This window comes from Ranitomeya variabilis, chromosome 2 (genome assembly GCF_051348905.1).
Source record: "Ranitomeya variabilis isolate aRanVar5 chromosome 2, aRanVar5.hap1, whole genome shotgun sequence".
NCBI lineage: Eukaryota > Metazoa > Chordata > Amphibia > Anura > Dendrobatidae > Ranitomeya > Ranitomeya variabilis.
In genome coordinates, this window is record NC_135233.1 from 1062539064 (window position 1) to 1062827421 (window position 288358).

At 45.1% G+C, this 288358-nt stretch overlaps 4 protein-coding genes across 18 annotated transcripts; 2 read left to right on the forward strand and 2 right to left on the reverse strand.

Moving 5' to 3' along the window:
- The first annotated feature begins 19729 nt into the window (after positions 1-19729).
- Positions 19730-155651, forward strand: ITSN2 (intersectin 2). 8 transcript variants are annotated; one of them, XM_077291508.1, is made up of 40 exons: positions 19730-19792; positions 41043-41106; positions 46315-46407; positions 48763-48826; positions 52502-52665; positions 56671-56874; positions 58295-58391; positions 61176-61318; positions 62103-62166; positions 66275-66412; positions 74371-74450; positions 74838-75100; positions 75292-75441; positions 78266-78406; positions 78758-78845; positions 78958-79106; positions 81087-81167; positions 81728-81861; positions 82716-83164; positions 84373-84482; positions 85125-85300; positions 90563-90710; positions 91519-91721; positions 91831-91892; positions 93510-93676; positions 93787-93832; positions 93931-94052; positions 94427-94523; positions 95504-95695; positions 133674-133795; positions 138134-138240; positions 140983-141166; positions 142039-142137; positions 142215-142382; positions 145358-145570; positions 146899-147020; positions 147782-147864; positions 148124-148207; positions 150432-150605; positions 155141-155651. In XM_077291508.1, the coding sequence occupies exons 2-40, from the start codon at positions 41064-41066 to the stop codon at positions 155278-155280; spliced, it is 5364 nt and encodes a 1787-aa protein (XP_077147623.1). In that variant the 5' UTR covers positions 19730-19792; positions 41043-41063; the 3' UTR covers positions 155281-155651. The 8 variants fall into 8 exon arrangements, with proteins under 8 accessions (XP_077147623.1, XP_077147625.1, XP_077147624.1 ...); XM_077291505.1 differs by lacking the exon at positions 19730-19792 and adding an exon at positions 20066-20204; XM_077291507.1 differs by lacking the exon at positions 19730-19792 and adding an exon at positions 20600-20735.
- Positions 155652-161630: 5979 nt separating this feature from the next.
- Positions 161631-201525, reverse strand: FAM228B (family with sequence similarity 228 member B). 4 transcript variants are annotated; one of them, XM_077291515.1, is made up of 9 exons: positions 201406-201525; positions 198832-198918; positions 190223-190369; positions 188427-188504; positions 185446-185643; positions 176618-176695; positions 163060-163147; positions 162694-162838; positions 161631-161984 (listed from the first exon to the last, which is right to left on the reverse strand). In XM_077291515.1, exons 1-9 carry the CDS (start codon positions 201406-201408, stop codon positions 161792-161794), a joined length of 1017 nt encoding a protein of 338 aa, XP_077147630.1. In that variant the 5' UTR covers positions 201409-201525; the 3' UTR covers positions 161631-161791. The 4 variants fall into 4 exon arrangements, with proteins under 4 accessions (XP_077147630.1, XP_077147631.1, XP_077147633.1 ...); XM_077291516.1 differs by lacking the exon at positions 201406-201525 and adding an exon at positions 201112-201136 and having other exon boundaries at positions 161638-161984; XM_077291518.1 differs by lacking the exon at positions 201406-201525 and adding an exon at positions 200757-200848 and having other exon boundaries at positions 161638-161984.
- On the forward strand, positions 201056-218312 carry PFN4 (profilin family member 4). 5 transcript variants are annotated; one of them, XM_077291521.1, is made up of 5 exons: positions 201056-201194; positions 214325-214456; positions 214609-214743; positions 215828-215933; positions 218053-218312. In XM_077291521.1, exons 2-5 carry the CDS (start codon positions 214340-214342, stop codon positions 218079-218081), a joined length of 387 nt encoding a protein of 128 aa, XP_077147636.1. In that variant the 5' UTR covers positions 201056-201194; positions 214325-214339; the 3' UTR covers positions 218082-218312. The 5 variants fall into 5 exon arrangements, with proteins under 5 accessions (XP_077147636.1, XP_077147638.1, XP_077147637.1 ...); XM_077291523.1 differs by lacking the exon at positions 201056-201194 and adding an exon at positions 201437-201457; XM_077291522.1 differs by lacking the exon at positions 201056-201194 and adding an exon at positions 201524-201544.
- Positions 218313-220002: 1690 nt separating this feature from the next.
- Positions 220003-223260, reverse strand: LOC143810189 (uncharacterized). Its single transcript, XM_077293066.1, has 2 exons — positions 223132-223260; positions 220003-221370 (listed from the first exon to the last, which is right to left on the reverse strand). The coding sequence occupies exon 2, from the start codon at positions 221347-221349 to the stop codon at positions 220549-220551; it is 801 nt and encodes a 266-aa protein (XP_077149181.1). The 5' UTR covers positions 221350-221370; positions 223132-223260; the 3' UTR covers positions 220003-220548.
- Positions 223261-288358: the final 65098 nt, after the last annotated feature.

Genomic DNA, 288358 nt, shown 5'->3' on the forward strand with positions numbered 1-288358 from the left:
GCTTGTTCCAAATCTGTGTCCTGACCTTTGCTGGAAGCTCTAGGGGGCTGGTGTTCTCCCCCCGGACCGTTAGACGGTTCGGGGGTTCTTGAATTTCCAGTGTGGATTTTGATAGGGTTTTTGTTGACCATATAAGTTACCTTTCTTTATTCTGCTATCAGTAAGCGGGCCTCTCTGTGCTAAACCTGGTTCATTTCTGTGTTTGTCATTTCCTCTTACCTCACCGTTATTATTTGTGGGGGGCTTCTATCCAGCTTTGGGGTCCCCTTCTCTGGAGGCAAGAAAGGTCTTTGTTTTCCTCTACTAGGGGTAGCTAGATTCTCCGGCTGGCGCGTGTCATCTAGAATCAACGTAGGAATGATCCCCGGCTACTGCTAGTGTTGGCGTTAGGAGTAGATATATGGTCAACCCAGTTACCACTGCCCTATGAGCTGGATTTTTGTATTCTGCAGACTTCCACGTTCCTCTGAGACCCTCGCCATTGGGGTCATAACACATGCGGCCGATTTGGTTCGTGCCTTTCACGCCGCTCATCCTGATCGCCCTGGTGGTCTTGGTGAGGGTTCGGTGACCCCTCATTAAGGGGGGGGTACTGTTGTGAATTTGCTTTTTGGCTCCCTCTAGTGGTTACTAGTGATTTGACTCTGGGTATGTCAGTCATCCCTTGTATGCTCACCTGGGCCGTTAGTTCAGGGGTGTTGCTATATAAGCTCCCTGGACCTTCAGTTCAATGCCTGGCAACGTTGTAATCAGAGCTAATCTGTTGTGCTCTTGTCTACTGATCCTGGTTCCTGCTAGATTAAGCTAAGTCTGCTTTCTTGCTTTTTGCTATTTGTTTTTGTTTGCATTTTTGTCCAGCTTGTACATAATCTGTATCCTAACCTTGCTGGAAGCTCTAGGGAGGCTGGAGTTCTCCCCCCGGGCCGTTAGACGGTTCGGGGGTTCTTGAATTTCCAGTGTGGAATTTTGATAGGGTTTTTGTTGACCATATAAGTTATCTTACTACATTCTGCTATTAGTAAGTGGGCCTCTCTTTGCTAAACCTAGTTCATCTCTGTGTTTGTCATTTCCTCTTACCTCACCGTTATTATTTGTGGGGGGCTTGTATCCAACTTTTGGGGTCTATTATCTGGAGGCAAGAGAGGTCTTTGTTTTCCTCTTCTAGGGGTAGTTAGTCCTCCGGCTGGCGCGAGAGATCTAGCGACCTACGTAGGCATGTTCCCCGGCTACTTCTAGTGTTGGCGTTAGGAGTAGATATATGGTCAACCCAGTTACCACTGCCCTATGAGCTGGATTTTTGTACTTCGCAGACTTACTTGTTCCTCTGAGACCCTCGCCATTGGGGTCATAACACTAATGTACCTAAACAGTAGAAACCCCCCACAAGTGACCCCATATTGGAAACTAGACCCCCCAAGGAACTTATCTAGATGTGTTGTGAGAACTTTGAACCCCCAAGTGTTTCACTACAGTTTGTAACGCAGAGCCGTGAAAATAAAAAATATTTTTTTTCCCACAAAAATGTTTTTTTTTAGCCCTCCCAATTTTTATTTTCCCAAGGGTAACAAGAGAAATTGGACCCCAAAAGTTGTTGTCCAATTTGTCCTGAGTATGCTGATACCCCATATGTTGGGGTAAACCCCTGTTTGGGCGCACGGCAGAGCTCAGAAGGAAAGGCTCACTGTTTTACTTTTTCAACTCAGAATTGGCTGGAATTGAGATCGGACGCCATGTTGCGTTTGGAGAGCCCCTGATGTGCCTAAACAGTGGAAACCCCCAATTCTAACTGAAACCCTAACCCTAGCCCCAACCCTAACCCTAACCCTAGCCCTAACCCTAGCCTTAACCCTAGCCCTAACCCTAGCCCTAAACCTAACCCTAGGCCTAATCCTAACCCTAGACCTAACCCTAGCCCTAACCCTAATGGGAAAATGGAAATAAATACATTTTTTTAATTTTATTATTTTTCCCTAACTAAGGGGGTGATGAAAGGGGTTTGATTTACTATTTATAGCGTTTTTTTAGCGGATTTTTATGATTGACAGCCGTCACAGACTAAAAGACGCTTTTTATTGCAAAAAATAGTTTTTGCGTCTCCTCATTTTGAGAGCTATAATTTTTCCATATTTTGGTCCACAGAGTCATGTGAGGTCTTGTCAGGGCCGGCATCAGCACCCGGCGCACCCGGGCAAGTGCCGGGGCCCTGACAAGACAGGGGGGCCCACTCACGCAGTCATAGATCCATCTGGCCGCTTTACCCTTTCCACCCTTTCAATTTGCGCTGCCTGGCACAAGCATCTTCTCAGTCAGTGCAGGGCCAGGCACATAGGGGTTAAGGACACAGCCAGCGTGACATTGTGGGTGGAGAGTTCTCCTGCTCTGCTCTGCTCTCCTGGCTGCTTGCAGTGCTGAACTAATCAGGCACAGGCAGATTCCGGACTGGAGGAGCTACTACCGGCACCTGAGTGAGTGCCATGCTATCGCTGTATATTCTGACAGTCTGGGTGACCTGGGGCGGCCATGGGCTGGGCGGCTGCAGCTGACACATATATATATACTACAGCAGCCGCCCAGCCCAGGCCCCCAGCACAGCCTGTATAGATACAGTGTATATAATATATATACAGGACAGGTGCTGGGGGCCTGGGCTGGGCGGCTGTTGAAGTATATACACTGCACAGTACCACTCCCCTGTATATATACACCGCACAGTACCTCTCCCCTGTATATATACACCGCACAGTACCTCTCCCCTGTATATATACACTGCACAGTACCTCTCCCCTGTATATATACACCGCACAGTACCTCTCCCCTGTATATATACACCGCACAGTACCTCTCCCCTGTATATATACACTGCACAGTACCTCTCCCCTGTATATATACACCGCACAGTACCTCTCCCCTGTATATATACACCGGACAGTACCTCTCCCCTGTATATATACACCGCACAGTACCTCTCCCCTGTATATATACACTGCACAGTACCTCTCCCCTGTATATACACACTGTACAGTACCACTCCTCCTGTCCTGTATATATACACTGCAGAATTTACAATAGCTTTCACTCATGTAAGAAGTGAAATCTGGCATTGTACTCTACCTATATTTCTCTGCTGTATCTGGGCATCATGAATCGTGGTATGTGTTAAAGGGGGGGGGGGCCCACTGAGACTCTTTCGCCCGGGGCCCTCAAAAACCTGGAGCCGGCCCTGGGTCTTGTATTTTGTGGGACGAGTTGACGTTTTTATTGGTAACATTTTCGGGCACGTGACATTTTTTGATAGCTTTTTATTCCAATTTTTGTGAGGCAGAATGACCAAAACCAGCTATTCATTAATTTCTTTTTGGGGGGTCGTTTATACCGTTCCACGTTTGGTAAAATTGATAAAGAAGTTTTATTCTTCGGGTCAGTACGATTACAGCGATACCTCATTTATATCATTCTTTTATGTTTTGACGCTTTTATGCAATAAAAACAATTTTATAGAAAAAAATAATTATTTTTGTATCGCTTTATTCTGATGACTATAACTTTTTTATTTTTTCGCTGATGATGCTGTATGGCAGCTCATTTTTTGTGGGACAAAATGACGTTTTCAGCGGTACCATGGTTATTTATATCTGTCTTTTTGATCGCTTGTTATTCCACTTTTTCTTCGGCGGTATGATAATAAAGCATTTTTTGCCTCATTTTTTTTTTACCGCGTTCACTGAAGGGGTTAACTAGCGGGACAGTTTTATAGGTGGGGTCGTTACGGACGCGGTGATACTAAATATGTGTACTTTTATTGTTTTTTTTATTATTTAGAGAAAGAAATGTATTTATGTGAACACTATATATATTTTTTTTATTTAGGATTTTTTTATTTTTTTTTACACGTGTGAATATTTTTGTTTTTACTTTATAACATTGCTCCCGGGGGGGGGGGGGGGGGTGTCATCATGTTATAGGGTGAGATCGCTGATCTGACGTTTTGCAGAGCACTGTGTCAGATCAGCGATCTGACATGCAGGGCTGCGGGCTTACTGGCGCTTGCTCCTAGCAGGCGCTGGTAAGCTACCTCCTTGCAGGACCCAGAAGTAGCCCCGAGGCCATTTTGGATCCGGGGCATGCAGGGAGGAGACGCTCTGTACAAGGTGGGCACATTGCCTTGTACTGAGGGTCTCAGGGAAGCACGCAGGGAGCCCCCTCCCTGCGTGATGCTTCCCTGTACCGCCGGAACGCTGCAATCATGTTTGATCGCAGTGTTCCGGGGGTTAATGTGCCAGGGGCGGTCCGTGACCGCTCCTGACACATAGTGCCAGATGTCAGCTACGATATTCAGCTGACACCCGGCCGCGTTCCCCCGTGAGCGCGGCCGATCGCATATGACGTACTATCCCGTCACTGGGAATTAAGTTCCAGGTCACCTCAATGGGATAGCACATGATATGGGATTAAGGGGTTAATATTCTGGGAAGGAGCCAATATCCATAAAGGTTCCCAGGCTATTAATATCAGCTTTCCCAGGCTATTAGTATCAGCTCACTGCTGTCGGCTTAGCCTTTACTGGCTAGTTTACAGGAGGACCCCAGAGAAAAATTGACATGGGGTCCCCCTATAAAATCTAACCAGCAAAGGCTAGGCATGCATCTGCAGGCTGATATTAATAGCGTAGGAACGGGCCATGGATATTTGCCCCCTCCCAGACTGAAGACATTAGCTCTCATCCACCCCAGAAAAGGTGCATCTATAAGATGCGCCAAATCTGGCGCTTCACCTTGCTCTTCCCACTTGCCCTGTTGTGGTGGCAAGTGGGGTGATGGTTGGGGGGGTTGATGTCACCTTTGTATTGTCAGGGGACATCAAGCCCCGAGGTTAGTAGTGGAGAGGCGTCTATAAGATGCCCCCATTGCTAACCCCATACTGATATTATAAAAAGACACAGACACCCACAATAAAGTCTTTTATTTGAAATAATGACACAGACTCCTTTATTGAATTTAAATAAAAACCCTACTCACTGAACGTCTAATCCACCGACGCCAACATCTCCTGCAACAAACATAAAATAATAAATCGCAATATTCCTCAACTTTCCGCAGAGAAAATAATCCATAACGTCCCACGACGATCCTGATGACTTTGGGAGTATGATGTGAGTGCTCTCAAAGGCAGCCGGTGATGCCATGTGGGAGTGATTACCTCCTGTCAGTGTATCACTGAGCTGCCATGAGAGAGTTCATCAGCTAATCATGCCGTGCCGTGAGAGCACCGGAGCCGATCAGCTGATGAACTCCGGTGACCTCTCTCACGGCAGCTCAGTGATAAACTGCGGGAGCGAGTGCCTCCTGTCAGTGTATCGCCGGTGGCCGGGTAGAGCAGTCATATCTCCCGATGTGACTATTCTACAAGTGAGATCATTGTGGGACACTCGGGATTACGTGGACTACGGCAGACAGGTGAATATATGGTGGTTTATTATTATTATTTTTTTTAACTGGTACACACTTTTCACACCTATATTTTCAAGTCTGGAAACGCATATTTTCAAGCAGCCATACAAAAAAGTATCCATGAAGAAAGCATAATCTCTGGAAAATTATGAAAACGTCCCTGCTACCAGTACGTATCTAAATACAAAACTGAACTATAATATATAATAATAATAATAATTTTTATTTATATAGCGCCAACATATTCCGCAGCGCTTTACAACTTATAGAGGGGACTGGTACAGACAATAGACATTACAGCATAACAGAAATCACAGTTCAAAACAGATACCAGGAGGAATGAGGGCCCTGCTCGCAAGCTTACAAACTATGAGGAAAAGGGGAGACACGAGAGGTGGATGGTAGCAATTGCTTTAGTTATTGGGACCAGCCATAGTGTAAGGCTCGGGTGTTCATGTAAAGCTGCATGAACCAGTTAACAGCCTAAGTATGTAACAGTACAGACACAGAGGCTATTAACTGCATAAAGTGTATGAGAACACGATGCAAGGAACCTGATTATGTGTTGTTTTTTTTTTTTTCTATTTTTAATAGGCCACACAGGGATAGTTAGGTTAATGCGTTGAGGCGGTAGGCCAGTCTGAACAAATGAGTTTTTAGGGCACGCTTAAAACTGTGGGGATTAATCGTATTAACCTAGGTAGTGCATTCCAAAGAATCGGCGCAGCACGTGTAAAGTCTTGGAGACGGGAGTGGGAGGTTCTGATTATTGAGGATGCTAACCTGAGGTCATTAGGGGACCGGAGGGCACGGGTAGGGTGGTAGACTGAGACCAGAGAGGAGATGTAGGGTGGTGCTCAGCCATGGAGTGCTTTGTGGACGAGGGTAGTAGTTTTGTACTGGATTCTGGAGTGGATGGGTAACCAGTGTAATGACTGGGACAAGGTAGAGGCATCGGTGTAACGGTTGGTAAGGAATATGATCCTGGCTGCAGCATTCAGGACAGATTGGAGCGGGGAGAGTTTGGTAAGAGGGAGGCCGATTAGTAGAGAGTTACAATAGTCCAGACGAGAATGAATAAGTGAGACAGTAAGAGTTTTTGCAGAGTCGAAAGTAAGAAAAGGGCGAATTCAAGAAATGTTTTTGAGATGCAGATAAGAAGAGCGAGCCAGTGATCGGATGTGGGGGGTGAATGAAAGCTCGGAATCAAGGATGACCCCAAGGCAGCGGGCTTGTTGCTTTGGAGTAATGGTGGAACCACACACGGAGATGGCAATGTCAGGCAAAGGTAGGTTAGTAGAGGGAGAGAACACGAGGAGTTCAGTTTTTGACAGGTTCAGTTTCAGATAGAGGGAGGACATGATGTTAGAGACAGCGGTAAGACAATCACTGGTGTTTTCTAAGAAGGTCGGCGTGAAAGCAGGAGAAGAGGTGTATAATTGGGTGTCATCAGCATAGAGATGGTACTGGAAACCAAATCTACTGATTGTTTGTCCAATAGGGGCAGTATACAAAGAGAAGAGGAGGGGGCCTAGGACTGATCCTTGAGGAAACCCAACAGTAAGGGGAAGGTGAGAGGAGGAGGAATCAGCAAAACATACAGTGAAGGATCGGTCAGAGAGATAGGAGGAGAACCAAGGGAGAACGGTCTTCTTGAGGCCGATGGAGCGGAGCATAGTGAGGAGGAGCTGATGATCCACAGTATCGAATGCTGCGGAGAGATCCAAGAGAACTAGCATGGAGTAGTGACCATTAGATTTAGCTGTTAGTAGGTCATTAGAGACTTTAGTGAGGGCAGTTTCAGTAGAGTGTAAAGAGCGGAAGCCAGATTGAAGAGGGTCGAGAAGAGAGTTATCTGAGAGATAGCGGGTAAGACGGGAGCGGACCAGGCGTTCCAGGAGTTTAGAGATGAAGGGAAGATTAGAGACAGGTCTATAATTAGTGGCAAAGTTTTGGTCGAGGGAGGGTTTTTTAAGTAATGGATGTATGATGGCATGCTTAAATGAGGAGGGAAAAATACCAGAAGTGAGGGAAAGGTTGAATATTTTTGTTATGTGAGAGGTGACAGCCGGGGAAAGGGACTGGAGGAGATGTGACGGAATGGGGTCACTGGTGTAAGTGGTCGGGCGAGAAGATGCAAGGAGCCTGCTTACTTCTTCTTCAGTAACTATCGTATGGTTGCTTCTGTGTAGTGAGAGAAGTCCTTTTTTTTTCTTTTAAAACAGATAAAATTCAGTCCATAGGTGTGATTTCTAGGAGACATGGGCATTGGGGATTTAGTGTTGGGTGAGTATAATTTTTTTTTTTTTTTATTTGAATGTGTGTGTAATCATTTTACATGTTTGTTTTTTTTAAGTGTGAGCACAGTTGCCAGCTGACAATAGACTACATCTCCCATCAGCGGCTGCTACCATCACTGTTATCAGTGACAGCAGACATAGGCTGGTGGGAGCAGTAGTCTCATCAGCCCACGCCTGCTGACCTGCGGTAAGCGTTTTCCCGCAGGTGACCGCTGCGGGTCACAGTCACAGCTGTGGGGTCACGCTGACATCTGACAGCATGACCCCACAGTGCTCTGACCGACGGTGTTACCGCCGATAAGAACAACCGCAACGGTGTTTCCCACGCTATCAAAAAGATAACAGCGTGGGAAACACCATAGGAAGCCGGTAAAAACGCAAACAAAAACTCAGTAAATCCGCAAACACTTTTATACCTGCGTTTTTGCTGCATATTTGACTGACTCAATTGAAGTCAATGTGTGGAAAACGCTTAAAATCTGCACAAAGAATTGACATGCTGCAGAAAAAAATGTACTGCAAATACTCTAAGGACATTTACTGATCATGTGCACAACACTTCAGGATTGTCATTGAATTAGCTTGCATAAGGTTTCCATAGTGTTTTTGGCCCATTTCCGCACAGAGAAAACTCATCAAAAATGCACTGTGTGCAGATAGCCTAAATGCGAAACTTGTCTCTTCAAAGAGGAAGAGGAATAGAACTCTGGTGTCACCTATTGGAAGCAGCAATCCTAAGAGTCAAGGAGACAAGCCTTTTAGGATTGCTGTTTCAGTAGGTGGCGCTAGAGTTCTAGTCCTGTTCCTCTCTGATGAGACAATTTGTATTTTAATTGCCCAGAGGAGCATTACGTGGCGTATAAATGTCCTCACTCTGACATGCCAAGCTTTGCTTGCCACTCTCCACAAGGAGAAACGTTACCCCTTAGAACCCAGTCCAGAGCCTCTCACTCAGCCAAATCAGATCTCATATTTGCATTGATGAGGGGGTCTTAAAGGAATCCGTCACATCATTTTTAGCAACTAAGCTGTCCCCAGAGTGTTGTTAATGACACTAACACATTGTTTTTAATCAAAACGGCACCGTAATCATCTCCAAAAATCACTTTGCATAGTAAAAATCACTTTGTATAGTTATATAGTAACTTTCAGTCATAGGCGTGGCGCTTCATTTTCCTTCAGTCATGGGCTCGTCATATTGACACCCAAGCACTCCGATTAATGTTCCGGGTGTGCCAACCTCACGGGAATCTGCTCTAAAAACCCGCACTTGTGCACTGATGGTGGCTCCCAGCGCATGCGCAGTGATGGCGGCTCCCAGCACATGCGCAGTGACTCTGGGTGGACGTACTGAGCTTCATTGACTGCGTGCGTGTGGCGCCCCAGGGTCCTGGTCGTCACAGTAGCATTGCTTTCCTCACGGGGAGAGTGATGTTACGTTTGGAAGCGATGAAGGATATCTTTTATCAGGTAACCACAATACACACAACTTGTTCACACACCAGGCCACAAGGGGGAGCTTTTGATCCTATTTACTAGGTGACTCCCCTGCATATTGATATATATTGTGGTTTTGGAGGGAAAGTTAGTCAGAAAGTGACAGGAAGCAGACTGGAGCAGTCTGAGGCAGGAAGAATGTACGCACGGGCCGTGTAGTCTGAAGCACTACAGCTCCTAAAGAAAGAGACAAACAGAAAGCCGAACATAGTTCAGTGAACGTGCAGGAGAGCAAAGCACAGGAGAGTGACACCAGGGGGAGGACAGCAGAGAGCAGACTGTCTCCCTGGCAAAGCGCAGATAACCGGTAGCCGGACCACCGAGGTTGTAAGGGACTCTAAGACTTACATCAGAGACCGGCAGGACGGCTGAACTGCAAGTTACCTGTCCGCCACCCACACCTGAGACACAGTAACACATAGAGCCCGGGGTGTGCTAGAGTCCCTGTAAAAAGGCTCGAGTTACCTGTCATACAAGTATTGTCCTATCCTATATGGGGGACAGAGAGAAGAACTGTGAGGACCTTATCTGAAGCCATAGGCAGTAAGGAACTACAACACCACCGTGCTAGAGGAAGTCTTTTATCTCCACCTGGTAAAGGGGACTCTGGTTTCGCTTCCAAGCCGACCAGACCCTGCCTGCCCTGTGATCTGGTACCCTGGACGGTGGCTGCCTGAAGTCTTCAATAAACCAGGTAAAGAGACTGCAAACCTGTGTCCTCGTTCTTTACTGCGCCATTCACCATTCTACCATCTACACACCGGGAGCCCTGGGGATATACTTCACCTGTAGGAAGTTATACCATCTAGCTGCCATAACATCACCCCAGAGGACCCCTTAAAGCAGCGTCGGTCCCCACTGACCGAATACCACAGGTGGCGTCACAAACATAAACTTTATTCAATTTCCCCTTTTACATGGACGCCCAGGGCCACGGACCGGGTCACCACCGTGACATCCCCCTGTGAACACCGGACCCAGTATGGGGTACCCCACGGCCCTGGCGGGCGACTCATGCGCATGTGCAGGAGCCACTGTGAGTCACGGGCTCTGTGACCACACTCGACACTGCGCAAGTGCGGGATTTTAGAGCAGATTCCCACGATGTTAGCGCACCCCGGAACATCAATCACAGTGTGTGGGCGTCGATAATAAGACAATCCCATGAATGAAAGAAAATGAAGTGCCACCCCTATGACTGAAAGAGAGGGGACTATATAACTATACAAAATGACTTTTGGAGTTGATTAAGGCACCGTTTTGATTGAAAACAACGTGTTACTGAAGCACATTGCATCAATAACCACACACTGGGGACAGTTTAAGTTGCTAAAAATGATGTGACAGCTTCCCTTTAAAAATGGAGGCGTGAATGAAGCCTAAAGTGACATAGCCTACCATATTTTTTTCCCATTATTGGTATGGGCTAATATTTAGTGCGTGTCAGATTTCTGGATTCCTTTGTGACTAATTAATATGCACCGTGTCTGCAAACTGAGATTCTGGTTTGGCTTTTATCTGAAGTCATACGTCAAGCCTCGGTAAAGAGTTGATATTGACTTTTAGGACCGTAGCTTCCCAATAGGTGGCGCTAGAGTTCTAGACCTCTTACTTGGTGAAGAGGAAAATTAACATTAATATTAATATCTAATTTCCCAGAGGAGCATTGCACGGTGAATAAGTCTCCTCGCTCTGACATGTCAGGCTTGGCTTGTCACTCTCCACTCGGAGAAGCATTATCCCTTTGACTAATTAATAGGAATTCGCTGTCTGCATGTTGACAGTCTGTTTTGTCTTGACTATATACATAATACCTTTGTCCAGATTGCATGGCATATTTTATTGACAGAGTATCTTCCCCCTGTGTATATGGGCTTTGTAGCCGTTCATAATCCTGTCGAACTGGCTGCCGTGTAAGTATAGCCATCACATGTGTTATTTCTGGGACTACAATGTCTTCTCTTTGTGTAAAGGAATGGCTGAGCCCAGGAATGTCATTATTCACATTCACCAGGGAGAAAAAAACAAACCTATTGCATATAATGTATTACACACCAGCAGTCATCGAGATAATTATAACATCAGGAAAGACCGGTCAGACAAGCTGAAGATTACACATATTGAAAATTTGGGGCAGTCACCCTAGATGGCTCCATCATCCCATGGGAGGGTCCAGTGCTGTAAATCCACATGTTCTGCGCTGTGTTCCCACGTAGCAGCTGAACTTTGGCCACAAATTACAGATCTGTGCCGCTGGTTTTTTTTCCAATGCTCTCTTGCAAAATCACTTAATTTTGCAGTTCAAATTGAGGAATATTTCACTGGCGAAGAAGGCACGGCTCGTACATAGTCTGGTCTTTTCTCGAATACCATATGGATGCAAAACCTGGACGACAAAGAAACAAAACAGAAGAGGAATCGGGGCCTTCGAAATGTGGTGCTGGAGAAGGATGTCATCAAGACCATGGATGGCAAGAAGAACAAATTAATCCATTTTGGAACAAATCAAGCCAGACGTGTCACTCGAAGGAAGGATCATCAAAAGCTACGACTTGCTTAATATGGACAGATTATACGAAGAGGACAATCACTGGAGAAGGACATCAGAATAGAAGGAGCAAGGCGAAAAGGAAGACCAACAAACCGATGGCTTGATACTATCAAGACAACAGCGGAGGAGACCCTGGTGGACCTATCTAGGCTTCCACGAGATCGATCTTCCTACAAAGCGATCATCTATCAGGTCACTATGGCTCGGACAGCAATCTGAAGGCCAATAATAATAGACGATGATGTGTGTTGCGAAATACTGAGATCTAATGATTTCCCGTGGTATTGCATTGCAATCTGTGACCTCATAGGATCGTGAAACAGTTGGAAATGTCTCCATGTTTGGAAACATTTGTGACGCCACTCGGAACGAGCTTACAGAAAACGATAATTTATTTTAAATGGGGGAGTAAATGAATAAGAGGGGAATGTTGTTGTGTATTTCTAGCTCTCTATGTCTTCCACGCTTTGGGTTATGGTATTGCAGGATCGAGAGAAAGGAATATTGTGGTCAGCTACTGCCGGTACACAAATAAATTCATCCTCTAGGAGAAGTGAGAGTCTATTCTTCAAATCAATGACAACAGCCAGGACAAACAGGTTTTCCTTTTTCCTCTCCTCCTGTAAGATCCGACCGCACATCACAACATTGAGTAAATACACATATGGGAAACATATAGGAGCCACGCTGGAGAAATGCTACCTGAAGAATAGAAGTGGCCGGGGGGGATAATTTGGACCATTGAGATTGAGAACGCATTGGTATTCCTAATATTTATTGTCCTCCCTCCTGGTACATTTTGTGCTTCCCTCCAGCTAAAGTTGGAGACCTAACCAGTCGCTTCGCTGGTGCAAAACTGGAGCCTGTAAATGATATAATTGTATTGAGCTATCACAAATGTTTGCAAATTTTTCTCCTTGTAATGCTCCTGTAAAAAAACCTCAAGCCCATCAGTGTTATAACATAAATGTATAAAAGACTTGGAGATCTATTTTTATAGTTATTGTGCTTTTAGAAGCAAGTGGTTCCCGTGCCCCCCAGCTTTCTGCATGTCGGGGGCTGGTGCAATGAATGATTGACGGTTCAGATTGGCGGTGCGGCTGAGAGTGCCGGCTCCGATGTTGCAAGCAGAGACAGCGATGCCACTGCAACATCGAAGGAGCAGGGAAGCCGGCAGGATTCAGCCATCTCACCAGCTCTTGCAAGCTGTACAGCAAAAAGCTGGTTAGTACGAGCTCTTTGCCTAGGAAACTGGCCACTTTCGATAGGCTACAGAGGTGGCCGGTAACTAAGTGACAAGCTGTACACAACAGAAAATAAAGTCCACCATTCTTGAGATCAGAGACGGTTTTTAACAATGAATACCAATCGAAGGAGAAAGAAATGTTAATAAGTCTTATAAAATATACATTTTATTGAAAATATTAAAATAATATGAAAAAATAATAATTCAAATAGATGCAAAGGGCCCAAAATTGGACCACAACCATACATAGATACATATGAAAAAAAATATATGAAAAAAATGCACACAAAAAAACGGATCCAAATGAATCTGTGATCATTTCAATGAGAGTGGTATTCACAATAACGACAAGCAAAATACTTATGTCAAGTGATGCACCTAAATAAGAATAAGCCCCTACGCGCGTTTCACCAAAGCTTTGTCAGGGTTTTTAACAATAAGTAAAGTGTAAAGTGGCTTGTTTTTACTTTTTTTTCCAGAATTTATGAAAACAAGAAAGTTATTTTAGGGACTGTAATTTTGGTCTGACTGGAAAATCAGACAACCTGAAACCAATGTTATTCAATGGATTTTTTTCACTGACAGAATCTGCATATTAAAAAACCGCAACGTGCACTAGTTTCAGATGAGACGTATAAAATCAAGTCTATGAGTGCACTGTCACGCTGCAGAACAGCAGGTAAATGCAAACGCCACTAGATGGCAGCAGAGTGGAGAGGGCTGAAAACCTGTTCAGAGCAGACCAGCAGAACTGCAGTGAGGCTACCACCAGGTGGCAGCATAATAGTTGAACAAGCCGGGTCGATACCAAAGAGTAGAGTAGTTCCAAGGGGAATCCCAAACACAGAGTCAGAGGAGCGCCAAAAAGGTCAGTAATAGTCCGTAGCAGAAGTACCAGAGGGAAGAGACAAAATCAGGCCAGGGCCAAAGCAGAGTCGAGTACCGCAGAATCCAAACACACAGGGAAACACAAAGTCCGGGCAGGAAGAGAGGAATAAACAGACACGGGCAAAGACAGCTAAACACAGCAGGGCAAATCAGGGTCTCACCACAGCCAGCTACACACGCCGTAGGCAGGAAATATAACTGCCACTGCCTGCAGGATGGAGTGCAGAGAAATAGCAGACCTGACACCGAAATGAGGCAGAGAAAGTTAACACCTGACATGACCAGACCGGGAAAGGAGAGACAAGACCCAAAACAACGGTCTGGATTATGACATGCACAAAAAAAGGGTGCCATCTGCCATTAAAGGATCTGTAAACTAGAGCTATTAATCTGGGAGCATGGTGTGTGAAGAACTGCAGAAACATTTTTTAATACTTTGAAATCTGAAACCAGCATCTCTACTGACCCAAGTGTGATAGCTGGATAGGAATACTGTTATGAACTGGTGGTTTAGGAGCAACATGGGACGAGCTCTGGAGGAGGTGGTACCTGTACTAACCGCAGTTCCTGAGCTTATCACAACACTAGAAGTAGCCGTGGGATGTTCCTGTCACTCCCTAGACACCTCGTCACAGCCGGAGGACTAACTACCCCTAAAGATGGAAACAGGAAAGCTATCTTGCCTCAGAGAAAATCCCCAAAGGAAAGGCAGCCCATCACAATTATTGACTGTGAGTGGAGAGGGAAATGACATACGCAGAATGAAATCAGAATGTAGCAAAGGAGGCCAGTCTAGCTAGATAGATAGAACAGGACAGAATACTGTGCGGTCAGTATAAAAAAAACTAGAAAAATCCACCACAGAGTTTACAAAAATCTCCACACCTGACTAAAGGTGTGGAGGGTAAATCTGCTTCCCAGAGCTTCCAGCTTAACTGAATAAATCCATATTGACAAGCTGGACAAGAAAAAACATAGAAAGAGCTGAAAGATTAAGTCCACAATAAGTGGACAGCAAAAGAACAAGCAAGGACTTATCTTTGCTGAACTGGTCAGAATATCAGGGAAATCCAAGCAGAGATGTGAATCCAACCAGGAACCATTGACAACTGGCCCAGGCTGAAGGATAGAACCAGGCTAAATAGCCGAGCCAGAAAGACGATCAGTGGAAGCAGCTGCTGACTGCTAAATCCAAGGAGCAGCAGTTCCACTCAAAACCACCGGAGGGAGCCCAAGAGCAGAACTCACAAAAGTGCCACTTACAACCACCGGAGGGAGCCCAAGAGCGGAATTCACAACAGAATACATGCTGTCACGCTCAGGTCGGTAGAGCCGACGGCCAGTCCGATAATTGAGTTCTGATCCTCATCTGAGTTATTCGCCGTTTTTCTTTGTAACTTTCACTCCTGATTTTGGCATACAAATATTGATGACAAATTCTGATGTGTGACCAATCCCTTAGGGCTTGTTCACATGACTATACTTTTGGTCCATATGCTGCAAATAATGGACAGCACTCGGAGCCAGTGTTATTTAATTAGGGAATGCAGACGAGTCATTTTTTTTCCTGATCGATTCTGCGTGTGAATAAAAATGCAGCGTGCGCTAGTTTCTGCCGAGTATCAGAGGAAAATTCACCCATTCAAGTCTATGGGTGCAAAAAAAAGGATGACAGACGGGTCCGCGCCTCCGGTCAAAGAGACTCGGAGAATGCGTTTTGTGCCTCAGATTTGGCCATTAAAGTCTATGGTGAACTGTGAGATGAAACACGGGAAACAGGCCTGTGAAGCACAAGTTGAAAAAGTGTCAGTGCTTGTACAGCTGAACAATCGCTTAACCAGACAGAGAAGCAAAGCACGACGTTTTTACCCAAGTGTGGATAGTGTGGAAATGTATGGAGGAGACCTGCTCCTCTGCCCCGACGCGCACTTTTCGCCCAGCTTCTTCGCTATCCACAAACGTCATGCTTTGCTTCTCTGGTTAAACGACTGTTCAGCTGTACAAGCACTGACACTTTTTCAACTTATCTTGGGGGTATAGGATATCTACTCGCCCATATACAACTAATTGATGTTAGCCCCAGGGCCACTGACTCCAAGTAGACCCAGCTGTTATCCACTATGTGTCCTAAGTATATGTGCCTTCATACACTGCCTCCACTACACTAGTGGGCTATGCTAATTATATTGTGTGGTACCTACCTTAGTTCACACTTTATTATTGATACCTGCTTTCTGGCATTTAGTATTTTGCACCAGGCACTTTATAGCTTGTACTGATATTTAATATTTTAGATCTATTTTCTAGCTTGTTTATACAGTTGCCTAACACCATTTATTCCAATTATGACTTTTTTTAAATCATGAAAGCAAGGAAAACATACCAGGCAATAATAGTACAACCATCCAATCATGATATCCAACTGAACATATGAATGGGGGTATCATGAGCCCGTAATGGAATAATATGGAACACACCAATGCTTACAAAGCAAAAAAACACTAAAAGATGGTGCAAAAAATCCAGCAAATAAATCAATTTATTAAATATAAATACAAAAATACAAAAATGACAGGAATTAGACAATAGTGGGTAAAAAATGCTGAAAGACTACATGGAACGCACGGAGTCTAGCCATGGGGGGCGTGCCCCCTGAAGAAGGATCACTCCGAAACGCGCGTCGGGGTGGGTTGGAGCTGGCACGTCCCCTTTGCTACATCATTGGTATGTTCCTTATTTGGGCCACTTCTACCTGACATTTGTGTGTATGGATATTTATATATACACCTTTTTTCCTGTATGTTCATGGTCTATTATATGATTTACTACTATCAGTATTGAACATGCAGGGATATAATTATTGCTTGCACTATCTAATGTCTAGTGATTAAGTGCATGCTTTGGGGATCATGGCTAGACTCCGTGCGTTCCATGTAGTCTTTCGGCATTTTTTACCCACTATTGTCTAATTCCTATCATTTTTGTATTTTTGTATTTATACTTAATAAATTGATTTGCTGGATTTTTTGCACCATCTTTTAGTTGTTTTTTTTTTTTAATCATGTGGAGTCCTACGTCCCTCTCTTTTCTTGTACCTTTCTTTAATTTTAATGTTATTTTATCAGGTCATTAATATAATAATTATTTTAAAACTTATTCTATTTGAGAACTTCTCTTTACCTATGGTTAAACCTGCACCTAGGTAATTAGGTAATATAAGCTATTTTTTGTTCATCATATTTTGAGAGCCCACAATGTTTCGGAATACAGAGCTGTCATTTTTGTTTACGTGTGAGGAGGGGGGTAATAACCTGTAGTTAATTTGTGCCTTAGGACGGTGGTTATAATGATAACTGTGGCATTTATGTAGTTTTTTTTTTTTTACCAATAAATCATTATTTTATTAACATTTTTTATAACTTTTTTTTTATTTTTACAATATTTATTATTCCCCCAGGAGGCCTGAATCTGTGATCTTTGGCTACTTTCACACATCAGGTTTTCAGTGTCAGGCTAAATCCGGCTAATTTTCAAAAAACCGAATCAGGCGAATGTTGTCGCCGGATCCAGTTTTTTTCCCATAGACTTGTATTAGTGCTGGATTGCACCGGATGACATTGCATTTCGTCCGGTTTTTGCCGGATCCGGCAAATCTGCCGCTTCCAGTTTCTTGAAAAAACATCCATTGCAACATTTTTTGTCTCCGGCGAAAAAGCCTGAAGCGCCGGATCCGGCTAGAATGGAAGCCTATGGGAGCCAGAAGGTGTCGGATCCGGCGGCCTGATCCGGTTTTTTAAACTGAGCATGCTCCAAATTTTTTATTTATCCAATAATCTAGATAGGCTAGCCGGATCCGTAAAAAAACCGGATCCATCGCATCAGTTTTTCACAATCTGGCCCGAAGCCACGTTTTTCCAACATTCGCCGGATTTAGCCTGACACTGAAAACCTGATGTGTGAAAGTAGCCAAAGGATGGCATCAATATTACACTGCAGTGACTGCACTACTAATGTATTGCAGAGCGGCCGGTCATTGTTTGGCCGGGTTCACACAACTGGTTTTGGAAATCGGACTGTGAGCAGGTTCTTGTGCTCGTCCGTGATGTACACGAATGCAGGCGCTGCCCTCACATTACGTGCATTATCCTGGTCCATAAAACTAATGTGAATACTGCATGCTGTGATCTTTTTTCTACACAGATCATTGGTCCACAAGTAGAATTGGCCGTGTACACTCACTATAATAGACCCATTATGCACAAGGATCCATTCTATGCTTGTCTGAAAGAGCCCTTTGCCTGACAGGCGGCCAATGTATCCCCATCTCCAGCAGGATCGTACAGGCTATAGCATATGTCAGACCTGTAGGCCATTGTTAGGCCTCTGGTTGCCAGAATAACCCATCAGTACCCCATGATAGGACTGTGGGGGTGCTGATGACCTGACAGGAGGAGCAATCTCCCTCTATTAAACTCCTGACATGCTGCTGTCTCTATTGACTGCGTTCAGAGTTAGGTCCAGTCCCGGGACACAGCTGAATCCCGCTGAGGATGGTCCCGTCACAGCCCCTGTGCCGTCCCGGTGATGTAACTGTACGTCCCCAATGTATTAAGTAACAGCACATGACAACGTACAGCTATGTCCTAATGTGGGAAAGGGTTAAACAGCGAAGACGGGACCATTACAGGTGATAAGTCACCAATGATTGGGTGTCAGAGCACGGGGACCCTCACAGATTGGCAGAACTTTTATGCTTGTTACAAAATGGGGGTGCTGAAAAATTTCACCGCAGGGCTCGGCAGCCCCAGAGGGAATGAATGGACCCACACCAGCCGGCAGACCCCCACCAATCCTATGGGACTGGTGATAAAGGGGTCGTCAGGTGACATATGCCACAAGTCCGCCCTGTGCACCGACACTCCCTGCACCAGCATTACTTATATCAGGATGATGTGATATTACCCTCTCCTAGTCACAGACACGCGTGATCATTTTTTTGTACTATTACACGTTCTCTGCAGCGTTTTTCCTTGTCGGGTACGCCTGGTCATCTCCATGTGATAGTGAGCTGCGGTTCATGAAGAATTGCATATTACTAGTTGTGTTCTTGTGGGGTTTTTTTGCCCGTGATCAGTAGTATCCCAGTTTTGACATCGATTTGTGAACAGAGCCTTGGTTAATGGCGACACGCACGATGCACCGAGGGGATTGCGGTGTCGTACTGTGACGTCGGATCTGGTTACTTCCTGAGGTGACACATCGCGTCCTGTCACCTGAAGGAGCTGCCAATGCTCCTGACTTTGTCGCACGAGATTCATGGTCGCATGCGACTGTGGCGGCCATTTTGGACGCGGAGCAGCAAGGTCTGGAAGGATGGAGCCGGCGGTAACGACATCGCATGCAATCACCGGCACTAGGGGCCACACTGGGTGCAAAAACATCCCCAAACTGTTGGACTTTATTGTCACAAATGTGACTTTCCTCGAAGTGTCATGGTAAGTCACGTACGTCTGTGATTCGTGCATTTATACCTCTATTAGCCTTTATTTGTCATTTCTGCAATGAGCAATTACAAAAAATGTCTTTATCTACTATTTCCTTCTGACTAAAATCTAACATGTAAGTCTCTGTGTAAACCACTGACTGTCTTGTAGTTATATCTTATAATTATACAACTGTCTCCCTCCCTCTCTGACAGCAAAATGGGGCCCAGCCGCCCTATTTATACCGCCTCCCCTTCCCACAATGCACCCTGTCCTCGAGTGTAGGCGGAGCACGCGAATATGGCCGCCAAGCTCCTGGGAGGAGTAGGAGGAGCTTAAGGAGTACTGGGCGGAGCTTGGAGCGACCGAGCTAACGGGAGGTAAACCCCCTGCTTACGTATAATAATAATAATAATAATAATAATAAGAGCAACGCATCGGTTTTATTGACTTTTGTAGTGGGCTACAGGGACATAGCCGGTGCCAGACTATAGGGGGCGCCTTTGATTCTTTCCGCCCTCTGAACCTGTTGCCCAAGTAAAAAATTCTCACGCCTCCCGCCCGCACAATTATTCTCACAGTGCCTATCCGTGAACCTTCAGATCAATACTGCACCTGCCCGCGCCCGCCCGCCTCCTCTGTCAGCGCAGCACCTTGCCATTGGGCCGCGGTGACGAGTGCGCGCTCGGAGCTGGTTTGTCCTGTGGGGCTTGCTGTAGTCGGAGGTAGAGACGGGGCACGGAGAGACAGGCAGCGGCAGGAAGAGAAGCGGAGGGACGGCGGCGGCCGGAGGTCAGTGCTGGGGGAGCGGGCGACATGTACGGGCGACATGTCCGGGCTCCGGGCCGGGGACGGGTCACACGTATGTGCGCGGTGTGACAGCAGCTGACATGTTGCGTGCGCGGAGTAAACGCCTAATGTGCACGGGGGCGGACATGTTCTGTGCTCTCACATTTACAGGACGGTTTTATTTTTTTTTTTCTCGTTAAATATAAGGATTTGGAGATAAAAATTAATTTTTTGCATGTTGGTTTTATTAAGAATGTTGCTTCATTTTGGGTCGTACAGCAGAAAAAGACCTAAAAGTCTGAGAGTCCGAGCTCACTGACGGGCGCAGCGTTGGCTCATTGTGCGGCCAGCAATGGAAATACATATTACTGTGCAAAACTGTCAGCAGATAAAGAGGCGGTGACGTCTGTGATCAGACGGTGCTATCTGTGTGCTCGGGACATATGGTGAGCGATGGCCGACGGACGGACGTGTGCGCCGAACCCGGAGTATACAGCAAGAGGGATATAGACACTTCCCAATCCACAGCATCTGGTAATTTGGCATTTCCTAGTCCGCAGCGTCTGGTAATTTGGCTCTTCCTAGTCTGCAGCGTCTGGTAATTTGGCTCTTCCTAGTCCGCAGCGTCTGGTAATTTGGCTCTTCCTAGTCTGCAGCGTCTGGTAATTTGGCATTTCCTAGTCCGCAGCGTCTGGTAATTTGGCTCTTCCTAGTCTGCAGCGTCTGGTAATTTGGCTCTTCCTAGTCTGCAGCGTCTGGTAATTTGGCTCTTCCTAGTCTGCAGCGTCTGGTAATTTGGCATTTCCTAGTCCGCAGCGTCTGGTAATTTGGCACTTCCTAGTCTGCAGCGTCTGGTAATTTGGCATTTCCTAGTCCGCAGCGTCTGGTAATTTGGCATTTCCTAGTCCGCAGCGTCTGGTAATTTGGCATTTCCTAGTCTGCAGCGTCTGGTAATTTGGCATTTCCTAGTCCGCAGCGTCTGGTAATTTGGCTCTTCCTAGTCCGCAGCGTCTGGTAATTTGGCATTTCCTAGTCCGCAGCGTCTGGTAATTTGGCTCTTCCTAGTCTGCAGCGTCTGGTAATTTGGCATTTCCTAGTCCGCAGCGTCTGGTAATTTGGCACTTCCTACTCCGCAGCGTCTGGTAATTTGGCACTTCCTAGTCCGCAGCGTCTGGTAATTTGGCTCTTCCTAGTCCGCAGCGTCTGGTAATTTGGCATTTCCTAGTCCGCAGCGTCTGGTAATTTGGCTCTTCCTAGTCCGCAGCGTCTGGTAATTTGGCACTTCCTACTCCGCAGCGTCTGGTAATTTGGCACTTCCTAGTCCGCAGCGTCTGGTAATTTGGCTCTTCCTAGTCCGCAGCGTCTGGTAATTTGGCATTTCCTAGTCCGCAGCGTCTGGTAATTTGGCATTTCCTACTCCGCAGCGTCTGGTAATTTGGCTCTTCCTAGTCCACAGCGTCTGGTAATTTGTCATTTCCTAGTCCGCAGCGTCTGGTAATTTGGCATTTCCTAGTCTGCAGCGTCTGGTAATTTGGCATTTCCTAGTCTGCAGCGTCTGGTAATTTGGCATTTCCTAGTCCGCAGCGTCTGGTAATTTGGCTCTTCCTAGTCCGCAGCGTCTGGTAATTTGGCATTTCCTAGTCCGCAGCGTCTGGTAATTTGGCATTTCCTAGTCCGCAGCGTCTGGTAATTTGGCTCTTCCTAGTCCGCAGCGTCTGGTAATTTTGGCATTTCCTAGTCCGCAGCGTCTGGTAATTTGGCATTTCCTAGTCCGCAGCGTCTGGTAATTTGGCTCTTCCTAGTCCGCAGCGTCTGGTAATTTGGCATTTCCTAGTCCGCAGCGTCTGGTAATTTGGCACTTCCTACTCCGCAGCGTCTGGTAATTTGGCACTTCCTAGTCCGCAGCGTCTGGTAATTTGGCTCTTCCTAGTCCGCAGCGTCTGGTAATTTGGCATTTCCTAGTCCGCAGCGTCTGGTAATTTGGCTCTTCCTAGTCCGCAGCGTCTGGTAATTTGGCACTTCCTACTCCGCAGCGTCTGGTAATTTGGCACTTCCTAGTCCGCAGCGTCTGGTAATTTGGCTCTTCCTAGTCCGCAGCGTCTGGTAATTTGGCATTTCCTAGTCCGCAGCATCTGGTAATTTGGCATTTCCTACTCCGCAGCGTCTGGTAATTTGGCATTTCCTAGTGTGCAGCGTCTGGTAATTTGGCACTTCCTAGTCCGCCGCGTCAGGTAATTTGGCTCTTCCTAGTCTGCAGCGTCTGGTAATTTGGCATTTCCTAGTCCGCAGCGTCTGGTAATTTGGCTCTTCCTAGTCCGCAGCGTCTGGTAATTTGGCTCTTCCTAGTCTGCAGCGTCTGGCAATTTGGCATTTCCTAGTCCGCAGCATCTGGTAATTTGGCATTTCCTAGTCCGCAGCGTCTGGTAATTTGGCATTTCCTAGTCCGCAGCGTCTGGTAATTTGGCACTTCCTAGTCCGCAGCGTCTGGTAATTTGGCATTTCCTAGTCCGCAGCGTCTGGTAATTTGGCACTTCCTAGTCCGCAGCGTCTGGTAATTTGGCTCTTCCTAGTCCGCAGCGTCTGGTAATTTGGCTCTTCCTAGTCCGCAGCGTCTGGTAATTTGGCATTTCCTAGTCCGCAGCGTCTGGTAATTTGGCACTTCCTAGTCCGCAGCATCTGGTAATTTGGCATTTCCTAGTCCGCAGCGTCTGGTAATTTGGCATTTTTTAGTCCGCCGCGTCTGGTAATTTGGCTCTTCCTAGTCCGCCGCGTCAGGTAATTTGGCTCTTCCTAGTCTGCAGTGTCTGGTAATTTGGCATTTCCTAGTCCGCAGCGTCTGGTAATTTGGCATTTCCTAGTCTGCAGCGTCTGGTAATTTGGCTCTTCCTAGTCTGCAGCGTCTGGTAATTTGGCATTTCCTAGTCCGCAGCGTCTGGTAATTTGGCATTTCCTAGTCCGCAGCGTCTGGTAATTTGGCATTTCCTAGTCCGCAGCGTCTGGTAATTTGGCTCTTCCTAGTCTGCAGCGTCTGGTAATTTGGCATTTCCTAGTCCGCAGCGTCTGGTAATTTGGCATTTCCTAGTCTGCAGCGTCTGGTAATTTGGCTCTTCCTAGTCCGCAGCGTCTGGTAATTTGGCACTTCCTAGTCCGCAGCGTCTGGTAATTTGGCACTTCCTAGTCCGCAGCGTCTGGTAATTTGGCATTTCCCAGTCCACAGCATGTGTAATTTTGGCATTTCCCAGACCGCAGCGTTATTTAATTTATTTTTTTTACCCCGAACCAATGACACCCTTTAGCCTTAAAGGGGTAGTCCAGGCTAAGTAGAATTTTTGCCTAAGTTCTGGAGTTCTTTAATAATGACAAACTTTCCTTATTCACCAGCAGACACAACCCCTGGATTGCTGCACAGGCGAGTGATGACCTCACCGGTCACCGGTCACAGGAGCATGCGGCTGTGATTGTCAGTGACTTGACTGCTGCAGCCAATCACAGGCCACGCAGGTCTCCTGACAGGTGACCGGTCATAGAAATTGAATTTAGGTCTGAACCCAGCGATACCAGGGAAAGGTATGATGACCCGGCATCCTTGTAGTAGTAAAAAAACAAAACAAAGAAGAAAACCGACCGTGAGGTCAAAATAAATAAAATAAAAATAGATATAGAAAAAATTGTTGCGGATAAAATACCTTTATTAATCGTGATAAATAGTATTTTATTCGCAACTATTTTTTCTCTATATATTTTTATTGATTTTGACCTCCCGTTCGGATTTTTATACTAATTTCCGAATGGTCTTCCATTCTTTCCTATACAACAGGTGTTAAACACGTTCGGTGTATAGAAGTGCCACATTTTTCTTGTGACCTTGTGTCAAACATCTATTGTTGTGTTCAGTCCTTGTAGTAGTGTGTGTCCGATGTGACGGCGTGCGAGGGGCGTCCGGCGGGTGGAGCTGCAGTGAAGTATTGCGGCAGCCCGGTTCCTCCAGGTTAGTACGGGCGTGTACAGACTATGTGCTAATTAGGACACGTGTGAATCATAGGGAATTTCTCTTAAAGTCAGAGAGAGGGTGTATCTGTAGCTACCGAAAATAAGCCAGAAATGTGCCAGCAACATGATAAATTGTGACCGTCAGGAGGAGGACCTGGTGCCCGGTGTCTGCGGGAAGAGGGTTACCTGGTGCCCGGTGTCTGCGGGAAGAGGGTTACCTGGTGCCCGGTGTCTGCGGGAAGAGGGTTACCTGGTGCCCGGATGGTGACTGGGAAGCGGGTGGGACCTGGTGCCTGGTGGCATCTGGACCTCATAGTGAACCTGGTGCGCTGGTGGCGGCAAGAAGGGGTTGTTGGGAAGGGGGGGACCTGGTGCGCTGGTGGCGGCAAAAGGGGGTTGCTGGCGCCCTCACGAGATAGGGGACCACTGATTGTGCAGTGGCGGGCTTTAGATCCCTCACCAATCTGCTCAATAACATATCTTAGAGACAGGTCATCAGTGTAGTCCTGGACGCTCCCTTTAAGTCCAATAACTCCCTGATTGGCCATAGAGAATGTGGAGGGGCGACCAGTGTGAAGCTGTTGGCCTCTCTCTGGTTGTTTCTTCCCCTGCATCATCGCAGCATTGGCCGGACCCCGGCTTATCTGTGGGGGGTCTGCCTGCTGGCGCTGCACTGTGACACATCTGTCCTGATGGTGATGACATTGGTCCTGCAGTTCTCCCCTGATCTGACTTCTCAGGAGGGTATCGGGCCTTGGTTATTAGGGGCTGCTCGGCCAGGATACCACTACTCCTTTAGGCGGCAGTCACATTGTGTTTTTTTTTTTTTTTCGGCATTCATGACCCCAAACAACTTCTTACCACGATTGCAACAAAGTAACTGAAGCGTGACTGCTATGTCTGTGTCATTGGGACTCCACCACTACAAATAATGACCAAGTCCTGCAGGGAAACACCGGGGTCACCGTATGAGAACTGTTAGAACTTAGTTTTATTTTTTTATTAATTATTTTTTTTTTTTTAAAGAGCCAAAAAAAGGCATAAAAAAAATACAATTTTGTTGTTACTTGAAAATATCTAGAGCATAAATAAAACGTCTTCTGTATCAAGAGACTCGGCAATAATGCCATAACCAGAGCAGACCGGTGTTAGGTATTTTGCCGCAGCGGGGTTTTTTTTTTTTTGCACATGGGGGAACGCGGCCTCGGGGATCCTGTTTCAACCAAGGAAAGAATTTGTGTCCCTCTCCATCGCTAGTATTGGTAATGAAAGGGTTACTTGCACATTGCTAAATGCAGGATCTGTTTTTCAGGTTGGAATTGCAAATAAGGGGCATTAGTGGGCTGTAAGGGGAGCGGGCGTTCCTATGAGACCCCTAGTTATAGCGGGTTACATATGGAGATGACGGCTGCAGACATTTTCTTTCTGTCACCGATGTTTTTCTGGGATTTAGGTAATGAAAAAAAAAAAGAGATATCCTGCAAAATGTATTCTAGTGGGGGTCCACACTGACAGCCCCCCAGAAATCACAAAGCCCCTTTATGGCGCATGGTGACCCCATTCTAGCGAGATTATATACGTGTATTACAGCACATGGCCCGGCTTCACCTTTGGGATCTACGGAGAAAAGAATTGTATCTATAACTGGTCACTTTAATGACCGATGACCCTCCGTAATGTGTTTAGAGGGGTCTTTCCTGGGGGTGCTGTTTACGGACAGGTCCACTTGTGGTTGTGCCTTACACGTGGGCGCCATTATTGTTTCTGCTCCACTTGCAGCTGTCTCTGTGTACCAGCACCACAAGTCGTGTTATTAAAGTCTCCGGAGAGCACGGCATTTATTCCCCGCGGTGCGGATGATATCGGCTGACTCATCGCAGCTTCTTATTGTTCGGAGGAGCTGGGGCGTCCCAGAAAATGTAAACAAATGCATTCCAATCTTCATATCGTCCACCATTGACACCACCTACATACGAGTGGGAATGGTTTCCAGTAGGGCAGGAGAATCTTTTTAGTTTTATTTTTTTTTGCTTGTTTTTTTTATTTTATTTTTTATTTTAAGAATTTTTATTTTTGTTTTTGCTGATATTTCTTTTACATTATTTAGAAATTCTTAAAGACATTTATCTTTTTGCAAAGAATAATTTTAAAGAGGTTTTCCCGGACTTTTTAATACTGTTGAGTTGACTTAAAGGGGTTGCCCATTACTCAAAATATTTTTTTTAAATGGGCCCATGATGGTGCTAGAATAATGCACCTACCGGCCCCCCATTACTCCATATAATTGTCCCTGCCAATCTCATGGCCTCTTCCTCTGACTGTTCCTTGTTCTGATGATACCCTGATGCAGCCAATCACTGACTGTGTCACCTCTACGGTCAGTGATTGGCTGCAGTGTTCACATGTTCCTCAGTCAGGAAGCTGAGACTGCTGAGGAATCTGGCAGTGTTAGAGCTGGAGTGGCGAGGCAATTTTGTTTCATTAATATAGGTATTCGTAGTCCTTTCCCAAAGGGGCTGACATGGCCAGTCTGGAGAACCGTGAAGTCTTGTAATGAAGGAGTAGAGGCGTCCGGTTTATGGAGGGATTGGTGGTTCCTCGGTAGCTGTCCCAGTAGGTGGCTCTTGGCGCAGTATACTAGGGGTATTGAGGTTGACTTTTCCCGTTGGGGCTTAGATGGATTTCGCCTTCTTCTAATTGTATATGTACTATTTCCCATAATTAAACTTTTCATCATCGGCCCAAAAATTTTGATCCTACCCAACCCTGGTTCTGTAGTTGAACACCAGCACGTCTGTTTCTGGAAAAGCTGAGTGACGACTGATATGGCCGGTATCGGCGTTGTCCTGTCTAGTTATACAGCGGCACAGCTTTATGATACCAGTCTTATTCTCATATGGAAGATTTACAGGACTCGCAATGTGACAATGCAAAAAAAAACAAAGTATAAAAAAAAACCACATTTTTGTTTGCGTTGTCACATCGTGAGACCTGCAGTATACAGTAGCAAAAGTTTGGGCGCCCCTGGTCAGAATTACTCTTATTGTGAACAGGTAAGCAAGTTGAAGATGACACGATCTCTAAAATGCCTAAAGTTGCAGATGACACCTTTCCTTTGTATTTTATGCAAAAAGAAAGTCATCTTTTACATATTAAAAATTGCAAAAAGGAAAATGGGCCAGTGCAAAGTTAGGACACCCTTGGAGATTTGTATGCTCAGATAACTTTAACTAAAGTTTGACCTTAGTTAGCATGTTAGGGTTATGGCTTGTTCACCATCATCGTTAGGAAAGGCCAGGTGATGCATATTTCCCAGCTTTATCAACACACAACCTCCTCTAACCTTGTGCCAAAAAACAGCAGCCATTAGTTCTTCTAAGCAGCTGCCCAGCACTCTGAGAATGGTGGAGACCCACAAAGAAGGAGAAGGCTATAAGAAGACATCAAAGCATTTTCAAGTTGCCCTTTCCTGAGTTCAAAATGTAATTAACAAATAGCAGTTATCAGGAACAGTGGAGGTCATGATAATGTCTGGAAGACCAAGCAAAATTTCAGTGAGAAATTCTTATAGGATTGCTAGAGAGGCAAAACAGAACCGCTCACCACCCCGCTTGACTGCAAAAGAACTTCAGAAAGATTTCAGACTCTGGAGTTGTGGTACATTGTTCTACTGTTCAGAGACACCTGCACAAATATGGCCTTCATGGAAAGGTTATCAGAAGAAAACCTCTCCTACGTCCTCACCATAAAATTCAGAAGTATGCCTAAGAACAACTAAACAAGCCTGATATATTTTGGAAACAAGTCCTGTGAAGGTTAAAACAGAACTCTTTGGCCACAATGTTCAAAGGTATGTGTGGAGAGAAAAGGGCACAGAACTTCAGAAAAAGAACATCTCGCCAACTATTAAGTATGGGGGTGGATAAGTCATGCTTGGGGTTGTGTTGCTGCCAATGGCACGGGAAACATTACACAGGTAGAGAGAAGAATGGATTCAATAAAATTTCAGCAAATTATTGATGCAAACATAACACCATCTGTAAAAAAGCTGAAGGTGAAAAGAGGATGGCTTCTACAAATGGAGAATGGTCCCAAACACACGTCAAAATCCACAATAGACGACCTCAAAAGGTGCAAGCTGAAGGTTTTACAATGGCCCTCACAGTCCCGTGATCTCAACATCATTGAAAATCTGTAGCTAGATCTCAAAATAACAGGACTACCCAGAAATCTCACAGAACTGGAAGAATTCTCCAAGGAAGAATGGATGTGAATCCCTCAAACAAGAATTGAAAGATACTTGCAAAAAGGGGGTGCTACTAGGTACTAGCCATGAAGGGCGCCCAAACTTATTTGCATCGGTCCATTTTCCTTTTTGTAATTTTTAAAAAATGAAGAAAAAAAAAAATAATAAAAATATATAATATAATTTTGTGCTTAAAATACAAAGGAAATGTGTCATCTATAACTTTAGGCCTTTTAGAGATAGCTTCATCTTCAACTTAGCTTCATCTTCAACTTGCTTATCTGTTCACATTAACAGTAATTTTGACCAGGGGTGCCCAAACTTTTACATGCCACTGTGTATACATATATTTACTTTTTTGTGTGTTTATTCACATGGACATTTTTGGAGGAGGTCTTAAGTCAGGTTTTAAATTCAGCACCCTCTTTATTAAAAGAATCCGAAAACTTTTGTTAGTTTTCAGGGATTAGTTGTGGGTCCTACCCTTCAGGGGTTAATGAAAGCTCTGGGCATTGCTTTGCGTTTTGCAGCAGTTTCCTGCACGGTGTGTGGCTCTGGATTGCAGCATCCCCTGTCCCTGTAGTTATCTTCTTCGGACTCCATCCCTGGGCCGGCAGCACAGTCAGCGGCGGGCGAGCTGTGAAGTGTCGCTCTGTACTCTGCACTATTGATGTTTCGGCCACTATGACACTGCACATAAAGCCGCCACTTCCCCCCGCCCTCCCCAAGAATGCAGCCGGCGGCTCTCTGCACAATCATGGGGTGCGCTCAGTCCTGCGCCTGCTGCACTAGTAATGTCCGTGGTTCCCTGTTCTGTTACTGCAGAAGTGCACCCAGTGCCTTTACTGATCGTTTCCTCCTAAAAGTCCCTGAGTTATTCTAAAACCTAATGGGAATCTACATTGCTGATTCCTCTGAGTCCGGGCCATGTACATAAGCCATAAGCTACTGGTAATTATATTTCTTTAATTCTGGCTTTCCATGCATTGATTTCTTTCTGATGCTGGACTTTGTTTCTATATACAGTAGTCAATCTAAGTAAGAAGAGCTGCCGTGTAAAGTATAAGGGGAAAGGCAGCAACCTGAGTGTCTGATGCTGTAGGTAGAATTGGGCAAATAAAATGTATTCTTCATATCAATGAATAGGACGCTGCGGGGCGAGGGTGCTGTGGGGCGAGGGTCCTGTGGGGCGAGGGTGCTGTGGAGTATGGCTGCTGCGGGGACTGTTGCTGTTGGGGAGTAAGGTTTAGAACTGCCCAGCATCTTCTTCCCCAGCCTCTCGGCCGCTGGGTCATCTCCCCACATTACACCCGTCAGATGATTTGTGTTGTAAGGTTGAAGGTAGACATAAGTCCATCGAGTTCAACTTCTAACCCAACAGGTTGATCCATAGGAAGGCAACAACCCCTGATAATATCGCCATATTATGGGAAACGTTCCCTCCCGACTCCACATACGGCAATCAGACTGGTTCCTTGGATCAACTTCCCATCACAGAGTATATTGTCCATAACCGGTAATATTATATTTATCAAGAAAGGCGTCCAGGCCATCATTGTGCTTGTTTAGTAAGTCGAACATTACACCATGTTATGACAGATCGAGAGTCTCACTGCTCGTAGAGTAGAGAATGTGGTCTCGCTGCTCATACTGTAAAGAATCTGTGGTCTTGCTGCTCGTACAGTAGAGAATCCGTGGTCTCACTGCTCGTAGAGTAGAGAATGTGGTCTCGCTGCTCATACTGTAAAGAATCTGTGGTCTTGCTGCTCGTACAGTAGAGAATCCGTGGTCTCGCTGCTCTTACAGTAGAGAATCCGTGGTCTCGCTGCTCGTACAGTAGAGAATCCGTGGTCTTGCTGCTCGTACAGTAGAGAATCCGTGGTCTCGCTGCTTGTACAGTAGAGAATCCGTGGTCTTGCTGCTCGTACAGTAGAGAATCCGTGGTCTCGCTGCTCGTACAGTAGAGAATCCGTGGTCTTGCTGCTCGTACAGTAGAGAATCTGTGGTCTTGCTGCTCGTACAGTAGAGAATCCGTGGTCTTGCTGCTCGTACAGTAGAGAATCCGTGGTCTTGCTGCTCGTAGAGAATCCGTGGTCTTGCTGCTCGTACAGTAGAGAATCCGTGGTCTTGCTGCTCGTACAGTAGAGAATCCGTGGTCTTGCTGCTCTTACAGTAGAGAATCCGTGGTCTCGCTGCTCGTACAGTAGAGAATCCGTGGTCTTGCTGCTCGTACAGTAGAGAATCCGTGGTCTTGCTGCTCTTACAGTAGAGAATCCGTGGTCTCGCTGCTCGTACTGTAAAGAATCCGTGGTCTCGCTGCTCGTACAGTAGAGAATCCGTGGTCTCGCTCGTACAGTAGAGAATCCGTGGTCTCGCTGCTCGTACAGTAGATAATCCGTGGTCTTGCTGCTCGTACAGTAGAGAATCCGTGGTCTTGCTGCTCGTACAGTAGAGAATCCGTGGTCTTGCTGCTCGTACAGTAGAGAATCCGTGGTCTCGCTGCTTGTACAATGAAGAATCCGTGGTCTCGCTGCCCGTACAGTAAAGAATCCGTGGTCCTTGTCCCTAGTGGACCTCCAGCCTAATTTGCATATAGTTTCTAATGCCAGATTTTTCATGACTGGCGCGTCAGATCCCTACACAAAATGGCAAACGCCTGTATAGCGATACCACTACTTGTGCATGTAATAACATGGCGGGTTGCCTTTACGAGAGGACTTGTGTGAACATAGAGTACGTTTTTGTGGTCCCTCTCCTCTCGGACGCCTCCTGTTACATTAGCCGCACTATCACCCCGTGCAGTGTCCTGACGTTTCTGGATACAATGTAGCCATTCATGCAGTTTATACAATATTGTGTTTGTCAACAGTTTTATGATGATTTTGTTAATGAAATAAAGCAAAGACAATTCTGATTTCCCATCTGGAAATGGGATCCGAAAAGGAGGGTGATGGCAGAAACCCTTTACATGCTGGACCATCCACCAACACCGTAATACTGGTTTTATATAACTTTAACGCGCGCCAGAGACCGACCATAGACTGACTGGTCCACACTGGACTCTGCACTGACGTTCTAAGACCTCCCTGCAGGAGCGGTGACCGGGGAGTCCGCCAGCTCTGCACATGCCTAATATTTCATCCCACTTTTAACTGAAGAATTTTTATAATACCCTGAAAATATGTGACTTGTACTGCAGACCCAGACTGTACAGAGCGCATTCACCTGCTGTAATTAATGGAAAAATACATTGTGCCAAGCATGACGCTGACCCCTATGTTCTATGTACTGTTTATCCTGCCTAAGATCAGAAATACTTCTTACTGCCCGACACATAAAGCGCAAGGGATCTCCAGAGAAAATTATCATCTGCAGTCGTGTTACCGATAACAAAACCTCCCAGTGTATGTCCATAATAGAGGCTTTGTGGTGAATGCTAATATGCTTATAGTCGATAGGGGAGAGTATTATAGTAGTTATATTCTTGTACATAGGGGCAGTATTATAGTAGTTATATTCTTGTACATAGGGGCAGTATTATAGTAGTTATATACTTGTACATAGGAGCAGTATTATAGTAGTTATATTCTTGTACATAGGGGCAGTATTATAGTAGTTATATTCTTGTACATAGGGGCGGTATTATAGTAGTTATATTCTTGTACATAGGGGCAGTATTATAGTAGTTATATTCTTGTACATAGGAGCAGTATTATAGTAGTTATATTCTTGTACATAGGGGCAGTATTATAGTAGTTATATTCTTGTACATAGGAGCAGTATTATAGTAGTTATATTCTTGTACATAGGGGCAGTATTATAGTAGTTATATTCTGCTATATAGGGGGCAGTATTATAGTAGTTATATTCTTGTACATAGGGGCAGTATTATAGTAGTTATATTCTTGTACATAGGAGCAGTATTATAGTAGTTATATTCTTGTACATAGGAGCAGTATTATAGTAGTTATATTCTTGTACATAGGAGCAGTATTATAGTAGTTATATTCTTGTACATAGGGGCAGTATTATAGTAGTTATATTCTTGTACATAGGAGCAGTATTATAGTAGTTATATTCTTGTACATAGGGGCAGTATTATAGTAGTTATATTCTGCTATATAGGGGGCAGTATTATAGTAGTTATATTCTTGTACATAGGGGCAGTATTATAGTAGTTATATTCTTGTACATAGGGGCAGTATTATAGTAGTTATATTCTTGTACATAGGGGCAGTATTATAGTAGTTATATTCTTGTACATAGGAGCAGTATTATAGTAGTTATATTCTTGTACATAGGAGCAGTATTATAGTAGTTATATTCTTGTACATAGGAGCAGTATTATAATAGTTATATTCTTGTACATAGGAGCAGTATTATAGTAGTTATATTCTTGTACATAGGGAGCAGTATTATAGTAGTTATATTCTGCTATATAGGGGGCAGTATTATAGTAGTTATATTCTTGTATATAGGGGCAGTATTATAGTAGTTATATTCTTGTACATAGGGACAGTATTATAGTAGATATATTCTTGTACATAGGGGGCAGTATTATAGTAGTTATATTCTGCTATATAGGAGCAGTATTATAGTAGTTATATTCTTGTACACAGGTGCAGTATTATAGTAGTTATATTCCTGTACATAGGGACAGTATTATAGTAGATATATTCTTGTACATAGGGGCAGTATTATAGTAGTTATATTCTTGTACATAGGGGCAGTATTATAGTAGTTATATTCTTGTACATAGGGGCAGTATTATAGTAGTTATATTCTGCTATATAGGGGGCAGTATTATAGTAGTTATATTCTTGTATATAGGGGCAGTATTATAGTAGTTATATTCTTGTACATAGGGGCAGTATTATAGTAGTTATATTCTTGTACATAGGGGCAGTATTATAGTAGTTATATTCTTGTATATAGGGGCAGTATTATAGTAGTTATATTCTTGTACATAGGGGCAGTATTATAGTAGTTATATTCTGCTATATAGGAGCAATATTATAGTAGTTATATTCTTGTACATAGGAGCAGTATTATAGTAGTTATATTCTTGTACATTGGAGCAGTATTATAGTAGTTATATTCTTGTACATAGGGGCAGTATTATAGTAGTTATATTCTGCTATATAGGAGCAGTATTATAGTATATTCTTGTACATAGGAGCAGTATTATAGTAGTTATATTCGTGTACATAGGGGAGAGTATTATAGTAGTTATATTCTTGTATATAGGGGCAGTATTATAGTAGTTATATTCTTGTGTATATAGGGGCAGTATTATAGTAGTTATATTCTTGTACATAAGGGCAGTATTATAGTAGGTATATTCTTCTATATAGGGGCAGTATTATAGTAGTTATATTCTTGTATACAGGGGCAGTATTATAGTAGTTATATTCTTGTACATAAGAGCAGTATTATAGTAGTTATATTCCTGTATATAGGGGCAGTATTATAGTAGTTATATTCTTGTACATAGGGGCAGTATTATAGTAGTTATATTCTTGTATATAGGAGCAGTATTATAGTAGATATATTCTTGTACATAGGAGCAGTATTATAGTAGTTATATTCCTGTATATAGGGGCAGTATTATAGTAGATATATTCTTGTACATAGGAGCAGTATTATAGTAGTTATATTCCTGTATATAGGGGCAGTATTATAGTAGTTATATTCCTGTACATAGGGGCAGTATTATAGTAGTTATATTCTTGTATATAGGAGCAGTATTATAGTAGATATATTCTTGTACATAGGAGCAGTATTATAGTAGTTATATTCCTGTATATAGGGGCAGTATTATAGTAGTTATATTCCTGTACATAGGGGCAGTATTATAGTAGTTATATTCTTGTATATAGGAGCAGTATTATAGTAGTTATATTCCTGTATATAGGAGCAGTATTATAGTAGTTATATTCCTGTATATAGGGGCAGTATTATAGTAGTTATATTCTTGTACATAGGGGCAGTATTATAGTAGTTATATTCTTGTACATAGGAGCAGTATTATAGTAGTTATATTCTTGTACATAGGAGGCAGTATTATAGTAGTTATATTCTTGTACATAGGAGCAGTATTATAGTAGTTATATTCCTGTATATAGGAGCAGTATTATAGTAGTTATATTCCTGTATATATGGGCAGTATTATAGTAGTTATATTCCTGTATATAGGGGCAGTATTATAGTAGTTATATTCTTGTACATAGGAGCAGTATTATAGTAGTTATATTCGTGTACATAGGGGAGAGTATTATAGTAGTTATATTCTTGTACATAGGTGCAGTATTATAGTAGTTATATTCTTGTACATAGGAGCAGTATTATAGTAGTTATATTCGTGTACATAGGGGCAGTATTATAGTAGTTATATTCTTGTATATAGGAGCAGTATTATAGTAGTTATATTCTTGTATACAGGGGCAGTATTATAGTAGTTATATTCTTGTACATAAGGGCAGTATTATAGTAGGTATATTCTTCTATATAGGGGCAGTATTATAGTAGTTATATTCTTGTATATAGGGGCAGTATTATAGTAGTTATATTCTTGTACACAGGTGCAGTATTATAGTAGTTATATTCTTGTACATAGGGGCAGTATTATAGTAGATATATTCTTGTACATAGGGGCAGTATTATAGTAGTTATATTCTTGTACATAGGGGTCAGTATTATAGTAGTTATATTCTTGTACATAGGTGCAGTATTATAGTAGTTATATTCCTGTACATAGGGACAGTATTATAGTAGATATATTCTTGTACATAGGGGCAGTATTATAGTAGTTATATTCTTGTACATAGGGGCAGTATTATAGTAGTTATATTCTGCTATATAGGAGCAGTATTATAGTAGTTATATTCTTGTACATAGGAGCAGTATTATAGTAGTTATATTCTTGTACACAGGTGCAGTATTATAGTAGTTATATTCCTGTACATAGGGACAGTATTATAGTAGATATATTCTTGTACATAGGGGCAGTATTATAGTAGTTATATTCTTGTACATAGGGGCAGTATTATAGTAGTTATATTCTGCTATATAGGAGCAGTATTATAGTAGTTATATTCTTGTACATAGGAGCAGTATTATAGTAGTTATATTCTTGTACATAGGGAGCAGTATAATTATCTACTATATAATTGTCTGAGGGTCACTTCCGTCTGTCTGTCTTTCTGTCACGGATATTCATTGGTTGCGGCCTCTGTCATGGAATCCAAGTCGCTGATTGGTCGTGGCAAAACACCCACGACCATTGCCACGACCAATCAGCGACACGCACAATCCGGAAGAAAATGGCGGCTCCTTACTCCCCGCACTCGGTGCCCGGCGCCCGCTTACTCCCCTCCGGTCACCGCTCACACAGGGTTAATGCCGGCGGTAACGGACCGCGTTATGCCGCGGGTTACGCACTCCGTAACCGCTGGTATTAACCCTGTGTGTCCCCAATTTTTTACTATTGATGCAGCCTATGCGGCATCAATTGTAAAAAAATGTAATGTTAAAAATAATAAAAATAACAAAAAACTGCTATACTCACACTCCGTAGTCCGCCGAGCCGCTCGCGCCGGCCACCATCTTCCGTTCCCAGCGATGCATTGCGAAATTACCCAGAAGACTTAGCGGTCTCGCGAGACTGCTAAGTCATCTGGGTAATTTCGCAATGCATCCTGGGAACGGAAGATTGCGGCCGGCGCGAGCGGCCTGGCGGAGCTTCGGTGGATCCCAAGCGTCGGTAACCGCTTCCTGGATCCAGGCGCCAACGGAAGGTGAGTATATAACTATTTTTTATTGTAATTCTTTTTTTTTTTAACAGGGATATCATGCCCACATTGCTATATACGTGGGCTGCGCAATGTACTGCGTGGGCTGCGCAATGTACTGCATGGGCTGTGCTATACACTACGCATGCATATTCTAGAATACCCGATGCGTTAGAATCGGGCCACCATCTAGTAGTAGTAGTAATCTTGTACATAGGAGCAGTATTATAGTAGTTATATTCTTGTACATAGGGGGCAGTATTATAGTAGCTATATTCTTGTACATAGGGGCAGTATTATAGTAGCTATATTCTTGTACATAGGGGCAGTATTATAGTAGCTATATTTTTGTACATAGGGGCAGTATTATAGTAGCTATATTCTTGTACATAGGGGCAGTATTATAGTAGCTATATTCTTGTACATAGGGGGCAGTATTATAGTAGTTTTATTCTTGTACATATGGAGCAGTATTATAGTAGTTATATTCTTTTACATAGGGGGCAATATTATAGTAGTTTTATTCTTGTATATAGGGGCAGTATTATAGTAGCTATATTCTTGTACATAGGAGCAGTATTATGGTAGTTATATTCTTGTATATAGGATCAGTATTATAGTAGTTATATTCTTGCACATAGGGAGCAGTATTATAGTAGCTATATTCTTGTACATAGGGAGCAGTATTATAGTAGTTATATTCTTGTATATAAGAGCAGTATTATAGTAGTTATATTCTTGTACATAGGGAGCAGTATTATAGTAGTTATATTCTTGTATATAGGGGCAGTATTATAGTAGTTATATTGCTGTACATAGGAGCAGTATTATAGTAGTTATATTCCTGTACATAGGAGCAGTATTACAGTAGTTATATAATTGTACATAGGGGGCAATATTATAGTAGTTTTATTCTTGTACATATGAGCAGTATTATAGTAGTTATATTCGTGTAGAGGGGCAGTATTTCAGTAGGTATACTATCATATTTCTTGGAGATCTGTTTGTACTCTTATATACAGGCATTAAGGGTACTGTCTCACATTGGCACTTTTGTCGCTACGACGGTACGATCCGTGACGTTCCAGCGATATCCATACGATATAGCTGTGTCTGACACGCAGCAGCGATCAGGGACCCTGCTGAGAATCGTACGTCGTAGCAGATCGTTTGGAACTTTATTTCGTCGCTGGATCTCCCGCTGTCATCGCTGGATCGTTGTGTGTGACACCGATCCAACGATGCATTCGCTTGTAACCAGGGTAAACATCGGGTTACTAAGTGCAGGGCCGTGCTTAGTAACCCGATGTTTACCCTGGTTACCATCGTAAATGTATAAAAAACCAAACCGTACATGCTCACATTCCGGTGTCCGTCAGGTCCCTTGCCGTCTGCTTCCTGCTCTGACTGACTGCTGGCCGGAAAGTAAAAGCAGAGCACAGCGGTGACGTCACCGCTGTGCTCTGCTTTCACTTTACGGCCGGCACTCAGTCAGTGCGGGAAGCAGACGGCAAGGGACCTGACGGACACCGGAATGTGAGTATGTACGGTTTGTTTGTTTTTACATTTACGATGGTAACCAGGGTAAACATCGGGTTACTAAGCGCGGCCCTGCGCTTAGTAACCCGATGTTTACCCTGGTTACCCGGGGACTTCGGCATCGTTGGTCGCTGGAGAGCGGTCTGTGTGACAGCTCCCCAGTGACCACACAACGACTTACCAACGATCACGGCCAGGTCGTATCGCTGGTCGTGATCGTTGGTAAATAGTTTTGTGTAACGGTACCCTAACAATAGATGTTCTGCAATGTTATATGTTTGTTTTCTGTACATTTACTTTGTTTCTTTACATTGTTTCTTCTTCAGTCTTCTTATAGACAGAATGTATCTGAGTCAGTAGATAAAGCTGTAGCCAGGGTGGAGTGAGGGAAGACATATGGTTTGTCAGATATCTACCGGTAAATTTGCATTTGTGATTGGCTTATTGCAAAACATATGGACGTTTGTGTTTGGTTTTCTGTGTTCAGCTGCTGCAAAATATCAAAGAGCTGTGCTTTACTATTGGGCCCCTGAGGGAAGTTGCTCTATTGATGGCTGTAGATTTATAGAAATGTCATAGGCAAGTTTCGCTATATATGCACATGTGTGTGTTTGATTTTCTTTTTTGTTTTTTTTAAGAGTTTATGTAGCAGAAAGTTTTTTAATCTTTAGATTTAGAGGTGGATTTGCTCAGCCTGCCAAAAACTCTTCAAAAAATAAATTAAAAAAATTTACGGTAAGTCTGCTTGTGCACAGAGCCTTGGAGACTTTTTATTTCCTGAAGTGTGTGTTTATTTTTTGTAACTTTTTTTTGATTGGTCAGTGCCCAATCTGGAGTGTTTTCTATTTGGAGTGACATGCACATATTTTTTTTTTTTTTAAGTCAACCAGACATTTATCAAAACGTATAGAGGCAGAAAAGTGCAGAAAATCTAACATATAAACAGCAAAGTGATTTTACAATATGAATGAATAAGTGGAGACCAAGTTTTTTCCAAGTAATTTTACAGAGCAGACCTGTTCCAAAAAGCCCCCTCTGTTTGGACGTAGTCTAAATATTTCGTCTGACAATAAGCCGAGAATCGAGGAGAACTCAACCCCTATTGATCTGCCCTAATGTTGCATATGGACAGGGGTGGTCTTCATGACCGATTTCCTCCCCATTCCTTGGCATCGGCGATGTCACATCAGCCATTGACTGTCCTTAGCTGCAGATGACCCGAGACTTCTGACCATAGTGATTGTTCTTTAATTAAACCTGGAGAATGTGAAAATAATGATTGTTTTAGCCTTTATCGCCTCTTTCCCCAGCTTTAAAACAAAAACAAAAAAAAAAACCTCTAAGGGTATGTGCACACGTTCAGGAATTTTCACGTTTTTTTTGCGATAAAAGCACTATAAAAACGCATAAAAAACACATACATATGCATCCTATCATTTAGAACGCATTCCGCAATTTTTGTGCACATGATGCGTTTTTTTTCGCGAAAAACGGGGTAAAAAAGCAGCATGTTCATTAATTTTGCGGATTTTTCGCGTTTTTCCCGCTATTTAATGCATTTGGAAAAAATGCCAAAAAAAAGCACAAAAAAAGCGTAAAAACCGCATGCGGATTTCTGGCAGAAATGTCCGTTTTTTGTCAGGAAATTTCTGCAAGAAATCCTGACGTGTGCACATAGCCTAAATGTATAAAAAAAAGTAAATCTATTTACATTGGATAAATAATAAATGTTTGAATAACAGAAAAATATTCAGTTTCCTCACAAACATAACTTCTTTTGCAATAATTTTAGTTCACTAAAAATTTTGCCTTTATTGGCGTTTCTGCCGCAGAGTTCATTGCAAGCTGCAGAATGAGTTAACGGAGAACCCGTCAGAGAGAGTTTGTCACTCTATTTATTCCTGTCAGATAGTTTAGCAGACTCCTGATGTTGTCTGTGAGAGACAGCACAAAAAAACCAGAAAAAAAATAAAGGGGTTACAATCTGTCCCTTCAGAGTCAGCTCACTGGTGGATTCTTATTTTTGTCCCTTTTCCAGGCAGAAATTGTCATGGAAATAAAATTAAAGTGTCCAAAATTTAAACCCAAAGGGTAATTTAATGCAAGTCTCGGATTGAAATTCTTTTTAGGGCAATTTTTTTTTTTTTTTTTAATTAAGTTCATCGGTTTTAGGATAAAAATTTTATTTAGCCTAAAATACATTCACTTAAGTAAAAAAAAAAAAAAAAAAGCTCTAAAAAGAAGTTGTGTCCTAGACTCCTGTTTCCATTTTCAGGGATCCTTTTTGTTATGGTACCAGGTCACAAAAAAAAGGCCAAAAACGGATGCAAACAGAAACCTATCCATTTTATCCATTGAAAAATGTAATTCTTGGTGCCCTTTTTTACTCCCATCTCTTCCGATTTCATGTCTCTGTTCTCATAGTCCATTTTTTGTCTTAGTCCATCGCTTCTGCGATACCTGTGTTTATTTTTTCTTTTCCCCTTGTCAGTGTGCTAGATCCGTATTTGGTCCTTGTCATTTACAATTACAGTCCCTGTTGCATCCATTTTTCTAGTGAAGAAAAAAAAAAAGGTAGAGTCTCTGACCCCTTCCGACAGCAAACAGATGAGGTCCATGCTTGTTGTGTGTTTTGTATTTTTCCTACAAGGCCGTTGATCAGCATTGTGGAGATAGGTCCGCCATGCGGCTCAAAGTTGGACATAGGTCACTTTTTAAAGGTACAGTCAGACCTGAAAAACAAAAAATAAAAAGCTCATTGATTGTAATGGGTTCATGATATATCCAAAAATATATTTTTTCCGTAGACCTGTTACTCATTTTGCAAAACCTTTAAAATAATCCAAGTAAAATAATAATGAAAAAATAAAATTTTTTCTCGTCACTACTTGGGATGTAAGTTGCTTTTATCTGACATCCGCAATGTTTTGGGATTTTTTTCCCCCTTTTTTTGCTGCATTCTTCCCCCTATAATGTCTTTCGGAACTTAACCGTATACATTAGCAGTCAGTGTGCAGCAGCCCGGAATGAAGTCTGTGCCAGCAAATATTTACTACCATCCGGTGTCACTGATTCATCTCCAGACACACAGGGTACAGTAGTGGGTGTCGTGTCCACCTTCTAATATACAGTGACCTCTCCTAGCCCCCATTCATGGACCACCGTCAGCCCCCACCATTGTCTTCCCGTCAGTCATTAAGAAGCAGCGTAGTGTGCGCACAGCGGGGCCCACGCTCAGCATCATTATTAACAAGGACCGTGTTTGTGTGTTTGCAGATGGCCTGGAGTTAACAAGACATGCTGCGGAACACCATGCCTCACTTTCCCACGGCCCTGAATGGTGAGTACGTCTCCACATATTGCTGGGACTGAGTAGATAGACTGCAATATATAGGATTACTGTCTGCTCCTGGATGTTTGTTTACTATCCTCTTTCTGTTTTTAAATCACATTCATCTTTATCTGCTATGATGCTGAGATATAGCAGAGTCGGACTTGTGCTTCAGCTTCCTGCAAAACCGTGTGTGTGTGTGTGTGTGTGTGTGTGTGTGTGTGTGTGTGTGTGTGTGTGTGTGTGTGTATGTGTGTATATATATATATATATATATATATATATATATATATATGTATATATATGTATGTATTATACCGTATATACTCGAGTATAAGCCGACCCCCCTAATTTTTCCACAAAAAACTGAGAAAACTTTAATGACTCGAGTATAAGCCTAGGGTGGGAAATGCAGCAGCTACTGGTAAATTTCAAAAATAAAGAGATACCAAAAAAAGTGAAATTAATTGAGACATCAGTAGGTTAAGTGTTTTTGAATATCCATATTGAATCAGGAGCCCCATATAATGCTCCATACAGTTCATGAGGGCCCCATAAGATGCTCCATACAAAATACGCCCCATATAATCCTGCATAAAGGTTAATAATGGCCCCATAAGATGCTCCATAGACACATTTGCCCAATAAAATGCTGCACAAATGTTGATTATGGCCCCATAAGATGCTCCATACAGACATTTGCCCCATATAATGCTGCACAAACGTTGATTATGGCCCCATACAGACACTTGCCCCATATAGTGCTGCACAAATGTTATGGCCCCATAAGATGCTCCATACAGACATTTGCTGTTGCTGCGATAAAAAAAAAATAAATCACATACTCTCCTCTCGTCGCTCAGGCCCCCGGCACTCTCAATATTCACCTGACTTCGTTCCGCCACCGCTCCGTCTTCAGCGTCTTCTGCACTGACGTTCAGTGACCTGAGCGTTACTGCAGAGGACGCTGAAGACGGAGCGGCGCCCGGAACGGTGAGCAGGTGAATATCGCGCAGCGCTCTCCCTCCCCATTATACTCACCAGCTCCTGGCGCTGTGCAGTCCCTGGCTCCCCAGCGCCGCAGCTTCTTCCTGTAGTGAGCGGTTACCGCTCATTACAGTAATGAATATGCGGCTCCACCCCTATTCATTACTGTAATGAGCGTTACCATGTGACCGCTCACTACAGGAGGAAGCTGCCGGCGCCGGGGAAGCAGGGACCTGCAGGGACCGCGCCAGGAGTAGGTGAGTATAATTAGACAGCCCCCGCTCCCCCTCCCCTGCCGACCCCTGGGTATGACTCCAGTATAAGCCGAGAGGGGGACTTTCAGCCCCAAAAAAGGGCTGAAAATCTCGGCTTATACTCGAGTATATACGGTGTGTGTGTGTGTGTGTGTGTGTGTATATATATGTATATATATATATATATATATATATATATATATATATATATATATATATATATATATATATATATATATATATATATTATAGTCAAGTAAGCATTTGTGATAAACTGCCGAAGTCCACCTACAAAGGACGGAGAGGTCTGTAACTTTTATCGTAGGTCCTACAAATTTGAGAGGCTTAATCTAAGAATAAAATCCAGAGAATTTATTTGCATTTTATTGCATGAAATAAGTATTTGATACAGTAGAAAAAAACAGAACTTAATATTTGGTACAGAAACCTTTGTTTGCAATTATAATAATAATAATAATAATAATTTTATTTGTATAATGTATGTATGCAATTACAGAGGTCAGATGTTTTCTGTAGTTCTTGACCAGGTTTGCACACACTGCACTCCTCCATACAGATCTTCTCCAGATCTCTCAGGTTTCGGGGCTGTCGCTGGGCAACATTAGGTTCCTGCTCCCTCCAAAGATTTTTTTTTTTTATTGGGTTCAGGTCTGCAGACTGGCTAGGCCTCTAATGGGCCCTGAAATGCTTCTTACAGGGACACTCCTTAGATGCTCTGGCTGTGTGGTTCAAGTCATTGTCATGTCTTCCCCAGCCATGATCCATCTTCAATGCGCTTACTGAGGGAAGGAGGTTGTTGGCCAAAATCTCACAATACATGACATCATACACACTCCCTTCAATGCCGTGTAGTCATCCTGTTCCCTTTGCAGAAAAGCAGTCCCAAAAGTATGATGTGTCCTCCATCACGCTTCACGGTTGGGATGGTGTTCTTGGGGTTGTACTCGCCCTTCTCACAGGCGCGCAGGATCTGTGACGACGTCGCGGTCACATGACAGTGATGTCATGGCAGGTCCTTGTCGCATACCATCCTTGCCACCGGACCCTGCCGCTTGCATGGAGTGGTCACCGGAGCGTCGTGAGGAGCGGGAAAGGCGGCGGAAGGTGAGTATATAATGATTTTTTATTTTTTTTAATTATTTTTAACATTAGATGTTTTTACTATTGACGCTGCATAGGCAACATCAATAGTAAAAACTTGGTCACACAGGGTTAATAGCGGCGGTAACGGAGTGAGTTACCCGCGGCATAATGCGGTCCTTTACCGCTGGCATTAACCCTGTGTGAGCCGTGACTGCGGGGAGTATGGAGTGGGCGCCGGGCACTGACTGCAGGGGAGTAGGGAGGGACTAATCGGACTGTGGCCGTCACTGATTGGTCGCGGCAGCCATGACAGGCAGCTGGCGAGACCAATCAGCGACTTGGATTCCATGACAGACAGAGGCCGCAAATAATGAATATCCGTGGCAGAGAGAAAGAAAGACAGAAGGACAGACAGAAAGACGGAAGTGACCCTTAGACAATTATATAGTAGATTTGGGGAGTGACCTAATAAATAGGAGCAAAAGCTCCCCCTGGTGGTCTGGAGTGTGAAATGTGTTGCATGTTTGTGATACCTGGATGCAGTTATCCTTCTTTGCCTCCAAACGTAGCAAGACTCTCCCCGAGAGGAAAGCAATACCACTGCCACGACCAGGACCCTGGGGCGCCGCATTTGTACTAGAGACAGACCCAGTGTTTGGCATGGTGGAGGCCTGGGTAGCTGTGTTTTGTGACCGTTCTGCGCAGCGCGGAGTCATTTTCTCTGTGACTGAGACTTTCAGCAGACTGGAGATTATAGTCTCTTGGCTCCGGAGGTATGGCACACTGTGATATGGTGCGGTGTCCGATCTGTAGGAAGGCTGCTCAGCCAGTACTGTATACTGATCCTTCTATATTTTCTAATTAGTAAGGAGATATTTTATTGAATAAAACATAACTTTCAATATAATAATGAAAACTGGATAAATCAAGTGATAACAAACAAAGAACACAAAGTGATACAGTGCTTCTGCTGAGGTTACCAGTACTTGGTAACACATAGTTTGGTCTCACCACTTTCAGCTGAACTTGTTCTCAGCAGGTCACAGGCACAAGCAGGGGTATTAAGAGTAAGTGTACGGAGGGGGGGATTCTCCTGATAGTCCCTGGCATGCCCCTGTGCTGCTCCTGCCCTGACAAGCACTGTCCCCAAGTAAAGGCGGCTAATCATGTGTTGTATCTCCTACACCTTCTTCCCCCATCAGGGGAGTAGAAAGCATGTGGGAAATACAATGGCAGGTGACCCACATGTCAGGTCCGACTGCTCACATCAAAACCCATTAGAGTGAAGCAAGTAGCAAGTTGTGCTCACTATCTAATTTCCATATTTCACAGGAACAGATCACTATCTAATAAACTACTGGTTATTGGGTAATACACATTACTGATCCTGGGTTACATCCTGTATTATACTCCAGAGCTGCACTCACTATTCTGCTGGTGCAGTCACTGTGTACATACATTACATTACTAATCCTGAGTTACATCCTGTATTATACCCCAGAGCTGCACTCACTATTCTGCTGGTGCAGTCACTGTGTACATACATTACATTACTGATCCTGAGTTACATCCTGTATTATACCCCAGAGCTGCACTCACTATTCTGCTGGTGCAGTCACTGTGTACATACATTACATTACTGATCCTGAGTTACATCCTGTATTATACCCCAGAGCCGCACTCACTATTCTGCTGGTGCAGTCACTGTGTACATACATTACATTACTGATCCTGAGTTACATCCTGTATTATACTCCAGAGCTGCACTCACTATTCTGCTGGTGCAGTCACTGTGTACATACATTACTGATCCTGAGTTACATCCTGTATTATACCCCAGAGCTGCACTCACTATTCTTCTGGTGCAGTCACTGTGTACATACATTACATTACTGATCCTGAGTTACATCCTGTATTATACCCCAGAGCTGCACTCACTATTCTGCTGGTGCATTTGTTGTGTACCTACATTATATGACCAGGCATGAGTCGGACAGTAGAAGCTGAATCATCTCCTTCTGAATTGAGCTTTTCCTGTTTACTGGTGACCGCAGCTATTATATCAGGGAAGCTTCAGTATGTAGCAGAGCTGAGCTCATCACATCACATGCAGACACCACCTTGCATTATCGTGTGGGTTTTCCCAGGTGTTGGCACAGTGCAGAGAATAAACAGCCGGGTGACACATTTAGCTCTGCTAGATCTGTGCACATTAAGTCCGTGCTGTGATTAAGGCAAAGCCCGATGACAGAGGAGGGTCGGCCAGACCCTGCACCCTTCTTACATGGTGGAGGGAACAACCAGCGGGCAGCACAATAATTAGTACTAGGTGTGTGATTAACATTACAAAGCCCCTAAGCTGTAGGATGTGGAAAACGCCACCATATCAGAAGCGTCCATCACCCATGGCACATACCGTCACCGATTTATCAGATAAACCATCGTATCTTTTCAAGGTCATCATCCAGCAATCATTTGTGATCGACGGAGAATCCTGGCACTAATTGTGGATTTTCCCTGCAGTGCCTCCGCAGGATGAACGAAGCATTGCACCAGGTACTATTAGAATAATCCTGAGCAGACCCAAGCCAGGCAGTGAGAAGGTCTTACAAACATTTGAGGACCTTGGAATTTCTAGAGTTAGAGGCAGCAGGAAGTTGCAAAAAATAAACTGCCGGCAGGAGTGACTTCCCCTGTAGACCTCGGAGGGCCGTCTCCTATCGGAGCTGTGGAAGTGGTGATGGGGGGGGGGGGGGTAAGCGCCAGCGTCGTACGTTGGAGTTTCCTGTGTGCGGTGGATCTGGATGTGTTACTGCAAGAAGCCGACTTTCTTCTCAGAACTTTCTATAACTTTGCTTGTTTTGCTTTGCAGGAGGGCCAACCATGTGGGCGATCACTACGGAGGAGCGGGCTAAGCACGACCAGCAGTTTGCCAGCCTGAAGCCCACAGGTGGACTCATTACTGGTGAGACTTCCCTTTCTGACCGTTCCTAAACCCTTATATATTTGCCTAGCAAAGCAGATTAATTATATGCAGCCCCTGAGATTTTCAGGTCCCAATAATTCTTCCTGCCCCGCCGCCAACATTATTATTATTTTTTTTATCAGTTCCTACACATCACTTTCCCATGTTAGTCACAAACTGTTATTTAAAGATGGACAGCAGTCCTATTAATACACTACTCAGCTGCTGATGAACTTCTTTTGTGGGAAAAAAAAGTAAGCTCTTAAAAGGGTTGTCTCAACATAGCACTTGAATAGCTCACTGCCTCCTTGCCCGCCGCCTCCTTCGCTCTCTGCCCCGCCGGGGGACAGTACACTCCTGATTGACAGTTCCGACCAGCAGTATGGTGAGCCGGTAAGCAGAACTGCGCACTCACAGATGGCTGGAAGAAACTACACTGTCTCTGCAGCATTGGAGGAGCGCGGGGGGACGCACGCTGGCAGGTTTCAGCCGTCTGGCCGGCTACAGGGCAGCTCTTACATTTTTAAGTGTTCCTCACTTTATTTTTCGGGCTCTATCATGCTTTCTTGCTGCAGTGCTCAGCTCTTCCCATTACCCCGCACTGTTCACCCTCTCATGCATGTGGTTAATAGCTCTGATGGCAAAGTCCCAGAAAAGTCCAGTCACGCAGTGTGTCCGACTAATCCGCAGATGATCTCACCGGCCGCTGAGCTGACGCCGGCAGCTATTCTGCCATGTCGGCTTTATCATTGAGCCCCGGAGCTGGTGTACCTCTGTCCCATGTCTGTCCCATGTCTTTCTAATGTGTTTTCTTTCTCGCTCTATCCTTTTTTTTTTTTCCTCTATTTTTTCTCTCTCTTTCCTATGTTTCCTGTTCTGGTCCTATTCTGCACCGCACTTCACAGCCGGGTCACAAAACGCGTCCTTTGTGGCCAAGAAGTCATTTTTCTCAAAGTAATGAATTGCAAAAGTTTTTTTTACCGGGACTATGTAATCTGGCTCGTTACATTGGTCGGTGATGATGTGGTGCAGAAGAATACCGAAGGGGTGCTGAGAATAGAAGAGGACTGCGTTCATTAAGTATATTAATACTTGCACTGGGTTCTGTGCCCTATGGCTAAGTGGATCAAAAAAAAAAAATGCTTCTGTAACTTTAAATACAATTTTTAATCTTATGCTACTCATGTTTTAAACATTAACTTCAGTGAATCCCACAAATTTGAGTTTCTTCTTAAAAAAAAAATCAGCTTTTTATAATTTATATTCCTACGGCCACCACTAGATGGTGCTATATACCTACTTCCTGTACATTGAGCTCAATGGTAAATCCGTTTTCCCTAAGCTCCCCCTAGTGGTGACTGCGGGTAAGGAAAAAACTTGTCTTCCTCTCTGTCCATGGGTCATTTTTTTTCTATATTTATAAAGATTTATTAATTACTGTGCACTTATTTTTATCCTTTTTCCAACATGGCATTAAATAATAGAGATTCTCATTCAAATACATTTATCTTTGACTTTGCTGAATTCGGACAGTTACAGTCCCCTAGTCCAGCCGTAGCGCTCCATCCCTGGCGTGCATTCACTAAGGATAAGTCTCATTAAATATTAATTACACTGCAGTCTTGTGATGCGGATTTTCCTGTTCATGAGGATTTATGCTGGCGACTTCACAGTTCATTGACAAACCTGAACTTTAGAATTCAGGATGCTTTATTTTTATGGTCCGTTGGGGTCATTAGAAGGTTAATGGGTTAATTATTACAATGCAACCGGAGCTTCTCTATGGGTAAAAGTTGCACAGACACAGCAGAGCCAGGTACGGCGCAGCACAGCAGTGTGGAGTGTTGTCAAGCAGATGCTCCGCGTTCCTGCGCACAGTTAGTATTGTCGCCTGTCGTTATTTTATTCTTGGGGGTACAATTTATTTCTAAGCACCGAAAGTCATCGCAAGCATGGCTCCATGCTGACAGTGATGAAAGTGCGCCGTTTTGTGGGTCGGCGCAGGATCCCTCACCCATCTGTAAGGTATGACCTATCCCCTGGGTAGTTGATCGCTCATTTTCACCGGACATAAGCTGCGTTAACCATTCTTCAAGCTTCAGAACTGAAATCCCCCAGCATTCCGAACTTGTACTGGTGATTTGCATTCTTGGCAGTGGTCTTTGTACATCGCCATTGTCTGTGTGTCAGATTTAAGAGCTCCCATGTCTACAGGTTATATAACACTAGAGTTCTTCAGCTCTTTAAATTGGCTCCCAAACCCAAGCAGTAACGTCTGATGAGCCCAACCGGTCCCAGCGGGAAAAACTCGGTGCTTTCTGAGATGTCAGTAATGGTGTGACCTTCCTCCCATAGGAGAGCAAGCAAGAACCTTCTTCTTACAGTCCGGGCTGCCGCCTGCTGTCCTGGCGGAGATATGGTAAGTTGTTTTTTTTTTTAAATTATTCTGTTTGGTCACCCCATTAATAAGGCAGGGACCCCATAGCGATATTTGGACACTGTTAGCCGCGGGGACTCAAACATATTATTCAAGCACGCTGAAGACACTCAGTTAGCACCCGAGCATGCTCAGATAACACCTTAGCCCAGCACATTCATCACTACTCATTATCACATGCAGGATATCAATAGTAATACCAATATATATGTATCTGGTGATCCACCATTCACAATACATGAGGACACAGCTCGCCTCCTCCCACTCCCTGCAGAAGGACCTCTGCACAGCCCACAGAGCACGCCCACAACACTCCACCATAAAGTCTCTAGACTTCTTTCTTTTGGCTACTGTAAATATCTAGATAATAACAGACGCTGAGGCAACATAACCATTGATAGAGAACAGAAGATGAAAATCTACAGTCAGAAAATAAAAAGAACATTTAGGATCTTTTATTGTTTTGTAACATAGAAGAGAAAGCTTCCTGCTGTATCGGGGGAGATTTACCCCCCGTGAACTGTCAGATGATCAGTGATACGTTCAGGTCTAACTCTTTTAATTTTCTGCAAAAAGTATCCAGTCTTACAAAGACATATTATCTGAGGAATCCAGTGGATCCCGTGTATGAAGGCAACGGTTATGTCGTTTTCGTTACACTCCTGGCACATTTCTACAATAACCGGCCACATTTATGCCATAATATTCCTGGACTTCATTATTTATTTATTTATTTATTTATTTATTTTTTGAAGAAGTGAAATTTTCTACTTTCTTTGTTGTGTTTCTCTTCTTTCTGCTCCCCCAGTATGATAGCTCTTCACGTACCTTGTGGTCAGTCCGGCTCATTGCTCCTCCTTGCATGGAGTGAGGCTGTGTTCACACAGGGTTTGCGGTTTCCATTTGCTGAATGCACGGGGAAAGCTCCCGGATGTATCGCATGTATCCATAGAGCCCACTCACCCAGCCAGGGTGTACACGCTCCTTCAGGGTGTCGGTGGGGCTGATGGACGTCAGTGTCCTCTTCAGCCGTATGGAATATTCCATAGAGGGGCATTCTGCAGAGGAAAATAACTGCTGTACTGTGGTGACTTTCTTCTCAAAGGGAATTTGTCATCATATATGTAATCTCACACAAAAGCTTCACACTGGCTACTGTCCCTATACTAAACTCATACTTTGTATTCTGTACAGATGATTTTATGAGCAACCTCCTTATCAGTCATTTCAATCCTGCCTAAGATCATAACACCTCTATATACAGTAGGTAACACAGGATCCACCGTTCACAATAGGTGATGTCACAGCTCACCTCCTCCTCCTGTATAATGACTGATAACACAGGATCCACCATTCACAATAGGTGATGTCACAGCTCACCACCTCCTCCTGTACAATGACTGATAACACCTCTATATACAGTAGGTAACACAGGATCCACCGTTCACAATAGGTGATGTCACAGCTCACCTCCTCCTCCTGTATAATAACTGATAACACCTCTATATACAGTAGGTAACACAGGATCCACCGTTCACAATAGCTGATGTCACAGCTCACCTCTTCCTCCTGTACAATGACTGATAGCACCTCTATATACAGTAGATAACACAGGATCCACCGTTCACAATGGGCGATGTCACAGCTCACCTCCTCCTCCTGTACAATGACTGATAACACCTCTATATACAGTAGATAACACAGGATCCACCGTTCACAATAGGCGATGTCACAGCTCACCTCCTCCTCCTGTACAATGACTGATAACACCTCTATATACAGTAGGTAACACAGGATCCACCATTCACAATAGGTGATGTCACAGCTCACCTCCTCCTCCTGTACAATGACTGATAACACCTCTATATACAGTAGATAACAGGATCCATCATACAGAATAGGTGATGTCACAGCTCACCTCCTCCTGTACAATGACTGATAACACCTCTACATACAGTAGATAACACACAATCCACCATTCACAATAGGTGATGTCACACTCACCTCCTCCTCCTGTACAATGACTGATAACACCTCTATACAGTAGATAACACAGGATCCACCATTCACAATAGGTGATGTCACACTCACCTCCTCCTCCTGTACAATGACTGATAACACCTCTATATACAGTAGATAACACAGGATCCACCATTCACAATAGGTGATGTCACAGCTCACCTCCTCCTCCTGTACAATGACTGATAACACCTCTATATACAGTAGGTAACACAGGATCCACCATTCACAATAGGTGATGTCACAGCTCACCTCCTCCTCCTGTACAATGACTGATAACACCTCTATATACAGTAGATAACACAGGATCCATCATACAGAATAGGTGATGTCACAGCTCACCTCCTCCTGTACAATGACTGATAACACCTCTACATACAGTAGATAACACACAATCCACCATTCACAATAGGTGATGTCACACTCACCTCCTCCTCCTGTACAATGACTGATAACACCTCTATATACAGTAGATAACACAGGATCCACCATTCACAATAGGTGATGTCACAGCTCACCTCCTCCTCCTGTACAATGACTGATAACACCTCTATATACAGTAGATAACACAGGATCCACCATTCACAATAGGTGATGTCACAGCTCACCTCCTCCTCCTGTACAATGACTGATAACACCTCTATATACAGTAGATAACACAGGATCCACCATTCACAATAGGTGATATCACAGCTCACCTCCTCCTTCTGTACAATGACTGATAACACCTCTATATACAGTAGATAACACAGGATCCACCATTCACAATAGGTGATGTCACACTCACCTCCTCCTCCTGTACAATGACTGATAACACCTCTATATACAGTAGATAACACAGGATCCACCATTCACAATAGGTGATATCACAGCTCACCTCCTCCTCCTATATAATGACTGATAACACCTCTATATACAGTAGATAACACAGGATCCACCATTCACAATAGGTGATGTCACAGCTCACCTCCTCCTCCTGTACAATGACTGATAACACCTCTATATACAGTAGATAACACAGGATCCACCATTCACAATAGGTGATATCACAGCTCACCTCCTCCTCCTGTACTATGACTGATAACACCTCTATATACAGTAGATAACACTGGATCCACCATTCACAATAGGTAATGTCACAGCTCACCTCCTCCTCCTATATAATGACTGATAACACCTCTATATACAATAGATAACACAGGATCCACCATTCACAATAGGTGATGTCACAGCTCACCTCCTCCTCCTGTACAATGACTGATAACACCTCTATATACAGTAGATAACACAGGATCCACCATTCACAATAGGTGATATCACAGCACACCTCCTCCTCCTCCTGTACAATGACTGATAACACCTCTATATACAGTAGATAACACAGGATCCACCATTCACAATAGGTGATGTCACAGCTCACCTCCTCCTCCTGTACAATGACAGTAGATAACACAGGTCCCTATCCCTCATTGTCACAGTGTACACGGGTGTATGTCCCAATGTATGTATCTGGGCGAGTCGTGTAATGTTCCCCCAGACAACAGTGATGTCCGGGACCTACTAGTTGACTCCTCCCTTGTTATGAGCAGTGATGGAGGACACGTGTTAACCATTCTCTTCTCCTTGATGTCTTGGAAGGAGCCTGTCAGACCTGAACAAAGACGGAAGAATGGACCAGCTGGAGTTCTCCATCGCAATGAAGCTGATAAAACTGAAGCTGCAGGGTCAGACGCTGCCGATGATGCTCCCGCCAGTCATGAAGCAGCCGCCAGTCTTCTCGCCATTAATGTCTTCTCGCTTTGGTGTGTTTTTTTTTTTTTTCTGTGCTCATCATCCCCTGATGATATCTCTTTCTTTTCCTAAAATCTGATATTTCTTTGAACTGTGTGCAATGCGTCATGGTATAGAGCAAATGGGGTGGAGCAGAAAGAAATAGTTTGGTGGCAAAGATGGAGCAGGAAATCACCTAAAGACACTTATTAGCGGCAGCTATCTCGTAGATTGATTCCTGGTTTACTAAAGAGGCGGCATCAACTCCAAAAGGAAGACGCTTTCATGTGTAGACAGTTTTTTTAGGTATTTGCCCCTCTCGTCAGTGCAGAGCAGGCAACCATTTGGCTGGATAAGAAGCCCTTGATGAATCTTTTAATGGAAACTGTTTCTTTTAATTGACATACTTCCTCTCTGGAAGATCTCATCTAGAAAATACTCAAAAATATCTTACAGGATTGAGCAGTGCTATTTGGGAAACCCTGATTCAGTAGTCTCATTGGTAGCCTGGACCACAGACCTGTGAAACCTTCTGCTACCGGTTGGCTTCTTGGCCAGACTTGACTTGCATGACATCACATTCATCTTAGTAATCGGAAGAGGTGACGTGTATGACATCACATCCAGCTTAGTAATAGGAAGAGGTGACGTGTATGACATCACATCCGGCTTAGTAATAGGAAGAGGTGACGTGTATGACATCACATCCAGCTTAGTAATCGGAAGAGGTGACATGTATGACATCACATCCAGCTTAGTAATCGGAAGAGGTGACATGTATGACATCACATCCAGCTTAGTAATTGGAAGAGGTGACGTGTGTGACATCACATCCAGCTTAGTAATAGGAATAGGAGACGTGTATGACATCACATCCTGCTTAGTAATCGGAAGAGGTGACGTGTATGACATCACATCCTGCTTCGTAATCGGAAGAGGAGACATGTATGACATCACATCCAGCTTAGTAATTGGAAGAGGTGACGTGTGTGACATCACATCCTGCTTCGTAATCGGAAGAGGCGTCGTGTATGACATCACATCCGGCTTAGTAATCGGAAGAGGTGACATGTGTGACATCACATCCGGCTTAGTAATCGGAAGAGGTGACGTGTATGACATCACATCCGGCTTAGTAATAGGAAGAGGTGACGTGTATGACATCACATCCGGCTTAGTAATAGGAAGAGGCGTCGTGTATGACATCACATCCGGCTTAGTAATAGGAAGAGGTGACGTGTATGACATCACATCCGGCTTAGTAATAGGAAGAGGTGACGTGTATGACATCACATCCGGCTTAGTAATAGGAAGAGGCGTCGTGTATGACATCACATCCGGCTTAGTAATCGGAAGAGGTGACATGTGTGACATCACATCCGGCTTAGTAATCGGAAGAGGTGACGTGTATGACATCACATCCGGCTTAGTAATAGGAAGAGGTGACGTGTATGACATCACATCCGGCTTAGTAATAGGAAGAGGTGACGTGTATGACATCACATCCAGCTTAGCAATCGGAAGAGGAGACGTGTATGACATCACATCCGGCTTACTGATCAGAAGAGGAGACGTGTATGGCATCACATTCGGCTTACTGATCAGAAGAGGCGATGTGTATGACATCACATCCGGCTTACTGATCAGAAGAGGTGACGTGTATGACATCACATCCGGCTTAGTAATAGGAAGAGGTGACGTGTATCACATCACATCCAGCTTACTGATCAGAAGAGGTGACGTGTATGACATCACATCCGGCTTAGTAATAGGAAGAGGAGACGTGTATGACATCACATCCAGCTTACTGATCAGAAGAGGAGACGTGTATGACATCACATCCGGCTTACTGATCGGAAGAGGTGACGTGTATGACATCACATCCGGATTAGTAATCGGAAGAGGTGACGTGTGTGACATCACATCCGGATTAGTAATCCGAAGAGGAGATGTGTATGACATCACATCCGGATTAGTAATCCGAAAAGGTGACGTGTATGACATCACATCCGGATTAGTAATCAGAGAAGGTGACGTGTATGACATCACATCCAACTTAGTAATCGGAAGAGGTGACGTGTATGACATCACATCCGGCTTACTGATCGGAAGAGGCGACGTGTATGACATCACATCCGGCTTAGTAATCGGAGAAGGTGACGTGTATGACATCACATCCGGATTAGTAATCGGAGAAGGTGACGTGTATGACATCACATCCGGCTTAGTAATCGTTAGAGGAGACGTGTATGACATCACATCCGGCTGAGTAATCGGAAGAGGCGTCGTGTATGACATCACATCCGGCTTAGTAATCGAAAGAGGAGATGTGTATGACATCACATCCAGCTTACTGATCAGAAGAGGAGACGTGTATGACATCACATCCGGCTTACTGATCGGAAGAGGAGACGTGTATGACATCACATCCGGCTTACTGATCGGAAGAGGCGACGTGTATGACATCACATCCGGATTAGTAATCGGAAGAGGTGACGTGTATGACATCACATCCGGATTAGTAATCGGAAGGGGTGACGTGTGTGACATCACATCCGACTTAGTAATTGGAGAAGGTGACGTGTATGACATCACATCCGACTTAGTAATCAGAAGAGGTGACGTGTATGACATCACATCCGGATTAGTAATCGGAAGAGGAGACGTGTATGACATCACATCCGGCTTACTGATCGGAAGAGGCGACGTGTATGACATCACATCCGGATTAGTAATCGGAAGAGGTGACGTGTATGACATCACATCCGGATTAGTAATCGGAAGAGGTGACGTGTATGACATCACATCCGGCTTACTGATCGGAAGAGGCGACGTGTATGACATCACATCCGGATTAGTAATCGGAAGAGGTGACGTGTATGACATCACATCCGGATTAGTAATCGGAAGAGGTAACGTGTATGACATCACATCCGGCTTACTGATCGGAAGAGGCGACGTGTGTGACATCACATCCGACTTAGTAATCAGAAGAGGTGACGTGTATGACATCACATCCGGATTAGTAATCGGAAGAGGAGACGTGTATGACATCACATCCGGATTAGTAATCGGAAGAGGAGACGTGTATGACATCACATCCGGATTAGTAATCGGAAGAGGAGACGTGTATGACATCACATCCGGCTTACTGATCAGAAGAGGCACCAGGTAGGAGAAGGTTCACAGGACTTTGCTCTGAGACAACTAACTACTTTTTTTTTTCCCCAACTCTTAAGTCTGACCCATTAATGAGCCTTATAACATCACTGGTAATTTTTAGCCAGCCGGAGTCTCCTGTAAAAGGAAGGAAAACCCTTCCATGGACAGCAGTTTCCTTAATGGTCAGACGGTAAGCTACAGAGAAGCTAAAGGGCTCCCGATAATCAGTACTATCAAAATGTGACAAATATTGAGTGTTCCAGGAGACAAGACATTAATTCCCACAACTCCCAGGTCAGATGCATTCACCCCCTTTAATGGGGGACCACATTTGGCTTTCTGTGCACAAATGATGAGTATCACAATAAAAGGGAAGGCTGTTGCATCACCTTCAATCAGCTGGAGGTGCTTGCAGCATCAGAGAGTGCACGATTCGGGCCAGCAGTATTCCCACGCCGCAGGTCCGAGCGGTCGGTCATTCAGGAGTGCCCTGCCCCATGATAATCGGGAGGCTGGAGAGCGGTGTGCTCCTGATCGAAAGCCAGTAGAGTTAGCTTTACCTCAGGCTCGTAGCTTCAGCATTGGATGAGCGCAGGGCTCCGAGGTTGTCCGGATCCTGCTATCTGACCCGCTTCGGAGCAGTGCACAGGTATTAGCACTGACCAGTCCTCGGACTCAGTCTGTAAGTTACAGGTTAGTCTGGTCTGCTCCGCTTCTCCTGCTTTGTACCATGCTGCACACTGGGCGTCGTATACAGTAATGTGACATATTCACGTGACCCGGACTCTCCTGGTCAGAGCATCTTTCGCGATCTCTATATCCTTAGATGAACCATGTCTTCAGCGTAATGTTGGTCCTTTATGTTCTACGTTCAGGAATGGGAAGTATGCCAAACCTGTCCATGCCGCCATCTCTGCCCACGCTGTTACCCCTTGCACCCACCACTTCGTTGACCTCAATGAGTTCTCTGCCACCCATGCCTATGTCTAGTCCCTTGGTGCCTTCTGTCGGCTCATCATCAACATTGCCAAAAGGAACGTCCTCCCTCCTGTCCTCTTTCACTGTGCCTTTGTCCTCAAGTAAGTGTCTGCGATCTGTCTGCTTCTGTAGGCGACATATATGTGTACATGTATTTATCGCATTTTATTTAATGTATTTTTCACCTTTATGATGGAGCTTTGTTTTCACCTTGAAGTACTGGGGTCTCCGCTCAGTTTTTCTCTGTGTAGCCCCTCTATAATCAGAGCTGTATGCAGTAGGCAGCTTGGCTCCCCCTAGTGGTGGCTGCTGTATCATTTGCCTTTATTCCCGTGTGGGGGAAGTAGGCGATTCGGACCCCGGTGTCAGATAATTTGCTCCAGCTTCCATAAAAATATGTTAAGAAATTAATCAGTCCGACCCCCTCTGTCCACTGCCATTAATAATCATCTCTCCAAGTTACGTATAAACTTTGTGGTCAAATTAACTTTCACTGAAATCTATAAGATCCATTGATTGTTTAATTTTTGCCACAGAAAATGGTGGGGGCAAAAAAACTTAATAGATGAGAACGTAGCCCAAAAAGAACAAGATCTGTTATTGAAGCCCCCCAAAACTTTTATCTCTTCCACTGGATAAAAACATCCATGTTTCGTGGCCTGAGTACAGACTGTGATGCACAGACCGGCCGTAAGTCTTGTAATCCAAACTTGACATCCTCATAGGCCTTAAATGGAATTCGTCAGCATATTTTTACTATGTAATCTGAGAGCAGCATTATTTAAAGGCTGAGACTCTGATAACAGCGATGTCGCTTACTAGGCTGTGTTGTTTCAGTACAATCGGCGTTTTATCAGCAGGAGATTATCACTACAGGACTAGGTGTCTCGTTCCTCCTAGTCAACTGTTATGTGAAACCACGCTCCCACCACTGATTGGCAGCTTAGTGTGTACACTGTGCATAGACAGAAAGCTGCCAATCGGTGGGGGGCGGGTGGTACACAGCTCAGCATTCAGAGCTCTGCTAGATCTGCAGCAGAGAAACCACGGATTCTATTAAGATGACAGCAAGCAGCCCAACAAGTGACACATCTCTGGAATCAGGATCTCAACCCCTACATGATGCTACTCTTAGATTACATGACAAAAAAACCCGCTGACAGATTCCTTTTAATAAGGGTGTCGAGTCCAGGGCTATGAGACCAGCGGTCCCTGAAATACTGATGTGTGAATCTGGCCTTAGGGAATGTTTTAATCCTGTTTGTGGCAAGGATTTTGTAGCAGATTTTGCTCCAGGAGGCAAATAAAAAAGGCTTCAAATACTAATGCATAATCTTCTCAATGATTTCAATGGGAAGTCGGTAACTTTACAAAGTCACAAAATATAGTAAGGGGTGAAAATGCTAAACCAAGGGTTAAATCTGCGGGAAATCTGCAGGAGAAACCCAGTGTGAACTTGTCCCTATTTTCCACACTTATATTATTTTACTGATGGATGGATGTCTTGTGGTTCTTTTTCAGCGCTGCCTCACAACAGCTCGCTCTCGTTAATGGCCGGAGGATTCGGTAGTACCGGGATGCAGAAGACTCAGTCCTTGATAGACCTGGGCTCTAGCAGGTAAGAGGTTTAGGGTCTTTCATGTGACTTGGAGACCTAAAGTAAGCCCGGCCTGAAGGAAGTAGTGGAGCAAGTGTCTGATCTCCAGCATGTATCTGGCTCCTGTCCTAAAAGGTGTCGGAGAGCTTGTTAGAGCATATGCACAGCAAAGGGGGACCACCAGGATGGAGAGACCCTTTACAGGCAGATTTATTACAAGGACAGCCATTCTCTTCATGGCGCCCTCGAATACTACATTTCCCCGCAGGGTAAATGCCATCCCGCCGCTTTTTTGACTGTTTGCAGTGAACATGACTTGGGTTGGGGCTCATTCAGACAAGCTTATAAATCGGATAAAACCCACCTTTCTATTCACGCCCCTAAATTTCCTGTTGGTTCATAGTTCAGAGGGAACTTTTTCCTTTTTTCTGTGACACGATTTATAGTGCCTATATGTGTTAATTCACCAGAAGTCCTGAGTACACCATACAAGGCTGTGCTGTATTGATTTCCTGAGTGCTAAGAAAACAAATCTTATTCATTTAGAGTTCAAAAGGCATCGACGAGAGTGTAAACAAATCTTATTCATTTGGAGTTCAAAAGGCATCGACGAGAGTGTAAACAAATCTTATTCATTTGGCGTTCAAAAGGCATCGACGAGAGTGTAAACAAATCTTATTCATTTGGAGTTCAAAAGGCATCGACGAGAGTGTAAACAAATCTTATTCATTTGGCGTTCAAAAGGCATCGACGAGAGTGTAAACAAATCTTATTCATTTGGAGTTCAAAAGGCATCGACGAGAGTGTAAACAAATCTTATTCATTTGGAGTTCAAAAGGCATCGACGAGAGTGTAAACAAATCTTATTCATTTGGAGTTCAAAAGGCATCGACGAGAGTGTAAACAAATCTTATTCATTTGGCGTTCAAAAGGCATCGACGAGAGTGTAAACAAATCTTATTCATTTGGAGTTCAAAAGGCATCGACGAGAGTGTAAACAAATCTTATTCATTTGGCGTTCAAAAGGCATCGACGAGAGTGTAAACAAATCTTATTCATTTGGAGTTCAAAAGGCATCGACGAGAGTGTAAACAAATCTTATTCATTTGGAGTTCAAAAGGCATCGACGAGAGTGTATTTCGCTCACAGAATTTTGGTGCTGAAAAGTCCCGAGACCAAACATTCATTTATCCCATCCTGAGTGAGAACGGACCCTCCTGTAAAAGTGAATTGTAAAGCTGCGGCATACGGTAAGAAGCTTGTTCTTACAATTGTACTTCACTTTTACTGAGAGTTGGTCTATCTCCATTCCTGGTGAGTTATTTTGCATTCAATAATTTGCTCCAAAAACTGGGAAGAATTGCCTATGCCTTTTGTGAACTGTGTGCATGTGATGGGATCATTGCATGAGTGTGAAATATAGTGGTACTCGCATTTGGAAGATTGTCAGTGTTGCGGCTGAGATGGATCTACTCACCAGGAAGCGCATTTTGTAGTCCTCTTACTGGGTTTTTGTAGTTCTAAATGGCTTTGGTGCCTTCCTGTATTTATTGACAAGCCGTCCGATATCAATGGGTTTGCATCTGTCAGAATACAAAGTGGAAGTGAATCGTGCCAGATGACGCGTTTAAATCTGCAACATACCGATGTAGTGAAGCTGAATGTGTCTCATTTGCTCTTCACATGGTCATTAATGAATGGTGAGTTACTATTCTTAACAAACTTGGCAAAATATGGCGAATCCTTTTGCCATATGTTTTTTGACACTTTGTTCAGTGGTCAGCTTCGCTGCATAGACTTAGACAGAATAAGCAGAGCCATCTCGTTATTACCAGAGAGAGTTCTCCAGAATCAGTCCACATATTCACGCTATAGGGAATCTGTCAGCAGGTTTTCACCCCAGAAACTATTTATATGCACATGTAGCTCTTTCAAAGACAAGTCCAGCAATACTTTTACATGGCCGGTCTGTGCCTCTGTTACTGAGAAATCAGCGTTTTAATTGACATACAAATGGCTGTATCAGATGTGAAGTCTCCGTCACTCCAGCTCTATTCCCCGCCTCGTCTTGCTTAACTTGACAGCCTTTATGCTGTGTGACTTCACGGCAAAGGAGGAGCGAAACTGCAATACCTCACTTAACCTATGGACAGGGGTGGCGCTCTTTCTGGAAGAAAATAGTCATAATTTTTCAACCCTGGAAAAAAAACACCTTACACCTGTCTCTGCTGGACGGCGCTATACTCCATCACTGACTGTAGTATTCACTTCAGCTGCCATGAAGCGTCGCACCATACAGGAAAAAAGGGTGAGTCTCCAATATGGCCACCACCAGGGAACATTTAAGGCTACGTTCACATTTGCGGTCAGCGCCGCAGCGTCGGGCGCCGCAGCGTCGCCGCATGCGTCATGCGCCCCTATATTTAACATGGGGGCGCATGGACATGCGTCGCACTTGCGTTTTGCGCCGCATGCGTCACTGCGGCGCCCGCGTACGGGCGCAGAGGACGCAGCAAGTTGCATTTTTGCTGCGTCCAAAATAAATGAAAAAAGACGCATGCGGCGCAAAACGCAGCGTTGTGCATGCGTTTTGCTGCGTTTTTGTTTGCGTTGTGCGTTGCGGCGCCGACGCTGCGGCGCACAACGCAAATGTGAACGTAGCCTAATACAAGTGGTTATAATATCAAATTAATGACACTAGAATTAAGAACAGTTGACATTGCCTTTAAGATGGGAGTCGTAGCTGTCTGCAATGAATGAGTGATTTTTATTTTATATTTTTTTTCCCCCTTTTTGTCTTGTAAGTTCCAATTCCTCTTCCACCACATCACTGACTGGTAACTCCCCGAAGGCTAGCACCCAGGACTGGGCCGTGCCGCAGGCCTCCAGGCTGAAGTACAGGCAGAAGTTTAATAGCCTTGATAAAGCCATGTGTGGCTACCTAACAGGTGGGTAAGTGTGCGGGTACACGGGATGGTGCCACGTATGACACCTGCCCCCGAATGTAACCCCTCATCGTGGTGTCCTCCCCTGGCTGCGGGGACAGGGTACGGACCAGAAGGGTCTGTTGTATAAAGGGGGCACTGCTATTTGTAATGCAGATTTTTTTTTTTTCTTCTACCACCATGAAACTGGTGCTAAACGGTCTTTTTGGTGTAGGGAGAGAAGGATCAGGCTGTTGGCTGTTTACATGCCCAATCCTTTGTTCTCCCAGGAAATAAGACCCCTCCTGAGGTGTCTGCAGTATTTTGTTCCCTTGCGATAAACAATGGATGAGTATATGGAACATTTTCTGTCCAACATCTGTCTGTACAACCAACTTAAAGGGATTGTTCCCTTTCAGAAAAGCTTTTCCTATAACCTCCGATAGTAATAAATACAAACTGCGCTTTACTCCTTCTCCCCAGGTCCAGGGCTGAGTCTCCACCAATGCTCCCGGTGTCTGCTACTGACATCACGCCGACAGCCAATTACTGATCTAAGCAGCTCTCCTGATTTTGGTGGCATGAGTCGATTGGCTGCAGCGCTGTTGATGTGACGGACACCAGGAGCAGCGGCGGACACTCGACACTGGACCCGGGTAGGGTGAGTAAGTGAAAGTTGTTTTTTTTTTTGTGGTTTTTTTTTTTTAGTACTAACAAAACTTTTAGGAAAAACTTATCTAAAGGGAGGGATCCCTTTTGTGTTGGGTTTAGACAGCATGTTCATGGCTGTTACATTTTCTATTTTCAGGGTCTCAAGTGAAATCATCACTGGTACAATCCAGCCTCTCACACACCCAGCTGGCTACGATATGGTAAGCGACATGCATATGGCATCACCTAAAGCACTAGGGGAGGAGTCTGGACAGGGGAAGAGGAGTCCACTGGGCGGCTCCCGCCCTCTTCTACCAGCCCAGCGTCTCCTGATTGATGGGTCTCTCCCTACTTCTTTATAGGACGAGACCTGTCAATCAGACTGGTAGGAACCCGCCCCAGAATCGCCCAGTTTCAGGGTCACATTATGTAGGTTCAGTCTTTCACAGACAATTATTTAATACTAGATTTATACAAAGCTGAAAATATTTCATTATCCGACTCCACTAACTGTAAAGAATCCTTTCCCATATAGATGTCTGACTTACACTCCTCAACATTGAAATCACAACACCAAGAAGGAAAAGTCGTGGAATGATGGAAATCACAGGATAGACATGTCACTAATCTGCAAACGATGAAGAACTACAAAAAAAATGTTCAAATCATCTTGATTCATTTAGAATAGAGTATGCTGCCACATGCTGAAATGCCCGCACTTACAGCCTTGGCTTCTACCGGTGAGGTTACTAATGGTCATGTAAGGAATGTTCTGCTGTTGTGAATGCACTTGGGCAAATCATCAAGATCCGCTGCTGGCGGCTCCAGAGTAATTGCCAATGACATCCCAGATGTGCTTGATGGGAGACCAGTCTGGAGATGCTGCAGCCATGGGAGCACTCTCAGTCCACACAGGACTTATCCCCCTTCGAGCACATTGGGGACGTCATTGGTCGCTGCCAGCAGCGGATCTTGATGATTTGCCCAAGTGTATGCAGGGAAGCAGAACATTTTCAAGACAACCATTAATAACCTTATTGATAACAGCCGAGGCTGTAAGTGCGGGGATAGAGATTTTGCTTTTGTCTCAATTTTTCCATCGTTTGCAGATCAGTAGCATGTCTCTACATCCGGTCATTCCCATAACTCCAGGAGGGGGTCCATGTAGATATCACGCTGACTGTGGCTTGGGCAGGCTGGAGAGCCCCCTTATAAGCTCATGGTTTATGTCTGCACACATGCGGATCTGCCATTGTGGCGAGTCGCATCAGTCGGTATCGTCTTTCCAACATTTTGCAAAAATACTTTTTGCAGGAACCTAAAACTGTAACTAGCCGCAAATATAATTCTTCCTGTAGAATTAGCCAGCAGCCCCACTATAGTTCCAGTGTAGCTGTGCACAAATTTGGATTACACTCCCATAGTATAATGCCCCCCATAACAGACGATATTACTGGGCATGTGACAAACCTCCCCTGTGTAGACGGAGGGCGCGGGGGAGGCAGATGGTGGAGCGGCCACATTGTCCAGGCTGACAAGCCACCGTCACAAGACCGGACATGAGCAGGCAGAGCCTCGTACACTGCCAGGCTGATTAGAAAGAGAGGAAGGAAGACGGCGGATGTTCAGGGAAATGCTCCCCTGTTTCTACATGTAACCTTTATCGTCACGTTCCTCCTCCATGAGAACACGGCCAAGTGCACACAGCGCCTGCATATTGTTTGCTTTTGTTGCTTACTCTGCAAACATTTCCCTTCTGACAGTCCAACTATAGCCGTGTTGGCTTTGTAACCTTAAGGGTATGTGCACACGTTCAGGAATTTTCACATTTTTTTCGCGATAAAAACGCTATAAAAACGCATACATATGCATCCCATCATTTAGAAAATGCATTCCGCAATTTTTGTGCACATGATGCATTTTTTTCCGCAAAAAAAAAAAACGCATTGCGGTAAAAGAAGCATCATGTTCATTATTTTTGCGGATTTTATGCGGATTTCCCATTGTTTTGGAGTGTCCGGATTAAAAACACAAAAATCCACAAAAAAAACGCGAAAAAAAACGCATGCAGAATTCCTGCGGAAAACTTCAGGTTTATCTCAGGAAAATTCTGCATGCATTCTGGACGTGTGCACATACCTTAAAGTGGCCATTAAAACAAGTTATGAACCTGTAATGGTCACCCAAAAGCTGTAGAATAGCCCGGGTCTTGGTGGCCAGGAACTGACCTGATACTCCTGCTCTGTAACCTGCTATCCACTGTGAGAGTGAGTTGATTCCCTTTCATCAGCATTCAGCCAGCACTATAGGTGCTGGAACTTTCCCTCCCTATAGCAAGGCACACAAGTCCGCTCTGGTCTCCTGTGTAGCGGTTGGCTCCGACCCACCCCGGCCTCCTGTGTAGCGGGTAGCGCCGGCCCGCCACGGCCTCCTGTGTAGTGGGTGGCTCCGGCCCGCCCCGGCCTCCTGTGTAGTGGGTGGCTCCGGCCCGCCCCGGCCTCCTGTGTAGTGGGTGGCTCTGGCCCGCCCCGGCCTCCTGTGTATTGGGTGGCTCCGGCCCGCCCCGGCCTCCTGTGTAGTGGGTGGCTCCGGCCCACCCCGGCCTCCTATGTAGCGGGAGGCTCTGGCCAGCCCCAGCCTCCTGTGTAGTGGGTGGCTCTGGCCCACCCCAGCCTCCTGTGTAGTGGGTGGCTCCGGCCTCCTGTGTAGCGGGAGGCTCCGCCCCACCCCAGCCTCCTGTGTAGCGGGAGGCTCCGCCCCACCCCGGCCTCCCGTGTAGCGAGAGGCTCCGCCCCACCCCGGCCTCCTGTGTAGCGGGAAGCTCCGCCCCACCCCGGCCTCCTGTGTAGTGGGTGGCTCTGGCCCACCCCAGCCTCCTGTGTAGTGGGTGGCTCCGGCCTCCTGTGTAGCGGGAGGCTCCGCCCCACCCCGGCCTCCTGTGTAGCGGGAGGCTCCGCCCCACCCCGGCCTCCTGTGTAGCGGGAGGCTCCGCCCCACCCCGGCCTCCTGTGTAGCGGGAGGCTCCGCCCCACCCCGGCCTCCTGTGTAGCGGGAGGCTCCGCCCCACCCCGGCCTCCTGTGTAGTGGGTGGCTCTGGCCCACCCCAGCCTCCTGTGTAGTGGGTGGCTCCGGCCTCCTGTGTAGTGGGTGGTCCCGGCCCACCCCAGCCTCCTGTGTAGCGGGAGGCTCCGCCCCACCCCAGCCTCCTGTGTAGCGGGAGGCTCCGCCCCACCCCGGCCTCCTGTGTAGCGAGAGGCTCCGCCCCACCCCGGCCTCTTGTGTAGCGGGAGGCTCCGCCCCACCCCGGCCTCCTGTGTAGTGGGTGGCTCTGGCCCACCCCAGCCTCCTGTGTAGTGGGTGGCTCCGGCCTCCTGTGTAGTGGGTGGTCCCGGCCCACCCCAGCCTCCTGTGTAGCGGGAGGCTCCGCCCCACCCCGGCCTCCTGTGTAGCGGGAGGCTCCGCCCCACCCCGGCCTCCTGTGTAGCGGGAGGCTCCGCCCCACCCCGGCCTCCTGTGTAGTGGGTGTCTCCGGCCCGCCCCGGCCTCCTGTGTAGTGGGTGGCTCCGGCCCACCCCGGCCTCCTATGTAGCGGGAGGCTCTAGCCAGCCCCGGCCTCCTGTGTAGTGGGTGGCGCTGGTCCGCCCCGGCCTCCTGTGTAGTGGGTGGCTCTGGCCCACCCCAGCCTCCTGTGTAGTGGGTGGCTCCGGCCTCCTGTGTAGTGGGTGATCCCGGCCCACCCCAGCCTCCTGTGTAGCGGGAGGCTCCGCCCCACCCCGGCCTCCTGTGTAGCGGGAGGCTCCGCCCCACCCCGGCCTCCTGTGTAGCGGAGGCTCCGCCCCACCCCGGCCTCCTGTGTAGCGGGAGGCTCCGCCCCACCCCGGCCTCCTGTGTAGCGGGAGGCTCCGCCCCACCCCGGCCTCCTGTGTAGCGGGAGGCTCCGCCCCACCCCGGCCTCCTGTGTAGCGGGAGGCTCCGCCCCACTCCGGCCTCCTGTGTAGTGGGAGGCGCCGGCCCGCCCCGGCCTCCTGTGTAGCGGGAGGCTCCGCCCCACCTCGGCCTCCTGTGTAGCGGGAGGCTCCGCCCAACCCCGGCCTCCTGTGTAGCGGTTGGCGCCGGCCCGCCCCGGCCTCCTGTGTAGCGGGAGGCTCCGCCTCACCCCGGCCTCCTGTGTAGCGGTTGGCGCCGGCCCGCCCAGGGCTCCTGTGTAGTGGGAGGCGCCGGCCCGCCCTGCCCCTGGCACTTCTTATATAAGTATAAGAAATAACTGGCATATGAACTTCTATGTGAAGGAGTTTTATTATAATGCTTAATCTTAATTTTCTCTCGTAGGTCACTCGCTGACATCGACAGAAATGGAAAACTGAAAGCTGATGAGTTTGTGCTAGCCATGCATTTAACAGATATGGCAAAAGCCGGCCTGCCGCTGCCTCTGACTCTGCCCCCAGAGCTCATGCCACCATCATTTCGGTACGTGTATATTTAATTGCCTGTACATTGATGGATGTTTTAGTTGTATTGGTTACACCTGTACATACACCTGTACATGTATACTGTTAGGGGTCTGGATTTGTCAACTCGCTGCAGGACAGCCGGTCGTGCCTGCTGCTCAGCCTGGCACATTAATAATGCCACTTTCCTAGCATGTTTTTTTTTTTTTCTTTGCTCCTGCGTTTTGTTGTCTAAGCCTGGGTGCTTCTTAGTCAGATTTACTATCTATCTACTATATAATTGTCTAAGGATCACTTCCGTCTTTCTGTCCTTCTGTCTTTCTGTCATGGATATTCATTGGTCGCGGCCTCTGTCTGTCATGGAATCCAAGTCGCTGATTGGTCTCGCCAGCTGCCTGTCATGGCTGCCGCGACCAATCAGCGACGGCCACAGCCCGATTAGTCCCTCCCTACTCCCCTGCAGTCAGTGCCCGGCGCCCGCTCCATACTCCCCTCCAGTCACAGCTCACACAGGGTTAATGCCAGTGGTAACGGACCGCGTTATGCCGCGGGTAACTCACTCCATTACCGCCGCTATTAACCCTGTGTGACCAAGTTTTTACTATTGATGCTGCCTATGCAGCGTCAATAGTAAAAACATCTAATGTTAAAAATGATTACAAAAAAAATTAAATCATTATATACTCACCTTTCCCGCTCCTCGCGACGCTCCAGTGACCGCTCCATGTAAGCGGCAGGTTCCGGTGGCAAGGATGGGCTGCGAGAAGGACCTGCCATGACGTCATGGTCATGTGACCGCGACATCATCACAGGTCCTGCGCGAGAAGTGGGCGACAGGACTACAAGGGGTCCTGGAAGGTGAGTATATGTTTATTTTTTATTTTTTAACCTGTGACATACGTGGCTGGGCAATATACTACGTGGCTGGGCAATATACTACGTGGCTGGGCAATATACTACGTGGCTCTGCTGTATACTACGTCACTGGGCAATATACTACGTAAGTGGGCAATATATACTACGTAACTGGGCAATATACTACGTGGCTGGGCAATATACTGCGTAACTGGGCAATATACTACGTGGCTGGGCAATATACTACGTAACTGGGCAATATACTACGTGGCTGGGCAATATACTGCGTGGCTGGGCAATATACTGCGTGGCTGGGCAATATAATACGTGGCTGGGCAATATACTACGTAACTGGGCAATATACTACGTGGCTCTGTGCTGTATACTAGGTCTCTGCAATATACTACGTGACTGGGCAATATAATACGTGGCTGGGCAATATACTACGTGGCTGGGCAATATACTACATAACTGGGCAATATACTACGTGGCTCTGTGCAGTATACTACGTCTCTGTGCAATATACTACGTGGTTGGGCAATATACTACGTGACTGGCCAATATGCTACGTGGCTCTGTGCTGTATACTGCGTCACTGTGCAATATACTACGTGGCTCTACTACGTCACTGGGCAATAGACTACGTAACTGGGCAATATACTACGTGGCTCTGTGCTGTATACTACGTCGCTGTGCAATATACTACGTGGCTGTGCAATATACTACGTACTAGCTGGGCAATATACTACGTGACTGGGCAATATACTACGTCGCTCTGTGCTGTATACTACTTCGCTGTCCAATATACTACGTGGCTCTGTGCTGTATACTACGTCACTCGGCAATATACTACGTTACTGGGCAATATACTACGTTACTGGGCAATATGCTACGTGGCTGGGCAATATACTACGTGACTGGCCAATATGCTACGTGGCTGGGCAATATACTACGTGGACATGCATATTCTAGAATACCCGATACGTTAGAATTGAGCCACCATCTAGTATATATATATATAATTGTCTAAGGGGTACTTCCGTCTTTCTGTCTGCAACTTCCGTCACGGAATTCCCGTGTTGCTGATTGGTCTCGCCAGCCGCCTGTCATGGCTGCCGCGACCAATCAGCGACGGGCACAGTCCGATTAGTCCCTCCCTGCAGTCAGTGCCCGGCGCCCGCATACTCCCGTCCAGTCACCGCAAACACGGGGTAAATACCAGCGGTAACGGACCGCGTTATGCCGCGGGTAATGCACTCCGTTATCGCTGCTATTAACCCTGTGTGTCCCCAACTTTTTACTATTGATGCTCCCTATCAATAGTAAAAAGATGTAATGTTAAAAATAATTAAAAAAAACTTGCTATTCTAACCTTCCGTTACGAGACCGCTAAGTCTTCTGGGTCTTCTGGGTAATTTCGAAATCTATCCTGGGAACGGAAGATGGCGGCAGCTGCGCGCACATCGCCAGGACTTCGCTGGATCCCTGCGGGTGAGTATATAACTATTTTTTATTTTAGTTATTTTTTTTAACAGGGATATGGTGCCCACACTGCTAAATACTATGAGGGCTGAGTTATACACTACATGGCTGCTAGATACTGCTTGGGCTGCTGTATACTGCTTGGGCTGCTGTATACTGCTTGGGCTGCTGTATACTGCGTGGGCTGCTGTATACTGCGTGGGCTGCTGTATACTGCGTGGGCTGCTGTATACTGCGTGGGCTGCTGTATACTGCGTGGGCTGCTGTATACTGCGTGGGCTGCTGTATACTGCGTGGGCTGCTGTATACTGCGTGGGCTGCTGTATACTGCGTGGGCTGCTGTATACTGCGTGGGCTGCTGTATACTGCGTGGGCTGCTGTATACTGCGTGGGCTGCTGTATACTGCGTGGGCTGCTGTATACTGCGTGGGCTGCTGTATACTGCGTGGGCTGCTGTATACTGCGTGGGCTGCTGTATACTGCGTGGGCTGCTGTATACTGCGTGGGCTGCTGTATACTGCGTGGGCTGCTGTATACTATGTGGGCAATGTTATATACTGTTTGGGCTGTGTTATATACTGTTTGGGCTTTGCTATATACTGCGTGGCCTGTGCTATATACTGTTTGGGCTGTGTTATATACTGCGTGGCCTGTGCTATATACTGCGTGGCCTGCGCTATATACTGCGTGGACTGTGTTATATACTACGTTGCCTGTTATATACTGCGTGGCTGCTATATACTGCGTAGGCTGTGTTATATACTGTTTAGGCTGTATTAACGCATCGGGTATTCTACAATATGTATGTATGTATATAGCAGCCACATAGTATATAGCACAGGCCACGTAGTATTTGTCTGCTATATACTACATGGCTCCTATATACTACGTGGCCTGTGCTATATACTGTGTGGCTGCTACATACATACATACATACATACATACATACATATTCTAGAATACCTGATGCGTTAGAATCGGGCCACCATCTAGTAGGCTATAAATACAGACTATTGTCAGCTGCCAGAGGGGGAAGGAGACTGGGTCAGTGTAGATCTTGGTCCCAGCAATGCAGATTATCAGCAAAGGGGACATATGTAAGACAGACAGATATTTTTTTATTACCCATTCAATCATTTCTGTCTATATATCGGGAAGGAAGTCTCCCATAAAATTATATATATAATAAAGGTTCAGATTGCCCTGCTTTTCCTATTGCAATAATCCAAATTCAGTACCTATCATTGTTATTGCACAGTGAAGACTGTAAAAATTAAATCTGAGCGTCAATGATGGCATTGTAGATCTTTCTTTTTTTTTGCATTTTACTTTATTTTTTAATCCATTTTTTTTGTGCTTGCTATGGTACAGTGAATGGTGTGTTTCTGAACTACAATTCGTCGCACACAAAGTGAAACAAAAATGTTGTAAAGATATAAATGAATATGGCTCTAGGAATAAATGTAGAGGAAAAACAAAAATTGCAATAATAAAAAAAAAAGGCCACTGGTTAATGTGAGGTCCCCTTTAAGGCTGCGGTTTATCTGTGCGGCACAGCTGTTATATGACGGATGCGGAGCTTAGATAAGGGATTGCTGGCCGTTGTGCCGCTGCCTCTCCCCGGAGCACAGCTATTACAGACTGATGGGGTGCACGGGGTGTATGCGGAGGGCGAGGTGAGTACACTCTGTGTATGTAGTTATGTTGTCACCGTTATACAACTATAACTCTCAACCTGCACAGCAAGGGATGCTGGGAGTTGTAAATTTGCAGCAGCTCGGGGGGCCGCTGAGGCACGATGGCTTTAAGGAAGCGGTGGACGGGATCGTCTAAGGAAAGAACATTTTCTTACTTGTAAGATTCATGCTGCTTTTTTGTGGTTATTATTTATACTTTTTGAAATTCTTGTTAGAACTTTTATTTTCTTAACTTTATATACCGCAAAAAAATGTGATCGGACTCTTGGGGTTTGTGCACCTGACGCCTTTTTCAGGCGGATACCGATTTGAAAGCCTTATGAAAAAGCACAACGTGAATATTCAAAACCCCTCCGAATGTATGCATGTCTATGTAAAGTCAACTCGCTGTACAAATTTTAGGTTTTTGAGGTTTACAAAGACACCAAGTGGTCATAAGAAGTGGCGGGATCATTCTTAAGGCGGCTTCTGCTCGGAAGACATTGTACGCTTTACAATATTACAATAGAAGTCAATGGGAAGGCGCTCAAAAGGCACCCGAGCGTCCCAAAGGCATCAAGGCCACAAAAATGCTAAAACAAAAAGTGCTGGAAACAACAACAAAAAATCTCTGAAAAAGATGCTTTAGTGAAAAAAACAACAATAGAATAACCTTACCTGAAGCGTCTTTCTCTTGAGAAATCAGCGAGTTTTCCCTTCTGAGGGATGCGTCGTGCGGGCATACCCTTAAGGTATTTTCCGGTTTGGGCAATTCCTTTTTGGGAGACAATAGATTGATTAAGGTGTTTGCCAGGGCTGAGACCTCCAGTGATCGGCTGCGATCTGTGATGGAGCCTGGACTGAAAATATTCGATTTTCCTGCAGCACCACCGCTGGAGAAATGAAGTATTACACAGTAATGTATGGGAAGTCTGTGTAGTGCACAGAGGTGCTGAGTCCTCCAGAGGAACAGATACTTTTTACGGGTTTTTGGACGCACTTCTATGAATTCAGAATTACTTGATATATTTCTATAATTAGTACAGTGCCTTGCGAAAGTATTCGGCCCCCTGCAACGTTTCAACCTTTTCCCACATATCATGCTTCAAACATAAAGATACCAAGTGTTAATTTTTGGTGAAGAATCAACAACAAGTGGAACACAATTGTGAAGTTGAACAAAACTTATTGGTTATTATAAAATTTTTGTGGAAATTAAAAAACTGAAAAGTGGGGCGTGCAATTTTATTCGGCCCCTTTACTTTCAGTGCAGAAGTTCATTGTGGATCTCTGAATGATCCAATGTTGTCCTAAATGCCTAATGATGATAAATATAATCCACCTGTGTGTAATCAAGTCTCCGTATAAATGCACCTGCTCTGTGATAGTCTCAGGGTTCTGTTTGAAGCACAGAGAGCATCATGAAGACCAAGGAACACAACAGGCAGGTCCGTGATACTGTTGTGGAGAAGTTTAAAGCCGGATTTGGTTGCAAAATGATTTCCAAAACTTTAAACAGCCCAAGGAGCACTGTGCAAGAGATCATATTGAAATGGAAGGAGTATCTTACCACTGCAAATCTACCAAGACCCGGCCGTCCCTCTAAACTTTCATTTCAAACAAGAAGACTGATCAGAGATGCAGCCAAGAGGCCCATGATCACTCTGGATGAACTGCAGAGATCTACAGCTGAGGTCGGACAGTCTGTCCATAGGAAAACAATCAGTCGTACACTGCACAAATCTGGCCTTTATGGAAAAGTGGCAAGAAGAAAGCCATTTCTCAAAGATATCCATAAAAAGTGCTGTTTAAACTTTGCAACAAGCCACCAGGGAGACACACCAAACATGTGGAAGAAGGTGCTCTGGTCAGATGAAACCAAAATCGAACTTTTTGGCAACAATGCCAAACGATATTTTTGGTGTAAAGGCAACAAAGCTCATCACCCTGAACACACCATCCCCACTGTCAAACATGGTGGTGGCAGCATCATGGTTTGGGCCTGCTTTTCTTCAGCAGGGACAGGGAAGATGGTTAAAATTGATGGGAAGATGGATGGAGCCAAATACAGGACCATTCTTGAAGAAAACCTGTTGGAGTCTGCAAAAGACCTGAGACTGGGACGGGGATTTGTCTTCCAACAAGACAATGATCCCAAACATAAAGCAAAATCTACAATGGAATGATTCACAAATAAACGTATCCAGGTGTTAGAATGGCCAAGTCAGAGTCCAGACCTCAATCCAATCGAGAATCTGGGGAAAGAGCTGAAAACTGCTGTTCACAAACGATCTCCATCAAACCTCACTGAGCTCGAGCTGTTTGCCAAGGAAGAATGGGCAAGAATTTCAGTCTATCGATGTACAAAACTGATAGAGACAAACCCCAAGTGACTGCAGCTGTAATCGCAGCAAAAGGCGGCGCATCAAAGTATTAAGTTAAAGGGGGTGAAGAATAATGCACTTTTCAGTTTTTGAATTTCCATAAAAATGTAAAATAACCAATAAATTTCGTTCAACTTCACAATTGTGTTCCACTTGTTGTTGATTCTTCACCAAAAATTAACATTTGGTATCTTTGTTTGAAGCATGATATATGGTGTAAGAATCATGTCGGTCTGGTAGTCGGGGGCAGGTATATCTCACCCAGGTATTTGTCCTATGTGAATTAGGCCGCTCAGTATCTTCAGGATAATGATGGGTTAATGAGTGCGGGAATAAAGGCTGACCAGCTGAGGGTTTCCTGAGTCAGCCTGGGGCACACAGATTGCCTGTCTGTGTGAGACAAACGTGAGTGAGAGCTGTGCTCATGGACTGTGTGTTGTTGGCTGGGAGGGAGAAGCCCCCCCAGTTGTTGAGATAGCAACGTATCTGTTAGTTAGTGCCGGACAGGCTAGGATTTATTTTTATGCTTTGTTTTTTCTATGTTACTTTCACGTTAATAAACCTGACCTGAAGTCAGCTTGCTAAGAAACCTGCTGTCGCCTCAGAATTCAATGCACAAACCACGTGACCTTTGACCCCAGCAAAGGCGATCCCGGAGTGTTTTGTCACATTGGGAAAAGGTTGAAAAGTTCCAGGGAGCCGAATACTTTCGCAAGGCACTGCACTTAAAATTCTCATACACTTAGAAATATCTGGAGACCACCGCCATGTATGTTTTTGCAGCCTGAGATTATTTGTGACCTCTTAGTTGTACCATACACTGGTATGTTTGGTAATTTACAGATCTAAAATTTTGATCGGACGGGTTCAGAGTTCTTTGTCCCCACAACTCCCTAAAACAGAGAGTCAAAAGTGCTCAGATGATCTCCGCTGTCCTCCAAGACTGAAGTGCACTCCTATGGATTAGGAAGGATTTTCAAGGGTTTTCCAGTTTCAGAAATCCCATATTCCCCAACTCTGTTTTTTAATTTTTTAAAACTGCGCCTTACTCCCCCCTCCCCAGGTCCAGGGCCGAGTCTCTGCCACTGCTCCTGGTGTCTGATGTCACACCGCTGAGCTCGCTGATTGTCTGCAAGTAAGAAAACGCTGCAGACAATAACAAACACCGAAAGCAGCAGCGGAGGCTCAACGCCGGACCCTGCGAGGGGGAGTGAAACGAAATTTTGAGGGACAGACGTTTTATGAAGCCGGAAGACCCCCTTTAATGTGACGTCAAACTAAAGGAACAAGTGAGCGTAAGAACGGCCATGACGGTAAGAAAAACTCCATCCCTCTGTATCGGAACCAGAAATGTTGTGTAACTCGCATAGATGCTAAAAGCTCGGCGCTGGATGAAGGCTAAAAAATAATGCTGGATGAAGAGGCCTGAGTAGTCTCAAAAGCTTGAAATTTGTTACCCTCTTTTCAGTTAGCCATTAAAAGGTATTAACCACTGAGGACTCTCAATTATAAATATTTGGCTAAAAAATAAATGTTTTTTTAAATTTAATTTTTTCACATTAAAATTCTTTTCCTTGCAGCAGTGACGACACCATTAATGGAACATTGCCAACATACAAGAGGATGCAAGATGAGGAGCCGCCTCAGAAAAAGACAGCAGGTGAGAGCGATTCACGACTTTCTGATCGCTGGGGGTCTGATTGCTGGGACCCCCTACCTATCCCATGCATGTGCACCTCCGCTCCATTCTTTCTCTATGGGACGGTCCAAGCGTGCTCCACTATTTCCAGCAGAATGGCGCGGAGGCGTGCATACTCGAGCTCCACTCCGGACTCGGCAGCTCTCTTTCGGGGGGTGATCCCAGGGGGGGTCCTAACAGTCGTACCTACAGAAATCGGGACGTTCTCTCTCCTCCTATGGTTAGTGTGTGACTTATAAAGTTGACACAAACCATCTGAGGATTTTCCTCTTCCCGGCAGCCATGCTTCCCCTTTTAGCTTTTCCCGATGATTTGTGACATTTTCATTTTCTGCTTTATCACGGATAGCGACGTTTGAGGAGAGGAGGAAGGAGAACATGGAGAGGGGTAACCTTGAACTAGAGAAGAGACGCCAGGTTCTCCTAGAGCAACAGCAAAGGGAGGCCGAGAGGAAGGCACAGAAGGAAAGGGAAGCGCAGGAGCGCCAAGAGCGGGAGCGCCAGGAGCAGGAGCGCAAGAAGCAGCTGGAGATGGAGCGGCGCATGGAGCAGCAGCGTGAGCTGGAGCGGCTGAGGGAGGAGGAGAAGAGGAAGGAAATCGAGAGAAGGGAGGTGGGTGTCCGAAGGTATTAGGTTAAAAGCATGCAAGGAACCTCGGGCCCTGACTTCTCATACAAAAAAAAAAAGTTATGGGTCTGAAAAAAAGAGGAGGGAAAAAACAAAAATGAGGAAAATGGGAAATCGCCAGGTTGTGAAAGAGTTAAGCATTTATTTCTATGAATGTGTTGCTGTCTTTCCGAAAGGTGGCAAAGCAAGAGCTGGAACGACAGAGGCAGCAAGAGCTGGAGAGGATCCGGCGTCAGGAGCTTTTCAACAAGAGGAATAGAGACCAGGAGGAGATAGTGAAGCTGAAGTCCAAGAAGAAGAGCTTACAGCTGGAGCTGGAGGCGCTGGTAAGGCCCGTCACCGGTAACCGCCACACAGGTCACCTAACACTGGCACACTGGACACTGAGCTTCCTGCAGAGCTGGGGGGTATCACATTATTCTTAATGGGGGCTCACAGTCACCATTCAATTATTACACTGAGAGGTGAACACCATCGACTGCGACGTGTCTGTGCACACCTGCACCTGCCGTATTCATCACAAGCACGATAGGTAGGTTATATGTGCAGGCACAATACCACAGGCATGTGAGGAGAACCACTGTACGTGCAACAAATATTCTCACTATTCTGCTGGTGCAGTCGCTGTGTACATACATTACATTACTGATCCTGAGTTACATCCTGTATTATACTCCAGAGCTGCACTCACTATTCTGCTGGTGCAGTCACTGTGTACATACATTACATTACTGATCCTGAGTTACATCCTGTATTATACTCCAGAGCTGCACTCACTATTCTGCTGGTGCAGTCACTGTGTACATACATTACATTACTGATCCTGAGTTGCATCCTGTATTATACTCCAGAGCTGCACTCACTATTCTGCTGGTGCAGTCACTGTGTACATACATTACATTACTGATCCTGAGTTACATTCTGTATTATACTCCAGAGCTGCACTCACTATTCTGCTGGTGCAGTCAGTGTACATACATTACATTACTGATCCTGAGTTACATCCTGTATTATACCCCAGAGCTGCACTCACTATTCTGCTGGTGCAGTCACTGTGTACATACATTACATTACTGATCCTGAGTTACATCCTGTATTATACTCCAGAGCTGCACTCACTATTCTGCTGGTGCAGTCACTGTGTACATACATTACATTACTGATCCTGAGTTACACCCTGTATTATACTCCAGAGCTGCACTCACTATTCTGCTGGTGCAGTCACTGTGTACATACATTACATTACTGATCCTGAGTTACATCCTGTATTATACCCCAGAGCTGCACTCACTATTCTGCTGGTGCAGTCACTGTGTACATACATTACATTACTAATCGTGAGTTACATCCTGTATTATACCCCAGAGCTGCACTCACTATTCTGCTGGTGCAGTCACTGTGCACATACATTACATTACTGGTCCTGAGTTACATCCTGTATTATACTCCAGAGCTGCACTCACTATTCTGCTGGTGCAGTCACTGTGTACATACATTACATTACTGATCCTGAGTTACATCCTGTATTATACCCCAGAGCTGCACTCACTATTCTGCTGGTGCAGTCACTGTGGACATACATTACATTACTGATCCCGAGTTAAATCCTGTATTATACCCCAGAGCTGCACTCACTATTCTGCTGGTGCAGTCACTGTGTACATACATTACTGATCCTGAGTTATATCCTGTATTATACCCCAGAGCTGCACTCACTATTCTGCTGTTGCAGTCACTGTGCACATACATTACATTACTGGTCCTGAGTTACATCCTGTATTATACTCCAGAGCTGCACTCACTATTCTGCTGGTGCAGTCACTGTGTACATACATTACATTACTGATCCTGAGTTACATCCTGTATTATACTCCAGAGCTGCACTCACTATTCTGCTGGTGCAGTCATTGTGTACGTACATTACATTACTGATCCTGAGTTACATCCTGTATTATACCCCAGAGCTGCACTCACTATTCTGCTGGTGCAGTCACTGTGTATATACATTACATTACTGATCCTGAGTTACATCCTGTATTATACTCCAGAGCTGCACTCACTATTCTGCTGGTGCAGTCACTGTGCACATACATTACATTACTGGTCCTGAGTTACATCCTGTATTATACTCCAGAGCTGCACTCACTATTCTGCTGGTGCAGTCACTGTGTACATACATTACATTACTGGTCCTGAGTTACATCCTGTATTATACTCCAGAGCTGCACTCACTATTCTGCTGGTGCAGTCACTGTGTACATACATTACATTACTGATCCGGAGTTACATCCTGTATTATACCCCAGAGCTGCACTCACTATTCTGCTGGTGCAGTCACTGTGTACATACATTACATTACTGATCCTGAGTTACATCCTGTATTATACTCCAGAGCTGCACTCACTATTCTGCTGGTGCAGTCACTGTGTACATACATTACATTACTGATCCTGTGTTACCTCCTGCATTATACCCCAGAGCTGCACTCACTGTTCTGCTGGTGCAGTCACTGTGCACATACATTACATTACTGATCCTGAGTTACATCCTGTATTATACCCCAGAGCTGCACTCACTATTCTACTGGTGCAGTCACTGTGTACATACATTACATTACTGATCCTGAGTTACATCCTGTATTATACCCCAGAGCTGCACTCACTATTCTGCTGGTGCAGTCACTGTGTATATACATTACATTACTGATCCTGAGTTACATCCTGTATTATACTCCAGAGCTGCACTCACTATTCTGCTGGTGCAGTCACTGTGTACATACATTACATTACTGGTCCTGAGTTACATCCTGTATTATACTCCAGAGCTGCACTCACTATTCTGCTGGTGCAGTCACTGTGCACATACATTACATTACTGATCCTGAGTTACATCCTGTATTATACTCCAGAGCTGCACTCACTATTCTGCTGGTGCAGTCACTGTGTACATACATTACATTACTGATCCTGAGTTACATCCTGTATTATACCCCAGAGCTGCACTCACTATTCTGCTGGTGCAGTCACTGTGTACATACATTACTGATCCTGAGTTACATCCTTCAGTACAATATAGCAATTCTTCATTAATAAAACCTATAATTGGCAGCCATTAATCTCGTTCCCTATATCGATTTGTCGTGTTCTTTAGGAGGAGAAACATCAACAAATCAGTCTGAAAGTGCAAGATGTCCGGGGACGGAAGCAAATGAAGAAGAACGAGCTGAACACAATAGACAAGAAGTGCGATGTGGGAGTCACGGAGATCAGACAGCTGCAGCAGCAGCTCCAGGTGAGGGCAGCATGGTCAGCATCTCAGGGAGGAAAGGGCGTCCGGACTTGGATACTTAGGAGTGTAGTATGAGGTTCTGCAGCAGCTGAGGTGTGTATTATGAGGTTCTGCAGCAGCTGAGGTGCATTATGAGGCTGTGCAACAGATTTCCTGTAAATATTATGTATAACCCTCCACCCATAAAGAAGACTAAATAGCCGCGTTCCCATTCACCACACTGGGCTGAGCTGCCGGACGGGCGCTTGTTATGTGGCCGGTTTATTCTAATCACATACAACCTGTAAGGTGAAAGCACAACATTAGGGGAAGGGTTTTTTGTTTTTCTAATTTTTCCTTCTATTTGTCCTGTAGGAATATCAGAATAAGCTGAGCGGTCTGCTGCCCGAGAAACAAGCCTTGAATGAGAAGATGAAGCAGATTCAGTTGGGAAAACCCTCGGGTGAGTGATGGCCCCTTTATTTCCTGACCTGTGACCCTAGTGCGGCCCAGTGAGCGGTCAGTGACCAGTGTGGGGGACGCTCCATGTGATACCGGCTTCTCTTCTCTAACAGATAACTCCAACTCCGGATTCCTTGGAATTCAGAAGAAAAATGTGGAGAAGGATGGGCTGTGCCAGAGGCTCCGGGAGCAGATGGACGCCTTGGAGAAGGAGACGTCTGCAAAGTTATCAGAGATGGACACTTTCAACAACCAACTCAAGGTGGGAAAGCTTGACATCTGTATTACAAGATTCTTCCAAAGCCGCTGGCCCTCACCCGACACGTCCTCTAGCTCCTTCCCGGCCCGCCAGCCTGACTCGTTCTTCAGCCATGTCCCGCCGTGGCTCGTCCTCTGGCCATGTCCTGCCGTGGCTCGTCCTCTGGCCATGTCCCGCCGTGGCTCGTCCTCTGGCCATGTCCCGCCGTGGCTCGTCCTCTGGCCATGTCCCGCCGTGGCTCGTCCTCTGGCCATGTCCCGCCCTGGCTCGTCCTCTGGCCATGTCCCGCCCTGGCTCGTCCTCTGGCCATGTCCCGCCCTGGCTCGTCCTCTGGCCATGTCCCGCCCTGGCTCCGTCCTCTGGCCATGTCCCGCCCTGGCTCGTCCTCTGGCCATGTCCCGCCCTGGCTCGTCCTCTGGCCATGTCCCGCCCTGGCTCGTCCTCTGGCCATGTCCCGCCCTGGCTCGTCCTCTGGCCATGTCCCGCCGTGGCTCGTCCTCTGGCCATGTCCCGCCGTGGCTCGTCCTCTGGCCATGTCCCGCCGTGGCTCGTCCTCTGGCCATGTCCCGCCGTGGCTCGTCCTCTGGCCATGTCCCGCCGTGGCTCGTCCTCTGGCCATGTCCCGCCGTGGCTCGTCCTCTGGCCATGTCCCGCCGTGGCTCGTCCTCTGGCCATGTCCCGCCGTGGCTCGTCCTCTGGCCATGTCCCGCCGTGGCTCGTCCTCTGGCCATGTCCCGCCGTGGCTCGTCCTCTGGCCATGTCCCGCCGTGGCTCGTCCTCTGGCCATGTCCCGCCGTGGCTCGTCCTCTGGCCATGTCCCGCCGTGGCTCGTCCTCTGGCCATGTCCCGCCGTGGCTCGTCCTCTGCCATGTCCCGCCGTGGCTCGTCCTCTGGCCATGTCCCGCCGTGGCTCGTCCTCTGGCCATGTCCCGCCGTGGCTCGTCCTCTGGCCATGTCCCGCCGTGGCTCGTCCTCTGGCCATGTCCCGCCGTGGCTCGTCCTCTGGCCATGTCCCGCCGTGGCTCGTCCTCTGGCCATGTCCCGCCGTGGCTCGTCCTCTGGCCATGTCCCGCCGTGGCTCGTCCTCTGGCCATGTCCCGCCGTGGCTCGTCCTCTGGCCATGTCCCGCCGTGGCTCGTCCTCTGGCCATGTCCCGCCGTGGCTCGTCCTCTGGCCATGTCCCGCCGTGGCTCGTCCTCTGGCCATGTCCCGCCGTGGCTCGTCCTCTGCCATGTCCCGCCGTGGCTCGTCCTCTGGCCATGTCCCGCCGTGGCTCGTCCTCTGGCCATGTCCCGCCGTGGCTCGTCCTCTGGCCATGTCCCGCCGTGGCTCGTCCTCTGGCCATGTCCCGCCGTGGCTCGTCCTCTGGCCATGTCCCGCCGTGGCTCGTCCTCTGGCCATGTCCCGCCGTGGCTCGTCCTCTGGCCATGTCCCGCCGTGGCTCGTCCTCTGGCCATGTCCCGCCGTGGCTCGTCCTCTGGCCATGTCCCGCCGTGGCTCGTCCTCTGGCCATGTCCCGCCGTGGCTCGTCCTCTGCCATGTCCCGCCGTGGCTCGTCCTCTGGCCATGTCCCGCCGTGGCTCGTCCTCTGGCCATGTCCCGCCGTGGCTCGTCCTCTGGCCATGTCCCGCCGTGGCTCGTCCTCTGGCCATGTCCCGCCGTGGCTCGTCCTCTGGCCATGTCCCGCCGTGGCTCGTCCTCTGGCCATGTCCCGCCGTGGCTCGTCCTCTGGCCGTTGGCATGCATGCCAAGGTCTCGGCCAGGGTGGCAAACTCGCAGGACCAGGCAGCCTGACTTAGGATCCTCAGCCTTCGGACCCTTTGCCTTGACCTTTCCAGCAGTGGGTAATGCTTGGGCCTGGAATGGTGCTAATTGTGGAGAGCTGTGAAGAGATGAGTTTTGCCCCCATTTCTCCGGCGTTTCCCCGCAGCCCAGGAGCGGGGAGCCCAGTACTTACTGTGCCTTCTCTGCCTTATCTTGCAGCATGAGAATATGGATGACTCTGTTCTGCAGTGCCTTCTGTCTCTCCTCAGCTGTCTCCGCAATCTCTTCCTCTTGCTTAAGGTTATTTCAATTTCAATGTCTCCTTTCCCTGTCGCTTTCTTATTCTTTCCTTGTATTTCCATTTCTCGCTTTCCATTTCTGGTATGAATGTGCTCATTTTTTGGATGGGGAAGTTCCAGGTGAGTAGAAGAGAGGGGTCCGGGAGGCTCGTCCCTTCCTTCAGTTCTTCTTCAGTCCATTATTACGTTATGCTCCTGAGACCTGTGTGTGTCGGAGTATTTATGTTGTACGTTGCTCCACAAGTTCAGCTCTCCGCATCGATGTTATATTATATAAATGCCCCCTTGCTGTTTTATTACATAGTCAATCATAGAGTGCCATCTAGTGGTTCATATAGAGATTACAGATGGGTTGGAGCCCGGCTTGGTTCGAAATAGATTTGGCCAAAAATCCAGACCTCATTTCTTCTGCAATGACAAAACCATAGTGTTTTTATATGTTGGCTTCTCCATCGACCCATACACTGTCACGTCCGTGCATGCCGCACAGCACAGCTCCATCGCTGCCGCGTTTTATACTTTTATTATTGTCTGATGAACTTTTTTTTTTGCCTTTACTAGGAGCTGAGAGAAAGTCACAACAAGCAGCAGGCGGCTCTCCACCAACTGCAGAAAATCAAGCAAGACAGACTGAGGGATCTGGAGCGAAAGAATGCAGAGATGGCCCAGAAAAAGGACGAGGAGGAGGCTGCTAGGTATGTTTATAGCGTTCACTATGCGGTAGAAATGACCAGGCAGTATTATTCTCCAGGTCAGCATGATTACAGAGATACCAAACATCTATAGTTGGGTTTCTTTTGTTTGTCTTTTTACTTAAGTGTCTCCAAAAATTTGGAAATTTACCCCCAAAATTTTTTAATATTTTTTTTGCCATTTTCAGAGATCGGTAATGTTTTTTCAATATTTGGTTGATGAGGCTGTGTAAGGGAATGTTTGGCATTTTTACACTTTTTTTTTTTCTTAATACGCCGTTTACCTGTTGGGTTAATTAATTTTATGTTTTGATAAATCGGACTTAACGATAGAACATTTGTGTATTTTATTTTTATTTTTAATAAATTAACTTTTATGTTTTTTTTTTTTTTTAGTCTTACATTTTTATAATCATTTTTTCCACTTTTCACTGTATTTATAAGTCCCTTTAGGGGACTTGATCCGGCAATTATCCAATCGTTTGTTTTTTATACAGCAATATTTCAGCACTTCTGTACAGTCACAGACGAAAGTGTTGGCGCCCTTGAAATTATTCCAGAAAATGAAGCATTTCTCCCAGAGAATTATTGCAGTTGCACTTGTTTTGTTATACACACATTTATTTCCTTTGTGTGTATTGGAACAACACAAAAAAAAGAGAGAAAAAAAGGCAAATTGGACATAATTACCGGTACACAAAAAAATTCCCAAAATGTGCCAGACAGAATTGTTGGCACCCTCCACTTAATATTTGGAATAAATGATTGTAATCATTCGCACAATCCGTCTGGATCGTGCATTGTAATTCTGTGTGAAATCAATGACGTTGTGTTTTGCTTGTTTTTTTGGGGGACAGAAAAGCCAAACAAGAGAAGGAGAATCTATGGAAGGAGAGAGTAAAGAAAGAAGAGGAGGAGAAGGAGAGACGGCAGGAGGAGGAACGGAGGAAGGAGCAGACGCGTCTGGAGAAGCAGCGGGCGGAGGAAGAAGCAGCTAGGATTAAGGAACGGGAAGCGCAGCAGCAGAAGCTGGCGGAAGAGAGGCAGCGAGAGGAGGAAGAGAAGAGGAAACGGGCAGAGGTAGAATGGGAGGCAGAGCAGAGGAGGAAACAGGAAGAGGAAATACGCAGGCAGGCGCAGCTGAGAAAGGAAGCAGAGGATAAAAGCAAAGAGGAGGAGAGGAGACGGAAAGACAGCAGCAAAGAACCCGAGAAACGCTTCTCCAAGCTCAGCATAGACGAGAAGTTTGCGGACAAGCTCAAAGCTATCAGTGGAAGACACGGCAGCATCGACAAGGGAAGAGAAGGTAAGTGTATAAGTGCTCCGTCACAGCTGCTGGAAGTGATATCGCATGCTTTGTTGATTAGCTGCTATTGCTGCAAATTGAGCAGCACAATGCTCGGACTGGCCGGCTGCTCTCCTGACCCGAGCGTGACAGCATGTGTTTTTATGCGGCTGTCACGCTCGGCTGAGGAGAGCCGCCGGCCAGTCCGAGCATTGCATTGTGATCTTCGTCCGTTATACGGCCGTCTGACTCTTCCCATAGACATATAAGGCAAAATAAAACCTGTGAGCGGAGCTAATGACAGCTGTGAATGCAGCTACAGATGTGACTGGAGTAGAGGACATGATGGGAATTTATTAATAGTAAGCATGTAATCTACTAAGGTCCTATAGTGTCCGACACTCCAACCTTAAAGAGAATCTGTCGGCAGGTTTTTGCTATGTAATCTGAGAGCAGCATGATGTAGGGGCTGAGACCCTGATTCCAGTGATGTAATTTACAGGGCTGCTTGGTACCATTTTGATCGAATCTCTGATTTCTCTCAGCAGATCTAGCAGAGCTCAAATGCTGAGCTGTGTATAACCCGGCCCCACACCACTGATTGGCAGCTTCCTGTGTACAGGTTTCCAATCAGTGGTGGGGGGCGCGGTTACACAGATTAGCTGGACGGCCTGGCACGCGACACCTAGTCCTACAGTGATAATCTCCTGTTGATAAAGCACTAATTGTGTTGAAACTACAGCAAGCTGCTAAGCAAGTGACACATCTTTGGAATCAGGATCTCTGCCCCTACATTATGCTGCTCTCAGATTAAATAGAAAAAAAACTAATGCCAGATTCTTTTTAAAGTTTTTGAACCCCTTTAATATATGATAAAAAAATTACAAGGTTCAGTCTATCTTAATTTTTTCATTTGTTATCACTCCCTCCTGATCCAAGTTTCAGATGTTTTTCTTTTGAGTGTCTATCCTTGTTGACTTCCTGCCTGAGACTGTGTAGATACTTTCTCCCCTCTCCACACTAGAGAGGACAGGATCAGGAGCTCTGATGGATTTGTAACTTTTTTTCCCAGATCCCTCGGCAGTAAGAAAATGGTAGGAGGTTTTTGATGGATACTTTTTAGGAAGTTGTCAAACTTTACATTAAGGTAGTAAATGAACCATAAAAAACATGTACTTTTTTGCCTCTTTTGGCACAGATTTCTAATGTGGTTATTGGTTGTTCTGCAGGAAACGCTGAGAGCAGAAAGTCTGCGGCTTTCGAAAACTACACTGCTCTATATCCTTTTGAGGCCAGAAATGCAGACGAGCTCAGTTTCAATGCTGGTGATACCATTCAGGTAAAGGCTGTGAATAAGTGTAACCAGGGCAGAGCCAGGCTTATATTGGGCTGCCCTTTGGCTGTTCTGTGGTTTCTTTTTAGCGTATAACATGTCCTACAATCTCATGTCCCATACAACAGGCCTACTAATTGCCCCATTTTTCGATAATCTTGCTGTGAGATGTGTTATTATTAAATAGGGTTTTATTAGAAATATTTGGACTGTTTTGACTTCTACAGCCTCTATGTATCACTGTACATTATGTTCTTGATTTTTTTGACCGGATAACACTTCGACCTTTCATTTGGGGTTAATTCAGTGTAGTGGAGTTCAGGAGAAGATGCATAAGGGTTAAACACTAGTGTCACACGAGGTCACTGATGGAGTCACTGATAACTCATTCTTCTATGTACAGTAATACATAAAGGATGCAGAAGTCAAATGGTCCAAAGTTTGCAAAGATTATTTTTTTTAGCCCAAAATACTGCATTTAGGTAAAAAACAATGCAACCAGTGGTGACCATATGATTTAAAATGTCCTACGCTAGGGATTTAAGTATTTGGGTTTATTATCTAATTCCGCTAATCCTGTTTAGAACTACAAAGAAAAGCGATTGGTGCTGGGTTTGCACATTTAACTTGCTCTTCTCCTATCTCCAGGTGGATGAAAATAATATTGGAGAGTCCGGCTGGCTGTATGGCTGTTTTAAGGGAAATGTCGGCTGGTTTCCTTCAAATTATGCAGAAAAAATGCCGGAGACTGAGAAGTCGGCATCTCCGAAGAAGGCCTTGCTGCCGCCAACCATATCTGTGTCATCTACCTCACCGCCTGCCAGGTAAGCAGAATTGATTTTGCCAGTTACTGAACTGGTTAATAAATGTGCGGGTACTGTAGGGTATATAAATGGGATATGAGCCTGCATTTGAGGCAGCCCCCTGGCCCAGACGTACCCTTGCATCCATTACTCCCCCCCCTTTAGTCACAGCAGAATTCCACCCTTTTTTCCCCAGTAGTCATTGCTGAGCATCCGCCTTCTCCCTATAATCATAGTAAGGCCATTTCCCTATAACAGCAGGGCTTCCCCTGGTGGTCACAAAAGTACATGTAGTCATGGAAGAGACCCCCTCTAACATTTCCTTTTATAGATGCTTCCAAAATGCATCTTGTTATGTAGTTCTGTATTCTCCAACGCAGGGAATTGGGAAAGAGAATAGTGCGTCCGTCATGATGACATCTCGCTGTAATGGCAAAACTAAAGTGTCCAGGCTCTTGTTTTACCCCTTTACTAGCAAGAATGCCTATTAAACCTTTGCTGCTACTAGCAGGACCTTTGTGCCGTAGTCAGTCCTCAGAAATTGAGCTTTTAAGATGACACCAAATGATAGATGATTACAGGTTTTCCAGGCATCAGCTAATTTTCTGCCATCCAGTGACTGCTGTAAGTGTCAGCTAAAAACCAAGTTATGACCATAGATTCCCCTCTATTGGGCGTGCGAGCTCAAGATCATGTGACCATAAGTATGCGTTCTTACATCGTTGTGTTAACTTGCCAACTTGATTTTCATCTGCTTTTCTCAGGGTAAATTTTCATCTATGTTACTTAATAAAGTACAATGTCATCTGCTTTTATTTATAAGCTACATTCTCATTCGCTTCTATCAATAGCCGAGATTCTCATCCGCTTCTCTCAGTAGGCTAGATTCTCGTCCGCTCCTCTCAGTAGGCTAGATTCTCATCCGCTCCTCTCAGTAGGCTAGATTCTCGTCCGCTCCTCTCAGTAGGCTAGATTCTCATCCGCTCCTCTCAGTAGGCTAGATTCTCATCCGCTCCTCTCAGTAGGCTAGATTCTCATCCGCTCCTCTCAGTAGGCTAGATTCTCATCCACTTTTCTCAGTAGGCTAGATTCTCTTCCTCTTCCCTCAGTAGGCTAGATTCTCATCCGCTCCTCTCAGTAGGCTAGATTCTCATCCGCTCCTCTCAGTAGGCTAGATTCTCATCCGCTCCTCTCAGTAGGCTAGATTCTCATCCGCTCCTCTCAGTAGGCTAGATTCTCATCCGCCCCTCTCAGTAGGCTAGATTCTCATCCGTTCCTCTCAGTAGGCTAGATTCTCATCCGTTCCTCTCAGTAGGCTAAATTCTCATCCTTTCCTCTCAGTAGGCTAGATTCTCATCCGCTCCTCTCAGTAGGCTAGATTCTCATCCGCCCCTCTCAGTAGGCTAGATTCTCATCCCCTCCTCTCAGTAGGCTAGATTCTCATCCCCTCCTCTCAGTAGGCTAGATTCTCATCCGCCCCTCTCAGTAGGCTAGATTCTCATCCGCTCCTCTCAGTAGGCTAGATTCTAATCCGCTCCTCCCAGTAGGCTAGATTCTCATCCTTTCCTCTCAGTAGGCTAGATTCTCATCCGCTCCTCTCAGTAGGCTAGAATCTCATCCGCTCCTCTCAGTAGGCTAGAATCTCATCCGCTCCTCTCAGTAGGCTAGAATCTCATCCGCTCCTCTCAGTAGGCTAGAATCTCATCCGCTCCTCTCAGTAGGCTAGAATCTCATCCGCTCCTCTCAGTAGGCTAGAATCTCATCCGCTCCTCTCAGTAGGCTAGATTCTCATCCGCTCCTCTCACTAGGCTAGATTCTCATCCGCTCCTCTCAGTAGGCTAGATTCTCATCCTCTTCTCTCAGAAGGCTAGATTCTCATCTTCTTCTTTTAGGCTATATTCTCATCCTCTTCTTTTAGGCTATATTCTCATCCTCTTCTATTAGGCTAGATTCTCATCCTCTTCTATTAGGATAGATTCTCATCTGCTTCTCTCAGTAGGCTAGATTCTCATCCTCTTCTTTTAGGCTATATTCTCATCCTCTTCTTTTAGGCTATCTTTTCATCCCCTTCTTTTAGGCTATATTCTCATCCTCTTCTATTAGGCTAGATTCTCATCCTCTTCTATTAGGCTAGATTCTCATCCTCTTCTATTAGGCTATATTCTCATCCTCTTCTTTTAGGCTATAGTCTCATCCTCTTCTATTAGGCTAGATTCTCATCCTCTTCTATTAGGCTAGATTCTCATCTGCTTCTCTCAGTAGGCTAGATTCTCATCCTCTTCTTTTAGGCTATATTCTCATCCTCTTCTTTTAGGCTATCTTTTCATCCCCTTCTTTTAGGCTATATTCTCGTCCTCTTCTATTAGGCTAGATTCTCATCCTCTTCTATTAGGCTAGATTCTCATCCTCTTCTATTGGGCTAGATTCTCATCCGCTCCTCTCAGTAGGCTAGAATCTCATCCGCTCCTCTCAGTAGGCTAGAATCTCATCCGCTCCTCTCAGTAGGCTAGAATCTCATCCGCTCCTCTCAGTAGGCTAGAATCTCATCCGCTCCTCTCAGTAGGCTAGAATCTCATCCGCTCCTCTCACTAGGCTAGATTCTCATCCGCTCCTCTCAGTAGGCTAGATTCTCATCCGCTCCTCTCAGTAGGCTAGATTCTCATCCGCTTCTCTCAGAAGGCTAGATTCTCATCCTCTTCTTTTAGGCTATATTCTCATCCTCTTCTTTTAGGCTAGATTCTCATCCTCTTCTTTTAGGCTAGATTCTCATCCTCTTCTATTAGGCTAGATTCTCATCCTCTTCTATTAGGCTAGATTCTCATCCGCTCCTCTTAGTATGCTAGATTCTCATCTGCTTCTCTCAGTAGGCTATATTCTCATCCTCTTTTAGGCTATATTCTCATCCTCTTCTATTAGGCTAGATTCTCATCCTCTTCTATTAGGCTAGATTCTCATCCTCTTCTATTAGGCTAGATTCTCATCCTCTTCTATTAGGCTAGATTCTCATCCTCTTCTATTGGGCTAGATTCTCATCCGCTCCTCTCAGTAGGCTAGAATCTCATCCGCTCCTCTCAGTAGGCTAGAATCTCATCCGCTTCTCTCAGTAGGCTAGATTCTCATCCGCTCCTCTCAGTAGGCTAGATTCTCATCCGCTCCTCTCAGTAGGCTAGATTCTCATCCGCTCCTCTCAGTAGGCTAGATTCTCATCCGCTCCTCTCAGTAGGCTAGATTCTCATCCGCTCCTCTCAGTAGGCTAGATTCTCATCCGCTCCTCTCAGTAGGCTAGATTCTAATCCGCTCCTCTCAGTAGGCTAGATTCTCATCCTTTCCTCTCAGTAGGCTAGATTCTCATCCGCTCCTCTCAGTAGGCTAGAATCTCATCCGCTCCTCTCAATAGGCTAGAATCTCATCCGCTCCTCTCAGTAGGCTAGAATCTCATCCGCTCCTCTCAGTAGGCTAGAATCTCATCCGCTCCTCTCAGTAGGCTAGAATCTCATCCGCTCCTCTCAGTAGGCTAGATTCTCATCCGCTCCTCTCAGTAGGCTAGATTCTCATCCGCTCCTCTCAGTAGGCTAGATTCTCATCCGCTCCTCTCAGTAGGCTAGATTCTCATCCTCTTCTCTCAGAAGGCTAGATTCTCATCTTCTTCTTTTAGGCTATATTCTCATCCTCTTCTTTTAGGCTATAGTCTCATCCTCTTCTATTAGGCTAGATTCTCATCCTCTTCTATTAGGCTAGATTCTCATCTGCTTCTCTCAGTAGGCTAGATTCTCATCCTCTTCTTTTAGGCTATATTCTCATCCTCTTCTTTTAGGCTATCTTTTCATCCCCTTCTTTTAGGCTATATTCTCGTCCTCTTCTATTAGGCTAGATTCTCATCCTCTTCTATTGGGCTAGATTCTCATCCTCTTCTATTGGGCTAGATTCTCATCCTCTTCTATTGGGCTAGATTCTCATCCTCTTCTATTGGGCTAGATTCTCATCCTCTTCTATTGGGCTAGATTCTCATCCTCTTCTATTGGGCTAGATTCTCATCCGCTCCTCTCAGTAGGCTAGAATCTCATCCGCTCCTCTCAGTAGGCTAGAATCTCATCCGCTCCTCTCACTAGGCTAGATTCTCATCCGCTCCTCTCAGTAGGCTAGATTCTCATCCGCTCCTCTCAGTAGGCTAGATTCTCATCCGCTCCTCTCAGTAGGCTAGATTCTCATCCGCTCCTCTCAGTAGGCTAGATTCTCATCTGCTTCTCTCAGAAGGCTAGATTCTCATCCTCTTCTTTTAGGCTATATTCTCATCCTCTTCTTTTAGGCTAGATTCTCATCCTCTTCTGTTAGGCTAGATTCTCATCCTCTTCTATTAGGCTAGATTCTCATCCGCTTCTCTCAGTAGGCTAGATTCTCATCCGCTCCTCTCAGTAGGCTAGATTCTCATCCGCTTCCCTCAGTAGGCTAGATTCTCATCCGCTTCCCTCAGTAGGCTAGATTCTCATCCGCTTCTCTCAGTAGGCTAGATTCTCATCCGCTTCCCTCAGTAGGCTAGATTCTCATCCGCTTCCCTCAGTAGGCTAGATTCTCATCCGCTTCCCTCAGTAGGCTAGATTCTCATCCGCTTCCCTCAGTAGGCTAGATTCTCATCTGCTCCTCTCAGTAGGCTAGATTCTCATCCGCTTCCCTCATTAGGCTAGATTCTCATCCGCTTCTCTGATTAACTCCTGAGCCTGATTGGGACATTTGTTAACTCTATGATTCAAGTGTTTTCTGGCCTCTGGATCATGGGGGTTGGGGCCATGGACATAGTTGGCATGTATGAACTCCACATATCTGGAACTTTTATTTTTGGGAATTTTTGTGCATCTCAAGCTCTGTTAGGGTTAAATACAAAATATTGTTGGTATTGCTAAAAGTGCTAGCTCCTCTCACTCAAGCTAACCCCTCATGGTTATTGCCTAGGTAATCTGTTTTTGCTTTTTTTCTCCAGGTGGTGGGGTGGAGGACTTCCCTGCTTTGCGGGTTTTACATACTTTTTTTTTAGCTGTGTGCTTTAATGCAAATTTACATGACAGCGCCCATAAGTATAATGTGTTGTGGAGGATTTTTACAATGAGCCACATGGTTATTTTCGGATTAACCCCGGGTTTTGTCCTTGCAGGCACATGCTTAATTAAAGATGATTATGTCTCCCTTCCTATGGTTATTTTGCTGCTGATTTTAGCTGTGCTAGATCCGGCTCCCTGCTGCGCTGCAGCCCCCATAAACTAACCAAATCTCTGTTCTTTGAATTTCCAGGTCACTTTCACCAACTAAGCCCTCCGAAGTGGATACAGAATATCAGAATCTGCCTTTCTCCAGCCTTAATGTGAATTCTACCTGGCAGAAAACCTCTGCATTTACCCGCACTATTTCACCGGGCTCCATCTCTCCACTACATAATCAGGTGGGTGCCAAAAATGCCCGCCAATTCTGATATGTCCTGACTTATTACAGTCGGTATTTTTGTTTTTCAAAATCCCAAAATTTATAATTTTTTTTTTTTTAAAGTAAAAATTAGTAATTACTTTTTTTTTAACAGAGGCCACTAAGGCTTGTTTAGATTACTATTTCCTGTCCTTTGCAGGAAGATTTTACAGCAGTTTCCTTATCATCAGAGGCAGGGTAACAATGACACCTTTATACATAGGATGATATCACACGCTCATTAGATGCATCAACACAAAATATAGGGTTGAGCTGTGACCATTGTGGCTAATGTACATGCAAAGCTCTTGAAACTGGAAGTATGATCCTAACAAAAAAAAAAAACAAACACTGGCTATCTTGGAGAATTGTAAGAATGATATACACACTGACTTGAAGAAACTTAAACCTCCTCTCTCCGCCCAAAAAAGGCCACTTTTTTTTTTTTTTTAATTTCACCCCAAATTTTTTTTCTTATTTTTTTGGAACATAATATTTGGAAAATAAAATGTCATTCTAAATTTCAACTCATCCAGTATATAAACGTTACCCACATTGCTTGTAGACACAAAATTTTAAAGTACGGCTTTTGGAAGAAAGGGAAGAAAAAAATAGAAGTGCAAAAAAAAAGGGGGGGTTAAAGAAGACCTAAAATAGAAGTCTGGAAACAGTCCAAAGGGTACCACATGGCTTATTTAGAATTACTCCTCCTTACCCGTCTCTTGGATTTGGGTTTGATTGATATAGAAAGTTTAGCATCATTTCTTCCTATTCCCCCCTTGTCTCAGGGTCAGCCGGTGGAGGAGGTAAAGGCTCAAGCACTGTGCTCCTGGACTGCAAAAAAGGACAACCACTTGAATTTTACCAAAAACGATACGATTATTGTTCTGGAACAGCAAGAGAACTGGTGGTTTGGCGAAGTTCGAGGTCAGAAAGGATGGTTTCCAAAATCCTATGTGAAGATTGTCCCCAATGAATCCAAAAGCCCTGAGTGAGTAGATTCCGAAAATGTCCCCAAAAAAAGAAAAATTAAGAAAATAATAAAATTTTTTATGTATATATAATTATACATTGTAATGTTTCCTATTTGTGTCATGCAGACCTGAGCCCGTGTATGCAGCTGTCAAGAAGAAGCCCACAACCCCTTCTTACACGGCTGAAGGTGAGGCCCAATATAAGCCAAGTTTTCTCTGGGGATCTCGCCTGCTCATATTTAGCTGAGCGCAGTATTTAGCACACTTCACACTAACTACTAACTTTTTATCCCCTAATATACCCCAAAACGTAACCGGAACAAAAATGAACTGTACTATAAGTTGGTATGCATGCAAAATAGGAGCATGTTCACACTGGTCATGAGCTTATACCCTGTTGTAAGGAAGTATGTAAAAGCAGTAGTACATGTAACTAACATGGTTAAAACTGTTTTTGATAAAAAAAAAAAAAAAAAAGCATAAGTCATCCCACTGCGACAAGGTGACCCTATTCGAGATGTTCCTAACTAGTGATGAGCATCCACTGCGACAAGGTGACCCTATTCGAGATGTTCCTAACTAGTGATGAGCGTCCACTGCGACAAGGTGACTCTATTCGAGATGTTCCTAACTAGTGATCAGCGAACATGTTCAGATAGGGTGTTATCTGATCACGCTCGGGTGCTAGCCGAGTGACTTTGGCGTGCTTGAAAAATATGTTGCGTCCCCGCGGCTGCATGTCTCGCGGCTGTTTGACAGCCGCAACGCTTGCTGGGATTGCTTGTTTGTTAGCAGTGAGAAATGCAGCTGCGAGGACTCGAACATATTTTTTGATCACACCAAAGACACTCTGTTAGCATCCGAGAATTCTCAGATAACACCTTATCCCAGCACGTTTGCTCATCATTAGTCGTAACCTCTTGGATTTTTCACAAGTTTTTAATACTAGAGTTTAGGACCATCCTGATTTGGGGTCACCTTGACGCACCCACTTTAACGACTTTTAAATGGTACATCCTGATGGGGCGTCCACCTGCTTGAAGGCTCCTGCCACAACAGTCTTGGTGTTCCTGTGAATTCCGGCCACAGATCAGGCTTCATGGATCGTTATCTTTACTGGTTTTTTTTTTTTTTTTTACTTTTTCACCAAATAACAATGCCGAAAACTGCATTTTCTTTACCATTTTACCTTATTCCCCATTTTTCTGAGTACATTTATATGGTAAAAAAAAATGCCGTCCAAAACTACAAGTCATCCCACAACAAAAGGGACTTCATATGGCTGAGAAAAACACAACATGGAGGAAAGTGTAGGAAAAAACCGTAGGCACAAAAAATGTAAAATTGGCTTCGTCCTTTCTTATGCCAGTTGAAAGAATAATGTGTAAGCATCAAGGCTCCCACTCATCAGTGTTTACGGCAGAAAATTGGCATATAAAACTTAAAAAAATGAATAAAAATAAAAAAATTCTAAATATTGGACTGGCGCAAACATCTTGCTACTTTTGTCATTTTTACACCAATTTTGGTAACTTTTCCAAAATGTGTGGAGACCGGAAGGAACTGTAAACGCTCCTACGCCAAAAATATTACCTCCATCCCAAACTGGGGAAAGCTTTCTGGCGAGGCGCAAAATGCTCCGAATTCAGTAAGTGACGGGCACCACTTAAGGGGTGCACAAGACTATTTGCAAAAATTGTTTCTTTTTTCTAAATTATGGAAGGCAAGGAGTATTGGTCTGCAGAGATGGACGTAGACATTTCTGCGATCTGTAACATCTGATTATTTTTTCGTTTTCCATACAGAATATATTGCCCTGTACCCTTATTCCAGCAATGAAACGGGCGACCTCGCATTTAATGAAGGCGACGTGATCCAAGTGACGCAGAAAGACGGCGAGTGGTGGACTGGAGCGGTCGGTGACCGGATTGGAATATTCCCATCGAACTACGTGCGCTCACGGGATCAAGAGGTAGATGGCGAGGATCATCAAAGAGAAGAAAAAAAAAAAGAGAAAAATGTTAGCAAATTTCCTGTAATGTGTCCCTAAACTTAGAAGAATAATCATCCTTTTTATTTCAGGGTTTTGGCAGTGCTGGCAAGACGGGTACTCTAACCAAAAAGCCGGGTATGTGTTGGAGACTCCGTGCTCCATTCTTCATCGCGTCTGTTGTTTTGCAAGGACTCGCTGGCCTACTTGCTGATAGTTTCCTTTTTGTATCGCAGAGATCGCCCAGGTCACTACAGCATATGCAGCGACAGGGACAGAGCAACTCAGCCTGGCCCCCGGACAGCTCATCCTCATCCTGAAGAAGAATCCGTCCGGCTGGTGGCAAGGAGAACTACAGGTACCATGATGGAAGGAGCAGACCTCAGTCCGTTCATAGCCAAGCTCTAGTGTCAGGAGAGAACATAAAGCGTCCACACAGTGTTTTAAGGGGTGGTTCACTATTGGACAACCACTCCAGGGTGCCGCATAAATTAAAACCATTCTTATCCTCCTAGAGTGGCATAGTTTCTCCGATTTCTACAACTTGTCCCCTGCAGGCATAGAGGAGGGGGATGCGGCTGCAGTTTGTGTGTATCCAAGGTGCTGTGCATCCTGTAAAATCTTTTATTTATAGGCCAGCCATGGAGAAGATCAGTAATTCTAGAGCGATGCCATACACTAGACTCATGTGCTATTATAGAGGGTAAAGTCTGTGTTGTTCTTCTTCTGCAGGCCAGAGGCAAGAAGCGGCAGAAGGGATGGTTTCCGGCTTCTCATGTTAAATTACTAGGACCAAGTAACGACAAGGTAGCGCCAGCGTTCACTCCAGGTATGAATTTCTTAAAAAAAAAAATATATAAATATATGTATATATGTATGAGCATGGAATCCCTTCTCATGTACAATGTTGGACTGGCTTTTATATAAAATAATTATAAAATTATTTGTTTTTATTAAATGATCTGTAATAAAAAAAAAATTAATAAAGAAAGTGGTAATTTTGCATTTTTCACACAAATCGCTGGGAGTATTTTAGACTCCAAAGAATTTACAGCAGTTTCATTATCACTAGAGACAGGATTGCACTGAGAGGTAACACCTCTGTACACAGTTATTGTCACAGAATCCACCAATCACGATAAATGATGTGACCCCTGATCTGCCTCTCTTAACAATAACCTTTGAACACGCTCATTAGATGCTCCAATAAAAGATGATTGTGTCTGTTCATTGTGGCTCATGTTCATGTGATGTTTCCTGAAACAACATGAAGCAGGAGTCTAAAAAAGTCCCAGTGGTCAGCCCGAGGATTGCTAAATTTCTATGTTCTTTTAAACATCGGGACATTTTGGTTTTTCCAAAAATTTTCATTGCCAAAAATGTTGTTTTAGTATAGATTTAAAGGGGTCTTCCCATCTCCAAAATCCTATCCCAATATGAACTAGGTGTAATAATATTAGCAAATCAGAAGAACTAGACTAAATTTTTAATCTTGCTACGTCACTTACCCCATGTGCAAGGCACTGCATTAGCTCAGTTATCTATTGTTATGACCACTAGCAACTAGCTAACTGTCACTATATCAGTGGTTGGAACTATGAATACCTAAGCTTCTGCAATGCCCTGCACAAGGGGTAAGCGACACAGCTTATCAGAGGAACTATACTACTTTTCTAATTGGAGGTATTTGACCCCACCATATCCTGAGGAACCTTCTCTTGATTTGACCCCTATAAGTTTTTACACGTTTCTTGGGGTGGTCCGAGACCTTTCCAGTGCTGATAAATCCCGTCTCTTTACCCTCCTCAGTGTGTCAGGTGATAGCGATGTATGAATATATCGCCAATAACGAGGATGAACTGAACTTTGGCAAAGGACAGCTCATCAATGTCATCAACAAGGACGATGCAGACTGGTGGCAAGGGGAGATCAACGGCATCACAGGCCTGTTTCCTTCTAATTACGTCAAGATGACGACTGAATGTGACCCGAGCCAGCAGTGTGAGTACTGACCACTAATCGCTCTCCTTGCACTGAGGTTAATCTGTATTGATATTTTAAGAGGATAAAGGTTTTCTTATCAGACATGTTAGTGTTACATACAGCGGATGAGTAAGTATTGAATACGTCAGCAATTTTCTAAGTAAATCTATTTCTAAAGATGCTATTGACATGAAATTCTCAACAGATGTCGGTAACAACCCATCCAATTTCACACCATAGATTAATTATAAATTATGTGTAATAATGAAAAATTACAGTGAAAAAATGTATTAAACACATGATGAAAGAGAGGTGGAAAAAGCCATGGAAAGTCAAGACACCAGCTAAAATTTATTAAAAAGCAAGCCTGCTCTTTGTGCCAAATAATATCGGCTGGAACAACTGATGGCCTATAAAAAGGTGTCTCGTTATCAATGTGCCACACAAGAAACATTTCATGATGGGTAAAACCAGTGAGCTGTCTCAAGACCTTCACAACCTTATTGCTGATAGTATTGGTTACAGAAGAATTTCTAAACTGCTGAATGTTTCAGTGAGCACTGTTGGGGTCATAATCCAGACGTGGAAAAAGCATTTCTCCTACGTATCATTGGGGGACACAGGACGAATGGGTGTTATGCTGCTGCCACCAGGAGGACACTAAGTTAAACACACACAAAAGATTAACTCCTCCCCTGCAGTATACACCCACAGACTGGACAATCCAGAGCCAGTTCTTACTTAGTGTCTCAGGAGGCACTTGGGTCCTCAGGACCCCACCAATTTTTTTGTTTTTGATTTAACGGAAAGAAGGGAGCGACAGGCAAATTTTTTAGCTCTGATCTCTCCCGCACCAACAACGGGCAAGTACACGGAGCGTTCCTCCTGTATCCTTTCCCGCAACGATGGATGCCAGCCCTGGCTCACCTTTCAGTGTGGCGACGGTTCCCTAGCGTCCCGATCTCCTTCCATCCTTCTCAGGCGACCATGGGGACTAATCATCCACCTAAGTCTCCTGGAGCCAGGGCACAGCCGGACAAATTGACAGGGCGTCCGCGCAGCCGCCCACTGCACCACCACTGAATATAGTGGCTGATACATGGCGGCAGTAGCTCTCCACCCTCTCCCTATCATGGTGAAGGTGGATGGAGCATCGGTCCCATCGCACAAGGTAAGTGCGGGGACCGACGAGCTGGCAGCAGGGGGCCCCCCCTTACTCTCTTCTAAATGCGGCCCTGCAGCCGCGGGACAATGTGCGGCTCTGCAGCCGCGGGGCAGCGGGTGGCTCTGCAGCCGCGGGGCAGCGTGCGGCTCTATAGCCGCTGGGCAGCGTTTACTTTCTGAGAGGGCTCGGCGGCTCCCAGGCCTGGGTCGGACTACAGCGCCCGCCTACAAGCATGCCGCCGCCCGCCCACGACACGCCCCCTCCCTGGGCGCTTCTCGCTCCCGAGAAGCGCCCTTCTCACTTCTCGGCGGCCATCTTGGACCAGGAAGTGCGCTGGCGGCTCTGCAGCACCGCAGCGCTCAGGACAGGAGGAAAGCTTCAGGATCTCCCTGCCAAGCCACCGCGGATCCTAGGTGAGACGCACCCAATAGGATTGCCTCCCCCCCCTGCCAGTACGCTCACTCCACAGCAAATATGTCACAGTCTAAGCAAAAACGGACTGGAAAGACCCACTCTGTTATTTTTGCTGTGTGCACCTCCTGCAAGATTTCTCTGCCCCGAGGTCACACCACCCCACTGTGCTCTGCCTGTGAAATGCCCGCGGCACAGGATAATCCGGCCTCTGACCCGGAATGTAGTGAGCCTAGTACCCCCGCATGGGCATCCTCCCTTGCTCGATCTGTGGCATCCTTGGAAAGGACGATACAGTCCCTCCGTGAGCCGTCCCTTACCCAGGGTACTTCCAAGGATGATGTAACGCGGTCTAAGAACCCCTCACGGCCCAGAGGTCGTACCGTTTCCAGAAGCCCTCACTCATATAGAAAGAAGTCCAGGGTAATATCTCCGGTCCATGATCAGCCTTCTGGTTCAGAGAGCGAAGTCTCTCGTCACTCATCCCCAGATCATAGCAGGGAATCTTTTCTGGACGACGCTTCCAGCGTGTCCTGTTCCCCAGAGTACCGTCATGACCAAGAGACCTTGATTCTCTCATAGACTCTGTAAGTCAGACTCTACAGTTAGAGGAGGAAGCCCCGTCTAAGGCGGCTCATCCCGTGTCATTTGGGCGGACTACAAAGGCTCATAGGTTTTTTCCCACGCATCCTCAATTCAAGGACATTGTCGATCTCCATAGAGTCCGTCCGGATAAACGCTTCTCAGGTCAGAAGGCTATGCAATTGAAGTATCCGTTTGCTCAGGACCTTGCTAAGGAGTGGTCTCAGTCACCCTCCGTGGACCCGCCAGTGTCGCGGCTAGCCACAAAGGCGGTTCTATCTTCCTCCGAGGGCGCGTCCATCAAGCATCCCACGGATAGACAAATTGATCAGATGGCTCGCTCGGCTTTTGAAGCTTCCTCGGCTTCTCTCTTTCCTTCTTTTGCCGCCACATGGGTTGCAAAAGCCATGACCCATTGGGCCGAGTCTTTAGCCTCTACTGCACTTCATGCCAACTTACCCCCCGAGGTTTCTCACCTGGCCACTCAGATTGCCAGAGCGGGGGACTTTGTAGTTTCCGCATCCTTAGACGCGGCCAACTGTGCCTCACAGGCAGCGGCCAATGCTGTCACGGTCCGCAGATCCCTTTGGCTCAGGGACTGGAAAGCGGACTCAGGATCCAAAAAATCTCTCACGTCCCTTCCATATCAGGGTGAACGTCTGTTTGGGGACAAACTAGATAAAATGATCGCAGACTCCACAGGGGGAAAGAGCAAATTCCTTCCCCAGCAACGGACCTTTCGTCCCTTTCGCAACCAACAGGGCCGAGGCCGATATTTCCGTTTCGGTTCCAACTGGTCCAATCCTTCCTCCGCGCCACCTGGCGTCGGGAGAGGTCAGCGCAAGGACAGAACCTCCCAGCCATCTTACAAACCTTCTCCCTCTTGGAGAGGCAGACCCAGACAACAGGGGTCCAGGGGGTCCAGATCTAACAGGTCTCCTCCTCAATGACTCTTGGCAGACGCCAAAGGACACCGACAGAGTTGGCGGCCGCCTACTCTTCTTTCGGGACGCGTGGCTCTCGGTAGTTCCCGACCGATGGGTCCGCGATCTGGTATCCGTCGGTTACAAGATAGAGTTTGTCTCTCTTCCCCCATCTCGTTTCTTTCAGTCCCCTCCTCCCAGAGCAAGGGTCCGTCAGTATTTCCAGGCCATAAAATCGCTATGGGACGACGGGGTCATCATCCCGGTACCTCAGGACGAAAGGTACCAAGGTTTTTATTCCAATCTTTTCATTGTACCAAAGAAGGACGGCTCCGTACGTCCGATATTGGACCTCAAACTCCTCAACAGGTACGTCCGTGTACGTCAATTCCGAATGGAGTCCCTCCGCTCGGTAATTGCCTCTCTGGAAGAGGGCGAGTTTCTTGCATCTCTAGATGTTCAAGACGCTTACCTGCACATTCCCATTCTGCCGTCTCATCAGCGCTTTCTCCGCTTCGCGGTCCAGGGCCACCATTTTCAGTTTGTCGCCCTACCGTTCGGGCTGGCCACCGCTCCTCGGGTGTTCACCAAGGTCATGGCGGCTGCCGTGGCCATTCTCCATGCTCGAGGCATAGTGGTGTTGCCCTACCTGGACGACATTCTTATAAAGGGACCCTCTTTCCGGTCCTGTTCAGAGGCGGTAGATGTCACTATAAATACTCTTTCACGCCTGGGCTGGAAACTCAATTTCAAAAAATCTTCCCCAGTCCCGGCCCAAACCATACCCTACCTGGGCATGATCTTAGACTCCTCTCAGGGTCTAGTACTCTTGCCTCCGGAAAAGGTATCTACTCTACAGAGAGAAGTCCGGAAGCTTGCTCAACCTCGCTCTCACTCCCTACGCTTCTCCATGAGGGTACTCGGCAGGATGGTGGCGGCAATGGAGGCAGTGCCCTTTGCGGTTTTTCACCTCCGGCCCTTACAACACGCCATTCTGGCAGTATGGGACAGGAATCCCGCCTCGCTCGACCGCCGTCTCCTTCTCTCTCGCCAAATCAGACAATCCCTCAGGTGGTGGACCGAGAGGTCCTCCCTGACTCGGGGGAAGTCTTTCCTTCCGGTGCACTGGCTGGTTGTCACAACGGACGCCAGTCTCTTCGGATGGGGTGCAGTGTTCCAGCGCCACTCGACCCAGGGTCGCTGGTCGCCGCAGGAGTCCCAGCTACCCATCAATATCTTAGAGATTCGGGCAATCAGACTAGCCCTCCATCATTTTCAGCAGTTCCTCTCCGGACGTGCGGTAAGAGTCCAGTCCGACAACGCTACTGCAGTAGCCTACGTCAACCGCCAAGGGGGCACTCGCAGCAAGGCGGCCATGGTCGAGGTGACGCTAATTCTCCGTTGGGCCGAGGCACATCATTCCATACTCTCAGCAGTTTTCATACCAGGCGTGGAAAACTGGGAAGCGGACTTTCTAAGTCGCCACAGCCTCGATCCCGGAGAGTGGTCTCTTCATCCCGCAGTCTTTCACCAGATCTGCTCTCGTTGGGGGACCCCGGACGTGGATCTAATGGCATCCCGCCTCAATTGCCAGGTTCCCGTCTTCATGGCCAGGTCTCACGACCCCTCAGCCTTCGGAGCCGACGCTCTCGTCCTCTCATGGCAGGGCTTCAGTCTCCCATACATCTTTCCCCCAATTCCCCTTCTGGGGAAGGTTATCAGGAAGATCAAGGCAGAACGGATTCCAGTAATCCTCATCGCTCCGGATTGGCCACGCAGGACATGGTATGCCGAGATGGTTCAACTGGTCTCAGACGTACCTTGGAGACTGCCGAGTCGCGCAGACCTCCTGTCTCAAGGGCCCATTTACCACCCGAACTCAGAGGCCCTGTGTTTAACGGCGTGGCCGTTGAGTCCTGGGTTCTGAGGCAGAAGGGGTTGTCTCAGACGGTGATATCTACCATGCTCCGTGCACGCAAGTCTTCTTCTATGCGCATCTACCACCGCGCTTGGAAGGCATACTTCGCCTGGTGCAGGGATCGGAGGCGTTCCCCCCTCCGTTTTTCTATTCCTCACATTTTGGAATTCCTCCAATCAGGCGTAGACTTGGGTCTTGCACTCAGCTCTCTTAAGGGCCAAATTTCTGCTCTCTCGGTCCTTTTTCAGAGAAGGATCGCAAACAGATTGCAGGTCAGGACCTTTATCCAGGGGGTTTCTCATATGGTTCCGCCTTACAAGATGCCTTTGGAACCATGGGACCTGAACCTAGTTCTCTGTGCTCTTCAAGAGCCACCTTTTGAGCCCTTGCACGAGGTGTCTTTGCTGTTCTTGTCTTGGAAGATTGCCTTCCTCGTGGCTGTCACGTCTATTCGACGTGTCTCTGAGCTGGCAGCTCTGTCGTGCCGACCTCCTTTCCTCGTGTTCCACCAGGATAAGGTAGTTCTGCGGACATGTCCGACTTTTCTTCCGAAGGTCGTTTCCTCCTTCCATCTTAATGAGGAAATTGTTCTTCCCTCACTGTGCCCTGCGCCTTCCCACCCCACGGAAAGGGCGCTCCACACTCTGGACTTAGTGAGGGGTCTCAGACGTTATGTCTCCAGGACTGCGTCTTTCCGTAGATCAGATGCCTTGTTTGTTCTTCCGGAGGGGCCACGGAAGGGACTACCCGCTTCCAAGGCCTCCATTGCCAAGTGGATTCGTTCCGCCATCCAAGAGTCCTACCGTGTCAAGGGTCACGCTGCACCTCCGGGGATCAAGGCTCATTCTACCCGGTCAGTCGGCGCGTCCTGGGCCATCCGGCACCAGGCATCGGCAGCACAGGTCTGCAAGGCTGCTACATGGTCCAGCCTCCATACATTCACGAAACACTACCATGTGCACTTTCAGGCCTCGGCAGACGCTTCCGTCGGTAGGCGAATTCTACAAGCGGCTGTGTCTCATATGTAGTTTGTAGGCTCGCACAGCACTCATAACTTCTGGTGACCCGCCCAGGGACTGCTTTAGGACGTCCCATTCGTCCTGTGTCCCCCAATGATACGTAGGAGAAAAGGAGATTTTTGTGTACTCACCGTAAAATCTTTTTCTCCGAGTCATCATTGGGGGACACAGCACCCTCCCTGTTAGCCTAGTTGGCTCAATTGTTTTTTTTTTCAGTCTGTGTTTGTTGACTTTGACATGTTTTCTGTTTGATAACTGGTTTACTCCTACTGCTTTGTTACCGAACTGGCTCTGGATTGTCCAGTCTGTGGGTGTATACTGCAGGGGAGGAGTTAATCTTTTGTGTGTGTTTAACTTAGTGTCCTCCTGGTGGCAGCAGCATAACACCCATTCGTCCTGTGTCCCCCAATGATGACTCGGAGAAAAAGATTTTACGGTGAGTACACAAAAATCTCCTTATTTTCATCATAAACCGGCCACAACCAGGTGCTCTCTGCATCATTTCAGACACTAGGGAATATAATTAGCAGAAGAGTTGTCCAAGAGTCAAGGACCACCTGTGATGAGCTACAGAAAGACCTGGGATTAGCAGAAACAATTGTTTCAAAGAAAACTACAAGTAATGCACTCAACATCGATGACCTGTGTGCAAACTCACCACACTGAACAAAAGCACGTTCAAGCGCATTTACAGTTTGCTCAACAACATTTAGACAACCTTGTGAAATACTGGGAGAATATAGTCTGGTCAGATGAGACCAAAATTGAACTCTTTGGATGCCATAATACACACTATGTTTGGAGGCCAAAAGTCACTGCATGTCACTCCAAAAACACCATGTCACGGTTCACAGGGAGGATACCTTTATCATCCCCACCACTCACACCAATTTGTCATGAACCGGGGTTGTTTGGTTGCCCCTGGTTCTTTCTGAAAAGGATTTATCTATATCCCACTTCCCAGTTCCGGTTTGGAACTTGCAGCTCTCTGGTGCCCACCTCACCCTCAGGTCAGAATGGATACTGCACCTAGGATAATTAGTCACCAGAAAGGCTGCCTTACATTGTACTGGCTATTGGGCACACTGCAGCGAGAGCTATATAGCTACTCCCACTCAGGCGGGAACAATAATTATCAACTCCGCCAGTCGCAACAAAGACTCCTAACCGCACAGGACAAATCCGCTGCCACCAGCTTCGATTTCGTAATTATTAACGGGTCCAGAGCCAACTCATATTAGTAGTGTAATTCCCTTCAGAGGACGTGACCGTACGTTATAGAGCAAGGAGAGACCAGCTAGTAGTTTTTATATTTTACTCCCAAAAAAAAAAAAGGTAGGCAGTTTTTACAAAGTTTAAAAAGATATTATAAAGAAGACAAATATCATATGTACAATACAATTACAAATAAAATGGGACTAACGTTGAAAAATCACTTACATTTCGTTATGTCATCTTATCTCCTGGCCGACCGTGTGCTGTGGAGGAGGAGTCACATCTTGATGCATAGCAGGCATCTGTACAGCAGCTAGACCCCAGACAAGACACATGAAGGCTCCTGCTTCACTTAGTTATTTCCTAGCCTAAAGCCAAACCACTCCCCCTGTGGTGACCTCACTTAGAGGCTGGATACTCCCCTGTCTTAGGATTATGAAAAACCATCATCCCACATATCTTGGCGTAGGAACCTCGTAGAAAGACGACTCGGAGATCAGGAGGTGCACCACGTTGGGGCGATTCTTTTAAGCGTAAATACGGCGTTTTTACACAACCCGCTCTTTGCACTCGTTGGATTTAGCTTCTAGTGATTTCAGGGAGTTGTAGATCCCTCTATGGACATCCGGAATATATAATCCTTATATCTCTAGCCGTGATCGGTGCTACTATATATAACCTTAAAAGAACAGTAGAAGCGCATGGTTTCTATACCAGTTTCAACCAGTACCAGGTGGGAGGGGGGGGGGGAATGAGTAGGGTAGGGAGACTTGTCTGCTGCAGCTAAAAGCCATAAACTGCTCAGTGGGGGCTGTTACACATTGGTATCAAGTTGCACAGAGTGTGTCTGCCATAGGGCTTTGTTTTTGTATCAGCGAATGCAGTGGGAGAGAAAGGGGGGTCGAATCTGCAGCGTGTGCCTGTGCCATGGTACCTTCTAGAACTAAACTCACAATATGGCATTTTTACATTATCGTGAAACACCATACCAACAGTCAAGTTTAGAGGTGGAAACATCATGCTTTTGGGCCATTTTTCAGCATACTACTCTAGGAAACTTCATATTATTGAAGGAAAAATGAATGGCCAACTGAATTGAGACATTCTTGATAAACATCTGGTTCCATTTATCAGGATGATGAAGATGAAACTAGGGTGGACATTTCAGCAAGACAATGATCCCAAACACACAGCCAAGGAAACTCTCAATTAGTTTCAGAGAAAATAAAGCCACTAGAATGGCCGAGCCGATCACTGGACCTGACTCGAATAGAACATTTATGGAAGGAACTAAAGCCCAGAGATCATAGAAGCATCCCATGGGACCTTTACGATATGAAGAGTGTTTTTGCGGAAGAATGGGCCAAAATTACACCTGAGCAATGCCTGCGACTAGTTTCTCCATACAGAGGCGTCTTGAAGCTGTTATCACCAACAAAGGCTTGTGTGTGAAGCAATAATTAAATTTCAGTAAGTGCGGTCAATACTTTTTGACAGTGTAATCTTTCATTATTACACATTTAATTTATGGACATCTATAGTTTGATTTCTTTGCCTGTGTGAATTGGTGGGGTTGTTACTAACATCTGGTGAGAATTTCATGTCAATAGCACCTTTAGAAATATATTTGCTTAGAATATTGGTGATGTGTTCAATACTTATTTCACACACTGTATGTGACTTGTCTGCCCTGACTTATGTAATTCCAATGGAGCAGGTCACTAGTTACTGATCACTTGCTCTTCATTGGTGATATGAACGGAGTGAGCAATAAAACAGCATCTCCAGTGCAGATAATGTAACCTGTGCATTTACCGGAATGGTTAGCAGTACTTATGCTGCAGTGTATTGGGGCAGTGCATATTTTTTGTTCTGCAGTAATGTTAGGTACACCATGCAGTCGAGGCTCTTTTATACAGGGATGTCACGGAAAACGGAAAAACTAAGTTCCATCCGTAATCAATATTCCACTCTACACAATGAAGAGTTTTTAATGCTGAAAATTTTGGTATGCATTTTTTTTTCCATGTGGGTGCGTTACCGTCTTTGTGAACACCACTTATATTTTTGTATATAGCATACATAGTACAATCTTGTACTTAGGAGCAGTACTAAAGTGGTTATATTCATGTACATAAGTAGCAGTATTGTCTATATATATAATCGTCTAAGTGTCTGTAACCGAAATCCCTCGTCACTGATTGGTCGTGCCCGGCCGGCCTCGACCAATCAGCGTTCATAAATAAACTACATACATATACTAGAACGAGAATAACATGAAGGACAGTCTGTGAGAGCGAGAATAACATGGAGGACAGTGTGTGAGGGAGAGAATAACATGGAGGACAGTGTGTGAGGGAGAGAATAACATGGAGGACAGTGTGTGAGGGAGAGAATAACATGGAGGACAGTGTGAGGGAGAGAATAACATGGAGGACTGTCTGTGAGGGAGAGAATAACATGGAGGACAGTCTGTGAGGGAGAGAATAACATGGAGGACAGTGTGAGGGAGAGAATAACATGGAGGACAGTCTGAGAGAGAGAATAACATGGAGGACAGTGTGTGAGGGAGAGAATAACATGGAGGACAGTGTGAGGGAGAGAATAACATGGAGAACAGTCTGTGAGGGAGAGAATAACATGGAGGACAGTCTGTGAGGGAGAGAATAACATGGAGATCAGTCTGTGAGAGAGAGAATAACAGGGAGGACAGTCTGTGAGGCAGAGAATAACATGGAGGACGGTCTGTGAGGGAGAGAATAACATGGAGGACAGTCTGTGAGGGAGAGAATAACATAGAGGACAGTGTGTGAGGGAGAGAATAACATGGAGAACAGTCTGAGAGAGAATAACAGGGAGGACAGTCTGTGAGGGAGAGGAGGACAGTCTGTGAGGGAGAGAATAACAGGGAGGACAGTCTGTGAGGGAGAGAATAACAGGGAGGACAGTCTGTGAGGGAGAGAATAACAGGGAGGACAGTCTGTGAGGGAGAGAATAACAGGGAGGACAGTCTGTGAGGGAGAGAATAACATGGAGGTCAGTCTGTGAGGCAGAGAATAACATGGAGGACTGTCTGTGAGAGAGAGAATAACATGGAAGACAGTGTGTGAGGGAGAGAATAACATGGAGGTCAGTCTGTGAGGGAGAGAATAACATGGAAGACAGTGTGTGAGGGAGAGAATAACATGGAGGTCAGTCTGTGAGGGAGAGAATAACATGGAGGACAGTCTGTGAGGGAGAGAATAACATGGAGGACAGTCTGTGAGGGAGAGAATAAAAAATGTTCCCCGCTTTTAAGTTTATCATATGGTAAAATAAATGGTATCTTTGAAAACTATAAGTCATCCTGTAGAAAACAAGCTGTCAAACAGCGATAGATGACTAATAAAGTTTTGACTCTTAAAATAGACTGGAGAAAAACAATGACAGTGTGTGCAATGGGTTAAAACATAAATGTAAGCACCAATGTTTATATGAATACTAGATGGAGGCCAGATTCTAACGCATCGGGTACCTACTATATAATAGTCTAATTCTGTCTGTTTGTCTGTAACGGAAATCCCGAGTCGCTGATTGGTCTCGCCAGCTGCCCGCGACTAATCAGCGACAGGCGCAGTCCGGCCGCGAATTGGCACTGGATTTGAACCACGCTTCGCTGATTGGTCGCGCCCCGGCAGTTATAGCAGTTATATTCTTGTACATAGGAGGCAGTATTATAGTAGTTATACTCTTGTACATAAGAGCAGTATTATAGCAGTTATATTCTTGTACATAGGAGGCAGTATTATAGTAGTTATATTCTTGTACATAGGAGGCAGTATTATAATAGTTATATTCCTGTACATAGGGAGCAGTATTATAGTAGTTATATTCTTGTACATAGGGGCATTATTATAGTAGTTATATTCTTGTACATAGGGGCAGTATTATAGTAGTTATATTCTTGTACATAGGAGCAGTATTATAGTAGTTATATTCTTGTACATAGGGGCAGTATTATAGTAGTTATATTCTTGTACATAGGGCAGTATTATAGTAGTTATATTCTTGTACATAGGAGCAGTATTATAGTAGTTATATTCTTGTACATAGGGGGCAGTATTATAGTAGTTATATTCTTGTACATAGGGGCATTATTATAGTAGTTATATTCTTGTACATAGGGAGCAGTATTATAGTAGTTATATTCTTGTACATAGGAGCAGTATTATAGTAGTTATATTCTTGTACATAGGGGCATTATTATAGTAGTTATATTCTTGTACATAGGAGCAGTATTATAGTAGTGATATTCTTGTACATAGGGGGCAGTAGTATAGTAGTTATATTCTTGTACTTAGGGGGCAGTAGTATAGTAGTTATATTCTTGTACATAGGGGGCCGTATTATAGTAGTTATATTCTTGTACATAGGGGCATTATTATAGTAGTTATATTCTTGTACATAGGGGGCAATATTATAGTAGTGATATTCTTGTACATAGGGGGCAGTAGTACAGTAGTTATATTCTTGTACTTAGGGGGCAGTAGTATAGTAGTTATATTCTTGTACATAGGGGGCCGTATTATAGTAGTTATATTCTTGTACATAGGAGCAGTATTATAGTAGTTATATTCTTGTACATAGGGGCAGTATTATAGTAGTTATATTCTTGTATATAGGGGGCAGTATTATAGTAGTTATATTCTTGTACATAGGAGCAGTATTATAGCAGTTATATTCCTGTACATAGGAGCAGTATTATAGTAGTTATATTCTTGTACATAGGGGCAGTATTATAGTAGTTATATTCTTGTTCATAGGAGCAGTATTATAGCAGTTATATTCCTGTACATAGGAGCAGTATTATAGTAGTTATATTCTTGTACATAGGGGCAGTATTATAGTAGTTATATTCTTGTTCATAGGAGCAGTATTATAGTAGTTATATTCTTGTATATAGGATCAGTATTGTAGTAATATTCCTGTACATTGGGGCAGTATTATAGTAGTTATATTCATGTAGAGGGTGCAGTATTATAGTAGTTATATTCTTGTTCATATGGGGCAGTATTATAGTAGTTATATTCTTGTTCATATGGGGCAGTATTATAGTAGTAGGTGAAATTGTATTAAAAAAAACCCTTAATTTTCTAATAAAAAAAACAATCCAGCGCAAGAAAATGACAATCTTAACTTTTGAACACATGATGCGCTCTTGCGTATTGTGTGTTCAAAAGGCGTCTGATTGGCATTTTCTTGTGTTGGATTGTTTTTTAATTTTTGAAAATAAAGGTTTTTCTTTCTTTTATGCAATAATCATCCACTTCAAGAGTGCTGTATTTTAGCAGTTATATTCCTGTACATAGAAGGCAGTATTATAGTAGTTACAGTAGATATTTAAAAAAAAAAAAAAAAAGTATTCACATCCCTGTTAAAATGCCATTTTTTCATGTACGCAAATCATACCAAGAAGGATCATTTCAGAACTTTTAATGTCAGTCTGTACAATTCAATTAAAAAATGAACTGCAATCTTTTCAGGCAGTAAAAAGAAAATTAAAGAACTACAACAATTTGATTGTATAAATCTGTACACCCTTAAATACTTTAAAGTACCCTTTGAGTTGATGACAGCATTGTCTTTTTGGGTTGGAGTCTACCAGTGCCGCACATATAGAATTGGCAATCTTTGCTCACTCTTCCATGCAGACCTCCAAATCTGTCAAAATGCGAGGGCATCTCCTGTGTACAGCGCCCTCTTCAAGTCACCCACAGATTTTCAATTGGACTCTGGTCCGGGGTTTGGCTAGGCCATTGCAAAATCTTGATCTTTTTCTGGTGAAGACATTTGTTTTGTTGATTTGGAGGTATGCTTAGGGTCGTTGCCTTGCTGAAATGTGAAATTCCTCTCCATCTTCAGCTTTTTAGCAGATTCCTGTAGGTTTTTTGGCAACATTGACTGATATTTGGGACTCTTCATATTTCATTTGACTAAAGCCCCAGTTCCAGCTGCTGAAAAATAATCTAAAGCATAGTGGTGCCTCCACTGTGCTTCACTGTGAGTATGGTGTTCTTCTGGTGATACGCAGTGTTGACTTTTCTCCAAACATACCTTTTTTCGAATTATTGGCAATAGTTCAACCTTGGTCTCATAAAACCATTACCTGTTTTCCCACAATCTTTAAGCAGACTTGACACAGGTTTTGGGAAAACAAAGCCAGACTTGGATGTTTGTTTTTTTGTAAGAAAATGCCTCTGTCTTGCCAACCTACCCCAAAGGCCAGACATACAGGAGATTGTTGTCACATGTAGTACAGAACCGTACTGGATAGAAATTCTTGCCGCTCCTTAATGTTCCTGTAGGCCTTTTGGCAGCCTCCCGGACCAATTTTCTTCTTGTGTTTGTTTTTTTTTTTGTTTTTTTTTTAGGGAACGTCCAGTTCTAGATAATGTAGTTGTACAAAATTTAAGCCACTGCTTCAGTGTTCCATAGTGTATCTAATGCCTTGGAGCAAAATATTATATCCTTCTCTTGACTGATAACTTTCAAAAATGAGATCCTTTGCTGTGTTGTAAGCGGTTTATGGACCATGGCTTTTGCTATGAAATGCAAGTAAATGTCAGTAAAATCCTCAAAATCCCAGTAAAGGATGGCGGCTGTGGACTGAGTACTATTTAAAGGGAATCTGTCAGTAGTTTTAACCGTGAGGTTGGCTGCAGCCGATCAGCGGATGCTGATTCTCTGTAGAAGTCACGTAACATAAAAATGTTACTAGACTGCCGGTGTGGGAGATGAGCTGTTTATTACTTTTGTTATGGATTCTTAAGCAGGGGTTGTGCAGTAGATGACCACCCCTTGTTGACGGACAGCTTCCCTCTAAATATCTGTATCAAATAGCTTAACAATTATAGCTTTTTCTGCATTCTGTTTGTTTTTTTATGTTTATTTCCTTTTTTGTTTTCCTTTTGCTTGTGTAATAACTTGTGAGTTAACAGTCGCCATGTTCTCTGCTTTATTTCTAGGACACAGTCTTGTCTGCCTGTATGAAAGCACCACAGAGACCCACTATCCAAGTGTATGACTATAGTGCGGAGAGCGCCTCGATCATTGGCTTCAAATCCAATCGAAAAAAAAACCCAATAAAACAAAACCCGTAGCCTTCTGACGAGATCACGCCAAGCATCACCTTACCATGTTGCCTTTTGGTTTTCATTTTATGTGTGGAAGGATAGTGGGTCTTTGTGGGTCTTCCATAGCTTTGCCGCTTGGCTTACGGTGGTTTGTTAGCTCTGCCTCCTAGAACCTCGTGCCGCTGAATGTCGCGCTGCTTGCACCTCCCGGGTTCTAACTGCAGCTTCATCTTACGGGGTCTGGGCACACAAAGACCCACTAAACCGCTCCTCCTCTTTCATGTCACATTGTCATAAATTATTTCTGCTTACAGTGACGGTATTATACAGTCATTACCTGGGACTTTAAGTCCCTGTGGTACTAAAGGAACCTTACGTTGGTTCCCTTTTCTGCAAGAAACCATGTATTTGGCTGCAACGTGAACACTAGTGCAATAGTTTTCTCTGTTTTGGGGGGTGTTATATTGACACAGCAATGGGGGTACAATATATTTTTGGGAAGGAAGATGTCTCAGTCAATTTTCATCTTTCGGAATCCATATAAGCTTTTGCAAAACTACAAGTCCCAACATGCCTTGACCGGACATGCTGAAAGTTGTGGTGGGCCGTACATGCTGAAAGTTGTGGTGGATTTCATTGGGGACCACTGCTCTGAAGCATAAAGCATCTCCACCTAAGATTACAAACAAAAAAAAAATCACCATATTTTATCTTTTTTATGTTGCATATCTACTTTCCCCCAAAAAAAAGATGGGTGGTGATGCAACGGGAGCTGTAGTATTGGTCAAATAAGTTGTCACCCAGTTTTCCCAGTGACTGATCCGAGATTTACTGGTGACTCCATAATCATGGGTGGAAATGATGCACATTCTGACCAAATTTTGGATTCTGTGTTCAGATGTAATTGTAATTTTTATTTTCTCTATATCACCAAAGTTTATACAAAATTGGTATAGAAAGGTACAATATTGCCAAAAAAAGTATTTAGCCAAAAAAAAAGTATTACAATCATTTCTAGGTATTGCTCGTGGAGCATTGCTGCCACTTGCAAGAAAAAATATATATGGTGTTACATGTAGCAGAGCTGGCTGCATTATAATAAGATTGTATTCATTTTACTTGCAGTCCTAGGTAAAAACATATTTATAATTGTTATGGGGAAAAAAGGCCTCCTGTTTAGAAACTGCTGGCTGTTATTGCAGCTTAAAGAGGTATTCTCAAGCTATTCAGTTGCTTTAACTAGAATGAAAAGAAGCAAGTTTGCAATTGACTTGCTTTTTCTATCAGCTGTCAGTCTCCTGCAATGAGAGCTTTTATCTTTCATAGTGTACAGCTGGTTTCCATGGTACTCTGCAACCAATGCTTGCCCAGACTGTAGCCCCAGTAGTTACATTCCAGTAGAGTGGTTAACTCTTTAATATCCCAGCCTCCTCTCTCCTACCCATGTATTTCTATACATTAGTTAGCTGCTCAACTTCCTCCTACCTTCTGATGAGCTTTTCTTATCAATCCTGTACAATCACAATCCCTGGTGCGCAGCATCAGTGCTCTCACTGTCCAGGGCTGTGTGCTTGTTCAAATGTCCTTTTATCTTTATATGTAAATATTGTGATAGCAGTGTACACTCCAGAACTAACCACAAATAGTGGAGTGTGTTACAGCAGAACTCGTAATGTGTTACAGCAGAACTTGTGCCGAGCTTTATAGTTCTACTAATACTACTGCTCTGCTACTGAGCCGAACAGTCACTCAAGGAGGAGGAGAACCCACCCTGACATAAACCAGGACATATGGAGACTGCAGAGTTTTGAGCTGTTCAACAGACAACTTGAGAATACCCTTTAAACCATATTAAAGTGAATTAGACTGAGCTGCAATAACAGACAAAGCCCATGGGGTGAGCGGCACTGTTTCTAGAGGTAAAGCCAGACCCCTTTTCTTTTTTTTCTTTTTTTTTTAATTCTTGACATCTGCTTTAATATTTTGTTATCATGACAATATCAAGTTGTAAATGGTCTCTTCTATGTATTCTGCTACCTATTGAATTGGAGTATTGGTTTGCACATGTTTAAATGATTTTATTTTACGTTCTTTAGTGCTATAGTACATTTGCTGCCTAGTTCGTTTTGAATCGAGGTGATGTTGTAAGATCGTGCTGCGTGAAGGAGCCGTTACAGACTGTAATAGCTTCTCTTCTCAATTTACTGTTTAGTATAATCGGATTAATAAAGCCGGAATGGGATCTGCTATGATGACATTCAAGTTTTGGAAATCTCATTAATACAGTCATTGGGATGGGGACTAGTATGATAAGAAAAAACTTTAAAAAGCAGATTTAAACAAAAAAAAAAAAATCAAATTAATAAAGACAGCTGGGATGGAGACTATACGATGACAGCCAAGCTTTAGAAACCTGATTAATAAAGCAAGCAGGGACTGGTATGATGACAACCAAGCTTTAAAACAATCTGGGGCATGTGCTATACCTTCATATCATAACCTAGCTTTAAAAATGTGATTAATAAATCAAGCAGGGATTGTTACTATATGAGGACAACCAGCTTGTAATAATCTGATTAATAAAGCGAGCTGATGAAAACCAAGCTTTCGCAATAATGGTTAAAAGGATTGCCCACTTCTTTTATATTACATAAGATAGATTATCAATATCAGATCGGTAGGGATGTGACACCCGGAACCCCCGCCAATTAGCTGTTCCTGCTGCCGGCTATGGCTGGATGTCAACTTTTTCAGCAGTGCACCGCGTCATCAACTTTATAGTGGTCGCAGCCGGGTACTCCACATCTGCCCTAATACTAATGAATGGAAGTAGATCTGCACTACCCCGCTGTGGCCACTGTATATTTGATGGCACTGTGCTGTTTCAAGCCTCAACTGATAACATTTTGAGGGCATTGGGAGCAAGTGATCAGTGGGGGTGAACTGAACTGATATTGATGACCTATCCTGAAATATAGATCATCAATTTAAATGAGGGGACAACCCCTTTAATAAAAGCTAAGATTGGGATGTTAGGATGACAACCTAGATTTAGCAATCTGATTAATAAAGCAAGCTGTTATGGGTACAAAGAAAGAAAGCTGGGATGGGTGCAGAAAGATGACAACCAAGAATTAGGAATCTGATTAATAAAGCAAGCTGGGAATGGTACAAAACGGTGAAAACCAAGATTTAGGAATCTGATTAATAAAGCAAGCTGGGAATGGTACAAAACGGTGAATACCAAGATTTAGGAATCTGATTAATAAAGCAAGCGGGGACGGGTACAAAACGATGACGACCAAGATTTAGGAATCTGATTAATAAAGCAAGCTGGGAATGGTACAAAACGGTGAATAACAAGATTTAGGAATCTGATTAATAAAGCAAGCTGGGAAGGGTATAAAACGGTGACGACCAAGATTTAGGAATCTGATTAATAAAGCAAGCTGGGAACGGTATAAAACGGTGACGACCAAGATTTAGGAATCTGATTAATAAAGCAAGTGGGGAAGGGTACAAAACTGTGACGACCAAGATTTAGGAATCTGATTAATAAAACAAGTGGGGAAGGGTACAAAAGGTGAATACCAAGATTTAGGAATCTGATTAATAAAGCAAGCTGGGAAGGGTATAAAACAGTGATGACCAAGATTTAGGAATCTTATTAATAAAGCAAGCTGGGAATGGTACAAAACGGTGAATACCAAGATTTAGGAATCTGATTAATAAAGCAAGCTGGGAATGGTACAAAACTGTGACAGCCAAGATTTAGGAATCTGATTAATAAAGCAAGCTGGGAATGGTACAAAACGATGACGACCAAGATTTAGGAATCTGATTAATAAAGCAAGCTGGGAATGGTACAAAACTGTGACAGCCAAGATTTAGGAATCTGATTAATAAAGCAAGCTGGGAATGGTACAAAACTGTGACAGCCAAGATTTAGGAATCTGATTAATAAAGCAAGCTGGGAATGGTACAAAACGGTGAATAACAAGATTTAGGAATCTGATTAATAAAGCAAGCGGGGACGGGTACAAAACGGTGATGACCAAGATTTAGAAATCTTATTAATAAATCAAGCTGGGAAGGGTATAAAACAGTGATGACCAAGATTTAGGAATCTGATTAATAAAGCAAGCTGGGAATGGTACAAAACTGTGACAGCCAAGATTTAGGAATCTGATTAATAAAGCAAGCTGGGAATGGTACAAAACGGTGAATAACAAGATTTAGGAATCTGATTAATAAAGCAAGCGGGGACGGGTACAAAACGGTGATGACCAAGATTTAGAAATCTTATTAATAAATCAAGCTGGGAAGGGTATAAAACAGTGATGACCAAGATTTAGGAATCTGATTAATAAAGCAAGCTGGGAATGGTACAAAACGGTGAATAACAAGATTTAGGAATCTGATTAATAAAGCAAGCGGGGACGGGTACAAAACGGTGATGACCAAGATTTAGAAATCTTATTAATAAATCAAGCTGGGAAGGGTATAAAACAGTGATGACCAAGATTTAGGAATCTGATTAATAAAGCAAGCTGGGATGGGAATAGTATCATGACCACCAGCTGTTCAGCTAACCTGAAGAGGCAGAGCAAAGCTGAATTTATTAGGCAGAAAACGTCTGCGCCCATATAGAATACAGACGTGTTTACAGTGTATGACGCTATCATTGCCCCCCACAGCAGTATACATTCAGCTCATCCCTTATGTATAGGGCCATAGGGCTACATGCTCACGTTCATATCTACCAACAAGTATCAGCAGTGGATAAATATGGGGAGTTCAGGAATCGCTTATTAAACTTCAGAAAAAAAAAAGTTTCTGTAGTAAAATTTGAGATCCTGGGATTTTTCCACTGCTAACTTATAAATAACGCTTCTTCAACTTTTAAAGATGTACATGTATATGGGTAAAATCTGAAAGTGCCTAGCATTCTATAACTCTTATAGTAGCAGTGTAATATGGCTTTTATATGAGTCACCTCCAGAGCTGCACTCAGAATTCTGCTGGCTGCTTCTTCTTAACTCTGATTGTCACCATCGGGGGTATTGCTGCTGTAAGAACATTATTAATACTAATTATTCATGGTAATATTGTATTATTTATAGCAGGTAGGGGGGGATAAGACACTACTTTGCTTGCCACCTTCAGCACAGACCTCCAGTCATCCCATAATCGAGAGTCCTACTGTCTAAACGTTTTTCTTTAAAGGGTTTGATGAGATTTAGTTTTTCTTTAAAAAAATAAAATAAAAATAATAATATTCGTTAACACAAACTTATGAAAAGTCCAAGCAATTCATGAATTAAAAGTTGTCTTTTTAGATATGGCTGTTAAATCTATAAATGTAATTCCTAAGTTTGTAGATGTCCAGGATATAATGGTACCAGAGTCTTAAGGGGGCTCTCTACCATTTTACGCCTCCCCCCGTATACAGTTATAGTCGTCTAAGAATGTGTCCTGTCGGTGTTCCCCGTTTTCTTCACAGGGGAGTATATATAGCAAGATGGCCAGAAAGCAGACAGACGAGGGTGAAGGTTGCGAGGACCATTCATATTTTTATTTATTTACCTTTAAAATCAGATTATTTATGCAGGTTAATAAATTAATAATTGAGATTGAAATTAGATTTATTTTATATATTTAGTGATTTTTTTTGTTGTTGCACATTATAACATTTGAAAGAATATTCACTTATTTCTCTTCTGTGGTTTGAATGTAAATTAATATTAATGAATGTATTTTTTTTTTTTTTTAAAGAGGGGGATATCATAATGGTAAAAAATAATGTATTCCAATAGAAGCAGACGTGGCGAAACCACTTCTCAGTGTCTGAGTTCTATCACAATGTGGCGTTTGTAGTTTTCTATACGTGCAAATGAATTTGCTGCATTGTCCTCCCGAGGAGCTGTCCTGTCTGTAGACATGTCTGTGTTATTAAATATTTTCTATATGAACCGTCCGTGTTTCTTCCTCAGAGCTCTGCATTGTGCCGTTCCTCTGTTATTCCTCCTGGAAATGTATAAACTGGCATTTTCTTTTGTCCATGGTTCGTATCTCTTCATGCCGCTACCTCTCCCGACTTCCCCAGATGCACGAGCACTCGACTCGGCCAACGGGTAACTCCTGACTTCCCCAGATGCACGAGCACTCGACTCAGCCAAGGGGTAACTCCTGACTTCCCCAGACGCACGAGCACTCGACTCGGCCAACGGGTAACTCCTGACTTCCCCAGATGCACGAGCACTCGACTCGGCCAACGGGTAACTCCTGACTTCCCCAGATGCACGAGCACTCGACTCAGCCAAGGGGTAACTCCTGACTTCCCCAGATGCACGAGCATTTGATTTGGCCAACAGGTAACTCCTGACTTCCCCAGACGCACGAGCACTCGACTCGGCCAACGGGTAACTCCTGACTTCCCCAGACACACGAGCACTCGACTCGGCCAACGGGTAACTCCTGACTTCCCCAGACACACGAGCACTCGACTCGGCCAACGGGTAACTCCTGACTTCCCCAGACGTACGAGCTCTCGACTCGGCCAACGGGTAACTCCTGACTTCCCCAGATGCATGAGCATTTGATTCGGCCAACAGGTAACTCCTGACTTCCCCAGACGCACGAGCACTCGACTCGGCCAACGGGTAACTCCTGACTTCCCCAGACGCACGAGCACTCGACTCGGCCAACGGGTAACTCCTGACTTCCCCAGATGCACGAGCACTCGACTCGGCCAACGGGTAACTCCTGACTTCCCCAGATGCACGAGCACTCGACTCGGCCAACGGGTAACTCCTGACTTCCCCAGACGCACGAGCACTCGACTCGGCCAACGGGTAACTCCTGACTTCCCCAGACGTACGAGCTCTCGACTCGGCCAACGGGTAACTCCTGACTTCCCCAGACGCACGAGCACTCGACTCGGCCAAGGGGTAACTCCTGACTTCCCCAGACGTACGAGCACTCGACTCGGCCAACGGGTAACTCCTGACTTCCCCAGACGTACGAGCACTCGACTCGGCCAACGGGTAACTCCTGACTTCCCCAGACGCACGAGCACTCGACTCGGCCAAGGGGTAACTCCTGACTTCCCCAGACGTACGAGCACTCGACTCGGCCAACGGGTAACTCCTGACTTCCCCAGACGTACGAGCACTCGACTCGGCCAACGGGTAACTCCTGACTTCCCCAGATGCACGAGCACTCGACTCGGCCAATGGGTAACTCCTGACTTCCCCAGTCGCACGAGCTCTCGACTCGGCCAACAGGTAACTGACTTTAGTCTAATATGTATGGGAGGAAATCACCCGGTTCGCCAGCTAGTCCTAAATTTCCAGGAGGAGTAACAGAGGATCACACAACGCAGTGATCTAAGGAAAGATTTTCCAGATTTGTTGAGGAACCAAGTACAAACTAGAGCAGACCTGTCCGGAGATGCTGACCGATCCTCCATCACTTACCAGGGGCGCGTTTAACTCTGTCACATCTGTATGAGTTGTTCAGGTTTTCAGTTTTTCTTCTGGGTAATTGAAAAAAAATACGGGGTAAAGTGTAAGAACACGTCGTCCACTATTGATGGCACTTTTCTCTAAAATACTAGAGGTTATCTCTAGTTAGAATGAATCCTGAGACCGTTTGCGCACAAATAAATAAGTAATGCACATAGAACACTTTAATAGATAGATATAAATGGGTTCAGTTGCTCCCCAGCAATGCAGGAAGGTAAAATCAAGTGGAGAGGGAGGAGGGAAATGCATCTGCAGCCTCTTCTGCCTGTCTGGGAACAATGCTGTGAGAGGGGAGAAGGAAGGGATGCAGCTGCCGCCTTTTCTGCCTGTGTGTGAATTATGCTGGGAAAGGAGGAGGAGGGAGATGCAGCTGCAGCCTTTTCTGCTTGTCTGGGAACTATGGTGGGAGGAGGGAAATGCATCTGCAGCCTCTTCTGCCTGTCTGGGAACAATGCTGTGAGAGGGGAGAAGGAAGGGATGCAGCTGCCGCCTTTTCTGCCTGTGTGTGAATTATGCTGGGAAAGGAGGAGGAGGGAGATGAAGCTGCAGCCTTTTCTGCTTGTCTGAGAACTATGGTGGGAGGAGGGAAATGCAGCTGCAGCCTATTCTGTATGTCTGGGAACAATGCTGTAAGAGGGGAGAAGGAAGAGGGAATGCAGCTTTTTGTGACTGTGTGAATTATCCTAGGAAAGGGGGAGGAGGGAGATGCAACTGCTGCTTTTTCTGCTTGTCTGGGAACTGTGTTGGGAAGATGGAGGAGAGACTGCAGCTGTTCCGGCCTGTATGCGGGAACCATGGTGTGAGCGAGGAGAAGGAGGAGGGGATGAAGCTGCAGGTTTTTCTGCATGTGTGTGAATTATTCTAGGAAAGGGGGAGGAGGGAGATGCAGCTGCAGCCTTTTCTGCCTGTGTGTGAATTATGCTGGGAAAGGGGGAGAGGAGGGAGATGCAGCTGCAGCCTTTTCTGCCTGTGTGAACTGTGAGGGGAAGGAGTGAATGCAGCTTTATCAGCCTGTGGGTGGGAATCCATCTCTGACTATGGCCCCGTCTGCACATATGTCGGAATCCTGTTTTGCGTAGGGAATTAATGATGTTTTAAAGGGATTGACCTTGGGTGGACCTCACCCTTTAATTGTGCGGTTTTCTCCCAGGTAGTAGCTGAGATTCCCTGCAATCAGTCTCGGATAGCACATGCTTTCCCTACAGCATTGCGATCAGTGGGGTCTGCCGCTCTTTGGCTGATAGGGGTGGTCCCCTTTTCTTATGGGTGCTCTTAAAGGTCATTATGGAAATGGGAGGAGTAAAAAGCACAGCACCTTCTAATGCTTTGCTGTGTTTTTGACTCATATAGTAGAGTCGGCTATTGTGACCAGAGCACGAGAAACTAGACTTTTTTTTCATTCCATGCAACCTCTGAAAGGTATGGGTTAAGGGTATGTGCACACGGTGCAGAATTTGATGTAGATCCGCAGCAGTTTTCCATGAGCTTACAGTACCATGTAAACCTATGGAAAACAAAATCTGCAGTGCACATGCTGCGGAAAAAACCACGCGGAAACGCCGTGGTTTACATTCCACAGCATGTCAATTCTTTGTGCAGATTCCGCAGCGGTTTACACCTGCTCCATAATAGGAATCCGCACAAAACCGCGGTGAATCCGCAGGTAATCTGCAGTGCTGTTTACCTGCGGATTTACAAAAACAGGTGCGGAAAAATCCGCTGACATCCCACGTGTGCACATACCCTTATAGGTGTAATGATTACATATTTTTTTCCACATTGCAAAATTTATCCTTTATTGACCACCACACACAAGTGTACAAATTTAAGAAGGTTTTATCATCTTATATGGGTACAGTTGCACAGTACTGGTAAAAACATGCCACTTTTGCATCTTACCTCTTATTAATAATTCTCTCTGATCTCAAGAATGGAAGGATGTTTCTATTTTTTACCTGTTAGATGTCTAGGTTAACAGGCTCCGCAATCAGAGGAGGGCGGTCTTCTAGGCAAGGAATGCTCGCCTACAAGCTCTTTGCTCTTCAGCTTGCGAGTGCTGCTCTGGAGCTGGCAGCATTGTTGGATTTGTCCAGCTTTAGTGCCCTCTGCTGGCAGCATCTGAGAAGGCACAGTTCGGGCTAGCAGCATGGCCATACTGCTGGTCCATCCTGTCAATTAAGCAAGCCTCCCCTGGAGTCTTCGGAGTGGTGTTCTCTTGAGACTGAATATGAGAAAACTACTTTTAAGCAGGATTTCACACCTTAAACCATATATGCGTGTAGCTTTGATAAAGAATAGTTTTGCAATACCAATACTGTTCTTTCATTACTGAAAAATTAATGTTTGAGTTGATATCCAAACAGCTATGATAGATCTGAAGCCTCTGTCACTCCAGCTCTATTCCCCGCAGCAGCCTCCTGCTTCACTGACCATCTCCTTTGCCTGAGGTCATGCAGGAGGAGGCGGAGCTGAGCAAGGAATAGAGCTGGAGTGACAGAGGCTTCAGATCTACCATAGCTCTTCAGCCTCATTTGCATATCAATTCAAACGCTGATTTCTCAGTAATGGTGGCACGGATCGGCCATGTAAAAGTATTGCTGAACTTGTCTTTGGATGTGATACATGCGCATATAAATAGTTTGATGGGGGAGATCCTTTGGGACCAATTTCCTTTAATAAAGGGTTTTATTTTGCTCTTTAGCCCATTAAGGTGTATTGACATTATAAAGTGTGCAACTGCTGGAGACTCTTATCGACGAGCTCAAGACTGGACGGTTACTGTGCAGTTCAGGAGAAATGTGATCTATCATCTCAGGCCACTGTAGTAATCAGATTTTTATAAAAAAATAAAAATAAATAAACAATGAAAGGGCTTGACATGGGGAAGTTTTATTAGCAGAAAAAAAATGAGCAAGTTATCGTGTAACCTTGTGTTATTTATCACTCCGCCATTTGCAAGTCATATTATGACATTTTTATTTTTAAACATTCCAAAGGCAAAAATGTTCCATTTAATCTCCGGGCTATATTCATAGAGATCATCATCGCCATCTTTGCTGTACATTATATATATATATATATATATATATATATATATATATATATATATATATATATATATATATATATATATATATATATATATATATATAGGAAATTTGGGAACTCTGGTGTTTATAATTTTGCGAATGTATCCCGTTGATATTGCCGCAGGCCGGTTTCACGGTGTCCGGCTTTTAGTGACGCTTCCGTGGCCTTAAATTGTGATTTTTTTATTTTTATTATTATTTAGTTCTAGAAATATAATGTATGTGATGATCGCGCACTTGCAGCTTGTTCTCGGCATGTGGGAAATTGCGTTCTTGTGTATGGGGAGCTGAATGTAACTATGCAAATGTGTCTGTTTATTAAAGGTTCACTTCATTGGGAATCGCGTCTCCTGGTTTTGTTTCATGAGTTCCATCTTTCACTGATTCTTCTGTATTCCTGGACAGGACACACATCAGATACTAGCCAAAAGTCCATGAGCTAAACCCAGAGGTCAGCACCTTCATATGAGTAAGGGTTCGTTAACACTGGTCAACCTGCTGCCGTTATCGTCTGCTAGTTGGCTACATGTTTGCTGATCATTCGGAGTGCACTGACTATAATTGTTCTTGGAAGCACATTTTCTGGTTCCACAGGATGATATGCTTTTGACAAAGATAATTTTTAGGCAAGCTTAAAAATTATTTCACCCAACGAATGGGCGTTTTGCTTATTTATCAGATGATCATCATCCAGTTAACACAATGGACGATTATCCAGAGTCGAGCGTTCGTAGGAAGTCTTGTACACAATAATCGGCTGGTGTAAATTCACCTGATGTTCCAGTAAATTTCTAGCAATAAAATTAATTTCAGCAACCAAGGAACATTAGCTGCTGACAGAGCTAATAAAATCATAAGAATCTTGATTTTATACAAGTTATTGTTTAACCCGAGGCCTTTCAACATGACCGAACATATGAACCAAACCGTGGTCTTCTCCAAAAGAGACTACCGTAACACCTGTTTCAGGTTTGTTGCCCTTGTTAGTGCAGAGCAAGTTGCTTGTTAGCTTGGTAAGAGGGAACCTGTCAGCCCCAAAATCGAAGGTGAGCTAAGCCCACCGGCATCGGGGGCTTATCTACAGCATTCTGTAATGCATTCTGTATTGCTGTAGATAAGCCCCCGATGTATGCTGAAAAATGAGAAAAAGAGGTTAGCTTATACTCACCCAGGGGTGGTCCCGCTGCGGTCCGGGTCCGATGGGTGTCACGGTCCGGTCCGGGGCCTCCCATCTTCTTATGACGTCCTCTTCTTGTCTTCGCGCTGCGGCTCCGGCGCAGGCGTACTTTGTCTGCCCTGTTGAGGGCAGAGCAAAGTACTGCAGTGCGCAGGCGCCGGGAAAGGTCAGAGAGGCTCAGCGCCTGCGCACTGCAGTACTTTGCTCTGCCCTCAACAGGGCAGACAAAGTACGCCTGCGCCGGAGCCGCAGCGCAAAGACAAGAAGAGGACGTCATAAGAAGATGGGAGGCCCCGGACCGGACCGTGATGCCCATCGGACCGGACCGCCCGCCCAGGTGAGTATAATCTAACCTCTTTTTCTCATCTTTCAGGATACATCGGGGGCTTATCTACAGCATTACAGAATGCTGTAGATAAGCCCCTGATGCCGGTGGGCTTAGAACACCTTCAATTTTGGGGGTGACAGGTTCCCTTTAATGTGGATTTAGGTTTTTACTCTTTCTCCTTTGGAGACTGTTTGCAATGTTCCCTAAAAGAAGGAAAGCTATCTCTCTAGTGTCCGCTATTGACGTTGTCGTTCTCTTGAAATTGAGGTAACGGTAGCTGTGTCCACTCTTATATTTCAGTGAATTTCATTACTGACTCCAATTTCTCACCATAGAAATGTAGTATATTATTACAGCAGGCTAAGAAAACACTCAATAGGCTGCAATTCATCTCACATCCAATGGTTAGTGATGAGCGAACGTGCTTGGATAAGGTGCCAACAGAGAATCTTGGGCATGCTGGAAAAGTATGTCTGAGTCTCCGCGCCTGCATGTCTCGCGGTTGTTCCGACAGTTGCAACATGTGCAGGGATTGCATGGCATACACATCTTTCGTCAAAGTATCACAAAATTAAGTTTTTTTTCCAAAGCTGGTCATCTCGTCTGTATATTTTGGAAGATTTGAAGCCATAAGAGAGGATTCGGCTCTGCTTCAGGGGTGTTTGCCTTCTTCTGGATCAACACTTCGAATACGGAAGTTGCACTTGATGGTCCTGGCTCTGTTTTCAATGTTACTATTATGGTGGCATATTGACTAGAATTGTTAGTTGTATACTCTGTTAGAGGCACCGGAAAACTAATATTTCATGGTTTATATAACCCCTTTCCGATTAATTCTCTTCCACTTCTACCGCTCCAAGCTTAACTTGGCCAATTTTCCACCAAAACCACAAATCAATCCAACTAGAAATGTCCAAAGCACCGGAGTGATCCCTCAAAGATTTTTTTTCTTTTTCACATATATCAGGCAAAACATGCAACGTTTGTACAGCCAAGGCCTACTACTAATGGTAGCAACTAGAACCAGCTCTGATTGCTGCTGTTTGACCGACCGCAGCATTTATGTGGTTAATCTCTGAAAGTGACTTTTAAGTGGCGCTATCTCGGAGTGTCGACAGGTTACCAGAGGCTGGGCTTCATAAGAGATTGTCATTTGTACTGTATACTGCAATATTGTCATACTGGCCGTATACAGTACAAAATCTATAAATGACCGCAGGCTCAAGCCCCCTAAAGAAATTTTAAAAAATAAATATCTAATATACACACACTTGGAAGCAAAAGCGAGTTGAATATTCTAGGGGATATAGTATGAAATAATCAAGGTGGTTTAGGAAATTTAGGGACTCAAAAGTCCTCCGAGGTGGACAACCCCGGGGAATCTGTCATCACATTTGACCTATCTAAACTATTAATATGGGCATACGGGCTATAGACTGCAGATTAGAGTGTGTGCCTTATATCAGATACCTAGTTGTGGAGAAATCCTCTTCTATCACTTTATATAAATGATCTCCTCCAGGTTCTGGGGAGGATGGTGCCCAGACTATAACTCTGCCCCCAGGAACCATTCTTAAGGTTCTAGAGCCACCATCTTGGAATTCCTGGGAGTCTCAGCGTTCCGACCCCTTAGGGTATGTGCACACGTTGCGGATTTGCTGCGGATCCGCAGCGTTTTTTGAGGTGCAGAAAAACGATGCAGAGCAGCAATTGATTTACAGTACAATGTAAATCAATGAGAAAAAAAAAATGCTGTGCACACTTTGCGGAAAATCCGCTGCGGAAACGCTGCGGTTTAAAAGAAGTAGCATGTCACTTCTTTTATGTGAATCTGCAGCGTTTTTGTACCCACTCCATTATAGAAAACCGCAGGGGTAAAAAACGCAGCAAATCCGCAAGAAAACCGCAGCAAAAACGCACAAAAAAACACTGCGGAACCGCACAAAAAAACGCAGGTGCGTTTTCTGCCAGGAGAGGCAGAATCCGCACCAGAAATTCCTAAGCCTAATCCGCAACATGTGCACATAGTCTAATTCTCTATCCTGCCGGCAGTGGATAACTTTTCTGTTGTTGATAGGAAATAACCCTATAAAAGAGCATAGAACATGTGCAAAAACTAAACACAACTGTCTGCACCAGGAGCCTCCCCCCTATTGCTCATCTAGCAGTAGGATGCAGAGATTACACCTTGCTGTCACAGTGTTCACCGGCCAGGAATTAAATAGATTAACCCATATATTCTTTACAGGACTTCGACTAGAATGTTTAATGAACATGTAAAAAATTATTATTATGACAAAAGGTGGGGACAAAATTGTCTAATTTTATGAATCATATTTAGGCCAGTTAATTTACAGGCAGGGCCTATGTTAACGTTTTTACTTTTGTGTCCCATCAGTAAAACGGGTTGTTGAATTTTTTGTTTTAAGCCTCCGTTTATGCTGCAGAGCTGCTCTTCCTACTTTTAAAGTGGTATTCCAGAAGGTAAAAGTTGGATCACCTATTGATAAGATAAGATAGGTGATAAATTATAGATCGGTGGGGTCGGATTCCTCGGACCCACACTGATCGCCAGTAAGGGGTACGCTTATCCCACTACTTATAATCAAGTGGCAATCCCCAAGGCTAGATGGCCATTTAGTTTCTTCTGTATGGGACTGAGATCAGTCAAGCATGTGCGCAGCTGCTTCATTCTAACGGGGGTAAACCTGCTGAAAAAAGTGGTGTCTTACTAGTTGGACCCTCACGTAGTTTTCTTAAATCTGGAGGATAGGTGGTAACTTCTACATACTGTAATATTCCTTTATGCTTGTAGGGAAAATTAATACCATATTCTGCAATTTAGAGTAAAGGTTTAAACGCCCGCTTGATTACCCTCAGCACCCTGGGAACCATCAATGCCAACTCGTTCTTCATAGGGTTTTTAGTCATTTTTGTTGAGGATTTCGGCTAACGTCAAGTAGATTTGGCGCATAAATTATAGATATTTCACAATGGCAATAAAAATGTTATGAACATATAATCATATATGAGTAATCCACAAGATGTTACGTCAGATATATTGACTTAACTTTCACTATAAATATCGCTATAATTAAATATATCAGCCATGTTCTCGATGGGAGCAATGTCAGAGCACAGGATAACTCCAAGATCGGTGGAGGAACAACTACTAGGATCCTCACCGATTGGAAGAATGGGTCACATACTCAACCACAGCTCCATTCATTCCCTACGGGAGTGCCACAGACAGCTGAGTACGGAGCGACGGTTGTGCCTCCTCACTGGTGCTCCTTTTTATTGGGAATAAAAATGCTCCATTCTAGCATTTGTTGAGGGTCCCAGTGTTCAGACTACCGCTGATCTAGAAGTAGTCACCTGTCTTGTAGATAAATTGTAAGACGTTATCCCACAAGCAATATTCATCATCTTCTATCCATAGGATAGGTGAAAGGTGATAAATGTTGGATTATTATGGGTCTTGACAAGTGGGACCCTCACCATTCACAAGAATGGAGATCACAAAATTCTGTGTGTAAATGAAGACATAGTTTGCATGTATGACCACCATTCTTATCGACAGTGAGTGGGGCTGTGGTCGCACATGCTCATTACCCCTCCATTCTCATGGACGACTTTGGAACGTCCTTGGTGAATGAACCAGATTACTTAGAAAAGTAATAGGTAGAAATTCTTCCCGTTGATCGGTTACTTTCACTGGACATTGAAGGACGCTGACTTTTCACTTTGACATACTGTACCCAACGGAGCTCCAGAATGTCCTGTAGTCCTAGAGGTTTTGAAGGATGACTGTACGCCGTCACGTTGAAGTTGCCATGAGGGATGTTTCCTTGTACCGTCCTGCCAGACAGGTGCATCTGATTCATAGCGATGTTCAGGTACACGTCTGAGCATTCCGATGGCTGGGACATCTTCCATGTGCCAGTAATCTTCCATGAGGAGGAGCAGGGCTCTCCGGGCTCCGCCATGAAACAGATGTTCTGTATCGTGGTGGAAGACGACAGCGATGAAATGTATCGTAAGGCTTCTAGAGCAAGTGCCCATCCTTTGATCCTGCTGGAGAAGGAGGCCCTCCGGCAGTTGACTGAGAACTGGAACAGGAATGATAGAGGTTCGAGGGCAAGTCTGGACAGCTGTAAGTACTGCACCTGTCTGCCACTCTTCGGGAGGAATGTTACTGTCCATGTTGTATCTCAGTGAACACACTGGTATATCCAGAAGCCGATAACGACTGGAAACCAAAATAATGGGGTTCTTACACTCTCACAAGTTAGGAAATATAAGACCAAGTAAAGTTTCTGAAAGTTCTGAAGGCTACAACGGAGTGATCTTGTATATCGGCTTCAGGTAATTGTATAGCATAGCGGTCTCGTATCTAACCAGGGGTCCCACCATCAGGACGCGTGTACGGTTTACACTTATTTCTATAGGTTTTCTCAAATTCTCTAAAGCCACACACCTACTGATGGATTGACCCCTTTCTTCCCCGGCCAATTTTTGAACATTTGCTTTTACTATTCCTTATTCTAAGAGTCATAACTTCTTTTTATTTTTCTATGGACATAGCCATTTTCAGTGACATCATTCATTTTACGGAAAAAGAAAAAGGAGGAGGGAAGCCACAACTGTGTATTTTTGGTTTTGTATTTACAGCATTTAACATGATTCTTCAAGTCAGTACGATTACTGTGATATCAAACGGATTTTTTTTTTTTTTTTTTTTAAGTTCTAAGAAAAAATCTGAACTTTCTTGAAAAAAAATAGGTGTGTGTCTCCATTTTCCGAGACTTGTAACTTGTTAATTTTTTTTTCGTTGATAGCGCTCTGTGAGTGCTTGTTTTATTGCGTTGTTAGCTGGAGTTTTTATTGGTACCATTTTGGGGTACATAAGATTTTATTGCATTTTGAGGGGAGTTGCAGACAGTGTGGTGACCGGAAAATATCAATTTTGGAGTTTTGATTTTTCTTTTCATTTACATTTACTTTGTGGGTTCATTTTTTGTATATGTTTATCAGACTTAAGCTGACATGGCAAGACCAAATAAGTTTGTTAGGGGAAAAAAAAATTATTTTTTAAATATTTTTTACTTTTAATTGTTTAGAGGAGTGATCAGAGCGAGATCAGGTTGCTGCTGTTAATGGCAGATCTGGCTGTATAACACAGCCGGCACCTTACATAGGATGTATGAGCTGGTCCTATGACCAGTGGGGTTAAAAGAGTTATTACTTATGTCTCTCATTCGCTACTGACCCTACGGTCATGGACAAGAGCAGCTGAATGGAGCAGCTTTCTGCATGGTTATGTCCTGAAGAAGAGGTATGTCAACTTCAAAACGCATCTATAATAAAACCGCAATTAATACAGTTCTTGTATCTCAGTTTCTTTTCATCAGTTCATCAGCAACATGGAAAAATCTATTTTTTTTTCCCTTCATCACTGCTGTCAAAGAGGCATTACACATGTGTGACCGTCACCTACACATGGCAGTGATCTTTCAGAGCTTGGTGTATGGGACTGAAATCCACACTGTATACATTTATACACTGGCAGAATATGGTATTTTACATGGGCACAAAACCTAAAAAATGCTTATGAACATGGTGTGTTTCTTTGTTTTTTTTACATTATGGAGCCTAACAAAATAATGCAATTGTGTTTTTCAGTGCAAATTCTGCACTAAAAAAGTGAAAAAAAAGCATTTTTTTGGTTTTGAACCTTCCCTCAAACTTATTAAAATACTGTAAGTCACCAAAAGTTTTTATGAAGTTTACAAAGTTCAGAATTTTTATTTATTTTTTTTTAACTACGAAGGCTACGTTCCTACAATGAGCTATTGGTGACTTTTTTCTGTATTATTTCTGCAGCTATTAATTAAATTTGATTACTTGCCTTTTTATTTTCATTGCGTCTTTGTGTGTTTTTTTTACATTTGTCTTACTTGCGTTTTTGAAGCTGCAGTTTTTGTCTGTTTTTTGGTTTGTATTGTTTTGAATATAGCTGCTTTGTTTTTCATACATCCTGATATTTGGCTTTGACAACCTTATTCATACAGTCCGATTTTAGCACGTTTTTTTACTTGCGGACTTATTGCATCTAATGCAGTTCTATAGGGAGTATCCGCACCTAAATCTCAGTCTTATTTTTAAAGGGCCACTGTCACCCCCTCCAGCCGTTATAAACTAAAAGAGCCACCTTGTGCAGCAGTAATGCTGCATTCTAACAAGGTGGCTCTTTTAGTTTTAGGTTCAAGTATACCCCAAATAAAGCGTTTTTATACTTAGCCACAATTCCTGTCTCTAGCCAGGTAGGCGGGTCCTCACTCCGCAGCTTGGCCAGCTCCTCTGCCGTCACTCCAATCTTCCTGCGCTTTCGGCGCCGCCCCCTCAGCACTGTTATCGTTTCAAAACCGGCGCCTGCGAGCCTTGTGGCTAAGTATAAAAACGCTTTATTTTGGGAATACTTGAACCTAAAACTAAAAGAGCCACCTTGTTAGAATGCTGCATTCCTGCTGCACAAGGTGGCTCTTTTAGTTTATAACGGCTGGAGGGGGTGACAGTGGCCCTTTAAGTCCCATATTTGGAATATAAAAAAAGTTGAAAAAAAATAAATATACACACACACACACACACACACACACACACACACACACACACACACACACACACACACACACACACACATATTACAGAAAGTAAAAGTTTAGATCCAATAGGTACACTATGGAGTACTGTACTCCTGCTTTTACAAGCTGTGTAATGGTATATACTGCATACCGTGCAGGAATGGAGCGTGCCCAAGTTCTTCCCCTCCCTAGAAGCATTACCCGTCCTAATTAGCACATGTTCTGCATACAGTGATTTCATCATTCTGAAATTGGTAATTGCTGTAATTAAAGTGGCAGCGTTTGTGTGAATGCCATTGAGCATAATAAAATATAAAGCTTGTAAATTCTTTTTCCTGAAGACTAAACATCTTCGTTGTGATGGGGATAACAGCGCGGTGACACGTTGGACTTTTATTGCTTTGTATGCCATTACTAAATAAACATTCGGGTTTAGGGTTGTCACTCTGGCGGATTAAATACAGAAGCCAGCCGACACGTCTGACACAATTCCTCCTGGGTCATCCCACCGTTATACAGGTTGAAGAAAAGGCTCCGGTCCATCAAGTTCATCCTTGTGATGATCACATTAGTCATATCTACTGGAAACATGACCACAGACCATCTGGCGTTCCGTGCATCTTTTCACGTCTTGAGCCATGCATATGCTCAGCGTTTCATTGGTCAAAATTTTTCCCTACTTTGGTGGGCCAAAGTCTCAGGCCTCATACAGACATGTCAAATAGTAGTCAGTACATAGTTGCCTTTATTTAAAGTGGTTAATCAGTGATTCTGATTAACCCCATGTTAAAAGCGATGGTCATAACAGCTCACAACACAGCAAAGGGATTTCATTGTTGAAAGTGATCAGTCAGGAGAAGGGTGCAGAAAAAAAGTCCTAAGCACTAGATATGCCATCGAATACTGTGGCGATTGACATCAAGAAGTGGCTTAAATTTGGCATAAAACTGACATTATCTGGAGCTGGATGTTGCTCAAAAATTGATGAAAAGACCAGAAGAAAATTGGTCCGGGAGGCTTTCGAGAAGCCTACAGCAATATTAAAGGAGCTGCAGGAATTTCCAGCAAATGTTGGTTGTGTCCTGTATGTGACAACACTCTCCCATGTTCTTCCCATGTCCAACCTGTTGGGGTACAGTGTAAAGCTGAAATCCTTTTCTTACAAAGAAAAACATTCAAGCCCAGCTGAGTTTTACCAAAACTCACATCAAGTCTGCCAACAGTACATGGGAAAACGTGTTATGGTTTGATGAGCCCAAGGTTGAATTTTTTGGTCAAAATTCCAAAAGGTATATTTGGCACAAGACTGCGCATCACCAAAAGATCAATATACACACAGTGAAGCATGGTGGAGGCAGCATTATGCATTGAGGCTGTTTTTGATTAGGTGAATTTTGCAACAAAGCCTTCTGACTAGTCATGAGCGAGTGTACTCGTTGCTCGGGTGATCTCTGAGTATTTGTTAGTGCTCGGAGATTTCGTTTTTGTTGACACAGCTGCATGATTTAGGGTATGTGCACACGTTCAGGTTTTTTCGCGATAAAACCGTTATAAAAACTCATTAAAAATGCATACATTATGCATCCTATCATTTAGAATGCATTCTGCATGTTTTGTGCACATGGTATAAAAAGCAGCATGTTCATTAATTTTGCGGATTTTCTGCATTTTCCTGCAATTCTATGCATTTGGAAAAAAACGCGTCAAAAACGTGAAAAAAACGCATGCGGATTTCTGGCAGAAATGTCCGGTTTTTGTCAGGAAAATTTCTACAAGAAATCCTGACGTTTGCACATAGCCTTACAGCTGCTAGCCAGCCTGAGTACATGTGGGGGTTGCCTGGTTGCTAGTGAATCCCCACATGTATTCAGCCTGTCTAGCAGCCATAAATCATGCAACTGCATCAACAAAAACGAAATCTTTGAGCACTAACAAATACTCGGAGATTTCAGTTTATTTTTCTCTTGCATTGTGCATATTATTGGAGATATTAACAGAGGTTTCTAATCTTTTTGTATTCACTGTATACATATTATTTTAGCGACTTAAACCCAATCTATAATGAATTTTTTTTTTTTCAGATTTTTTTCTTTTTGTCGGTAGCTTTCCTGGAACATTTCTGAATTTCCTTTGTTTTCACAGTGTTTACATTTCTGATTATACTTTCCAAAGTCATTTTTTTTATTTTTAATTGGAAAAAGGGAGAAGGTCAATTGAGATATTTTTACAAACTTTTTTTTCTTTTTTATTTTCTTTACTTGTCCTCTGCTCTATCATTTGATTGCTTGCACTATATACTTCAGTATTGCTTTAGTTTGCAAAAAATATAGTTATGCAGCCCAGGAGTGCCATTGACATTGACAGGTGCCTTCAGTAAGCCCTTCTATCATGCCATCGGCCCCCCATGATCATGTGGTGATGTGGGGCACGTGGCACGCACGTTTCAGTACGAGATGACCTTCTTCACACCCCCTGAAGAAGGTCATCTCGTACTGAAACGTGTGTTGGGGAGCACGTCCCGGCTCCATTGCTCTGCACCATGACGGGTAATGTTCTCTGACTTCAGTCTTGTATATTTTTTTAATTCTGTGCCACCAGTGTAACATTTTTATTTAGCTATTGGTTAGCAATGAATATGAAGGCATCATAGGGGCTCCTATTTATCCAGGGGTAGCTTACAGCACCTATGGGAGCATTCCTGTTAAACCCTGGCTATATCTGCTTCTATAGCTAACCCCACTTGTTCATGATTACTATCTCTATGGTGACACAGTAAATGTTACAAACCCGTGATGCATTGCTTTATAGCCGGCACCCAACATCTTGGGACTTCTTGATCACTGACCCAGTGTTTATTTATTAGTCTATTAGGCTGTTTTACACGTGCTTTTTCTATGGATTTTTCTATCTTGTGTTTAATATGGTTTAAATAAAGGTATTTTTGATAAATTAGCTAAGACTCAGTGTTCTTTTTCTATATACTGCTTGTTTAGAGTCGCTAACCCATAATATGCAATCAGCATATAGATGTAGACTTGTACATCGCACTATATATTTGTAATAATGACTTGGAGAGGTTATATATTATAGAATTCTGGTGTTGAAGCTATGATGGACCAGGCCCGTTATCTTTAGCGGTTCTTACAGAAGATTTATATAAGCTGTCTTAAATGCTTTGCTGCCCATGGCAACCAATAGCATTGCAGCTTTCATTTTACCAAGGCTGTTTGCAAGATAAAAGCTGAGCTCTGACTGGTTGCTATGGACAACAAAATGAGGCCTAGTGTGTTGAGCGTTCCTGTTGCATCCTCGGAGCACCGCTGTCCATGTCTGTTTGGGGGGCAGTCTATAATACATGGCTAGCTGACATAGCGTGACAGGGGGCGATTTATCAGACTCTGTGAAAGTGACATTGCTTTGGTTGCCAATAGTAACCAATCACAAGGCACCATTTTTTATTTTGTCTACCGAAATATTTGTTCCTATTTCCGCCTGATAATAAAGTAATTAATTCCAAGACGTGGCTTAGCTGCATTCCAGGACGTCACCGCTCGCATTTCTTGTGTCAGGTCATCGAGCGTTTACGATTGTAAAATTCTGACTAATTATGGCTTATCTTCCTGTCCTGTCCTCAGAAAAGTAACGATGCAGCTTATGTAATACCGACAGTGGTGATCATGCTGGGAGTTGTAGTTTCATCAGTGCCAGAGGGTCACAGAATGGTGAAAACATAAAATACCACATGAGCTCCACCGCTTCATCCACTGTTCGTGACCTCTGGATGTCGACCAGCGCTGTACTAGGATTTTTCCAATAGTCCTAGAGACAATGGACGGGCCCTCTGGCGCTCGCACAGATATGGTGGGGTCCCCAGCGATCAGCGTCCTTTAAATGAGAATATCCCTTTAAATTCTCAATCCAAGTTCCCCACTGACCGCACCATCTAATTTACTACACTATTATGACATTTTTTTCTCTGTTAAAGCTTTTTGTCTTTTTGAATGACGCCATTCATTTTACCATATGCCATGTAGTGAAAAATAAGGAAAAAAATTGGAAGAGCGGTGAAATGTTTGGAAAAAAAAAAAATCCACAAGTGATTCTTTTGGGTTTTGTTTTTTATGTCGTTCATTTTGCAGTAAAAATGGGCCCTTAAAATTATTCTTCAGGTCAATAATATTTAAAAAAAAAAAAAAAAAAAACTTGCCCAGGCTTTTTTTATTTAGTGGCTTTAACGATCTTGAATTTTTGTAAATGAAAAAAATTGCGACACCACTTTCTGTGATCCAAAACTTTTTATTATTTTTCTGAAGATGGAGCTGTATGAGGCTTTTTTTTTTTTTTTTTTTGAGTTCTGAACTGTATGAAGGCTTTTTTTTTTTTTTTTAATTATAGTACTACTTTGGGGGTACATATAACATTTTGATCATCACTTTTGTTGAATTTTTGATTGCAAAATAGCAATCTGTTATCGGAGCATGCTCGGGGTCTAGCAGAGTGTCGTCAGCGTGCTTGAATGATATGTTTGAGTCCCAGTGACTGTTCGACCCCCGAAGGGATTTCCTGTTTGTTAGGCAGTCCCTGCATGTGTTGCTCCTGTCGAACAGTCGCGAGACACGCAGCCACGGGGACGCTAACATAGTTTTCGAGCATGCCGAAGAAACTTAGCACCCGAGCATGCTCAGAGAACACCTCATCCAACCACGTTCGTGCATCACTAATACCTAACTTGACATTGGTCTATGGCTTGGGTAATATCAGATAACCTTTTGTGGCCGGTTGTCAGGATGGTGCGTTGTAAGTCAAGGTGACCTTTTCTACATCTTTAGTTCATTCTACAAACCCCCTGTGATCATTAGACCTTATGTGACGATTGTATCCTTGCAGGGTGTGCTGACCTTCAGTCGTTGGACACCATGCAGCCCATGGAGAGGAAGAGACAAGGCTATATACACGAGCTGATCCAGACTGAGGAGAGGTACATGGACGATCTGCAGCTTGTGATTGAGGTGAGGCCTGGGTTGGAGGTTTCTGTCGGGCAGCCCACAGCTGATTTTTTTTCCTGGCTATCTCTGGTTGGCACATACGATATAGCGTAACTCCTGGTAGTCCATGAGCCGGGCCAGATATCGGTACCACCCGGAGTGACTAATTTTCTTTGGTATTTTTAGGTAGATGCATGTCTGTAGTTTATTTTTTGATATGATAGCCCTTACATATACGTAGCTTATTAACCCCTTCAGCCCTAGGCCTATTTGTACCCAAGTGCCTAAGCCAATCTGACCTGTGCCACTTCATGGGCTAATAACTTTGGAACGCTTTCACCTATCCAAGCCATTCTGAGATTGTTTTCTCGTGACATATTGTACTTCACGTCAGTGCTAAATGGGAGTCAATATATTTTTCCTTTCTATATAAAAAAATGCTAAATATTCGGAAATTTTGGAAAAATCGGCAATTTTTTAACTTTGAAATTCTCTGCTTTTTACAAAAATACTGATACCCCCCATAATAGTTATTAATTTACACTCCCCACATGTTTACTTCATATTGGCATCATTTTGAAAATGAAACCTTATTGTTTTACGACGTAATAGGGCTTATAGTTTTATGCGCAATTTTTCACATTTACAGCAAAACCCACTTTTCAAAGGACCAAGTCACTTCTGAAGTCACTTTAAGGGGCTTACATAACAGAAACCACCCATAAATTACCCCATTTTGCAAACTACACCCCTCAAGCTGTTCAAAACTCATTTTTAAAAACTGTTAACCCTTTAGGTGTTCCACAGGAATTTTAGCAGAATGAAGGCGAAATTTCAAAATTTCATTTTTTTTCCAGATATTACATTGTAATCCAATTTTACCTGCAACCTAGCAAGGGTTAACGGCAAACCCAAACTTGGTTACCCTAATTCTGCAGTTTATAGAAAAACTTCCTTCCATGGCTAGAAGAAAACCATGCAAGGGACCTTCACCATCTGGATGAAACACTGAAGAACATCACAAACTTTCGCATCAGTGTGTCGCAGGGATCCTTCGAAAAGCTCTTGGATAATGAATCTTGCACACTTACCCTGAAGCTCTTTCAAGTTTATCTTGAGACCCTCAGAAATGAACAACTCTCAGCATTCTGGATGTCATACTTGGACATGGTCGAGACCATGCTGGCCCTGGTTCGAGCTTCAAGAGAAGGCAACTGGATGCTTCACCTAGGAGCAATCCGACAGATGATACCATGGTGTTTTGCCTATGACAAGGTCAACTATGCCCGATACCTAACCTATTACTATGCCACAATGTCTCGGCTGCCCATAGAACACCCAGAGGTCCATGAATACTTCATGCAAGGTGGCTTTTCGGTCCAGATCGGTAGCAAGAATCCTTTTGGACGAATTCCTGTGGACCAGACCATTGAAGAGACAATCAACAAAGACACCCAGACACCAGGGGGCACAAAAGGCTTCAGCCTCAAAGTTGGAGCTGTTTCCAGGTTCTACCTGACATCAGAGTACCGCAGTATGTACTTGAGGCAGCTGAGGGCCCTGGTAGGCCAACAATATACTGACTTCAGCCATTCAGACCTACAGGTGTCTAGGATTAGAAGAGATGAAGCCGATGTCCAATCTTTCGTTCAACTGCTGGAGACAGGTTGGGTGAACCCCTTCAACAAAGAGCATAATGGTGAACTTATCAGTTTGTCAACAGCGACTGTAGCACCACCAGATGTAGCCAAAGACCTTCAAGGGGCATACAGTATAGGAGAGGATGCATATCAAACATTCAAGGATGAGCGTTTGGGTACCGATAAGCCAACTACATTGTTTCATGACAAGATGACGAAGAACAAACTTAAAACGTTCTCTAACATCCAAATGAAGACACGCAGACAAGGTCTTGGCAAGGAGGTAATTTTGAAGGCTGACAGAAACCTATTTGGCCAGATGATACTTGTAGCTGAGAACAGAAAGCTACAAATGAGTGATGTCTTGACTCATCCCCTGGGTCCATTGCCATGGGCACTTGCCAATGGTGATGGGTCTATCCGCAAGACCAACAAGGCTGCCCTCGCAAGGGAGTTGGAGAGGAATGCTCGTCCTGCAGAAGTGATCCCCGAGCCCTCTGCAACCATCATTGATGGGATGAGCCTGGTTCAGAAACTGAAGGGAAACAATGCAACATTTGGCCAGCTAGCAGGCACAGCAATGAGTCGCGCTATCCATGAGGGTGCTAAGAGCAAGCGCATTGATATTGTCTTTGACGTCTACAAGGAGACATCCATCAAAGATACAGAAAGAGTCAACAGATATGAAGGCACAGGGATCCATTTCAAGAACATTCAACATGGGCACAACATCCAGCAGTGGAAAAAGCTTCTAAGTAGTTCCTCCAACAAGGCAAGTCTCATAAAGTTTCTGGTAGAAGAATGGAAGGCGAAACACCACAGGGAGAAGCTTGAGGAGAAGGAGCTGTATGTCACATGTGAGCAGCTCTGCTTTAAGATCACCAAAGAACAGTGGGAAGAGGCTGCTGACCTTAAGTCAAATCAAGAAGAAGCAGACACACGCCTCCTTCTCCATGCTCTTCATGCAGCAGAATCTGGTTACAAGTCGGTCATCATCACTTCGGAGGATACTGATGTCATGGTCCTGTGTCTGGGCATGTGCCACAAAATCCCATCCCACCTGTTCCAGAAATGCGGTACACAGAACCGGACAAGATTCCTGGATATCACCACTCTGAGCCGAACATTGGGAGGCAGCGTATGTGATTCATTGATTGGTATGCATGCATTTACAGGCTGTGACACCGTCAGTGCATTCGCTGGCCGTGGGAAGATGACGACACTCAAGCAGTTGAAGATGAACAAGACATACCAGGATGCCTTTCAGGAAGTTGGTCGTTCATGGGAAGTGTCTACCGAACTTTTTGAGAAGTTACAGGAAATCACCTGCCACATGTACCTGCCAACTACCCAAACAACTGAGGTAAACAGGCTCCGTTATCAGCTGTTCTGTGCCAGACGTGGAGTGGTAGAGTCAAGTCAACTCCCTCCTTGCCAGGACTGCCTTTTCATGCATGCACTGCGTGCAAACTACCAGGCTGCGATCTGGAGGAGAAGTCTGCAGAGCCAGCCATGGGTTGCAAACCCAACAGACTGCGGTTGGATGATAGATAACGACGGAAAGCTTGTTGTCAAGTGGATGCAAGGGGCACCAGCACCAGAAGCTATTATACAGCTACTGTCCTGCAAGTGTGTGCGGTCATGTGAACTTCCTCAGTGTACTTGCCTCAGCAATGGCCTGAAGTGCACAGACATGTGCAGATTACAGACATGCCAGAACAAGGGTACTGAAGACGAGCCAGTAGAACAACAGTCAGATTCAGAGTCCGATGTTGAAGATATTATGGAGTAACATATATATATATATATATATATATATATATATATATATATATATATATATATATATATATATATGCACATGACATGTTCAGTGTGTATTTACATAACTTGGATTAAATTTTGTTACAAATACTACATCTAGTCACTCCGGGTGGTACCGATATCGTCATATTTGGTTCTTGGCTCATGCTAAAATTCCTGTGGAACACCTAAAGGGTTAACAGTTTTTAAAAATGAGTTTTGAACAGCTTGAGGGGTGTAGTTTGCAAAATGGGGTAATTTATGGGTGGTTTCTGTTATGTAAGCCCCTTAAAGTGACTTCAGAAGTGACTTGGTCCTTTGAAAAGTGGGTTTTGCTGTAAATGTGAAAAATTGCGCATAAAACTATAAGCCCTATTACGTCGTAAAACAATAAGGTTTCATTTTCAAAATGATGCCAATATGAAGTAAACATGTGGGGAGTGTAAATTAATAACTATTATGGGGGGTATCAGTATTTTTGTAAAAAGCAGAGAATTTCAAAGTTAAAAAATTGCCGATTTTTCCAAAATTTCCGAATATTTAGCATTTTTTTATATAGAAAGGTAAAATATATTGACTCCCATTTAGCACTGACGTGAAGTACAATATGTCACGAGAAAACAATCTCAGAATGGCTTGGATAGGTGAAAGCGTTCCAAAGTTATTAGCCCATGAAGTGGCACAGGTCAGATTGGCTTAGGCACTTGGGTACAAATAGGCCTAGGGCTGAAGGGGTTAATAAGCTACGTATATGTAAGGGCTATCATATCAAAAAATAAACTACAGACATGCATCTACCTAAAAATACCAAAGAGAATTAGTCACTCCGCTTGGTACCGATATCGTCAAATTTGGTTCTTGGCTCATGGACTATGGGTGCTATCATGGCCTTCTGCTAATTCTTATGGATTCCGTCTAGGTCTTCCAGAAGCCGATGGCAGAATCCGGTGTTCTGAATGAGGCCGAAATGGCGATGATCTTTGTCAACTGGAAGGAGCTTATTATGTCCAACACAAAGTTACTGAAGTGAGTTTGTGTGTTTTGAACGCTTCGTACGCTGGGTCTAAAGGAGCGTCCAGCCTCTTAATAATTCTTGCCAAAAGCTTAGAATGGTAGAAAATCTCAATCTTTGTAAAACTCAGCTTACTGATTCGGTTGTCCCTGTGCCGCCGCTTCCCAAATCTTCTGCTGGCTTCTGTATTTTGGCCACCATTCGTGTAGTTTAGACCCAGGCATGCGATGGCTGCACATTGACCTCACTGGTGTCTGATGGTATGGCCACATGCCTATGTGAAAATGTCATCATTGGAGGCCAAAATGCTGAGACTTGAGAGTTGATAGCACAAGCCGCTAAGTATGGCTGAGCTCACTGATTTACTGTAGATACCAGAAGCAGCAGAAGAAACTCCGCTCTGGACCCAGGGAGGGGGAAGTAAAGCACTTTTTTATTAAGCAAACTGCTCTCGAGGGACAAGGATTTTCTTAAACCAGAAAACCCTTATAAGCCTATAAGGGTTTTCTTGTTTAATAAAATCCTTGTCCCCCTGGAACAGTTTGCTTAAAAAAAATGTAGTCAAAATAGGACTTTACTCCCCCTGCTTGGGTCCAGAGTCCAACACTCTGGCGGATTACACGGCATCATTCAGATGACAGCAGCTGACGAGTTTTCCCTGGCCAAACCGCTTCAGGAAAATGCTGGTGGTCGTTTTCCTGAATTGGAATTGCCGGCAGTCTTGTGGCTCTGCCGCTGGTGTCTCTTGCTCTGTACTATGAAGAATTAGCATGTCGCTTCTTTTGACCACTCATACGCCAGAATTTTGCAGAGGAAAGAAGAACATGCTTTTTTTGTGAGGTGTAATGACAGCCCTGATCTCTGCAACTACTTTGTATAGAGCAGAACTGAGTGTGTTTAATTCTTCAGCCTTCATCTCACAGCAGTCAGTGAGCAACGAGTAGAGTACAGCCGAGCTGAAATTGATTACAAACACCTGGTAGCTTTCATCTGACGGCAGTCAGTGTGGGGGGAGAAAATTCAGCAGATCTATGTGATATTGCACCTTCAGCTTGCAACTCATGACAGTCAGTGTGGAAGAGGTGGATTCACAGATGATAGCACTGTGAGAGAAGAGCTGCAGCTGCTTTTGTTTTCACACTCCATTTATCCTTCTCTCTCTACCACCTCACTGACTGCTGTCAGACGAAAGTTAGAGGTGTTTGTAATCACTCTCCTACCTGCTCTACTCTTCACAGTAGCTGCAGAGATCAGGGCTCTCTGTCATTGCATCTCACAGGTGGAAACATGTTTTTTGACCTTCTTGGGGCTTATTCTTCTTTACCCTGCACGACGCCTCTTGCTTATGATTGGTCAATGTCATGCATGTGAAAAAGTACACACCCTCAGAGGCAAATCTGGGGGAGTATCATAAATTATAACCTAAAGTTTACAGGCTAATATCTCCACAACAGAGATTAGCAATTAAAAGAGAAAAAAAACATTTTATTCCGCTCTGCAGCCTCTATTCCATGGTGTGGCCTTTTTAACATCTTAAAACTAATGAAAGGTCCTATTTTAAACCGTTCACTTTTTTGAGCAATCCCTCATCACAGAGAGCCTTGCTGCTTCATCCTACAATGATCAGTGGTGATCTGTGGATAAACCTAGTATTCACTTTTACTGCAGCGCCTCGACAGATGGACTGAAGCATTGCTTGGTGCACAGTGAAATCAATGGGCTGCAGGTGTAAGTAATTGACAAGCCATGTCCTCCAGAGACAGAGACCGTCTTTGAAGCTGTTCCATCCCTTTCCATATAGGTCATTTGAAAAGTAGTTTTCTAAACCCGAGAATATTCAGTCAACCTAAAAGTGAGGCGATAACATTGGTGAAGTCTGTGATCGAAGACCAGCACTGATTTCCAGGATTAAATGCCTTTATAGACAGAGCAAATCCATTTGGCACCACGCAGAGATTTTGGGTACTGAGTAGTGATGAGCGAATGTGCTGGGATAAGGTGTTCTCCGAGCATGCTCTGTGCTGACCGAGTGTCTTCGGCGTGCTCAAAATATGTTCTACACCCCGCGGCTGTTTGACTGCATTATCTTGAAGATCTCTGCTTGCTGTCATATCCCTTTAACCTGCTATGCCATATTTTGAGTCTCTGTATATTATTGTAAGAGATATCCGTAGGCACTACTATTGAGGGTGGTGCGCAAGTAGGTGCCCAAACCATCTAATCTTGAAAAATAACTTGGCACACACGTGATCTGATGCTGGGTGAAATTTAATAAAGAGAGTACATACAGACGTTTCGGTCAAAGACCTTCTTCAATGTACCTCTCACAAGATAATTGGGCTGCTACCCAGTTATATGAGGAACAAGAGGACCCCTTATTTGCTCCGTAAGGAGTGATCTGTGCAGCAGTAGCTCACTACGGTGATCCTCTCAGGACGCGGCATCCACCGCTCGTCCTCTTGTGTAAGGAGGCTGTGGCTTACACAAGAGGACGAGCGGTGGATGCCGCGTCCTGAGAGGATCACCGTAGTGAGCTACTGCTGCACAGATCACTCCTTACGGAGCAAATAAGGGGTCCTCTTGTTCCTCATATAACTGGGTAGCAGCCCAATTATCTTGTGAGAGGTACATTGAAGAAGGTCTTTGACCGAAACGTCTGTATGTACTCTCTTTATTAAATTTCACCCAGCATCAGATCACGTGTGTGCCAAGTTATTTTTCAACAATCTGTATATTATTGGTCTCACTACTTACAGGGCACTGCGCGTGCGCAAGAAGACCGGAGGGGAGAAGATGCCAGTGGAGATGATAGGAGACATCTTGGTCACCGAGCTGTCACATATGCAAGCTTATATCCGATTCTGCAGCTGCCAGCTGAATGGAGCTGCCCTGCTGCAGTCCAAAACTGATGAAGGTCCTGAGTTTAAGGATTTTCTGAAGGTTGGTTTATGGTGACCCTCACTCCTTGACTGCTTAGCCTTTGAGCTAGGGATTAGCGCCTTATGCAGCGCCTACTATGTGTGATACGGACACTATGGATTGCAGGGAACATCCTGCCATGGTGCACCAATGGGTCTCTCTAAGCTCATTACACGAACCCCCCAATACTGAGGTTTCCTCCTTTTGTATATGCATTTGTATATACTTGTATAGCTGAAAAAAGGGGGGTTTACAGTGACTCTCGGGGCACATCTTGATTGATGCCTTTTCCAAGGAAATTGTTCTTTAAAAATATGGGCAGTTCCTCTGTGGCTCCTCCAGGGATGAATACAAGTTTCCCGGCTGTCTTCATAGTGATGGCAGCCATGTAATCACCAGTACAAGGAAGTTTGGTCTTTCAGCATTGAAGGGGTTAACTGATAGGATGGGATTGGGGATCACCAATTCACTATGGGAGTTCCGGCATCGTCACCTGGGCATACCAGTGCATCAAATCCATCAGGCCCAAAATATTCTTTAAACTTAAGTTGCAAGGGCATCCAATAGATATAAGGGAGTGTGTGAGCACAAAATGACTGTTCAAACCAAGCGCAGGTGCTCAATCGCTTACCACCTACTTGATCTCCATCTTTCTCTGCCCTTTTCTGGCTCCTGTAAAGTCACATCTGTCAATCAAGGATGAGGAGGTCGGACATAGATGGGAAACCAGTAGTTGGGATGTTGCACTGAACTGTTCCACCACATCGGGGGTGCATGGAGCACCTGTGCTTGGTTTGAACAGTCATTTTGTGCTGAAGTTCTCTTTTTGGACACTGTGATTAGTTTGCACTAAGTACGTCTTGGCCTAATATTCCTGTGTGTTTGCTCTACAGAGACTTGCTACTGACCCCCGCTGCAAGGGAATGCCTCTATCCAGCTTCTTGCTCAAACCTATGCAAAGGATAACTCGGTATCCTCTCATCCTAAAGAACGTGAGTGTCCAGCCTAGTCCCTGTGTAGGCAGGATCCCCATCCTCTGCAGTCAGTGCTGATCCCAATGTCTCACCAGATCTTAGAGAACACACCGGAGCACCACCGCGACCACAGTCATCTCAGGGAGGCTCTGGAGCGCTCGGAGGAGCTGTGCTCTCAGGTTAACGAAGGCGTTCGAGAAAAGGAGAATTCTGATAAGCTGGAGTGGCTACAAGCACATGTTCAGTGTGATGGACTAACTGAGGTAAACAAATAGCAATGGCCGAGCTGCCCTGACATGTCCTCTGGGTAAGGCATGTGTGCCATTGTGCTATGTGTTAGGAAGGTGATCCCGTGTGCTTAGGTGAGGCGTATGCTAAGCTATGTGATAGTGAAGCGTATGCTGCACTGTGTGATAGTGAGGCGTATGCTGCACTCTGTGATAGTGAGGCATATGCTGCACTGTGTGATAGTGAGGCGTATGCTGCACTCTGTGATAGTGAGGAGTGTACTGCACTGTGTGGTAGTGAGGAGTATGCTGTGCTGTGTGATAGTGAGGAGTATACTGCACTGTGTGGTAGTGAGGAGTATTCTGTGCTGTGTGATAGTGAGGAGTATGCTGTGCTGTGTAGTAGTGAGGAGTATTCTGTGCTGTGTGATAGTGAGGAGTATGCTGTGCTGTGTGATAGTGAGGAGTATGCTGTGCTGTGTGGTAGTGAGGAGTATGCTGTGCTGTGTGGTAGTGAGGAGTATACTGTGCTGTGTGGTAGTGAGGAGTATGCTGTGCTGTGTGGTAGTGAGGCGTATGCTGCACTGTGTGATAGTGAGGCGTATGCTGCACTGTGATAGTGAGGCATATGCTGCACTCTGTGATAGTGAGGCGCATGCTGCACTCTGATAGTGAGGAGTATACTGCACTCTGTGATAGTGAGGAGTATACTGCACTCTGATAGTGAGGAGTATACTGCACTCTGTGATAGTGAGGAGTATGCTGGGCTGTGTGATAGTGAGGCGTATGCTGGGCTGTGTGATAGTGAAGAGCATACTGCACTCTGTGATCGTGAGGAGTATGCTGGGCTGTGTGATAGTGAGGCGTATGCTGGGCTGTGTGATAGTGAAGAGTATACTGCACTCTGTGATAGTGAGGAGTATGCTGGGCTGTGTGATAGTGAGGCGTATGCTGGGCTGTGTGATAGTGAGGAGTATACTGCACTCTGTGATAGTGAGGAGTATGCTGGGCTGTGTGATAATGAGGCGTATGCTGGGCTGTGTGATAGTGAGGAGTATACTGCACTCTGTGATAGTGAGGATTATGCTGTGCTGTGTGATAGTGAGTATGCTGCGCTGTGTGGTAGTGAGGAGTATGCTGTGCTGTGTGATAGTGAGGAGTATGCTGCGCTATGTGATAGTGAGGAGTATGCTGTGTGATAGTGAGGAGTATGCTACACTCTGTGATAGTGAGGAGTATACTGCACTCTGATAGTGAGGTGTATGCTGCGCTGTGTGATAGTGAGGCGTATGCTGCGCTGTGTGATAGTGAGGTGTATGCTGTGCTGTGTGATAGTGAGGCGTATGCTGTGCTGTGTGGTAGTGAGGAGTATACTGTGTTGTGTGATAGTGAGGCGTATGCAGCGCTGTGTGATAGTGAGCTGTATGCTGCGCTGTGTGATGGTGAGGCGTATGCAGTGCTGTGTGATGGTGAGCTGTATGCTGCGCTGTGTGATGGTGAGCTGTATGCTGCGCTGTGTGATGGTGAGCCGTATGCTGCGCTGTGTGATGGTGAGGCGTATGTTGCGCTGTGTGGTAGTGAAGAGTATGCTGTGCTTTGTAGTAGCGAGGAGTATGCTGTGCTGTGTGATAGTGAGGAGTATGCTGCGCTGTGTGATAGTGAGGAGTATGCTGTGCTGTGTGGTAGTGAGGAGTATGCTGTGCTGTGTAGTAGCGAGGAGTATGCTGTGCTGTGTGATAGTGAGGAGTATGCTGCGCTGTGTGATAGTGAGGAGTATGCTGTGCTGTGTGATAGTGAGGAGTATGCTGTGCTGTGTGATAGTGAGGCCTGTGCTGTGTGATAGTGAGGCGTATGCTGTGCTGTGTGGTAGTGAGGAGTATACTGTGTTGTGTGATAGTGAGGCGTATGCAGCGCTGTGTGATAGTGAGCTGTATGCTGCGCTGTGTGATGGTGAGGCGTATGCAGTGCTGTGTGATGGTGAGCTGTATGCTGCGCTGTGTGATGGTGAGCTGTATGCTGCGCTGTGTGATGGTGAGCTGTATGCTGCGCTGTGTGATAGTGAGGCATATGCTGCGCTGTGTGATAGTGAGGCGTATGCTGCGCTGTGTGATGATGAGGAGTATGCTGCGCTGTGTGATGATGAGGCATATAGTGCACTGTGATAGCGAGGCATATACTACGCTGTGTGGTAGGCTTATGCTTGGCTGTGTCATAGTGAGGCGTATGCTGCGCTGTCTGATAGTGAGGCGTATGCTGGACACTGATATTGAGGCTTGTGCTGTGTGATGGCGAGGTGTATGCTGTTCTGTGTGCTGGCGAGGCGTATGTTGGGCAGCGTGATGGCGAGGCGTATGCTGGTCTGTGTGACGGCGAGGCGAATGCAGGGTGGTGTGATGGCGAGGCGTATGCTCGGCTATGTGACGGCGAGGTGTATGCTGTTCTGTGTGCTGGCGAGGCGTATGCTGGGCTGCGTGATGGCGAGGCGTATGCTGGTCTATGTGACAGTGCGGCGAATGTTGGGTGGTGTGATGGCGAGGCGTATGCTCGGCTGTGTGATGGCGAGGCGTATGCTCGGCTGCGTGACGGCGAGGCGTATGCTGGTCTGCGTGACGGCGAGGCGTATGCTGGTCTGTGTGACAGCAAGGCGTATACCAGACTGTGCAGTCGGTCGGCGTGCTCCTCTTTTGCTCCTGGTGCTGCGGCCTCCTCGCAGTAATGTGACATCCTGCACCGGCGCCTCTTCTGATTAGTCGGTTCACTGTAACATTACACATGCCTCATATGGCGACGCTGACACTGTACCCGGCCCATTAGTCAGAAGAGGCGCTGGCGAAGCCGTCAGGTAGGAGGAGGTCCGCAGGGCTCCCAGCCACTGACCACAGATGTGACCACCGCACTCGGGTCCTGCGAGTCCTTTTGCTGATCTCTGGCCCCCGCTGACCGTCAGGACCACCACGTCTCCTCCCTGCAGTAGACCTTCTCCATCACAGTTTGTCTCCTTTCTTTTACAGCAGGTCACGTTTAATTCCCTGACGAACTGCCTGGGGCCCCGCAAGATCCTGCACAGCGGCAAAGTGTACAAGACCAAGAGCAGCAAGGAGCTGTACGCCTTCCTCTTCAACGACTTCCTGCTCCTCACCTACATGGTGAAGCAGTTTGTGTCCTCCGGATCAGACAAGCTCTTCAGTCCTAGGAGCAGCGCCCAGTACAAGATGTACAAGACGGTGAGTGAGGGGCTACCGGCCCGGCATGGAGGGCGCAGTCACCGCTGCATGGCGGCCTCCTCACAGTCCACCATTTCTCATGGCATGTTACTTATCAAGGGTAGTCCACGATTAGAGAGAAAAGCAACTACTTTCCCTACAACACAGCACCTCACCTGTCCACAGGCTGTGAGCGGTACTGCAGCTTGGCCCTGTTTATGTCAGTGGAGCACAAGCTGCAATACCAGACTAAACCTATGGACCGGTGTGGCGCTGTTTTTAGAATACAGCCGCATTGCGGTTTCCTAACCATTGACCGTAGAGGTCAGTTCCACCTTTACTATCAATATGGCGTTACAGATTTCACATTTGTTGATGTAATAGGTAAACGTTTTGGCAGCACATTGTTTCTAAAAAAGTCTTTAAGGAGACTGCGAGCACAGCGGCCTGAGGGCCTTAAAGGAGCAAAGAAAGGACTTTATTCCTTAACTAAGACTTACAGAATTAAAGGGGTTTTCTAGGACTGTGACAATGGTGGAATCTCTACGATAGATCCTCAGAGTCAGCCTGATGATGGCACCCCATTGATTAGCGAACTGAAGGGGCTTCTGGGCTTATTGTGGGGTCTCCGCCTGGTACCAGCAATGTTATAATCTCCGAAAACCCCTGTAGTCACCTTTATTGATGCAATTTTGTTTTTTTTTCGCTTTAGTTTTTTCTGTCTCTTCTTCTAAGAGCAATATATATATTTTTTTTTTTCATTTTTTTCACCATTATTTTGGAGGTTTATTATTACAGCATGCCTTTCATTATAGAATCACCCTTTTATAGTTTTATTTTTGTTTTAATTTTCACTTTATTTTTTTGTCCTCTTATGGGACATGAACTTGCAGTACTTTATCTAAATAACAATCTCCTATGAGTCCCAGCCTGGCACCACATGACTACCAAAATGGTGTTGATGGGGGTGATGGGCTCCCCTGTGTGACTCCAGGTATGTGCACTGCCCCATGATTTACTATTAAATCCTATGTAAGGTGTTAAACAAAAACTTTATTATATATGGATAGATCATTTTGTTAAGTTTTTGCTGTATAGTTTTTTTTTGTGTGTTAATTCTCCTATGTGCTTAGGGCTTAGTGGGCGTTTGCTTTCCTGCTTCTCTCCCCGCTCTGGTCGGCGTCTCCTTTCCCTTTACAATCTGTGACTTCTTAAAGAAAACACAGCTGAGAATGACATCTCTGCAGGAAGATGTAACATTTCCAAGCAGGACCAGCTGTCATAGTCAGGACTTGTGGTGGAACTTTGTAGCTTTTATATAATGATTTTTTTTCTTCTTCTTCTTTTAGCCAATTTTCCTAAACGAAGTGCTGGTGAAGCTGCCCAGTGACCCATCCAGCGAAGAGCCGGTGTTCCACATCTCCCACATAGACCGGGTGTACACCTTAAGAACGGACAACATTAATGAAAGGTGGGCTCTAGAAGCCATGAGGGCGGCCTTGTTGGCCCCCCGGCAGCCATATCGTCCCTCCACACCTGGCCATTAGTTTGCACAACGGGCATAAAAGGCTTTCTCCATCCGACAAACTCCCTAGATGCAGTGGTTGCTATTGATTGCAGGGTCTAAAGGGTTAAGCAGTGTCCCCAGCTGTTGTAACTGGATGTCAGCTGTATATTACAGGCTCCTCCGGACATATTAAAAGGTGTTGTTCCCCAATTTTCTTAAATACATGTATAGAATTTTTTTTGCAATTGGATTTCATTAAAAAATGTTGCCCCCTCTGCCTCCTCTAAGCCGGTCTATTGCCGGCTCACGGAACGACTCGCAGAACGAGGAAACTGAGAATCCTCCAGCGAGCTCCGACTGACAGCAGCGTTTGTGACTCTAAATCTGTCTTTTTCTGACCTCCTCTAAGCTGATTTACAACCACAGACCACATAAAAATTGAATATACGGGGTAACAAAAATCGCACGTAAAAGCCGAATGTTGCCAAATTTTTGCCAAATGTTGCCTCAATTACATACATTTAAATGTCCCCTTTAAGGACAAAAAGCGCCTCTAAAAGCCTAATTTTTACTAAAATAAAATTGAAAAAAATGATGTATAGCCCCAATTACATACATTTAAATGTCCCCTTTAAGGTTAAAGGGGTTGTCCAGGTTTGAGGCTGAAGTCTGCAGTCACTCTATATGAAAGATCTCATTTTTGTCCATTGCTGTTTTTTTTTCAGAACTGCCTGGGTCCAAAAAATCAAATCCGCCTCGGAAAACTTCATCGATACCGAGAAGAAGAAAAGGGAAAAAGCGTACCAAGGTATTCCGAGTATTTGTGACATTCCCCTTAATCCAGAAAGTCCAGTAATCCAGCATGCCGTACCTTTTATTTGGGTCTCTGCTTTGTACCAACACTTTTATTTTATTTTTTAGATTTTCTTTTTTTTTTTTTTTAATTTTGCTACCAGTCTGAATAGCAGCCGTATTTTTCCGTCTTTGCACCCCCCTTTATAGATTATAATAGAACAGATTATTACAGTACGGCCGACTCAATATAGAATTTAATTTTCTTCCCGCAGCGAGATCTCACAAGACTTCTGGGATTGGGCGTCTCATGGTGCAAGTCAACGAAGCGGCAGAGTTAAAAGCCTGTAAACCTAACGGTAAGTGTACAATAATGGTGGGCGTCCTAAAGAGAAGCTGTCGCTGTGAAAGGGATGTCATTCTGGTCTCCAGGCATTGAAGGCTACATCCGCCACATACTGCTTGTAGCACTGAGGTCTGTGTATAGCAGTATGCAGTAAGCTCTTCAGCTCCCCCTAGTGGTGGCTGCAGGCAGATAGAATTCTATCAATTAATTCCATCCCACTACTTTTTTTTGCACTTTTATTTTTTTCCTCACCTTCTTCCTAAAGCCATAGCTCTATTTTTCCATCAGCATAGTTTATATCAGGCTGGCTTGATTATTTATTTTTTTGAGGGTTAAGTTGTGGTTTTCAATGACCCAATTCACTTTACCATATAATGTACTGGAAAATGAGACAAAAAAATTCAAGTGCGATGAATTGGTGAAAAAAACCCTAAATTCCGCCATTGTTATTTTTTGAAGCTTGCTCACTTCACTGCTGTTAGAGACATTTGCTGGCTGTATAAAACGTTACTATAATGTATCATTGCACTTATTCACTATACTGCGTCATTGCACTGATTCGCTTCTATGTATCATTAAACTGAATGCTGTATCATTGCACTGATTCGCTATGTGTCCTTACACTGAATTGCTATAATGCATCATTGCACTGATTCGCTTCAATGTATCATTGCACTTATTCGCTATAATGTATCATTGAACTGATTCGCTATGTGTCATTGCACTTACTTGCTATAATGCATCATTGCACTGATTCGCTATAATGTATCATTGCACTTGCTATAATGGATCATTGCACTGATTCTCTATAATACATCAATGCACTGATGCGCTATAATACATCATTGCACTGATTTGCTGTAATACATCATTGCACTGATTCGCTATAATGTATCATTGCACTGATTTGCTATAATACATCATTGCACTGATTAGCTATAATGTATCATTGCACTGATTTGCTATAATGTATCAATGCACTGATTCCCTATAATGCATCATTGCACTGATTCGCTATAATGCACCATTGCACTGATTCGCTATAATGTATCATTGCACTGATTCCCTATAATGCATTATTGCACTGATTCGCTATAATGTATCATTGCACTGATTCGCTATAATGCATCATTGCACTGATTCGCTATAATGTATCATTGCACTGATTCGCTATAATGCGTCATTGCACTGATTCGCTATAATGTGTCATTGTACTATTTCGCTATACTGTATCATTTCACTGATTAGCTATAATGTATCATTGCACTGATTCGCTATAATGCATCATTGCACTGATTCGCTATAATGCGTCATTGTACTATTTCGCTATACTGTATCATTTCACTGATTCGCTATAATGTATCATTGCACTGATTCGCTATAATGCATCATTGCACTGATTCGCTATAATGTATCATTGCACTGATTCGCTATAATGCATCATTGCACTGATTCGCTATAATGTATCATTGCACTGATTCACTATAATGCATCATTGCACTGATTCGCTATAATGTGTCATTGTACTATTTCGCTATACTGTATCATTTCACTGATTAGCTATAATGTATCATTGCACTGATTCGCTATAATGCATCATTGCACTGATTCGCTATAATGCGTCATTGTACTATTTCGCTATACTGTATCATTTCACTGATTCGCTATAATGTATCATTGCACTGATTCGCTATAATGCATCATTGCACTGATTCGCTATAATGTATCATTGCACTGATTCGCTATAATGCATCATTGCACTGATTCGCTATAATGTATCATTGCACTGATTGCTATGAAAAAAACCTGTACAGATTATCAGCATGTAATTTTGAGCCAGACTGTTACTATTCACCGAATTGCAAGCATCGGTTTATCCACATTTGTGAAGAATTGAAGCATGAAGGATATTAAAAAATAGAAGAAATGTTCATTCCAGATTTTTTTGGATTCACTGGAAACATAATATGAAAGTCCATAATCTCCTGGGGTTATTATGTGGGGTATTGAATCTCGGTCACATTCATGTCACTGGAACTGTATTGCAATACCAGACATAACCTCTGCACAGGGGTGGCACAGTTTCCGGAAGAAGGCAGCTATGATTTTCTCCTTTAATTACAAGGACGTTTGATAACCCAGAATACAGCTGGTCTTGCGATTGCCCGTTTTATTAGAAGGGAATCGTCTCTCTGGGGTTAGTAGGAATCCTGACATGTTGTATATCTGTCACACAGGGAAGAGTAATCCGTACTGTGAGGTGAGCCTGGGATCCCAGTGTTACACCAGCCGAGCCATCACTGATACCCTCAGCCCAAAGTGGAACTTCACCTGCCAGTTCTTCCTGAAGGATCTGTACCAGGACGTGCTGTGCATCACCGTGTTCGACAGAGACCAGTTTTCCCCGGATGGTGAGTCCCTCGTCACCTGTATTCTCGGAATCCACACTACCTGCAGCGCTCTGACCTCCTCTCTGTGACATTTCTATCAATATTTTATTATATCTTTTCATGGCACAATATTGAGGCTTGTAAGCAGTGTAAATTTGGTGTGCCCTCCAAATACCCCAACACACAGCCATTAATGTCTAAACCGATGGCAACGAAAGTGAGTACACTCCTATGTGAAAATGGCCACATTGTGCCCGAAGTGTGAATATGTTGTGTGGCCACCATTATTTTCATGTACTGCCTCAGCTTTCTTGGGCATAGAGGTCACTAGAGCTTCACCGGTCGCCACCGGAATCTTCTTCCTCTCCTCCATGATGACACCACAGAGCTGGTGGATGTTACAGACCTTGCGCTCCTCCACTTTCCGGTTGGGGATGCCCCACAGATGCTCAATTGGGTTTAAGTCTGGAGACATGGTTGGCCAGTCCAGCACCTTTACCCTCAGTTTCTTTAGCAAGGCAGTGGTCATCTTGGAGGTGTTCAAGGTTATCATGTTGGAATACTGCTCAGTTTCCGAAGGGAGGACATTCTGTGCTTCAGTATGTCACAGTACTTGTTGGCATTCATGGTTCCATCAATGAACTATAGCCCTCCACAGCTGGCAGCACTCATGCAGCCCCAAACCATGACACTCCTACCACCATGCTTGACTGTAGGCAAGACACATTTGTCTTTGTACTCCTCACCTGGTTGCCACCTCACAGGCTTGACACTATCTGAACCAAATAAGTTTATCTTGGTCTCATCAGACCACAGGACATGGTTCCGGTAATCCATGTCCTTAGTCTGCTTGTCTTCAGCCAACTGTGTGCGGGCTTTCTTGTGCATCATCTTTAGAAGAGGCTTCCTTCTGGGATGACAGCCATGCAGACCACTTTGATGCAGTGTGCGGCATATGGTCTGAGCACTGACAGTCCGACTCCCACCTCTTTAACCTACATCTATTCTGAAAAGACAACCTCTGGATATGACGCTGACCACGTGCACTCAACTTCTTTGGTTGACCATGTTGAGGCCTGTTCTGAGGTGAACCTGACTTGTTACACCGCTGCATGGTCTTGGCCCCCATGCTGCAGCTCAGTCTCAGGGTGTCGGCAATCTTATAGCCTCAGCCATCTTTATGTAGAGGAACAACTCTTTTTATTTAAGGTCCTCAGAGAGTTCTTTGCCATGAGGAGCCATGTTGAACTTCCAGTGACCAGAATAAGAGAGTATGAGATAACACCGAATTTCCCACCCCTGCTCCTCATTCACACCTGAGACCTTGTAACACTAATGAGCCACATGACACCGAGGAGGGAAAATGGCTAATTTGGCACAATTTGGACATTTTCACTTAAAGGTGTACACACATTTGATGCCAGTGGTTTAGACATTAATGACTGTAATGAGTTATTTAGAGGGCACAGCAAATTTACACTATTATACAAGCTGTGCACTACTGTACATTATATCAAAGTGTCAGATCTTCAGTGTTGTCTTATGAAAACATCCTACAGCAACCCCACAGGAGAAACGATGTATTACATTCTGCTCATTCACATCAATGCTGGTCAGGTCCTCCAGTGAGGAAGACGCTCCTTGTAACCGTTCCTCTCGTTGGCCAAGAGACAAGGATCCTGAACAGAGGACCTCCCTCTATTAATGTTGAATTCCTTATATGTTATATAAAAATCTATGCCGTAAACCGAGAACCCCTTTATAAGGGTTGTTTCTTAAAGAAGACTTCTGCTCATGAGCCCTACTAGAGCATAGAACCAATTAGAGGGGGCGATCTCCTGCTTAGGACCCTCTCTGAGCCAAAAATGTTCTGGTGGACACCAACTCTTCATGTATAAAATGTACTCCATGTAGTAATTTTTTTCTCCCTCTGCAAGAATCAAGGCTTCTCCTGTCAAAATCTTTTTGGCTAAAGCTGCAATCAAATGTATACCACAAAATCTACCTGTATGATGTGAAATGGTAGTCACCCAGCCAGTTGGTCAAGTGGGTACTATACAAACCCAACTTTCACTCTGCAGGATACACAAAAGTGATTTCTGAATTAGAGGGGGCTATCCCTGTATCTGACAGTTATCGTATATGTACAACATACACCATAAATATCTGGTAGAGGTGGGAGCACTTTGGGGACCCATACTTTTCTCAAAACCAGGGCCCTGTCTCACATCACTGTGAATGTAAAGGGGGCCATTTTTTCACTTTCTCCATTTTTATGGTAGTTTCAAATATGGCTGAGGAAACACCTCTCCATTCTCAAGTTAGGTCCCGAAAATGAGATTTGCATCTACTTTTAAAAAGAGTGGTCCCTCATTCATTACCCTAAGCAGAGAACTGCCGTGTAGCACTTGGCATGTGTATAGAACAGTCTGTTGATTTTACCAAACACAGTGTAATACCTCCTTTTCCCTGTGGGGGCACTGCAGGTTCCCCACTGTAGGTCATAGCAGAATGTTTCCCTGGAGACCCCTTAAAGGGAATCTGTCAGCAGATTTATTCTGAAAGCAGTATGATCTAGGGTCCAGCAATTTGTCACTTGCTCAGCAGCTTGCTGTAGTTTCAGTGCAATCAGTGTTTTATCAGCAGCAGATTATCATTTCAGGACTAGGTGTCACGTGCCAGGTAGTCCAGCTAATCTGTGTAACCCCGCCCCCACCACTGATTGGCAGCTTGCCGACAGTGTACACAGGAAGCTGCCAATCAGTGGTGTGGGCGGGGTTATACACAGCTCAGCATTCTGAGCTCTGCTACATCTACAGGTCCTTCTCAAAAAATTAGCATATAGTGTTAAATTTCATTATTTACCATAATGTAATGAAATTTCATTATTTACCATAATGTAATGATTACAATTAAACTTTCATATACTATAGATTCATTATCCACCAACTGAAATTTGTCAGGTCTTTTATTGTTTTAGTACTGATGATTTTGGCATACAACTCCTGATAACCCAAAAAACCTGTCTCAATAAATTAGCATATCAAGAAAAGGTTCTCTAAACGACCTATTACCCTAATCTTCTGAATCAACTAATTAACTCTAAACACATGCAAAAGATACCTGAGGCTTTTAAAAACTCCCTGCCTGGTTCATTACTCAAAACCCCCATCATGGGTAAGACTAGCGACCTGACAGATGTCAAGAAGGCCATCATTGACACCCTCAAGCAAGAGGGTAAGACCCAGAAAGAAATTTCTCAACAAATAGGCTGTTCCCAGAGTGCTGTATCAAGGCACCTCAATGGTAAGTCTGTTGGAAGGAAACAATGTGGCAGAAAACGCTGTACAACGAGAAGAGGTGACCGGACCCTGAGGAAGATTGTGGAGAAGGACCGATTCCAGACCTTGGGGAACCTGAGGAAGCAGTGGACTGAGTCTGGTGTGGAAACATCCAGAGCCACCGTGCACAGGCGTGTGCAGGAAATGGGCTACAGGTGCCGCATTCCCCAGGTAAAGCCACTTTTGAACCATAAACAGCGGCAGAAGCGCCTGACCTGGGCTACAGAGAAGCAGCACTGGACTGTTGCTAAGTGGTCCCAAGTACTTTTTTCTGATGAAAGCAAATTTTGCATGTCATTCGGAAATCAAGGTGCCAGAGTCTGGAGGAAGACTGGGGAGAAGGAAATGCCAAAATGCCTGAAGTCCAGTGTCAAGTACCCAGTCAGTGATGGTGTGGGGTGCCATGTCAGCTGCTGGTGTTGGTCCACTGTGTTTCATCAAGGGCAGGGTCAATGCAGCTAGCTATCAGGAGATTTTGGAGCACTTCATGCTTCCATCGGCTGAAATGCTTTATGGAGATGAAGATTTCATTTTTCAGCACGACCTGGCACCTGCTCACAGTGCCAAAACCACTGGTAAATGGTTTACTGACCATGGTATTACTGTGCTCAATTGGCCTGCCAACTCTCCTGACCTGAACCCCATAGAGAATCTGTGGGATATTGTGAAGAGAAAGTTGAGAGACGCAAGACCCAACACTCTGGATGAGCTTAAGGCCGCTATTGAAGCATCCTGGGCCTCCATAACATCTCAGCAGTGTCACAGGCTGATTGCCTCCATGCCACGCCGCATTGAAGCAGTCATTTCTGCCAAAGGATTCCCGACCAAGTATTGAGTGCATAACTGAACATTATTATTTGATGGTTTTTTTGTTTGGTATTAAAAAACACTTTTATTTGATTGGTCGGGTGAAATATGCTAATTTATTGAGACAGATTTGTTGGGTTATCAGGAGTTGTATGCCAAAATCATCAGTATTAAAACAATAAAAGACCTGACAAATTTCAGTTGGTGGATAATGAATCTATAATATATGAAAGTTTAATTGTAATCATTACATTATGGTAAATAATGAAATTTAACACTATATGCTAATTTTTTGAGAAGGACCTGTACAGCACAGAAAACAGGGGTTCACTCTAAGCCACATTAACAGGAGAACTCAAAATGTAAATTATCATCTGGCCTCTATAAATGTAATCCTCTTTTTTTCAGATTTTCTGGGCCGCACTGAGATTCCAGTAGCGAAGATCAGGTCTGAACAAGAGAGCAAAGGCCCGTCTACCAAACGTCTACTCCTACACGAGGTGCCAACGGGGGAGGTGTTCGTACGGCTGGACCTGCAGCTATTCTAAATGACAAACAGCGCCCCTTACAGTCAATTGTGGGGTCTATGCTAAAACTCAAGAGCGCAAAACTGTCCCAGTCCTCTGCTGCTGACCTATGCAAAATGCGGGAGACACAATCACAGTGCCTTGTGCCAAGCAGAACCGCCGCGCTTCATGTTTTGCGACATTTTATGGGTCCGTTTTTACCGTTTCTTTTCGTTGGTGCCAGGCGTGGGGGGAAACGCATCGATCTTCTAGGAGAACAGACGTGGCCTATATCTGGTGCCATGATAGCGAAGGTCCTCATTATTACCTACCAAGCTTCCCCATGGGAATAAGATAATTTATGATCTTTTTTTTTTTTTCTTTTTTTTTTTTGCATTATATTAAAGGAATTTTAAAAAAAAAAATCTAAACATTTTTCTGGATTCATAAAAACGAGGTGGAAATTTAGATTTGGGGGAAAAAAAATCTAATTTTGTAAGAATCTTGAGCGTGAAAAGAATGAAGACGTTAAACAGCTAAAATTCTATATTTATAGTCGTGTATATATTTCTATATGATGGATACACTGGGAGAGTTTTTTTTTTTTTTCTAATATATTTATGATGTGATGAATACCATTGACCGATATGACTTTCTCTTAAAGGGGCAGGTTTGTTTTACAATATTTTTATGCTGATTTGACGGATTTCTTTATAACATATCATGTCTGGGAGGCAACGTCGGAGCTGTGCTGCTGCTGCAAGGACATACTACAATGCATTAACTGTTAATTTTCAGGTTTATTCTGTGTGTGTATATAACGTTAAGTAACCTGGCAATTAGTTACATCATTATACTCCATTCACATCCAGAGCTGCACTCAGAATTCTGCTAATGTGGATTAATCTGGCAAACTTTTTTTTCCCGTCGCTTTTTTATTACGTTACGTTATGTTTGGGGCTTTGTTCACATCATGGTTAGAGCCTATAAGATGGGGAAAAGACCTCCATGTTTACACCAAATGTATCCATAGAGCTTCATATATCAGACGGAGGTCAAAAGGGCAAAACGGAGGTCAAAAGAGTGTTCTGTTAGTGTGTTGGCGTCCGATATGTTGGTATTCCCTTTTTATTTGTATTACGGAGTAAAATGGTAAACTACTTGATCCAATCGTATAAAAAAATATATATACTAGGCAGTATAAGTTTGTTTTTTTTTCAATGGGAGTCAATGGGCAAAGTATTCCACTGCATGTGTACATTGTGATGTATGCGGCTTTCCATCAGAGGGAGCCTTTGGGAGACCCTCCATATCCTGGACCTAGGCTCTAAACATGACGTGAATGCGGCCGTCCCCTTACACCTATTCAGAGCGGATTTCAGAATATGATAGTTTTTTGTGTAACGTTGACGAGTTTCCAAATAATTTGCGTTATAGTACATCATCGGCATCACTCAGCTCCAAGGCGGAAATGAGTGACGCTAGACAACCCCTTTAAAGTTGGTTTCCGATGTTGGAAAAAACTTTTTATCCCCCCCCCCTGGGCAGATGTTTACAAACAACTGCGCTTTACTCACCCAGCCTGGGTCGAGCGCCGAGTCCTCCACCGCTGTTCTGGTGACTCTGCGCTGGACCTGGGGAGGGGGAAGTGGAAAAGTTTATTTTTTAAAGCAAACTACTCTAGGAAAACCCCTTTGCGCGAGTATCTGCCCACAATATCTTTTTCAGGTGCATTCCTCCTGGAACTGTCCTGAAAAAGCGCTGCAATACTGATACAACAGTGAACATCCTGCAACAGAAATGTAACAACCACATTTCTGTGCACCCACTGAGTCTTTTGTTCCTTCTTTTTAACCATTTTGAGGGTTTGGAAACCGTGAAAAGCTTATAAGGAGAGCCATGTTCATTGTTTGGGTGGCGGCTGCCGAGTTCTAGGTTAAAGACCACCGGAGAGTCCGCCGTCGGAATGAAGACGTCGTGAGCACATACCCTTAAGATTACAAATAATTTTCTACGCCTTTCCCGAATTATGTCTTATACTCGAGTCACACCCTAAGCTGCGTTTAGAATTCTTCTCATTTTAGATAAAGTTGATCGTACGTAATAATTAGGCGCGTTACTCATCTTGTGCAGTTGCCGTACCCTCAAATTATGCCTTACACTCTATTCACATCACACCCAGAGCTGCAATCACAATTCTGGCCGTCTTCCTTGTAGATCTCCGCATATGTAAGAACTACTGCTGCCCCTGGTGCATGTGTGCAGGGTATACTCATGGGCTTTTGGGAGTTTAGTAGTGATGAGCAAACATGCTCGAATAAGGTGTTATCTGAGCATGCTCTTGTGCTAACCAATTGTCTTCGGCGTGCTCGAATAATATGTTCGAAACCCCACGGCTGCATGTCTCGCTGCTGTTCGACAGCCCCAACACATGTAGGGATTGCTTAATAAACAGGAAATGCATTGTGGCTGTCGAACAGCCGCGAGACATGTAGCAGCGGGGACTCGGAACGTATTTTTCGAGCACGGTGAAGATACTGTTGGCAACAGAACATGCTCAGATAACACCTTATCCGAGCACGTTCGCTCATCACTAGTGTTTAGATCAGTCCTCTATGCAATTGGAGAATAAGATCTAGAATTCAAAATTAAGATTTATTTTTTTTTAACTGCAAAATGTCCAAATTAGACTAAGGTTACACGGCGACTTTTTCAGCAGCCCCATTCGAGCTTCAGTCATGGCTAAAGTCGCTCTAGTAGCCCAAGTATAATTGATTGATTACTTTGTGCTTTTGTTCGATTGGGGCATTTTATGATGTTAATATATTGTATTCTATATTCTGTGGTCCAAACAGCAAAAAAAATAAAATTATAAAATGACCACTAGGGGCGCTGTACCACTGAGCACTATTGTGCTTATTTAAAAAAGAATATAAATCCTAAATTGTAAAAATGGGGAAAAAAGTGTTGTTCAGACATGCAGAAATTAGACCCTCCCCAACGCGCGGTAGTGGTTTAATCAAAGGGAAAAGGCGCAGATTTCTTCTAGATAGAGAAGGGTTCCTGATGCAGCAAGCTGCTTTCCAGCCAGAATTTTATGACAGATGGAGACAAAAGAAAAACCATTGGGTGACACACAATATGGAGAGAAACAGGAGTGAATGAGGATATCGAGGTTTCCAGATTTTCATAATGTCCCTTTAACCTGAAGTAACCCATAATGAGGAAGCTGATATTTTGTTTTCCTTTTCTTCAAAAAAGAAAACCCTGTAAAATCTTATACACACCAGCCCGGTTACTGTGTGTGGCTGTAGATAGTCCCTTACACTATAATACATTGATATTCCTAGAAAATGGGAAGATGGAAGTTTCAGAATGTTTAGGTGGTGACTTCTGAATATAAAATTACTTTGGTTATCACAAGTCAACTAGTAGGCAAATCCCCAGTACACTTCCATTTCAAAACACAGTCCCCGGCCTCGCGAGTATCCCCTGTGGCAAATTGCTAATCACAGCGGATGAAGCCACGACCAGACGGGCATTACTATAAGACATACTAGGTCTGGTATTCTAAATCCGTCCTTGTATTACAGGTCTGCACCTTCTTTTGAATAACACAAGCCAGTATTACAGTGTTATTCATATGTATGGACATCCTTGTAATATAAGGACAGCCGGAGTCTGCCAAAACTGAATTCATACAAAGTAGCTCTTCGTTCTGCCTAATAATGGGAACATTTCTTCTTTAGTAGATCATGTTTTCATCTAACTGCTAATAATAATGATATTTGATCATTCACAGTAGAGTAGGTGAAGGGTCTTGTGAGTACCCATGGCGGGACCTAAATCCCAGGCTGAAAATCCCTCTCCCACATCTGAATAGTAAAAGGGCTCAGTTTGTTATGTCCTAATGCATATCACCCATTGTGCCTTGTGAGACAAAAAAGGGAGCATAGGACTCCAAAGGTATTGGAGAGACGGCTCCAACGCTAACCTAAGGCAATGTTCACACGGAGTTATTTGAGGCATTCAAGAACTGAGTTTTTCGGGCAGAATGCAGTTATAATCAGTGACTCCAGCTTAGCTACTTTAGCGACATTCTCCGTTAGTCTTAGGTAATCTAAACCACACCTACTGCCTCATCAAGCTGCTGTCCCTTATCCATGCTTTATACTGCAGCTGCTTGTTTACATATAGAATAACACAGAAAGCCAGTACATGTAAAATAGCAAAGACAAAATGATCATAATCTCGATCTAAACCATTACCGCTTGTAAATTGACAGCAGAGAGTCTTGAAATCCACTTAACGTGTTGTGACCTTAAAATGTATGAAATGCATGCAAAAAAAATAGGACTTTCTTACTAGATTGTACATGTTACACCAAAGCAGTCAGTGCTGCACTCTACTTCCCTTAAAGGGGTTGTCTGATCTATATTCAGGATCAGGACCACTTCTCTAATCTGCTCCTGCAGATTGATAGGTCCTGAAGCCGCAAGTCTGAACTATGCACTTTCACATGCTGCAGCATCGAAGGAGCGCATGGAGACATATGGATCCAGGCAGCTTCAGAGCCATGCTTGCAAGCGCACACTTCTTGCATAGGAAACCAGCCACTGATGATAGATTATAGAGGTGGCCGGTAACTTAGACAATGAGCAGTAAACTTGGAAAGTTCAAAATTCCTCTGTTTTCAAGAATGGCGTGTTTTTTTAATAAGGGGTAGATTACTAAGTTACTTGTTTTTACAAGTACTTTGCAATTTTACCCATGTAACAAGCTGTGACAACCCCTTTAACCTTGACTCACGTGAAGTAGTGACATCACAGAAGAAGCTATAGACACAACTATAATACACTCAATGCTTATACATAGGAGTTATAGGGAAATAAGCGAATTTTCAGTGCCACCGGTTAACTCAAAGGAAACAAAATGGGCAGACAAGAATAGTTTAAGCTGGTAGAGGATTCTATGGAAATTACTGCTGACACATATACATGTTTATTGCAGCTCAGTCCTTACCTTGGGGTGCACATGGACCCCTTACGGTTCCACCGCTGATATATAATGTTACTGACTGCTGAGATCTGGGAATTTTACTGCCTACGGGGACTGAGCTGGGAATTTACAGATTGATGAAAACAATGTCTTGCACTTTTAGCAACTCAAACTTAAATTGAAACTTGATTCTAATGAATAGGAAGATGTGTGTAATTTTATCATATTGCACTGTGTGGTTATATGATATATAATATACGATGCCTTAACTGAGAGACCGGGATCTAATATAGTCTATAGAACACAGTATTCTGAACAGCGTTTCTCGCCTTTATCGGACCTGATTTAACACTGGGTAGATTAATGTATTTTTTTAACTTAATATTTTGACCTCTTCACTTGACGCTCAGGCAAAATGGTTTGAGGAACTGGGTTCAGTGAGGAATCGGTTTGTTAGATGCTGCGATATGGCAGTTGTTTTTTTCCGATGTACAATATGAATGTGTATTGCTAATCTATGATTGTTCTGCATGTTGAGATGATGCTAAAATGTATATAAAAGAAAAAAAAAAAGATTTTTGGCTCCTGACTCTCTTTAGGATAAAAAAAATTTAGTTAAGGAGAATCTGTCAGTGAGATTGACATTTATGTGCATGCATCTCTTTGAAAGCTAAATCCCTTGACACCTTTATATTTCTATCTGTTGTTGCATATCCAAAAAAATTAGCATTTTTGTTCATATGCAAATCATGCATTAAGTGCTGGAGCACTTCCCAAGCCTTTGCCTACCCATGTTGTTTCCCTGCCTAGCACATGCTTTTTAACTTGATTGATAGCTCACTGTCTCTGTGATATAAGGCAAATGCATCAGACCGTGCGCTATCAAGAGGCTTGTTCTTGGTGGGGAGAAGACTTGGGGGGGGGGAACAGAGTCTCAGGAAAGTGCTCTGTCAACCAAGAGCACTTCACACCTCCTTTGCATATTAGCTAAAACACCAATTTCTCGGGAATGCAGCAACAGATAGAAGATATAAAGGTGTTGATCAAAGATCTGCATGCCCATATGTGCAGTTTACAGTGGAAGGGGGAGATTGGTTTATCTTATTCAAAGATTTTCCTTAAAGGAAACGGATAGCTACAACATTTAAAGCTTTGATATGTGTTCTTGGCTTTGCAGAGAAGTTAAGCACGATTTAATTCCATTTTACAGGTATTGGCCAGAGTGCATTGTATTTAATAACCCCTTTTGAGACTTCACCAAAGCTCCATGTGTGACATTCTAGTAAATGTATAAATGTGTGTTATTTTTCCATTTGGGGGTCTGTATTATATGTATTTATTAGGCAAAATGGACACAACTGGCACCCAAGAGAAATAAGGAAACCTGCGTTATACACATCAAACAGACTGAAACTACGACTGTGGTCCTTTTATGTGATAGCCAGGAAGCCATTCCTAAGGTTTTGGGGTTTTTTATTGATTTTTTTTTTTTTAAACTTATACCTTCTACACCAACACAGTAAAACATTTCCCCAGTGTCTGGGACGCAGATCATCTATGTTGTGACGGTGTTTGGGGGCTCGGGTCCCCAGTGTGTGCAGTATGCAGGGAGGGACGATGGTCTCGCTGGAAACTTCCTCTTCTGACTGATTTTCATCTCGCGTCTGACGATCTCAGGGGGATATTTGGTATCTACCCACAGCTTGAAATCCAGACTTTCCTGGTTATAGGACCCTCTGACTCTGTGCCTGCAAGACATTAGAAAGTAATGGCTCGTACGGTAATGAATCCCTACATATTACAGGAAGCCATCTTGAATTTGCAGGGGAGGGTTTACCACTATTTTCTGGACCTCTACTTTCGTTAAAACAAATCAAACTAGCTTCCTTGGTGCATGTGGGGGTTTTTTCACCGTAGTATAGCTGTGAAAGTGGAATATATATATATATATATATATATATATATATATATATATATATATATATATATATATATATATATATATATATATATATATATATATATATATATATATATATATACATATTTTAGCTACTCAGTAACTCCAATAACTCCAATGTGGCTGGCAGTGGATACCCGTCACAACGAGTTTTACTATTGGGGGGGCAGAAAAAAAAACGTTGAGGGGTTTTTTTTGCTCTGGGATCCCATGACTATCCTCACTTGGGTTACTTTGCTCTGGGATTCCATGACTATCCTCACCTGGGTTACTTTGCTCTGGGATCCCATGAAGAGCCTCACCTGGGTTACTTTGCTCTGGGATCCCATGAAGAGCCTCACCTGGGTTACTTTGCTCTGGGATCCCATGAAGATCCTCACCTGGGTTACTTTGCTCTAGGATCCCATGAAGATCCTCACCCAAGTTACTTTGCTCTGGGATCCCATGAAGAGCCTCACCCAAGTTACTTTGCTCTGGGATCCCAAGAAGATCCTCACCTGCTCTTCAGCCTGATGTCACTCTCGATGTATCCTAATGGAGTCTTCAGCCACTCTGCTCCATTCATGCTCTGACGACCCAGTGGAACCCGAGGAAGCTTCTGCAAGGTCAGTTCATGGATCTCTTTGGCGGAAAACACCCGGCCTTTAAGAGGAGAATCACAGATCATAAGATCGAGGCCTAATATTGCTAACCCTGGTCACCCAGGGGCAAAAGACTTCTCATATGTACCTCAAACCCAAGTTTTGTCCCTCTCCTTAATGGGTACCCTGGGCATCTGCCTACAACTCCTCCTACACCATAAGAAAAATTTTATATATAAAAAAAATTACATGTAGGAGTTGGTGGTAGCCCTGATGCTTTACCTGTGTCACAGTGCATGGCTATCTTCTCCTCCTCATACCTCTTCTGAGATTGCTGGAGAAGAGGGTCCGGAAACATCGGAGTTGAAACCTGAACAAGAAAGACTAATAAATGTACGATATATTTTACGTTACAGGGCAATGTGTGTTTAGAGGAAGCAACTTTGCAAATATACTTATCTGCCATATTGTTTAATTTTCCTTACGCCATTTCAATCAACATTTAAAGGGTAGCAATATTTTTTTTTTAGTTATACTCCAACATAAAAATCGCAACACCCAAGATGGAAAAGTCATAAAATTATGGAAAGCGCAGGATGGATAGACCTATAAATGATCTACAAATTATGAAAAAAATGGAACCAACATTTTCAAAACATCTGAATGTATTCAGTACCGAGTATGAGCCACGTGCAGAAATCACTGCACTTATAGCCTTGGTTGCTATCAGGAAGGTTATTAGCCATCTGAGGAAGGTTCTGCGCCACTGAATGCACAATTATCAAGATCCGCTACTGGCAGCTCCATGTGTAATTGCCGATCAATGATGTCCCAGATATGTTCTATGGGAGACAAGTCTGGAGGTGCTGCAGGCCATGGTAACATGTTTAGGCCATGAAAGCTACGCAAAGGAGCATGAGCAACATGAGGCCTTACGTCTTAAAAAACGGCTCTGGGACACTTTGGAGAAATGGATACACCATTGATTCCACCACCAAATTAATGTAACGCCGAGCTGTTAGTGCCCCTGGAAAGAAACCTAGAAGGGTCCGGCTAAGACACTCTGTGCTACCCCACACCATAATCCTGGGAGTAGGATCTATGTGAAGTTCCCTCGTGAAGGCCTCTCCATAACGTTTCCCACATAGTCTCCAGACACCGACACCTCTGCCAGTCATTACACTAGTTGCCCATCCGCTAAAGAATACAATGCCATCTTATCTCTCTCACCCACAAATCTCTCCACAGTTCTGCACCACCCTTCATCTCGTCCCTCATCTCTATCACCTTACCGTTGCCCTCCATTAGGTAACTGATCTGAGACGAACATCCTCCATAATCCAAACCTCCCACCTCTGTCTCCAAGGCTTCTCTCGTGCTGCACCACTTTTCTGGAATGCACTACCCTGGAATATCACATTAATACCTAGTCCATGCATGCTTTAAAAACACATCTCATTAGACAGGCTTATCACCTCAATTGACTAACTTTCCCCCGTTCCCCATTCAAATTTTTCCTCAAAATCTGGTCCCTCCTATTAATCTGTTATAGATTGTAGCTGGCGAGAAGGACCCTCACGCCTTCTGTAACTTTTGCACTTTGTAATGTCTTTATTGCTTGAACATTTCTCTGCTTAATTGTAAAGTGCTACAGAACATATTGGCACTAAAGAAATAAAATTATTATTAGACCAGCGTCCGGAAAGGAATTCTATCCTCTTCAGCATTGAGTCCCTCTTTTGTCTTGGACGCAACAATAGCCAGAGATTGTTCTGGAGAACACGAGGGTAACGCCATGCTGAGGCCTTCAAGAGGGAACATAGCACCAGGACTACTACTGGGATTATGGTGTGGAGTGACATAACATACGGTAGCCAGACCCCTCTTTAGTCTTGATTCCAGGTCCACTAACAGCTCGAAATTACATTGATTAGGTGGTGGAACCAGTGGTACGGGCATTTCTCCAAAGTGTCCCAGGAACCATTTTTCAACATGACAACGCCAGGCCACATGTTACTCGTGCTCCTGTGAGCAGGCTGCGTGGCCTAAACCTGCTACCATGGCTGCAGCTTCTCTGGACTTGTGTCCCATCAAATGCATCTTGGATGTCATTGGTCGGTGATTACAAGAGGATCTGCCAGCAGCGGATCTTGATGATTTGTTCAAGTGAATTCAGGGAGGCAGAACATTCCTCAAGACAACTATTAATAACCTCATTGATAGCAGCCAAGTCTCTAAGTGCCGGGATTTCTGTAGGTGACACTCATACTCTATACAATAAATGAAGATGTTTGGAAAATTTGTGTTCCGTTTTTCCATTATTTTCAGATTACCATGTCTATTCATCCTGTGATTTCCATAATTTCACAACTTTTCCGTCTTGGTGTTGCAGTTTTAATGTTGCGTTTATATCCAATGTCCCCTTCCATGTTCTGCTAGTCTGTGGGAGTCCTGGTCCTGAGACTTCCACTGATCACTCAAAAAATAGCTCTGAATTACACTGCGAAGGAGCAGGGCTGTGGAGTCGGTAAGCCAAAGCTCCGACAACGACTTCGACTCCTCAATTTCCAAGACACCGACTCCACCAAAAGGGGCTCTGACTCCATGACTCAGACTCCACAGCCCTGCGAAGGAGGCTCGTGCTTAAATCCTGCAGCGCTGTACACCCCGTAGGGAACTATGGAACTGTACATCGCTCTGTCCACAGATAGGTATAATGCCTTGAAAAAGTATCCATGCCCTGTGAACTTTTTCAAGTTAGAAACATAAACTTAAATTAATTTTATTGGGATTTTCTGCAATATACCAACACAAAAGTAGCAAGTATTTGTGAAGTGTAAATGAAATGATATATGGTTTTCTACTTATTTAAAAAAATAATATAAATCTCAAAATTGTGAAGTGCATTTGTATTCATCCTCCCTGTAGTTTGATACCTTTAAATAAAATTCGGAGTGATCCATTGCCACCAGAAGTCACATAATTGGTAAATCGAGTCCACCTGTGTGTAAGTTATTCTCAGTATAACTACAGCTGTTCTGTGGAGGCCTCAGAAGTTTGTGTTAGAACATTAGGGATGAAAACTAAGAAACACACCAGACATGTCAGGGATAAAGTTGTGGAGAAGATTAAAGCAGGGTTAGCTTATAAAAAAAAAAAAAAAAGAGCAAATCTCTCAACATCTCACAAAGCATTATTCAATCCATCATCCAAAATGGAAGGAGTAAGGCACAACTGGAAAACCTACAAAGACATGGATATCTGCCTAAACTGACATCGTAGCAAGGAAAGCACTAATTAGAGAAGCAGCCAAGAGGCCCATGGTCACCCTGGAAGAGCTGCGGAGATAGAAGGAGCTGGCAGCGTCTGGAAGCTCTCCGGCCCAAGATGGCGCCGAGACTGCAGAGGAGGCGGCAAGGGCGAGCGCAGCATATCTAAGGAAGATGGAGGTGATCGCTCGGCTGGAACGCTTTGCGAGGTCAGAGGAAGCTGCTAATGAGCGGTCAGCGGCTGAAGGTGAGAGACCTGAAACAACATATGGCCCTGAGGAACAACAAGAAGGAGGGGGCCAGTCGCAGAGCAGTGGGGAGGAACAGAGATCCCATGATGTGGATGCACATGCTGACCAGCTTGAACAGCCAGACACACTAGACATAGCAGAGCCGACGCTCAAAGATATATTCTCTGTGGTGATGTACAACAAGTCTGCCCCTGCAGCTCTGGACAGTCGTGTGGATGAATTAAAGGGAGAGATGGGTGCGATTAATGCTGCAGTGCGCAAAGTTGAACAGAGAGTGGAGGTGGTGGAAGAACGTGTGGAGAGCGCTGAAGACCAGGTTAATGAACTGATGAAAAGAGAAAACAAGTATGAGCAGCGTATAGCTGAACTGGAATTTAAAACTGATGATCTTGAAAACCGCTCCCGCAGGAGTAACCTGAGGATTGTGGGGGAGCCAGAAAAAGCGGAAGGAAATAACCCCACTGAGTACATTGAGTCATGGCTGAAAAACACTGTAGGAGGGGATGGTCTCACTAAAATGTTTTCCGTTGAAAGGGCACATCGTGTGCCCAGTAGACCCCTGCCACCAGGATCATCCCCAAGAGTCATCTTGGCTAAAGTTCTGAATTATCGGGACCGGGATACCCTGCTGAGGAAAGCCAGGAACTGTGCGGATCTAGCCATAGACGGCAATCGCATCTCCACTCCATCTACCCAGATTATTCTGCAGCCGTCCAAAAGCTCCGAATGACGTTTGGAGAAGTCAAAAGGCGACTACGAGACTTGGATTTGCGCTATTCAATGATTTACCCAGCTAAGCTGAGAGTCGCTGCTTTGGATCGGGTGCACTTTTTTTCAGAATCCAGAGGAAGTGACACACTGGCTGGATTCTAACACCAAAAATATCAGAGCGGAACGGTCCCGCTGAAGCAGACTGAGTGATGTGGAAACAGTGATTACCTGTTATTCAGTTTGAATTTGATAAGTTAATGGTCATCTCTGAGATGACATAATGCTATGCTGGTATATGTGGGTTGTGTTCGGCGGCGCAACGGATATTGCAGTTTGATAAATGTGGACGGGAGAGTAGTTGGAGCATTGAGCTTGTATTGTTAGGCTATAAAAACGCCCTCCTAGATCTCAAACAGAGAGGGAGAGTGAATTCTTATCAGCTTAAAAGTTGTGGGAGACAGTTTTTCGGGAGGGGATGGAAGGGAAAGATGGGAGTTATTTCGCTTGGAAGGTTGGGACGGCGGGGTAGAGGCGGGAAGATGGGGGGGAGGGCAAGGGGGGGGGGACCGAGACCTCCTTTCTTAATGAGTCAAAAGTTTGGTACTGTGATATATCATGGGGAGTAGATTTAAAATTATAAGCTGGAACGTTAGGGGACTCGCCAATGTCTCAAATCGGGCCGCAATTCTACAATATCTGCTGAAACTGAGGCCCTCAGTGATATGCCTTCAAGAAACACACCTGGTAGAAGACAAAGTAGCTATGTTACAAAAAAGATGGGTGAGGAAGGCTTATCACTCGACGTACTCAGCCTATGCTAGGGGAGTGTCGGTATTAATCAACACTTCTACTCCATATGAAGAAGTGGAGGTTATAATAGACAAAGACGGGCAATACGTGTTTATTGTATGTAAGATATTGCATAGATTATTATGTATAGTGTCTTTATATATCCCTCCACCGTTTTCGGGAAAAAAGATACAGGAAATTCTGGACATATCAGGAAAATGGACTGGAGTCCCGTTGCTTGTAATAGGAGACATGAATAATATTGCAAATGATCATTGGGATAGGGGCAAACATACAGGGAACAGAGAGGGAGGGAATGTAACACCTTTTGGAAACTACATGAGGGAAATTGGATGAATAGACTTGTGGAGAGTTCGAAATATGGAGAACTACACTTACTCGTGCTACTCGGCGACGTATGGTTCCTTGTCTCGCATTGATGTGGCTTTGGGAAATGAAGGGATGGATAACTTGGTACAGGAAGTGGAATATTTGCCCAGAGTTCTATCGGATCATTGTCCTCTGATGGTATCTCTACAATTGGGAGAACAGGGGAGGTTGGCAGGTATGGGATGGAAAATTCACCCCTAGTTTGGGATACTATGAAGGCGTTTTTGAGAGGGATCTTATTCAGAGAAGTATCTCGATATAAGACTAGGTCTCAAAAACTAGATAAAGCAGTGATGGAGGAATTAAGGGCAGCGGAGGAGGCATTGGGGGCACAGTGTTCCAAAGCTACGCAGACCCGCATGAGAGTGGCCCAGTCGGAGGTTAATAAACTTCACATCCGTAAGGCAGAGAGATTGCGGGCATTTCAGAGCGAGGCATTCTATGCGGAGGGTGAGAAAGTGGGGCACCTGCTCTCAGTGGTAGCTTTGGCACAACGGGAATCCTCGCATGTATACGCAATTAAAACAAAGGGAGGTAATGTGGTTACACAAGGGGATCAAATTTTGGATGTATTTAAACAATTTTACAGTGAGTTATACTCCTCTAAGATACATAAAGGTCAAGAGGAGATGAACAGGTATATGAGTGTGATTAAGCTTCCTAGACTAGGTGATGAAGATAGAGAATGGATGGATAGGCCGCTTGCAGCGGAGGAGTTGAGGGTGGCACTGGCGGACATGGCGGGGTAATAAGGCCCCGGGGGCGGACGGCATTCCGGTAGAGGTGTACAAAATTGTTAATGAAGAAATAATAACTAAATTGGAGAAGGTATTTAATGAGTCATTGGAGAGGGGAATACTACCTACATCTATGCGAGAGGCCATTGTTGTGGTCATTCCTAAAGCTGATAAGGATCCGCTGAATCCGGAGTCCTACAGACCAATCTCACTCCTTACAGCGGATATAAAGATTTTGGCGAAGGCCTTGGCCAACAGACTAACCCATATGATTGATAAAGTAATCCACCCAGATCAATCTGGATTTATGCCCAACAAATCTACAGCAATCAATTTAAGGAGACTATATTTAAATATGCAAATTCCAGCCGAAAATGCTGGAAAGAGAGTGGTGGTGTCTTTGGATGCCCATAAGGCCTTTGATTGTGTAGAATGGAATTATTTGTGGTCGGTTTTGTTGTGCCTTGGGTTCGGGCCTAAGTTTATATCTTGGGTGGGGTTGCTATACTCCTCTCCAATGGCAAAAATTAGAGTAAATAATAAATTATCTGATAGCTTCTCATTGCATAGGGGTACAAGGCAGGGGTGCCCATTGTCTCCGTTGCTATTTGCCCTAGCTGTGGAACCCTTGGCCACTAAAATAAGGGAGGCACGAGAGATAAAAGGATTTGTCTATGGAATGAAGGAGGAGAAGGTGTCTCTGTATGCTGACGATATTTTGTTATTTTTGGGGGACTCGGGAGAATCTGGATAACGCGGTGGCATTAATTGAGGAATTTGGGGAATTCTCGGGACTCAAAATAAATTGGGACAAATAGTGCATTATGCCCATTGATGAGGTAGAAAGGGGTACTGGGGAGGTGGAAATGTCAGCAAAATTGAAGGTAGTTTCGAAATTTAAATATTTGGGGATACAAATCGCCCTTCCTCTGACGAGGTGTGAAGAACTTAATCTAAGCCCTCTGCTACAAAAAATACGTACCAAAATTTCGGCGTGGAACAAACTACATCTCTCTGTAATTGGAAGAGTGAACCTTTTGAAGATGATTGTGATGCCGCAGTTGTTATATGTACTGCATAATTCTCCAATTTGGATTCCACAGAGTAGGTTCCGTAAAATCAAATTGCTGTTTGGCAAACTAATATGGGGGGGCGGTTGGAAGCCCAAGGTTTAAACAAGAAACTTTGCAGAGGCCAAAGGCGGAAGGGGGCTTGGCGCTCCCTAACCCTTGGGTATATTTTTTATCAGCACAATGCCAGCATATTGGAAGATGGGGGGAGGAGATGGGAAAGGGGCAATCGCCCAGTAGTTTGAGATATTTGTTTGGAAAATGGCCTCTGGGTGAGAGTTTGGAAGGGGAGCAATTTTTGAAATTGGGTTCTCGGTTTCCTACTGTTCTCCTAATTCATAAGGTATGGGAAAAAGTTAAACAGATTAGGGGTGTCACAGGCCTTACCAAATACTCTCCTATATGGGATAATATAAACTTACAAGAATTTAAGCAAATGGAAGAATATGGGCCATGGAGAGAGGCAGAAATTAGATAGATGGGTCAGCTACTGGGTCAAGGGGGACTTAAGTCATTCGTGGAGTTACAAACAGAATTCCAGTTATCACATATAAATTTATATAATTATAAAAGAATTCAGCATGCGTAACAGTCGCAATGTCGGAGGAAACCTATTGAGATCCAGATTGATATCACACTGGCTTCCATTTTGGAGAACTGCGGGACAAGGGGGGCAATTTCAGAAGTGTATAGAGATAGTCAAACATCCCATCAAGTCTAGAGTGAACTGGGAAGCTGAATTGGGAGAGATAAATGATGATAGATAGGAATCTATTTTAGAATATGTGCCTAAGATCTCTATGAGCGAACCTGGGAGGATGTCTCAATTATATGTGATCCATAGAGCTTACAGAACTCCCGATAGACTGTTCAAGATGGGTTTGAGGTCTGATTACGAGTGTCCACGATGCTCGCAGGAACAGGCAGACATGTTACACATGCTGTGGCACTGCCCTAGATTGTCTGCCTTCTGGACAGTTGTTTTGAATCGGATTGAATTGGTATATAGGTGTGTCATTCCCAGAGACCCTTTGGTCTGTATATTAGGCTACGTGGAAGAAATAGCAGTGGTATCTATGGTTAAACTGGCGATTGCTAGACTGTTATTCATAGCAAGGAAATTGATAGCTCGGTTCTGGATCAGGGAGGAGCCTCCGACTAGACGAGACTTTCTTACGCAGGCGGATCATATAAATTTTATTGGAAAAAAAGTATCTATGCTAAGAGAAATAAACTAGATGTATTTCAAAAGATATGGCAGCCATGGATAGAATGGAATTAGAATTGTGGGGAGGATGCATAATGGTATAGATTATGTTCATACTATACAATTGTATTTGAATTGGGGAAGGAATATCGGATGGGAAATTGGGAAGGCATTAACCCCTTCACCCCCAAGGGTGGTTTGCACGTTATGGACCGGGCCAATTTTTACAATTCTGACCACTGTCCATTTATGAGGTTATAACTCTGGAACGCTTCAACGGATCCTGGTGATTCTGACATTGTTTTCTCGTGACATATTGTACTTCATGGTAGTGGTAAAATTTCTTTGATATTACCTGCGTTTATTTGTGAAAAAAAGGGAAATTTGGCGAAAATTTTGAAAATTTCGCAATTTTCCAACTTTGAATTTTTATGCAATTAAATCACAGTGATATGTCACACAAAATACTTAATAAGTAACATTTCCCACATGTCTACTTTACATCAGCACAATTTTGGAACCAAAATTTTTTTTTGTTAGGGAGTTATAAGGGTTAAAATTTGACCAGCAATTTCTCATTTTCACAACACCATTTTTTTTTTTAGGGACCACATCTCATTTGAAGTCATTTTGAGGGGTCTATATGATAGAAAATAACCAAGTGTGACACCATTCTAAAAACTGCACCCCTCAAGGTGCTCAAAACCACATTCAAGAAGTTTATTAACCCTTCAGGTGTTTCACAGGAATTTTTGGAATGTTTAAATAAAAATGAGCGTTTAACTTTTTTTTCACACAAAATTTACTTCAGCTCCAATTTGTTTTATTTTACCAAGGGTAACAGGAGAAAATGGACCCCAAAAGTTGTTGTACAATTTGTCCTGAGTACGCTGATACCCCATATGTGGGGGTAAACCACTGTTTGGGCGCATGGGAGTGCTCGGAAGGGAAGGAGCGCCGTTTGACTTTTCACTGCAAAATTGACAGAAATTGAGATGGGACGCCATGTTGCGTTTGGAGAGCCACTGATGTGCCTAAACATTGAACCCCCCCCCACAAGTGACACCATTTTGGAAAGTAGACCCCCTAAGGAACTTATCTAGAGGTGTAGTGAGCACTTTGACCCACCAACTGCTTCACAGAAGTTTATAATGCAGAGCCGTAAAAATAAAACAAACATTTTTTTCCCACAAAAATTATTTTTTAGCCCCCAGTTTTGTATTTTCCCGAGGGTAACAAGAGAAATTGGACCCCAAAAGTTGTTGTCCAATTTGTCCTGAGTACGCTGATACCCCATATGTGGGGGGGGAACCACTGTTTGGGCGCATGGGAGGGCTCGGAAGGGATGGAGCGCCATTTTGAATGGAATGATCTGCAGGCGTCACATTGCGTTTGCAGAGCCCTAATGTACCTAAACAGTAAAAAAAAACCCACAAGTGACACCATTTTGGAAAGTAGACCCCCTAAGCAACTCATCTAGATGTGTTGTGAGAGTTTTGAACCCTCAAGTATTTCACTACAGTTTATAACGCATAGCCGTAAAAATAAAAAAAAACATTTTTCCCCCAAAAATTATTTTTTAGCCCCCAGTTTTGTATTTTCCCAAGGGTAACAGGAGAAATTGGACCCCAAAAGTTGTTGTCCAATTTGTCTTGAGTACGCTGATAACCCATATGTTGGGGGGAACCACCGTTTGGGCGCATGGGAGGGCTCGGAAGGGAAGGGGCGCCATTTGGAATGCAGACTTAGATGGAATGGTCTGCAGGCGTCACATTGCGTTTGCAGAGCCCCTGATGTACCTAAACAGTAGAAACCCCCCACAAGTGACACCATTTTGGAAAGTAGACCCCCTAAGGAACTCATCTAGATGTGTTGTGAGAGCTTTGAACCCCCAATTGTTTCACTACAGTTTATAACGCAGAGCCATGCAAATAAAAAATATTTTTTTTCCACAAAAATTATTTTTTAGCCCCCAGTTTTGTATTTTCCCGAGGGTAACAGGAGAAATTGGACCCCAAAAGTTGTTGTCCAATTTGTCCTGAGTACGCTGATACCCCATATGTGGGGGGGAACCACTCTTTGGGTGCATGGGAGGGCTCGGAAGGGATGGAGCGCCATTTTGAATGCAGACTTAGATGGAATGGTCTGCAGGCGTCACATTGCGTTTGCAGAGCCCTAACGTACCTAAACAGTAAAAAAAAACAAGTGACACCATTTTGGAAAGTAGACCCCCTAAGCAACTCATCTAGATGTGTTGTGAGAGTTTTGAACCCTCAAGTGTTTCACTACAGTTTATAATGCATAGCCGTGAAAATTAAAAAAAAAAAATTTCCCCCCAAAATTATTTTTTAGCCCCCAGTTTTGTATTTTCCCAAGGGTAACAGGAGAAATTGGACCCCAAAAGTTGTTCTCCAATGTGTTCCAAGTACGCTGATACCCCATATGTTGGGGTAAACCCCTGTTTGGGTGCCCGGGAGAGCTCAGAAGGGAAGGAGCACTGTTTTACTTTTTCAACGCAGAATTGGCTGAAATTGAGATCGGACGCCATGTCGCATTTGGAGAGCCCCTGATGTGCCGAAACAGTGGAAACCCCCCAATTATAACTGAAACCCTAATCCAAACACACCCCTAACCCTAATCCCAACCCTATTCCCAACCGTAGATGTAATCCTAACCCTAACTTTAGCCCCAACCCTAACCCTAACTTTAGCCCCAACCCTAACTGTAGCCTTAACCCTAACCCTAGCCCCAACCCTAAACCTAGCCCTAACCCTAGCCCCAAACCTAGCCCTAACCCTAGCCCCAACCCTAACCCTAGCCCCAACCCTAGCCCTAACCCCAACCCTAACCCTAGCCCCAACCCTAACCCTAACCCTAGCCCTAACCCTAGCCCTAACCCTAATGGTAAAATGGAAATAAATACATTTTTTAAATTTTTTATTTTTCCCTAACTAAGGGGGTGATGAAGGGGGGTTTGATTTTACTTTTATAGCGTGTTTTTTAGCGGATTTTTATGATTGGCAGCCGTCACACACTGAAAGAAGCTTTTTATTGCAAAAAATATTTTTTCGAAACCACATTTTGAGAGCTATAATTTTTCCACATTTGAGTCCACAGAGTCATGCAAGGTCTTGTTTTTTGCGGAACGAGTTGACGTTTTTATTGGTAACATGCTCGGGCACGGGAGATTTTTTGATCGCTTTTTATTCCGATTTTTGTGAGGCAGAATGACCAAAAACCAGCTATTCATGAATTTCTTTTGGGGGAGGCGTTTATACCGTTCCGCGTTTGATAAAATTGATAAAGCAGTTTTATTCTTCGGGTCAGTACGATTACAGCGATATCTCATTTCTATCATTTTTTTTATGTTTTGGTGCTTTTATACGATAAAAACTATTTTATAGAAAAAATAATTATTTTGGCATCGCTTTATTCTGAGGACTATAACTTTTTTATTTTTTCGCTGATGATGCTGTATGGCGGCTCGTTTTTTGCGGGACAAGATGACGCTTGCAGCGGTACCATGGTTATTTATATCAGTCTTGTTGATCGCGTGTTATTCTACTTTTTGTTTGGCGGTATGAGAATAAAGCGTTGTTTTTTGCCTCGTTTTTTTTTTGTTTTTTTTACGGTGTTCACTGAAAGGGTTAACTAGTGATATAGTTTTATAGGTGGGATCGTTACGGACGCGGCGATACTAAATATGTGTACTTTTATTGTTTGATTTTTTTTATTTAGATAAAGGAATGTATTTACGGGAATAATATTTTTTTTTTTTCTTTATTTAGGAATTTTTTTTTTTCTTTTTTTTTTTTTACACATGTGGGATTTTTTTTTCTTACTTTTTTACTTTGTCCCAGGGGGGACATTACAGATCGGTGATCTGATAGTGTGCACAGCACTCTGTCAGATCACCGATGTCACTTACAGCGGTGCAGGCGTACCAGCACCTGCACGGCACCCGGAAGTGATCCCTGCAGGACCCGGATGCAGCCCCGCGGCCATTTTGGATCCGGGGCCTGCAGGGATAGGAGGTAGGAGACCCTCGCAGCAACGCGATCACATCGCGTTGCTCCGGGGGTCTCAGGGAAGCACGCAGGGAGCCCCCTCCCTGAACGATGCTTCCCTGTACCGCCGGCACACCGCGATCATGTTTGATCGCGGTGTGCCGGGGGTTAATGTGCCGGGGGCGGTCCGTGACCGCTCCTGGCACATAGTGCCGGATGTCAGCTGCGATAGGCAGCTGACACTCGGCCGCGATCCCCCCGTGAGCGCGGCCGATCGTGCTGGACGTACTATTCCGTCCTTGGGAATTAGGGCCCACCCCACATGGACGGAATAGTACGTCCAATGACAGAAAGGGGTTAAAGGGGTCTCGAAGGAGGGTGGGGTGGGGGGGAGTTTTGTTCATAAAATATATGATTATATGTGAACAACAGCTTGATGTCTTTTGTTATAATTGTTTTTCCTTAATAAAAATGTATCTGATTAAAAAAAACATGGTAGAGGCCGCATCATGCTGTGGGGAGGCTTTTCTTCAGCAGGGACAGGGAGGCTGGTCAGAGCTGATGGGAAGATGGCTGGAGCTAAAGACAGGGCAATCCTGGGGGAGAACCTGTTAGAGGCTGTAAAAGACTTGAGACTGGACTGTAGGTTCACCTTCCAGCAGGACAATGAAACTAAACATACTACCAGAGCTACAAAGGATGCTTTAGGTCACACCCTATTCATATGTGTGAATGGCCCAGTCACAGTCCAGACATTAATCCCATTGAGAATCTGGGACAAGACTTGAACATTTCTGTTCACAGATACCTCCATCCAATCTCAATGAGCGAGAGCAAGTGTGAAAAGAAGGAGAAAAAAAACTTCAGCCGTTAGATGTGCAGAGAAAGATCAAAAAAACTGGCAGTAGTAATTGTAGCAAAAGGTGGTCCTTCAAAGTACTGACTCATGGGGGCTGAATACAAATGCACTTCACTCTTTTCAATTTTATATTTTTTACATCATCAGAAATCCATATAATTTCCTTTACAGGTCACAAACAATTACTTTGTGTTGAAATATTACATAAAATCCCAATAAATACATTTAAATTTTTGGGTATAACGTGAAAAAACTTGGATAAGTTCACGGGGTATGAATACTTTTTCAATGCACTGTATGCTTTAAAATAATATGCAAATTTGACTTCTGCTTTACTAAGGTATGTTCACAATGAATGTTATAGTGACTGGGAAACATTCCTATCATATGAATCTGTCTGTCGTGTTCCTCATTTGCTGCGATGCCGTATTTTACATAATGGTATGTTCACTGTAGCACTGTCACCAGCAGGAGATTTCTTGCCAGATAGTTCTCAGTGTGCTCAGGACTGTGTTCAAGTTAATAATGCCCTTTATTAGGCTTCGCTTACCCGAAGGTATTGTTTGTAAAGATGATTAATAAATGGATCATACTCGGAGGAGTCATAATCGTTCATAAATGCACAACCCTGGAGGAAAACAACGACATCATGTGAATATTAATCAATCCCACAGCTCCGGCCCAAATCACAAATCATCTACATGTTATTATTACTAAAAAAAAGGATTAAATACTAAACATATATTAATAAAAACAGATCAGCAAAAGAAATATTCAAAATATTGTTTTCATGTGCAAGAGTATAACTGAAATAATACTGCCCCTATGTACAAGAATATAACTACTATAATACTGCTCCTATGTACAAGACTATTACTACTATAATACTGCTCCTATGTGCAGGAATATAACTACTATAATACTGCCCCTATGTACAAGAATATAACTACTATAATACTGCTCCTATGTACAAGTATATAACTACTATAATACTGCCCCTATGTACAAGAATATAACTACTATAATACTGCCCCTATGTACAAGAATATAACTACTATAATACTGCTCCTATGTACAAGTATATAACTACTATAATACTGCCCCTATGTACAAGTATATAACTACTATAATACTGCCCCTATGTACAAGAATATAACTACTATAATACTGCTCCTATGTACAAGAATATAGCTACCATAATACTGCTCCTATGTACAAGAATATAACTACTATAATACTGCTCCTATGTACAAGAATATAACTACTATAATACTGCTCCTATGTGCAGGAATATAACTACTATAATACTGCCCCTATGTACAAGAATATAACTACTATAATACTGCTCCTATGTACAAGACTATTACTACTATAATACTGCTCCTATGTGCAGGAATATAACTACTATAATACTGCTCCTATGTACAAGACTATTACTACTATAATACTGCTCCTATGTGCAGGAATATAACTACTATAATACTGCTCCTATGTACAAGTATATAACTACTATAATACTGCCCCTATGTACAAGAATATAACTACTATAATACTGCCCCTATGTACAAGAATATAACTACTATAATACTGCTCCTATGTACAAGTATATAACTACTATAATACTGCCCCTATGTACAAGTATATAACTACTATAATACTGCCCCTATGTACAAGAATATAACTACTATAATACTGCTCCTATGTACAAGAATATAGCTACCATAATACTGCTCCTATGTACAAGAATATAACTACTATAATACTGCTCCTATGTACAAGAATATAACTACTATAATACTGCCCCTATGTACAAGAATATAACTACTATAATACTGCTCCTATGTACAAGAATATAACTACTATAATACTGCTCCCATATACAAGAATATAACTACTATAATACTGCTCCTATGTACAAGAATATAATTACTATAATACTGCTCCTATGTACAAGAATATAACTACTATAATACTGCTCCTATGTACAAGAATATAACTACTATAATACTGTCCCTAAATACAAGAACATAACTACTATAATACTGTCCCTAAATACAAGAATATAACTACTATAATACTGCCCCTATGTACAAGAATATAACTACTATAATACTGTCCCTAAATACAAGAATATAACTACTATAATACTGCCCCTATGTACAAGAATATAACTACTATAATACTGCTCCTATGTACAAGAATATAACTACTATAATACTGTCCCTAAATACAAGAACATAACTACTATAATACTGTCCCTAAATACAAGAATATAACTACTATAATACTGCCCCTATGTACAAGAATATAACTACTATAATACTGTCCCTAAATACAAGAATATAACTACTATAATACTGCCCCTATGTACAAGAATATAACTACTATAATACTGCTCCTATGTACAAGAATATAACTACTATAATACTGCCCCCATGTACAAGAATATAACTACTATAATACTGCTCCTATGTACAAGAATATAACTACTTTAATACTGCTCCCATATACAAGAATATAACTACTATAATACTGCTCCTATGTACAAGAATATAATTACTATAATACTGCTCCTATGTACAAGAATATAACTACTATAATACTGCTCCTATGTACAAGAATATAACTACTATAATACTGTCCCTAAATACAAGAACATAACTACTATAATACTGTCCCTAAATACAAGAATATAACTACTATAATACTGCCCCTATGTACAAGAATATAACTACTATAATACTGCCCCTATGTACAAGAATATAACTACTATAATACTGTCCCTAAATACAAGAATATAACTACTATAATACTGCCCCTATGTACAAGAATATAACTACTATAATACTGCTCCTATGTACAAGAATATAACTACTATAATACTGCTCCCTATGTACAAGAATATAACTACTATAATACTGCTCCTATGTACAAGAATATAACTACTATAATACTGCTCCCTATGTACAAGAATATAACTACTATAATACTGCTCCTATGTACAAGAATATATCTACTATAATGCTGCTCCCTATGTACAAGAATATAACTACTATAATACTGCTCCCTATGTACAAGAATATAACTACTATAATACTGCCCCTATGTACAAGAATATAACTACTATAATACTGCCCCCTTTATACATGAATATAATTGTCACCACCTCGCGGTCCGGGGCACCTACTTTCTCTTCCCCGCCTGTTCTTACCTCCTCCGGTTCTGTCCTGAGCCAGCAGGGTCACGCTCCGGTCATCCGCCGGCGCTCCGGGGTCCATCCCTGCAGACATGCTGCCCGGGTCCTTGCTCCCATGTCTGCTGCACTTCCTCGTTCCTCTCCCTCTCCTAGGGAGTGCATAGGGGGCGGGCAGGCCAGCTCTCTGGCTTCTTAAACGGCCAGCCCGTTCCTACTCACTGCCCCTCCTCCCGGCCTATCACCTGCAGGCTGGAGGGATAAAAGGATCTCAGTCACTCCTGGACTCCGCCTGGGCAACTTCTATTATCCTGAAGTTGCTGCTCCAGGTCTTGTCCTGCTATGCTTACCAATCCAGTTTGCCTGCCTTACTCTGTGTTCCTTTTTCCCCTAGGATCGTGTCTGGCCTTCTCGGCATCCTGTGTCCTGGATCCTGGACGATTCCCTGCAGTCTTCAGCCTGCTTCCTAGTTCCACGTTCTGCCCTGTCTTTTCAGTTCATTTCTCCCCAGCCTCCTAGGTCGGTTTAACACAGGTGTCTGCTTCATCGGACCCTCTATTGGTGGTCAAGGGGAAATCCCTGTATAGGGGTCACTCCAAGCCTTGGACTCCTTAGAGGCACCCTGGTGTTGTGGTCCTGTGGCCCTCCTTTGGGGAGTCTCCCCTAGTATTTGTATTACTTTACAATAAACCTTTTGAACCTGCTTTCTTGGTCTGGCTCTCCCTTCCTGGTATCAGCAACCGCTGTATTTGCGGTCCAGAGGGTCCACCCGATAGACCCATCTGTAGGGCGTGACAGATTTTGCCCAGGCCATGGACCCCGCTGATGCCAGGTTCGATGCTCAGAGGGAGCTTGCTAGTCTCCGCCAGAGCCAGGAACAGGTTGTTGTGTTCATGCGGACCCTTGAGGCCCGTCTAGGTTCCCCTCAGGGGGTGGATGCATCTTACTCCTCTCATCTTGCAGATCTACATCAGGAGCTGGATCAACAAGGACGGATACAGACCCAGATGCTGGAGTACATGACGTCTGTTGACGAGCGGCTCTCGAATCTACAGCGGTCTCCTCCTGCCCCGGTTACTGCACCCGTGTTGGATCCCGTTGCCGTAGGAGGCGTCTTCTCTTCCCCTCGTCTCTGCAAACCCACCAGGTACTCTGGGGATCCAAAAATGTGCAGGGGTTTCATCAACCTATGCCAGCAGCATTTCAGGCTTCTCCCTCATCAATACCCTACGGATGTGGCGAAAGTGGCCTTTCTGGCATCACACCTGGAGGGCGAGGCCTTGGCCTGGTTCAACCCACTACTGGAGAGAGAGGACCCCATTGTATCTGATCTGCGGTCCTTCTTGGACACCTTCCGGAAGATCTTTGATGAGCCAGGTCGAGTGGCTTCGGCCACGGAGGAGTTGTTCAGCTTACAGCAAGGTACTCTCTCGGTTGGCCAATACGCCATACAGTTTCGCACTTTGGCTTCGGAGCTTCGCTGGTCTGACGAGCCCCTGATCGGTGTCTTCCGGAGAGGGTTATCCAGTCGCCTGAAGGACGAGCTTGCCGTACGAGACCTCCCCGATACCCTGGACGAATACATCTCCCTTGCCGTCCGGATGGACCGCCGCCTACAAGAACGCACCAAGGAGAGAGCCCAGGAGAGAAGACCACCTCGATTGGCACCCTCTTTACAGAGGCCCCTGTTACCAGGTAACGCCTCGTCTGCCGAAGCACCCGAACCCATGGAGGTGGATCGTCTCCGGCTGAGTCCCCGGGAGCGTGAGGAGAGAGTCGCCCGGAGGTTGTGTCTCTATTGTGGTGGCTCCAACCACTTCCGCCGGCAATGTCCCAGAAGACCGGAAAACTCCTCCACCTAGGACAGGTAAGAGAGGCCATCCTAGGTGAGAGTGATACCTCTCTACCATTAACTGTTTCCATACAGGTGAAAATTGGTGACAGGCGGTTCTCAGAGTTGGCATATTTGGACTCGGGATCTGCAGGTAACTTTATTCAGCGAGACATGGCTCTCCGCCTCGGCATCCCTATACACCCCCTGCAGCATCCCCGCACCATCACCTCCGTTGATGGGAGACCCCTACAAGACTCCGTTGAGGGCATTACCAGTGAGGTGGAGATTCAGATCGGAGCTCTCCATACTGAGAGGATTGCCTTTCTCGTGCTACCCACTCTCTCCCCACCTTTCTTGCTCGGTCTGCCATGGCTGCGTATGCATGAGCCAGTCATTGACTGGCGAAGTGGGGAGATCCAGCGTTGAGGTTCGGCCTGCCATAGCCATTGCCTGCTGTCCGTCCGGCCTATCCGTTTGCCTCCCTCACCTACGTCCTTGCCTGGACTTCCGGAGGCCTACTGGGCATATGCGGACGTCTTCGATAAACGAGAAGCAGAGGTCTTGCCCCCGCACAGGCCTTATGATTGTCCCATCGATTTGGTTCCAGGTGCCTCTTTTCCTACAGGACGAATCTACCCACTGTCCCCTGCTGAGACCCAGGCGATGTCAGAATACGTCACAGACAGCTTGGCCCGGGGATTCATCCAGAGGTCCACATCCCCTGTCGGAGCCGGGTTCTTCTACGTGAAAAAGAAGGACGGGTCTTTGCGTCCTTGCATTGACTACCGTGGATTAAACGCCATCACGGTAAAGAATAAGTACCCTCTGCCTCTTATTCCAGAACTCTTCGATCGGCTCCGGGGAGCCCGGTTGTTCACCAAGCTGGACCTGCGAGGGGCTTACAACCTTGTCCGCATCCGGGCCGGTGACGAGTGGAAAACCGCCTTCAACACCCGTGACGGTCACTTCGAATACCGGGTGATGCCCTTCGGACTGTGCAATGCACCAGCCGTCTTCCAGGAGTTCGTGAACGACGTCTTCCGTGACTTGCTGTACGTATGTGTTGTGGTATACCTAGATGACATCTTGGTTTTCTCCCCAGACCTACCCACACACAGAAGAGACGTCCGACGAGTTCTCCTTCGATTACGGGAGAACCGCTTGTACGCCAAGTATGAGAAATGCCTCTTCGAGCGGTCTTCTCTGCCGTTCCTTGCATACATCGTCTCTGACTCTGGGCTGGAGATGGATCCTGATAAAGTGTCGGCCATCATGAACTGGCCTCGGCCGGTCGGGATCAAAGCCATCCAGCGCTTCTTGGGATTCGCCAACTACTACCGGCAGTTTATCCCGCACTTCTCGGATCTGGTCAAACCCCTCACTGCACTCACACGCAAGGGAACACCTGCTAATGGATGGGCTCCAGAGGCTGAGTGCTCCTTCCAGGCACTCAAACGGGCCTTCTCCTCCGCACCAGCCCTGCACAGGCCCGTCGCTGAGAAGCAGTTCTTTCTGGAGGTGGACGCATCCTCCACAGGTGCCGGGGCCGTCCTCACGCAGAGAGCCGCCTCCGGACGTAAGGTCTCTTGCGGCTTCTTTTCGAAGGCCTTTTCCCCCTGTGAGCGGAATTACTCCATTGGTGACCGTGAGTTGCTTGCCATCAAAATGGCCTTGGAGGAGTGGCGTTACCTCCTAGAGGGAGCAGTGCACCCGGTGGTGATCTACACTGACCACAAGAACTTGGCCTATCTCCACTCTGCCCAGAGGCTCAATCCTCGCCAGGCCCGTTGGTCTTTATTCTTTGCCCGGTTTGATTACCGTCTTCATTTTCGTCCCGCAGATAAGAATATCAAGGCTGACGCCCTCTCCCGCTCTTTTCTTACCGACGATCATGAGGAGGAACCTCGTCCCATCATCGATCCATCCAAGGTGATCATGGTTGCACCGCTCCGACTGTCGCAGGTACCCCCAGGGAAGACGCTGGTGCCTGAACCTAATCGAGAACGCATCCTCCGCTGGGGACATTCCTCCTTACTAGCTGGGCACGCGGGTCTGACTAAGACCCTACAGTTGATCGGCCGGTACTACTGGTGGCCTGGGATGCGTCAAGAGGTGACAGACTACGTCTCTGCCTGTTCTTCCTGTGCCTGCAACAAGACCCCCAAACGGCTTCCCGCCGGTCAACTCTTGCCCTTGCCTGTACCATCAAAACCATGGCAACACATTGCGATGGACTTCATCACGGATCTTCCTGCATCCTCCGGGAATACTGTCATCTGGGTCGTGGTGGACAGATTTTCCAAGATGGGTCACTTCGTTTCTCTGCCTGGTCTTCCTTCGGCACCCAAGCTGGCCGAGTTGTTTGTTCTACATATCCTCCGGTTGCATGGGTTACCCTCCAACATTGTTTCCGATAGGGGAGTTCAATTCGTGTCCCGATTCTGGCGGTCTCTCTGCAGGAAACTCGATATTACCTTGGACTTCTCTTCGGCTTATCATCCACAGACTAACGGACAGGTGGAACGGGTAAACCAGGTGTTGGCAGGTTATCTACGGCACTTTGTCAACGCACACCACGACAACTGGACGTCCCTACTGCCTTGGGCGGAGTTCTCGTACAACAATCATGTTGGTGAGTCTTCACGTAACACTCCATTCTTTATTGTATATGGGCAGCACCCGAGGATCCCGACCCCCTTGGACATCGCTACTACCAATCCTGCAGCAGAGGCCGTGGCTCGTGACTTCGCCGACATCTGGAACAAGACTCGTGTAGCTCTTGTGAAAGCATCCCAGCGTATGAAGGACCATGCCGACAAAAGAAGACTTGATGCCCAGATGTTTCAACCGGGTGACAAGGTATGGTTATCAGCCAAGTACGTCCGCCTTAAGGTGCCCTCCTTCAAGCTCGGACCTCGGTACATCGGACCGTTCGAGGTGTCCCGGAGACTCAACGATGTGTGCTATCAGCTACGACTGCCTCCTTCTCTGCGAATACATAATTCTTTCCACCGTTCCCTCCTCAAGCCTGTGATCCTCAACCGCTTCTCCCAGGATCCGGGAGAGCGTCCTCCTCCTATATCGGCCAATGACGAGTATGAGGTCAGTGCCATTCTGGACGTGAAGAAGAGAGGGCGTGCCACATGGTACCTGGTCGACTGGAAGGGGTTTGGTCCTGAGGAGAGGTCCTGGGAACCGGAGGGCAACATCCATGCTCCTCGTCTCCTACGTCGGTTCCTTGCCAGTCGCCGCCCGGGGGGGCCTGGAGGGGGGGGTACTGTCACCACCTCGCGGTCCGGGGCACCTACTTTCTCTTCCCCGCCTGTTCTTACCTCCTCCGGTTCTGTCCTGAGCCAGCAGGGTCACGCTCCGGTCATCCGCCGGCGCTCCGGGGTCCATCCCTGCAGACATGCTGCCCGGGTCCTTGCTCCCATGTCTGCTGCACTTCCTCGTTCCTCTCCCTCTCCTAGGGAGTGCATAGGGGGCGGGCAGGCCAGCTCTCTGGCTTCTTAAACGGCCAGCCCGTTCCTACTCACTGCCCCTCCTCCCGGCCTATCACCTGCAGGCTGGAGGGATAAAAGGATCTCAGTCACTCCTGGACTCCGCCTGGGCAACTTCTATTATCCTGAAGTTGCTGCTCCAGGTCTTGTCCTGCTATGCTTACCAATCCAGTTTGCCTGCCTTACTCTGTGTTCCTTTTTCCCCTAGGATCGTGTCTGGCCTTCTCGGCATCCTGTGTCCTGGATCCTGGACGATTCCCTGCAGTCTTCAGCCTGCTTCCTAGTTCCACGTTCTGCCCTGTCTTTTCAGTTCATTTCTCCCCAGCCTCCTAGGTCGGTTTAACACAGGTGTCTGCTTCATCGGACCCTCTATTGGTGGTCAAGGGGAAATCCCTGTATAGGGGTCACTCCAAGCCTTGGACTCCTTAGAGGCACCCTGGTGTTGTGGTCCTGTGGCCCTCCTTTGGGGAGTCTCCCCTAGTATTTGTATTACTTTACAATAAACCTTTTGAACCTGCTTTCTTGGTCTGGCTCTCCCTTCCTGGTATCAGCAACCGCTGTATTTGCGGTCCAGAGGGTCCACCCGATAGACCCATCTGTAGGGCGTGACAATAATTACTATAATACTGCCCCTATGTACAAGAATATAACTACTATAATACTGCCCCTATGTACAGGAATATAACTACTATAATACTGCCCTGTGTACATGAATATAACTTACATAAGGATACATGCATATGTTCAGTATTTGCAGCAGAAAAATCTTCCGCAAATACTCGAGTGTTGGCAGGATAAAGACTGTGTAAATTATGAGCATTTTTTGCCCATTCATTTGTCTATAACTTTACCTTCTTATTGCAATATCGTAAGTACTGAGCCAGAAGACGTCTCCTCCGCTTTTCTATATCCTCACTGGATTGGTTATCGATGTATTTCTCGATGGCTTTCTGAATGGGATCTGCCACTCGTTCTGTCCACCTCTTGTGCTGGATCTCCCTCCTGCACTGCTCAGCCTGCTCTGTCTGTGCCACATACTCATCCACTGTCTGACCAAATGCAAAAATGTCAAAGCCAATAAACTAAAAATATAAGAAATTATATATAAAAAAAACATATGAGGTGGGGTCATCAGAACGTGTATTGATTTTTTTTTCGATATTCTGTGACTGTGCAGTAAGCACAGTACATAGAGAGGCAAGTAACTAACCCCTTCAATCAAGACAAGAACCCAAAGCTCTCCTGACTACTGTTCGAGTTGTGATGCTGGCTCCCATTCCTGATGCTGGCTCCCATTCCTGATGCAGGCTCCCATTCCTGATGCTGGCTCCCATTCCTGATGCTGGCTCCCAATCCTGATGCTGGCTCCCATTCATGATGCTGGCTCCCGTTCCTGATGCTGGCTTCCGCACCTGATGCTGGCTTCCGTTCCTGATGCTGGCTCCCGTTCCTGATGCTGGCTTCCGCACCTGATGCTGGTTTCCGTTCCTGATGCTGGCTTCCGTTCCTGATGCTGACTCCCATTCCTGATGCTGGCTCCCATTCCTGATGCTGGCTCCAATTCCTGATGCTGGCGTCTATTCCTGATGCTGGCTCCCATGCCTGATGCTGGCTCCCATGCCTAATGCTGGCTCCTATGCCTGATGCTGGCTCCCATTCCTGATGCTGGCATCCATTCCTGATGCTGGCTCCCCTTCTTGATGCAGGCTCTCATTCCTGATGCTGGCTTTCATTCCTGATGCAGGCTTCCATTCCTGATGCTGGCTCCCATTCCTGATGCTGACTTCCATTCCTGATGCTGGCTCCCATGCCTGATGCTGGCTCCCATGCCTGATGCTGGCTCCCATTCCTGATGCAGGCTCCCATTCATGATGCTGGCTTTCATTCTTGACATAGGCTCCCATTCCTGATGTAGGCTCCCATTCTTGACGCTGGCTCCCATTTCTGATGCAGGCACCTATTCCTGATGCAGGCACTTATTCCTGATGGTGACTCCCATTCCTGATGCTGGCTCTCATTCCTGATGCAGGCTCCCATTCCTGATGCTGGCTTCCATTCCTGATGCTGGCTTCCATTCCTGATGCTGGATCCCATTCCTGATGCTGGCTTCCATTCCTGATGCTGGCTCCCATTGCTGATGCTGGCTTCCATTCCTGTTGCTGGCTCCCATTCCTGTTGCTGGCTTCCATTCCTGTTGCTGGCTTCCATTCCTGATGCTGGCTTACATTCCTGATGCTGGCTTCTATTCTTGTTGCAGGCTCCCATTCCTGAAGCTGGCTCCCATTCCTGAAGCTGGCTCCCATTCCTGATGCTGGCTCCCATTGCTGATGCTGGCTCCCATTCCTGATGCTGGTTTCCATGCCTGATGCTGGCTCCCATGCCTGATGCTGGCTCCCATTCCTGATGCTGGCGTCCATTCCTGATGCTGGCTCCCATTCTTGATGCAGGCTCTCATTCCTGATGCAGGCTCCCATTCCTGATGCTGGCTTCCATTCCTGATGCTGGCTCCCATTCCTGAAGCTGGCTTCCATTCCTGATGCTGGCTCCCATTCCTGAAGCTGGCTCCCATCCCTGATGCTGGCTTCCATTCCTGATGCTGGCTCCCATTGCTGATGCTGGCTTCCATTCCTGTTGCTGGCTCCCATTGCTGTTGCTGGCTTCCATTCCTGATGCTGGCTTCCATTCCTGATGCTGGATCCCATTTCTGATGCTGGATCCCATTCCTGACATTGGCTTCCATTCCTGAAGATGGCTCCCATTCCTGATGCTGGCTCCCATTCCTGAAATTGGCTCCCATTCCTGATGCTGGCTTCCATTCCTGGTGCTGGCTCCTATTCCTGATGCTGGCTTCCATTCCTGAAGCTGGCTCCCATTCCTGATACTGGATCCCATTTCTGATGCTGGCTTCCATTCCTTATGTAGGTTCCCATCCCTGATGCTGGCTTCAATTCCTGACATTGGCTTCCATTCCTGAAGCTGGCTCCCATTCCTGATGCTGACACCCATTCCTGACATTGGCTCCCATTCCTGATGCTGGCTCCCATTCCTGGTGCTGGCTCCCATTCCTGATGCTGGCTCCCATTCCTGATGCTGGCTCCCATTCCTGATGCTGGCTCCCAATCCTGATGCTGGCTCCCATTCCTGATGCTGGCTCCCATTCCTGATGCTGGCTCCCATTCCTGATGCTGGATCCCATTTCTGATGCTGGCTCCCATTCCTGATGCCTCCTCCCATTTCTGATGCTGGCTCCCATTTCTGATGCTGGCTCCCATTTCTGATGCTGGCTTCTATTCCTGAGGTAGGTTCCCATCCCTGATGCTGGCTTCCATTCCTGATATTGGCTCCCATTCCTGAAGCTGGCTCCCATTCCTGATGCTGGCTTCCATTCCTGACATTGGCTCCCATTCCTGCTGTTGGCTCCCATTCCTGCTGTTGGCTCCCATTCCTGACATTGGCTCCCATTCCTGACGCTGGCTCCCATTCCTGATGCAGGCTCCCATTTCTGATGCTAGCTGTGTAGTTACTGTCCCAATTGGGTACACCTTGCTGCGGTGGGACAGCTCTATGCTTTTTTGATCAAAAATAGTGTTTACTAAGTACCCTATGTTAATTATTTAATGCACTTGCTTTTTTACTTATTTACTTTCATTAGGGTATATGCATGCATTGTCTTTTCTTTGGTTTTGTTTGTTTCCATGGCCAGTGTGAACATGCCTTTATATCATGCATGTTTTCAAGTCATACTCTGGCTCAGTTTTTTTGTTTTTCTAGAAAAAGGAAATGGACAGAACATAGATTCCTTCTCGGTATCTCACCCGCCCCGAGCACGTACCTGGTTATAGAGGTTCTCGGTGTCCAGAACACACTGGGTCATTGCATTGATTTCCCGGCTTTCTTCATCCACTAGTAGCTGAGAGAACAGATCGTTATTGACTGTTATTGGTAACAGAGCACCTAAAACATGCCAGACCCCCAACAATTAACAGCCATTTTCAATGATAAATCCACCCCAAGATTAACACTAATGAGCCCAAAGTCTGTACTTTGGTATTTATTAGTTTGCTCCACACACATGCCAATCTGCATCAAGAAAGCAAGGTTTCCCATCTGCAGCATAGCACCACCAAATTTCAGCAGCGTATTTATAATGGAATCAGTGGCAGAAAACCGATGATGACCCCCTACAATTTCTGCAGCAGATTTACAGTCTGAATTGCCAAGTGTTCACGTGCGCATTAGCCGCATTGAATGGAGCTAATCTGCGTGCGCCTACAAGTCAATATGTGTTATGTCACCTTTTAAGATCCGCAGCAGAAAACGTGACAATCTACTGTGGATTTTCCATTGAAAACAATGGGAGGTGGATTGTGGGCAGATTTTTTATACAGGTTTCAACATAGAAAATGACAAAAAACAACAACTCTGTGAATGCACCACATAGGGGAAGATTTATTAACACTTGTGTTTTATACACTCTGCCCTAAATTTACTAAAAGGCAAAAGCCACTTATTGAATTAATGAAATATATGTTTTAGGCTGTGCAGCCCACGATAAGTTTTTTTTATGCTGCATATTTTCGCTGCGTCAAAACCGCAGTGTCTTCCAGTTCCAGTAAAGTGGATGGGATTTATAGAAATCTTATTTACTGACCTGTGGTGCACATTTCACATCCGCAGCATGTCCCTTTCTCTTGCCGCTACGCTGAGTTTTATGTGCAGATTTTCCCATAGACTTACATTAGATGTGGGGAAATATGCAGTTAAAAAATGCACGTGTGTTCTTAGTGTGTTTCCGAAGTTAAAAAATGCATCAAAAACGCATGTGACCGGCACATATGTGTATTGAAAAAAAGTTTTCAAAGCCAAATACCAGGAAAAATAAAAAAACATGACATATGAAAAACAGAAGAAGCTGCAAAAATGGGATAAAAATGCATGTAAAAAAAAAAACCGCAAAGAAAAAAGTAAGCTTGTTTACATAATAGGTGCCGAAAATCTGCAAAATCAAAAACTCACCAAAAGTTCATCATGGGAACATAACCTTAGGGTCAGAAAATGAAATAGACAAGGGAAGATTTGTGGCAAAAATGACATTTCTGAGTAAAGATGACTAAATCTGTCTAAAAGTTGCTGCCCGCATGCCTCTCTGGTTCTCCTTGACCTCTTTTTCAATGCCCTGTACAAAAATAAACCCGAAGATTTTGCACAATTTGTGACTTTTTGGCACTCTGGTTTTGCTAAAAACTGGCATAAACTGCTTGATAAATGTAGGACGTGTTTTTGTGTGACTATATTTGGTTTGTGTGGTTTTTACAAGTGTTTTTTTGTTTTTATTAAAAAAAACAGACGTTTTTAGAAACACATTTGATGTATTTTTTTTTTCATATACATCTGTATGCAGTGACCTCGCTTGTTAATAAAGGATTAGATGATACCATACTCTGGAAATTGTGAATCAAGTGTGAGATCAGTGTTCATCAGCACTCGTTCACAGCGGCCTACCGGAGGATTCCCCAGTTCCCCTGTCGGCCAGTCCAAGCCTGCAACCACCCATAGCAGCTGTAACTGCTCGGAGGCCGGCCCAAACGCCACGACAGCTGCTTCATTCTCCATAGTCTATTACTGTACCTGGACGTAGGGCTTGTGTGACAGCCAGTCACCGGTCTTCCTCAGAGAAGTGGTAGACAGGCTTCTGGTTACCGGATGTGACGCCGCCAACATCTTGGGTGGGGGAAGACTGCTATGTTTTTGGAATGAATTCCTAAAAGTCACCGACTGAGAAGTAAGACCAGAATGAATCGCACACAGGAGGGAATACGAAGGGGAAACATCCATTTAAGCTACAAAGCTGTCGTTTCATTTCACCATGTACTGAAAAACGGGAAAAAAAATAACAAGTGCAAACACAATTCCGCCATTGTTTCTTTGGGTTTCATGTCTCCACCATTCATTGAGCAGTAAAACTGACCTGGTAACGTGATTCTCCGGGTCAGTATGATGATTACAGCAAAAACAAACTTCTATAGTGTTTTATTTTTTAAATTTTAGGGGTCAAAAAGATGTAGACGTTTGTAAAAAAAAAAAAATTATATGTGGCTTGTGTCGCCATTTTCTGAGACTCATGTGACTTTTCTTTTTCCAGGGCTTGTTTTTACATTAAAAAGGCAATGTGTTTTTTTTTTGAGCACATACAACGTTTTGATTGCATTTTATTGATTTGTTTTTCAAGGGAAGGTTCAGCAACACAGTAACTACAATTCTGGTGTTCGTTTTTTTTTTATTTCTTTTTGGCTTTTAACCCCTTAAAATTGAATCTTTCTGTCGGATCAACCCTCCTAAGCCGTCTATATGGGCATTCAAGGCAAAGGAAGCTGAATAAAATGATACTTTGATATCCATGATCCGATGCCTTATTCCAGAGAAATCCACACTTTTCTTAATATGTAAATGAGCTGTCAAGATCTATGGGCCGGACATAGATCTCCCCGAAAATCTGCCTCCAGAGCTTATTAGAAATGAATGGTGGAGTTACTCGTGTGAGACGCTCAATGACTGACAGTCTGCTTTCCTTATCTACAGGTCTCACACTGGTAACGCCAATAAGCTCTGGAGGCAGATTCTCAGGGAGATCTAGGTTATTGCTACTGGGTTAATATATGGTTTACATTTTTAATTTTAACCGGCCCTTTATGGATATAACTATTTTCATTTTTCTTTATATTAAAACTTGGAAAATGTGGGTAAATAAAAAAACTTTAATAATTTTATTTTTTTTATAATTTTACAACTTTTTTTTTATTAGTGCCAATGTAGAATTTGAACCTGAGATTGTTCTCTTGCTTGTACTGTTTTGAGGTATACTTTAATGCAATATTATATTGCTATTGGATATTTGAGTCCATTTAATAACATGTCTTCACCCCTCCCCAAAGACGCCTCTTGACGAAGACGTGCGAAACGTGCGTTGGGTTGAGAGGGATACACGGCCTATATTCACTTTATTTATATGCACTTCTTACTTACACTCACCGGCCACTTTATTAGGTACACCTGTCCAACTTCTTGTTAACACTTAATTTCTAATCAGCCAATCACATGGCGGCAACTCAGTGCATTTAGGCATGTAGACATGGTCAAGACAATCTCCTGCAGTTCAAACCGAGCATCAGTATGGGGAAGAAAGGTGATTTGAGTGCCTTTGAACGTGGCATGGTTGTTGGTGCCAGAAGGGCTGGTCTGAGTATTTCAGAAACTGCTGATCTACTGGGATTTTCACGCACAACCATCTCTAGGGTTTACAGAGAATGGTCCGAAAAAGAAAAAAAATCCAGTGAGCGGCAGTTCTGTGGGCGGAAATGCCTTGTTGATGCCAGAGGTCAGAGGAGAATGGGCAGACTGGTTCGAGCTGATAGAAAGGCAACAGTGACTCAAATCGCCACCCGTTACAACCAAGGTAGGCCTAAGAGCATCTCTGAACGCACAGTGCGTCGAACTTTGAGGCAGATGGGCTACAGCAGCAGAAGACCACACCGGGTACCACTCCTTTCAGCTAAGAACAGGAAACTGAGGCTACAATTTGTACAAGCTCCTCGAAATTGGACAGTAGAAGATTGGAAAAACGTTGCTTGGTCTGATGAGTCTCGATTTCTGCTGCGACATTCGGATGGTAGGGTCAGAATTTGGCGTAAACAACATGAAAGCATGGATCCATCCTGCCTTGTATGGAGCATCTTTGGGATGTGCAGCCGACAAATCTGCGGCAACTGTGTGATGCCATCATGTCAATATGGACCAAAATCTCTGAGGAATGCTTCCAGCACCTTGTTGAATCTATGCCACGAAGAATTGAGGCAGTTCTGAAGGCAAAAGGGGGTCCAACCCGTTACTAGCATGGTGTACCTAATAAAGTGGCCGGTGAGTGTATAGCTTTCTCTGTACAGTATATGGTAATGCAAATTGAAAAGAGGAACAGGTCCCGCAAAAATAAAAGAAAAAAAAAACTTCATATGGCGATGTCAACAGAATAACTAAACCAATATATACGGTACATATATATTCATAAATAAAGAAAAATAATATTAAACAGGTATAGCAGTAATTAGTAATCAGTTATAATATAACGCTGGATGCGTCCTTATGTCTGAAGCCGGTATAGACTGCCCCTGTGCTGTGTGGCTGGAGTCAGAAGGACGCAGCCAGCGTTAATACACCAGCAGTCCAGTGCGATGAGGTGGGAGGAGGAGTGTGGAGCCGAAGTCAGCACCTATCACCGGCGCCATGAGGAGGAGGCTTGGGGACGAGTATGGCAACCTTGTGTCCTCTAATTCTTTCCGGCACTACACCGTCTGTCATCTGTACCCACTACACCGGGAGCCCTGGGGACTACGCTTCACCTGTGGGAAGTCATACCATCCCTGCTACAGTACCATCATCCCCAGAGGACCCCTTTAAGCAGCGTTGGTCACAGGTGGCGTCACGAACAAACAACTTTCATAAACTTTATTCCCCATTCACATCCCCTTTTATAGGACGCCCAGGGCCACGGACCGGGTCACTGCGACTGTGACCACCCCTTTAAGAACAGAATCGGCCTGGTACCGAGTATCCCCTAGGCCCTAGCAGGAGCTCCACTAGCATGGCGCCGGAGTCAGCGATCTTTGGCGGATGAGGCTGGAGGAGTGTGGCGCCGGAGTCAGCGCCTATCACCGGCGCCATGAGGAGGAGGCTGGAGGACCTGTATGGTTCCAGAGTCAGTGCTCTCCGGCGGACGAGGCTGGAGGAGGAGTGTGGAACCGGAGTCAGCGCCTATCACCGGCGCCATGAGGAGGAGGCTGGAGGACTAGTATGGCTCCAGAGTCAGCGATCTCCGGTGAACGAGGCTGGAGGAGGAGGAGTGTGGCGCCGGAGTCAGAACCTATCACCGGCGCCATGAGGAGGAGGCTGGAGGACTAGTATGGGTCCAGAGTCAGCGATCTCCGGCGGACGAGGCTGGAGGAGGAGTGTGGCGCCGGAGTCAGCGCCTATCATCGGCACCATGAGGAGGAGGCTGGAGGACTAGTATGGTTCCAGAGTCAGTGCTCTCCGGCGGACGAGGCTGAAGGAGGAGGTGGAGGAGTGTGGGGCCGGAGTCAGCACCTATCATCGGCACCATGGGGAGGAGGCTGGAGGACTAGTATGGCTCCAGAGTCAGCGATCTCCGGCGGAGGAGGTGGAGGAGTGTGGCGCCGGAGTCAGCACCTATCATCGGCACCATGAGGAGGAGGCTGGAGGACTAGTATGGCTCCAGAGTCAGCGATCTCCGGCGGAGGAGGTGGAGGAGTGTGGCGCCGGAGTCAGCACCTATCATCGGCGCCATGAGGAGGCTGGAGGACTAGTATGGGTCCAGAGTCAGCGATCTCCGGCGGACGAGGCTGGAGGAGGAGGTGGAGGAGTGTGGCGCCAGAGTCAGCACCTATCATCGACGCCATGAGGAGGAGGCTGGAGGACTAGTATGGCGCCAGAGTCAGCGATCTCCGGCGGACGAGGCTGGAGGAGGAGTGTGGCGCCGGAGTCAGCACCTATCACCGGCGCCATGAGGAGGAGGCTGGAGGACTAGTATGGCTCCAGAGTCAGCGATCTCCGGCGGACGAGGCTGGAGGAGGAGTGTGGCGCCGGAGTCAGCGCCATGAGGAGGAGGCTGGAGGACTAGTATGGGTCCAGAGTCAGCGATCTCCGGCGGATGAGGCTGGAGGAGGAGTGTGGCGCCGGAGTCAGCGCCTATCACCGGCGTTATGAGGAGGAGGCTGGAGGACTAGTATGGCTCCAGAGTCAGTGATCTCCGGCGGACGAGGCTGGAGGAGGAGTGTGGCGCCGGAGTCAGCACCTATCACCGGCGCCATGAGGAGGAGGCTGGAGGACTAGTATGGCTCCAGAGTCAGCGATCTCCGGCGGACGAGGCTGGAGGAGGAGTGTGGCGCCGGAGTCAGCACCTATCACCGGCGCCATGAGGAAGAGGCTGGAGGACGAGTATGGCTCCAGAGTCAGCGATCTCCGGTGGACGAGGCTGGAGGAGGAGGAGGAGGAGTGTGGCACCGGAGTGAATTTTTTTGTATGTATTTATTGAACAACAGCAGTGCAGGCAGGATGAGGGGCATATACCAGGATGGGGGACCACATGCCAGGCTCGGGGAGCACATACCAGGACTAGTTATTGAACCCGTTCTACGCCCGAGTGGCATTTTTATTGGTACATTTTTTGCTATGTTAAAGGGATCTTGTCCCCAGAAATAACCTGCAGGTTAGGCTAGTTTCACACTAGCGTCGGGAACAACCCGTCGCTGTGCGTCGGGCCGACGTTCCCGACGCTAGGGTGGTCTCCGCCGCACAACGGGGGCAGCGGATGCATTTTTCCCACGCATCCGCTGCCCCATTGTGAGGTGCGGGGAAGTGCGGGGAGGTGGGGGCGGAGTTCCGGCCGCGCATGCGCGGTCGGAAAAAGTGGACCGTCGGGAGCAAAAAACGTTTTTTTCTCCCGACGGTCCGCTACCACACGCCCAAGCGTCGCAAAACGGACGCGCCGTTTGGCAATGCGTCGCAAATGCGTCGCTAATGTTAGTCTATGACGAAAAAACGTATCCAGCAAGAACTTTTGCTGGATGCGTATTTTCGGCAAAACGACGCATTTGCGACGTATTGCAGTTAACGCTAGTGTGAAAGTAGCCTTAATAGTGTTATTATGCTGCCCGATGCCTCAGTCATGGGGGCGGGGAGCTGGGGGTTCAGTCACCGCTCTGAGTACACAGCCGGCTGCTGTAACCGCACCCCGGACCCTGATTGACAGCCGGCCTCAAAGTAGGGGTAGTGTCAGTCAGGGCCAGGGTCGCAGTTATAGCCTCTGCTTTATATTCTCAGAGCGGTGACTGAACCAGCGCCTCCCGAGCCCCCATGACTGAAGCCAACTGCTGGCGGGGAGAACAAAGATCATTTCTCCTCTCTGCATTCAGCTACGTGCAGGTGGTGGGCTGCATAATAACGTTGTTAATCTGCAGATTATCCGCATATCTGTAGGTTAATAGCATTATTTCTGGTGACAGGTTCCCTTTAATTTTATAGTACAATACTTCAATAAAATTGTGCCGGAGTCAGTGCGTGCGCATACAGAGATCTCCGGCACCATTTTATTATTGAAGACACTGTATACGCAAATTCGCAGACACAGTGCCTTTTTAAAAAAAAAGGCGCTGGAAATGTACCAATAAAAATGCTCGGCACCCGGGCGTAGAACAAGTTCAATAGCTAGTGTATATACTGTATATATATATATATATATATATATAATGAGGGCTCTTGGAAGAAAGGTGAGACAACAAGTAAATCCAAAGACAAAGTGGTGAAACAATAAGTTTTTGGGGGTTTTTGATGATGGATTCCCTTTAAATTATTTAAAATAAAGGTTACACGGCCCCCGCATATCAGTGTCAGTCACATGATGCCCCTGTCAGCAGTGCCAGACACATGATGCCCCTGTCAGTAGTGCCACCTGCTGCGCACCACTCCTCTCTGACACAGAAGGCATGTGCACAACCACCAGAAGGCGCTCACATGTCTCTGCCCAGCCCTGTACTGCGATCATCGATAAGATCAGGAGAGGATGGATCGGAGGAGGCGGTGGTCTTTTACAGGTACTCTGTGTCCTGATGGGTTCACTAGGCTTCCTCTTATGAGCCATGCAGCCCCCTTCAGCTCCCCATGGAGGTCTGCACCATGTAAACTAAAGGGGAAATGGGGAGACAACAGAAAATTACATGGAAGATTCTTGTCACCGTTCTTCCAAAAGCCGGCCCTCTCTGGTTACTGCGCCATTGTCTGCCCCAGTAACTAAGCACCACACAAGAAGAACACCTCACCCTGGTGACCTTCTCTAAAGAAGAGACATTCTACCCTGAGGCTCACGCTGTACCTGCGGCCCGATCTGTGGACAGGGTGCTATAGAGAAGGAGAAGCTGAGCAGAAGGACCGTGGTGGACATAGCATGTGCCAGTTCACCCTGTGTACTTACACAGGGGCCCAAGAGGTCAGGGGGCCACTACCACGTAAAAAGCAGCAAGCAGCCTCTGTTATTGGACTGTTTAGCCTGTGCCCACCCCAGCAGATGATATACACTGTAGACTTGTTGGAAAAGATTCAATGTACCATAACCTTAATCACTGAATTCGTTCTGCTTCATCACTGTGGCAGCTCTGCTACCTCAAACATCCTTCCAGCTCAGCTCTGCTAATCAGGTGCCTACTCCACAAATGGTCATTAGGGCGGTGCTAGCGTGATGTTTTATCGTTACAGCGATGGTGAATGGACGAATACCATAACTCAGGGTGCACAGAAGGGTTAATTACAATGTCAAGCAGGTAGGTGGGTGAGATGACGAAATCGGAGATGCCAAGATACTGAAGAAGTAATCAGACTCTTGTATAATTCACGAGGAACGGTTACCCGAGACCAAGGAACACAGGGCAAGCCAAGAAAATGACACAGATGAGAAATAGACTCGCTGATCTCTACCCTCATTGACTGCGCACCCAAATCGCTCTGCCCGATCATAGAGAGAACTGAGCATGTGCACATGTCCAGTTCTCTCCACCTCCTCCCTGCACAGAGCACAGGAAACCAAATCAGTGTTCCCCTCCTGATACAGGCAGGACAATGATGAGGGCTGGAGATGGGAGCTTTGGAGATGAGCTCCAAAGTGGCCATCAGACAGGAGCCTTGTGAGCTGCCTCCTACATGCCGGAATCCCAGGTAGCTTCTGATTACATCATCTCCGTGGAGTGGGGCGCACACGTCATCGCACTGGGCTGGCTCAGAAAGACAGGAGTCGGGGATTCTATAAAGTAGGAGGCTCACAGGCTCCTGTCTGACACGTCCGATATGCCAATCCTTCTCTCTCCAACATCTTTTGTGGGGGGAGAATCAAGAAGACCCCACAGCTATAGATGAGCAAACTGACTCACAAGACCCTGTTTCAGTGGCCGCATCGGTAGTCCATGGCTGCCAGTCCAGAGCCCCCCACCTGCCGGCATCCTCAGCGCCTCTTCTGATTAGTAGGTCGCCACGAGGTCATCAGACGTCACGGAGGTCTACTAGCCATAAGAGGGGCTAGGGATGTTGTAGGCGGGTAGAACTTTGCATCGCTCATGTCCGGCAGCCATGGACTACCGACATGGCCGCTGAACCAGGGTCCTGTGATATTTTTTTGCTCAGCTCTACCCCATACACGTCATATGGACAAGGGTCCTGACAAAATCAGCGGCTTCAGCTGGCATTCATCTAATGTGTATTGGAGTCTTAAAACCCCCCAGGAACACTGACTTTAACCCCTTCCCAGCCAATCTGTGCTCCGAACAAACCGATCAGCAATGACATTTAAGACGTCCGGTCACGGTCGACCCCTCTGCAGTCGGCAGGCTCCATAAGGCCGATGTCCACGGACACCTTTAGAGGGAACATTGGCATCAGACCTCTTTACCCAGCCCAGGGGCCAGCAACCATCCATACTCCAGCTGTTCTAAAACTACAACTCCCAGCATGCGGCCTGTGATGGTGGGATATGTTATGTGGGTATCATTTTGTGTATATTTATATTTTACTGATTATCATGATGTTCTCTTGTAGAATGAGTTATTTGCTAATTGATGAATGGCTGTTATTTGCCATCTGATATTCTCCCCACAGTTCTGTATTGTTATCTCTCCACCGGGTCAGTGAATAATGTTGTTTGTTAGTATGCTAATGACATATTGAACTAGCTTGTTGAAACAATGAGCCCCTGAGACCCACCCCCCTAACCTGTGAATGAGAAGAGGGACTTGTAAATATCAGGGAGGTGACACACAGATCAGTCCTGTGTGGAATGATGATGGGTTCACAGCATATCAGAGAGAAAGAAGAGTATATGGACTATGTGATCCTCTGTCTGCTGGATTGTTGGACTTTTATCCTGTTACTGAACTGCATTCGTGTTCTGGACTATTTTATCCTTTGTGTGGTGGATCGTATATGGACCTTTTGTATTTTTGCCTAAATAAAGGTCTTGGGATTGTTCACTCTTCTCTGGCTCTGTTGATTGTGTGGTACCGGAGAAGGACTCCGTGACACGGCCCCCTGGAGTTTCATAATTGCTGACCCCTGAAGAATATCAGGGACTACAAACAAAGGGATGCGGGTGAAGAGAAACCCACTCATGACATACATCCATGGCTCACCTTCATCTGCTCGTGGAGCAGTTCCTTGGGCAGCGGTGCGCCGTGTATGGTGACCATTCTGTCCTTTATTGTCGGCTGCAGCGTCCCCTAGTGGTCAAAAACAGACGAAGTCGATTCACATGGAAAGTTGCGGCACTTTGTGCAAACACGTGTAACATATTGTGACTTTTTAAGATCAATGCCTTGATGCACCTCCCCCACGCCACGCACCGACCCTCCGCATGTCCCCACTAGGGCTGGAAAGTAGCGATGTAGGTCTCTTACATCCAATCACTAAAAATAAATAATAAAAAACTGAAAAACTTTTGTGTTTTGAGGGGTTGCAAGGCTGAACGTCAGACACGGCACAGACACGTGATGTCCCAACTATCCCAGTGCTGCAGATCAGACCAGTGCACCCGGCTGGGGTACTGGGTTGGGGGGGGGGGGCTGTGGCTTTTTGACCCATGTGCTCCACAACTGTGATTTCAGAAATGGCTCAGCGTGCGCCCATTTAACCACTTCAGGCTCCATGATGTAGATGAGATCTGTCATGGATAAAATCGGGGTATGTGGAGCGATCTGCTGTTTAACTCCTCTGTTGTAACTCCTCCATCTCGGTGGTCCTGTGAAGCCCAGTATTGTGCAAGCAATGAACCGATTGTGTCTATTGGGGGAAAATCCTCCCACCCCTTACTGCACCATGATCCCGGGCTGCCGACGGGGTTGTCAATTGTGCTAAGGAGACTTAGGGTATGTTTCCACGTTCAGGAAACGCTGCGTGTTTGATGCTGCGTAGAGCCGCAGCGTCAAACACGCAGCGTCCAGATGGTACAGCATAGTGCAGGGGATTGTATGAAATCCCGTCTCCACTATGCATTAAAAGACGCATGCGGACCTACGGAAACGGCCATGCGGTGCGTCTTTTAAGAACGCAGCATGTCCTTACATTGCTGAAACAACGCAAGAACAACGCAGGTGACCTGCCAGTGACCTCAGGTGCAGATTTTATCTGCGTAAAATCTTGACCAAATCCTGATGCAATCCTGAACGTGGACACATACCCTAAGAATTAAAGTGTTATGTAAAAATAGTGTTTTCAGACATATAAAAAAATAACTAATAATAATAATAATAATAATTATTATTATTATTATTATTATTGTTATTAAAACCACCCTTTTAAAAGAAATGAAAAAATAAAAAGACTCAGTATCGCTGCATTTGTGAAAGTCTTGGAAAACATCAAATTGTTCAACCCATAATATCAACGTCAAGCAGAAAAATAAAAGGAAATAAAGAAAAAAGAAAGGAAGAAAAGAGAGTAAAGGAAAGGAAAGAGCGAGAAAGGAAAGAAAGAAAGAAAGGAGGCAAGGAAGGAAGGAAAGAGAGAAAGATAGCAAGGAAAGAAAGAAGGAAGGAACGAAAGAGATAAAGAAAGGAAAGAAAGAAAGAAAGAAAGAAAAAAGAAAGGAAAGAGAAAGAAAAAAGGAAAGAAGGAAAGAGGGAAAGGAAGAAAGAAAGAAAGAAAGAAAGAAAGAAAGAAAGAAAGAAAGAAAGAAAGAAAAAGGAAGAAGGAAGGAAAGAAAGAAAGAAAGAAAGAAAGAAAGAAAGAAAGAAAGAAAGAAAGAAAGAAAGAAAAAGGAAGAAGGAAAGAAAGAAAGAAAGAAAGAAAGAAAGAAAGAAAGAAAGGAAGAAAGAAAGAAAGAAGAGATAAACAGAATAGAAATAGAATAGAAAGATAAAAAAAGAAAAAGAAAGAAAGAAAATTGTGGTATTTTTAGCATAGCTCCTCTGCAAAATAAAATACAATAAAATGCAATGAAACCACCGGCTGTGGCCCAGAGTGTTACAGAATAACGACATCCCGGCATGCTAGAAAACCAAGTGCAACGAGAGTGTAAAATATAAATATTTTTTCAAACCAGTAAAATAATAAAGCGTACGAGTGTGGTGTGTCGGTGTCACAGTGACAGCTCAGCTCTACCGCACAATGACCCCGTCCAGCGGCGCCCGGTGTCCGCCCGGTGTCTGCCCGGTGTCTTCCCGGTGTCCGCCCGGTGCCTCAGCCCAGCCTCCCCGCACTCACACGGAGCTCTCAGGACATTATATGGGAAGATGAATGGTGTAACCCTGCACCTACCGGCCAGGAGACCTCACACACCGCAGCACCGTCCACCGCCGCCGCAGCACCGTCCACCGCCACCGCTGCACTCATCCTTCAGCCCCGTGTCCTTCCGCTAACTGCCCATCACACTATATAGTCCCACTCACCATTTTTCCTACCAGGTCTACGCTTACTGTATCTTATCCTGCACTGGTGGAATATTACACAGTATCACTTATCATTCTACACAGACCGCAGCAGGCACAGCTGCATCTCTGTAAGTCCTGTGTAGTCACTTGTTCCTTGCTCTCTCTAGCCTCCATCTTATGACTATAACTTTAGTATTCTCCGTGTTTATTTGCCGGCTTGTTAATATGTAAACACTTAACATTAAAAGTATGCAGTAGCAATAAAGTATCAAATTTTACACTACAGGGACTATTCTACAATAGTCAGTATCACTCCGCCGCGGTGGTTGTGACAATTACCATAGCAACGCGTTGTTCCTTGTCGCCACCAGAAACACCGGGCAATGACTGAGTGAGTGGCAGAAATAAGAGCCAATCAGTTGCAGGAAAATAATTGTAGGCGGGGTTATTAAGAACTTGGCTGCCAATCAGGAGTGTTGTGAGTAATAGCCACGCCTTCTGCTCTGCTGGTTAACGTGGGTTGCAGAGGTGAACAAAACAGAGCCGACTCAGCCGAGGGGAGGAGGAGAGGAGAGCAGACAGGGAGAGGTGAGGAGAGGAGGAGAGGGGACGGGTGAGCAGAAGGAGGAGACATGAGGAGAGCAGAGGTGAGAGGGGGAATAGAAGAAGTGAAGGGGGGGGGGGGAGAGGAGAGCAGGAGGAGAGGAGAACGAGGGGAGAGGGGAGCAGAGGGAGAGGAGAGCAGGAGAGGAGAGCAGGAGGAGAGGAGAACGAGGGGAGCAGGGGGAGAGGAGCAGAGGGAGAGGAGAACAGAGGGAGAGGAGAGCAGGAGGAGAGGGGAGCAGGGGGAGAGGAGAGCAGGAGGAGAGGAGAGCAGGAGGAGAGGAGAACGAGGGGAGCAGGGGGAGAGGGGAGCAGGGGGAGAGGAGAACAGGGGGAGAGGAGCAGAGGGAGAGGAGAACAGAGCGAGAGGAGAGCAGGAGGAGAGGGGAGCAGGGGGAGAGGAGAACAGGGGAGAGGGGAGCAGAGGGAGAGGAGATCGGGGAGAGGAGAGCAGGAGGAGAGGAGAGGAGAACGAGGGGAGCAGGGGGAGAGGGGAGCAGGGGGAGAGGAGAGCAGAGGGAGAGGAGAACAAGGGGAGAGGAGAGCAGGAGGAGAGGAGAACAGGGGGAGAGGAGAACGGGAGGAGAGCAGGAGGATAGGAGAACAGGGGGAGAGGGGAGCAGGGGGAGAGGGGAGTAGGGAGAGGGGAGCAGAGGGAGAGGAGAGCAGGAGGAGAGGAGAGCAGGAGGAGAGGAGAACGAGGGGAGCAGGGGGAGAGGGGAGCAGGGGGAGAGGAGAACAGGGGGAGAGGGGAGCAGAGGGAGAGGAGAACAGGGGAGAGGAGAGCAGGAGGAGAGGGGAGCAGGGGGAGAGGAGAACATGGGGACAGGGGAGCAGGGGGAGAGGAGAACAGGGGGAGAGGAGAGCAGGAGGAGAGGAGAGCAGGAGGAGAGGAGAACGAGGGGAGCAGGGGGAGAGGGGAGCAGGGGGAGAGGGGAGCAGAGGGAGAGGAGAACAAGGGGAGAGGAGAGCAGGAGGAGAGGAGAGCAGGAGGAGAGGAGAACAGGGGGAGAGGGGAGCAGAGGGAGAGGAGAACGGGGAGAGGAGAGCAGGAGGAGAGGAGAACAGGGGGAGAGGGGAGCAGGGGGAGGGGGAGCAGGGAGAGAAGAGAGCAGGGGGAGAGGAGAACAGAGGGAGAGGAGAACAGAGGGAGAGGAGAACAGAGGGAGAGGGGAGCAGAGGGAGAGGAGAACAGAGGGAGAGGAGAACAGGGAGAGGGAAGCAGGGGGAGAGGGGAGCAGGGGGAGAGGGGAGCAGGGGGAGAGGAGAACAGAGGAAGAGGAGAACAGGGGGAGAGGGGAGCAGAGGGAGAGGAGAGCAGGGGGAGAGGGGAGCAGGGGGAGAGGAGAACAGAGGGAGAGGAGAACAGGGAGAGGAGAACAGAGGGAGAGGGGAGCAGAGGGAGAGGAGAACAGGGAGAGGGAAGCAGGGGGAGAGGGGAGCAGGGGGAGAGGGGAGCAGGGGGAGAGGAGAACAGAGGGAGAGGAGAACAGGGGGAGAGGGAGCAGAGGGAGAGGAGAGCAGGGGGAGAGGGGAGCAGGGGGAGAGGAGAACAGAGGGAGAGGGGAGCAGAGGGAGAGGAGAACAGAGGGAGTGGGGAGCAGGGGGAGAGGGGAGCAGGGGGAGAGGTGAGCAGGGGGAGAGGAGAACAGAGGGAGAGGTGAGCCGGGGGGAGAGGGGAGCAGGGGGAGAGGAGAACAGAGGGAGTGGAGAACAGAGGGAGAGGAGAACAGAGGGAGAGGGGAGCAGGGGGAGAGGGGAGCAGGGGGAGAGGGGAGCAGGGGGAGAGGAGAACAGAGGGAGAGGAGAACAGGGGGAGAGGGAGCAGAGGGAGAGGAGAGCAGGGGGAGAGGGGAGCAGGGGGAGAGGAGAACAGAGGGAGAGGAGAACAGAGGGAGAGGGGAGCAGAGGGAGAGGAGAACAGAGGGAGTGGGGAGCAGGGGGAGAGGGGAGCAGGGGGAGAGGTGAGCAGGGGGAGAGGAGAACAGAGGGAGAGGTGAGCCGGGGGGAGAGGGGAGCAGGGGGAGAGGAGAACAGAGGGAGTGGAGAACAGAGGGAGAGGAGAACAGAGGGAGAGGGGAGCAGGGGGACAGGGGAGCAGGGGGACAGGGGAGCGAGGGGGAAGGGACAGGTGAACAGTGAGGAGAGGGGGGAGGTGAGCTGGGGGATAGTAGCAGTTTGGGGTGATACATTGGTAGTAATGGTGTGTTTAGCCTTAACCCATTCATGTCAGGGCATTTTTTTTATTCTAATTTATCCCCATATTTTCTTTCCAGTGTTTAAATAATATTTCTGTAGATTGGGCTTTTACGGGCACAACAATACCAAAAATACCTGTCATAGGTCGTTAAAGGAGATTACCATTCAGCAAACCCCCTGCAGTAAATTGATTTTTAACCCATTCCTGGCTGGGCAACATTTTTTTTTGTGCTTTAATGTTTCCTCTTCTTTCCCCAAGAACTATTTTTTTTTCCCGTTGATCTAGTTGTTATTTGCAGGACAAGGTGTAGAGTTTCATGACACCATTTCATGTAATGGTACCAATGGTGCACATAACTCTTAGGCCGGCGTCACACTGGCGAGTTTTACAGACGTATGAGCGTAGAAAATACACCCATAAAATACGCATAACACACGGCCCAATGATTCCCTATGTCCCAGCTCCTATCAGCCGTATTTTACTGATCCGTATTATACGGTCTTCTACGGCCGTAGAAAATCGCAGCATGCTGCGTTTGTAACCATAATGCGCAAAAAAATCGCCAATGAAAGTCTATGGGGGCGAGAAAAATACGGATTACACACGGACCAGCAGTGTGACTTGCGAGAAATACGCAGCGGTGTTCTATAGAAAAGGCGGTAATTCAATTGCCGGCTTTTCATCTCTCCTTCACAAACCCGACAGGATATGAGACATGGTTTACATACAGTAAACCATCTCGTATCCCTTTTTTTTTTTTTGCATATTCCACACTACTAATGTTAGTAGTGTGTATGTGCAAAATTTGGGCGCTGTTGCTTGTAAAATAAAGGGTTAAATCGCTGAAAAAATTGGCGTGGGCTCCCACGCAATTTTCTCCGCCAGAGTGGAACTCGAGCGTGGGAACTTTTACCAGGTTCCAGTTCATGAGGACATCCAGCAGAGGGCGCCTCACTGCAACTCAAGGTAACTACAGGTCACCCTGCTTTCCATTCATTCTCGGGGGTTTTACAACCACGAGCACTGCTTTAGCCGAGCTCCTGGCTGTAAAATGATTTAACCCCTTCAGATGGATTTACTTCGTGGGACTTGACCTGAGCGTCGGAAGGTATGAGATATTGTTATTTTTTTATTTTTCCTTTGTTACAGAACGAGGGTCTTCAGGTGGATTACCAGTATAATAATATATTACAACACCCTGTGTCTTTATTTCATTAAAATACTTTTAAATAATATGTGTGTGTTTTATTAACCATTTCGTACTATTGGATTAATAATGGATAGGTGTCATAATTGACGCCTCTCCATTATTAATCTGGCTTAATGTCACCTTACAATAGCAAGGTGACATTAACCCTTCATTACCCCATAGCCCACCGCTACAGGGAGTGGGAAGAGAGTGGCCAAGTGCCAGAATAGGCGCATCTTCCAGATGTGCCTTTTCTGGGGTGGCTGGGGGCAGATGTTTGTAGCCGGGGGGGGGGCAATAACCATGGACCCTCTCCTGGCTATTAATATCTGCCCTCAGTCACTGGCTTTACCACTCTTGCGGAGAAAATTGCGCAGGAGCCCACGCCAATTTTTTCCACCATTTAACCCTTTATTTTACAAGCTACAGCGCCCAAATTTTGCACATACACACTACTAACATTAGTAGTGTGGAATATGCAAAAAGAAAGGGATATGAGATGGTTTACTGTATGTAAACCATGTCTCATATCCTGTTGGGTTTGGGAAGGAGAAAGAAAAAGCCGTCAATTGAATTACCGACTTTTCACATATATCGCGCTGAATTAAATATAAATACAGAATATATATATATGTGTCTCAATGACATATATACTGTATATATATATATATATATATATATATATATATATACACTGTATATATGTTTTAACGAACATTTGAGCACATAAATCCATTAGATGTCGGTTTTGCAAGCCTGCGAGAAAATCTCGCAGTATGGATGCCATACGGATTACATACGGAGGATGCCATGCGCAAAATACGCTGACACACCCTGCCTACGGATGACATACGGATCACTATTTTGGGAACATTTCTGCGTATTACGGCCGTAAAAAACGGACCGTATTTACATACGCTGAGTGTGACGCCGGACTTATTGTTCTGTCCACAGACATATCGGGGCTTGTTTTTTCCACATGTGTGTATTTTCTTATTTTTTTTAATATTTTTTTTTATTTTCAATGGGGGAAAAGGAGGTGATTTGAACTTTTATATTTATTTTTTACATATTTTTTAAAACATTTTTTCTTCTAATTTTCACTGTACTTGTTAGTCCCCTTAGGGAACCTGAAGCTGCAATTGTCCGATTGCTTGTGCTATTGTTAGTGGCATTTCCCGGCTGTAATACACAGCCATCACCTGCCGTATATGGGTCGGGGAAGCTTCATGATACTCCCACTCCCGAATTGCACCATACATGTACAGCGGATGTTGTGCAGGGATTAAAAACAAATCAGAATTTTAGAAAAAATGAATTAAGTATCTATATAATTCAGTTTGAGGGCTTTTACTTTATATGATGAGCAGATGTTTATATTGGTTGGGTTACGTATGATGTTTTGATTGTTTCTATTGCATTTTTTTGAACTTTTGATTTTTTTCCCCCTTTTTCTGGTTGATGGTGGTATTTCAATGGATAGGCTGCACCGATCGGAGACAGCTCCCTACTGGTATAGGCAGTGGTCAGCTTTACAACGCTGTGTATGGAGCAGGCTCACCTCCTGAACCCGCTCCATGCGCTGCACTCAAGGGGTGGTGTGAGGGCAGGGATGAGGAAAAGCTTCCTCTTATATTGCACTGTTGGGGCATATGGACCTCAGAGAGGGGATCTCCCATTTCGGATGCCCCTTTCTGTCAATACAAATCATATAGTTCCACCAACATTCCCCGGGACTTTAAGCCATGTTCATACGCAACAGAACATGCTGCAGATCCATTTTTAAATCATGTAGTTGTGGTGCACATTTGTGGATTTTTCACCACGAATTGCCTAAAAAATGTTTTTTAGGCAATGTAGGGTGGTCTAGCACTATGGAGAGCACGGGTAAGGTGGTAGACAGATAAGGGAGGAGATGTAGGGTGGTACAGCACTGTGGAGAACATGGGTAAGGTGGTAGATGAAGGAGGAGAGCTAAGGTAGTACAGCACTATGGAGAGCACGGGTAAGGTGGTAGATGAGAGTGGAGATGTAGGGTGGTGCAGCACTGTGGAGAGCACGGGTATGGTGGTAGACAAATAAGGAAGGAGATGGAGGGTGGTACAGCACTGTGGACAGCTCGGGTAAGGTGGTAGACAGATAAGAGAGGAGATGTAGGGTGGTACAGCACTATGGAGAACACGGGTAAGGTGGTAGAAAGATGAGGGAGGAGATGTAGGATGGTACAGCACTATGGAGAGTACGGGTAAGGTGGTAGATAAGAGATGTAGGGTGGTACAGCACTGTGGAGAGTACGGGTATGGTGGTAGGCAGATGGAGGAGATGTAGGGTGGTAAAGGACTGGATAGCACGGGTAAGGTGGTAGACAGATAAGTGAGGAGATGTAGGGTGGTGCAGAGCTGTGGACAGCACAGGTAAGGTGGGAGACAGATAAGTGAGGAGATGTAGGGTGTTATGATCTGGTGACCTAGGAGCAGCATGAGACGTACTCTGGAGAAGGTGGTACCTGTACTGACCGCAGACCCTGAACTTAACACCGCAACTAGAAGTAGCCGTGGAATGTACCTAACACTCCCTAGACATCTCGACACAGCCGGAGGACTAAATACCCCTAGAGATAGAAAAGGGAAAACTATCTTGCCTCAGAGAAAATCCCCAAAGGATAGACAGCCCCCCACAAATATTGACTGTGAGAGGAGAGGGAAATAACATACGCAGACTGAAATCAGGATTTAGCAAAGGAGGCCACTCTAGCTAAATAGAAAGGATAGGACAGAGTACTATGCGGTCAGTATTAAAACACTAAAAAATATCCACCACAAAAAATACAAAATCTCCACATCTAACTAAAGACATGGAGGGTATATCTGCATCTCCAGAGATACCAGCTTGGCTGAACAAATCCTTATGCAGACCTAGCTGGACAAGACAAAACATGGAAAAGAACTGAACAATAAGGCCCACAGCATGTGGACTGCAAAAAAACAAAGCAGAACTTATCTTTGTTGAAATGAACAGCAAAGCAAGAGAGACCAGGCAGGGATGTGAATCCTCCAGGAACAATGGACAACTGGCACTGACTAAAGGGTAAAGCAAGACTAAATAGCCCAGTCAGACTTGCAATAAGTGGACACACCTGATGAATGCAGCGATCCAAAGACAGCAGCGCTACCACTTATAACCACCGGAGGGAGCCCAAGAGCAGAATTCACGACAGTACCCCCCCCTTGAGGAGGGGTCAACGAACCCTCACCAGAGCCCCCAGGCCGATCGGGACGAGCCAAATGAAAGGCACGAACCAAATCGTCAGCATGAACATCGGAGGCGACAACCCAAGAATTATCCTCCTGGCCATAACCCTTCCATTTGACAAGATACTGAAGCTTCCGCCTCGAAAAACGAGAATCCAAAATCTTCTCAACTACATACTCCAACTCCCCATCAATCAACACCGGGGCAGGAGGATCAGCAGAGGGAACAACGGGCACCACATATTTCCGCAACAAAGATCTATGAAAAACATTATGGATGGAAAGAGAGGCTGGAAGGGCCAAACGAAAAGACACTGGATTGATAATCTCAGAAATCCTATAAGGACCAATAAACCGAGGCTTGAACTTAGGGGAAGAAACCTTCATAGGAACATGACGGGAAGACAACCAGACCAAATCCCCAACCCGAAGCCGGGAACCAACACACTGACGATGGTTAGCAAAACGCTGAGCCTCCTCCTGAGACAACACCAAATTGTCCACAACATGAGCCCAAATTTGCTGCAACCTGTCAACCACAGAGTCCACCCCAGGACAATCAGAAGGCTCAACCTGCCCTGAAGAAAAACGAGGATGAAAACCAGAATTACAAAAGAAGGGTGAAACCAAGGTAGCAGAACTAGCCCGATTATTAAGGGCAAACTCGGCCAATGGCAAGAAAGCCACCCAATCATCCTGATCAGCAGACACAAAGCATCTCAAATAAGTTTCCAAAGTCTGATTAGTTCGCTCGGTTTGGCCATTTGTCTGAGGATGAAATGCGGAAGAAAAAGACAAATCAATGCCCAGCCTAGCACAAAAGGCCCGCCAAAACCTAGAAACAAACTGGGAACCTCTATCGGACACAATATTCTCCGGAATGCCATGCAAAGGAACCACATGCTGAAAAAACAACGGAACCAAATCAGAAGAGGAAGGCAATTTAGGCAAAGGTACCAAATGAACCATCTTAGAAAACCGGTCACAAACCACCCAGATAACCGACATCCTCTGGGAAACCGGAAGATCTGAAATAAAATCCATAGAAATATGCGTCCAAGGCCTCTCAGGGACCGGCAAAGGCAAAAGCAACCCACTAGCGCGGGAACAGCAAGGCTTGGCCCGCGCACAAGTCCCACAGGACTGCACAAAAGAACGCACATCCCGTGACAAAGAAGGCCACCAAAAGGACCTACCAACCAAATCTCTGGTGCCAAAAATCCCAGGATGGCCAGCCAACACAGAACAATGAATCTCAGAAATCACTTTACTAGTCCATCTGTCAGGAACAAACAGTTTCCCCACTGGACAGCGGTCAGGTTTATCAGCCTGAAATTCCTGAAGAACCCGTCGTAAATCAGGGGAGATGGCAGAAAGAATCACCCCTTCCTTCAGAATGCCAACCGGCTCAAGGACCCCAGGAGAATCAGGCAAAAAGCTCCTAGAGAGGGCATCAGCCTTAACATTCTTAGAACCCGGAAGATACGAGACCACAAAATCAAAACGGGAGAAAAACAGGGACCATCGGGCCTGTCTAGGATTCAACCGTTTGGCAGACTCGAGGTAAATCAGATTCTTATGATCGGTCAAGACCACAATACGGTGCTTGGCCCCCTCAAGCCAATGTCGCCACTCCTCAAATGCCCACTTCATAGCCAACAACTCACGATTACCGACATCATAATTGCGTTCTGCAGGCGAAAACTTTTGAGAAAAGAAGGCACACGGTTTCATCAAGGAACCATCAGAATTTCTCTGAGACAAAACGGCCCCTGCCCCAATCTCAGAAGCGTCAACCTCAACCTGAAATGGAAGAGAAACATCCGGCTGACGCAACACAGGGGCAGAAGTAAATCGGCGTTTAAGCTCCTGAAAGGCAAAAACAGCCGCAGAGGACCAATTCGTCACATCAGCGCCTTTCTTCGTCAAATCGGTCAGGGGTTTAACCACACTGGAGAAGTTGGCAATGAAACGGCGATAAAAATTAGCAAAGCCCAAAAATTTCTGAAGGCTCTTCACGGATGTGGGCTGGATCCAATCATGAATGGCCTGAACCTTAACCGGATCCATTTCTATAGATGAGGGAGAAAAAATGAAGCCCAAAAAAGAAATCTTCTGTACTCCAAAGAGGCACTTAGACCCCTTCACAAACAAGGCATTATCACGAAGGATCTGAAATACCATCCTGACTTGTTTCACATGAGACTCCCAATCATCTGAAAAAATCAAAATATCATCCAAACATACAATCATGAATTTATCAAGATAATTCCGAAATATATCATGCATGAAGGACTGAAACACAGATGGAGCATTAGAGAGCCCGAATGGCATCACAAGGTATTCAAAATGGCCTTCGGGCGTATTAAACGCAGTTTTCCATTCGTCACCCTGCTTAATACGAACAAGATTATATGCCCCTCGAAGGTCAATCTTAGTAAACCAACTAGCCCCTTTAATCCTAGCAAACAAATCAGAAAGCAAAGGCAAAGGGTATTGGAATTTGACCGTGATCTTATTCAAGAGGCGATAATCAATACAGGGTCTCAAGGAGCCATCCTTCTTGGCAACAAAAAATAAACCTGCTCCCAATGATGAAGAAGATGGCCGAATATGCCCCTTCTCCAAAGACTCCTTAACATAACTCCGCATGGCGGCATGTTCTGGCACAGACAGGTTGAAGAGTTGGCCCTTAGGGAACTTACAGCCTGGAACCAAGTCGATAGCACAATCACAGTCCCTATGCGGTGGAAGGGAACTGGACTTGGGCTCATCATCGAATACATCCTGGAAATCTGACAAAAACTCAGGAATTTCAGAAGAGGGGGAGGAGGAAATTGACATCAAAGGAACGTCACCATGAACCCCCTGACAATCCCAACTAGTCACAGACATAGATTTCCAATCTAATACTGGATTATGCACCTGTAACCATGGGAAACCCAGCACAATAGCATCATGCAAATTATGCAATACCAGAAAACGACAATCTTCCTGATGGGCTGGCGCCATGCACATGGTCAGCTGTGTCCAAAACTGAGGTTTATTTTTAGCCAACGGTGTAGCATCAATGCCCCTCAACGGAATAGGACTCTGCAAAGGCTGCAAGGGAAAACCACAACGTCTGGCAAATTCTAAGTCCATTAAGTTTAAAGCGGCGCCTGAATCCACAAATGCCATGACAGAAAATGACGATAATGAGCAGATCAGGGTCACAGATAACAGAAATTTAGGTTGTACAGTACTGATGGTAACGGAACTAGCGATTCTCTTGGTACGCTTAAGGCAATCAGAAATAACATGAGCAGAATCGCCGCAGTAAAAACACAACCTATTCTGACGTCTGAATCCTTGTCGTTCAGCTCTAGACACAATTCTATCACACTGCATAGGCTCAGGACTCCGCTCGGAAGACAACGCCATAGTGTGCACAACTCTGCGCTCGCGCAAGCGCCGATCAATCTGAATGGCCAGAGACATAGAATCACTCAGACCAGCAGGCGTGGAGAACCCCACCATAACATCTTTAACGGATTCAGAAAGACCCTTTCTGAAAATTGCCGCCTATGCATCCTCATTCCATTTAGTCAGCACAGACCATTTTCTAAATTTCTGGCAATATAATTCTGCTGCTTCTTGACCCTGACACAGGGCCAACAAGGTCTTCTCAGCATGATCCACTGAATTAGGTTCATCATACTATAACCCTAGCGGGTCACCACTGACTGCGAGGGTCTCCACGCAGCAGAGAGATGACTATTTTAACCTGCTGAATGGGATCACCAGAGGTACGGGGTTTCAGAGCAAAAAACAGTTTACAGTTATTTTTAAAGCTCAAAAATTTGGACCTGTCCCCAAAAAACAAATCAGGAGTTGGAATTCTAGGCTCTAAAACTGGAGTCTGAATGATATAATCAGAAATACCCTGTACTCTAGCAGCAAGTTGATCCACACGAGAAGCCAATCCCTGAACATCCATGCCAGCGCCAAACTCCTGAGCCACCCAGAGGTAAAGAGGGAAGAAAATACACAACAGACTACAGAAAAAAAAATGGCTCAGCACTTTCCTTCCCTTCTTCTGAGATGCGATTAACTCATTGTTGGCCAGTTGTACTGTTATGATCTAGTGGCCTAGGAGCAGCATGAGACGTACTCTGGAGAAGGTGGTACCTCTACTGACCGCAGACCCTGAACTTAACACCGCAACTAGAAGTAGCCGTGGAATGTACCTAACACTCCCTAGACATCTCGACACAGCCGGAGGACTAAATACCCCTAGAGATAGAAAAGGGAAAACTATCTTGCCTCAGAGAAAATCCCCAAAGGATAGACAGCCCCCCACAAATATTGACTGTGAGAGGAGAGGGAAATAACATACGCAGACTGAAATCAGGATTTAGCAAAGGAGGCCACTCTAGCTAAATAGAAAGGATAGGACAGAGTACTATGCGGTCAGTATTAAAACACTAAAAAATATCCACCACAGAAAATACAAAATCTTCACATCTAACTAAAGACATGGAGGGTATATCTGCATCTCCAGAGATACCAGCTTGGCTGAACAAATCCTTATGCAGACCTAGCTGGACAAGACAAAACATGGAAAAGAACTGAACAATAGGGCCCACAGCATGTGGACTGCAAAAAAACAAAGCCAGAACTTATCTTTGTTGAAATGAACAGCAAAGCAAGAGAGACCAGGCAGGGATGTGAATCCTCCAGGAACAATGGACAACTGGCACTGACTAAAGGGTAAAGCAAGACTAAATAGCCCAGTCAGACTTGCAATAAGTGGACACACCTGATGAATGCAGCGATCCAAAGACAGCAGTGCTACCACTTATAACCACCGGAGGGAGCCCAAGAGCAGAATTCACAACAGTAGGGTGGTGCAGAACTGTGGACAGCACAAGTATGATGGTAGACAAATAAGGGAGGAGATGTAGGGTTGTGCAGAACTGTAGAGAGCATGGATAAGGTGGTAGATGAGAGAGGAGATGTAGGGTGGTGCAGCACTGTGGAGAGTACGGGTAATGTGGTAGACAGATAAGGGAGGAGATGTAGGGTGGTACAGTACTATGGAGAGTACGGGTAATGTGGTAGACAGATAAGGGAGGAGATGTAGAGTGGTACAGCCCTGTGGAGAGCACGGTAGAGTGGTACACTACTGTACTACTGTGGAGAGCATGGGTAAGATGGTAAACAAATGAGGGAGGAGATGTCAACTGTTGCTGCCCTGTGGAGAGCACGGGTAAGATGGTAGACAGATAAGAGAGGAGATGTGTGGTGTGCAGCACTGTGGAGATGACGGGTAGAGTGGTAGACAGATGTAGGGTGGTTCCTCACTCTGGAGATGAAGGGTAAGGTGGTAGACAGATGAGGGAGGATATGTAGACAGTTGCTGCCCTGTGGAGAGCAAGGGTAAGATGTTAGACCGATAAGAGGAGATGTGTGGTGTGCAGCACTGTGGAGATGACGGGTAGAGTGGTAGACAGATGTAGGGTGATGCAGCACTCTGAAGAGTACGGGCAGGGTGATAGACAGAACAGTCGAGAGCTTTGTGGGCGAGTGTGATAAGCTTATATTTTTTTCTGTAGCGGATGTTTTTTTTTTCTGTAGCGGATGGGCTGCCAGTGCATTCACTGGCATAGGGTGGAGGCTTTGCTTTAGCTCATTGTTTCCCAAACTCCGGTCGTTACGGCCCCAACACATCATGGTTTCCAGATTTCCTTAGTATTGCCCAGGTGAGAGAACATAATAATATAGTATATGAGATTCACTTTTTGTATTGAAGAACTGAAATAAATTCACTTTTTGATGATATTCTAATTTAGTGAGAATCACTATAGATGTTGGAAAAACAAGAAGTTCTTCTTCCCCAAGGAGGAAGACCTTTTTGTGGTGGTGTTGGGAGAAGGACCCATTGCAATCACCTCCTGCCTCCTTGCTAAGCACGAGACCCTGTGGCTCTTGCGGTACAATAATACTTATTAGTCTTCCCCCTCATGTTTCCAGCCAGGGTAAGAAGCAATGAACCAGATACAGAATCTACTGTATGACGCCCTAATAAAAACGCAACATGTGGAGAGAGCCGCACTCGTCAAGATAAGAGAAGCCACCGCCCTGACCTCACCACCAGGATTCCATGTAAGAAGGTCTATGTTGTCATGATTTGGTTGAGACCTACCCGGATGGGTATCGGAGTATACAGATCTGTGTGTCTACACCTTATATGTCACTGTCCCTGCTCTGGGGGTATACGGATGGTATTCATGGAACTGTGTATTGTCACATTACAGCTCCAGCCTCACCACGTCCATGGGATCATTGATGCTTTCAAGAGGACTCCAGTCCTAAGAAGAGAAGGCTTTAATTTTGGGGATAAGATTTACCAGTGTGTCCGTGCGGATAAGAATTCCATCTATGCTAAATGTGTGAGTGGTCCGGAGTCCGGGGGCCTTGTCTGGGATCTGTTATAGACCGTTAGTGGTGGTAATTGCTGAGGGTTTCTTAGTATTTATCAACTTCTCTGGCACCATTGGAGAGAAGATAAGGGGGTTGTCCAGGCTTGGGGCTGCAGTGTGTGGTCACTTTGTGTGTTGTTCCCCGAGGGTGGGCGGCGCGTGTGATGACGTGCTGACTAGATGTGCGCGGCCTATCTCAATACAAGTGAAGTGACTGAAGCCGAACACGTCTAGTTGGAATGTGACCCGAAGTATGGAAATTGCATAATTGCGGTCACGTGCCCGCCCGCTCCCACCATCGGAGAATCCTGACAGCGTGCATTGCGCACGCTGTGAGGATTCACAAGTCTACAGTCACAAACAGTCCTTTAAGAGATGATAAATGTCCGATCAATGGAAGTACACGCTAAACACAAGAATGTGGGTCTGTGTGCACTGTATAAATGGAACTGCGGTCACCTACCAAAGTCTATGGGACTGACATAGATGTGTGAAGCTCTCGGCTATCGTCATTAGTCCCATACGCATAAATGATGCAGAACATGCCTGCTCCACTCCATTCACTCCAGGGACCACTATTCTTGGGGCTAGTGAGGGTCCCAACAGTCAGAGTCCTATTACAAATCTTGCTTGATATCTTGAGACAACCTCTTTAAAGGGTTATTTCTGCTTCTTTGTGGTGGCCACCAGAGACTGGACTATGGAAACAGACTGGTGGCTATGAAAAGCTTAATTTTTTTTCTTCTTGCAGCCACCACTGGGGGGAGCACTTTACCTACAATATTCAGTTTAATGGGAGAGGAATAAATCTGTATATAGTTAGCAGGAAGCGCTCATAATTCTGCCATGTAAAAGTACAGATTGGGCATTTATAGCTCTAAATAATAGAATTGGAGCAGCGACCCCTGTATAAATACGAAGAATTACCACATTCTGTAGAGACAGGGGTGGCGGTCGGTCACTAGTGTTCCTCCTGCGAGGAGTCCTTGTAATCAGACTTTGCTGCTTGTATCATAGGAGGCAAATGAGTCACTGTCTATATTTATTCACATAGGATAATGATGGAGTCATAATGGTGAAAACCAATTCGAACATCCTCCTTGCTACATATCGGGACGGCATGTACCCCAGTGTGTGTGTGGAGGCCACTGAGAAGCTTGGTAGGTTCTCACCTCTTACACTTTAATTATTATAAAAGCCGATAATGTTTCACATGTTTGGAGGTGTAATGTGGAAGACCAAATGCAGTAAAAAAAGCCCCATAAATTATGTTCATATCCTTGTACATAGTAGTTATATACTTGTACATAGGGGCAGTATTATAGTAGTTATATACTTGTACATAGGGGCAGTATTATAGTAGTTATATTCTTGTACATAGGGGCAGTATTATAGTAGTTATATTCTTGTATATAGGAGCAGTATTATAGTAGTTATATTCTTGTACATAGGAGCAGTATTATAGTAGTTATATTCTTCTACATAGGGGCAGTATTATAGTAGTTATATTCTTGTACATAGGGGGCAGTATTATAGTAGTTATATTCTTGTACATAGGAGCAGTATTATAGTAGTTATATTCTTGTACACAGGAGCAGTATTATAGTAGTTATACTCTTGTACGTACGGGCAGTATTATAGTAGTTATATTCTTGTACATAGGGGCGATATTATAGCAGTTATATTCTTGTACATAGGAGCAGTATTATAGTAGTTATATTCTTGTACATAGGGGCAGTATTATAGTAGTTATATTCTTGTACATAGGGGCAGTACTATAGTAATTATATTCTTGTACATAGGGGCAGTATTATAGTAGTTATATTCTTGTACATAGGTGCAGTATTATAGTAGTTATATTCTTGTACATAGGGGCAGTACTATAGTAATTATATTCTTGTACATAGGGGCAGTATTATAGTAGTTATATTCTTGTACATAGGTGCAGTATTATAGTAGTTATATTCTTGTACATAGGGGCAGTACTATAGTAATTATATTCTTGTACATAGGGGCAGTATTATAGTAGTTATATTCTTGTACATAGGAGCAGTATTATAGTAATTATATTCTTGTACATAGGGGCAGTATTATAGTAGTTATATTCCTGTACATAGGGGCAGTATTATAGTAGTTATATTCTTGTACATAGGGGCAGTACTATAGTAATTATATTCTTGTACATAGGGGCAGTATTATAGTAGTTATATTCTTGTACATAGGGGGCAGTATTATAGTAGTTATATTCTTGTACATAGGGGGCAGTATTATAGTAGTTATATTCTTGTACATAGGGGCAGTATTATAGTAGTTATATTCTTGTACATAGGAGCAGTATTATAGTAATTATATTCTTGTACATAGGGGCAGTATTATAGTAGTTATATTCTTGTACATAGGGGCAGTATTATAGTAGTTATATTCTTGTACATAGGGGCAGTACTATAGTAATTATATTCTTGTACATAGGGGCAGTATTATAGTAGTTATATTCTTGTACATAGGGGCAGTATTATAGTAGTTATATTCTTGTACATAGGGGCAGTATTATAGTAGTTATATTCTTATACATAGGGGCAGTATTATAGTAGGTATATTCTTGTACATAGGAGCAGTATTATAGTAGTTATATTCTTGTACATAGGAGCAGTATTATAGCAGTTATATTCTTGTACATAGGAGCAGTATTATAGTAGTTATATTCTTGTACATAGGAGCAGTATTATAGTAGTTATATTCTTGTACATAGGGGCAGTATTATAGTAGTTATATTCCTGCACATAGGAGCAGTATTATAGTAGTTATATTTTTGTACATAGGGGCAGTATTATAGTAGTTATATTCTTGTACATAGGAGCAGTATTATAGTAGTTATATTCTTGTACATAGGAGCAGTATTATAGTAGTTATATTCTTGTACATAGGGGCAGTATTATAGTAGTTATATTCTTGTATATAGGGGCAGTATTATAGTAGTTATATTCTTGTACATATGGACAGTATTATAGTAGTTATATTCTTGTACATAGGGGCAGTATTATAGTAGTTATATTCTTGTACACAGGAGCAGTATTATAGTAGTTATATTCTTGTACATTGGGAGCAGTATTATAGTGAGTATTCTATAAGGATGTTGGGAGATAATGCTTTATTTTATGTGTGAAGATCATTTGTGTTGTTTCTGCCTTTTATACAGTATATTTGGTAAATTAGTATAGTCATGTGTTTATGGTAATGTATTATTCTTTTTGCTGTGTTTTTTTTTTTTTTTTCATTTAGGATGTTATTTCCGTGAGAAGGAGATATAACTGCAGACATCGCTCTCAGGGAATCATTATAGATATTAAAGACATCACACAAGATGCAGATTTTCATATGCTGAGCCTCAGTAATGAGGAGCTGCACAGACCTGGGACCTTTTCCAGCTTCAGAGCCTTTAACCAGTGACACGTCCCGCCCATTGACTTTGGGAATATTTGATTCTTTCTTTACTTCAAAAATATATAAATAAAATCTTCTGTTATGATGAAACCTATAAAGCCTTGTCAGCACTAAATTGCTTCATTTTTATATATGATCTGTCAGGTTCTGCGAAAATGTTTATGGATTTAAAGGGATATCCAGTCCTGACTTATATAGGGACAGTGCAATACTTTAATTGGCCAATGGAGGCACTACAGGTAAATTGTGCAATGTAGTCCCATGGTTTTCCCGGAGATAGCTGATAACTGGGGTCCTAACAGGGGAATACATTTTCAAAAGATTGTCATAAGATCCTGGATTGACGACAGTGAAAAATCCTTTTTAAGGCCAGCGGCACCATAGCAATCCGGCAGTGACAACCATAGAGATCTGCAGGAGACCTCTAGTTGTCATGCCAACCCATCGGTGACCCGATCATGTGATGGGGTCAACGATCGGTAGGATTTCCGGTGTACTTTGCCAGAAACACGCATTAAATGCCGCTGTCAGAGTTTGACAGCAGCATTTGAGGGGTTCGCATTTCCACCCGCATCTGTTGCAGGCACATGTCAGCTGGTCAAAACAGCTGACATGTGCCTTCTTTTCACCCATTCATTTTAATAGGTGACAAACACTTAACGTATCGACATGCTGCATCTGGGGGGAAAAAAAATGAAGCAAAGCTTAGAATATCCACAGGAAAAACACAAAACACTGTGTGAATGCGATCCTAGAAATCTCATTCATTATGCTGCTACGGTAAAACGCATAAAATACGCCAAGTGTGAACATGCACCAAGTATTTTGGCTTGTGTTTTTTTTTTCTGTGTTGCATTTTTTTATGTTAATTACTTTTTATTTAACCCTTTCCAGTCCCCAGCTGTCAGGCAGGTCCTGAGTCTTCACCTTGACTTTTGAGGTCCGTGTATTAAAGCTTCCGCTACTGCCATCTAGTGGTTACAGGCAGCATTGCCACTGTTTCTAGTAAGCATGGCGATCGCGTGATGACTCTGGCATGGCAGATCAGCCCCGCAGTGACTAATGTCCTGACATGGGCTCTGGATCTCTTATACATGGCCAAAATACAGTAAAAAAGTGCCCAAAAAATGTGACATCATCAGGCGTCTTCAGCTTTTGTTTCCCGTGTCACAGACACACAAGAGAGTCTGAAACTGCAGCTGCATCCCCCTCCTCCCTGTCTAGTATTCAGTCTGATACATAGGGAAAGGGGAGGAATATGCCACTGTCCCCTAATAGAAAACTTAGGAGCTGAAAACAGCACAATATTTAAAAAAAAATAATGCCAACCTGGTCTGGTTGTGTTTACAGAACATTATTCTGGAATAGAAATCCATCTGCGGCAGATCTAACGGGTCCTCAGACCAAAGAATTCAAAGGAAAATTGGGGAAAATCATCGCTGCTGGTAATCAAAATGGTAAATCCAGGACCACACAAGTGTTTTTTTTTTATTTTGGTCAACGCGTTTCGAAGTATTACTTCTTCATCAGGACAAAAAACCTAATGAAGAAGCGTGTAATACTGCGAAACGTGATGACAAAATTAAAAGCCGCAAACCCGCTTGTGTGGACCTGGATTGACCAGCAGCGTGGATTTTCCACAATTTTTCTTTTCTGTGACTATCTCCTAGTACCATACACTGCAGGGACCCCCGATTTTGCCTTCTGGTGGATGCCTGATGACTGCTATAATAAGACGAGAAGGACAAATAATATTTCAATTTGAAGAAGAAAAATATCAGAATGATTAGAAATTCTAGTATAATTATTAATGTTACAACGTACAATAAACATACAGATATCAGACAGTACAATATATGTTGTACATGCTACAAACAAAGCAATTGTCAGTTCTGCATGTCTCCAGCAGGGGTCCTCAGCACACTGGCGAGAGTAGAGGCCCCCATGGTGGCGGTATTATATCTCTCGTACATGCTGATCATATCAGTATCTTGCGGTGATTCCAGCACATTTATAACTGGCATTGTTACATGGAACAGTCTGCTCCTAATAATAAATGGACAGGCAAATTGGGGTCCTCTCAGTCCAAGGGCCCTAAAGAAGCCACATTGGATGTCTCTGATGCCTATCCCCTCGGAGTTAACTGGTCTGGGGGTCACCATATCATTACCTATGTATGTGGTGAGGAAACGAGAAGACGGAGAAGCTCTGAGTGTGGAATGGACGTGTGACCACCAGGCGGGGGGCTTTTAGTTTTTATTTTTCTAAGCCCCCCTCTCTGTTTTCTTCACTTTCTGGAATACTATACAATATGTCTGAATTATTCAGATCCTCCTAGTCCAACTTTCGGAGGAACCGGTGCACTCTCTCCTGCAGAGCGCTGTCCATCGATCGGTTGAGTTGCTGTCTCTTAATCTCTTTTTGTTCCCGCTGCCTCTCGACCGCCCTCATAGAAATGTTCTCTAGACAAGCAATCTGGCTGAGCTCCTTGTACGTCAGCAGCTCCCTGCCCGTTTTGGGTCTCCTTCTCTCTGATGACGCCACTGTCACTTTTCTTTCATGTTTTAGCACGTGTTCATTAGACTTTGCTTTAGCATCATCCATTGTGGTAAATCCTCTGTCACTTGCTTCTTCTCGTCTGTCACTTGCTCCTTCTCTTCTTCTGTCACTTGCTCCTTCTCTTCTGTCACTTGCTCCTGCTCTTATTCTGTCGCTTGCTTCTTCACTTAATTTGGCTTCTCGTTGGTGGCTTGGCATTTGACCAACGCTGGGCAAGCAGAATGGAGAAGGCGGCCATTTTGAACTAATTCCATGCTCCATGTATAGCTCCGTACTTGCAGGGAGATGGCTCTGTGTGTGACCTGGACGGTGCTTATCCTTTTTGTACGTGTGGATTTCATCCATGACGTGATCCAAGGAGGACTGGTGTGTGATGGCCCTTTGGGTGAGGAGGTTCTTCCTTTGTCTGACCACATCGCTCACTGCTTGCTTGAGTCGGATCAGACTTGCGTGCTGCTGGTAGTGCAGGCTGTCCAGCCTCACACACAGGCACTCATCTTCCTTCTTGTTCTGGACGTATGCATTGGTTATGACCGGAGCAGACTTGGGTCGGTGTTTCATGGGTTGCTCCATCATGGACGACGGTGCCGGCTGTTGCTGTTAGCAAAATAAAAAAAAGTGCAATGAAAAAAATCCCACAAAAATCTCACAATCCTCTACTCTTTACAACAACTTCTATCAGCCATCAAGGCCTTATTCGCACACAAGGTCTTTTTATCAAGTTTTCTAATTCTTGCAAACTGACCGTTCTATAGTCAATCATCCCATTCAGCTGCACCAGATTTTGTGCCCCGATTTATTATTGCATTAGCACTTTTTTTGTCTAGTTTTTTTTTATATGTTTTTCACCCATTTTTATTTGCACCTTATTCTTTTTAATTTGCACATTATAGTCTGTTCTATATATATTGACCTGTTTTACGTATGTTCATCACTTTGTGCAAAATTTGGGGTCTTCGGATGTTTTTCTGGACGGTTCATCCACTGAAACTTTTTAAAAAGTCGCAATATTTTGGCACAAATTTACTCCTGTGGCCCCCCTCCCCAGTGTGAGTCTGTATACACCAGATATTTTCCAACATTTTTAGCAGAAAATGCAACTTTTGGTGCTAAAACGTAGCAGAACAGATTAAAGACAAAAATAAAGAGCTTTTTTTGATTTTGCGCAGAATTTATGAACTGCGTGTGCTGTTTTCAAGAATTCGGTGCAAGAAATACTACAAGACAAAAAAAGTTACTTAAAAAAAACCAAAGGATAAATCGGACCCTTCTATTGGCAATTTTTGGCTGCAAAATGAAGTCAATACGGACCAAACAAATTGATTAAAATGGATCAAAATAAAAAATTTTGTGATCCATTTATCTAAGCCAATCGGTCTAAAAATAAATATAAAAAATATATACATATATAAATTAATAAATATATATATATATATATATATATATATATATATATATATATATATATATGTAGATATATACACTATATAAGAATAAATATATATAAATATATATAATAAATATATAGAGAAATAAGTAACTATATACCGTATATATATATATATATATATATATATATATGAATAAAAATCAATATATATATGTGTGTTTGTATATATATATATATATATATATGTAAACAGATGGCAAAAAATGAATATGATATACGTGTAAAAGGATCTATGAACAGACACTAATACACACATACATATGGATGAAATACAAGCTCGAAAAGGATGACAAAATGCACTTTTTTTCAGAATAGAAATTGGATGAAGCAGCAAAATGGAGCCGCAGGGACTGGAATATATTTTTCGAGCACACTGAAGACACTCGGTTAGCACAGGAGCATGCTCAGATAACACCTCATCCCAGCACGTTCGCTCATCACTAATAAGCAGTCATCGAACCCTTAGGTTTAGACCGGCCATGAACATGGCTGGTCAGTAGATCCCATGAAAAATGGCAGGATCATCCCACAACCCCTCGATTTTCCTCGAGAATCCACAGTCTAGAGGATTACTAGTTTTGGAACAACTGGACATCCACAGGTTGGGGACAGTCTGTAGTCTGCAAACAGTAAACTCTCACCCGTAGCTCTCCGGAGTGAATCATCATTGGGGATTATCTATGATTTTTGTTTCTAGTGGGGCTTTTATTAATTATTCAGAATATTCCAGATTATTGTTTACCTCTGATGTTAATGTTTTATGGCAGCCTGTATTCTGCAATCATTTTCCGCATTTCAGTGTCACAAAACACCCTGCATGTTATTATTGGATTTTGCCCACTGCTTTTTTATAGTAGGGGAGTTGCTATATAAGCAGTTTTCTCATAGTACTGCAGGCGATCACTTACCTGCGGAGCAGCGGAGTGAGAGGCGTCTGCACCTGAGGACGAGCTCGGCACAATGGATTGATCGCGCTTTGTTTGCAGAGGTCACGTCTTCCCGTTAATAAGTTGTGGGAGGTCTGTACTTTCTCACTGTTTGGGTACAGAAATATTTGCCAACTGAAAGAGGATCCTGCATTCTTCTCTATGGGATGACGGGTGCTTTCCTTTATCAAAAGATGCACAAACACAAAAGACTAGAACGTATGTGTGGTGGACTATTATAGGGCACAGTACAGACCGTGTGGAAAACCCCTTTAACGGCTAGGATACTTTTAACAAAGATGATTTACATCTGTTAGTGGTTACCTTCGGGTAATAAGTCGCCCTAAGTTGAAATCTTCCTGCACAGAATATCTGTTCTGCAGTTTGAAGTCTCCTCCTAGGTTCAGACTTTTCTGAGATTTCCCTCCCAGGAATACATGTTGAACACGAGTCCAGGGTGTTTCCGCCTTCACTGGCACTCCGATATTAAGAAAGTTGTTATATTTTACATTTAGATAGCAAATGAAGGGACAAAAAACAATTGCAAAGGTATATGTAACCTTTAAAACATACATGTCATTCCCACAAGAATTGCTCTATTTATGGCCATTATATAACTTGTATCCTGTATTTTTCACCACTTTTTCCCTCTAATTTTGAATTGTCTTGACTAAGTGGTTGAAGAGCGGCCGCTACGATGTCTCCTATACATAACACACACAGACATTCGGGATTCCTGCTCTCCTGTCTCTATATAGTACGTATTCAGAAGCAGCAGTAGCATGGAAGTCATACAACCGTGCTGAGCAGTGTAGCTGTGAATCCAGCTCTAGGGTGAGATAAAGATAAATCACTTACTGAAAAGTAGCAGGATCTACTGTGTCTCACAATCTGCACCACCCTCCCTAATCTTCCAATAAGCAAATACAGTCTGATCTCTCAGTGATCTGGCAGTCCCTGTTGTTTTGAACAAGATGGATTTGAGTGTTCTTTTAGAAGTAGAAGTAATGATTAATTTATGAAGTTGTCACAGGTCGATGAATAGTCGGTGGTAGTCTGGCCGGTGGAGCTGGCTGGCAAGAGGTTGTTGGGCAGCTGTGAAAAACCAGGAGGTCCAGAACAAGAGCAGAAACGTCAGGCCCGTGGAATGGTCAGACAATGGGCCAAAGGCAAAACCAAGAAATACTAAATAGAAGCAGGAATTTCGGGGAGGTGGGATGGTCAGAATGTGGGCTGAGGTCAGATGAACATTGAACAACGAGCAGGGTAAATGTGGAAAACCAGAACTGTAAATGAGGAACTGGCATTCAGAATCTTAAATAGCTAGCAGTCCCAACCAAGGTCTTAGGCTACAAGTCTGCAGTTACTCTGTGTGACTGCAGACTTGCCAATCCTCAGATTTCGCGCACAGGGCGCTGTGTGGATTCTCCGATTTCGGGAGCGGTGGGCTCGTGCCTGCAATTATGCGATTTGCATACATGTGGTCACGTGTCTACTAGACGTGTGTGGCTATGCTCCAATCAAGTCTTTTGAGAGAAGCCAGACACGTCTAGTCGGAATGTGGCTGGACAACTTCTGAAGCCGGTAATGGAGATCCCTCACAGCACACACTGTGCACGCTGCGAGGATTCACAAGTCTGCAGTCACATGGAGTGAATGATGACTTGTAGCCTAGGGCCAAACAACCTCTTTAAGATAAAAGTTAACCCTCAAGGTCCTGGCCAAAATGGTACCACAATGAGGCGTAACTGTGACAGAAGTGGCTTGATGTTGCTGAGGTCCTCTACTCTGCCACCTCTGACATATGCTGATACAATTTGGTTGAATCACTTCAGTTCCCCTTGGCGTTGGCCTGACTTTTTGTTTATTCCTCTCGGCTTCCTTTATTCCCAAGACTCCGCTGGATTCCGACAGCTTTGGATAGTGGAGGTTTATAACCCAACGAAGCAGCAGCCTTCACTTGCTGGGAGGTGTTTTTTTCTCAGCCACATTTTCCACTAGTGTTGTGCCTGATCCTGCACATCTCTCTATGGTTAGTACTCTGATTTTTCTTACACTCTATCTACCCAGATAATATTGGATGAGAAAACTCTCTTCCTTTTCTCTGCTTTTCTTCTAAAATAGTACTGACACAGCGATATAGCCAAGCTGAGTCCAAGGCAGAGCTTTTACAGCAATAAGGAAGGGTTACCCAGAGATGTAGCAGAGCTTGCTTTATCAGAGTCCAGGACAGAGACGGTAAGAGAGGGTTTCACAGCTATATAGCAGAGTTGGGTTTGTCACAGAGTCCTAGGCAGAACATGTACAGTGATAAGCCAGTGTTAGCCAGCAAGAAAACAGCTTAGTTTGTGACAGAATCCAAGGCAGAGCTTATACAGCTCTACTCTGCCTACTAACCAGAATCCCTCAATGTCTGTCCGCTATTTCATCCTTCTTCTCCGCTAGATTTCTAAAACTTAACACGGACAAAACAGAATTTATTGTCTTTCCCCCATCTCACGCGACCCCCCAACGAACCTATCCATTACAGTAAATGGCTGCCCACTCTCCCCAGTCCCACAAGCTCTCTGTCTCGGGGTAATCCTTGACACTGATCTCTCCTTCAAACCACATATCCAAGTCCTTTCCACTTCCTGCCGACTCCAACTCAAAAATATTTCACGGATCCGTACATTCCTAAACCAAGAATCTGCAAAAACCCTAGTCCATGCCCTCATCATCTCCCGCCTCGACTACTGTAACCTCCTGCTCTGTGGCCTCCCCTCTAACACTCTCGCACCCCTCCAATCTATTCTAAACTCTGCAGCCCGACTAATCCACCTGTCCCCCCGCTATTCTTTGGCCTCTCCCCTCTGTCAATCCCTTCACTGGCTCCCCATTACCCAGAGACTCCAGTACAAAACCCTAACCATGACGTACAAAGCCATCCACAACCTGTGTCCTCCATACATCTGTGACCTCATCTCCCGGTACTTACCTACACGCAACCTCCGATCTTCACAAGATCTCCTTCTCTACTCCCCTCTTATCTCCTCTTCCCACAATCGCATACAAGATTTCTCTCACGCATCTCCCATCCTCTGGAACTCTCTACCACAACATATCAGACTCTCGCCCACCATCGAAACCTTCAAAAAGAACCTGAAGACCCACCTCTTCCGACAAGCCTACAACCTGCAGTAACCACCGATTGACCAAACCGCTGCACGACCAGCTCTACCCTCACCTACTGTATTCTCACCCATCCCTTGTAGATTGTGAGCCCTCGTGGGCAGGGTCCTCTCTCCTCCTGTACCAGTTGTGACTTGTATTGTTCAAGATTATTGTACCTGTTTTTATTATGTATACCCCTCCTCACATGTAACGCGCCATGGAATAAATGGCGCTATAATAATAATAAATAATAATAATAATAGAGCAATAAGGCAGGGTTACCCAGAGATGAAGCAGAGTCGGGTTTGACACAGAGTCCTGGGCAGAGCAGATGCATGATTAGACAGGATTACCCAGCAATGTAACAGAGCTGAGTTTGTGAGAGAATCCAAGGCAGAGCTTGTATAATAAGGCAAGATGTAGCAGAGCATGCTTTATAGCAGAGTCATGGGCATAGCTGGTACAGCAATAAGGCAGGTTTACCCAGTGATGTACAGTAGCAGAGCTTGGTTTGTCAGGTAGTTAAAACTGATAAGCAGTCTAGTGGCGTGGATGACAACGACCTGAATACTCATGTGGCATTTTTCTGCTACATGATCCGGCCTATAAGGCTTGAGCACAGGACACAAAGAACAGAGGGATCCGGGTGCTCCAAGTGGAGAACGCAGCACCCAACTCTTGATCCATGAGTGCTGTGTTAAATCCGGCCCACAAATGGAATAAGCTGGACTATATTTTCACGAGTAAAGACTAAATAGCTGCCATGTACGGTATACACCATCAGACTTCTGCCATCTGAGTACAGATATACATAAACATGTAATAATGACCCATCCCCGGTATAATCCCCGGCATTCTCCACATGCTGAATAGACCTACGTGTCACAACAGCCGTCCTGCTGCCAATAGACAACTGTTGCTTTCAGACACTTCTGGTTCCTTACAGGAAGAATCGGTTCCTTTTGTCCGTCTCTGGTAAATTGTCAAAAGAAACACATCTTGTCACCAGTAACCTGTCGGGAAATAGAATATTACCTTTCTCCTTTGTGACGGCGATCACAATGGTCAGGGTGATTGGGGCGATGTCACGTTTCAGTTCCTTGTGTTTATTGTGGATGAAATGAAAACAAAAAAATCACCTGGGATATAGAGAAATAATAAGGCCCCATAGAAAAACTGGCAATGGCCTCCCCGAACACACATGAGCATACACATTGGGGTCAGAAGGGTGGGCGCAGGAGTTACAGTTACCTCCAGTCACCCAGAGCCGAGGGAGGCATAAAGGGTCCCATATAATGTATACCCCTCCTTACATGTAAAGCGCCATGGAATAAATGGGCTATAACAATAAATAATAATAATAATATGATAAGACCAACACTACTAAAGGACCATGATAGGGGCCCTATGGGAGATTATGCACCGGGACCACCAGTATTAAGTTATGCCACTGGTAAGAGCTCCATTTATCACAGGCATACTTGCAGATTACCTACAGAATTAGTCACAGTCACAGAATTAAATGACAAACCTCTAGCTGCCTGCAGTCACCACTAGGGGGAGCTCACTGCATACAGATTTATACAGGAGCAGTGTACTCCTACTAGTGGTGTCTGCAAGAAAACACAATGAGAATATGTCAAGAAGCCAGAGAAGCCGGTCAGTTCCTCTGTCTAAGGGCCCTATGGCATTCCCATAAGCAAAGTTCAGATCGTAACAGCTTAACCGCTTAGATATTGCTGTCAATCATTAAAAACGGGGAGAGGAGGGGTCAATTCTAGCAATGCAAATTGATGCTCTCTGTGCTTCAAACAGAACCCTGAGACTATCACAGAGCAGGTGCATTTAGGGTATGTGCACACGATGCAGTTTTAGTGCAGAACTGCAGCAGATTTTTCTGCTGCAGAAACGCTGCAGAACTGCACTGTGATTTACAGTACAATGTAAATCAATGGGAAAAAAAAAAAAGCTGTGCACATGGTGCAGAAAAATCTGCGCAGAAACGCTGCAGATTTCAAAGAAGTGCACGTCGCTTCTTTTGTGCAGTTCTGCAGCGTTTCTGCTGCAGATTTTTCTGCACCATGTGCACAGCTTTTTTTTTTTCACATTGATTTACATTGTACTGCACAGAAACTGCACAGAAACTGCATAGAATCTGCGCAGAAACTGCATAGAATCTGCGCAGAAACTGCATAGAATCTGCATAGAATCTGCGCAGAAACTGCATAGAAACTGCACAGAAACTGCATCAAATCTGCAGATGCAGATTTAGTGCAGAAAATTCTGCACCACATTTCCTACGTGTGCACATAGCCTTATACGGAGACTTGATTACACACAGGTGGATTATATTTATCATCATTAGGCATTTAGGACAACATTGGATCATTCAAAGATCCACAATGAACTTCTGCACTGAAAGTAAAGGGGCCGAATAATATTGCACGCTCCACTTTTCAGTTTTTGAATTTCCACCAAAATTTAAAATAACCAATAAATTTTGTTCAGCTTCACAATTGTGTTCCACTTGTTGTTGATTCTTCACCAAAAATTTACATTTGGTATCTTTATGTTTGAAGCATGATATGTGGGAAAAGGTTGAAAAGTTCCAGGGAGCCGAATACTTTCGCAAGGCACTGTACATACGGTATATATACCATATATGGGAGACTAGGGAAGCATGATTATGATTATTGTTAATAAAATATATATTTGCACTGCACTTCATATTAATGGCATATTGAATTTGCTTCCTTGGGCTCCTGGCATTCTGTACTGTGGAATTAAAACTCCTTGCACTTACTGATCTGTGATAGTGCTGTGTGTGCTGACCTGCTCCCCTTTGGTTTTAACCCCTTTCTGCCAGCTGACAGAATAGTACGTCAGCTGGCAGATCCCCTGCTTTGAGGTGGGCTCCGGCAGTGAGCCCACCTCAAAGCCGCAACATGTCAGCTGTTTTGTACAGCTGACATGTGCGCGCAATGAGCGCGAGCGGAATCGCGATCCGCTCGCCCTCATTAACTAGTTAAATGCCGCCATCAAGCGCTGACAGCGGCATTTAACTAGCGCTCCCGGCCGCGTGGCCGGAAGTGCTCGCACCGCTGACCCCCGTCACATGATCGGGGGTCAGCGGTGCATTGCCATAACAACCAGAGGTCTCCTTGAGACCTCTATGGTTGTTGATGGCCGATTACTTTGAGCGCCACCCTGTGGTCGGCGTTCAAAGTACACCTGGATTTCTGCTACATAGAGGTGATCTGTACTTCACCTCTATGTAGCAGAGCTGATCGAGTTGTGCATGCTTCTGCTATTGAAGCATGCCAAAAAATTTTAAAAAAAGTGTTTAAAAATAAAAAAAAAAATAAAAAATATATAAAAGTTTAAATCACCCCCCTTTCGCCCCAATCAAAATAAAACAATTAAAAAAAATCAAACATACACATATTTGGTATCGCCGCGTTCAGAATCGCCCAATCTATCAATAAAAACAAAGGATTAACCTGACCGCTAAATGGCGTAGTGAGAAAAAAAATCAAAACGCCAAAATTACGTTTTTTTGGTCACCGTGACATTGCATTAAAATGCAATAACGGGCGATCAAAAGAACGTATATACACCAAAATGGTATCATTAAAAACGCCAGCTTGGCACGCCAAAAATAAGCCCTCACCTGACCCCAGATCACGAAAATTGGAGACGCTACGGGTATCGGAAAATCGCCCAATTTTTTTTTTTTTGCAAACTTTGGAATTTTTTCCCACCACTTAGATAAAAAATAACCTAGACATGTTTGGTGTCTATGAACTCATAATGACCTGGAGAATCATAATGGCAGGTCAGTTTTAGCATTTGGTGAACCTAGCAAAAAAGCCAAACAAAAAACAAGTGTGAGATTGCACTTTTTTTGCAATTTCATCACACTTGGATTTTTTCCCCGTTTTCTATTACACGGCATGGTAAAACCAATGGTATCGTTCAAAAGTACAACTCGTCCCGCAAAAAATAAGCCCTCACATGGCCATATTGACAGAAAAATAAAAAAGTTATGGCTCTGGGAAGGAGGGGAACGAAAAACGAAAACGAAAAAACGGAAAAAGCTCCGGGGTGAAGGGGTTAATATATGTTTTTTGTTTTTTATTGTGTCTTGTTACTTCTTCTTTTTAATAGTTTGTCCTTGTTTGGTGTCTACAGTTAAAATAAATTGAATATAATCAGTGATTCTTGGTAATCTATTTTTCAACAGTTTTTTTTTTCGTTTTCAGTGTTTATGTGTCTACTTGAAATTCATATGATATAAGATTACCTATAATTGTTTAGGGTATTATCTTCTCCTTATTTTTTTTTTTTTAATTAAATTGGATTTATTTTTTCCTTAATAATAAAGACCTTCACTTACAAAGGAAGGGGGCAAACACTTTTTCACACCTATATTTATATATATACAGTATATATACAGTATATATATATATATATATATATATATATATGTAACGTATATATATATATATGCACACTCACACACTTAAAAAAATATATATACCGGTATATAATTTTTTAACTTTTTTTTAAAGTGTGGGTATATGCAGTATATTTGTATATATATACTTGAAACCAGAAGTTTACATACACTATATAAAAAGACACATCTGCATGTTTTTCTCAATATCTGACATGAAATCAGAATAAACCTTTCCCATTTTAGATCAATTAGGATTACCATAATTGTTAATATTTGCCAAATGCCAGAATAATGAGGGAAGGGGAATGTTTTAAGGCGTTTTTATTACTTACTGCAAAGTCAAAAGTTTACATACATTTCATGTTGTGACAAGTTTGTTGTTTTCCGAGAGGCCTGTAAACTGTACTTCAGGGTACGTCCGTTTTCCTCAGGTACAGAGGAGCAACGTGTGGGGATAGTTATCTCTCGCTCCTTCTGGGTAACCCCCGAGCGTGGGCGTTTTCTCTCCTGTCTGACTCTGAGTAGCTTCAGATGGTGGAGGGATTTTTCCGGGCACTGGGCCTTATATATGATGACCCATTTCGCATCTCCTTAGCGGAGTCCACACTGCGCCAACTTCAGCAAGGAGACGAGCCAGCGAAGGAATATTGCTCTGAGTTCCAGAGGTGGACCACTGACGTCATCATTCGCCGGCGAGTGCGCGCTTTCAGCCTGGAGGGAAAAATCGCTTGCCGCAGGAGCACGGCAAGGTAAGAGGAAATGGGTTTTTTTTTGTTTTTTTTTTATTGAAAGCGGCAAGCCAGCAGGATGGAGACAGAGGGCAGGGTGAAAGATATCGAGGTATGATTGGAGACACGTGGCAGGATTGGAGATACGGGACAGAATGGAGACACATGGGGCAGAATGGAGACACAGGTGGCAAGAATGGAGACACGGGGCAGAATGGAGACACAGGGCAAGAATGGAGACACGGGGCAAGAATGGAGACATGGGGCAGAATGGAGACACAGGGGGCAGAATGGAGACACGGGGCAAGAATGGAGACATGGGGGCAAGAACGGAGACACGGGAAGAATGGAGACAAGGGGCAGGATTGGAGACACAGGGCAGAATGGAGACACAGGGGGCAGAATGGAGACACGGGGCAAGAATGAAGACACAGCAGGATTGGAGACACGGGGCAAGAATGGAGACACGGGAAGAATGGAGACACATGGCAGGATTGGAGATACGGGACAGAATGGAGACACAGGGGGCAGAATGGAGACACAGGTGGCAAGAATGGAGACAAGGGGCAGAATGGAGACACGGGGCAGAATGGAGACACGGGGCAAGAATGGAGACACAGCAGGATTGGAGACATGGGGCAAGAATGGAGACATGGGGGCAAGAACGGAGACACGGGAAGAATGGAGACACGGGGCAGGATTGGAGACACGGGGCAGAATGGAGACACAGAGGGCAGAATGGAGACACGGGGCAAGAATGGAGACACAAGGGAAGAATGGAGACACGGAAGAATGGAGACAGATAGGGCAGAATGGAGATGCGGGGCAAGAATGGAGACGGGCAGAATGGAGACACGGGGGCAAGAATGGAGACACAGGCAGAATGGAGACACATTGGGCAGAATGGAGACACAGGTGGCAGAATGGAGACACAGGGGAAGAATGGAGACACGGGGCAGGATTGGAGACACGAGGTACAATGGCGACGGGGCAAGAATGGAGACACAAGGGCAGAGTGAATACACGGGGCAGAATGGAGACACGGAGCATGATTGGAGACACAGGGGGCATGTGTCACGGGAAGCCTAGGTAGGCAAGAGCTAAAACCCAGGCCCCTGCGATTTCCCTCAACTCTGGGAAACCCTGACTGACCCTCTCCCAGAGTTTACACTGATGGTGTGCATGTCTGGGCCTCCACCCTCACCCTGTCTCCTGTTTCAACCCTAGGCTGAAACCTCCACCCACCACCCAGTGAAGAGACCACTAACCAATACCCACAGTTAGCACAGACAAGGATAACGGAAAATATACACCACGCCGCAGTCACTCAGGAATACACTATAAGTGCACAGGGCAAAACAAATACAAATATAGGAAGGAGGAAAATATGACAAAGGGAAATATACACCACCAAATACGATACTCCTTTTCCTAGACCACCACTCCAGACCGAGATAACCAATCACAAGACAGAAGCTATAATCGGCGACGCCCAACGTTCAGAAGAACAATTTAAAGGCAGTGGGCATGGCCCAGCTTCCAATCCGAGCACCAGCTAAATTAACCCCGGACCAGCTAGACAAAATCTAGCCGACGCCACTGAGCGCATAGTGGACAAAAGCGGAATTACCGCTGTCTGTCGAACGCCCTAGTATGAACAGCGTCCAACATGACAGCATGATTGGAGACACAGGGGCAGAATGAAAGTTATGGAGGCAGGATTGGAGACATAGTGGCAGGATTGGAGACACGGGGCATGATTGGAGACATGGTGCGGGATGGAGACAGATCGGGCAGGATGGAGACACATGGGGAAGGATGGTGCAGGTTCATGGGGCAGGATAATGGGACAGATGGGGCAGGATAATGGGACAGTTGTGGCAGGATCATGGGACAGATGGGGCAGGATGGGGATGTCACATGGGGCAGAATGGATACTCATGAGGGCAGGATGGGAGAACATATGGCTGGAGCCAGGAATGAGACACACGAGGGCCAGGATGGGGGATATTATTACCATCGGGGCTAATTAAGGGATATTATTACTGCAGTGATGTATTTATTTTACTTTTTGAGTATACTATTTTAAATGGGGGAGGCGGTCCTGTTACTGTGCAGAGCGAAACTATGTCACCTTTTTTCTTCATTTGGTGTAGTGTAGAAGTTGGGAAAAAAATACAGAATGTGTTCTGCAAGCGGTGCTCTAGCTAACTGTGTTATTTCCTGCAGAGACGAGCCCTGGCTGGAAGAAGTGACTTCAATCTGCGCTAGATGAAGATGAAAGACTTCACCTAGAGACGTCACCTATACACTGATACTATACACTGTATAGTATATACAGCGTTCCTGTGTATAATGTCACCAGTGATCTATGTATTACCTTTACACTGACACTGCATACTAAGTACAGATCTCCTGTGCATAATGGCACATATGGTGATATTAGTATTGTGGGTTTTTTTTATTACTGATCAGTATTCTAGTATTCAGTCACAAAGGGGTGGTAATATATTATCCGGCCATGGTGTGGTAGTATTTGTTCCAAGTATGTGGTATTATTGGTCACCATGTGGTGGTAATATGTGGTCTGGTCATGATGTGGTGGTATTTGTCCCTTGTATGTGATATTATTCGGTCACTGTGGTTTTAATATGTGGTCTGGACATGGTGTGGCGGTATTTGTTCTTTGTGGTATTATAGGTGACTATGTGGTGGTAATATGGTGTCTGGTCATGGTATGGTGGTATTTGTCCCTTGTGTGTGATATTATTGGTCATTTTAAAAATTTAAAAATACATTTAGATTGCATTGCATATTTTACCAAATGTTTAATAGGTTAGAGTAGAGTAGGGCCCGGCCAAAAGAGACTATCGTGTCATGGTGGCGGCTTAAAAAATCTTTTAGCCAAAACAAAGGCTGCTGGTTATATGTGTGATCTGGTGATGGGAACTGTTAATGCGTGATTGGTGACAAGTGGAGTTTTTCCAAGAGAGAGTGGTGGGGCTGTGGAAAGTTCGAGGGGTGAAGGCGGGGCTGGGGTGGAGCCTGGGCGGAGTCTCAAAGGAGCCCCGAAAATTTTGCCAGTATGGGACCCCGAAATTCCTAGTGGCAGCCCTGGCCATGGATACCAAGTGGAATGACCCCGCACTCCGTAGTCTGTTCTGTGTGGGGCTTACAGTAAGGGTGAAGGATGCTGTCACATACCCGCTTCTCAGCACGTGACTTGGGGTTGTGCCTGCAGGGTTAATCTATCTCCTCTCACTCAGTCCAGCATTCAACCTCTGTCCTATGCTGTAATGGGAGCATAAATCACACACCGACACAGGCCACACACCCCACTCATACACGCTGCCACCACTCACCGAACACAACGGCGATGAGTCACGGAAATATTACTACTGCTGTCTGCCAATCTTAAGGATCACACACTTTAAGGCTATGGATTCTTTAGAGAATGCAAGGTTCAGACTTATTAAAGTTTTAAGCTTTACAGGTCTTACAATAAAAAAAGGGTATAAAAATATGGGAATAAAGAGTGACATACAAATATGCAAAAACAGTTACAAAATAAAATGAAGAAAACTTACAGAAATTTCAAACTTTGCATTCTGATTCTCTGCCCCCAAGGGATGGAGAAATATGGAATGGCTCACATCATCTTCCAGGCTGCCCTCACATGTGAACATATTTCTTTGTGTGTAGGCCTAATTTATAGAGTCAACTTGCTGGTCGAATTTCTAGACCAGCCTCTCAGGTTAATATTATAATTGCTGGTTTGTGACTGGACCACGGCCACTCCACCAATGAATATATTATTTTCTCTGAAACTCTTTGTGTAAAGTTTCTCATAGATAGATAGTGTCTGGCTGTAATTGACATCTCTCTTCAAAAGAGCCAGAAGGTGTGAAACGTTTCCCCTTCCTGGTTTAAGTACAACTATCCTACCAATAACTTGAAAGGGGAGTATATAACTATACCAACCAAAGAAGAAAAACCTACCCCTAAAAACATCAATCTTTATTATAAATTACGTACAATACCACAATATACACAATAAAAATAAAACACATCCCTGTAGGTACCTTCCCAGGAATAGAGGTACAGCCTATATTCAACGTACCCTCTATAGAGATAAACAAAAAATACCAAAAAAACACAATTTAGAAAAAATGAAAAAAAATCTCAAAAAAGAATAATAAAAAATTATCAAAAATGAAACAATCAAATATTGAAAAAAGCAGGAATTTCTTAGATACACAATGCCTCAACTTGCCCTAATGGGCCCTAGAATCTGTTCTCCTTCCTGACAGCGGAGGTTGGCACCCTCAAATGCGATATGGTGCCCCCGCTCCACGGCGGCTCTCCCTTCTATCCCTGGGTGATCCCTATAGAACTAATGATCACAGACAACCCGAAACAATTATGGATCAATTTTGATCCATGATAAGCACAATGTTATATGCTCTATTAGTAACTGTACTAGTGAACGTATTGGATGGCGTTACATATCGACAATAGCAACAATGTCCACACCTGAAGGTCCCTTCAGATCTATTATCCAGCCACGTACCTTCTTTTTTAGGGGGGACATAATGGCTATTGACCACCTGATCTCTTATGGATTTCCCTCTTCTGAAGGTCACCGATGGTCTAGGTGTAATCCATTTGGCAATATCAGGGTCACTTCTCAACACATTCCAATGCTTTCTAAGTATATGCATAACCTTGGGGTTTTGGTCATCAAAAGTGCCTATGAATCTTGTGAGTCTCTGAACCCTGCACTTTTTTGGTCATCAAGAGGGATGTCCTGTCAGTCCTGAGTGCATGATGATATGCCCTTTTAATCACTGGCCCTGGGTAGCCTCGATCTCTAAATCTATCCGTGAGATCCTTCGCCTTATCACAGAAGTCAGCCGTCCCTGAACAGTTCCTTCTAAGTCGAAGGAACTGGCCCTTAGGAATACCTTGTTTCTGAGGGACAGGGTGATAGCTCTCCCACCTCAACAGACTATTGGTGGCTGTTGGTTTACGAAAAATCGATGTTTTCAATGAGCCATCCATTTGTATAGAGATAGATACATCAAGAAAGGCAATTCTCTTGCCCCCTATCTCATACGTAAATTTAAGGCCTAGATCATTCTCATTGAGATGTCCGACAAATGTGGCAAATTCATCTTTACTACCCATCCAAAGGACGAGGATGTCATCTATGTATCGGCCCCAAAATTGAATCTTGGGGCCCCAGGTGACATCCCCGTCCCTGAACACCACGGTATCTTCCCACCAGCCCAGGAGCAAATTGGCGTATGTGGGTGCACACGGGCTACCCATAGCCGTGCCCCTGAGCTGGTGGTAGTACCTCCCCCCAAAGAGGAAAAAGTTGTGTCTAAGGACGAACTGCAATAGGTCCAATATGAACTCATTGTGTGATGTAAGATGACTACTCAGCCTATTGCAGTTGGTACCTGTTTTCAAAACTTTATCAGGAGATCTATAGGCTGACGTGCTAGATCAGCTGGATATATCTAGCCAAACTCCACGGTATAATCACATGCAGTATTTTTGGACAGAGTAATGGTAGTCTAGTGTGAGGAACATATAGAGGTATTCATTGTGCTTATCATGGATCAAAATTGATCCATAATTGTTTCGGGTTGTCTGTGATCATTAGTTCTATAGGGATCACCCAGGGATAGAAGGGAGAGCCGCCGTGGAGCGGGGGCGCCATATCGCATTTGAGGGTGCCAACCTCCGCTGTCAGGAAGGAGAAAAGATTCTAGGGCCTATTAGGGCGAATTGAGGCATTGTGTATCCAAGAAGTTCCTCCTTTTTTTCAATTTTTGATTGTTTAATTTTTGATAATTTTTTATTATTCTTTTTTGAGATTTTTTTTCATTTTTTCTAAATTGTGTTTTTTTGGTATTTTTTGTTTATCTCTATAGAGGGTACGTTGAATATAGGCTGTACCTCTATTCCCGGGAAGGTCCCTACAGGGATGTGTTTTATTTTTATTGTGTATATTGTGGTATTGTACGTAATTTATAATAAAGATTGATGTTTTTAGGGGTAGGTTTTTCTTCTTTGGTTGGTATACCCTTCCTGGTTTAGTCAGACCCCCTGCCGAGATTGGAGACAGGAGACTGCCTTCTCAGGATAACATATGCTTGCCCCCTGTGAGACCTGCAGTCTCAGGACAGATGTTAAATTACTGCTAGTCACACATTCATACCTATACATATTGCACTACACCTCCCTCCTTATTAACGTGCATGGGGGTTGACTTACAGGTCAGCTCCCGAGCGCATATCTGGTTCCGCCCCACGTTGGCGAGATAGGCCATCAGCATTGTCTTGATCTATTCCTTTCTTATGCTGAATTGTAAAATCATATTGCTGCAATATCAGACTCCATCTAAGCAATTTCCCGTTGTCCCCAACTACTCTGTTTAACCAACTCAGTGGGTTATGATCTGTTGTCATGGTGAAGTTGCGCCCATAGAGGTATGGTTGTAGTTTCTGCAGAGCCCACACAGTTGCTAAACATTCCTTTTCAATGGTGGCATAAGCCACTTCTCTGGGCAGGAGTTTCCTGCTTAGGTAGAGAATTGGGTGCTCCTCACCTTGCTGGTTCACCTGCCTGAGAACCGCACCTAGCCCATAGGTGCTGGCATCTGTCTACACTACAAACCTTCGAGTGAAATCTGGGGCTTGAAGGACGGGTGAACTAACCAATGCTGACTTTAGGGCAGAAAATGATTCCTCACACTGAGGACTCTAGGAGACAATTTTGGGAAGCTTCCTCCTGGTCAGATCAGTTAACGGTTTGGCCAGAGCACTGTAGCTTGGTACAAACCTCCTATAGTAGCTAGCCGTACCCAGGAAGGACAGTACCTGGTTCTTGGTTCGTGGGGTGGCCCAGGCTGTAATGGCTTCTACCTTCCCTGGCTCAGGTTTTTGCAGTCCTCTCCCCACACGGTGTCCGAGGTATTGTACTTCCCGCATGGCTACCTGACACTTCCTTGGCTTAACAGTGAGACCTGCAGTTTTAAGTCTTTGAAACACCTGAGAAATATGTACTAGGTGTTCCTCCCAAGAATTGCTAAAAATGGCTATATCATCGAGATAAGCAATGGCAAAATCATCACATCCTTCCAATAAGTGATTGACCAACCTCTGGAAGGTGGCAGGGGCATTTTTCATACCAAATGGCATCACCAGAAACTCAAACAGCCCGAATGGTGTTATAAAGGCAGTCCTCTCCTGCGCTTCCTTGGTCAGGGGTATCTGTCAATATCCCCTACTTAAGTCCATGACGGTGAGGTACGATGCTTTAGCTAGCTGCTCTAACAGCTCGTCTATCTTCGGCATGGGGTAGACCTCACACGTGGTCAGTAGATTTAATGTCCTATAGTCTACACAGAAGGTACTACTGTCCCTTTTCAGGACAAGAACCACAGGTGATGCCCAAGCACTCTAGGATTTTTGTATTACCTTGAGGTTTAGCATCTCCTCTACCTTTTCCCTCATGTGTGCCTTCTTGTCTGCTGACACCCAGTATGCAGACTGCCGTACTGGGGGATTAGTACCAGTGTCCACATGGTGAGTTGCTAAGTGAGTCCTCCCAGGCTCCCCTGTGAAGACTTCGGTGAACTCGCTGAGCACCCCCATCAGCTCAGACCTCTGACTGTGGGATAGCTCAGGGTTAAACTCTGCTGACTCCAGGGACTCTCTGTACTGAGTCCCAGCCCCCACATCTAGTACCAGATCAGCCTCCCCCTCTTCAGGCAGGCTACAGACAGGTAAGACACAGGTCTCCCTGTCATGATGAGCCTTCAACATATTTACATGGAACACTTTCTGACGCTTTGCATGTTCATCTAGGGTCACCACATTATGAACATCATTTAGCCGCTTGTGTACAGTGTATGGTCCATGCCATGCGGCCTGTAATTTATTCTGTAACATAGGGACCAACACCCAAACATTCTGCCCCTCCTCGTAGGCCCTCAGTCTGGCATTGTACTAGACCTTCTGGTTGATTTGGGCCTGGGTCATATTCTAATGGGAGAGGTTGCTCAGTTTTTGCATTCTTTCTCTGAGCAGCAGTACTGTCATGAATCCCAATGGCTAGGGATAGCAAGGGACAAACAAAGTAATACAAAATATCGGACGAGCTCTAGGGTGATGGAACCTGGGCTGACCGCTGCCCTACGCCTGACAAACGCAACTAGAGATAGCCAGGGAGCGTGCCTACGTTGGTTCTAGATGCCACGCACCAGCCTAAGAGCTAACTAGTACTGCAGAGAAAATAAGACCTCACTTGCCTCCAGAGGAATGAACCCCAAAAGGTATAGTTGCCCCCCACATGTATTGACGGTGAAATGAGAGGAAGGCACACACATAGAGATGATATATATAGGTTCAGCAAATTGAGGCCCGCTGTAAACTAGAAAGCAGAACGATACAAAAGGGGTCTGAGCGGTCAGCAAAAAACCCTAATCAAAAAACCATCCTGAGATTACAAGAACCCATGTGCCAACTCATGGCACATGGGGAGAACCTCAGTCCACTAGAGCTACCAGCTAGCATAGAGACATAATAAGCAAGCTGGACAAAAAAACAAACAACTGAAAATCAGCACTTAGCTTATCCTGAAAGATCTGGGAGCAGGTAGGCAGGAACCAAACAGAGCACATCTGAATACATTGATAGCCGGCAAGGGAATGACAGAAAGGCCAGGTAAAATAGGAAACACCCAGCCTCTGATGGACAGGTGGAAACCAAAGGCCGCAACCCACCAAAGTCACCCAGTACCAGCAGTAACCACCAGAGGGAGCCCACAAACAGAATCCACAACAGTACCCCCCCCTTGAGGAGGGGTCACCGAACCCTCACGAGAACCCCCAGGGCGATCAGGGTGAGCTCTATGGAAGGCGCGGACCAAATCAGTCGCATGAACATCGGAGGCGACCACCCAGGAATTATCCTCCTGACCATAACCCTTCCACTTAACCAAATACTGGAGTTTGCATCTGGAAACACGAGAATCCAAGATCTTCTCAACAACATACTCCAATTCTCCCTCCACCAGCACCGGAGCAGGAGGCTCAACCGAAGGAACAACGGGCACCTCATACCTCCGCAACAACGACCGATGGAACACATTATGAATAGCAAACGATGCTGGGAGATCCAAACGAAAAGATACAGGGTTAAGAATCTCCGAGATCCTATAAGGACCGATGAACCGAGGCTTGAACTTAGGAGAAGAGACCTTCATAGGGACAAAACGAGAAGACAACCACACCAAATCCCCAACAAGAAGTCGGGGACCCACGCGGCGACGGCGATTAGCAAACTGCTGAGTCTTCTCCTGAGATAACTTCAAATTGTCCACCACCTGATTCCAAATCTGATGTAGCCTGTCCACCACCACGTCCACTCCAGGACAATCCGAAGACTCCACCTGACCAGAGGAAAAACGAGGATGAAACCCCGAATTACAAAAAAAAGGAGAGACCAACGTGGCAGAACTAGCCCGATTATTAAGAGCAAATTCGGCCAGCGGCAAAAAAGCAACCCAGTCATCTTGATCAGCAGAAACAAAACACCTCAAATAAGTTTCCAAGGTCTGATTAGTTCGCTCCGTCTGGCCATTCGTCTGAGGATGGAATGCAGACGAGAAAGACAAATCAATGCCCATCTTGGCACAAAACGTCCGCCAAAATCTAGACACAAACTGGGATCCCCTGTCAGAAACGATATTCTCCGGAATCCCATGCAAACGAACCACGTTCTGAAAAAATAAAGGGACCAACTCAGAGGAGGAAGGCAACTTAGGCAAGGGCACCAAATGAACCATCTTAGAAAAGCGGTCACACACCACCCAGATAACGGACATTTTCTGTGAAACCGGGAGATCAGAAATAAAATCCATGGAAATGTGCGTCCAAGGCCTCTTCGGGATGGGCAAGGATAACAACAACCCACTGGCCCGAGAACAGCAAGGCTTAGCTCGAGCACACACTTCACAAGACTGCACAAAGGTACGCACATCCCTAGACAAGGAAGGCCACCAAAAAGACCTGGCCACCAAGTCTCTAGTACCAAATATTCCAGGATGACCAGCCAACACGGAAGAATGGACCTCGGAGATGACTCTACTGGTCCAATCATCCGGAACAAACAGTCTTTCTGGTGGACAACGATCCGGTTTATCCACCTGAAACTCCTGCAATGCACGTCGCAAGTCTGGGGATACGGCGGACAATATTACCCCATCCCTAAGGATACCAGTAGGCCCAGAGTCTCCAGGAGAGTCAGGCACAAAACTCCTGGAAAGAGCATCTGCCTTCACATTCTTTGAACCTGGCAGGTATGAAACCACGAAATTGAAACGAGAAAAAAACAACGACCAACGAGCCTGTCTAGGATTCAAACGCCTGGCAGACTCAAGGTAAATGAGATTCTTGTGATCAGTCAAGACCACCACACGATGTTTAGCACCCTCAAGCCAATGACGCCACTCCTCAAATGCCCACTTCATGGCCAAAAGCTCCCGATTACCCACATCATAATTGCGCTCGGCGGGCGAGAATTTTCTAGAGAAGAATGCACATGGCTTCATCACCGAGCCATTAGAACTTCTCTGTGACAAAACCGCCCCCGCTCCAATCTCGGAAGCATCAACCTCAACCTGAAAAGGAAGTGAAACATCTGGTTGACACAACACAGGAGCAGAAGAAAACCGGCGCTTAAGTTCCTGAAAGGCCTCCACGGCCGCAGGAGACCAATCAGCAACATCAGCACCCTTTTTAGTCAAATCAGTCAAAGGTTTAACAATACTGGAAAAATTAGCAATGAACCGACGATAAAAATTAGCAAACCCCAAGAACTTCTGAAGGCTCTTAACAGATGTAGGTTGTGTCCAGTCACAAATCGCCTGAACCTTGACGGGATCCATCTCAATAGTAGAAGGAGAAAAAATGTACCCCAAAAAAGAAATCTTCTGGACTCCGAAGAGACACTTTGAGCCCTTCACAAACAGAGAATTGGCCCGCAGAACCTGAAACACCTTCCTGACCTGTAAAACATGAGACTCCCAGTCATCAGAAAACACCAAAATATCATCCAAATACACAATCATAAACTTATCCAGATATTCACGGAAAATATTGTGCATAAAGGACTGAAAGACTGACGGAGCATTGGAGAGTCCAAAAGGCATTACCAAATACTCAAAATGGCCCTCAGGCGTATTAAATGCGGTTTTCCACTCGTCACCCTGTTTTATCCGCACCAGATTATACGCACCGCGAAGATCTATCTTAGTGAACCACCTAGCCCCCTTAATGCGAGCAAACAAATCAGTCAATAATGGCAGTGGATACTGATATTTGACTGTAATCTTATTCAGAAGGCGATAATCTATACAAGGCCTCAGGGAACCATCTTTTTTTGCCACGAAAAAAAAACCTGCTCCCAGAGGGGACAAGGATGGACGAATATGTCCCTTTTCCAAGGACTCCTTAATATAATTCCGCATAGCAGTATGCTCTGGCAGTGACAGATTAAATAAACGACCCTTAGGGAACTTACTGCCAGGAATCAATTCTATAGCACAGTCACAATCTCTATGAGGAGGGAGCGAATTGAGCTTAGGCTCCTCAAAAACATCCCTATAGTCAGACAAAAACGCAGGGATCTCAGAAGGAGTAGATGAAGCGATTGAAATCGGAGGTGCATAATCATGAACCCCCTGACATCCCCAGCTTAACACAGACATTGTTTTCCAGTCCAGGACAGGATTATGAGTTTGTAACCATGGCAGACCAAGCACTAGTACATCATGTAAATTATACAGTACAAGGAAGCGAATCACCTCCTGATGAACGGGAGTCATGCGCATGGTCACTTGTGTCCAATACTGCGGCTTATTCATAGCCAATGGTGTAGAGTCAATTCCCTTCAGAGGGATAGGAACTTCCAGAGGCTCCAGACTAAAACCGCAGCGTTTAGCAAATGACCAATCCATAAGACTCAGGGCAGCGCCTGAATCCACATAGGCATCGACGGAAATGGAAGACAGTGAAAAAATCAGAGTCACAGACAAAATGAACTTAGGCTGCAGAGTACCAATGGCAAAAGATTTATCAACCCTTTTTGTGCGTTTAGAGCATGCTGATATAACATGAGCTGAATCACCACAATAAAAACACAATCCATTTTTCCGCCTATAATTTTGCCGTTCACTTCTGGACTGAATTCTATCACATTGCATAGTCTCAGGTGCCTGTTCAGAAGACACCGCCAACTGGTGCACGGGTTTGCGCTCCCGTAAACGCCGATCAATCTGAATGGCCATAGCCATCGACTCATTCAGACCTGTAGGCGTAGGGAACCCCACCATAATATCCTTAATGGCCTCGGAAAGACCATTTCTGAAGTTAGCAGCCAGGGCGCACTCATTCCACTGAGTAAGCACCGACCATTTCCGAAATTTTTGACAATATATTTCCGCTTCATCATGCCCCTGAGAGAGGGCTAATAAAGCCTTTTCAGCCTGAATCTCCAGGTTGGGTTCCTCATAGAGCAATCCCAATGCCAGAAAAAACGCATCCACATTGAGCAATGCAGGATCCCCTGGTGCCAATGCAAATGCCCAATTCTGAGGGTCGCCCCGCAGGAAAGATATTACAATCTTGACCTGTTGAGCAGGGTCTCCAGAGGAGCGAGATTTTAAAGAAAGAAACAATTTACAATTGTTCCTGAAATTCAGGAAGGTAGATCTATCTCCAGAAAAGAACTCTGGAATAGGAATTCTAGGTTCAGACATGGGAGTGTGAACAACAAAATCCTGTATGTTTTGAACTTTTGCCGCGAGATTACTCAGGCTGGAAGCCAAACTCTGGACATCCATGTTAAACAGCTAATATCAGAGCCATTCAAGGGTTAAGAGGAGGTAAGAAGCAGCTAGACAGCAATTAAGGGCTAGGCAGCAAAACTCTGAAGGAAAAAAAAAAAAAAAAATATTTCCCTTAAACACTTCTTTTTCTCCTGCTTCAGCCCAAACAATTAACACTTTGTGGGCCGGCTATACTGTCATGAATCCCAATGGCTAGGGATAGCAAGGGACAAGCAAAGTAATGCAAAATATCGGACGAGCTCTAGGGTGATGGAACCTGGGCTGACCGCTGCCCTACGCCTGACAAACGCAACTAGAGATAGCCAGGGAGCGTGCCTACGTTGGTTCTAGACGCCACGCACCAGCCTAAGAGCTAACTAGTACTGCAGAGAAAATAAGACCTCACTTGCCTCCAGAGGAATGAACCCCAAAAGGTATAGTTGCCCCCCACATGTATTGACGGTGAAATGAGAGGAAGGCACACACATAGAGATGATATATATAGGTTCAGCAAATTGAGGCCCGCTGTAAACTAGAAAGCAGAACGATACAAAAGGGGTCTGAGCGGTCAGCAAAAAACCCTAATCAAAAAACCATCCTGAGATTACAAGAACCCATGTGCCAACTCATGGCACATGGGGAGAACCTCAGTCCACTAGAGCTACCAGCTAGCATAGAGACATAATAAGCAAGCTGGACAAAAAACCAAACAACTGAAAATCAGCACTTAGCTTATCCTGAAAGATCTGGGAGCAGGTAGGCAGGAACCAAACAGAGCACATCTGAATACATTGATAGCCGGCAAGGGAATGACAGAAAGGCCAGGTAAAATAGGAAACACCCAGCCTCTGATGGACAGGTGGAAACCAAAGGCCGCAACCCACCAAAGTCACCCAGTACCAGCAGTAACCACCAGAGGGAGCCCACAAACAGAATCCACAACACAGTACATATTCAACCACTGAGACTCCGGTAGTTTTGGGGTCACCCTCCCAACAGTCTTTAATCAAATCAAGTGGCCCCATGACCCTCCTCCCATAAACCAATCCAAAGGGGGGAATCCTATAGCCGCCAGGGGTACCTCTCTGTATGCAAACAACAGATGAGGGAGGTACCGCTCCCAGTCTCTCCCTTCAGTCTCCACCAGCATTTTGAGCATTTGCTTTAATGTTCCGTTAAAACGCTCGCAGAGTCCTTTGGTTTGGGGATGATAGGCGCTGGCCAGAAAATGCTGTACTTGTATTTTTTTTGCAGAGGCTTTCCATCAGACTGGACATGATTTGGGTTCCCTGATTGATTAACATTTCCCTGGGGAAACCCACATGAGAGAAAACAGTCAGTAAAGCATCTGCCACTTTGTCTGCTCGGATGGAGGACAGTGCCACTGCTTCCGGGTATCGTGTAGCATAGACCACCACTGTGAGGATGTACTTTTTGCCAGAGCTGCTAGGGATTGCAAGTGGCCCTATGATATTGTAGCGCCCCCACTGCCGCAGGGCCGAGGGGTACCCGGTACCGGGCCTCTGAGTCTCTGTTCTGGGGCTGTCACGGTGGCTAGACCCGGTCCGTGACCCTGCTGAGGGGCGTACAATGATAGGTGTGCGGGATGGTGGTGATGTTGTAGTGGTGCGGTGCAGGTTGCAGTAAATAACGAGGACACCCGGTTGCAGTCTCTTTACCTCTTTACTGAAGGCTTCAGGATCCTCAATCCGGAATACGGTTAACCGGGCTGCGCAAGCCTGGCCGGTCCGATGGCACATCCAGAGCTCCCTTTGCAGGTGGAAATCTGTGCCTACCTTCTAGCGCTTGTGTGTTGTAGTCCTTCCCTGCTAAGCACCACGGGATAGTCCTCACAACTGTTGTGTCTGTTTCTCGTGTTCCCTCACAACTCGATTCTGATGTTCTTCCACGTCCCCCAGATCTTATGGTTAGGACGCACCCGTATGACGGGGAGGCTCGGAGCTCTTCCGGGACTCTAGCGTCGCCCCACTCCTGTTGTTACCCCCCTTGTGTCTTCCTAGGTCAATTGGGTGAGACAGCCCGCCTATAACTGACTGTCCTGCCGTAGGTTTGAAGTTTGGCCTGGAGCTCTATACTTCCTCGGCGTTCCGGCCACCGGTTATGCGCCTCAGTAGGATGTTGCCTCGTCTTACAGCACGACTCCTACTGGTATTCTCCTTGTTGCGTTGATCTCGTTTCTTACTCAGCACAATATTCCTCGCTTCTTATCCTTTCTTGGGGTACCGCCGCTATATCGTGCAGGCGCGGTCCCGTAACGTTCTCTCTGGTTGCTAGGCCTCTGTCAGGATCCCAACCCTGACAGGGACCCCTCTGAGTCTCTCCCCGCAACACCCTCTGCCACAGGGTGTTGCCTGTTCGATTCCCAGTCAGCTTTCTCAACTAACTTCCTGCCTAACCCCCAGTTTTACCAGATTGTGAGGAGTGGCCTAATACATAGAACCCTTAGCTCCCCCTGGAGGCCAGACTGTGAAGTGTATTGGTGTCTGTGATACCTGGTCAGATGAACTCCTTCAGTGCCATCAGACGTACCATAGCCCCCCTTAGCGGCGGAGCAACAGTACTGCAACGACCAGGACTCTGGGGCGCTGCACTCCCCCCCGGTTAAATCCAGTACTCCTGGACTGGGAAGAAAACAACAATACATGTCAGCAAAAAGACATACAATTTTGAAAATGCAAGTACAAGTAAACTTTTAACAGAGCTTCCCTTTATGGGAGGTGAGGACACTTGAACGTTACAAACATGGTTAAATATTTAAGTAACATACTATAAATAACTTCTTTTACCAAACCGGGTATTCTACTAAGTGCAAATTTTTGAACAATAATTTAACTTTGCCTTTAAGGACGTACTCGCTAAATCCACTAAAGACCTTCTTATAAAGCATTATAAAGCTAATCAACTTTTCTGCATTCCCCTTCTTTACATCTGCAGGACCGCCTATCCTAACTGCTCCAGGCCTACTGCCTCTCCTTTCTGTTACAGGACCGCCCCTTTCCACCCGGGCCTACTGCCTTTCTACTACTATACACGGTATAGAACTTATCATCCATCTTTCAGTTCGGATTACTGAGCCAGCTCTGTATGGCTCCTAGGAGGACTCACTGACTAACCCCGTACGGGTTCACTTTCTGTCCTCATTCTTCTATCAACATCATTAAACATTTCTCACAATCAACTAGTTAGCTACATTTAACTTCTTCTTTCAAGACATTATTGCCATTTAACCATCTTAAGGCAACACTGTTCATAAGTGCAATATGTGAACATCCCCTTTAAGAGGGGACCAAGTCTCTATGAGGTAGTGCAACTTCTCAAGCTGCAAGTCTGTTTGCAGTAAGGACTCCGGTGCTGGTTCCAAGACCAGTGTCTTCGCAAAGAGTCCTTTCTTTGTGTAAAACCAGTAGAGAGCACCTTTAAGAAGGTGCAAACTATGTACAAAAAGTTTGTAATCATGCATTGTTCATGATTCAGCAGTTCTTTCAATGATGAACAAGCAGGAAACAAAAAACAAAAAGCAGAAGAAGGGATCCCGGGTAAACAAAGGGATCCCTTTAAGAGTTAACCCTGATCGGGTTGTAGCAGCAAAACATCAGAAGGACAAACAGTTAACTATATACATATTCAGAAAATCAGGACATTTACTTGAACCACTCAGGAGGCAGCACCGGCGGAGGCAACCCCTGTGGATATTGCCCGCCGCCGGGTACTGCGTAAGGAGGAGTGTTGTCCCATCTGGGGGTCTGCGTACCCACTGTCTTCAGTTCTGGAGCAGCAGGGGCACCGCCCACCTGAAGAGGCGCCTCCTTGGCCACGAGGGTGGTTAAGGTGACGATGCTGCAGGTCGTGGTCTTGACCATAGTGCACGTTGGGGTGACCACGGTGGTCTTGGTGATGACCGTGGGCTGATCATAAGGGAGCACCTTGGCTATGGGGGACAGCTTCTCCGACACCTTAGTCGAGGGTGTCACGGGGCTACACTTTTTGTGGACATTCAGGGCGAACCACCCCTTTTCCCCAAAATGCCGGGTGTATGTGACTTCGTCCCCCGGGTAGAGATCCCGGTCTGGGTGGCCCTCCCTGAGATGCGACTCCACATCCCGCCGATTGACGAAGACTTCGGCATATAGGCCCGGTTCTTTGATAAAGCCCCAACCTCTGCAGAGTTTGAAGGCGACAATAGTGCCCTGCCTGCGCGGGGCCTGGTGAGCGGTGGGGTCCTTGCGGGCCCGGTCCTTAACCGCCAGGTCTTTTTGATGGTGGGCCTCCAGCCCGGCCTGGTACGCCTTTTCCTGCTCCTTCCACTGCTGTTCCAGCTGGGTCTGGTATTCCTCCCAGCTCAGGGCCTGCACCATCTCCCTTTCCCGTGTTTTCACCCCGGGGAACCCCATGAGGTTGGATCCTGGGTTCACCCAGCGGCATACCGTGCGCTCCGCATGGGCCTCACACAGCAGGGTAGTTGGCGGAATCGGGGCTTTCAGGAGGTGTTCCATACCCGTTGCCTCCTCCCATGGTAACAGGCGCTGGAGTCTATGGGTCCCAGGGAGAGGGGGTGCCGCAACGGGGCCTACTAACAAGCCCTCTGCCAGCGGGACGGGGTCGGCGGACTCACCAGCCATTGCAGGCTCCTCCTCCGCGACGGGTTCCACTGGCTGTGTCGGCGAGGGCCTCAGCAACAACTCCGGTAGTGGTACAGGATCCGGTGCCAGAGGACTTCCTTCCGGCGCTACCTGGTGCGGAGCCGGGGCCTTCACGTTCAGCTGAAGGAGCTGGTGGATCAAGTCCCCCATCTCAGCCTGCAAGAGATCAGCTCTGTCCGTGGAGAATGGGCTGCGGTGCTCGACCGGGTAGTTGGGGGAGACTTCTGCTTCAACCCCACATTCGGGTCCCGAGCTGCTGGCCATGGCGTCCTCCACGTGGGTCGCTTCCTGATCCTTTTCCCACTCTCTCCTTCGTGGGCGGTTTCGTTTTCTCTGTCTCCGCCCACCATTGAGAATCAGGAGGCGGATCTCGGCTGCTGATGGACACGTCCTCACAGTGCAGAAATATTTAGACTGGGCGGCCATTGTCTTTCGCGCTCTTCAACTTGCTTACGCCCACTTCACGCCCCTCTTCTTCTCCTGCGCTCTCCTTAGCGCTGTAATGGCGGCTGGTTTTGGCGGCAAATGGCAATCCACAGTCTTTGCAATAAGTCACAGTCCAAGTATAATAAATCACAGTTCCAAGGCACACATGACCTGATTCTTCAGGCTTAAGTAGATCCTGTTCGTGACGCCAAGTTGTAGAGCCCCAACTGCCGCAGGGCCGAGGGGTACCCGGTACCGGGCCTCTGAGTCTCTGTTCTGGGGCTGTCACGGTGGCTAGACCCGGTCCGTGACCCTGCTGAGGGACGTACAATGATAGGTGTGCGGGATGGTGGTGATGTTGTAGTGGTGCGGTGCAGGTTGCAGTAAATAACGAGGACACCCGGTTGCAGTCTCTTTACCTCTTTACTGAAGGCTTCAGGATCCTCAATCCGGAATACGGTTAACCGGGCTGCGCAAGCCTGGCCGGTCCGATGGCACATCCAGAGCTCCCTTTGCAGGTGGAAATCTGTGCCTACCTTCTAGCGCTTGTGTGTTGTAGTCCTTCCCTGCTAAGCACCACGGGATAGTCCTCACAACTGTTGTGTCTGTTTCTCGTGTTCCCTCACAACTCGATGTCCCCCAGATCTTATGGTTAGGACGCACCCGTATGACGGGGAGGCTCGGAGCTCTTCCGGGACTCTAGCGTCGCCCCACTCCTGTTGTTACCCCCCTTGTGTCTTCCTAGGTCAATTGGGTGAGACAGCCCGCCTATAACTGACTGTCCTGCCGTAGGTTTGAAGTTTGGCCTGGAGCTCTATACTTCCTCGGCGTTCCGGCCACCGGTTATGCGCCTCAGTAGGATGTTGCGTCGTCTTACAGCACGACTCCTACTGGTATTCTCCTTGTTGCGTTGATCTCGTTTCTCACTCAGCACAATATACCTCGCTTCTTATCCTTTCTTGGGGTACCGCCGCTATATCGTGCAGGCGCGGTCCCGTAACGTTCTCTCTGGTTGCTAGGCCTCTGTCAGGATCCCACCCCTGACAGGGACCCCTCTGAGTCTCTCCCCGCAACACCCCCTGCCACAGGGTGTTGCCTGTTCGATTCCCAGTCAGCTTTCTCAACTAACTTCCTGCCTAACCCCCAGTTTTACCAGATTGTGAGGAGTGGCCTAATACATAGAACCCTTAGCTCCCCCTGGAGGCCAGACTGTGAAGTGTATTGGTGTCTGTGATACCTGGTCAGATGAACTCCTTCAGTGCCTTCAGACGTACCATAGCCCCCCTTAGCGGCGGAGCAACAGTACTGCAACGACCAGGACTCTGGGGCGCTGCAATATCCACAGCCACTGGCTGGAAAGGCTCATCGATCACTGGCAGTGGTATCAATGGAGCTTTCTGTATATTCCTGGACTTTCCAACTCTCTGAGAAACTACGCAGGATCGACAGTAATTGTCAATATCTGTCCCCATCTTGGGCCAATAGAATTTATGTGTAAGGCGATCTTTAGTCTTTTGTATTCCAAAGTGTCCAGCAAGAGGAATTTTGTGAGCAATTCTCAATAATTGTTCACTAAATAGATTAGGAACGACCAGCCGCTTTTCATAGTCCCAAGGTTCTGTAGTATCCGTAGGGAGAGTCTCTTTATACAGTCTGCCCTGCTCCCAGAATATTCTCTCTTTGTCAGAAGCAACAGGGGGTTGGTCTGCAAGACATCTGAGCTTCTCCAGACTGACATCTGTCTACAGGGCCTCCTGGAAGCTCTGACTGTCAGTCTGCAAGCCCTGGCCTAGTGTGACTGCCAGGCCCTGGTCTGAAGCTGAGTCTTCAGTGTCGGTTATCAGGGACCTTGTCGGGTCTGCCATGTGAGGAGGCTCCGGGGCCACACTATGGTCCTCTTGTTCTGGTAGTTCTGTCTGAGACTCATCCTCTAATCTCTGGGGTTGAGTCTAAAGGCCCCGTCACACATAGCGAGATCGCTAGCGAGATCGCTGCTGAGTCACAAGTTTTGTGACGCAACAGCGACCTCAGTAGCGATCTCGCTATGTGTGACACGTACCTGCGACCAGGCCCCTGCTGCGAGATCGCTGGTCGTGTCGGAATGGCCTGGACCTTTTTTTGGTCGTTGAGGTCCCGCTGACATCGCTGAATCGGTGTGTGTGACACCGATCCAGCGATGTCTTCACTGGTAACCAGGGTAAACATCGGGTTACTAAGCGCAGGGCCGCGCTTAGTAACCCGATGTTTACCCTGGTTACCAGCGTAAATGTAAAAAAAAACAAACAGTACATACTCACCATCTGATGTCCGTCAGGTCCCTTGCCGTCTGCTTCCTGCTCTGACTGAGTGCCGCCGTACAGTGAAAGTACAGCACAGCAGTGACGTCACCGCTGCGCTCTGCTCTCACTGTTCGGCCGGATCTCAGTCAGAGCAGGAAGCAGACGGCAAGGGACCTGACGGACATCAGATGGTGAGTATGTACTGTTTGTTTTTTTTGGTAACCAGGGTAAACATCGGGTTACTAAGCGCGGCCCTGCGCTTAGTAACCCGATGTTTACCCTGGTTACCCGGGTGCTGCAGGGGGACTTCGGCATCGTTGAAGACAGTTTCAACGATGCCGAAGTCTTTCCCCTGATCGTTGGTCGCTGGAGAGAGCTGTCTGTGTGACAGCTCCCCAGCGACCACACAGCGACTTACCAACGATCACGGCCAGGTCGTATCGCTGGTCGTGATCGTTGGTAAATCGCTATGTGTGACGGGGCCTTAAGCCACAGCCTGACTCCAGGTCACAGCGGCCACATACATACAGTCCTGTGCATTGGTACATTTTCCCTCCTCGCACGGGATCTCAGGTGGGTCACTTGCTTCCACCTTCTCTGTAGCATTTACTTGCAAGGGAGGAATATAGTGGGACACCATCCTTCCCAAGTCTGTGACTAGCAACACATTGGTGGTAATAGCCTCTGATACTTCCACTCCTTTCAGTCCTTTCCCTGCTCCCCAGTCCAGGAACACACAGGCCATGGGCACGGCAGGGCTGACCCCCCCAATCCCGGTTATAGACATGGTCTTTCCTGGTATGATATCTGCAGGGGTTACCATTGCTGGGTGCACCAGAGTCACCACTGCCCCAGTGTCTCTGAGACCAATGGTGACTTTATTAGGGTTGAACAATTAATATAAATGTTCAATTCTCTAGTTGCCTACTCCTGGCCTAATGGATATTGATCATGTGCACTAAAGAAATACACCAGACACAGTCAGCTGTAACTCTCCTTGATCAATGTGTGGCTCAGCTCCAAGAAGGGCTTTTATTAGTGAAAACACAATGTTATATATCTCCTGTAAGGGGGCTCGGTTAGCTCTAAAATGGGAGTGATCGGATGTATTCCATTGGTTAGTGGGTTGGGCATGAGCAATTCCATGGGCGGATCCATGAGGTCATCAAGGTGGGTTGGTCCGTGAGGTCATCAGAGTGGGCGTCGCTGTGGGTGGATCCATGAGGTCATCAGTGTGGGCGTCGTCTTGGATACCAGACCGCATGGTCTGCTAAAACAGGAAATGGCAGCCATCTTCAGTGTCTTCATTGTTCATCTTGGATACCAGACCGCATGGCTCTGGTATAGGAGATGGCAGCCATCTTAAGTGTCTTACTTTGTCTGAGGAAAACTTATGTAAGGTTAAACAATACATGTTATGGGTTATTTCTCTCAATTACCTTATGTGTTGAGGTTAATTAAGTATTTGATCTTATGGCTCTCCTCAACAGTCCCCCCTAAATACTTTATTAACCTTTTCTTTTATCTTGATCCCACCGTGGTTCCCTAACCCACCGATGTTAAGTGTTATTATGACATCAGAGGCTTCATGACAATATGGATGCTATAGACACCAGAGAATGTGTGACCAATTATGGGTATACTGAGGAGGTATATCGGAGCGTGTTACCAGTGTCCTCGGGACTTCCCAACCTGCTGGATCTATTACTCTCCAATCTCCCATCTCCATGGTTACTTACAGTAAAATACACATGTGACTAACCCTGATGTACACATCCTAGATCTGACCGTCTTGCCCGGGAGGGGGAATTGGAGTTTTCACCAGTTTGAGACAAGTTTTCCCTTGTGGAAAACCTCCCTTTGTAGCTGGACTTTGACAAGCAGGTCAGATCCTACTCTGTCCCTAACTGTCTAACAAGTTTACAATGTGAGAGATGGATCCAGGAGGCGCTCAGCAACCCTGACCGAAGTAGGAGTAGTCAGGAGCACTTGGTAGGGACCCTTAAATCTCGACTCCAGGAATGTCTTTTCTGATGCACTTCTTTACCAGCATGTAGTCACCAGGTTAGAAAGTATGGGTACCGTCACTGGAATCTGGACCTGGAATGGATGATAAAACTCGTACATGTGTTACTGACAGTTCTTTAGTAACAACAATTGCATAATTTACAAGAGTATCACTTCCTAAGGCTAGCTGTTGTGGAAAATATTGACCCAATCTTGGAGGCCCCCCAAAAAGAATCTCGTATGGTGTGAGTTTAGTGGAACCCCTTGGAGTGTTTCTGACTGAGTATAAGGCAACGTGCAAAATGTCTGTCCAAGTCTGACCTCCTAACTGGCTTTCAGTTTTTTAATTTTGAAGGCGTCATTCAGTGTTTCTACTTTCCCACTGCTGTGTAGGTGATATGGAGTATGTAAACCCAAATCAGCTCCCACCAATGTCCATAGTTCCTTAGACAGTGCTGCAGTGATCACAGGTACTTGGTCACTCTCAATTACCTCTGGGACCCCATATCTGCTTACTACTTCAGTCACCAGTCTCTTAACAGTCACTCTGGCAGTCATGTTGGTTACTGGATAGGCTTCGGGCCATCCTGAGAACATGTCAGTCACTTCCAGTACATACTCGTACTTCCCTACTTTTGGCATTTGAATGTGGTCAATCTGAATTTTCTGAAAGGGATAAAGTGGTTTAGCCAAATGTTTCTGAGTAACTTTCTGAGGTGTTGCTGGATTGCATGTTGCACACACAAGGCAGGACTTGAAATAATTTTGGGTGACAGTAGAGATCCCAGGTGCCATATAAATCTTCCAAATTAGGTCATTCATCTGATTCTTGCCTCTGTGGGTGATACCGCGTGCCCATTCTGTCACTGAGGGGTACAGATTACGGGGTAGACCTTTGTGTTCACCCTCCAGACTCCATCTTCATCCTTTTTTAGCTCCTCCTTCTTGCCATGACTTCTTTTCATCATCTGATGTCTTGTCTTGATGTAGATGGATAATCCTCATAAGAGAGGCTTTAGTCCCTTCTTCAGTGTCTTGTGACACGTACACCGCTGCTTTCTCTTTCCCAAATGGATCCACAGCGTAGGTTTTTGCTGTTTTGTCAGCAAATAAGTAGTTTCCCCTTGCTTCTGGAGAATCCAGTCTCCCGTGAGCTTTGATCTCGATCACTGCAACCTCTGAAGGTAGATCTAGAGCGGCCACAAGTTCTTGTATGATAGCAGCATGTTTTACAGGAGTTCCACTGGACGTTAGGTATCCTCTGGCTGCCCAGATACTGCCGAAGTCATGAGCCACTCCAAAAGCGTATCTTGAATCCATATAGATGTTGACCACCTTCTCCGTCGCTTCCTGACAAGCCAGTGTCAAAGCTTTAAGTTCCGCTTCTTGTGCAGACATGTGCGGTGGTAGCGATCCAGCTGAGATGATCTGGTCATGTGTAACCATGGCATATCCCGTATGGAATCTTCCTGTTTCATCTGCAAATCTGGAACCATCAGTGAAGAACGTCAGGTCAGCATGTGGGAGTGGGTCTTCAGACACGCTTTTCTGGGAGGCTACTTCTTCATGCATTTGTTCAAGACAGTCATGATCCTCTGAGTGTGTAGAGGCATCTTCTCCGAGAGCATCAGTATCATCCACATCCCCCCTGGAAAGAGGAAGCAGCGTGGACAGTTTGAAGATGCTGCAGCGGACAAGAGTGACATTATCCGGAACCAAGAGCCAACATAGGAGTCTCATATGATGCTGTACCAACAGATGTTTAGGTTCCAACAATAGCAATTATGTCGTGTGGAGCCATTAAGAGAACTGGATGTCCTCAGATGATATCAGAAGTTTTGTCCAGAAGCATATGTGCAGCATGAACAGCTCTGAGGCAAGTCGAGGAAGCTTGAGACACAGAGTCCAGGCGGGCAGAGTAGTAGCCGATTGGTCTTGTTCTTCCCCCATGTTTTTGTGCTAGGACTCCGGAAGCATGTCCTGCTACTTCACTGACAAACAAGTAAAAAGGTAGTTGATAATTTGGGATTCCAAGAGCTGGTGCAGACTGTATGGCCTGTTTAAGAGCGTAGAAAGCTTCCACGGATTTAGTACATAGTGGAAACGCTGACGTCTTGAGGTCATCGTACAATGGCTGCATCAGCTTTGAGGCATCTGGAAACCTTTGGCAACAATAATAATTGATAGGTCAGCCAACTCATCCGAGGCCCTTGTCTTAGGTTCTTGGCAGAACTCAACACCAGAGTCCCATGTCTCGTCATGCTCCTGTAGAAAGGCATCGGCTGTTTTTCTGGATCTAGAACTTGGTTCAACAGAGTAGCAGCGTGCCGGGGTGTAAACTTGACATAGATGGTGGGCTCCTCAGACATGAGCATTGGCACTGTTGGCGGTGGCACCTGAGGCGGGAGTAGAGATGGCACCGGGAGTGCAGATGTAGTCCCTTGTTTATGAGGAGCAGGAGGAGGTAACAGTCCTGGAATGAGAGGCTCTATTTGGGCAGCTCCAGTATCATGGTGTGGGCTCCAGGTGACGCAGGCAGTCTTAAAAGCTTTAACAGTCCTGTCCTCATTAATGCGAGTTATTGCTGCACGAAGTTGTTGAGCACTAACGTCTGGATGAATAGGGTCATAAGTAGGGGTCACAGTGTGTATGATCATTCTACACAGGAGATTGCCAGCTTTAGTCACCGCTATATCCCCAACAGCTATCTGACCACGTGACTCAACAATGATTCGACTGTCAGCTTGAATAGTCGCCCCTCCTGCTTCCACTATAGCTCTAGCTACACCTCCATTGTGCTCTAACCGAGAATTGGCAGCATTAACAATAGCGTCTGTCTCCATTGTTATGTCACCCTTTCCCACCACTAACAAGGGTCCCTCAGGAAGTTCTTTTTCAAAAATAGGTTGCCAACATTCCCTCCCCTTTGTGCTTCCTGTGCTATTGGTATCCCCCTCCCACATTGAGCCCCCCTTGTTACAGTCGCCACCGTCCCATACAGGTGTGCGCTTGGCTGCGAGACAGCCTGTGAGGTACTGGGCATAGGGTTATGTAGGCTGCGTGAGAGTGCTGTTGTGGAAGCATTGGGAGGAGAGGCCGCTGCTTGGAGCATCTCATGTGGGTGTGCGGCTAAATTGGCAGTGGAAGTGAGAGTAGAAAGGGTAGGTGCTGGGGACGATCCAGGTGGGAGGACTGCTGGATTCACAACAGGAGTGATAGAGGAAAAGGGTTGGTGCCCCATTGGAAACAACTGAGATAGGAAACATGGGTAAAGCCTGTTCACTTCCCGAAGGAATATAGTATTGGCCATTAGTGGTCATTACTGGGTAACAAGGATTTGGTGATGTGGTGTGTAGCCTTAATCTGAGATGTTCAACACCAGGAGCAGCACATTCGCCATCCACAACATGGCTGCCGTCAGAATTAACACCTTTGCCATTCACAAGATGGCCGCCGTCAGCATTATATTTACCACCACCAAGATGGCCGCTATTAGAATTACATTTACCACCTCCAAGATGGCCGCTATTAGAATTACATTTACCACCTCCAAGATGGCCGCTATTAGAATTACATTTACCACCTCCAAGATGGCCGCTATTAGAATTATATTTACCACCACCAAGATGGCCGCTATTAGAATTACATTTACCACCTGGCTCTGGGCCACCATTTTGGCTGCTATTACATTTAACACATTGGCCATTAACAAAATGGCGACCATTACATTTACCACATGGCTCTGAGCCACCATTTTGGCTGCTATCACATTTAACACATTGGCCATTAACAAAATGGCCGCTATTACATTTACCACATGGCTCTGGGCCACCATTATACGGTGGTGGCCGCTCACAAGATATATTTTTGTAATACACAACTCAAAACTCTATTCTTTCTATTCCTTTTCTCTTCTACCCAATTTCCAATTTTTTTCCTTTTTTTTTTTTTTTTTTTATACAGACTTTCAGAGACTCTTTCTCCTGCCCTAGCAATAGACAACAATCCATTATCTTCCAGGATACCTTTTCTTTCTTTCAAGACAAGCTTCCACTCCAGGGGCTGTAACCATCCCCCTTCTGGCATTCCACACAATTTCCACTAATGTGCATGAGTCTAACTTGCCATCTGAATTTGGCTTAGTGCCCATACGGCAGAACTGCATTAATTTCTCCATCTTTCTATAGATACACAGTATATATATATCTATCTATCAAGATAACAAACACCAAACAAACAATAAGACGGGGGAGATGACTCAAACCTAAGATTCTAAAGGGAACTGAGTCTGCAGTACTCAGCTCCTGTTGCTTCTTGTCACGTGGTCCCTGTCTGACTTCCGTGCTCCGTACTTTACAAACCAATTATTCCCTACTTTGTCAAATTGCTCCCTAACTTACCGGTCCCCGTGCAGAGTCAACTCACTCGATGTCACGGGGCAAAAAAAAGAAAAACTATAAATTTAATTGGCCCAAACTGAGCCAACTCGCTCCAAGTTTCAATGAGCCGCTACACAATTTATTATGCCCGAACTGAGCCAATTCGCTCCAAGATTTACCGGGTCCCCCTAGGCCGAGTCAATTCACTCAAGGTCCTAGTCCTCTTGTACAGAACTGAAAATCTTATCACAGGCGACAACCGTATACCACAGACAAAAATTATTTTATTTTTCTACACTTGCTTGCTTTCCTTCTTTAAAAACAAACCTGCCCTGTTCCAAACACAATGCTTCTCTTTCTGTAAACACTTGCTTTGACTTTCCTAGAAACCTTGCTCCAAACACAATGACTACCAGTCATACCAATCTGTAAAAACCAGTTTTTATTGTTTTATCACTTGCCTGTAGCCCTCTGTAAACACTTGCCTTATTTTTCCTTTCTTTCCTAGTAACCTGCTTTGTTCCAAACACAATGCTTTTCTTCTTTACTACCAATCATCTCCCCTCTTCACAACATGTAACAGGCAGTAGGCAACTAAAACGTGACGGTTCTTGCAATTAAATGACCAGCAGCGGAGATACCCTTTCTGCCGTCTTACAGATACCAAGAAAACCGGACACGGTCAGGCAATCTGCACAGGATACCCCGAAAGACACAGGTAAAGACTACAGATTATAAAAATCAGCAGACTTACCGTGTTCTGTTAAGGAGTTGATCAGTCTCCAGGTTCGGGGTACTCAGTGCATCCAGCCGTTCCACTCGCCGGTTTTTCAGGGTTCAGGGCTCTCCTCTGCTGGCCCCAGGTTGGGCGGCCAAATATTAGGGTTGAACAATTAATATAAATGTTCAATTCTCTAGTTGCCTACTCCTGGCCTAATGGATATTGATCATGTGCACTAAAGAAATACACCAGACACAGTCAGCTGTAACTCTCCTTGATCAATGTGTGGCTCAGCTCCAAGAAGGGCTTTTATTAGTGAAAACACAATGTTATATATCTCCTGTAAGGGGGCTCGGTTAGCTCTAAAATGGGAGTGATCGGATGTATTCCATTGGTTAGTGGGTTGGGCATGAGCAATTCCATGGGCGGATCCATGAGGTCATCAAGGTGGGTTGGTCCGTGAGGTCATCAGAGTGGGCGTCGCTGTGGGTGGATCCATGAGGTCATCAGTGTGGGCGTCGTCTTGGATACCAGACCGCATGGTCTGCTAAAACAGGAAATGGCAGCCATCTTCAGTGTCTTCATTGTTCATCTTGGATACCAGACCGCATGGCTCTGGTATAGGAGATGGCAGCCATCTTAAGTGTCTTACTTTGTCTGAGGAAAACTTATGTAAGGTTAAACAATACATGTTATGGGTTATTTCTCTCAATTACCTTATGTGTTGAGGTTAATTAAGTATTTGATCTTATGGCTCTCCTCAACAACTTTATTGCCAACAGTGACAGATTGACAATTCTCATTAGTTCTCGCATCAGAGCTGGCCACAAAGAGGACAGAGGGTGGGGGCCCAGATGGCTTTGTGGTTGGGCGTTTCTCCCTATCAGGGCAGACAGCACTAACATGTCCCACTTTGTTGCAGGAGAAACATCAGCGTGCATCACCTAGAGAATGTCTAGTCCCCGGGACCCCATAGGAGGTGGGCTTGGACAGCACTGGTGATCGTCTGGTAGAGGGAGAAGGGTCCCCGTTTGGCTTACCTCCCCTCCAGCTGAATCCCGATGGCTTCCACACCTCAGGCATCCTGTTAGCCACATAGCAGTTTGCAATCCTTGCAGCCTGATCCGCAGTTTGTGGCTCCCGATCACACACAAATTGTCGTACATCCACGGGGCACATGTGAAGAAATTGATCTTTGACCATAAGATCCGTTAAGTCCTCAAAACTGTTAACAGAAAGTCCCCTGATCCATTGGTGCAACGTGGTCCTCAAGATGCTCACAACATCCGCATAGCTGCCAGTTGATCCACGTTGTAGGTTCCGGAACTTTCTCCAATACAGGTTAAGTTGTATTTCCTGATCTTTTATGGCCTCATAGTTCCCATCTAGGTCTGGAGGGAAGCCAGCAAAAACTTCCAGGGCTTTGCCTCTCAACCCAGGGGTTAGATACTGCTCACGGGGTAGATGGTATTGCCTGCAGGTTTTTTCAAACCCTCAAAGGAAAGTATCCAAGTCCGCATCCTTCTCCATTACAGGGAAGTTTTCCAGATGTGGTCTCCTTGTATTTATGTCCTGGGAGGGGGTTAGCTGAGGACTGTTACCCCTCTCTATTTGAGCCATCTGAAGCTTGAAAGCTCTCTGCTCCCAGCGTTCTGCAGCCTCTCTCTCGGCCCGGTCCCGGCATTCTGCAGCAGCAGCCTGTTGGTACTGTAGTATAAGCTGCATTTTGCAGATTGGGATCACTTGTTCCCAGCTGTTGTAAGTCCATTTGTAAAGTAAAGTCCATAGGCACCTCAGCACTGGCATTGCTGGGACTTCCAGAAGGTATCTCCGGTGCAGGAGCTGGCATTGCTGGGTCTCTCTGAGGTGGACTCTCTCCTTGGCCAGATGCTTCAGTACTTTGCTCTATGTCCTGCTCGACCAAGGCGCGTATCAGCAGTTCCTTGGATTTGTCGGCCGTCTCTATTCATCTCTGTTCACAGAGGTCGGTCCGAGCCTCTTTGCTCTGCTTCTTGTACTGGGCTGCCATATCGATGAACAGCCTTTGCCAAATAAAAAATAGAAAATAAAAACGGGGAAGAGAAACTGTTTGCAAGTATGTCTAAGTAAACACTTTTCATGGGCACATGTCCTTCCTGACCTCATAATAAAAAGACTTGATATAATTGCCATCGACTCCGCCCCCTTGAGACAGGGGCACTTTTCTCAAGTCGTCTGAGACTTGCGACCTCAGGTTAGGGCCATGCACACTGAGGTGATGGACTGTTATGTGCTAGAGAGCCTGCCTTCCCCTGTGGACTTCCTTGGCTCGCTCAGCACAATCCTGTAGTAGATTGGCAGACTCAGGAAGTAGAAAAATGGACTGGGTATTGTCAAGGACACTGCTTGGGTACCTGGTTTGCTAGGGTGGATACCCAGTCTGTGCCTAGTTACCTGTCGGATTTTGGGGATGTGTTCTTGGAGCAGGGGTACCAAGGGGTACCAAGAACTCCTGTAATGAACACCAGGGGGAGTATGGAGGGAGGCAGCATCTCACGTTGGAGCGTGCGGCCATGGCAGGGTGTGAGCCGCACGAGAGGAGGACCTGAGACACATGACCTCTGGAGGAGAGCCGCAGGAAAGCAGGACCTGAGACATGTAACCTCCAGGGGAGTGGCTGGAAGGGGAGACAACTCCCCTACGGGAGAGAAAATGAAAGCGGGAGCCGGGAGCGCCTGGAGAGAGGTCAGACAAGCCAAGTTCAGTAACCAGAGGGTAACGCAGTATCCTAGGGCACAGACAGGAGGGAACTGGAGAATACTAAGAAGTACAGAATCACAATGAAGACACAAACCGAGGGACAAGCCGAATCATACACAGAACAAGCACACAGAGGAACAAGCGGAATACACTAGGGTCACCTAGGTCAGCTACTCAGTCGAGAACGGATGTATCACTGACAGAGAACTCGGCACCAGAGCAGTTTAAAATAGCTCTCCCGCCATGCAGAGTTAACCCCAACAAGCCTAGGATGGGAAAGGAAATCCCATCCTGAGACATGACAGTACCCCCCTCTCAACAGGGGGCTACTAGACCCCCAGGCTTCCCAGGATGCCTGACATAACATGCCCGGACTAGACGATCAGAATGTATGGAACAAGCCGGAACCCATGACCGATCCTCCGGACCATACCCCCTCCAGTGTACAAGATACTGCAAGGTACCATGCACTCACCGGGAATTGACTATGCTCCCCACTTTGTACTCCATATTACCATCCACCAAGCCCGGAGGGCACAGCAGATAAAGATAAAGAACCCTCATCCACTGTTCCCAAAGGCTTCAGAAAAGATTTGTGAAAAACATTGGAAATCTTAAAGGAGGCTGGAAGATGTAACCTAAAGGTCACCGGATTGGTAATCTCAACAATTTCATATGGACAGATAAACTTAGGACTAGTGATGGGCGAACCCCCTGATGTTCAGGATCGGCGGATTCGCACATCTTTTTTGTAAAGTTCGAGTTCGGGGCCGGACATGACACGAACTTGCGTCCGAACCCCAAACTTGGACTTTACATATATGGGATGGGGAGGGGGGGCTGTAAATAAAGGCATAAAATTAATAATAAACATTAGAATTATACTTACCTGTCCAGCGACGCGTCCTCCTGTCCTGCTGTCTCCCGGCCACATCTGCTTCCAGGTCCGCTCATTAACTGCTGGCAGTATTCACTGCACTCGTCTTCGGCTTTTTCCGGCATTGTTCATGCAGTGATGTCACCACAAGAACACTGCAGGAAAAAGCCGAAGACTGCCGAGTGCAGTGAATACCGGCAGAAGGTAATGAGCGGCCCGGAAGCAGATGAGGCCGGGAGACAGCGGGATGGGAGGAGGTGTTGCTGGACAGGTAAGTATAATTCTAATGTTTATTATTAATTTTTTTTTTTTTTTACAGCCCGAACTGGACCCGAACTGTAACACGGGTTTCCCATGGAAACCGTGTTCGGGACCGTGTGACCGAACACTGTGTTCGGTACGGTCCCGAACTTTACAGTTTGGGTTCGCCCATACCTACTTAGGACCCAATTTAGCAGAGGGAACCTTAAGTCTAATGTTTCGAGTGGACAACCACACCTTCTCCCCTAGCCAGAAAGTTGGGCCTTTTTGCTTCTTATCCGCAAACAACTTATACCTCTTCTGAGCCTTGGTAATGTTTTGACGCACCTCAGTCCATAACGCCTTCAAACGCTACACAGCCCCCTCAGCGCCAGGACAGCAGGAGTCCAAGCATGAAAACTCCCCAAAATGTGGATTAAACCCATAACTGGTAAGAAAGGGCGACATACCAGTGGTCTGACTAACCCGGTTGTTAAAAGCAAACTCAGCCAGAGGCAAGGCATCACACCAATCGTCCTGTCTAGTAGAGGATAAACATCGCAAAATTTGTTCCAAAGACTGATTCATACGTTCGGTCTGACCATTCAACTCCGGGTGATATGCAGAAGAAAAGGACAGGGTAGCACCTAATTTTTTACAAAACGCCCTCCAGAACTTAGCGACGAATTGAACGCCTCTGTCAGACACCACATTCAATGGCACACCATGCAGACTCACCACATATTGCACAAACAGCCTGGACAAGGTCTCTGCAGAGGGCAACGCAGACAAGGGTACAAAATGGGCTTGCTTAGAGAATCTGTCCACCACCACCCACACAACAGTATTACCCCTGGATGGGGGGAGATTGGTGATAAAATCCATGGACAGGTGAGTCCATGGTCTATCAGAAATTGGCAAAGGCACCAATCCCCCGGCTCTTTTACAAGCACAAACTCCACATGCAGACACAAACTTTCTGACATTACCAGTGATGGCCATCAAAAAACCCTAGCCACGGCCCCACCAGAGGCCGAGATCCCAGGATGTCCACTCAACATAGACTCATGGAACTCCTGAAGGAGCCTTAGGTGAAATTGTACAGGGACAAACAATTTACCAACCGGTTTGGACCTTGGAGCTAAAGATTGGGCCTCAATGATCTCTCATTCCAACTTAGATGAGATATCAGCCACAACCACCCCAGGTTGAAAAATGGAGGATGGAGGTTTGGTAGGGGACACTGGATCCAAACTCCGGGACAATGCATTGGCCTTAACATTTTTAGACCCGGGACGAAACATAATGGAAAACTGAAACTGGAAAAAAAAAGTGACCACCGAGCCTGCCTAGGAGTTAATATTTTGGCGGACTCAATGTAAGCTACGTTTTTATGATCAGTAATCACAGTAATGGGATGAGCCACACCCTCCAAAAAATGCCACTACTCCTCAAAAGCCAGTTTAACAGTAAGAAGCTCTCTATTGCCCACATCATAATTTCTCTCGGCTGGAAAGAACTTCTTGGAAAAGAAGGCGCATGGTCTAAGATTGGTCAGAGTGGCAGGGCCCTGTGACAACACTTCCCCTACCCCCATCTCAGAAGCGTCCACCTCTACGATAAATGATCCGATTACACCAGCACCGGAGCGGACATAAAGCAGTTCTTTAATGCTAAAAAATATTCCACTGCAGATGTTGACCAACTTTTTACATCAGCACCCTTAAGCATAAGATCCGTGAGAGGTTTAACCACCTGTGAACATCCCCTGATAAATTTCCAGTAATAATTAGCGAACCCCAAGAAGCGTTGCAAACCTTTCAAATCTCGAGGTTGAACCCAATCGATGAAAGCCTGAACCTTCTTGGGATCCATGCCAAAACCCTCCTTAGACACAATAAACCCCCAAAACAACAATTCCTGCACAAAAAAACGAACACTTTTGCAACTTGGCAAAAAGTTGATTCTCCCTAAGTCTCTGGAGAACGGTACGCAAATGCCCCAAATGAGCTTGTCTATCCGAGGAATAAATCAGGATATCATCAAGATATATAACCACAAAGTGACCGATTAGGTCAGAAAACGCAAAATTTATAAAATTTTGAAAAACGGATGGAGCGTTTGTCACGCTAAAGGGCATAACTAGATTCTCAAAGAGACCCTCGGACGTGAGAAACGGCATTTTCCAATCATATCCCTCTCGAACCCTGATCAAGTTATAGGATAACTGGTTACATAGATCGTGAATGAGAGGGAGCGGGTATGTGTTTCTCACCATGATTTTATTAAGTTCTCTAAAGTCGAGGCAAGGGCGCAAACCACCATCTTTTTTTTTACAAAAAAAATCTGGCTGCCACAGGAGAAACAGAAGGGCGGATATGCCCCTTACAAAGGCTCTCAGAAATACATTCCTTCATGGCAACCCGCTCAGGACCCAAAAGATTAAATAAACAGGCCTTGGGCAATTTTGTACCTGGAATTAAATCAATGGCGCAATCAAAAGGCCGATGTGTGTGGTTAAAGCAATATGACCCCATTGGACAATTTCTCTGGTTTCCCAATTAATAACAGGATTATGACATTGCAACCAGGAAAAACCCAGAACTAACTCTGCCGGTAAATTGTCAAAAACAAAACAAGTTAAATGTTCCACATGTGCAGGACCCACATTGAGCAAAAACACCTCAGAGACATGAGTGATTCCCCACTTGGTGAGTAGAGTGGAGTCAATGGCCACAACTTTCAATGGAGTCTCAAGCCTAACTCTCCCTATCTTAATATGAATCACCAAGTTAGAGTCAATCAAATTAATGGTTGAACCACAATCCAAAAAAGCCATAGTAGGGAATAGACCACCGTCTACCCCAAGCTCCACCTGGAGCAAAATTTTAGAAATTGAGGAAAATTGTACCTGAAGGTCTGGGTAACTTCCTCGACCATTACCCAGACCTAGATGTTTCCCGACATCTTGGAGGACGGGGGGCAAGAAGGGCAGTCCTTTCTCCAGTGTCCCGGAGCCCCACAATAGAAACAAAGCTTGTTTTCCTTGCGGCATCTCCTTTAATTATTTTTAAATTAAACCGATCCCACCTCCATGGGTTCAACAGATGACGAGGAATCAACCTTAACAGGGTACAATGGGGTCTCCTGTTGCATCACTCCCCTAGCACAGAGTCTATTGTCCATGCGGATGGCCAGTGTTGAGTGTAAAGTGTAAAGCCAATGCATCCTTAAAATGCTCGGACAGACCTCTGCGGAACAGTCCCCTGAGAGCCGAATCGTTCCAAGACACCTCAGTGGCCCACTGCCTGAACTCGGAACAAAACCACACGGCTGAGTGCTTTCCCTGAGATAGACTCATAACCATGTCCTCAGCCAATCACACATGATTAGGTTCATCATAGATTTGCCCAAGGGCCTCAAAGAACCGATCCACAGACATTCTTTCAGGAGCGGTAGGAGAAAGAGAGAAAGCCCAAGCCTGCGGAGCCTCTATTAATAAAGAGATAATAACCCCCACCCTTTGACCCTCATCTCCTGAAGAACGGGGGTCGCAGACAAAAAAAAAAGCTTACACCTTTCTTTAAAGGCCCAAAACTTTTTCTTATCCCCAGAGAAAGTTTTAGGTAAGATAACTGGAGGTTCAGGATAAAATAAGGAAACATCAGTAGCTCCCCTACCCTGAGCCCCAGAGAGAGGAGCACTCCGAATGGCATCAGCAACCTCTCTCTGCACCTGCTGATGGGACTAAGCTAGAGCCCTCTGCTCTACGGATAATTTCTGCTTCATCTGGGTCAAATTAGTGACCTGCTTTGAGATAGCACGAAGAGGGTCCATAGTAAACACGAGAGAATTCAATGCCCCACACAAGGAAAAAATTTAGGGTCAGTGATAATGTAATGAATACCAGGGGGATTATGGAGGGAGGCAGCATTCTTGCTTTGGAGCGTGCGGCACAAGAGGAGGACCTGAGACTCGTGACCTCTAGAGGAGAGCTGCAGGAGAGCAGGACCTGAGACGTGACCTCTGGGGGAGTGGCTAGAGGGGGAGACAACTCCCTTACAGGAGAGAAAATGAAAGTGGGAGCCGGCGGCGCCAGGAGCGAGGTCAGACAAGCCGAGTTCAGTAACCAGAGTGTGAAGAACATTAAGGGGGCACCATAGGAAGGTTTTACAGGGATCCAACCTCAGCCTATAAATATTAAGTACCACAAAGAACACGACGCGTGTCGCCACCCACAGTGACGAAGTCATTGCATGTATTTGCACATATTTAATCTGGGTTACGGTATAGCTTTATTATGAGCTTGTGTTATGTTCAGTCATGTCACATGTGTGACTATTTTTAATATTGTTAGGGTATGTGCACACGTTCAGGATTTTTTGTGTTTTTTCGCTATAAAAACGCGATTAAAACACATTAAAAACGCATACATATGCATCCTATCATTTAGAATGCATTCTGCAATTTTTGTGCACATGATGCGTTTTTTTCTGCAAAAAAAAAAACACATCGCGGTAAAAAAAAGCAGCATGTTCATTAATTTTGCGGATTTTTCATGTTTTTCCAGCTATTTCTGGCAGAAATGTCCGTTTTTTGTCAGGAAATTTCTGCAAGAAATCCTGAACGTGTGCACATACCCTTAATGTTTTTTGTGTGTTGTTGTGTTTCTAAATAAAGAGATTTTGATTGTACATCCATGCCTGTATGGTGATCACCGTTTTATAGCCTATACCTGTTTTCTTGTAGTTTGCAGTAACCAGAGTGTAACGCAGTATCCTAGGGCGCAGACATGACGTAAGGGGTACACGTGACTCATGACCGCCTTTACTGACTTAAATGTCTAACCTTAATTACTTACTGCATCGGATCTCTCGTAAACTGCCTTATCATAAGATCCCCTCCTGAATAACGACATTACACCAGATTTGGATTAAATGGCCACAGCAGCCTTTTATTAAACATAAACACAACATGTAAACAATATCCCCCCAGGGAGTGGTGGTCCTCGAAGCCTCAAAAATAACCTTGCAGAAATTCAAATTGTGTACCTTGGCCTCCAGGCTTAGTCTTGCCTCCAGCCGCTAAGCACCAGCTCGGAGGCAGATAATGACCAACTCGGCCAAACCAACCGATTACCAAATCCTTTAATCAGCCCCTCCACGGGCTGATCTACCACATCCACTCGCAATCCACTCCGGGGGAGTCCAGGACCACTAGAGGTCCCCCCCCCCTTAGAATCTGCCATTCCCCTCTTTCCACCAACTTCCAGGACCTCCCTCCCCCGCCACCAACATAAATGTTTTGACACCTCAAACATTTGTGTCCCTCCAAACCTGTCTCAATTCCTTCCTGAACAGCGAGACACCACATGTCAACCCCGATTGCATTTAAATGCACGCCATCTGCCCTCCAATATTTGCCCTTTCCGGATTCCAAATTTACATGACGCACTACCAATGCCCCATTCCGCGCCATGAACTGAGATACCGCCCTATTTACTTTTATTCTGGCCTTATTTATCCCCTCAATTGAGCGAGCACCTCGCCACACCTTCCTCGGGATAATATCCGACCAGACAACTAAGAACTTCGGAAACGCCGCCCAAAGTCTCAAAATGTCAAACTTTATGTCCTTTATCAATTCCCTACAGGGCCTTTTGCCCAAGTCATTCCCACCCAAATGAATTATTACCACAGCCGGAGCTCGATCCAAACGAACAAACTGGTGGAACTCCGGCAAAAGCTGCCTCCATATCATTCCGCGTTTTCCGATCCACCGCAGAAACGCTGTCTCTCTTGAGAACCCCAGTTACCGCCCGTCCGGCCGAATTGCGGCCCGCAAAGCCACCCAAAAAAACGAAAGAGTGGCCCATGATCCACACGAGCCGGTGCTCGCGGCCTGAAATAGATAACACAACAATAAGAAAAAAACAACTCAACTATTAAACCATTAGACCAAGTTCGGGCGGATATAGGAAATGAATCTCCTCGGCTCCCACCGACCGATCTTTTTTACCACCTCCTCGCCCAGGCCCTTCCTGGCAGCTTCCGTCGCTGCGCCGATCCTAAATGAGTGCCCACTGTAATCCCCTGGTGAAATTCCCCCTGCGATCAAACATTTCTTAAAAACCGCTATGAACTGAAATCGAGATAAAAAGGAACCGTCCTCATGGACCAAAAGGGGGTTGGACAATCCTCCGCCCATCCCCATGAAAGCATTGACACACAGGACCGGGCATAACGGGGAACTGGCCACCTTAAATAACACCACTTTACAGCCTTTACCTTGACTGTCTGTCTTAGAAAATCGAAGCCGAATAATTACCCTATCATTATACACGTCCACGTCTTCCCTCAACAAACCCCCTTTGGTTCTTTTAGAGGGGCTGACCAACTCCCCTAACCAAAAGGCTCCAAAGAACGCTAATGCGAAGGCCGCCTTAAAAATAATTATTTCCCATTGCGATGAACAGACCGAAGCTGATTGCCCAAAATTAACAATACCTCGTATGATACCGGGCGTCTTTTATCGCTCACCGCCCAACCTTTTCTCCATCCCTTTAACGTCTGAACTACCAAAAAAGACTTTGTGACGTCCTTAAGGCCCCGAGCCTTGAAACCAAATGCAATGCCCGCCAACAACTTGTTCAGTCTAGACACGGACCAACCCGACTCTTTAAAATGCCCGATCAACAACAATAATCTGCTCTCATCCTGTAGTCCCGCCCCTAAAGAAACACCCCACTCTTCCCAAATACCCCATGCCTGCTGATACTGACTCCAAGATCTAGCCGATAAAGAATTCTGAAACAGATAATCTACTGCCCGCCAGGAAGCTTCCATAACTCCGCTGGGCACTCCCGGCCTGTTGACTCCGCCTGAGGTACCAATTCTCGAAAACGATCTCAATGCAAGTGAGAAAGAGCAACAGAGACAGGGTTAGAAGCCATCGACCTGACCTCCGCCACAATCCACAAATTCAAAGATAAGCCCAAAAACACCAAACGCTGCAAAATTTTTACTACCGCCGGTGAATCAGCCGACAGTGAATTTATCGCCACGGCAACCGCATCGGACCCACATGGAAAACGAATCTTCCTGTCTCGCACACTGTTACCCCATAACGACAACGCAACAATGATAGGGAACAAATGAGGAAGAACCCGATTTTGTAGCCAACCTTGCTCCCGCCAGAAACCAGGCCAAGCCAACAACCAACTGCCTTGAAAAAACAAACCAAAACCACGATCATCCACCATGGCAATGATGAAACCCAAATCATCTGAATTCACAACCGGTTTTATCCAGATAGACTTTCCGTTGTAATTCTCCCAAAAATTTGCCCATACTGCCAAATCTTCACGCAATTCCTTCTTTAGTCTGATAAAATGAACCGGAGATCGAACGTCCCTGGTCGCCAAAGACAACCTGCGGCAGAATGCCCTTCCCATCGGCATAATACGGCAAGCGAAGTTCAATTTGCCAAGCAAAGATTGTACCTCCCTCAGCTTCAATTTTTTAGCACTACATGCCCTAGACACCTCTTCGCTCAGAGCGCTGACCTTATCCCCAGGCAGCCTGCCCACCATTTCTAAGGTATCGATTTCTATACCCAGAAAACTCAGAACAGTGACTGGACCCACAGTTTTGTCTGGAGCTAAAGGAATCCCGAAAATCTTGCACACTCTCTCCATAGTGTGCAATAGCACCGAGCAATCGGTACTTTGAGCCAGGCCTATAAACAGGAAGTCATCCAGATAGTGAATGCAGGATTTCAAGCCCGACACGTCTTTCACCACCCACTCCAAAAAGGTGCTAAAAGTTTCAAAGTACGCACAGGAAAGGGGACAACCCATGGGGAGACAGCGATCGACGTAAAAACCTCCATCCCAATAGCAACCCAGGAGATGCATACTCTCTGGGTGAACCGGTAGTAGCCTGAACGCGGCTTCATATCCGTTTTCGCCAACAGTGCGCCACCCCCACATACCCACACCCAATCCATAGCCGCATCCAATGAAGTGTAAATCACCGAACATAACTGAGGGTCAATTCCGTCATTTACTGAGGACCCTTTCGGAAAGGACAGATGATGAATCAATCTGAATTTATTGGGTTCCTTTTTTGGTACCACGCCCAACGGGGAAACCCTCAGATTGCGTATAGGCGCCACTGGAAAAGGGCCGGCCATCCTACCCAATTTAACTTCGCTTTCCAGCTTTTTAGCAACCACGTCAGGAAATTGCAAAGCCGATTTCAAATTTTTTGTGGAAAATTTATGTTCCGCATCCACGAATGGAATACGGAAACCATCTCGAAAACCTCCTTCTAACAAAACTGCAGCTGGTGAATCAGGGTACCTATTTAGAAATGGCACCATCACGTCCAGACGAATTGGCGTCATTCCTTTTTTCAGAACCGTCTCCGCTTCTCTGTCTGCCACCCTTAAAACATTTGGATGACCTGTGCGGTCCCCCGCAAGTTGCACATTCATGCTTGAATTTGCATTTTCCCCCAAATTTACATGACCCTTCATTGAATGCAAAGCACAGTCCTCTCTGCATTGCCGCTGAGTGTCCCGACTGCACTGAACCCCCAGCGCTTCCAAGAAACAACTGGCTGCCTGACCCGAAGCGTGACGTGACCATAACCTTCATCCACAAAGCTATATCTTTGTCATCCCACCGAATACTGGGCCTAATGGCCTTCCACTGCCGGAATTGCTCATCGTATCTGAGCCAACCTTGGCCCCCGTAAGTCCGATAAGCTTCCCCAATCTCATCCATGTAACAAAAGAGCCCCAAGCAGTTTTCGGGGGACCTCTCACCAATCACACTCGCCAAAATGGCGAATGCCTGTAACCAATTAGAAAACATCCTAGGAATCAGCCTAAAACGCCTCTTTTCTTCCTCCTCTTTTTTAAAATCATCTTTGCGCAGCCTGTCCAATTGAAAACGCTCTAGTGGTAATAAGGAGAATATTTCCACGTATTCCCCTTTCCAAATTTTATCCCTAGTTTCACTTTTTGAGTGTGCCCCCAACGGTCCCTCGAAACAAACGTATACCTCCCCACAGGCCGCGTCATCCAAACGCACTGAGGTATCTTTTTCCGCTTCCCCTGCCTGACTGGCAACAGACACGCTAACTGAAGGTACGGCGGCACTCGTCGCCGCAGCATCATTCCCCACGTTATCTGACGACATACTCCCAGAACTAATACCAGCGAACCCCCCCAGAGAACCCCTCAAACCCGAAACTTCCCCCGGATTCCCAAACCATACCGCAGAAGGAGAAGACCCCAGGTTTGAACCCCCCGATCCCCATAGCGCCGCCAGATCTCTAAGCCCGTGCATGATAAGCCCTAACCCCACTGACTCCCCCCATAAATACATCCCTACTAACACTGACAGAGGGAGCTAACACAGGGGTACATGAAAGAAAAGGATTGTCCTCACCTAGCTGCCCGAGCGCTGTGGACCCGGCAGCCGAAGAGCCTGAAGCCAGACGTACGTGCTCCTCTCCTGAACTCTCCATCCGTTGGTCCCCGGGTAAGTCAGACGGCCGACTGCCGTCCTGTGACACCCCATCCAAAGGTGCGGGGTCCCTTGCTGCTGATGCCGCCGCTGTGAAGATGCCTGAGCCAGCGTAACGCTGCCCGTGCTGGGAAGTGCTCCTATCTGCAGCTGTGACATGGCCAGACCTCCTGGATGGACTCAACCCCGGACTGCGCTGGCTAGAGGAAATCAGCTCTCCAGCTCCCTGCCCCATCCCAGGCAGAGCGCTGCTGACAGGGCCGGCAGAACGCCGCCCGTTAGATGCCACATACCGAGAGGCCTGGGAATAAGGCCCCCGTCTCCTGGAAGCGCCCGCTCCTCCGCGCCGAGCAGGCTCACCTGACCTGGCGCAGCCCGCCGCTCCTGGTCCCGACATCTGGTGAGTCACACGCGCCGAGGTGGAAGCCGACACTTCCCCCTGCTGCAGGCCCCGCCGTGCTGCCGGATTCCTCCCGGCTCTGCCACGGGCCGCTGCTGCACCGCTGCTCGCGTCTCCTACCGGAGTGTCCCTAGAGGGGCTCCTGATACGGCGCCGGGCCCGAAGGGTGACGTCGGGGCTCAAGCGCGCCGGAGGCCTGGACCTCCACGGCTGGCGTCCCTCTGCAGGTACCTGGGCTGGTCCCGTTACCGCTTCGTCCAGAAAGCTGCTGATGGACTGCTGCAGCCATTCGGTGCCCTGTGTGCTGGCCTGTTCGTGCAGTCTCTGCAATAAGGCCTCCACATTCATCACTGGGGATTGATTTCAGCCACCGCCGGACCAGCAGGTGAGCGTGGCAGTTGCTGAGGTGAAATTGTCAGTTTCTTATCCAAATCACCCCCTCAGTAAGCTCCCCCTGCTTGCTCCTCTCTGACTCATCCAAACCCCGCCTGTTGTGAAATTGGATTTTGGGCTCCCCCGGTGGCCACTGGTGGAATTGAACTTGTGTGCATGATCCCCTCTGTTCACCTGTTCCCATCAGGATGTGGGAGTCGCTATTTAACCTTGCTCCTCTGTCACTTCCATGCCGGTCAACATTGTAATCAGAAGCCTTTCTGTGCATGTTCCTGCTTCTAGACAACTCCCAGCTAAGTGGACTTTTGTCCTTGTTTGTTTTTTGCATTTTGTTCCAGTTCACAGCTGCAGTTTCGTTTCTGTGTCTGGAAAGCTCTTGTGATCTGAAATTGCCACTCTGATGTTATGAGTTAATACTAGAGTCTTAAAGTAATTTCAGGATGTGTTTTGATAGGGTTTTCAGCTGACCATGAAAGTGCCCTTTCTGTCTTCCTGCTATCTAGTAAGCGGACCTCGATTTTGCTAAACCTATTTTCATACTACGTTTGTCATTTTCATCTAAAATCACCGCCAATATATGTGGGGGCCTCTGTCTGCCTTTCGGGGAAATTTCTCTAGAGGTGAGCCAGGACTGTATTTTCCTCTGCCAGGATTAGTTAGTCCTCCGGCCGGCGCTGGGCGTCTAGGGATAAAACGCAGGCTACGCTACCCGGCTACTGTTAGTTGTGCGGCAGGTTTAGTTCATGGTCAGTTTAGTTTCCATCCTTCCAAGAGCTAGTTCGTATGTTTGCTGGGCTATGTTCTCTTGCCATTGAGAACCATAACACCCGCCCCCCCTCTGTCCAAATGCAAAAGTACACAGCCCAAGCAAACTATTTAACCCCGACTTGCCCTTGCCCACCCTGAGGCTCTACCATTCCCCGTGACCCCGTCATGCTGGCCTCCCTTGAGGACCAGGGGCCCAGTACGGCCTTTCCTAGAGGGAAGTCAGAGAACTTAGCCAAAGGTAGAACCGGAGAATACTAAGAAGTACAGAATCACAATGCAGACACAAACCAGAGACAAGCTGAATCATACACAGAACAAGCACACAGAGGAACAAGCGGAATACACAAGGGTCACCTAGGTCAGCTACTCAGCCGAGAACGGATGCATCCATTAATCTCGTTTCTGGTGCCAAGCAGCCCAAGAGCAGACTCTATAATATCTCTGGTCCAGAGAGACAGGCCACGAAGGACTACATCATGGAAAGCCTTTCTAAGGGTCATATCAGTCTATCCTCATCCCCCGTTGCCATGGGGTTCTTTTTTGTAAAGAAATAAGATGGGGGGGTTAAGCCCATGCCTGGATTTCCGGGAACTCAATACGATCACTGTCCGTGATCCGTATCTGCTCTCTCTCATTCCAGACCTCTTTAACCAGATTGTAGGGTCAAAATGTCTCTCTAAGATGGACCTCAGGGGGGCATGTAATATCATCCGCATTAAAGAGGGGGATGAGTGGAAAACAGCATTCAATACGCCTGAGGAACACTATGAGAATCTGGTGATGCTTTTTGGGTTGACGAACGTGAGTCGCCCGCCAGGGCCGTGGTGTACTCGGTACCGGGTCCGGTGGTGTTCACAGGCGGATGTCACAGTGGCTGCGACCCAGTCCATGGCCCTGGGCGCCCATGTAAAAGGGAAAGGTCTTTAAAGGGAATAAAGTTTATGTTCGTGACGCCACCTGTGGTATTCGGTCAGGGTGACCGATATTGCTTTAAGGGGTCCGCTGGGGTGATGTTATGGCAGCTAGATGGTATACCTTCCCACAGGTGAAGTATATCCTCAGGGCTTCCCAGTATGTAGATAGTAGAATGGTGAGAGGTTGTAGTGAAGAACGAGGACACAGGATTGCAGTCTCTTTACCTTGTTTACTGTTGGTTTCAGCAGCCACAGTCCAGAGCACCAGATCACAGGGCAGGTAGGGTCCGGCCAGTTTGGTCCAGAGTCCCCTTGTCCAGGTGGAAATCAATAGCCTTCACTTGCGCTGTAGTGGTGTAGTCCCTTACTGCTAAGCCTCTCGTAAGGTCCTCACAGATGTGGTGTCTCTCTCTCTCTCTCTGTCCCCCGTATAGGATGGGACAAAACCCATATGACTGGTGACTTGAGCCTGTTTATAGGGTCTCTTAGATAACCCGGCTCTGTGGGGTGTCACCGTGCCTCCTGGGTGTAGGTGCGGACAGGTAACGTGCAATTAGCTGTCCTGCCGGTCTCTGAAGTAAGGCATAGAGGTCCTTACTACCTCGGTGTTCCGGCTACCAGTTATCTGTGCCTCAGAAGGAGGCAGCCTGCTCGAGGCTGGTCCCCCTCTGGTCTCCTCTCCAGTGCTTTGCTTTCCTGCACACTCACTGCAATGTATTCGGCTTCCTATCTGTCTCTTTCCTAGGAGCTGCAGCTCTTAGGGCATGCACAGTTCCGTGAACTCTCTCCTCTGTCCTCTGACAGGAACTCGCTCCTGCCAGGAACAGCTTCCCTGAAGGACTGACTGACTTCCCTCCAAAAACCACAATATATATATGTAGGGGAGTCACCTAGTAAAATAGGATCAAAAGCTCCCCCTTGTGGCCTGGAGTGTGAATATGTTGCATGCTTGTGGTACCTGGCAACAGTTATCCTTTCTTGCCTCCAAACGTAACATCACTCTCCCCGTGAGGAAGGTGACATTACTGTGACGACCAGGACCCTGGGGCGCCGTCTTTCAACACATTGTAAATGACATATTTAGTCACCTGGTAGGCAGATTTGTTGATCTATCTGGATGACATACTAATTTATATACTTGACCTTGAGTAACACTATGTACATGTTAGGCAGGTCTTACATATACTCCGAGACAATATATTATATGTCAAACCCGAGAAGTGTATGCTCAAGGTTGAGGAGATCCCTTTCCTAAGATATGTGTTATCTTCCACCGTTTTTCGCATGGATCCGGCTAAAGTCCGGGCGGTATTGGATTGGGATCGTCCTGAAGATTTCAAGACGTTACAAAGATATTTAGGTTTCGCCAACTACTACCGAAAGTTCATAAAAAACTTTTCGGTAGTAGCCAAACCTCTTACGAATATGACCAGGAAGGGGATGGACTTCTCTAAGTGGTTCAGTCCTACCAGGGAGGCATTTGATACATAGAAAAGGTGTTTTTCTTCTGCCTCTATTCTTATACAGCCTGACGTCTCTCAGTCTTTTATCGTTGAGGTCGAAGCATCTGAGGTGGAAGTGGGGGCTGTATTGTCACAGGGTGAGCCTCCTCGTAAATGGCAACCATGTGCCTATTTTTCTAAAAAACTGTCACCGGCTGAGAAAAATTATGACATTGGTAACAGGGAACGCTTAGCTATCAAATGGGCTTTTGAAGAGTGGCGTCATTTTTTGGAGGGAGTGGTTCACCCAGTGACGGATCATAAGAATCTGGTATACTTGGAATTGGCAAAACGTTTAACATCTCGATAGGCAAGATGGTCATTGTTCTTTATCAGGTTTAACTTTTTTGTCACTTGCCGTGGAACAAAAACATTAAGACAGATGCCTTATCCCATTGCTTTCCTGGGGGAGGAAATAAGTGTGAACTGGTACCTATTCTTCAAAAAGGGGTGGATATGGCGTCTATATGCTCCGATCTGGAAAAAGAGGTTGTTGACGCTCAGGGGGACAACCCTGCTGCCTGCCTACTTGGTAAACTGTTTGTTTTTGTTTACTTAGAGTCCTCAGCGAACATCACGATTCATTGTTGGCCGGGCATCCTGGTAATAAAGCTAGTGCTAATCTGCTTACTCGACGTTTTGGGTGGCCAGGTGCTCATAAGGATCTCCAAGAGTATGTAGCCACCTGCAGTGTCTGCGCGCATTCTAAGACCTCTCATACTCGTCCATCGAGGGCTCTCCCCATTCTTGGGAGATTCCCAGCAGACCTTGGACTCATTTGTTGGTCAATTTTATCACGGATCTACCCATGTTGGCGGGGAATACTGTAATTCTGGTGGTGATAGATAGATTCAGTAAAATGTCTCATTTTATCGCTTTGCCGGCTTTACCGAATGCCAAATCCTTGGTGCAACTTTTCATCAGGGAAATAATTTGATTACATGGGATTCCGACTGATATTGTTTCTGATCTGGGGGTGTAGTTTGTCTCCAAATTTTGGAGGGCATTTTGCACCCGTCTGGGGATCCATTTGTCATTTTCTTCCACTTTTCACCCGCAGTCTAATGGACAGACTGAACGGGTTAACCAGAATCTAGAGACGTACCTCAGGTGTTTCGTTTCTGAAAATCAAGAGGACTGGGTACCTATCTACCGTTAGCCAAATTCACGGTAAATAATCATTGTCATTGTCCCTGTTTTTCGAGGCATATGGGTTCCATCCTCAGTTTAGTTTATTTTATTGTAATCGCCCTTCTGGATTACCGGATAATGGTTTTCATCATTTCTACCATATGGCAAGGGGTTACTAATAATTTGCAGAAGATGGGATCCAAATACAGTACAAGAGTGTGGCTGACGTTTGGTGGGTCCGGACCTGTGTGTTGGTGACTTAGTGTGGTTGTCCTCTAGGAACATTAAGCTGAAGGTTCCGTCTTGGAAACTGGGTCCCAGGTTTATCGGTCCTTATAAGATCATAGTCATCATCAATCCCGTAGCATTTAGCCTTGGCGTACCGCCTACCTTTAGGATCCATAATGTGTTTCATCATTCTCTTCTCAAAAAATTCATTGCATCTTCTGTACGATCACCTCTACCACCATCTCCTGTCATTGTCGATGGTAATTTAGAGTTTCATATTGCGAAAATTTTGGACTCTCGTCTTGTTCGTCGGTCACGTCGGTATCTGGTACATTGGAGGGGATACGGTCCTGAGGAGAGGATGTGGGTACCAGCATCTGATATTCATGCGGCCAGACTGGCTTTTCACGTGGCACACCCTGATAAGCCTGGTCCTGAGGTTCCGGAGGTCCCTCATAGAAGAGGGGGTACTGTTATGGGGTTACTGTGACAGTGTGGAGCCAGAAGACCGCAGCGTCTCATTGTTCTTACTCTGGTGCTGAGAAGAAGCACTTCTCCTTTAATTGGGTTTATTTCTTCTGGCAGAACAGGGGTTAATCGGCCATGTTGGAAATCCCCATGTTCAGCTGTGCTTGGTTAGCCACTGCTGATCCCTTTATAATCTGAGATCTGTTACTAATCCTAGCCAGAGGTAGCATTTGCTGCATGGCTAACGGAGGGTGAGGAGTACATATGAGAAGGAGAGTTGGAGGAGTTATTAGTGACTGTTGCTTGGTTTGTATGCATAGTAATTACTTATCCTTCTCTGTTTTTGTTTATTCCCATACCTTCACACCCCCATGCATTCCTCTGTTACATGTGAGTGAATATTTTGTATGCCTGGAGTTTTCTGTTAACCCTTGTCCGTGTTGCCTTGTTTGTCGGGTTGGTGTAGTACAGCGCCCCCTCTTCCCTGGGTGGGGGAGTAGAACAGACAAAGGCGCTAACTCAGGAAATAAGGCAAGGTCGAAGGCCCCGGCATCTTCGCCTTCTGAAGTATTCCGGGGAGCAGGGTGAGCTAGGGCGCCCCCTACTGTTAGGGACAGGGAAGGCGACAGGGACAGCTGTCATGACAGTGTGATGGTGTGATGGCGATTGTTCTATGGGGCAACATACCGTGGTGGGGAATGTACTATGGAGCATAATACTGTGTGGTGGGGAATGTATTATGGGGCATTATACTCTGTGGTTGGGAATGTATTATGGGGCATCATACTGTGTGGTGGGGAATGTATTAACGGGCATCATACTGTGTGGTGGGGAATGTATTATGGGGCATTATACTGTGTGGTGGGGAATGTATTAAGGGGCATCATACCGTGGTGAGGAATGTATTATGGGGCAACATACCGTGGTGAGGAATGTACTATGGAGCATAATACTGTGTGGTGGGGAATGTATTATGGGGCATTAAACTGTGTGGTGGGGAATGTATTATGGGGCATTATACTGTGTGGTGGTGAATGTATTATGGGGCATCATACTGTATGGTAGGGAATGTACTATGGGGCATCATACTGTGTGGTGGGGAATGTATTATGGGGCATCATACTGTGTAGTGGAGAATGTATTATGGGGCATTATACTGTGTGGTGGTGAATGTATTATGGGGCATCATACTGTATGGTAGGGAATGTACTATGGGGCATCATACTGTGTGGTGGGGAATGTATTATGGGGCATCATACTGTGTGGTGGGGAATGTACTATTGGATGTGATACTGTGTTTTGGGACATACTGGGAATAGAGGGACAGTGTATTCATGATTCATATGGCGGGAATGTGCAGGGGGTCATCACTATTCAGTATGTGTCCCTCTTTCATATCTTTCACAACTGGGAGCTATGCTATCATCAATAGTGAAGTAAGCTGTGATCCATGAGAACAGTTAGTAACTGTCTATAAAGGTTCCAATACGCATAGTCATTAGTGGTCCGCGAGGCTTAGTGCTTTGTATAGATCAAAGATATTTATTTACCGTGCTACATTAATATGAAGAGAAATGTGACCTCGCGTCTAAGGTTTCATGTCGTGTTTGTGAAAGGTAAATGGACAGTTAGAATCTGATCGCGGTACAGTCAGCGGGCGGCCGCTACGCCACCAGTCTTGGAATGTATCACTCTGATCAAGGGTGAGGTAAACTTGGCTTTCTACGAGTCTGGATAACAAAAGTAAGTTCAGTATAAAACCTGATGTGGAGACGTCTCAGGGAATCCTACATACAGGGAGTAAGATGGCCGAGAGGGAGAAGGAGGCCTGCACGTCTGTGGAGCCTGGGTGACTCTGTGACTAAATGACCCAATAACATTCCTGTTGTAACGTCGCAACTTTACGCCATTATTAGTATTAGATTTTGAATCTATTACACATACTGATAGACGTAAAGCTGAAAGAACAAATGCCTTGGAAATGTGTTTCAGCGGGACAACGACCTCAAACACACCAGCAAGTGGGCAACATCCTGGTTCCAGACCAAAAAGGTTGATGTCATGAAGTTTCCCCCCAATCCCCAGACATCAATCCCATAGAGAGTTTGTGAGGTGACGTCAAAAATGCTAAGAATGCAAAAGAAGTGTGGAATGTAGTCCAGTCAGATGGGCTGGAATATCTGACCAACAGAGTCAGATGATGTTAGCTGACTGAACACTGCACTTTAATCCAAATATTCTAATCCTGCGCATTCTGTAAGCCGCAGAGTTCGATTTATAATATTACTGGTGACATATCAAATCCGACTCGTACAAATATTTGCACATCCGCAATATTGACCCATAATTTATAATAATTAACTTCTGAGTTATAACATTAAATCAATCACCTGACAACAACACAATGGCGGCATTCATACCGTACCCTGCGTTCCTCTATCAGCAGTAATGCCAAAGCCGAGAGACACGGAACAAGGGTAATGTACCTATGAGGGGGAGATTTTTTCAGTACAGCCATGTTCCTAGTGACCCCCAACCTTCAAATAACGCAATTTATTTGTGCCGAAGAAGTTTTTCCTAGGATAGGATATTAATATCACATCGTTGCGGGTTTGACCCCCTTCACCCTGTAGAGATCAGATTGAAGAATCCATTTTGTCTTCCTATTCAGAAACGTCTGGCTCATATGAGCAAACTTGAGCAAGGTAGACATTTCCTTTTATGGACGCATTCCTTCTTGTTATTGTGACCTTTAACCTACATTCCAGAAGTTGAACGTTATCAGTAGAATAGATACTCTTTTGTTAGAGAATATGAGCGCTTGTACGCATGTCTGTAATGCTTATCTCTTTGCCATATAAAAAGAGGGGTGAGAGACCAGGGGGGCCAGATGAGCTCCTGGGCGATCCCTGCATATGATCACACAACTCTTGTGCTGCGTGTCATTACTTGGATTCCTATATTAGTAAGCCGGGGACTGATAAGGACTCAACATTTCTCTGGCGCTCGAACAGGGACCCGAGGTGAGAGTATTTACTCAAGATTTACCTGCGGATACGGACAACGGAGATCTGGGATAATGGACGGCAAATGAAAAAAAACCTGGCCAGGTAAGAGACATTATTAGTTCTCTTTTATCTGCCCTGTATTATCCGAAAGATCTCTGTGAGCCGTGTCATGCTGGGTTAGTCTAGTAGTGAGTAGATACCTATAGAACTCGGGTTACCATATTGTATAGATTTATGAGTCTAGTCCCTGGCAGTGTGTGAACAGTGTGTGAACAGTGTGTGAACAGTGTGTGAACAGTGTGAAGGTTGTGACATGTTGTGAAAGAAGAATAGAAGTACGTAGAACAATAAGCCACGATTGTTAGAACAAGGTTATTGGTGAAGTCAGCCTAACTGGGTTATGAGGTAGCGTCCTTCTGGGAGACCTCCGCCCATGCTTGACTCTCCTATAGAACTTGTTTCTACATTCCCTGGATAAGGTGTGATAGAATGAGCCCAGGACGCGGTTTTCATGAGCCTGGGACAAGTATGCTAACTGACACAGAAAGTTTTGTGATCTGTATGGTGTTGCTGGGTCTGTGTGCATAATAGCACTTAAGTACGTCCTGCATATTAGAAGAAACAGAGCAGACAAGCCCTTCAATATTTTAGCTCCCTAGGAGAGAAGGCAACGAGACGCCACCAACAGAGGAAGTGGTTGTCCAAACGTCACCTGGGGTAGAAATAGCAAATATTGAAAGGATATTTTAGCTCCCTAGGAGAGAAGGCAACGAGACATCACCACAGTGATTGTCCAAACGTCACCTGGGGTAGAAATAGCTAAAATGAGAAATAAACAGACCAAAACTGTTTTAGGACAAGTGGAAGCAGCAGATATCATACAGGAAAGATGTGGAAAGGCAGTCAGAAGTCAGATTAGAAGAGTAAGAGAAAAATTGGGAATTTCAGAAGCACTTATGTTCAGTACAGAATGGGAAAGACTGAGTAAAGAACGAGGTGGAATTATTAAAGACAATGGGTGGGAAGAAATCATACATTGTATGATAGAGGTCTCAAAAACAGCTAAAGAGGAGAATTGGAAGTATGATCCAGACACTTCCAAATGGATCATGGGAAAGGGAAAAAGTTGTGACATAATCCCACCACCTTACCTAGATCCAAAAGCCCAATCATTTGTACCATCTGGAAGAGCAGAAGGAGGAAAACAATTTCCAGCCTTGTATCCCAATCTTGGTGGGGTAGGAGGATGGGAATGTTCACACTGTGGACAACAAAATCCAGATGGGAGAAATGATTGCCTAGCCTGTGGTACACCTAGATATGGCGCTGTACTTGCCCCTGTTAGGGTAGTACCTAGACCTTTTAGAGAAGTTGGTGCTAATGGAGTAATGGCAACCCACTACCATAACACACGGCAATACTTCCCTTGGTCCCCTGCCGAGGGTATGTCCCTCTTACATAACGCACCAGATCCTATCCAGTTTCCAGTTAGATTTGCACAGTATATACAACAAATCATGCAGACTCATGCTGGGGTCTGGGCGGACGGGGAAGAATTATGTAGAATGAAAATGTCCCCCGGACTTTTTCAGGAATTATTGACACACTTACAGCCCAATAGACCAGTGGCAGAAGGGGGTGCCTTACAGACAGAAGCATCAGGTACCCAGTTCACAGAGGCATTAATAATTTTCATGAGAGGAAAACAGAGGGAAAGGGGGTCTACAGGTGTGATTATGCAGAAATTTGGGCAAAGTATTGAAGAATATAGTCAGGAACTAGAAAATAGCTTTAGGGATGAAGGATTGGATTTGACTGATGCTTCAGTAAGGAGACTTTTTACAAAACAATTAATAGAGGGGCTAGATCCGAAAATCAGAGAAAAATTTAAATCCTCTACTCCAGATTGGAGAACAATTGAACAACCAAATATTGTGAAACAACGATGTTTAGGAATAGCCATGGATATGAGAGAGAATCGTAAGCCTGTTAGAATAGCACAAGCTAATACAGGAGGAAGAGTGAGACACAATTTTCTTTGCCACTACTGTAAAAAACCAGGTCCAACCAAAACACATTTCTATGGCCAGACATTTGCGGCTACAGTGTTCTTTGCTGCTCCCCTCTACTATCACATTTGCAAGGCTTCAGACTCTCAATTTAGCTACACTGCTACCTCTCGAGTCTGAAGGGGGGAATAAGGACACTGATCCACACGCAAATTTTTTCCCTACAGACACACATGATTGTACAGAGCTCATTTTACAAGAAACGGTAGGCTTACCCAATGTATCCGAAACACCACTTCAAAATCCAGATTTAGAGCTGTTTATAGATGGTAGTAGGTTTGCAGATGACACAGGTAACTTCCATACAGGGTATGCAGTTGTGTCAGAATCTGAAACTCTCAAAGCAGAACCTCTTCCACCGAAACAGTCTGCACAAGAAGCAGAACTAACAGCATTGATTGAAGCGCTAAAAATAGCTGAGAATCAGACAGCTAATATATACACTGATTCTAGGTATGCACATGGTATTGTGTTTGACTTTGGAGTAATCTGGAGAGCTAGAGGTTACATGACAGCGTCAGGCCAACCTGTAAAACATGCTTCTCTGATCAAACAGATCTTAGAGGCTGCACAAGAAACAAAAGAAGTAGCAGTAATTAAGGTAGCTGCACATGTGAGACTCGACACTAGGGAATCTAGGGGAAATGATAGGGCTGATAAAGCAGCCAAGGCAGCAGCAGTTAAACCCTTACAGCAGGTTCATACTGTAAACCCCACAGAAAATACTGAAGATAGACTGAGACAAGCACAGGAAGATGCAGGAGAAGAGGAGAGGGACAGGTGGAAAAAGGAAGGGGCAGAAGAACAAGCAGGAATTTGGAAGAAAGATGGACTAATATGTCTACCTAGAGCCTGGTACCCGATTGTAGTTGGTGGACTGCACCACCCTACTCATGTGTCTGCAAATGCAATGACACTACTGGCAAAGCAAGTCTGGTTGGCTCCAGGTTTTGGCAACTACGCAAGAGACTATTGTGCAACATGCGCTATATGCCTGGCACATAATCCCGGACAGACAACAAAGACCCCTATGAAGCATCACGTCCGACCTCTCTATCCGTTTCAGCGATTACAAATAGACTTTATCCAGCTGCCAAAAAGTAATGGGTATGAGTATGTGTTGGTATGTGTGGACATGTTCTCGGGGTGGCCAGAGGCCTATCCAGTTCGGAAGGCTTCAGCTAAAAACACTGCTGTAAAGCTAGTTGCCGAACTGATACCCCGTTACGGTCTCCCTGAAGTGATCGAGTCAGATAGGGGTACTCATTTCACTGGAGAAATATTTCAAAATGTACTGAAAATGTTGGGTGTTGAAAGTTAGTTACACACTCCGTACCATCCTCAAAGTTCTGGTAAGGTGGAACGCATGAATGGAACTTTAAAATTAAAAATACAGAAAGCCATGGCTGAAACAGGAAAGCCTTGGACAGAATGCCTTCCACTGGCCCTTTACTCAATACGCAATACCCCAAGGGGTAAGACTAAACTGTCTCCATATGAAATTTTGTTTGGCAGGACTGCCAATTTAGGATGTTATTTTCCACAGCAACTTGTGTTAAATATTGAGTCATTGACTTCTTATGTGCAAAATCTTTAGAAACAATTAACTAAGGTGCATGCACAAGTTTTTGCTTCCCTTCCAGATCCTGACAACACTGAAGGAAGTCACAAGTTGGAACCAGGTGATCAAGTCTATGTAAAAAGACACACCAGAAAGGCTCTTGAACCAAGATTTGACGGACGCTTCCAAGTCCTGTTGACAACACCTACATCAGTCAAGCTCGAAGGAAAGGCATCATGGATACATGCAAGCCATTGCAAAAGAGCAGTATAAAACTCATAACATTGATGTTAATAGTATTAACCTCAACGGAGGCATGGGATAGACTGAATTCTCTAACCCCTTTGAACAATAGATTCGTACAACATCATAGAAAATTAGTACATGACTTGTTAAATAATACACAACCCCTAGCAGATTGTTGGATCTGTACCCATTCACCAGTATCAGCCACAAGTATACCTTTTCTAGCAGTTCCCGTGTCAGTTGAAGAAATATTCGCTTGGCCTAATTGTTCAGACAACCTGGCCAACAACCAAATTGGTAATACTAGGCTGTGGAATACTACAATCGCCATACCAATTGTGGGATGGGTAGAATTTCCTTGGTGGCAGGGTAATCTTACAGGAAGAATAGGCAACTTACAATATTTTGCATTCAGGGGAGGAAAATGGGTACCTAGAAATAAGACTGGATTAACTGATCTAGGACAGGTCCCCACTGAAAATCTACAGCTCAGTTTCAGTACAACCACCGACTCTTCTTATGCTTTCAAACCTACAATGTTGGAAAGGTACATACATAATAGAAAATGGGAACATTCTGCGTTGTTCCCCCAAGGTGATGCAAACAGTTGTACAAGTAAGTCAGGAAACCTGATTTGTAATGAATCCGATGAGTATATCAGAGGAATGCCTTTATGTGGGAATCCCGCAGCCGGGTACTGTAGCCCCTTGGGACAAAAACCCTCTTGGTGTATGCTTCAGAATGTATCTAGATTTGTGGATTTGGCTCACAGATTGGTATTGCAGCACTCAGCTCTATGGGATCTGCCTGAAGGTACATTTTGGATATGCGGAGAAGGAGCATATAAATGGCTTCCCGTAGGTATAAAGGGTACTTGTACATTAGGACGCCTAACCCCAGCTACTTTCATAATTTCGAATAAACAAGTGAATATGCAAGCCGTGCCCAAGCACACACTGTATAAAAGAGCTGCAGATAACTCACCACGTCCCTCAGGGAGACCACACATAGTGCAAATGGGTATAGCCAATAAAATTGTCAGTTCTATTTTTATTTACCCTATGTTAACACAAATGTGGGATAAATTAGTTAGAGCCACGGATTATTTAGATGATCAGATCTGGGATATATTGGATATACTAAACACTAGTATAGCTGTACAGAATCAGCTTATAATAGTCGTCAACCAACATACCCTGGTATTGGATTATCTAACTGCCTCACAAGGGGGTATGTGTCAAATCATCGGACCCACCTGCTGTCATTATATAGACCCGAATAGTACGATGAGTATGACATTCAAATTAAAGGATGTACAACGACTCAGAGATCAGTATGATAAAGACAATGACCAGAATAAGGATAGCTGGTGGTCTGATACTTTCTCTTTTCTCAACCCAGCCAACTGGTTCAGAGGAATCGGCGGGTGGGTTGCTGGGATTATGCAGAGCATAATACATATAGTTATGATTATTGTAGTCATATACGTACTATTCCAGATTGTGCTCAAGAGTATCTCAGTATGCACAGATAAATTTTGTGTAATGGATGCAAGAGTATAAATTTTCTTCTTCATTCTTATGTTATCCTCTAGTGATTCTAATTAATATTACCGTACTAATTTTTGTTTTTATATTTTAGTATACTTATTGCAGAACAAAGAAAAGGTTGTGAGAGTTAAACGGAAGAATTGATAGTAGATTTGATTCTCTTATTGAATACAAGCGTGTACATGTGTAATACCAAAAATAAAGGCTTTGTCTTTGGCCCTGTGGTAATCTAAAATATGGATATGTTAAAGGGGATTTGTGATAGATTATAAAAGGAATATGTCAAAGGGGGGAATTGTAGAGATCAGATTGAAGAATCCATTTTGTCTTCCTATTCAGAAACGTCTGGCTCATATGAGCAAACTTGAGCAAGGTAGACATTTCCTTTTATGGACGCATTCCTTCTTGTTATTGTGACCTTTAACCTACATTCCAGAAGTTGAACGTTATCAGTAGAATAGATACTCTTTTGTTAGAGAATATGAGCGCTTGTACGCATGTCTGTAATGCTTATCTCTTTGCCATATAAAAAGAGGGGTGAGAGACCAGGGGGGCCAGATGAGCTCCTGGGCGATCCCTGCATATGATCACACAACTCTTGTGCTGCGTGTCATTACTTGGATTCCTATATTAGTAAGTCGGGGACTGATAAGGACTCAACAACCCACACAGATCAATGGATTAAAGGGGTCACGGCACAGCGCCACATATTGTATAGTGGCTGTGGTTGGTACTGCAACTCTTTCCTATTTAAATAGTACCCAGATTTTGGAGACCTACCATAAGGATAAGTTATTAAACTAAAGTTCTGGATGAACAATAATGTACATGATAAATACGTTACATGAGATATTGGCCGATATTTCTCCTGAAATGACCATTATAGTTCTCCATAGAATTTTATGAGCACTAACTGTCATCTCCTATCTCAGCAATTGGAAAATCTGATGTCACTGAATACAGATTGCACCTGTGAATTGAGAATTATGAAAATGAACGATCAGTCCAGGAGGAGAAAGAAGATTTCTCAGATGAGATATATTACAGAGTTGTTTATTTTCATGTGTCTTATTGATTTATGAAAAAAATAAAATTAAAACAACGGTTAATCTCTAATTGTCAATGCAGCAAATGCTGTGTGTCAGCATGTCAATAAAAGGAGTTAATTTATGGACAATGAAGTAATTATCAATTCTAATTAGATAATTTACGCAATTACACTTACACACTTTTTTGTGGGTGACTTTAACTTTTGGGTATTTATATATCCGTGCTCATGCCACTTTTCCATGTTCCAGAGGTTACGAAAAAAAAAAAACTGTGTCAATATGAATGTCAATGCCACTCCTTTGCTTTGATTTTTAAAGGGAATTTGTCAGAAGTTTTTGCCATGTAATCTGAGAGCAGCATGATGCGGGGGCATAAACCTGATTCCAGCAATGCGTCACTTGAATGAGTTTTTGAGCACTTTGGGGGGGGGGGGGGTGCAGTTTTTAGAATGGAATGGTATTTTCTGTCATATAGGCCCCTCAAAGTCACTTCAAATACGATGTGGTCCCTAAAAAAATGGTTTAGTAAATGTTATAAGAATGAAAAATTGCTGGTCAACTTTTAACCCTTATAACTTCCTAACAAAAAAATATGTTTAAAAAATGAATGTTATTTATTATCTATTTTGTGTGACATTACTCTCTGATTTAAGGGCAAAGAAATTAAACATTTGAAAATTGCTAAATTTTCAAAATTTTCGCCAAATTTCCTATTTTTTACAAATAAACGGAAATCAAAGAAATTTTTCCACTATCATGAAGTGTTACAATATGTCACGACAAAGCAATTTCACAATTAGTGGGATCTGCTGAAG

Coding starts and splice junctions, on each gene's coding strand:
- ITSN2 (XM_077291508.1), top strand. CDS start 41,064: ATGCTGCGGAACACCATGCCTCACTTTCCCACGGCCCTGAATG. Junction 52,666..56,670: donor ATTAATGTCTTCTCGCTTTG/GTGTGTTTTTTT, acceptor TTCTACGTTCAG/GAATGGGAAGTATGCCAAAC. Junction 138,241..140,982: donor TCCAACACAAAGTTACTGAA/GTGAGTTTGTGT, acceptor CACTACTTACAG/GGCACTGCGCGTGCGCAAGA.
- FAM228B (XM_077291514.1), bottom strand. CDS start 201,028: ATGAGTGCAGCGGTGGCGGTGGACGGTGCTGCGGCGGCGGTGGACGGT. Junction 162,839..163,059: donor AGCCATGCACTGTGACACAG/GTAAAGCATCAG, acceptor CTCCTCTTAAAG/GCCGGGTGTTTTCCGCCAAA. Junction 161,985..162,693: donor GACATCAGGCTGAAGAGCAG/GTGAGGATCTTC, acceptor AATGTCTTGCAG/GCACAGAGTCAGAGGGTCCT.
- PFN4 (XM_077291521.1), top strand. CDS start 214,340: ATGAACCAGATACAGAATCTACTGTATGACGCCCTAATAAAAACGCAA. Junction 214,457..214,608: donor CCTCACCACCAGGATTCCAT/GTAAGAAGGTCT, acceptor GTCACATTACAG/CTCCAGCCTCACCACGTCCA. Junction 214,744..215,827: donor ATTCCATCTATGCTAAATGT/GTGAGTGGTCCG, acceptor TTATTCACATAG/GATAATGATGGAGTCATAAT.
- LOC143810189 (XM_077293066.1), bottom strand. CDS start 221,349: ATGATGGAGCAACCCATGAAACACCGACCCAAGTCTGCTCCGGTCATA.